Source organism: Astatotilapia calliptera, chromosome 23, assembly GCF_900246225.1.
Source record: "Astatotilapia calliptera chromosome 23, fAstCal1.2, whole genome shotgun sequence".
Classification (NCBI taxonomy): domain Eukaryota; kingdom Metazoa; phylum Chordata; class Actinopteri; order Cichliformes; family Cichlidae; genus Astatotilapia; species Astatotilapia calliptera.
Window position 1 is genome coordinate 30,522,415 of NC_039323.1, and position 254,326 is coordinate 30,776,740.

Sequence of the window (254,326 nt, forward strand, 5' to 3'; positions counted from 1 at the left end):
ATTCTGAAATGTACTCTGAAGTGCACCCAGGAGTGGAGGAGAAAGAACAAAGTGAAGGGAATGATGGTGGAGATGGAGAAAGCATGAAAGTGCCAGAAGAGAATGAAGAGAAAAGTGCAGGAAGAAGGGAGAATGTGAAAGTAAATGGACATGACAGGCAGGTAGAAAGTGCAGCATTTGAGAGTGAAGGCCAGGAGGAGATAGATAAGGGAAATAATGAAAGCATGAACAATGGGGAGGCAGTAAAGGTCACATTAATAGATGAGCAGACAACAGCAGGACAGGCACTGAATGCTAACTCCAATAATAATAATAGTAATAATAATAATGACCAGACATTGTTTGACCATGAAACCCTGCTCGAAGGGCTTAACAAGGCTGAGGGAAATAAAAATCATCTGCAGGCTTTGACAGATACAGCTAGAGCAACAGATTCATCTCAGGCCGATCCCTTTAAAGAATCAAAATGGATGCCAAGTGAAGTGTTGGAGTTGGCACAGACAGATGATGCTTTTGTGCCAGAGGGTGCCAAATGTCCTGAAGCCACAGATTGCTTTTCAGATACAAATTTCTTCACAGAAACAGGCGAGGGAATGCTGGCTGTCAAACACGAGGCCACCGAGCCAAAGATTAGCACATCAAGCTTCCTGGAGGACATTTTCGCCGGCTTGAGTACCAGCAGCTCCAGCCTGCTATCTGATTTCAAATCTGACATCTTCAGTCAATCTGCCGGGGAGAAGCCTCCGGCCTCAGTGCTGGATGACCTTTTGGATTTTGGGATGGACCCGAGAGATGTGAGGGGAAAAGATGAGAAGAGCGACAGCTTTGCCACAGACTACAGTGCAGGAAGGGACGGTATTTCTCTGTGGGCAGAGGAAGACGACGAAGACCTGACAGTGGAGGAGCAGATCAAGAGGAACAGATACTACGATAGTGAGGAGAGTGACAATGCTTAAATTTTGGGCCCATTCAGCTAATAATGACAACATGTGTTTTCACCTGTCCATGGAGAGATGAACAGCTCTGATTGAATTTAGCGTTTTTTGTACTGAGTTTTTTGAATCTAGTCTTGTTTGATGGAGACTGAGTGCACCTGGTGTGCAGAGGAATGGATATCTGTTCTCTGTTTATGTTACGTTGGATCTATATATTTGCTGACTGATCTAAATAAAGCTATATTTTCAAACTTTGCAGTATATTAGGTAATTACAAGCAGTTGATTTTCTTTAAATCAGCATAAGGAGGTTTTTTTTTTTTCATTTCTATTTTGTCTTCTGTTTGAAATAAAGCTTCATAAACTTAACAGTATGTGACTCCTGTAATGACTTATTGCAGAGACAGGCAGAAGCAGTAGTGAACCATATCTAAATCCTTGTCTGGGTGGTCAGTGCGCCTCACCTGCTGAAATTTCCTTGGTAAAAGACGTATTGATTTTCACTGATCGAGCAGACCTGCTGTACGAGTTACAGATTTTTCCATTACGTGGCTTTTGTCATCTCCTCAGTTACAGTTTGAACATGTGAGGTAATTAGCTGGCAAGCGAATATATACTGCAGTGTTAATTACAGCAGCAAAAAAAAAAAAAAAACACTACAGGACTTTAGAAAAAAGTGATGGCTTCACAAATTTTGTGCAGGTCCCATTACATTATGCTGACAGATCCTTTAAGTTGAGGAAGTATTGTTGCTGCTTTAATAATTCAGCATCCTTTCCTGAAAGGCTGTTTGGCATCTTTTTAATTGGGGTATATTTTTTCCAAGTAATGTTTTAATGGACAATCCAACAAGAATGCCATTTTTACAGATGGGATTTGTGGGCAGAAGGTAGTAATGATACCAATAAAAAACCCAAATGGTATTCAATTTTGCAATTAAAACACATTTATCTATAAGGGTGTTCTGAACTCTTGGTACGCTGATCTTAGCTTAATACCATAAATGCAGTTGTCTTCTATTGGTCCATTAGCAAGTTCATGGAAGGTAAAGTAAATTATTCTGAAGCAAGAGGACCAATTCCTGATTCAGCTTATTTAGTTACAACAGTGACTTAGTCTGCAATAAGTAAGTGAAGCTGGGTTGAACTGGATGATTCTCAAATTTTTATATATTAACTGATTAAAAAGGTCTCAAGAAAAGGTAATGTACCGCATAAATCTGTCATGAAAGATGGCCAAGAGCTTCCTTTAAGTTATCATTACCATAAACAATCATTGTTCTCATTAATATCATTAATATACTTACATCATATGGGAAAAAAGGCTATATATATACAGGCTATTGGTATCGATAAAAACTACCTGGGACTCTTGTTTTGAACATTATCAACTACACTAATAGTTGCCGACTGGTGGTGGTCAGAGGGCCCGGTGGCGCCAGTGTTCGGCAGCCTCGCCTCTGTCAATGCGCCCCAGGGTGGCTGTGGCTACAATGTAGCTTGCCATCACCAGTGTGTGAATGAGTGTGTGAATGGGTGGATGACTGGATATGTAAAGCGCTTTGGGGTCCTTAGGGACTAGTAAAGCGCTATATAAATACAGGCCATTTACCATTTGTTTTGAACATTATCAGCTACACTGTTAAAAAAAAACATCTTAAAAGAACAGTAATATTCCGGCAGCTGGGGCGCCAAAATACGACCGTAAAAAAACAGAAAATAACTCCCGCATAAAAATACGGTTATTTCCAGTAATGAAAATACAATTAGTTGCGCTATTTTGACATTGGATCTCGCTTTTTTCAAGTGCCGCTAAACATTAAATTAGGAACATGTTAACGTGATTAAACAATGAAATCATCTATAAATAGGAAAAAAAACCATCTTAAAAGAACGGTAATATTCGGGCAGCTGGGGCGCCAAAATACGACTGTAAAAAAACTGAAAATAACTGTCCCATAAAAATACGGTTATTTTCAGTAATGAAAATAGTTTGTTGCGCTAATTTTACATGGGATTCTGCCTTTTCCAAGTGCTTTTAGACATTAAATTAGGAACATTTTAACGTGATCAAACAATGAAATTACCTATAAACAAGGTCAATGAATGTGGCAATATGAATCACATGCCCTGGTACAGAGGCGAGGCTGCCATATCGCACCATCAGCCCCTCTGGCCATCACCAGTAGGCGGTAGGTGAAGAGTATCCGAGCCGGGGCTCGAACCGGCAACCTTCTGATCACAAGGCGAACTGCCAACTCTTGAGCCATGATCGCCCTAAATAGCAATGATAATAATACTTATGTGATGTAACACAAGCTTATAGGAACCATGTTATATACTTTTTCATAGCATTACATTTGAATTCAACAGTTCAATCTTTCAAATAATGGACAGACATTTGTGAAATCATGATACATTTGTGAATGTATTTTAACAATCTAAATATGCATATGTACAGACAGATACATTTAAAAAAACATGAAAATTATGTTTTATTACATTTACAGTGATTTTACGTTGATTTACATTTGAAATGTTAAATCACAGTCTATTTATGTGAATTTAATGATATTCTAGAAGAACAGTACAAAACTGTGAAATACACAGTAACATACTTTTATATTACAATTTTTTTTACAGTGTGGCAGATGGTAAATGATAATCTGACATTTCCTCAGTGTCTCCATTTTGTCACTATTTATGCCTATGCATCCAGAATCAACCCTCTACAGACTCCATGTACTGCACCTCAATCTACAGTCACACATATGAGTCACTCAAGACAAAGTGTGTATATGTCAAGGAGCGAAAAAGTACAGAAACACTAATAAACTGATATAATCCCTGTCCTTTTCTTTCTTGGTAGAAGCTGCAGTGAAGATCTGAATGTTTGTAACAGTTCTGGTGTCATGCTTTGCCAAAAGGTGGATCCAAAGAGCAAACCCAGGCAAGACTTGGCAAGTTTAAAGTAGTCATAGTTAAGAAGTGAATGGTTTACTGATAGAGAGCAGTTGGCAGGGAGATTTAGCAGCACTACAGGTTTGCATATGGGAGCCCTGTCAAAGAAGAGATAAAGAATTACCAGGAGTCGAATAGGAGAATATGGTCCACCTGTGATAGTCATTAGTTTTATTAGTTATTAGTATAGTTAAGAGTGAATGGAAACTTAGAGATTGTTTGTGGGCAGTTGGTGGATATCCAAGTTTGGTTAATTATGGAATTAATAATGACGACCATGATCTGTCAGAGAAATCTTGCAAACTCCGGCTGTGTATACTCCATATTTGATTACTAGACAGGTGTACGGAGAGCTTCTTCAATGGAGAAACTCCACTCAGGATGGACTCAGAGGAGCCAGAACAACTACTCTACATGACACTTAATAGCAAAGAATATTAAGAAAAACAAGATCTTTCATTTACATTTGAAATGTGAAATCACAGTCTATTTACGTAACTTTAATGATATTCTAGAAGAACAGAACAAAACTGTAAAATGCACAGTAAAACACTTTTATATTAGGATTTTTTCCTACAGTGCTCCATACCCGTGACCTTGTGGTTGTTAGTTCACATTCATTGGCCGATGCTTAGCATCATGTTATTATGTGTCCCAACATCCAATGGCATGTCACATTGTTTTTATGGCCACACCCTCACCCCAGAGGCATATTTCTGTTCAGGAATGTTGTGAATACTTTGAGATTTATATTAATTCCAATTCCTATCTCTACATTTATTTTTTTAAATATATATTTTTAAATATATAATTAGCACAGCATGGCCGTGCAATGATTTATGTTTTTTTTAGTTTTTTAGTTTTTATTCCTATTAATTATATTTTCACTTGTTACCTCTGAATTATTGAATCAGACCTAGATGACATGAAATTTTCAGCAAAATTATAATTCAAATATTCCTTTAATTGTTGATTATTCTCATTAATTTTCAATCATTTTATATATTTTTCCATAGTATTACATTTGAATTTAACAGATCATTCTGTCACATAACAGACACATATTCGTGAAATTATGATACATTTCTGAATGTATTTTTACAATCTAAATATGCATGTGTACAAAAAAATATATTTAAAAAACAAGTAAATTGTGTTTTACTATATTTGCAGTGCTGTTATGTTATTTTACCTTTGACATGTAAAATCACAGTTTACTTATGTAAATTTAATGATATTCTAGGAAGACAGTACAAAACTGTAAAATATACAGTAAGATACTTTGACATTACTATTTTCTGGAACAGTGTAAACAAAGGGCTCTTATCTTAGATGTTGCCCATAGGTGGCATCTTCTCTCAACAAGTAGTCTCAGTATGTCTTTATCCACTCATTTATTGGATAGATTAGTGAAAAGATGCAGAAGTGCATTAAAAGCCTGAACAAGGGAGTTTGACTGTTTGTAGTGACATGAGTATGTTGACTTCCAACCAGGTCACTCAAATTCAGGTGTTATCTGATCGAGTTGTTTTCTCTTTTTTCTCCATCTTAGTGTTATTCTTGCCCCTGAATGGAAGGAGTATGTAATCAGTTCTGTTTGTTTATCTGTCTGTTTGTTAGTTAGCAGGCTGGCATCTACAGTTTTCAAGATATCAATTTTAAATTTTGTGTGATAATAATTTATAATAATTTGCCCTCCCCAGGTTAACAACAGCCTCTACTACTCATGTCTGTGAGGAAGATTATTGCAACATGTTGATTATTGCAACAAATACATGTTAGTAAGTGCTAAACATACACAATTATGGCTGAATCAGACAGTTCAAATGCTGCTATTAGACTGTGAGGGAAATGCTGTGCCACAGTTTGGTAAGAAACATAAAGAACACTAACCATTCATGAAAACAAACAACGTAAATGTTAACTGCTTTTTTTAAGACCCTACAATAATAGAGAGAAAATAATAATCATCAACAACCCCTTCTGAAAAAGCACTTGGCAACAGTGGAAAAACTCCCTTTTAATAGGAAGAAGCCTCCAGCGGGACCAAGTTCAGAGATCTGGAAATTCATGAAAATTTTCTTTTTCAGGTCTACTCAAGCAAACATGTACACAAAGCTAAGAAACCAAATTGGAAACAAAAAAAAACAATAGAAAACAAACCAAGTGAAAAAGACTGACCAGCCAATAAAAGACTGTGCAATTGTTCTTGAAATTTTACAGTATTTATAACATACTACACTTAAACATCCGGTGCATTTTTTACTGATAAAATCAATTCAATATGGAGAGATAATTAGAAGAAACTGAAGATGATATATTGATATATAGAATTCAATTAAGGTATCTGGCAGTTAGACTCTGATGGCCCATTACTGCAGAATGGAATCCCAGTGGTGATGGGGATTAGGACAGAACCTGCTGGAGTGCAGATACTGGTGGTGGAGATGAAGACGGAGGTTTGAATGGAGCCTGAGGAACAAGGGAGATGAGGGCAGAGGTGGGTTGCACAAAGGCGTTTGAAAGGGTGAATGACAGATGAGCAGTGAGATTTAAAGTATGCAGAGTGCAGGCTGATTGGCCTAAAGAAGGCCAGCAGAAAGACTATTGGACTAGACTAATTATGTCACAATGAGCTTGATAGTAAAGCTTAGATTAGTGACCAAACATGTGGGAAGCAGACAAATGTGTGACTACAGGTCTTCCTTATTGAACTTAAGCTTCATTAAAAAATCAGGTAAAGGATGGAGGGCAAAATCTGAGTTTTCTGGAATTGTGTATTCAAATGTGTTTGTTTGAAAAAGTCTGAAGCCCAAAAAAAATAAAAATAAAATGGGGCCGTATTTCAATATTAATTTTAAAATATAATAACTTTTAGGCGATATACTGTTTACATTTGATGTGTGCTTTAAGCCATAGCTTCTTTATTCTTACGTTTTTAATTGGGGCAATAGACCTTTAAAACATGAATCCAACTTTATTTATATAGTGTCAAATCACAGGAACAGTTGCCTCAATGCAGTTTAAATTGTAAGGTAAAAGACCCTACAATAGAAAACATTTCAGTTATGCTAAGAACATATCCCTACAGCTCATACACAAATCTTTACCTTTAACTTACTTTTCTTCTCAACTTTTCAAACCTTAGAACAAATAACTATGAATTAACAAAAGAATGTGAGTGAAAATGCTGGTGGCCATTCCAGTTTACAAGCCAAAGAATCCACTGCTTCTATCTTAGTGCCAGAAAGAAGAGAGCTTCTTCAGAGGTTTTGTAGAACTCAGGCATTGGAGAGTTGGTCCTTTACAGCAACACATAAAGTACCAAAGAAATATTAGGCAGCAGTTGTTTGAATTTTTTTGGCTCACCAGTGATTTCCTAATGAATAGCAGGGTTAAATCCAGCTCAGCACCTTCTATGCATGCCATCTTCCGCCTTTTTCCAAATTCTGTAATAAAAATCATAAAATGACCAAAAGAATTAAAGAAAGATCTTGCCTGTCTTACAGTGTCTACATTGCGTCTCCCTAGGGAAACAAGAAAAATGGACAGAAAGGTCAATAACTTTGGATGATGTCTGCCAAATTGGTCCAACACAGGGTGTAGATTTTATTAAACTTTAGAATGCACTGCTGCACACAAAGATTTGTTCTCGTTCTCTTTGCTAAGAGAATTTCCCAAGCCACTAAAAGGAGAACAGATTTTATACTTTATCTAACATCTACTTTCTAAATACAGTACTGGGCAAAGGTTTTGAGCCACCCTTTATTTATTTACATTTTGCTCATACAATGGGAAATAGGTAGTGTTTTATTAAAACATGCAAACATACATGGAAATACAAATTATACGGCAAAAGCATTCAAGCTTGAAAGTCATTATTTGGTATGACCACCTTTATTCCTAAACACAGCCTGAACTTGTATGCAAGCTTTCCTTAAACAGTCTTCAAGTATAGTTCTCCAGGCTTCTTGAAGGACATTCCAGAGCCTTTCTTTGGATATAGGCTGCCTTTTCATTCTGCTCTGTCAAGATGATACCACACTGCTTCATTAATGAGGCCTGGGCTCAGGGGAGGTCAATCCATGACTGTCATTATGCATTCTTAGAATAGAATAGAATAGAATTCAACTTTATTGTCATTGCACATGCACAGGTACAGGGCAACGAAATGCAGTTTGCATCCATCCAGAAGTGCTTTAGTGATATAGATATATTACAATATATATTAGCAATAATATAGATATGTGAGTATATTACAGAAATGGGTCTATTATGGTATGTTATAATGTACACGGTATGAAGTATGTTGTGAATATTCTAGAACTATAAGTATGTACAGGCTGTAGTGAGTACAAGCTATGTACAGGCAATGAACAGGATATAAATATGAAAAACTATACAGAATATGAAATAAATAACTTTACAGAAATCTGAGATATACAGTTATACAGAAATGGGAACTATGCAAGTTGTAAACAGTTGTAGGGTTAAAAATTATCAAATGTACATCAAATTATTTACACAGAGCTATACAGTAGTGCAGTTAAGATAAGTGAGATAGAATTCCTACAGAGGCTATATAAAGTGCTAGTGGTTGTGAGTGGTGGTTCAGTCCATGTTATTATTGTGTGTTTGAGGGTACAGTTGTCCATTGTGGGTGTGTGTATGTTCAGTCCATGTGTTAACATGGGTCAGATGTCAGGAGGCAGAGTTCAGGAGTCTGACAGCTGTGGGGAAGAAGCTGTGTACCTGGTGGTCTTAGTCCGGAGGCTCCTGTAGCGCCTCCCAGAGGGCAGGAGGGTGAAGAGTCCATGTGATGGGTGACTGGGGTCTTTGATGATTTTCCCAGCCCTTTTCAGACACAGCTTCCTGTAGATGTCTTTTATGGCAGGAAGTGGTGCTCCAGCGATGCGCTGGGCAGTTTTCACGACCCTCTGCAACGCCTTCCGGTCCGAGGTAGAGCAGTTCCCGTACCAGACTGTTATACAGTTGGTCAGGATGCTCTCGATGGTGCAACGATAGAAGTTCACCAGGATGTCTGAGGACAGGTGGTTCTTCCTCAGAGTCCTCAAGAAGAAGAGGCGCTGGTGAGCCTTCTTGACCAGCTTGGAGCAGTTGGTCGTCCAGGTGAGATCCTCGGAGATGTGGACTCCCAGGAACTTGAAGCTGCTCACACGCTCCACAGCCGTCCCCTTAATGTGGATGGGTGGATGTGGGTCAGCATTCCTCCTGTAGTCCACGATGAGCTCCTTGGTCTTCTCGGTGTTAAGCAGCAGGTTGTTTCTGTCGCACCACTCAGCCAGACGATCCACCTCCTCCCTGTAGGCGGCCTCATCGTTGTCACTGATGAGGCCAATCACCGTGGTGTCATCTGCAAACTTAATGATGGTGTTGGAACCATCAGCAGGTCTGCAGTTGTGGGTGAAGAGGGAGTAGAGGAAAGGGCTCATCACACAGCCTTGTGGTACACCGGTGTTCATTGTGATGGTAGATGAGCAGTGGTTATCCAGCCGGACATGTTGGGGGCGGTTGGTCAGGAAGTCCAGTAACCATTTGCAGATGAGGGAACTGATGCTCAGGTCTGTCAGTTTCCTGATGAGTTGTGAGGGGTGGATTGTATTGAATGCTGAACTGAAGTCTATAAACAGCATTCTGGCGTAGGTTTTGTTGTTGTTCAGGTGTGAGAGGACAGAGTGCAGTGCGATGGAGACTGCATCCTCTGTGCTCCTGTTCTGGCGGTATGCGAATTGGTGGGGGTCCAGGGTGGGGGGGAGACAGGATTTAAAGTGTGCTAGGACCAGCTGCTCTAAGCACTTAGTGATGATGGGGGTGAGTGCTACTGGGCGGTAGTCATTGAGGCAAGATTGGTTGGAGTTTTTGGGTATCGGGACGATGGAGGTGGATTTGAAGCAGGCCGGTACCACAGCGTGGGCCAAGGACAGATTGAATATGTCTGTGAGCACTCCTGCAAGCTCCCCAGAACATGCTCTGAGAACACGCCCGGGGATGCCATCAGGACCTGCAGCCTTGTGGACATTGATCCTGCTCAGCACCGCTCCTACATCGGTGGGGGAGAGAGTCAGAGGTTGGTGGTCTGGCGTCACGTCTGCTTTGGTTGTGGTTGTGGGGTTCCCTCACTCAAAATGAGCATAAACGACTAGAAAGAGAGAGCATATTTCTCCTGTTTTGGCTTCCCTTCATTGGCTTCCTGTTAAATCCAGAATTGAATTCAAAATCCTGCTCCTCACATACAAGGTCTTAAATAATCAGGCCCCATCTTATCTTAATGACCTTGTAGTACCATATCACCCTATTAGAGCACTTCGCTCTCGCTCTGCAGGCCTACTTGTTGTTCCTAGAGTATTTAAAAGTAGAATGGGAGGGAGAGCCTTCAGTTTTCAGGCCCCTCTTCTGTGGAACCAGCTTCCAGTTTGGATTCAGGAGACAGACACTATCTCTACTTTCAAGATTAGGCTTAAAACTTTCCTTTTTGCTAAAGCATATAGTTAGGGCTGGACCAGGTGACCCTGAATCCTCCCTTAGTTATGCTGCAATAGACTTAGGCTGCCGGGGGATTCCCATGATGCATTGAGTTTTTCCTTTCCAGTCACCTTTCTCGCTCACTATGTATTAACAGACCTCTCTGCATTGAATCATATCTGTTATTAATCTCTGTCTCTCTTTCACAGCATGTCTTTTATCCTGTCTTCCTTCTCTCACCCCAACCGGTCGCAGCAGATGGCCGCCCCTCCCTGAGCCTGGTTCTGCCGGAGGTTTCTTCCTGTTAAAAGGAAGTTTTTCCTTCCCACTGTTGCCAAAGTGCTTGCTCATAGGGGGTCATATGATTGTTGGGTTTTTCTCTGTATCTATGAAGCGCCTTGAGGCAACTTATGTTGTGATTTGGCACTATATAAATAAAATTGAATTGAATTGAATAAAAGTTGTTGAGCTCGTTGAGGAAGGAGACATCAGAGGATGCGGGGGAGGGTTTGGTGGTCCAGTAGACTGTAATGGTCTGGAGTCCTTGCCACATGCGTCGGGGGTTGGAGTTGGAGAAGTGTTCTTCTACCTTCTTTTTGTAATGGTGTTTGGCTTTCTTTTTTGGCTTTTCTTCTATTCAGATGTGCTTTTACTGCATCTGGAATGTCTTTGGAATCATTGTCATGGTCAGAAATGCCAATTAGAGACTTTTTAGATATTATTGTTTGGTGAATCAAAATTTTGCAGATATATTTTTGCAAAATTTGCAAAGAAATAATATTACCAAAAATCTCAAATTGCATTACTCCATAAGCCCTGTTGGCTCAGATTTTCAATCCATTTGTTTAATTTGGCATACATTGGCCTTTTCTTTTGTTTTCTCTTCATTAAGAATGACTTCTTTACAGATACTCATCCAGTTCTGTTCAGGCTTTGGTGAAGAGTAAACAGATTAACTGAATGGCCAGATGCATCTCTCAGTCCTGCAAAAAGTCTTTGTTGGATTTCTTTAGAGCAAGACTTTCAGATATGATCACCAGCTGTAGATCTTCTTTTTAGGCCTGCCACCTATTCTTTTGTCTTTCACTTATCTTAACTTGGCTGAAGTATAAGCTGGACACAGTGGTGGGAAATAGCAAGTTTATGATTGGGAATAACTTAGTCAGGGCAAAAAATGTGACTATTTACTCTCTGTGTGATAACTGTTATTGTTGGGATGATTTGCAAATTCACCAGAAGAAACTGGAACAAATTACATATTTTTTTCCAACAGGCTGCTAGTAACAAAGTGTATATAGATGCAATTTAAAACTGTTTCTATGCTAAGTTATCTGTTATGTTTAGATGCAAAACTCATTCATCCCTTGAGTTAAGCTTGAATCATTTATTAGTTAGTGATTTAATGGCTTAAAACAATTATTCTGAATATGGTCAAATACAAAAGACTAGACCAATTTTTCTTTCTTTTTTTAAAGCAGCTAATTTCAAGGCCACTTTAAAAATGACAAGAAAGTCTGCCTCCTTGGAAGCAAACTGTAATGAAGCCACTTCACTTAAAAAACAAACAAACAAACAATAAAACAGCAAAACTGCTGACATGCTTAATTATTTAGTAATTATATTGTTGCGGGTGAACCTGCCAATCAAATGGATCAGCTCTAGCCATGAGCAAAGAGCATTTCCAGCATGGGTCTAAAAAAATATGAGGCATGGACTGGAATGCCCATTAAATAATATGGACAACTTGAACTGACTCGTGTTTCAGTAGGTCTGTTTCATGATTTAATGGGAACATAATGGTGATGGCTGCATACATACTCAGTTCCCCTTCAATGGTTAATCCATGTCATTAATGGTGTCTCAATTAAATAAAGGCGTTCTTTACGGAAGCAGCTGGAAAACCTCCCCCCCGGCAGCAAAACTAGTACGCATGCTTATTTTCGTCCAGATGCCATCACATCATAAGCGCTCGCGCTCTGTTGCTTGAAAGTCAATCTCCGTTAAACAAAGCGGCATCACCCCGCTCTCTCTCTGCCGGGGCAGATTGGCCGCCATCCCTCCTCATCAAGGCGGCCTCTGATTGGACAGTCTCCTCTTCTCCGCTGACAGCCCCCCGCCAACCCACCTCCATCTCCATGAGCGCAGCGTGCAGCTCGAGACGCCGAGCAGAGGAGGTATCAGCGCTGTGTGAAGCGGACGGATCTAAGATTCCTGGACAACTTGTAAGGACGGGACGCGGACGACAACACGGGTGGGTGTTTTCATTAAGGGTCGGAAATGTGTGTGTGTGTTTTTTTTCCTTCGGTGTGTTATGTGTCGGGGAATTTTTCTTGCCACTAAAAATATTCGTTCGCTCCCAGCTCCCAGGGATGCTGTGTTTGGAAGTGACATTGAGTTAAAGGCTTGCCAAGTCGATCACATGCAGTTTTGTTTATGACTACGCCGTTTGACCCTTGTTGTGGTTGTAAATGTTGTTTCCTACTGTGGCTTTTTCTTGTTTCTTTTCTTTCTTTTCTTCAGCAGGCATGCGCCGAAGGTAATACTGAGATTTAAAACTTGCTACTGAAGATGTAGTTTGATACATTTTCGTCTTTTGAAATGGCACGACTCGGTGCTCGGAGCTGCTTTATACTGTGTAGTTCGCAGGAATAACTGCGGTTTTAAGTGCGTGGCATCATTTCAGTAAGAAGCCGGTTCACAGGTGTCGGGTTTATTTGCGTTTATTAGAATCATAGAAAAAGGCGAGCAAGGGCAGAGGCAAAATAAATCCAGATAAGTAGATGAGAGCATTGTGCATTTCATAATGCTTTGTACTTCATAGCTTGATATCAGATATAACGGATTTATCTGGCCTCTAATCCATGTCAATTAACATGAACTCAGAAAAGCCGTCTGCTCTCTGTTGCACAGCATAAAGGAATGTGTGTCACCTTGCTGTCCTTTATCACCCTGTTAGATACTGCTACATTACACCAAGAAGTCAAAAACTGAAAGCGAGCCATATAACCCTCAGTGGCAAGCTGCTGAATAGGATTTTACCTTGTAATCTAAGGGTCATAACACAGTTCTCGGTCAGTGTCTATACTTGCTGTGAACAGTGTGCCTAAGCCTCCCAAAAATCCATTCCTATAGATTTACTTTGACAGTTTCTTTGAAATATAAACACCGCACACGCACAAATGCATCTCCCTCCCACAGGACCGATCCTCTTTCTGGAATTGTACCATGCTCCTTGAAGTGCTTACATCAGTACTTCTTGACACTGTTTTTAAGCGGTGGAGTGTAACCATCTCTTTTGTGGGAGCACAACCTTTACATTGCCGCCTGGGTCGTTAATACGATCATCTCTGCCAGATTCTCTCATTTAAGCCTGTGTACTGGCATGCGACCAGACACTGGAATTGTGTGAATGACAGGAAAGTTCCATTTAATTTCAGAAATGTCCCGCGGTCCTCCATTTGTCTCCTGTGACACAAAATGCAGTGGTTTAATCTCAATTAGGAAATGACATCTGAAAATGGGAACCAGGACGTGGGTTTGGAGGTCTAGTTTGATGAAGTAAAGTATAGAAGAACTCATTTCCATTCTGCTGCTGTAATGCTGTTTAAATCCTCTGTTTGATTAAGCTCAAGCTTGATGGAAGCAATTTTTCTGTCACAAAAGCTCTGACAGATGTTGAGATTTAGAAACTGTTTCCACAATTGTAGGTGCTGCGATCACAGCTGCTAGTCCTTCTAAAAGTCATGATGACATTGATTGTGGATCAATAAATTACTGGTGCAGCGCTGGAAAGAGCCCCTCTGATTTTCCTCCTTTTACCTTCCCCCATGAAACTAATGAATTTGAGTCCTTTTTCAAAAGCTGTCTGTGCTAAATTATTATCAAACAGTCCTTCTTCAAAACTCAGTCGTTATATCTGCAAATAGGCTGTTGACATGTGCTGCGTTGTAAACTGCATCTTATTGGCATCCTGTGAGAGGAAGCAAGTCCCTGGGTGTGCATCTAATAGGCCTGTTTTAACTAATTTAACCCTCATGTGGGGGTTTTATGTGCCTGTTTGAGTTATTGGACGAATGCAATGCACAAAATCGATCTTTTGAAACATTTGCTGTTTGCAATGCAGGAAAATGAAGACTGTTTTTTATGAATCTGCAGAAAAGCCCTCTTAATTACATCATATTTTAGTTCTGGATATTATTGGAGCTGAATTTATGGAACAGCATGGGCCCTCCTGGATGAGATAAACTGCGCGTGGCATTGATGAATAGCATTTGTATAGAGCACAACAGAAAAGTGTATTACAGAATGGGCTTATTAACTCGTTTACAGTTTCAATGCACTTATGCTTTCCTTGTCCACACGATTTAAGGGGAACTCTGTCAGCTTGTGGATTACTGTTTGTTACTGCACGCAGTGGCATTTTGGTGCCCTTGGGGAACATATTCCTTTAAAGTGTACAGCGTGGTTTGTCAAATGTCAGTTGGATTTTCTTTTTCCTTTGGCAACTGCTACTTTACGAAGACCTTTACATTGAAATGAGCCCATTTTAATGTCATTAGCTTCAATGTCTTATTATGTTTGGAAACACTTCATCATTGGGATTTAAGGTCAAGTCACCATCCGACCATCATGCAGGAAGGAATCCACACACCGATGCTTCAGTTGAGGACGTTAAGGCTGCAATCATGGATTCTTCGGCTACTTTTTGAGAAAGCTATGTTTGCCTTTGATCGACATCATCAGGTCCAGCCACATTTTCCAATTCCTGGAAAACAGATTTTACCGTAGCTAGGTGATACTCAAATATTCAAGGCTACCCCTTTTTTTACACTTGCACGTTAACCCTGCACATTGCTACATCCTTGCCTTCTTTCCTTGTGCAGTCAGGCAGCTGCTGTGCTTCTTAAGTGACAGTAACTGTGGCAAAATGCTAAATATACATATTGGGTAGGGGTGCAACGATACACAAAATTCACGGTTCGGTTTGGTTCGATACTTTGGTGTCACGGTTTGATATTTTTTCGATACAAAAAAAATGTTCATGCCTTTTTAATTTGTCATTTATTAAAATTATAAATATATATTTTAACTCAAAAGTACAGTTTTTAAATTTAACCCTAACCCTTGTGCGTGTTTTTTATTTTGACAGCGAATGCGCACCTGCGGACCACTTATGAATTTAGACAGTTTTTAACTCTCAGTGATGCCGCAGTGTTCGTTTGACTTTGGGACCTGAAAGGTGTCGGAGTTTTGGACCCAGTTTTGGATCACTCCGCAAGGCTCCTGACTACGGCAGCCGTAATGCTCCGGCAATCCATCAAGCGGTGCGCTTTCATAGCTCTCCAAAGTCGTACTAAAACATTTTTTGACAGATTTCTGCGCGCCGTACACTGCACAAAATCGGTTCGAGGTCAGTAAGCCCAACCAGAATTCCTATATAAGACTGTAATGTATGTTTGCACTGATTGCCGATCACGCTTCAACTGAGTCGTCCTCGGTCAGAAGGAATTTTACTCCACAGTGATGTAGTTCAAATAACTTGCGGACTTTTAACAAAGGCACACTGTCGATTTTTGAGAAAATTAAAGGATGTTAAGTGTGCCTTATAGTGTGTAACATACGTTATACAGAAGAAAAGAATATATTGCAATATATATCGTTACCGCACATGCTTCAAATTATACTGTGATATGGATTTTAGGCCATATCGCCCAGCCCTACAGCCTACATTGTTAAAAGTGCCTTAAACAAGCTGTTGCAAGTTGATTTCACCAGCTATAATGATGAGTACATTTACACACTGTAACTAATTAACATTAGCCCTATGACAACAAAAAGGAAACTGTAGCCTGGTCCCTGGTTAATGAGGTGTGCTTAGATTTATGTTAGCTAAAGAGGCTTTTGTCAAAGAAACACATCTCTATGATTTTTGATCCTTGGAGAAATAATGAGTGGGTGGTGTCTTTTTAGTGGTTTATTCCCCAAAAGAGCACACTACCCTAACCTTAAAATCTGACAGACACATCAGTTTTATTGATCTCAGGCTATACGTTAACTCACACAGCACGCTTTAATCTGCTAGTTTGTACAGATCAATTGATTGACCAGAAACTGTGGAGCTCACAGAGGAGGTAGCTCTCCCCCACACAGCCCCCACACAGGTTATGTCTGGTGACAAAATCTGTTAGCGCTTGTCTAATCTTATTGACCACTCAAAGCACTTTATACGACAAGCCATATTTACCTTAAGTCCAGAACACTTTATGCTCTGGACTTTATGCTTCCTTTGGGAGGAAGGAGGAAACCTATGCAGCCACAGGGGACAAAAAATGCCACAGAGAACCAAACTAAGACCTTCTAGCTTTGAGGCATCAGTGCTTCACCAGAACTGTTTCTTTTCAAGTCTGTTTCCAGTTTTACCTCCTCCAGCTTGTCGGGGGGAACACGAAGGTATTCCCAGGCCAGCCAGGAGATATAATCTCTCCAGCATGTCCTTTGCTGCCCTGGGGGCTCCTCCTGGTGGGACATGCCCAGAACACTTCACAGAGGAGGCGGGCAGGAGGCATCCTTATCCGATACACCTCAACTGGCTCCTTTTGATGTGGAGGAGCAGGGGCTTTACTCTGAGCCTGTCCCGGATGGCTGAACTTCTCATCTTATCTCTAAGAGAGAACCCAGCCACCCTTTGGAGGAAGCTCTCTATTATGTCTCTGAGATCACCTAACCCAAGGTTTGGCAACCTTCAACATGAAAAAGAGCCATTTTAGCCCCTCCTACCAAACAGTGAGAAGATCTGCATTTTTTATATATATAGTTTTCCTTTTTTATAAAAGCCTGCAGCAGCCACAGCTGAGGGGCTAGTTGCTGTCCTCTGTGCATGTGCATAATGCAAACATCATAGGATCCCACAAACAAATAATGCTTCATTGTGCTTCTAGAGATAAGACACTTTTCAGGGTATCTTTGAGCAGAGCTGTCAGCAAAATCAGAGGAAGCCCAAAAAATGGTCACTGACTGGCCAAAGAGTTCTTATCATTATTTGAGTGATTCTAATTCTGCTAATAATGTAGTATTTGCCTAAAAGATGATGCTTCTTTGACTCGTCTCAACTCTGTGAGGACACAACCGGCAGTATTATTCTCTGTGGTCTGATTTATTTTAGAGGTGAAGTAAACATTTATTTATGCTGAAGAATCAGTTGGCTGTTTTTTCCTAAATTGTTGGGCCCTAACTCTACTTGCTTGATTAAATTCTTTAACTATTTTGTACAGAATTCCACTGCATCCAACCCCTGTAATTGCTGCTGTGTCGAAGCATCTCCCTGCAGGCCATTGGAGCTGTTGCCTTTGACCTCTTCTTGGAGCAGGGCAAACAGCAAAGAGCATTTCCCTTAGGGGATCAGTGACGTATCGGATTGTTGTTGTTCGCTTGGCCTTCTCTCTCAGTAATTAATTGTCAGTTTAATCGCAGCACGAGGAGGCAAACCAATGGAGAGAGCACTGCCCAGTTGCCTGTTCTCATGCAGAATTAATGGTTTCTGTGTAACAACTCATAATTTACAATGCATTAGATTTTATGACTGTCTGGCTACACTGTAATTACTGATAGGAGGAGGCTGTAACTTACAAGGCTGTCATCTTTTATAAGCCCTGAATTTTGCGCTGCTACAGCAGTACGAGTTTTCTCTGATTCTTTTCTTTCTCCGAGGGTGTTCACTGTTTTTCTCACTGATGCGCTGTGACCTATGCAGTTCCTACGCTCCCCATCTTGCCCTCGCTCTTTCAGCACTGCTCTCTCTGTGCCTCTCGGTGGAGCAGGCTTTGGGAAGCGGCACAGGCGACTCTGTTTTCCATCGAGCTTAGCACCTTGTGATCATGTCTGTGACTATCATCCATTTGATAATCTTGTTGGCTAGAGCTTAGCCACACGTCACACAGTTCTGCATATGACCCTGCAGGTGCAGATAGATTTGAATCCAGTAGCCCAAAACTGTGGTTACACTGGGGGTTTTTTTGTTTTTGTTTCAAACACAAGTCCTTTCAGCAACTTGGCACACGAATAGAACAATAAATGGCCTGGTTATTTGTCAGTGTGTCTGGTTGTTTTTACAGGATCTGACACAAAAACATGCATGCTGTAGTGATACTACAATAATGGCACAGCGACATTGAAACTAAATAACATGTTGTCATCTGTGTTTTTCTCGTTTTGTTTACAAAAATGATGAATGACAACACAGTAAGCTGTTAATATCTCAAATGCTCAGTTGGCAGATGCCTCCTATTGTTTTCTTGCAGACAACAAACCAACAAAAAATGAAAAGCCTGAGCTGAAACAATGTCACATTTTCACTGCTGGTGCAGTTAAGATAGGTTAGTCATCTCTAAAGCCATTGGGGTGTGTTCTAGCACCATGCTTATGCTGAATCTTTCCCTGGCAGCTATAATATCTTGTAGAACCACATTTAGCAACAGTAATCATTTTCTGACAACGTCAGAGGTCATCAGTAGAGGAATTTTGGGTTGATGGCTTTGATTGGGCCATTGCAACACTTTGGTTCTTTTCGTTTTCAGTCATTTTGTTGTAGATTTGCTGATGTGTTTAGGATCATTATTTTGTTACATTGTGTTACAGCTTTCAGTCCTCACATTTGATTTTAGGGTATTTTTGTATATACAGGAGTTTATTGGTGACTCAGTGAGGTCAAGGTTCTGTGGCCCACATTATGAGTCCCCAAGGACTGTAACTTGACAGTTGGTAGTAGGGCTGCACGATTTTGCATAAAATGAGAATCACGATTTTTTGGCTTAGAATTGAGATCACGATTTTCTTTTCCAGTATAAATATTTATTGCACTTATTAACTGCACATCATCTTCGTAACAGTTGAGACTGAACATAAAAACAATAAATAAACATAAAAACAACAAATGTCTCACGTTTTGTTGTTGCCGCAAAATGTTGTACTGCTTGAAATTCCGTCTCCACCGTTGCTCGACACTGCGTGTATAGAGCAGGTAGTGCAACAATAGAAAAATAGTTGCGGGACGGCACTGTGTAGCGTTTGTCTAGGGTGTTGATCATTTTCCTAAATCCCTTGTTTTGCTCAGTGTTGATGGGAGCCATATCTTTGGTCAGGTGATAAGTGATAGCTTCCGTAATTTCTTTGTGCCTGCGGGAGTTCGACGTGTATAGGGAAGCGCTGTATAAGGTTCCCGTTATTGATGTTTGGGTGGTTGACCGGGACGGATTTACTCCTGTCACTTTCTCGTCATCCCTGACGTGCTCTCCGTTGTTTTTTCCCTGCTAATTTTAGCATCACACGGCACAGCTTCTGTATCACGTGGTATAAGGCTCCGCCCTTGTCATTTGTTGAGCAGGAAGAGTGAGCGCTTGTTTTCATGCAGATTACGATAAGTATGAATCGAGATCGCGATTTTCTAACGATTAATCGTGCAGCCCTAGTTGGTAGGTGTTTGTACTGATATGTGGTGTTTGATTTTCGCCAGATGTGGTGCTTTGCATTATGGCCAAGCAACTCCATTTCGGTCTTATCTTTCCAAGGGGCATTGTTCCAGACGTTGTGTCCTTTGTTCAGTTGCAATTTTGCAAACCTCCTGCCGTGTTTTAATTAGAGAAAAAAAAAGCCATACTTGTTCAGTCTTTTTTCTAATTATACTCTCATAAATGCTAACATTTAACATGCTAACTGGCCTGTAGAGTCTGAGGCTACGTCCACACGTACCCAGGTATTTTTGAAAACGCAGATTTTTCTATGCGTTTGCACCTTTCGTCCACACATAAACGGCGTTTTCGGTCACTGAAAACTGAGATTTTTAAAAACTCCGGCCAGGGTGGATATTTTTGAAAACTCCGTTTTTGCATTTACGTGTGGACAAGAAAAGCGGAGAAAACGCAGGAAACGCAGCGTCAAAAGTGTGCGCCTTTTTTGACGTCAGACTGTGCGCCACGTTATTCGGTGAAATGAATTTCTACAATACTGTTACTGTTAATTGTACTCTCTCAGTGTTTACATGCTTACATATACACTAGGGGTGCAACGATATTCGTATCGATATTGAACCGTTCGATACAGTGCTTTCGGTTCGGTACGCATATGTATCGAACAATACAACATTTGTAATTTATTTTATCAATTTTCCTTCTGACGATGCTGTCTGTGTTGAGCGCTCAGTGAATCTGTGTTCGACTACTCCGCCTAGGCTGCACTGTCCAGCGCAGATCCACTGAGCGCTCAACACAGACAGCATAGTCAGAAGGAAGAGCGCAGGGCACCTCCCCCACCCTCATTCAGATCTGGCGTTTGGAAATATTTTGGTTTTCATGTGACGTATGACCCTGAAGGTAAGCGAGTCATGGACTAAAGTAAAACAGTATGTTGGATGTGCCACGCAATGCTCAATTACATGGGTGGGAACTAGTGTGTTAGCGCAGTTAGCTCGTTAACGTGTCGGCCGTCTAGCCCCATGCACGGAGCGATCGGTGGTAGCTCGTTAACGGAGATTTGCCGTGTTGTGGCGTTAAGGTCATTTCAACGAGATTAACTTGAAAGCACTAGTGGGAACATGACGAATATGACTGCACATTTACGCCGACATCATCCTAGTGCAAAGACAAGTGGAAGCAGACAAAAAAAAGCAAGCATGCTACTAACTTTAGCCGAGTCATTTAGACAGCTGTTAGCACATGATTCTCCTTATGCTGCTGAGAATATAGCCCAGAAGAAGCGGATAGTATAGCTTTTATTTTGGAAAGAGACATCTCTCTGTAATAAACTCTCTTTTCCAAAGATGAGTGATTCCTCAATCAGATACAGGGCTTGCAATATCGCTAGCCCGACGTCCCGGAGCTAGCGATTTTTTCAGTCGGGCTACCAAAATCTATCTCTTCCCTGCCCGTCGGGCTATTGTAGGAAAAATATATGTCAATGCTTTTGCATTCTTTCAGAAATGTAGCTGGGTAATTATGTCATTGGCATCGGTGAGCCACTGTCAATATGTGACATATTGAAGTCGCGTTTGAATTTGCGCTCGTTTTTTGCTTTCACTTTGCAATCGTGTGAACTGTGTATAGAGAGCGACAGCACTGATCTGTGAGTGATGATAATTTGGGCACCAATTCCTCTGACATCGTCTTATTAATCGTTAGCTTACTATGCAAACATGACAAGTGAAATCTCCCGCAGCTTAAACATGTGAGAGGTTGATCGCGCAGAGAATCGCTGAGCTTATGTGAGTGAGTGTGTAAAAGCATTTCAGTTCTGCTGAGCCAAATAAGACAGGTCAGGGTGAAGAAGTGACAGCCAAAGAAAAGCTTACCACAAAATGGAGAAGTTATGACAAATCAGACTATAAGGCAAAAAGAAAGTGCAGCTTTATGGTTTCATGGACAAAAGAATTTCTGTGGCTGCGATATGACGAGCTAAATAACCAGGGCTGCACATAAGTGGTCCGCAGGTGCGCATTCGCTGTCAAAATAAAGAACATGCACAAGGGTTAGGGTTAAATTTAAAAACTGTACTTTTGAGTTAAAATATATATTTATAATTTTAATAAATGACAAATTAAAAATGCATGAACATTTTTTTGTATCGAAAAAATATCGAACCGTGACACCAAAGTATCGAACCGAACCGAACCGTGAATTTTGTGTATCGTTGCACCCCTAATATACACACACAGTTACTGTCTCCCTCACACTTCTATGCCCCATCCTTGTTTACTATTTCCCACCGAGGCTTCTAGACTTCTGATTGGCCAACATTTCTACACGGTTAGGAATATATCGCCATCTGTTGCTTTGGCATGTTCCTAGCAGTGTTTTCCTTCATTTCTGCGTTTACGTGTGGACGGGATTATTTTTTTAAACGAAAACGGAAAATCTCCGTTTTCAAAAATACCCGTGTACTTGTGGACGTAGCCTGAGATGTGGTTTCTGGGTTTTGCTCGTCTGAGATTATTACTTACTCCTTGGAAATGTGGTAGCACACACCTGAATGCTCCAGGCCTGTTGGTGCACATGTGTGCACCTCTAATATCTGGTTATGTAGAGGTGCACACATGTGCTTATAATCAGTTTAGCGGGACCCGAGTGCTACTTGCCATCTTAATTCCTATGGAAACAGCAACAGTTAATGTTTCACACCTTGCTTCTGCACGCTTGCGTAGTTTTTGTTAAAGAAGTAACGATTTGTCAGATGACTCCTTTATGTGAACGCATATAGAGGCTGAAGCAGAGATACCGGATTAAGAAAGACTTATATGTGACTGGGGTTTTAGGTTTTATCACACCAGCGAACACAAAGAAAGCCTGGCAATGTCTAATGTCCTTTGCAGCAATCCTCTGCAGTCTAATAGAACAGCTTTGTGATTACATTGTTGAATTAAAGTGAGTTTGTATGAATCACAGTGCTTATTTTTTTTGTTTCTTTGCTCACACCTTTGAGGGTCAGCTCACATTTCTACCAGTTGTGGTATCACAAATCAGAGCTGTGTTTCCCAGCACCCTCTTATCTCACAGTCTGTCAGCTCTGGCTGCATGTTGGCTGTTTCTGCCTTCCCATTTCCACATGTGAGTCTGCTGCAAAAGCCTTCTGAGCCCCTCCCCTGCCACCACGCTTAGTGTTGGAAGAGTGGAGATCTAAGTCTCCTAGCCCCGGGTTTTTTTAATTAGGTTCTGATGATGGGACTTTTGCTGGTTTGCCAAGCTGGCTACTGTGACTTCTGATGTCTCTTGGTTCCCCTTTGGTCAAGTAGATGATTGGATTCTGTTGGTTTTTGTTTTTTGCCCTTCTCCCCCGTCCCTCTTCTCAGCTGTTTCTCTTTCCCTCTTTCTTCCTCCCCTTCTTTCCTCCAGTCAAGTCTGTCCCGTATTCAGCAAGTGAAAATAAAATAAACAATAAAAGGTGAATCAAATGGACCATTATGGCAAGGCTGGGATGGTCAATTTGGTAAAGTAAATCCGTTGGGCATCTTTTTTTGCCTTTAGACAATAATTCTGATGGCAAAAGAGCCAAACGGGACAGGCAAAAAAAAAAAAAAAAAAAGTAGATGATTGGATTTTCATCAGAGTGGTCAAATAGCAGATGGATAAACCTCTCTTGGTCCAACTCCAAAGATTGTTTAACCTCCAGTGCAGTAGGAAAGCAAAGGTTTGTTTGGGTTAGGGCATCTTTCTGTATTCTGCTGCCATGCACATTCCTTGTCAAACTAAATTTGAGGGTTTAAATTTAAAATTTCTGTAGTCCATTATGTTGAGAATATTTGGAAAAACCTTGTGAAAGAATTTCAGAAATCATCCATTTCAAAATTCATGCGTCAAAAACAAAGCTGTTTCCCGCATTGGAAATGGAAGGCATGTTGGACTTGTATGCCTGCTATGGCTTCCAGATTCAAATACAAATGGTGGTGTCACTAAATAAAGTAAAGCAAGTTTTGTCTGATTCCTCTTTCCTCACTCTAATCCTCTTTGTGAAAGCCCAGCATGGTTCCATACTGATATTTATATCCAACAAGCTTTAGGGGGAAATGGGATGAAGAGTCAAAGGCTTGCTGTTTATAGTTCTCTCAGCTCAATTAATTAAATACAGAGAGTTCAGCTTGGCCCTCAGACACCACATAGGAAATTATTTAATTTTACTTTCTGAGGCACTGTGTGTAATATGTTGTACTGCTTTTTGGCATAATCCTTTAGGTGATATTAATATCTCCCTGTGTGCACGCTTGATTTCAATCAGCATCTGCTCTCAATGAGCACATATTCCTCAGTGGACCCGACTAACCCATTTGAATAGTTGTACATTTGACATCTAGACCTAATTATAGAATATGCACTATTGCATGTGCACAAGCACCATCCAGAATTTTGTCAGTCCTTGCCAAACTAAACATAGCACCAATTATTTTAGGTGTATTTGATGCACTTGCGTGTTTAAATGTCTTTATCCTCTGAGCCCAGTATGTAAATTTGACATTTGCTTCTCAAAATAATGTCTCCCAAATTGATTTTGGGAGTAGGCAGACAAAATGTGGAGCAATCTTATTCTCATCTTATCCCAGTTGGTCTTGTTAACAGCCTTCGTTCTCAGTTGTTGGAAGATAAATATATTTACATGGGACAGACAGATATACGTATGATAACGTTTCTGAGCTGACCTTCTGGACTGAATAGGTGCTTCCTGTAAAATAACTGAGAGGTTCATTGAGATCACTTGTGGTAGAGGGTGCAGCAGGTTACTGTATACACAGTGTTATGATTTGCCACTGGTGCTTTCATTCTGATCAAGTTTTTCTCTTTAGATCGTATAGGTAAAGCTTTTATGCAATCTTAACACTATGCTTTGCTTTATTTTGGTGGAACATCCTTTAGATGTTTAAATGTAGTCAATATCCACCTCTGGCTGCTTGTGGGATTCACTTAATATTCTCAGTTGAGGAGTTTTCGTTCAACTCTCAATATTGATAATTGTAACATGAGTGAATCACCCCCTGAAAAGTTAGAACAGTTTGGAAAGTAAGCCAACAAATAAATACTGGGAAGATATACCTTGAACTACATTCATGGTGAGGCTGCCCTTGCTTAAATGATGCTGTGAGTATTATTTCGGACAATCATCTGTAGGGTTGGGGTTTGATAGCCGGTTCAATTTTCAGTTCAGCTTAACAGTAGCAACTCCATCAGAGATTTCCTGTGGATGCTAATGAGTCTTGCACATTGGAAAGAAAGAATTTTAGATGATTCCTCCTACATATTTTCAGTTCATTAATATTTATGACATGCTTTAATTACACAGCTCTTCTTAAGTCATGCCACAGCATCTCAGTGGTCTTCTCTCATGGTTAAGGTCTGGACTCTGACTTAGCCACTGAAAACCATGTATTTTCTTTATTTTCAACCATTCTGATTTGCTTTGGTCCATGCACCCTCTCCTAAGTTTCAGAAAGGATGGATTGTTTTGAACGTACCAGTAACTGAAGAATCACTAACCATGTTTCTAAACACTGACTGCAGGAATATTTCCTCATTGGCAGGAATACACAGTAGGAATGAAATGTCTTTACATATTCAAAAGTTCCTTTATGTTCAAGTGAAGTGTTCAAGAATTTTCTCTATTCTCTTCTTGAAATAAACGCCTCCTTTTCAAATGTAAATACTAGTTAATTTTCTTATTAAGCAGACTGAGAAATTTTAGGCTTTTCCACATTGGTCGTATAAAAGAATCAGATTTAAAACATTTATTTAACTTCAGGAACTTGTGAGCCATTTGTTACAGCTTTTTTTTGGTAGTTTCAGACAATACAAGGAGATAGATTACAGATCTAAGCTTCTTCCTGTTGTAACAAACTGAAGCCAAAACTAGAAATATGCTGTGCCATTCTGTGACTGGGGTGTGGAAACATGGTATCAAAGTCATGTCTGCTATCAGGTCCAAATGCAAACACCTTTGAACTAGGGCTGGGTGATACGAGGACTCTAATATTGTGATATTTTTTGGCTATATTGCGATACTGGATATATCGTGATATGTTTTAATAACCTCCAAAAACAGATGTTATATTTAACCAGTGCCTAAAATTCCTCTGGTGTACTCATTCAAATCAACAATTCCATATTTATATTACAAAAAATCGGAATGAATTGAAATGTTTTATTTGAACCATTTTTTAACCATCCGTTGCACACAGAGGTTTTTCACAAATGACAATACTGTCACAGTAAGCTTCTTTCTGGGGTCAACACTAAACCTTTAACAAACATCACAGCAACAAAAAAGTACATCAAGTAATAATTCGTGAGAGAAAATAAATAAACAACTGAAATTAAAAAGGTGCTTCTAACCAATGTTCCCTCTAAGTTTTCATGTGTCTGAGAAAACACACAAACTCCCTGAGCGGTCCCTTGGACCACTGTGAGCAACAGCAGACGTGTGCACTGTTGTCACGCCAGCATCGAATCCATCTAAGTTACATGGTTTATTAAAATAATCAAATTACAGCATTTACATCTATGTTAGACTACTTTTAATTAACTGCTTTAGGCTACTTACAACGAAAATTAAAAAAATCTTGTTCATGACCTGTTTAGTATGTTAACACTATTGGAAGTAAAAATAACTTGAACTCCAATTTTGAAAACAAAACTTTCTTTTTTTTTTTCTTTTTCTTTTTTTAATAAAGCTCTGACTTGTATTATGAGTATGAGTCTGTAGAGTCCTGTAACTCTCTGTCTGCAAAATACAGCATATAATGACCAGTGTATGACCAGTGTATCAGACTGTTGAAAACAACAGTCTGATACATTGCTGGACTGGCCATCGGACATGATGGTAAATTTTTGTTTTTATCCCCCGTAACGGTGTAAACAGTGAAAGGTGGCGGATTGGACAGATGCTGGCAGATGTGTAAAAATAACTCAACTGTTTGGTGGTGGCTATGGTGGAGCTTTCACACATTCAGTAAAATTAGCAAGTGGTGGAGGCCAGCAGGTGGATGAGGGAAAGGGGAGGCGAGGCGGAGGAGGAGAGATCCGCGGCGGCCGCCGGTGCGATTGTCAGGTGAACTGAACTTCAGGTAAGAAGTTATGAACTGCAGTCTAACTGGGTCAGATATAAACCAAGTTTACATATAGTTTATTTTCGTTTTGCTAACCTTTTACCGTCAGTTACAATAACTCGTACTGCGTACTAGCTAGCTTGACAGAGTTTCTATACTGCTGGGTGGGTGCTATGATGTTACTGATAGTGAACTTTATTTTATTCATAAGGTTAGTTAGTAGAGTTGCCAACCGTCCCGTAAAAGACGGAATCCTCTTGTATTCAGAGTTAATATTACACGTTTCATATTGAGCTGAAAATAAACACGATTTGTCCCGTACTTTAGCTAGAGTGAAAAAAAAGACACAAAGCTGGAGTTATTCTGTCTCTTTACGCTGTCAGCTGCCTCTTCTTCTCTCTTCTCTACCCCTCCCTCTCCTGCTGCTACTTCAATCACAAAACTGATCAATGATCAGCTGATCGGCGTCTCTCTTGCTTATTTATAACCCACTTTGCGCCAGAAAGAGGAAACTAGCGGAGGTCGTGTTAAACAACAGAAGCACCCTTAAACTTGATAAGCTGTTGTTAGAATTGATTTAATAATACTTTCTAGTATCAGCTGATGTTTGCTGGAGCCACAGCTGTAAAAGCTGCTGGTCTTGATATCAGTTGGATATGTGGTGAGAGGGAAACATGAAGATGAAACCAGGAGATGTCCTTACTGAATCATCAGAGCTGAACAGGTGATGGACAAACAGGTTTACCTTTTAGGTAACATGAATGAGTTGAAGGGAAGTTATGAACTGTTTCTGAGAGACAAATAACACCAGGATCCTTTTCTAAGCGGCTGACAGCTGGTAACTGTGCAGGAGCGGGTCTAGCAAAGTTTTGCCAGGGCACAAAGAAATACTTTTCTTTCTTATTCTCATTTAAAATTTCTAGCTTTTAACAAATAATTATCCGAATCTTACAACTAGGGCTGGGCCATATTATACCATTTACGGTAATACCGGTACAGTGTTAGGCAACGATAAGAAAATGAAATATCGCGATAGAATATGGGTAAAACACGCATGTGCACATGGCCGAAAAAGCATGTTGTTAACGGAGAATGATAAGGGAGAAAGCGGATCGTTCAGTGAAACGGATGAACCAGAATTGGTTTGTAAAAATGGTGCCACTTCAGTGATCTGGAACTGGTTTGGTGTTTGTCCGTCAGATACCCACCAAAGCACTTTTTTATGTAGAACATGCAAGCAGGCCGTCATTGTTGCCGTATTTATCGGACTAAGGTGCTCGTAAATCTGGGTGTAGTCTGGGTCCTGAAAACAGAATTTATTACATTTAACGGAGTTGGAAGTTAGTGGAAGTTAGCTCGCTAGTTTCGCTAGTTACCTAAGCATGATGTAACATGTTCTGACTGAGAGAGCTCTGCTATCACTTCCAACATAAATGAAGACAGGAAACTAAACAGCAGTGACGTTAGTAAGGTTACTGAAGTTGGGCGAGCTGGTATATAATGATGTGCTACGTGATTGCTAGCGACACACAGTGTTGTCAACTTAACGAATTTGTCACTATATTTAGCGAGTTTTCAGACCCCCTTAGCGACTTTTTTCTAAAAAGCGACTAGCGACTTTTTCTGGTGTTATTGGAGACTTATTTATGACGACTTTTTGACGTGAAAGTGCGTATTGCTTTTACTCTCAACAAGCAGCGGGTGCTGCCGTGGGCACCTCGCCTGTTCCAAAGCGCTCACGGGCGGAGCATAGTCTTCCCCCAGCTGCTATCAGGGCAGGAGAGGTTCACACCTATGCGTCCAAACTGCAAATGAATCGTGCATGAGCGAAGCCGCTGCTCCCGCACTGACTGTAACGCAGTCAGTTCTTCTTTTACTCTTATGCTGTTTTTTGGATCACAAGGTTTAAAACTACTTATAAACACACACACACAAAGTAACTCCACCAGAGTGCCTATTTTGGGTCACTTTTGCCAGTCCAAGCCCGGGTAAAGGAGCAGGGTTGGAATTGTGACATTAAAAAAAACAATAATTGCTAAAAGAAATGTAATTTGTAGTTCTAAATAAACTATAAATGTATTTATTTACGGTTTTTTTTTACTCACTTTATGTCTCTTCCACGATGTTATCTCTCTCTTCAACAACATAGGTTACAATTATATTAGCATGACATATTATGCAAATTAGGCGATGACGTCATTTAGCGACTTCTAGCGACTTTTAGGACAACAAATAGCAATTTTCCTTACTGAGGAGTTGGCAACACTGGCGACACAGCTATGTTAGCATAACATAAACAGTGAAGCTGGAGGAATCAACACTAACACTTTTCCACTCGATAAAAGTTAACATGAAGTTTCCTGATGGTTAGAGACAAATGCAATCACATGGCAGGATGCTGTAAACGGACCAAACTTCAGTCAGGAGATCAACTGAGAGTCATTAATATTTGCAATTAATGACTAACCTACTGCAACAACATGGGAATAGAGCAGCTGTGATACAATACAGGATTAATGAATCAATGGTACAGAAGTGGAGGAAGCAAGAAGAATGAGTTGAATAGTTTTATTTATCTGACTGCTTTGTTTCGCTTAATGTGTCTTATAATCCCGTGCACCTTATGGTCCAAAAAACACGTATTTGACTTTTTTATTTGGCACACTACAGTTTAATGTTACAAAGCACCTCTTTTTAACTTCAGTGGATATTATACATGGTTATGCTCAGGATATGTCAGCCCATTTCTACTGGAAATGCCTTTTGGTTAAACTTTCAGCAAGGAATTTGCATTTGGACTGTTAAATTTTTATAAAGCTTTTCTGCACATAAAAAACAGCTGCTTGTTTAAGTGAAAATAAACAGATGGGTTTTTTTGTGCTAGTAATGTTGTGGAGTTGTATTTTGTCTCGCAATCAATTATATCGTCAGTTATATCGATAAATATTTTTGGCCATATCGCCCTGCTCTACTTACAAACAAAGTTTTCATCTGATGTCAAATGTATAGAAATCCATTATTGTACATAAGTATGTATATGATGCCAGTATTTTCCCACATTTTCTAGATACTGTACCAGTACTGTGTAAAATGCCATCAAAAAGTCAATTAAGATTTATTTTTTCTCATCTGCCTTTCTGTCTCCTTTCACTTTTTAAAGGTTGCCATGTTAGAAAAAAATAGTTTGCCCTGCCATGCTGTTTATTGATGTGATAAATAAATAGTTTGTCAAAATATCACTAAATCTGTCATTTATTATTTTTAATATTCAGTAATGGTCATGTGTCACCTCTAGTCTTCTCTGTCTTAATGTCAGATTCCCACCATATGTTGTAGATAGTTCAGGAGGTTAACTCGACCAAGCAGTCTCTTGGTTTCGGCAAAGTACTGTTTTAGAATACCAGAATAGGGAGTTAAGTTTATCAGAGTGATACATATATACCAACAAGACAGTGTACATCACTGTCACAACGATGTTTGTTTTCATTCAAAGGCTTTATGGTTTTTCCTATAATACCTGGTGGGCCCGTCTATAGTCAAAATGCCCGGGCTGATTTTTTATCCCAACTATTGACTAGACTACACACTAACTACCAGAGGTGGGACCAAGTCATTGTTTTGCAAGTCTCAAGTAAGTCTCAAGTCTTTATCCTCAAGTCTCAAGTCAAGTCTCAAGTAATGTCAGGCAAGTCAGAGTCGAGTCTCAAGTCACTGGTGTAAAAGTCCGAGTCAAGTCACAAGTCTGAAACTTTGAATTTCAAGTCCTTTCGAGTCTTTAAAAAAAAAAAAAGAAAAAATAATGTTGCAGTTATGCTAAATGTAAATATTAGACCATGTAATTTTAAAATCTGTGTTTTTCTCAACACATACAAAATAGTGAACTTAGAAAATATACACAAATTGTGAAATTGCACCTCTTTAAAATGCAGCTCAATTAAACCTAGCTCCAAGAATAATTTTCACCGACAGTTCTGAGATAAGCTGCATGTTATTCTTGGATGCGGTTGTAGGACCAGCTTTAAAATCACATGACAAAAATATCATACATATTAAAAAAAACTGTATCACCAACATAGCCTGGACAACATTTGCTAGTTAGATGAAGTCAGCTATCTCATCTTAGCATATTTATATGCATATTTATAATTATACGGTTCTTGGAGTGAGTGCATACACTCGTGAAGTTTAGTAACTTCAGGTCACTGCAACAAGCCCAGGTACAGTTTACCGACGGATGGGTACAGGGACCTTGAAATGCACCGTGTAGAACGAAAGACCATCGTACGTATCATAAGTTTACCAGTCTCACAAATCGTCGTCATAAATACACATTCGTTAACCGTTTATTAATAGGACCTTTGAGCTCAACGGTAATTAATTAGCAGTGGAAATAATTTCTGGTAGCATCACAGAAATGTAGCAGTGACAATAATACTGTATGCTGTAATCGTACTGGGCAATTAGTGATACAAAAAACCTGTTTTATCCTGTGAATAAAAGTATATGTTTTTGTCAGTGTACCATAATAACAGAAGCGAAACGCAATATTGTGTCAGGACAATTCACTATTTATGCACAATAAATAAAGGAGCATAGCGCGACAATTTCTGTTCAGCGCCAGACTTGCTTGTAACCTATATCACCAATTATGTTATGAAAATGACGTATTAAGTACTAAAAGACACTGACCTTCATGTAAATGCTTGGAGCAGACTAACCTGTGAGCTGGAGGGTTCTGGGATGTTATATTTGATCTTTGAATGGCTGCAATCCAGGCCATCCGTCGCCTCTTTGTTACTTTGGAAACATGGCTCGAACAATTTCTCTTCAACGACGTAATCCGATAACAACCGATCTCTTTACCCGTCGGCTTCCCGTGGCTGTCATGCGACCGGCTATTGCAGTTAATAATACAACAGCTTCTTGACATTTTTGTGTTTCTTTTTATCGCTGTATAACTGATTTTAATTGAAAGCCTGCGTGCGCCTAGTACCGCTTGCCACGAGTTCCCAGAATCCTTTGCGGTTCTACCCGTGAATGACGTCACATTTTCAATCTCTATATAATATGCATGTTAAATTTTATATTTGGGTAAAATATCAAGTCTTTTCAAGTAAACCGGTTCAAGTCCAATTCAAGTCCCAAGTCATTGGTGTAAAAGTCCAAGTCAAGTCACAAGTCTTAGAACATTTTTTCAAGTCAAGTCTAAAGTCATAAAATTAATGACTCGAGTCTGACTCGAGTCCAAGTCATGTGACTCGAGTCCACACCTCTGCTAACTACACAAGATTTGCGCTAAACGTCGCAAATCTCTTACATCTCAAAACACCGCCGTCACTGCTAAAACTTCGCCCCTTCCTAAGCAACTAAATGCTATTTTGCGTTTAGTTTTTTTTTTTTTTTTTTGGTGGGGGTTGGTTTTGCTCACAGGCGGAGAGTGCTTTCGAGCGTTTACCTTATAAAACACAGTTTTTACCGTCTCTTCCCACAGTAAATGTAACGATAGTATTCAGGAAGAAAGTCTAATATTGTATGTATATATATTTCTTATCATAACTGGTTTTACGTGGCCTATCAACACAATTTAAAAACTGGTATAAAGTCCACACTTTTTCCGTCATTTGTTTCCGTCTGTCCTGCTCACATCTCCAATGGTTGTTCACGTTGTCATTAATGTGCCTTCACACAGACCGTGCCAGCAGTGCGCAATTGCGCACACGCGCAACTCAGAGGGAACATTGCTTCTAACATATGAAATTGTAAAATACAAATGTGATGCCCTCAAATTACAGAAAAAAAAGTCTAGGCAGCGACTATAAAAAAGACTGACGTAGAAGAGTCACAGGTATCACACCTAGTTTATTTGACCTTTTCTTTGATGTATCAGGGAATGTTGGCATGCGGGGTTCAAAACATTCTTCGTTTTGCCATAGAATAAATTCGTGGTACTTCTACCTTTGGCAGCAATAGTTTTACGGCATGTTTTGCAAATTACTGCATTTTGTTCAACATCCTCCTTGTGAAATCCAAATAACAGCGAGTATATTCTCTATCTGGTAGTATATAAACATGCAAGCTCAGTGCAGTGTACCGGGTAGAAGATTTTCTGGTTGGAAAATGATGCATTTGCAGCATGTGGGAGAAAAATACATGCATGTGTGCATGTGTCTTGATGGTTACGATAAAGCCACTTTAACCATCGTACGTGGAAAATCCCGCGATGCATCGTGTGTATTTGATATATTGCCCACCCCTCCTTGGAACTTCACATAGCTGGCTGCATCCTTGATTGTTCTGGACATTTTTTCCCATAGTGTGCTTAACTTAGAGCTTCACACTGTGCAGTTTCCTGCCCGAAACCGGAAGTGACATAATTTTCGCGGAAAATGTAGTTTTTTTAACCTTCAGAGCCTCATCAGCCTAAACTGGTGTTTTTAAAAGTTATGTTTGATGTTAAGACTTTCTGAATAGTTTCTGGAATGCTTAGAACTCAAATTGCACTGCTGGAAATAGTTTATTTTGATGCTATTTTCAATTTTTATGTAGTTTATTGCACTTTTTTTCAATTTATGTAATTACCATGCACTTAATGCATACATATTATTAAAATCTGGGCTATAATGATTGTATTGATGTATAGCAACTTGAAATGCTTCCAGAAATGGCACTACAACATGTAAAAATATAATATAAGCTCTGGCAGACTTGGTTCTATGGTAGGTCTTAAAGGGTTAATGCAAACACGACTTGTTAAACCGAAAGCAATCAGACACCGGGAGAAGAGTTGCATTGTAAGTTTTCAAATATGACTTTAGTTTGTCAGAAATCTAATTTCAGAACAATTTACTGTAATTTTTTTTCTCCAGTTTTTCTCCTGTTCCATCTGCTAACATGGAGGGAGGTGGCTGAGGTTTTATCAGCTACCAGGAAGCTGTCTTGATTTCAAACTGACATGAAGGGTTAGACCAATGCAAGTTACACAGCTACACAAATGTAAAAACTAATTTTATAGCATGGTGGGCAGCACTGTTGCCTCATAGCAAGAAGGCCCTGGGCCCACCATCTGGCTGGGTCCTTTCTGTGTGGAGTTTGGATGTTCTTCACATGTCTGCATGGGTTCTCTGGCTGTCTCATAGTCTAAAGACATGCCGTTAGTGGAGGTTAGGTTAATTAGTGATTCTAAATTGAATACTAGTGTGAATTGTTGTCTATGCAACAGATTTGTGACCTGTCCACACTCTACAAACTATTGTTTAAGCTCAACAAAAAAAAATTAACACAACAGTTTCCATTAATCTTTTTGAGTTACGATAACTTATGTTGAAATTATATTAAACCAACAAACTAGAGTTAGGGGACTTAACTTTTCCTCCATAATCAAAGGTGATTTTAATTACCACTTAAAAACATGTTTTTAAGTTGCTTACTCATAAAAATTATGTTTCTCCAATTACATTTTCCACATTATTTAAAATGATTTTTAAGTGTTATGTAATTAATAATAAATTACAAAAGCCGATTCTTTTGAAGTTTAATCGTTTAAAATATTAAGTTGCTGATTTTCTTCATTATTATCATCATTTTAGCTTTTTCTTATTTTTTTTATTGTAATAGCTTTTAAAAAATGAATTCATTCAACAATTAGCAAATAACTTTTTTAAAATTTTTTAACTGTAGGCATTCAACACTTTATATTTAAAAAGTGAAAATAAATCAGAAACTTCAATTTATACCATCGCAGCCGAGTTAAACAATATGCCTTTATGTATTTAAGACCACAGAAACAAATGTGTTCAACTGGTAAAAAAAAAAAAAACAAACACTTAGAAAACATTTTGTTGCAGTAATACTTCCAAGCAAGTGTTCAGTAAATGTCAACTTTCAATGCCTACCAAACTTTACAAGATCTTGCATCTTTCTTTTACACAATGCAGCAAACACCTTTAAGGTCAATGTTACACCTACAGGATTCAAAACAGTTAACAATTTTTGAAACAGAGTCAGCATTTTTAACATAATGCTGGTTCTATCAAGGTCAAGGAACAGCTTCTGAACAACTTCAAAAGTGTATTTCAGATCCTTGCATTAGCTCAGATTGAGATCTTATATTATTCCCATGAGTAACACACAGCACCTTGGGAAATCCTGGCCCTCCAGGATTTTTGTTCCCATCACAATGGTTGCTACTTATGGTCAGATCCAGGGGTGTGCTGGTCACCGATGATGGCAGTTTTCATCACCTGCCTTTCAAGGTTGGCCTTAAATTCTTTGGTGTCCTTGTAAAGCAAATTAAAAATAGGTTAGTGGATTATGCATTAGACATTTATACTTACTGAATCTTTATGAATTCAGATGATCAGTGGAATACACACACACACACACACACACACACACACACACACACACACACACACACACACACACACACACACACACACACACACACACGATGCTGAATTACTTACACCAAACCGCATGAAAAGGTCCTCTTCTCTCCAAGGTATGTGATAAGGCAGCAGATGGCTACTTCTCTAAGTATTTCAATTGTATTGTAATATTTAAGAAAAAAATATGAGTATAAACTACATGGGTTACTGCCAACAAAGTGCATTTCAAAGCTACCCAAAGTCTAAATAGTTGTCCTACCTCAAGAAGCATGTCGTTGATCTGCCTGATTCTCACTCCTTTAGGTCCTCCCCTTGGAAAAAACGACATCCATCAGTTGCAATGGTCAAGTGTAGCCATTCAAGGCTTACAGTGGTTGAACTCTTTAACGTCTCCTTTATCTGTGGACCACACAAACAGAAGAATTCAATCTTGCAGACTATATTGCATTAATTAATGCTCTAATACATTAGTTAAAGATGATAGATGTGATCTAAGGCTACCCCAAGTTTTGGAGGGAACAAAAACAATCTTAGTGAAGACAAGAGAGACATTCCACACCATAACCATGGCGTAATCTGTAATGTTTTAGCAACCCTGTTTTTGCAGAGGTTTCAAATTTACACATTGTTCACTCCCAGACCATTTTGTAAAAAATATGTCCCAACTTAACAACGCACTAATGACCCTAGATTATCACACTATAGTAATATACTAATGTAAAGTCTTAATGTTAAGTAGATTCACATAGCCAATGCAGAATGATGCTATCGGAATGACATTAACAATATTTCACACAACCTGATGTGTTAAAAAAAACAAAGATAGCTACAGCTCTTAAGATCAAGAACAATACTTACTTTAAGCTGTATCACAATAGTAACCAAAATCATTTACAATGTAATATTATGTATAGGTCATGCAAGTTTTATGAAGACATAAAATAGGTGAGCCAGACAGAAAAAAGGAGCCTCTATGGTTACCCCTCTGACAAAACTATTCACAGCTTAAAGGCTTCTAATTTTGTTAAAAAGAAAAACAAAATCAGCCTATGATCGAAATTAGATTGCATTGTGTAGCAAAACTTGCTTTTCCTAGCCACAGCAGCACTCTCTAGCTGAAGACCTTTGTCAAATGAAACTTTATAAGTCTTATCCTCTCCTGTGCTAAGGTTTAGAATGGCTAGCATTACATGTGGTAATGCAAAAAATGTCCTTAACTGTATGAGCATAACATCATACACAAATCCACTACAAGTGACTAGCACAAATGCTTTGCTTTGTTAGAACTGTTATTTGTAAATGAAATGTTACTTACCTTGAAATGTCTTTTACATAAGCTTGCAAGTCCATCATGCCATATTCACAATATGTGAATTTGCCTGGGCTAGTTAAGTGGGCAGGGGAGGGAACTTGAAATCAGAAGTTACAGTGGAGAAAAAATAAGTTACCTATTCAATTTCTTTAAGTAATTACAAGTTGAATTTTATTTTGAACCCACTAACATTGGGATTTAATTTCAAATTACATATAAAATTAATTGAATGCAATTACCAACATTATTAATTCAACAAAACCCCAAAAAATAAAGTTTGCAACTTAAAAGGTCTATCTTAATCAGTAAATTAGAATGTTTATCTTGCAGCCATGGATTTAGTCAAGTGGTGGTAAAAGGCCTGATGAATTACTTTTTTAGAGTGCAGGGTGTATCCCACCTATTGTCCTATAGCAGCTGGGATAGGCTCCATCCCCTGCGACCCTGACATGGATAAGTAGAAGAAAATGGATTGATGGATGGATGTGTGGATAAGATAAGATAAGAGACACCACCAAAATGATTTTGGTGAATAGTGCATCAGGTGCATCACAAGTTCCCTTTCTATTTTAACTCTAGTGTGGCTGAGCCATTAAACAACTCTCTGAAGTTTGTATGATTCAGCCAGGAGGCCGGCCACCAGGGGGCGACAGAGATATTTTGGTTTTACTTTCTGGTCAAGTGTCATGTTGTCTAACCAAACACCAAGCAAACGATCGATCAAAGTCAGACACTGTGGTACACGACCAAAATAAAAACACCACCATAAAGATGTGTTCTCTGGGCACGTCGACTACAAAACCCCATGCGTCTGAAACATTGAAGAATGAGTATCAATATTTGGAGTATATCTAAGCAAGTGTGCACACTCAATTCTTCTCTTTTATTTATGGCACCAGACATGGTTTATTTGCTGTTTGACTGTGCTCTCATATTGGCACCGAGGTAGGGAAAAAAAAACAATTCTTCCCCTTGAGCACCCAAGAAAACACTAGGAGAGGCAAAACACATTTGAGGTTTGTTTGGTATAATCATTTCTTGGAGCGTGTTTATTCTCAGGCATTCAGGGCACTTTTTTTTCATTATTTTTGTTGTCAAGACAGGCAGCGCAGGCTTATCTTTCCAGAAAAGCCCATGAATATGTTCTTTATAGATTTGAATACTGTATGTTGCACTCCATTACACCGTGACTTTAGAGTGCATGCATGCTTTACAACATGAATGCATGGCTTGTTTAGAGCTTTAGCTCTAAAGATGCTTTTATCTGCTTGGATTACTTGAGGAATGTGTGTGTTATCTAGCTGCCTTGAGAAAAATAATAATGTAATATGGCTAGGCTAATATGCACCGTGGTGAGATAAGCAGTATGTCCTCTCTTGATGTATCTTTTAAAAATGTGGTTGATTATATTGTCATAGTGTTTTATTTTTTTTGTTTTTTTTTTACAGTTAATCAACTGCAGGCTTTGGAATTTACTTTGAGTGGACATAACCATCCAGTATATCCATATAACATGCATTTGATTGCATACGCTGATATGCTAAGAATCTTCATCGAATCATCCATTCTCTGCTTTCAATTTGTTCTAGTTTTTATAGAGCAGAAATGTGAAAAGTAATCACGTATTTAGTGATTCTTCTTCAGTTAGCACAGATTTGATCCTATTTTATATTGAAAATTCACAGAAAAAAAGCAAAGAAGTAAACGATAATGAGGATTGTAATGGCACCTGAAAGCAACAAAACAAACATATTGTAATAATGTGGAAGAAAAGTCATCAGCTAGAAGTAGAATATGTTCAGCTACTTTGTATGATTTATACAGGGGAACAAAACAGTTTAGTTTTTCTTCATGTGGCCATGCAGTCATTAGATGTTTGTCTACTCACCAGCTCTGTGGATAATCTTGATATTTGGATCATTTGTCATTCATTCAGCTGTCATCATTACACTCTGCCCTTAGGAAATGGCAGCATTGGGTGTCTTATATACACCTGGTGACCTTTCCAGCAATGAAAAATTAGACCCTAAGTCATTTAATATAGCTGGCTTTACACTGACTTAAAGGTACTCTCTCAGCCACTGATAGCTGGGAGAGTAGCTGTCACTCACTTTCCATCATGTTTCCGTCATGTCACAAAACTCTACTGATAAAAGATGTGTTCACCTGTTATTGTCGAGAGGAAACAGGAAGCCATCATATGTGTGTTGCTGCTGACAGTCCTCCTATTCACATCAGTATAAACAGCCTTTGTGTAATGAACCAGTGGATGGTAGTCCTGCTTTGTGGTTTGACTTTGCAGCTCTGCCTCCCCACAGCCTGTGAGATGTGTTTGATGTGCTATGATGCCAAACAATGCTACAATAATCCTGCAGGTTCAAAGTCAACCACACAGCTGTTTCCATATGTAACATACATAGGAGAGTTTTATGACAGTAAGATGCTGTTTTCAGTTTTGTCATTTTGGTAAATACTGTTGATTACAAGTAGACTAGGCCTTGTCTTTGAATGTCAGCAATTCAAATGATCAGACACTTCCAACTGCTGTTAGTCAGTTGTCTCACTGATAGGACTTATGTGACATTAAGCCTTGGTTAGTATCTTAATTTGTTAGCATGCATGTCACAGTAGATGGCTAAACTGTTCCTTACATTTTACAGGTAATATGACAATCTTGTTTTCATATAAAAGCTGTGTTTGTCAAATCTGGCACTAGATGTTTTTCATGTGCCATTTTAAATTCATAATCTTGTTGTAGTAGTTGTAGTATTAGTATTATCAATGTTAGATAAGAACTATCTAAACTTAAATATCCTTATCTGGAAATGAATAATAACAATAAATGTATAATGTTGATTGGTATTCATTATTTCATGTGTCACTAGGCCTGCAATGGACTAGTGACCTATTCAGAGTATGGTAAATGGTAAATGGCCTGTATTTATATAGCGCTTTACTAGTCCCTAAGGACCCCAAAGCTCTTTACATATCCAGTCATCCACCCATTCACACACACATTCACACACTGGTGATGGCAAGCTACATTGTAGCCACAGCCACCCTGGGGCGCACTGACAGAGGCGAGGCTGCCGGACACTGGCGCCACCGGGCCCTCTGACCACCACCAGTAGGCAACGGGTGAAGTGTCTTGCCCAAGGACACAACAACCGAGACTGTCCAAGCCAGGGCTCGAACTGGCAACCTTCCAATTACAAGGCGAACTCCCAACTCTTGAGCCACGATCGCCCCAGAGTATGCCCCGGATTTTGCATTATGGCAGCTGGGATGGTCCCCAGCCCCACCATAAGCATTTAACCCTTTCATGGATAGTGGTCACTACAGTGGACAGTTATTCAAAGGTTGTTTTCTTGTATTTGTGTCAGTGTTGATGGTATGCTTGCACATAAACCACTACATTGGACACTGATGTGTCACTGGCTGACCACCCACTAGTCAGCCAGTGGTCCATCTAAGTGTTTAAACAAATAAAGTTCAAAAATCTTTTTTTCATGCCTAAAGACGAATAAAAATACTTAAGAAAAAAATCCTGATTGAGGTTGTCATACTTCATGCATGAAAGGGTTCAGCAAATGGATGGGCTGTCATGAACTCTTGCATTGATGATGACTTTAATTGCTATGGAAATGGACAAAGCTTCAAAGCATTTTGGTAAGCCTTAGTTATTGTACTGTACATAGCTGTGGAATATAGTGTAACAGGGCAGAGGTCAGGAATAACAGGTAATGTTTCTGTGAAGGTTCTCAGTCATCCAGGTCATCGTAGTCAAAGGAGCTTGCAAAGAAAAGCGTCTGGACTTCTTTAAGTTACTTGAAGACGTTTCACCTCTCATCCGAGAAGCTTCTTCACTTCTAAGGTCAAATGGTGGAAAGTCCCAGATATAAACCTAGTGGGAGTATCCCCCCACAGAGGGAAAAAAGGACCCCCTGATGATCCTCTAATCGCCTGAGCCAAGGTGTGAAACTGGGTGTGGGTCCCAATCAGCCAGAGTTTCGGGTGAGTTCATTGTGAAACCTGGCCCCACCTTATCATGCGAATTCCTGAGATCAGATGGCCCAGGATGTGAGTGGGCGTTAAGGTGTCTGGGAAGGGATCTCAAAACTGGATTATAGATGGCAGAGAGTTGGTGTCGTAAACCCCCGCCTCTGTTCAAAGATGGTCGCTCACAGTGGACATAGATGGCTTCTTTCACTCCTCTTGGTTTGAAAGAGGAGTGAAAGAAGCCATCTCAGGAATTCGCATGATAAGGTGGGGCCAGGTTTCACAATGAACTCACCCGAAACTCTGGCTGATTGGGACCCACACCCAGTTTCACACCTTGGCTCAGGCGATTAGAGGATCATCAGGGGGTCCTTTTGTCCCTCTGTGGGGGGATACTCCCACTAGGTTTATATCTGGGACTCTCCACCATTTGACCTTAGAACTGAAGAAGCTTCTCGGATGAGAGGTGAAACGTCTTCAAATAACTTAAAGAAGTCCAGACGCTTTTCTTTGCAAGCTCCTTTGACAACAGGTAATGTTGCTTCTAATTTTTGGCTTGGTAGGCTGATAAAACAAGGCATCCATGGCTATGTTAGCTGTTCTAGAAGACTTTGAGCTAAATGATAATGGTAAATCTAATCTTGACAGTTGCTTAACATCGATAAAACAAAATAATATAAAAAAGTACCATGTCCTTTCCTTTGTACACATATTTTACCTTTAGTAAAGATAACAGCAAACAAATAGAAGAAAACAGAAAACTGCAAGAAAATAGTTTCAGTGATTGAGAGCAAAATCATATTACTACAAAAATATTCCAGCTTTAGTAGTTGAGTAGCTGTTGAGGGCAGTGAAGTTCCGGTGCCATTGCCACTGCCATCTTGGTTGCTAACTGTGAAACTGCATGGTCTTTGTTAATGGATCGATGTTAAACAGCAGCAGATTGTTTGCCAGAGATCATAATGTAGATAATTCTCCTTCACTGAAGTGGCCAAAATTCACCAAATGAACATATTTTTTTTATCCAGACTGACCTGAAGCCTGAAACTGAACCCATCATTGGGGTGGCTGTAGCTCAGGAGGTAGAGCAGGTTATCTACAGCTTATCCGAAGGTTGGTAGTTTGATCCTTGGCTGTTCAAGTCTGCATGCCAAAGTATGCTTGGGCAAGATACAGAATCCCAAGTTTCTTCCCAATGTGCTACTCAGAGTAGGCATGTGTGTGGGTGTTTGATAGGAAGAAGGTGTTTGTTTGAATGTTGTATAAAATGCTTTAAGAGTAGAATGTGTAAGAACCAGTCCATTTAGCATCGATCCACATTCTGCGTTGGCTTAACTTTTCAGACCTGACCTGGAACATATGCCCAACTTTATACTGGTGATTTACTGATATTGTATTATGTATTTTTATTTTCCAATAAGCATAAAAACAAACTACAGCTAAAGTTGATGCTAATGGCAATATTTTTCAGGACTACAGACTGGTTGGCATCTGCTTGGCAGCAAGTGGCTGCTGGATGCAAGATTAGGTTTTGCAGTTTAGGAGAAGCTGTTGAATTTAACTCACAGAGCTAAAAAAAAAAAAAAACTACAATAAGAAACTTGCCACATAAAATAGTTTTCTGTACAGATTTCTATATTATTAATAATAGAAATTATGTCATGTTGATCATCTGTACAATTAAAGGAAGAATCTCCACAAGAACTGCCTGGCAAAAAAACGGCCTCCTTGTGTTTTATGGAGCTGAGCAGGAATAAATAATCTTGTTGGACATTGCATGTTACACTGAGATAAGCGAGACAGGTGAAATAATGTCACAATCTATATCGTTGCATACAGTATCATTTTCGAAGTGTAGCAGACTGCCATAAAGGTCTGGTGAATTATACCTTTTATCTTTTCTTTTGTAGTGCTGAGACACTGCTCATCTATCTGAACAGTAAACAAACGTTGGACCATGCATCAAAGCACTGAACACCCCCAAAGAGAAGGACAAGATAACGAGGGAGGGAGGTCTTTTAGCAGTAGCATTATGTAAGCTCACTGGTGTAGTGTGGCATTGTTTCATGATTCAGACTGGCATGCTTATTTGCATTAATGGTTAAATCCTGTTTATAATTTTTTTCTCTGCAAATGTTTTAATTGCCAGATTTTCTTTTTGATAGAAACAACAAATTGCATCTTCTTTTTTGTGGCATCAGTGAGCACAGCATTAACCAGTTCTCAGTACTTTCTGGTTAGTAATCCTCTTGCCTGCTGATCACTTTTTTCAGAGAATCAGTTGAATGAAGTACTTAGGAAGTCATTAATATACCTGGTGTGCATATGGGGAACATTGCATTGATTTGTTGAGGATCAAAAGAGCAGGAAGTTTCATTATTTAAAAACGGGACTTTAAGTTGTTATTTTAATAAGAAAGAATGTGAATAACCTTTAAATGTAACCATTTACATCAAGAAAATAAGGCACAGACAAAGTGTTATTTTAAATCATCTTAAAATAATATGTTGGTCTTATCAGGCAAAGCTGTGAGCAGACCCCTTTTGTTGGACTTGGTTAGTGTTTCTTTGATGACACTGTGCATTCTGTGTAATACCATGCCATGTTCACACTAGAATGGTCCCCATGATCTAGAGTTATTGCTCCCTTCAATCACTGCATCTGTGGCAGTAGGCCCGCCGTTTCCTCTGCATTCATCACCATTAAGAAAGCAATCAGCGGTGGAGGACACCAGCCAGGCTATAGGAAGCATGCAGTGTAGATGGCAGGACCAGATTCATGCCACCCCCTACCCCAAACCCACCGAAGCCACTACCACTTTATCGAGCACTATGATCTATTGCAGGAGAAAGCTGGAGCAGTCTTCAAATAAAAGCAATAACTGTGTGGCTGTGGAGAAGGAAATCAGGAGGAAGAAGTGTCCTAGCAAGCCAGGCACCATACCTCTCCCAACTCAGCCGTGTATATGAACATACGTTTCTCATCTCTCCACCTACCCCACCCCTCAACCCGACACCCCCTCTGTTGCTTCCTTCTCACTCAAGTTTATCATGAGCTGCTCGCCGTAGATGGCTTATTGCCTGTTCCAACCTCATCTGTCTGGCTGGCTGAAAAGGCCTCCCAGGAAGAGATTAGCAATCCAATAACTCGTGGAGCATCCACCTCAGCAGCAGGTGCTCCCCAGAGTGAATGCTGATGAGAACAGCCAGGACTCTAAAATAGAACAGGCCAGGCAGTATTTGCCTGTCACTCAGAAGCATTAACCTGTTGGTGAGCCTAACTTGTTGTTAAGTTATAGCAATTTTTACATCATTAGGAGGTACTGCGCTCAACTAGAGGTTTCCAGATTTGCTGTGTTTTATTTTATGCGTATTGGTTGTTTCTGTTTTGCAAAAGAAGAAGAAAGGGGCAGAGTTCAGAGGCACAAGAGACACAGGATTAACAGAAGATGAAGTCAACTGACTTGATAACAACTTGTTATTCTGCTGTAATCCATGCTAATGGATTTCAGGTCTTTCTATCCCACAAGAACTCTGTACCAAGAGTTATGAACACATTTGTCTTCCTCCAAATTGCTCAGCAATTAAGCACCTGAATGGAGGCTCAGTACTGTGAAAGAAAAGTGAGGTGACTTCTTCCTGAGTGATGATTTTATTTTTAAATACAGACAAAATTCATTATTTGACTTATGCTCCACAAATCTCAAGAAACAAAAACTTTGCACTTTGCAAAGTTTAATATCCAAGAGTTACGGGACTAACCCATGCCCTGTAGAGGCCTGAGTGTGCACATGGCCAACAACACAGGTTGATTTCTTTTCTTACTTATTCAGTTGCATCGAGTCAGCAAAATAGAGCTGTTATTTTAGTGGTGAGTGTGAAGCTAATGTTGCTGTGGCTCATTTCTTTACTGATTTTCCTTACATGTTCGCTAAGCTAAAAACACAGCTAAATTATGAGTTTGTTACTGGTAGTTTTCCTAAGCATTGTTACTGACATTATTTCATACAATACTATTGTTTCATTAATTTCATTAATTAACCTCATGCCACTGTAGTGACTAGCTTTGTTTGACAGTTTATAGAACAAACCTGACAACATTAACTCACAGAAAACATCAGTTAATGAAATATTTATTTCCAAGTGCTTCAAAGTCAGCTAAACACATCAAATATTTGAGGGTTTTATTCCAAAGGTGGCGAGCACCTTCTCCAAAAACGGCAGAAAACCTTTGTGGTTATTGTAATAAACATTACAGTCTATTCTCAATCTCAGTCTGATCTCTCCAGAGATGTTTAGTGATGTTCAAGTCTCGGCTCTGACTAGGCTACAATTCACAGAGTGGTCCCAAAGCCACTCCTTAGTTGTCTTTGTTGTGCTAATAATTGTGGTCCTGTTGGAAGGGGAACCTTTGCCCCAGTTTGGGGTTCAGGTCACTCTGGAGTGATAGATGCCTGGCATTCAGACCAGAGTGTTCAATCTTCGTTTCATCAGACTACACAATGTAGTTTCTCGTGGTCTGAGAGTCCTTCAGGTGTGATTTGGTAAACTCCAGGCGGGCAGTCATGTGCCTTTTACCATACAGACCTGGTTGGTGGAGTGCTGCAGAAAGAGTTGTCCTTTTCGACGGTTGTCCTCTCTTCACAGAGCAATGGTATCTGTCAGAGTGACCATTGGGTTTTTTGGTCAACTCCCTACCCTGACACACAGGTTGGTTGGATGGCCAGTTCTAGATGCCTTCCATTTATACATGATGGAGGCCACTGTGCATACTGGGATCTTAAATACTGCTTCTATACCCTTCACCACATCTGTGCCTCGATACAATCCTCACCCTCAAGGTGAGGGTTTGCAGACAACATTGTGATCTGTAGTGAAAGTAAGTAGCAGCTGGAAGAGAAGTGGAGATATCCTCAGGAGAGAAGATGAACGAAGGTATCTAGAAACAATACAGAATGCGTGTGTGTGAGAAAGAGACAGATAAAAACATGAAGAGGCATGGAGGTGAGATAGTGGAGGCAGAGTTTAAATACCTGGGGCTATCTGAAGCAACGCTCAGTGCACAAGAGTGGTGATGAAAACAATGCAGACAGGGTGGAGTGGGTGGAGACTAGTGTTGGGTGATTTATGACAGAAAGATATCAGCAAGAGTCAAAGGAATGTTTTACAAGATAATATTGAGATCTGGTGTGATGAATGGCTTGGGGATAATAGCACTAACAAACTGTAAGGACGTGGAGTTAGAGATGCCAAAGTTGACAATGCTAAGTTGAGAAATAGTGCTGAGAAAAAGTATTTACCCCCTAAACCTAATTGTGCCACCATCAAGAGCTACAGTCAAGAATTTGCAATAGCTGACAATCAAACTTTGACTAAGCCACTCCACAAGCTTCATTTTATGTCTTAGTCAATCTGGAGGTAGACTTGCTTGTGTGTTTTGGATCATTGTCATGCATAACCCAAGTGTGCTTGAGCTTCAGGGTATGAGCTAATGGCTGGGCATTCTCCTCCTCGGCAAAGTAGTCCCAGATGGTCACACTACCAGCACCATGTTTGACTGTTATGTTCTTTTTATTAAAGGTTATGTTAGTTTTTTACTACATGTAATGGGATCCAAATCTGCCAAAAAGTTAAACTTTTGTCTCGTTATTTCACAGAATGTTTTAAGTCTTGGAAATTGTGAAGATGTGTTTTGGAAAAAATAAGAAAAGTCTTAATGTTCTTTTTGGTTAACTGGTTTTTGCCTTGACGATGATGTGTTTAATCACAGGTGATTAATTCAATTTCAAAAGGGGAGGCAATTCTTTTTTCACACTTGGCCATCTATGGACAGCTAGGTTTGAGTGGCTCTTGTCCCTGAATAAATAAAATCACCATTTAAAAACTGCATTTCGTACAGAAGCAGAAATTATTTTCCTCTAAAGGGTGGATGGGCTCTCCCTTATACGTGAACATCTTTTTTAGTAACATGTTTTCATATAATATAAATGTTCTTGTATATTGTCTGTTTGAAGTATAGCATGCAATGTTCATACCGTAATTCATTACATGAGGTCCCGCACAGTTAAGCACCATGATCCGTTATTGAAGAATGTGAATGATGGTTTCAAGTGCCTTTACATTTTGAACTGTAGGCAATTCTTAAATTTAACTTAATATCTGAGTGTTTTTTACTTTTAGACAAGGTAAAAAATTTGACTAGTCGCCAAATTAGTCTCCAGTAACATGCGTACTTGAGACATGTGTTTATTTTTAAGTGGTACACTTCCAGCTGCTAGTCCTTCTTCTGCATTAGTAGGCTGGTTGTACTCCATTGGGTCCCCAGTGTTATATTTTGTCATGTTGCCAAGTCTTTGTCTCTGTGTTAGATTGCCCCGTGTATGCATGTCATTTTTTTTCTTGTGCTTTTTCCTTAGTTTTACACTCTTTGTCCCTTTGTCTTTGACAAAAGTGACAGTGTATATACTGAGTAAAGTTGTTAAAAAAAATCTCAGATTGTAATTGATCCTAAAAATTACTATTGGGTTTAATATTAATTTGCAGTTAATATTAATACTAATAGTAAAGTCTTTCCCTCCTCCCCTAGACACACAGACAGACACTCACAGCCCCTCCTATCGCTAGCAGCTGAAAAAATAAACAGTAGTTCAACAAACTCCATAGAGACTGACATCCTGGTCTTTAAGGAAATTTGTGAGGTCAGTAAAGCTCGCATTTCAACAACACTGAAGTATTAAACAGTTACCATAAATGTTAACCTGGCTGCTGCACACATTAACAATTAGCCATCTGTTGAGTTATTTTTAAGGTAGCATGTAGTAGCTATATGGCTAATAATAAAACAATAATGTTGAAGCTAGACAGCAAACATCATCAGTCCTGCAAGCCTCTAATGTTATAACAGGCGTTGTTATTTTAACAGGATATTTGTGTGTGAAGTGTTTTATTGCTCTTGTTGTTAGTTCCTGATTGAAGCTGAGAAGTAAAGTCTACCAGCACCTAGACAGAAACAGCACCAATCGACATTAAAAACTCAATTTAATCGACAATAAAAATATGGTGCCATGTCAACAGAAGCATAGGAAATAAACAGGCCTGTAGCAGAACACATTTTTATGAGTCAGCACAACACCAAAGATGCCTTTGTAATTTGTTCATGCTTTTCCCTCATCGTATTGAAACTGGTGTTGAGTATTTATGGTGTTTCTGGGTATCAGTATTGCATTTGAACTTTTCTGATCACCCCCCCCCATGTCTAATTAAAAGACTCTGTAGCTAGTGTGTTGTCAGGGTGTCTGTAGCCTGCCTGTTATCCCACGTGACGTTTGCCCCCCTGCAGCTCTAGTCTGCTGTGTTTTTTAAATAGACTTAAGCATTCCACATTAATAAAGTTTGGATTTTTGTACATCAACTTCTGCTTGCAAACCAGAAAAAAGTTCTGTGTTAATATCTCACTGCAATAGCAAAGTTCTTTAGGAAGTAATTTTATTGTCATCAGTTTAATTTTATCTTGTAGTGTTGGCCTTTTATATACCTTCATACTTGCTTTATCTAAGTTCATTGTGTATGGGTTATTTTATCTCAGCCACTCTCTGGCTCAGCAGTTATACTAGCACCTGCAGTTTTATGGAGCTGTTTACTACTATTTTTACTGTGCCGTTTTGTTGTTCATTGTTAAAGCCCATAGGTGTAATGTAGAGACACTTATGGTACATTCTTCACTCTGACTTTAAAAATTACACGTGTTGAACTGTGAGCTGCACCTTATGGTATGAAAAGAAGGTCCGTTTTAAGAAGAAAGACTTAGCAATTCTTAAAAATCTAGGGTAGGGTCACTAAATAAGATGAAATGAGTGTCGCTTAAATGATGTGTAGCAACATTAAGCAATGAGAAAGTATTTTTTATGCAATGTGGATAAAAAAAAGTTACATTTCCACTAAAGTGTCTTCTGTGATGCTGCCTCGGCTTACCCAGCTTTTCTCTTACTTTATTATTCTTGCTTCTGATATCAATCCTCCAACAAAAGACTGCACAAACACCAAGTCAGCATAAAACAAACTGTGGGTGAGTATTTTCTTTTCATGGGGAGCACAAAAGAGCTTAAACATCCTATAGTGTCACTGCAAGTTATCTCCGTTGTCCGTAAATCCCTATAGGCTTTTCTGCTATGTGGCGTGGAGTGAATTTTTGCGCTCCACTTGTGGTATCTGTAGTTTGTGTTTTGCTCAATTTCACGGGGGCTTGTGTTTTCGTGATAAAGAGCCAGTTCCTCAAGGCCAACTAAATGTGAGAGGCCACTGTAGTGTCGTTATAATGTGTGAATCACAGCACAGACGAGCTCTTTTGGCAACTTCTGGCAGTCACTGATGGATGATCTGTAGAGAGAAAAAGGCTGCTTTTCTGGTTTTTTGCAATGTGTTTACAAGGGTCAGCAGGGATTATTTTTAGGAATATCAAAATGCACCTGAAAAAGATTAGCCATAGCACACACACACGTTGATGCCTTCTGAAGTCGTGTCCTTATCTTTTTCACAGTTTTTCAACCTGACGATTGATTCTCAGAAAGTGGCAGGCTGAGATTGTTCTCAGGTGCTGCAAGAATCATTCAAATATCTATTTTTGATAAGTGTGAGCAGAGGAAACATCTGAGAGGCAGAGAGACACACAGTGAGAGCTAAAAGGAGAGACGGTGATAAAAGGCTTGTCTTTGCTATGCTGTTGGATGCTTGCCATCATCAGTAAGAGAAAGGGCATAATCGGGCTGCTGAATGGGAGGCACATTTGCAACAAAGGATCTCTACAAATTGGGTAAAACACAGAAGCCCACAAGGGCCGGACCAGGTTGTGTGATACCAGTCAGGGTTACTGCAGATGAGGTCTATAGCTAACGAAGAGAATCCTCCCCTTCGCCGTTTCCCTTGTAATTGCGGTTAGTCTAATCTGTCCCCCGACCTCATCCTGTCTGCGAGGGGGGGAAAAAATCTGGAGCTTTGAGCAGTCATCTGGCATGAGTCTGCGCTGCTGGCTTTGCATTCAGCAGCCCACAAGAGGAGGAACAAATGAAAACTGAATTACTATGCTGGGAGATTAATGGAGTAAAATGAAGAAAAGACGGATTGCATCATACAGGGATGCCGGCGTTACAGGTGTCTGGAGAGCAACGAAGGATGCCAGGCTTTCAGACTTTGGCACCCAGAGTTGCCTTGTGTTCCAGCAAATGATAGGCCCGTGTCATAATAAAATAGGCTGCTGAAAACCAGCGTGATATTAATTGCGACAGGCATGCCCGTCTCCTTCATCTGCTACCAGTGAAAGCATGTCTACCTAACAAGGAGAATCCGTCCTACAAGAGGTTTTTTTCCACTTCTGTGATTATAGCAGAATTGAATATCTGTTAAAGCTAGTAAAGAAAGGACCTCATTGTGCTCGTCTGTTTTTGAGCAGGGGACTTTTCACAGAGGGAGGAGAGGAATTAGCTGCTGGTTCATGCTCCCTCTTTTTCATGTATGGGCACAGTTTTGCTTTAATTTACTGTAGATTAACAGCTGTAATGTTGTGAAATTGTCATTTTCTGTATAACCCCTCTTGTGTATCATTTGGTTGCCCTCTAGTTTATTATTAATGAGGACATCTTGGCTGTTTGCATTTGGGCGAGTGCAAAGAGAGTTTTGTCTTGCAGTCTCATAATACAGTTGAGCAATTGAGCTTTATGTTTTTTTGCTCACCTTTGATCTGCTGTAGTTTTTTCATTCCAATCGATACAGATCAGGAACCTTCTTCAAAAGCACCAAGTCATGTTTTAAAATGTCTGGGTACATAGTGGAAATTAACTTTTTTTTCAACCAACTACACATGAAAAACAGTCCTTTTGCTGTTTATTTTGCTGTATTTTTATATCTGTATGACAGCTGCCCGATTCTGCCAACAATAAGGAACTCTCTGATATGCATTTGTAGAACTGTAACTCTAGAACAGCCTAAAAATTACATTACTCTGTTAAATTACAACACCATCATCTAATATTTAATGACTTTTCCTGAAATGAGTTTATTCATCACATAGTGGATCTTGTGATGTGTTGAATAAAAGGAAAATAGTGTGTGATAGAAAACATGGAGAATGAAACATGTTTTGTGATTTGTGATACTGCAAACTTTGGTCTTGATCCAATACCATTTAAATACAGGGCCATACCGACACTTTTAACTTAAATGCAGCTCACAGTATGAAGGGGAGAGAAGTGTGTCATGACTTATGAGATTAATCATCAATCAGTTTGGAAATTCTTCGCACGCTTTAATGACCACTAAATCACTGTGATTTTTACTTTCCACAATAATTAATGAATGAAATGAAATTAATGAAATAAACCTGGAATGCAATTGTACCTGTCTCACTTTGGACCAATCTGTCTTTGGATCAATGTCTTTTGGTTACATTTGGTTTTAGATCTTTCATAGAGCATGTTGAGTTATATTTTTCATTTCCCAAAAATATATAATTTAACGCAATTCAGTGGGCTACATACTGAACTTAGAGAATAGAAACAAAGTGTTCTATCATGCTAGTATCAATTTAATACCAATACCAGTGTTGGTGTCAGCACAATTGATATTAGATCTGTCAGCCCACAGAGAGTCAAGAGTGTGGAGTACTAAGTCGAGCAATAAACAGTGAATTGTTGAGCCGAGCAGCTGAATTGGATGGGTTTAAGGCCCATCCAATGTGTTTCTTATGATCTTGTAGCTGTGACATCAACTTTAAAATGTAGTCAATGAGTTTGTCAAACGTAACTAATACCACATATTAGCCAAAATTCATTTTTAACTCTTCTGCCATATTCTTCTTTTACAATAATTAAATTATCTAGATGTGTATTATCTAGGCATTGTTTATTGTACCCTTCAGTTATTAGTGAATTTTAATGTAATAATATATAATAATTCTAATAATACTTATTTTGTTACATATGACTTATAATTAGAAAAACTAGATTGAAATTATCTGTGGTTGCTGCAGGATAGGGTTAAAATGACTCTTGTGGTTCTAGTGTTAAATATTCATGTGATGTATAACATATATATATATATTTAAGGAAAATGGAAAATGGTGCTGTTGTATACTGGGATTTCCTGTGAAAACTCAAGCTCACAGCATGGTAGCTCACTTAGTGCCATGCGACCTTGTACTCAATGAATTCTGAATTGAAACATCGGGGAATGTGCAACGGCAACTTTTAGGTATAACAAGCTTTTCAAATCTTTTGAGGCAAAGTCAGCAAATTGTTTAGGCACTTATATTTGATCAAATTCGACAGGTGACTCTATACAAGTAGTTACTATATCCAATAAAATTAAAGGTAGTTTTAGAAATTAAAGTAGACACTGATAACAGTTAACAATACTGCTGCAAAACAGTTGCCTTGAAGCATTTCAGAATGATTGCTGATTGAAAAGACTTGACCACAGCTTTGTAGCTGTGTACTTCACTAGAGACATGTCAAAAATTGTGGAATAGGTGGTAATGTGGGCTGCCTTTGTTTCCTATGATTCAGTTCATGAGGAACTCGGGTGTATTTTCCTTCGCTTTGAATTAGAGCTGGGCGATAGAACGATAACGATATGTATCGCGATATAACTTTTACTCGATAGAGAAATTAAGCTATCGCGATAGACCTCGCCGCTCTTGTCCTCTTAAAAAAAAAAAAAAAAAAAAAAGGTCAGCCAATCCAAATTAAGCAGCGCAGAGCCGAACCAATCACAGCCGCAGCGTCACGTCGCGTGACTTGTTACGTACAGCACAAGTGCCAAGCCGCACGTGTGTTTGTTTGGGAAACAGCCAGCGGGTAATGGAGCCAGCGCGTAATGGAGGAAATGAGTGTGCCGACTAGAAAAATCAACCGAGCGTGACCGAAGAGAAAACAGATGATGGTTCCAATGCCGGAGAGATTGTCGAACGGAAGAGCCATAGAAGTTCCGTAGTGTGAAGGTATTTCGGCTATTTCAAGTCTGACAAAAACAGAGTAGCGTGCACTGTAAATGTGCCGAAAGCAAGTCACACTGTGCGCCACGTTATTGTTTCGGTGAAATGAATTTCTACAATACTGTTACTGTTAATTCTACTCTCTGCAGTGTTTAAATGCTTACATATACACACAGTTACTGTCCCTCCACACATACGACTCGGTTCTGCTTCTATGCCCCAGCTTTGTTTACTTTTTCCCACCGAGGCTTCTAGACTTCTGATTGGCCAACATTTCTGCACGGTTAGGAATCTAGCGCCACCTGCTGCTTTGGCATGTTCATAGCAGCGTTTTCCTTCATTTCTGCCTTTATGTGTGGACGGGATTATTTTTTAAAACGAAAACGGAAAATCTCTGTTTTCAAAAATACCCGTGTACGTGTGGACGTAGCCTCAGTCTCTGACTGGAAGCGCTAATTCTTCATTCGGCTTTTGTCAGACTAAAGTAACTGTTAAAAGTGTTTGAAAAGCTCAGCTATACAACAAGGAGAGATTGAGAATTTCCTTTTAGTTCTCAGTTTATTTGATATTGACAAAAGTTAGTCAGTTTTGTCTGTTCTTCTGTAAAACAAACTAAGATTTATTTTTAGAATTAATATTTTGTTTCTAAGTGGAATTGACAATTTAGTCTGTTTCGTTTGTTCTATTTTGAAACTTAAACGCTTTAGCGGCTGCCTTTTGTGTAGTTTGCAATATTTGCCTTTATTTATCTGAAAAAGTCTCATGTTCCTTAAGTACATCTACCCTGTTGAACTTATTATGGGAAATAAATATTTAAATAAAAACAAGCTGCTGATTATTTCACATTTTACTTGTGAGCAACGGCACATTTAAATCTTACAAATATAGTTATTTGGCTTATATCGTGATAGATATCGTTATCGCCTGAAATGAAAAAAACATATCGTGATATGAAAAAATCTCATATCGCCCAGCTCTACTTTGAATTGGACTTTTCAGCCAGTCAGCATACCATCTGTGCATAGCATCATAGCTGTGGAGTTATTTGATGTTGACTTTTTTGGACAGCTGCATGCAAGTGCCTCAGTATTATTTGAATTCCCAGAATCCCTCTGAGTCAGAGCAACATGGGACTGTAAATCTCTCATTAGGCTCTGACTAGTGGTGTTTTTCACACAGGCAGCCACCGGCTCAAGACTTCACCGTGTGAGTTGTGTAGATGCAGATGTGGGCATGCCTTGGGAAATCGGCATGAGAGACACAGTGCAGGGTTTCTGCAGGTTCAATACAGAAACTTTCATTTATATAACTTTTACTTCCTCTGGGTGGAACCGGTTTTGGAACAGAGGTTGTTTTTCTGTCTTGTTGGCTTGAGCTAATTTAATAGGAGTGAGTTTAGACTAGAGGGCCAGAAAAAGGAGAAACTAGAGTTGTAACAAGACAAAATAAAAGCATCATTGTGACAATGAATTCAGCTCAGTAATTCTTTTACTGTTCTGTATTTGTCTTTATTAAAGGCAAAAAACTGAAATCAAAGATAAAATCTGATTGAGCTAACAGCCCTAATGTATACATCACAAGTTTGCTATGAGCTGTGCTTGCTGTGCTTATCACAGCTCCCAATAATGAATGAATGCTTACAGAAGCTTTTCTCTGCTGAGCCGTCCTCTCTTTATGCTTTTGGATTATAGATTGGGCTCTTAATAATCAATGACAGTGTGGTTGTCAGAAAAGATTAGCAGCATAATCTCCAGTGTGTGCCTGTGTAATACTCTACACTGTAACTTTCAGAAGCAGCAGAAAAGCCACAGCTTAGTGCAGCTGCATCTAATGTTTGCCACCATATTGGTTTCCATTGACCGGCATTGTTACGTTGGTTTCTAACCCCTTGGTGTGAGAATTGCTTTCTTTGAGGGATGTTATTTGAGGTAATCTTTGAAGTGACATTTTTGGAGGAGGTTGACATTTTGATCAAACTGATAAAAAAAGAAAAAAAAAAACACCTGAGTTCACAAATAAGGCTGAAAGAAAACATTTCATAGGCAGACAGGTGACTCATAGCAGTAAAAGCAAAATAAACAAACATCTTATGAACTCCTCACAGCCTTTTGTATTGTGATGCAGTGCCTACCCACCATCTCCGTACAAGTTTTGGGAGGCAGTAGGTCACCATCTGTTGTAATCACACAAGAGCAATGCCCTACCCATTTGCGTTTTCCTCTGTTTAGTCAGGTGTGAGACACTGGCGTGCAGAAGCCATTATTCTCTCAGTGCCTGGCTGATTTCCCAGGCCTTTTGGCTGATAGAGGTGAGCCGACAACAGCCCCGGTGGATGACGAGCTGCGCTTGTGGGCAACAAGTGTGACACAGTAATTATGAGAAATGAATGGCAGTCAAGCCTGGACGTGAATCTTCCGATACATGCTGTGTGACATCACAGTTATATTTAGTAAATCGAGGGGGAAATTGCTCTTTTTATGTGAAAAGCTGTCTGAGGGGGATTGCTGCTGGATTGGCAGTCAGGAATTAAAGTCTGAGGTTCACAGAAAAAGTCTTGGTGGGTTTAGTTTGGAGGAACTCAGGTTGAAAATACATTTCGACTCAGTTGCGCTCTCTTTAAATTCATCAAAACAGCACTTGAGGATTTAGAAATAAAATTTCTTCAGTTTCTTCAGTTCAAAATGAAGACTGTGTGGTTAGACGAACTGAGCGGCTGTAACTGAGAGGTATAGTTGTTGAATCTGCTGGAGTTTGTACATATTAGTATCCATTGCCAAAGCCAAGCAGGCTACTGACCACTTAAAAACCAGAAAATTTCACGTGGGCCACCCAATCTTAAATCTTCACTGTAATAAAAATACAACGGAAAGTCATATATTGACGTGAAATTTGTATTTGTGACAAAGTGGATTGAATTCATTTACCATTTGTCACTTCCATATATTGTTAATTTGTCTTGTGTTATCTTATAGTCAATCATAATGCTTTAATGTAGACACTGCAAATGTAACCTTGGCTCTACATACTATCCCAGGTCTGTTACATTCACTACATCTGTGCAAATGTTCTTAAAGCCAAATGTCACTTAATCATTAGTTGATTTGAATCTTTCATTTTTTTATGTAGTTTGGCTATATTTACCATTGTGTGTTCCTTTGTGCAAGTCCCATATGTGAAACAGGTATATTCCTGTTTCTTTGTCTGAATTTTATTCCTGTTTTATTTGGTCTAACCTGTTTTCTCAGTGGTAGGGATTAATGAGGTTCAGCTGTGGGTGGAATTCTGTTTAAAGCAGGTGGGTTCTTATGTTTGAGTGAAAGAATTGTTGAATGGCGACACCAGAAAATAAAGGACATATAAAAGAAACTTTGAACAGTCTGCTGATGCTGTCTTCCAATCACTTTCCTCGCTGCTTACGTTATGCTACCCCACAGTATTCAAAAAAATCAAACAAAGGGTGTTGGCTATAAATTGCTAATGCTACCCAGTCATATGTTTGACCCACTGCTACAGGGAGACGAGTATGAATAAAAGAGCAGTAAATTTAGTGCAATGACTAACATCATAAACTACCCACATTTATTTAAATATATAAATATGCAACTGTACATATTTCTGACTAATTTCAAACTGAATTTCTGTTATTACTGCAGCCCACCTGCAGAGCCTTTGCTGCCCACCAGGGGGCATTGGCCCACACTTTGGGAATCACTGGTCTGTTGGTTCTCTGCTTGGTTTTCTACTTAATTAATGGTCTACAAAATGCCAGATAATAGTTTTTTTTTAAATCCCAAATACTCCTAAATTTTCCGTTAATCAATTTTTAGTTATCATCTAAACACTACTCCATAATTTAATGGAAATAACAGGCACAACTGTGTAATGTCTTTGTTACATCAAACTGTAAAGCGGTCAAGGCCTACTGTTACATTATGGTTGATCTGACTGGTTATCTGGTTTAACAGTGAACAGTAGTTAGTAGCGTCACAAACTGGCATCACAACAAACATAGGAAGCATTTCAGTACATGGTTGCAATAAAAGTGAAACACTTGCTGCATTATATTGGTAGAGATCATTTGGAAGTTGTTGAGCTGAATGTGCAATAGTATCAGCGTTTAAAGGTTAAACCATTTGGTTTTCTCTGACAAGCACTTATGTATGATATTCCATTGCTCCTAATAAGAAAAACAGTTAGCATAGATCCACCTGCTGAGACACGTCACGTCTTCATGAAGTCAGCATGAGATTCTAGTCTGATCGAGGTGAGTTTATGCAGCAAAATGGGAGTTTGTGAAAACCCAGTCATACAGAAAGCTTCATTTGTTGCCTGTCTGAATGTTGCGGGTTCAGGTTAAGTGGCCATGCTGGCTCGGGCTCAGAGGAATAGCTTGTTTGTTTTTCTCTGTTTTATAAGAGCAGTTGAGTTCAAATCCTGTTGTGTCACAGGCTTTTCATACAGAGTATGCTTGGAATAAAGCTTCTCCGTTGCAGTGGAAATACAAACTTGAATTTAACTAATGTAAATTTCTGTAGCATGTACAGATTGTCCAGTGTTGTCAAAAATACGAATTTTCTAATAGATAATAACTCTTCAAATCAAATCAAATCACTTTCATTGTCACATCACATGTGCAGGTACATTGGTACAGCACATGTGAGTGAAATTCTTGTGTGCGAGCTTCACAAGCAACAGATTTGTTCAAAATACAATAACGTAAACAAGCAAAATACAAGAATGGCTACATCTGAAACTAAATATATGTACAATATATAATAGTATATGCATTTCTGGATGTGTATACTAAATATTTTTCTACGTATGTGTGTGTGTACACATATTTTACAAATTAAATAGAGTAAACAATAAAATAAAATATATAAAAATATACAGAGTTGAGATGTGCAAAACAGTGGCATTACTGTACAGTATGGAGTGCATAATGTTAAAGTTCCAGTAGTGAAGCTGAGGTGTCTATGACGTGTTCAGCAGTCTGATGGCCTGATGGAAAAAGCTGTCTCTCAGTCTGCTGAAGTAGTCTGAACAGTTTATGGCTGGGGTGACTGGAGTCCTTGATGATCCTCCCCGCTTTCCTCAGGCACCGCTTCCTGTAGATGTCTTGGAGGGAGGGAAGCTCACCTCCAATTATCCGTTCAGAGCACCGCACTACTCGCTGGAGAGCTTTGCAGTTGTAGGCGGTGCTGTTGCCATACCAGGTGGTGATGCATCCAGTGAGGCACAGTGATAGAAGGTCCTGAGGATGCGGGGGCTCATGCCGAATCTTTTCAGTCTCCTGAGAAAGAAGAGGCGCTGCTGCGCCTTCTTCACTGTTTTGTTTGTGTGTACTGACCACGTAAGATCCTCAGCCAGATGTACACCAAGGAACCGGAAGCTGCCCACTCTCTCCACAGCAGCGCCGTTGATGGTGATGGGGGTGTGTACTTCTCTGCACCTGCGGAAGTCCACTATCAACTCCTTTGTCTTTGCGACGTTGAGGGTGAGATGGTTGTCTTGACACCAGTGGGTCAGGGCGCTGACCTCCTCCCTGTTGGCCGTCTCATCACCATTGGTGATAAGACCCACCACTGTAGTGTTGTCCGCAAACTTCACAATGATGTTGGAGTTGTTAGTGGCTGTGCAGTCGTAAGTGTAGAGTGAGTATAGGAGAGGGCTCAGTACACACCCCTGTGGAGCACCAGTGTTCAGTGTGATGGGGGATGACCACTTGGCGTCTGTCAGACAGGAAGCTAAGGATCCAGCTGCAGAGGGAGCTGCTCAGTCCTAGATCCTGCAGTTTCCTGTCCAGCTTCGAGGGAACGATGGTATTGAATGCTGAGCTGTAATCCACAAACAGCATTCTCACATACGTGTCTCTCTTCTCCAGGTGTGACAGGGCAGTGTGTAGTGTCAGGGCTATGGCATCATCAGTGGACCTGTTGTGGCGGTATGCGAACTGTAGAGGGTCCAGTGAGTCGGGTAGTGCAGAGCGGATGAAGTCCCTGACCAGCTTCTCGAAGCATTTGCTCACGATGGGGGTCAGGGCTACAGGTCGCCAGTCGTTCAATGAGGAGATGGTGGAGGATTTGGGTACAGGGACGACGGTGGCCATTTTGAAGCAGGCTGGGACTACAGACAGAGAGAGGGAAAGGTTGAAGATGTGCGTGAACACTCCAGCCAGCTGAGCCGCGCATGACTTGAGGACGCGGCCGGGAATCCCGTCCGGACCAGTAGCTTTGCGTGCGTTCACCTTCCTGAAGCACTTCCGCACATCCTCCTCAGACACAGTGTGCGCACTGACGTCATCCGCGGTGCGCACACTGTCCGGTCTCATGGTGTTCGCTGTGTCAAATCTAGCGTAGAATACGTTTAGATCCTCACACAGAGAGGCCGTGGTCTGCGGTGTGCTGGGTTTCCCTCTAAAGTCTGCGATCGTGTTTAGTCCCTGCCACATACTCCGAGGGTTGTCAAACTGTTGCTCCACCCTGTCCCTGTACTCAGGTTTGGCTGCTTTGATCGTCTTCCGGAGTTGGTAATGTGCGTGTTTGTAGTCCGATGTGTTCGCGGAGGCAAAGGCAAAGGCGGCGCGAACATCTCCGTTAATCCTGGGTTTTTGATTTGGGAAGGATTTAACTGTTCTGGATGGGACGACATCTTCCACGCATTTCCTGATAAATCCGCAGACTGAGTCTGTGTATTCATCAATGTCCCTAGCAGCCACGTGAAACATTTCCCAGTCCGCGTGATCAAAACAGTCCCGCAGCGCACACTCCGATTGGTCCATCTAACGGTGCACCGCCCTCCGGGTTGGAGCTTCCTGTTTCAGCTTCTGCCTGTAGGCGGGCAGGAGCAGGATGGAGCGGTGATCTGATTGGCCGAATGGGGCGTGGGGGAGGGCTTTGTACGCATCCCGGAAAGAGGTGTAGCAGTGGTCAAGTAGCCGGTCTCCACGAGTGTTAAAGTGGATGTGTTGGTGGAGTTTTGGTGAGAGTTTCTTCAGGTTTCCCTTATTAAAGTCTCCGGCTGTGATAAACGCTGCCTCTGGGTGTGCGGTTTCCTCACTGCTGATCGCGCTGTACAGTTCCCTGAGTGCTCGGTTAGTGTCGGCTTGTGGGGGAATGTAAACAGCCGTAATAATCACTGCTGTAAATTCCCTCGGTAGCCAGAATGGCTGGCACTTAATCATCAGGTACTCCAGGTCCGGTGAGCAGAAGGATTTGACCGGGTGCACGTTCGCATAATCACACCAGCTGTTGTTAATCATGAAACATACACCACCGCCTCTGCTTTTCCCAGTAAGATCCTGTGACCTGTCCGCGTGGTGCACAGAGAACCCCGGTAGTTGTGTTGCGGAGTCCGGTACCTTGTCCAATAGCCAGGTTTCTGTGAGGCAGATCATGCAGCAGTCCCGCATCTCTCGCTGGAATGAGATCCGTGCCCGAAGCTCGCACAGCTTGTTCTCCAGAGACTGCACATTAGCCAGTAATAAACTGGGTAACGGTGGTCTGTTAGTGCGCCGTCTCAGTTGAACCAGAACGCCAGATCTTCTCCCTCTGCGTCGGCGTTTGCGGCCTCCAGGGACAGAGAACAAAGGCGTCTCAGGTGAGATGAATGGGGGGTCTGCAAATGGAGCGTCCGTGTTGCAAAACTTGAACTCCGGAAAGTTATAAGAAAGACCGTCTTTTATGTCCAGTAAGGCTTGCCGGTCGTACACAAGGAGACATGTGCTACTCGCGAAAAAATGAAGGAAAAGTAAAATTAAACACAGAAAAAAGCTGTTGCTTGGGGGAGCTCGCGACGAGGCTGCCATACTCGGCGCCATCTTGAAGATTTCTTTGAAACTGTTTCAACACTAAAGCTGCTCGAGTAGAAGAAAAAATATTTTTACAGAGGTTTTGGGTCGTCTAGACCAAAATACTAAATTTTGCTCTACAAGGGCCTGATATCCACTTAAGAGGACATTATACTGCCACTGTTCTATCAAAATTTAAAAAGAAAGTCCTTAAATGTGGATCTCATTTTTGTCAAAAACAAAAATCAGGTAAAAAATAAAAATCAGGTAATTCTTTGTTTTTACATCCATCGAGTCCCAATCAGCCCAAATAGCAAAGAGAAATTAAAAATGCATGCCATGAAAGAGTTCGGGTCTTAGGAGGTTAAATACAATTAAAATGACACAAATAACTAACTAAATTAATAAATAAACTGGAGGATGTTTGGGTTGTTACTAGGGGGTGTATTTGACCATAAAGCCCATCTCGCAAGGGTAGCATTGCAAAGTCTGCCAGGTGAGGCTTGCATGTCACAGGTCTGCCACAGCTGTGCACAGACATTTGAGAACAATCTTTGAAGAACAGCTGAATAGGCCCAGTGAATACCTAATACAGTTTTTGCTTGAAATGCTCTTAAACCAGTAACTTGCAAAAAATAGGGCGTCACACCGCACATCTTAATGGTATTAAATCCATATTTGGAAATTTAATAAAATTGAACCTCCTTACAATTCTTGTCCTAATTAGAAATAAAAAACTGTGAAGACAAGAGTGGAAAATTATTAAAAGAACAGTTACGAGTAATTGGAAATTACAAATGACTCTCTTCTTCTTACTCCTCTTTGAAAAGTGAATGTCAAGGGAACTTTGTTAGCAAAGGTTAACATGGTCATTAGAATTCAGCCCGCAGTGCCTCTAAATTATTCCCAAAGTGATGTCATTCATTTATGGATGCCCATATTTAGGGTGAAGGTGATGGCAAGATTTCCATTGTAGAATGTCATTTCGAACAATGCCGTGTCTCATAAGAGGCACTGAACTCAGAGCTTTTGTATTTGACTTGCAGGTAGTGAAACATGGAAACAACAACACTTGTCAGCCTGATGCTCATCTCAGGAAAATGCAAAGGCATTTTGTGGCGTCTACGTCTCTCCCACTGATTAATGGCTAGAGGTGGAGGACCCATGTTGTGGCTTTGATGAGGCAATTTGTACAGTTCTGCAAGAAAACAATGGCAGTTCATTTTATTGCAATGTGTCTCCAGGGATACATCAGCATGTCGGCTTCTCCATACGATGAAGAACTTAGCCCAGTAATAAATCAAAAGATGCCAGGGTGCCAGGGAGTGGCTGTTCTACAGCTCACTCTTTAATGGCCCATGAGCTGTTTGTAGTTCTGTTTGGATGCAGAATCTGAAGGCACCATGTTAAGGATTCAGTTTTGACTACAAATTCAGGGACTGTTAACAGAGTAGTTTTTCATACCTCCCTCTGGGCGTGCACAAAACAAGCAGTTTATCATTTAGCCATTGTGTTCTAAACATCACATTTTCACATTGACAAAACAGTGGCAAAGCCTGGGAGTTACAATTACAGCGACGCCGGCAAACAACTTGATGCTCATCAATAACAGAAAGTTATCAATAAACCACAGTTATGTGGATCCCAGCCTTCATTATGTAGCATAAGCCTTTTGTTAGCATGAGGACAACATTTACTGCCTCTCTCATATTTAACTGTTTATTTATTGGGAGGATTGTAGAATTCTGCCTCAGTACTGGCCATCCTTTGCATGACTAAGGTCATTATTGATTTTAATTTCTGATAAGCTCTTTTAGATTATTTTGAAGGTACTAGTTTAATGTTCCACTCACTTCATGTAAATTATCACCCTGTTGTAACAATATTTGATGCACTTACAGAACAGTCAGGCTCTTTTTGTGCTGTTTTTCATTTGAGCCATGTCCAGCCAACCAGCCTAAACCTATGTAGCACCTCAAATAGCCAACAAAGTTAGCCAGAGTAAAATAAAGCTACACTGACATCACTGTAAGTGGAGTCATCTTATATGCCTATGACTGTCATTGAGTCCAGTAACCAATGATAAGATGACAATAAACTGGTGCATCCCAGCTCCTAATAAATAAGTCACCTAATGTCATATATACAGTATATTTATACACATATATATGTATAAATATACTGTTTATACATCCAGACATCGAACTTAACAACACTTATGTAACTTAACAATGCCTTCTATTTTATTATGGTTTAAAGACTGCACAGTTTTTAGAGATAAAAAAAAATATCATAATCCTTTGATTACAGCACATTAATTTATAAAAAATGATTTTTTTTGCTAAAAACTCAAAAAGTCATTTTTTTGTCAGTTTTTGTCAGTTTTTGTCAGTTTGTATGAGCCTCTTAATGTGAACGTTGTGAAGTGTCTTAGAATTATATGAAGTGTCTGTCTTTACCTGTCTTTAGCTGGTTTACCTTATTTTTATGAATTTAATTTAGTTGACTTTAGTTAAATTCATAGCAGCTACTTGACGAATGAGATCAAGATGCAATATAAATCTAATAGTTGCAACTAAATCAGCAACATTGTTAGAAACATTGTGACTACAGAATTAATTTCTAGGGTACATTATAGAGAGTTTCAGGTGTTTGGAGTATAAAAACTAAAAGCTTAATGCAGATTTGAGAAATTTGCAGTGAAAGCCTGTCATTAGTATCGACTATGATATGTGCAGAGTACAGGTCTAGCATGTAAGTGTTTTACAATGACTGTTTCCCATTAAAGAACTTGAAGATTAAAAATAACGTATTCAGATCATGTTTCTCATACAAAAATACCACCCAACCGTTTCATATAGGATGCAGTGATGAGCACTCTGTAGATTACCAGTAATGAATCCCGGGGCAGAATGATAGACAGTGCCCATGGGTGTAAGAGTAGAGGCAGAGTCATGCCTATAAATCACATCAGCCTAATCTGAAACAGAGGGAAAATGGCTTTTAATGTCTTTTCCCTGCAAAGTAGAATGAAGTTGTTTTTAATACAGTATAAAAACAACAAACAAATACATTTTTAAACTGTTTTAAGATTTGATATTTGGTTAGAAGTATTCATACTCTGTAACTCTTGATATTCATTCATGGTAGTGCGGAATTGTGATGTGTGTGATTATTGCTGCCATCTACTATGCTTCTAGGCAAAAATCACGTTTCAATCAGCCTTTTTCATAGAAGACATTTCACATTGTGGCATATCACAACAAAACACATAAAAGTGCTTCTTTAATTTACATGTTGAAGGACATATCTTGGTAAATAAAACAAGTTCTGAGAATCCTCACACTGGTACTTGAATAATGCCTTATCAGTACAGTACAATAAACTCTTTTTGTCTGAATTTGGCATTGTGGATAAATAAAGCAGGTATCATCAGCATAGCAATGGAAATATATGCAGTGCTTTCTTTTTATCTATCTATCTATCTATCTATCTATCTATCTATCTATCTATCTATCTATCTATCTATCTATCTATCTATCTATCTATCTATCTATCTATCTATCTATCTATCTATCTATCTATCTATCTATCTATCTATCTATCTATCTATCTATCTACAGGGAGTGCAGAATTATTAGGCAAGTTGTATTTTTGAGGAATAATTTTATTATTGAACAACAACCATGTTCTCAATGAACCCAAAAAACTCATTAATATCAAAGCTGAATGTTCTTGGAAGTAGTTTTTAGTTTGTTTTTAGTTTTAGCTATTTTAGGGGGATATCTGTGTGTGCAGGTGACTATTACTGTGCATAATTATTAGGCAACCTAACAAAAAACAAATATATACCCATTCCAATTATTTATTTTTACCAGTGAAACCAATATAACATCTCCACATTCACAAATATACATTTCTGACATTCAAAAACAAAACAAAAACAAATCAGCGACCAATATAGTCACCTTTCTTTGCAAGGACACTCAAAAGCCTGCCATCCATGGATTCTGTCAGTGTTTTGATCTGTTCACCATCAACATTGCGTGCAGCAGCAACCACAGCCTCCCAGACACTGTTCAGAGAGGTGTACTGTTTTCCCTCCTTGTAAATCTCACATTTGATGATGGACCACAGGTTCTCAATGGGGTTCAGATCAGGTGAACGAGGTGGCCATGTCATTAGTTTTTCTTCTTTTATACCCTTTCCTGCCAGCCACGCTGTGGAGTACTTGGACGCGTGTGATGGAGCATTGTCCTGCATGAAAATCATGTTTTTCTTGAAGGATGCAGACTTCTTCCTGTACCACTGCTTGAAGAAGATGTCTTCCAGAAACTGGCAGTAGGACTGGGAGTTGAGCTTGACTCCATCCTCAACCCGAAAAGGCCCCACAAGCTCATCTTTGATGATATCAGCCCAAACCAGTACTCCACCTCCACCTTGCTGGTGTCTGAGTCGGACTGGAGCTCTCTGCCCTTTACCAATCCAGCCACGGGCCCATCCATCTGGCCCATCAAGACTCACTCTCATTTCATCAGTCCATAAAACCTTAGAAAAACCAGTCTTGAGATATTTCTTGGCCCAGTCTTGACGTTTCAGCTTGTGTGTCTTGTTCAGTGGTGGTCGTCTTTCAGCCTTTCTTACCTTGGCCATGTCTCTGAGTATTGCACACCTTGTGCTTTTGGGCACTCCAGTGATGTTGCAGCTCTGAAATATGGCCAAACTGGTGGCAAGTGGCATCTTGGCAGCTGCACGCTTGACTTTTCTCAGTTCATGGGCAGTTATTTTGCGCCTTGGTTTTTCCACACGCTTCTTGCGACCCTGTCGACTATTTTGAATGAAACGCGTGATTGTTCGATGATCACGCTTCAGAAGCTTTGCAATTTTGAGACTGCTGCATCCCTCTGCAAGATATCTCACTATTTTTGACTTTTCTTAGCCTGTCAAGTCCTTCTTTTGACCCATTTTGCCAAAGGAAAGGAAGTTGCCTAATAATTATGCACACCTGATATAGGGTGTTGATGTCATTAGACCACACCCCTTCTCATTACAGAGATGCACATCACCTAATATGCTTAATTGGTAGTAGGCTTTCGAGCCTATACAGCTTGGAGTAAGACAACATGCATGAAGAGGATGATGTGGACAAAATACTCATTTGCCTAATAATTCTGCACTCCCTGTATCTATCTCTGTTTTTTTATTTGTGTAATAATATTAATTCACTCCATTACATGAGCATGTCGGAGTCTATCAGATAAGATTCAAACCATTTCAGCATGACTCCTTTGATAGATGTGGTGTGTTCTGGTGTTGGTCTAAATTTTGTGATCAGTATGATCAAATGCTGCATTGAGGTGCACAAGCATAGAAACGAGTCCACTGTCGTAGGTCGTATGAAGGTCGTATGAAGTAACCTAGTGTTGTTTCAGTACTATGGTGCACTCTAAATCCTGACTGAAACTACTCTTTTAAAAATTTATGGGAAAAGCAAGGTTGGAGATTGGTCTATAACTAGTTAAGACAGATGGATCAAGTAAAGGTCTATGATATATAATGGGCTACTTACAGCAAACTGTGGTACATATCATATTCATAAATACAGATTGATCTAGGTCTGCAATTATCAACCATCGATAGTAATCAAGTATGCAATCAATTATTCCATCTTTTAATTTAGTAATCTGAACAGAAATTTTATTAATGAGCAAGTATAAATATTCAAAAGAGAAAAAACACAGGTCTTTCAAAATAAACTGCTCATTGGTTTCCACTTTAGAAATTGCAGTGTTTTAATAATTGACAGAATCTGTCAAAAAAAAAACCCTGAACCCTTTAATTGCAGTTTTCTGTCTTCTAGATGAGGTAGACTTCATGTGTGTTTATGCTGCTGAAAACAAGATGTTATTATGGTCTACATGTCTATAATAAATGTTTATAATAATTCAGCCCCAGTCAGTAACTCAGAGTTTTACTCGCCCCTGTTAATTTTTATTGGCAGTAAAGACTTTTATATTTACATTTTAAAAAATAACAGTTTTATTAAAATTGTATTCACTTTCACTTTAAATGTGAAAAACAATGTGACGAAAGCCTTAAAATATGGTCTTGTACACCCCATGTCTCACCCCTAGTTGCTGCAGGTATCACTGCGATAGAAAGTGGGACGGCTGCTGTTAGCCTTCAGCAAAAGCTGCCTAAACATCCTGTCAGACTAAGTTTGTCTGCATATTTGAATGTAAATTTTGTAGCTTCACTGTAGATTTTTGCTGTATAAAACAAAGACACATTTTGTAAATAAAAACACAGTCACAAGGACGTTGAGTGTCCCGTTTATCATGTCAGACCACCACACAGCCGGTCCAGCTGCTGGTCCCATTTGAGCGCATTGGCATGGACCTCATTGGGCCACTTTGTATTAGTTCTGGTGGATTATGCAATGCCACCTCCAGAAGGAGTGCCGCTGCACACCATTTCTGCAAAGAGTGTAGCGCAGGTGGTGTTTCAGGTCATCTCCCGAGTTTGCATCCCCAAAAAGATTCTGACCGACCAGGGCACATCATTTGTGTCTCCCACACTGAAAGAGCTGTATGAAATCTTCTTCATCCTGGCGTTGTTCCCGCCGGTGCAGGGTCCGCTCTTCGGCAAAGGTGTCTCCATTTGGTTCTGTCCAAGGCATCCTCAGGTGATGTGTTGACAGTCTTAATGTCCTCCTTAATTTTGTCTATCCACCGTTTCTTCAGTCTGCCCCGAGGGCGGCAACCTTCTGGGTCGATCATCACCACCTGTATGAATTATTGGGGATTAAATCTGTAAGATTGCAAGTTAGACCCTCTGTTGTTTGCAGTGCATGAATTACCCCAGGCCTCCAAAGCATTTTCTCCCTTTGAGTTACCATTTGGCAGAAAGCTGTAGGGAGTGTTGGACCTAATTAAAGAAAACTAGGAGGAAGGTCCAAGCCCAGCTAAAAATGAAAATCAGTATGTTGTGGACCCGAGAGCAAAGCTACACACTTTGGAAAGGTTGTCACGCGCCTGTACAACAGAGGAGCAGTTTTCACTGGGGGCAAAGTGGTTGTATTACTACTTTTTTCTTCCTTAAAGTTACTTGCCAAGTGGCAAGGACCCTTTGTGGCCACACAGTGAGTGGGGGACGTTGATTATAAAGGGGTACGGTTGGACAGGGCAGGAGCCACACAAATATATCACCTCAACCTCCTCAAAGCTTTGAGAGAGGCTGAAACTACTTATCTGGTGAGCATGGTTAAGGAGAGAGATAAGTTAGAATAGAATAGAATAATCCTTTAATTGTCCCACAAGGGGAAATTTGGTTGTAACAGCAGCAAGCAAGAAAAACACATATACAAACAGTACACAGGACACAGAACAGAAACATACATTTTTTTTACGTATTTATAGTTACCAAAAACAGACTACTGTACAGTTATTAAAATACTGGGGTCGGCAGTGCCAAATTCCAGGATTCCCACCTCCTTCCTTTGTGATGGCCATCTTACACAGGAACAGAGAGTGGATGTTGCTGCATTGCAAAAGCATTTTGCAGATGTGTTCTACCCCCTGCCCCACGTCGACGAGCTCTTGGATCGGTTAGGCACTGCTAGCTTTTTTATGACACTGGATTTAACCAAGGGCTAGTGGCAGATTCCCTTGTCTACAGAGTCCAAGAAAAAAAACGGCCTTCTCCACTCCCGACAGTTTGTACCAATATAGCCCTGGCCACAGCGCCTCATGGACCAGGTGCACTAAGGCATCCACACCTCATATCCTGCTGCCTACATCATCATGGATAGTAACACCTGGGTGGCGACCATGGTCCTGGTGTTCCCTGGTGCAGGCGGGGCTCCCGGTCAACCCGAAGAAGTGTGCGGTTGGATGGAGGGAGGTACAGTATTTGGGGTACCACTTGGGAGGTAGGTGCGCCCACAGGTGGAGAAAACAACAGCCATTGCTGGATCCAGATGGCTCCCCGGCCCTCCGTTGGGTGATGGAGGTGTGTGGTGTGGTGCAGCGAGCTCGAGGGGCAATGCCAGGGAGGCTGGCATGGCAGCTGGGAGCAATTCAGTAAGTACGATTTCCCTATTTCCCCAGGACCTGGAGGAAAGCAGGAAAGGTGGAGAGAGCTGGAAAGCTGTCAGGACAAGGGATTGATACTGAGAAACACACATTTTGTAAAGAAAAAGACGGTCACCAGCACACTGAGTGTCTCGGGTCGTTACTGGGATCACATGGATATTTGGGGATTTTCTTTGCAACAGTTCACACTAAAAAACAACATGTGAGCAAGATACACGCATTTCAGTCGATATGTCCATCTGGTGTCTCTACCCAGAACTAGCTGTCTGTCAACATTGCACAGTAACTGAGGAGAGAATTGCTTGACAGGCTAACTAATAGTAAAGAATTTAGTAGATAGGAACAGTTTATTTTGACTGTGCAAAAGGAAAAGAACAATGTTTTTATGTACAACTTGATGGAGTTGTATTGATTTCCCCCCACTTTCTCCAGAGGGGTGGATGAAAACAGAAATCTTGTATTGAAACCCAGAGCCATTAAAGAGTTTGCAACACATGAACAGCAGGAGGTTTGTGTAATTTCAGCAGCTCTCTGTGGAGATTACACTTCACAAAGAAAGCCAGAGGGAAAAATAGGGTAAAATGAAGTATGGATTGAAACATTTAATAGAATAGAAGCCTATTCTGTTCTAGGATGTCAGCATGGCTATGGGAAATTTAGGTTTTTTCCTTTTCTAGACATTTTATAATTAATTGGAAAGAATATTCTGTACCTGAATCAATTGTAAAAATAATAGTTTGTTCAAGGCCCTGTTATTGGTATTGATTTGTTTTTCTTAAATTGATTGATTCAATGTCAGTGTCCACATTCTTACCATTTCCAAATTTCCACATCACATCAAGTATGGCCTGGTGGTATATTGACTTTTTAACGTGCATCAATATATTTTTAAATCAAAAAGAGGATAAGACCATTTTTTTATTACAATATAAATTGATTTGCCCCATTTCCTTCATTAGAGTCATTTCAGTGGCATCTCCTCTTTCTCGCTACACTGTCTAACTGATGCAGCAATGCCCCCACACTCTCCCTGCATCTGTGGCCCCACCTTATTGAGCATCACTCCAAAAATAAGTCATATTTAAAATTTTGAAGGTATACAGTCATGTAAAAAAATGTTTGAAAAATTGAAAAATTAAGTACACCCTTCCTGGGCTTAAGAGGGAGAGTGGCAGCCAGGTGCTGCTAATCAAATACACCTGATTAACTAATCGTCAGCAAGTGTGACCGTCCCTATAATACCAGACGTTTTGGCAGTTTGTGGATCTGAAGCATTCATGTGTGCGTGAAGACAATGCCCAGGAGGAAAGACATCAGTAGTGATGTTTGAGAAGCAATTGTTGCTTCCCAGGTGGTGGGGAAGAACAGACGATCATTACCAAACAAAAACAATTATAATTTTACAGTGAGAAACATCTTTCACAAGACTAAAACATTCAGTTACAGTTCCCAAACTTCCCATGAGTGGATGTGTCGGCAAATTCACCACAGTATAGGTACAACAGCTCTACAGCATTCAGCTCAGAGTGGAAAAGGTCCCCTTGATTGTCTTTGTAGAGTTTTCTTTTTGTGGTCTGTTTGGCACTCCAAAAATCACCAGTAGTTCTGAAATGCTCTTATCTCATTGGATGTGTGAGAAGAGAAGTCACAAAAGAAGCCTCAAAGTGCTGCACATAGAGAATTTATAGCAACATTGTGATTTCAGAAAGTAGCATTCACAGTTTCACAATTTAATGAGCATAAATTAGCCTTCAGTGAAAGGAAACTTCAAGATCATGTCTCCTTGTAATGTGCCTGTTGTGTCCATAATGGTCATTCTGCCTTAATACTGTCTACCTCCATGGTAGGGATTCAGGAAAACTTGCTGGTCAGAACAGGATATAGTGGCAAGTTTTTTTATGTGTGTTTTTTGTTGTTGTCGTTTTTTACAAAAAAGATATTGTGTTTTTATTTGTGGCAGATGTTGCCCTGTCTGTTTTTTCAATTACATGGATATGTAATCGTAACTATATTGAATGGGTGTACAGTGAATTAGTATTTGGACTAATTTGTACATCATTTCACATCAGTAGGCTTATTTTGTTGAATGTGTTATAGTTTCAGACTGAGGAAAAATAGGAAATACATTGCAGTTTTCTCCCATTTTGATACCATGTTCAACTTGATGTGAGTATGAAATGAACAGTGTGTTTTTTCATCTTGACAGAAAGGCTACAAGCTGTGTTCTGTTTTTTTCTTGCTAATGAATGTCTGACCTCTGGGAATGTTCTCACAGATGCAGGGTGATTACTGTGGAGGATCAAGTCCAGCATTAGAACATTTTCTTCTCAAGTTTCAAAGCCAAGCAAATTATGAGCCACTAAGTTCATGTTTTTGTAAATTAGAAGTGCTACTTTACTAACTGAACATATGCAAATTTTCCTCCCCTTTTTGTTTTCAGTTAGCTTCACTAATATAGGTGAGGCACATTATTTATAAACAATCATCCTTTTAATGCAGATAGGTGTGATATGTTGCCAACACAATCAGCACATCACCCTCCCTGAAAAACTAGCTCTATGTATAGTTGTTTGATGCATGCTCAATCATCCAGGTAAGGAAATCCCAAAAAGGTTGATTGTGTTCATCAGGGGGTAGCGTTTTCAGTGGAAGAAACATTTTGTCACTCATCCCAAGTGACTTCTTCAGTCTCCCTATATATAGTTGTATATTTCAAATGAAAAAAGTAGATAGGTAAACAGTGCCAGGTACACAGTCCTGAGTCAAACCTCATATTCTGCTTCCATTCTTGTCATTTTTTAAGTGGTCTTGAGCAAAAATTCTCCAGGCTTGCTTAATGGTGTTCAAAGTTTTTTCTTGTTTAGTCCAGACCTTGCACCTGAGCACCTTCAGAGGAATGTCCTTTTGTTGTTTGAACCACTTAACACTGACCAAACGCAAGGGATAAAAGAGGTTTGTATCTCAACAAATCAGACAACAATCAAATTTGTGCCTTCAGGCACTTTGTTGCTAGCTGCCTGTTACAAAAATATGTAATTTGATCTAATTTTTTTTAGCCAAATCTACAAGAAACACGATAAAGATAAAAATAAAAACAGCTTCACTGGTATTTTTGCAAAAGAAGCATAATTCCCAAAGAACTTTGCATATCTCGGCATAGTGTGATGAAACTGGACAAGCGTCGCCTACAAAATAAGTGCCATGGCTAAAAATATCTACAGCAGATGAAGAGTGTCTGAAAGTCAAGGCAGTAAAAAACAAAGGAGAAAATCCAGAAAAGACCCGACACGGTATCTGAGAGAGCATCTGGCCCTTCAGTTCACCAAAGCCTCATCAGGAATGGTCTCAATGGAAGGGTGGCTGTCAGGAAGCCATATTTAAGGAAGGAAAACATGGAGAAAAGGCAGTTCTTAATGGTCTGCATTCAGCCAGAACAACTGCATCTTTCTGTTCACACAAAAGTATGATAGCTTTGGTATAACAGTATCATGCTTACTTTAGCATTATACCTTTTGGTTAGGGATGGGTATCGAAACCCGGTTCTTGTTGAGAACTGGTTCCCACTGTTTCAATTCATGGAATTGTTTGCCATTTTCGCAAACAATTCCCTTATCAATTCCAGTCGCCCCGAATGACATCACCACGTTGCGGAGCGTCATTTACCTGGCAGGAAACATGGCGGCTCAAATGCTCAAAAGTTTGGTTATACTTTACGTGAACGGATGGCAACAGGGCAACTTGCAATACTTGCAAAGTAGATATTTCATTTAAGGGAGGAAACACTACGAATATGCAAAAGCATTTGCTCACAAAACACGTGATGACCTTAAATGAATGTCGTGTTTTTAATTCCGCTCTGGACTCGTGAATCTCAACCCAGCAGCAGCGGTAACGTTTGCACGTCCTCTCCCGTTAATGCGGCAGGTAAATAATCAACTAACAGTGCATATTATGTTAGCGCGATCTGCCTTATTACAAAACCTGCCATTTCTGTGCATTTAGATAACCATGATGAGAGAGACAGAGTCTGGCTGGCTCAGATGCTGGCAGTTCTCGCTGCAGTCTACCGGTAGCGTCTCCTTTCAGGCCAGGATAGACGAATGTCACCAAGCAGTGACTAAGTTTGTGGTAAAAGGCTTGCACCCAAACAAAGTTTTAATCTAATCGACCTTAGTGTTCTCCTTTTTTAAAAGAATCGATAAGAGAATCGATAAAGAATCGAATCGTTAAACAGAATCGAAAATGGAATCAGAATCGTGAAAATCTTATCAATACCCATCCCTACTTTTCTACCAAAAGTAGGGATGTATTTCTAAAAAAGCTGCAATTACATGTTGCCTATCTATCAGTCGTGCCTCACTGCTGTCTGCTATTAGGTGTTAAAAAAGAAACTGTAGTTGTGAACAAATGTTCAGACATATTCATATTAGGACTGGGCGATATATCGAGTTTTTAATTATATCGATATATTTTTATACAAGATATGAGATGTGACAGTATTGTTTATATTGATATAGTATATGCTACGTTATAATTATCCTTGTGGAGCCACAAGTTTGCCTCTCTTTTGTCCACTTTTGTCTCTAAGCAACGTTACTCTGCCTCGCCTCTCTCCTTCAGTTAACACAACTCCCCCATCGCTTCACCTGCAGGCAACGACAAGACGGACACGGCAGCTATCAAAGAGGAGCTGGTTGGTAAAAAGAAAACATTTGGAGATTGCTATTTTAGTGCTGATAGCATTACTCTCGTTAAAATGACGTTACTGCCATAACTGAATTAACACGGCAAGTCTCCGTTAACGAGTTAACAGCCCGTGCGTGGCTGCCTGAAATCCTTTCATCTTCTCAAAAATCGACAGTGCGCCTTATGAATTCTTGTTGTGCTTACTGACTGCGAACCGATTTTATGTGGTACACGGCGCTCAGCAATCTGTCAAAAATGTTTTAGTACGACTTTGGTAAGCTACGAAGCTGCACCGCTTGATTGATTATCGGAGCATTACGGCTACCGTAGTCAGGAGCCTCGCGGAGTGATACGTACGTTCTTTAACGTAATATTACCGTACTGTGTGTGTATAAGGACCACAAATGGCACCTGTTAAGAGACATGGTTACGAAGCAGATTTTCACGCAGTAGAACTTGGGAACAGAGCAGCTGCGAAATCTGTCTGTCTTTGTTATTATGCTCAGCGTCTTTTAGTTTACATTTTGACTGCACAATTGTGAGCTTTTTGTTATGCACAAAAACAACATTGTTTTATTTTATTCATGGAGCATTATTATTTAATAAATGCTGATAATTTATTTCTGAGTAATTTCTTCATGTACATCTACGCTGTATGTTAATAAAAGTGCCCGTGTGAGATCTGGGACACAGCTTTGACTAAGAACTCTCCTTTTGTTCTTACTTTATGGCTTTAAAAAAATATCAAGATATATATTGTATATCGCCATCCAGCTAAAGAATATCGAGATATGAATTCATATGTTTCTCCCTTTTCCAAATCAGCCTGGAAAATAAGGCACATGGATGAACAGAGAGGGGAGTGATGGCGGAGAGCCCGATGATAATGTGCAATGCCCAGCAGTTTGCTTTCACTCAGATGTTTTGCACCCTCTCCGAGTCGTTTAGTTATTATTCCCAGTCAGACTGTTCCTCCACAGTAGGTGGACACATGCTGGCTTTAAAAACCTAAAAAAAACCAGCATTGTACTCCTTTTAGTCTAGAATACAAACACAAAAAGAAAGACAAAAAGAAAATTCAGAAACATTTTTTCTTATCTTAGAATGTTGAACTGCAACTGTGAAGTGAGTGAAGACTTGAAAAACAGAAGATAGCATTAGTGAGAGCTGAATATTGAGGAGACAATATAGAGAAATAGAGACCATATGTAGGAAAATATATTTCGTTTTGCACACCGCTCGTCATTCTCAGTCACTCTGTGCATAAATGAATACAGATAGCTGTGTGAAATCATTACAGCTAAGAAATAGCTTGGCACAAGATGTTGCTGCTAATCAGTCTCCTCAGCTGTAGTGCAACCCTGCATGCAAAACCACCTCATACACACACGCAGACACACACATATCACTCTGTCTGGCCTGAACAATCGCTTTGCCTGATATTTTTTTCACAATCGCTCTTCTCTTGTCATTCATCATCCACACAGTTTTAGTGGAAATATATGCTCTCCAGCTTATTACAGAATGCACACACAATAAAGTTTTGCATATTGACAACATTGGCTCTGTAATGTTCTTCCCTGACATGTTTAAATCATTACATCACTTATTTCTGAAATTAGCAGAGTTGTAATTGAGGTATTTTTCCAGTCTGCCAGAATCTAATCAGTGTTGTCAAGTCAAGCTATCCCATCAATAAAAGTGGAGAGTGAAAAAAGAAAAGAGAAGCTGTCACTCCATCAAAATGAGAAATCATTTGCGGCTCATGAGTATATAAGGAAGGATAATAAAGGTGACAGAGAGCATCCAGGAGAATTTCCTCAGGATAACACTATATTTTCTGTGTAAGAAATTGTTATGCTGCCACCAAATGAAGCATATGTATGCATGAAAGGGCTGTATAAATGAATAAAAAAACATCTTATAAATGCATAAGTAAACAGCCTTTCAAATTTGCATTAATGCCTGTCGAAACAAAAACAAAAACTCTAAAACTGCAGATAAAAAATAGATAAATGACAAAAATATCAGCAGCAGGCCTCTGCTCTGAGTACTTTCCTATCAACAGCTGATTTCAGGCTTATGTAAAACAGTGTAAAACAATGCTTAACTCGTAAGCTGTCTCCATCTTGTCAGCTGCCTCATTGTTTCCGTCCTTAATTAGAAACCTAAAGTGCTGGTGCTCAACAGACCTTAAACTTGCTCTGTAAAGAAACACCTGATTTTCACTTTTGCCTGTCTTGTCACTTACTTTGTCCTGTCAGCACTCGAGTTGAGCTCACATCACCGTCAAGTGTAATAACCCACAGAAAAACCTGCTGTTTGTGGTGCTTGGAGGAGAAAAAGTCCTTTCCAGGTGTCATTTCTGAAAAGTGCAGCACAGCTGGAATTGTGCTTCTGTTTTGTCCTTGAGAGGTAATTTGCCGAGCCAAAAAAGAAGAAACCCAGAGTGCCCCTTTGCACTCGGTAAGTAAAAGTAATTTTGAAAAAGTAATTGAAGAAGTCACACTGAGTGCACAAAGGTGCTCTTTGAAGTCAAAGTCCACAACAAATGCAAACAGGAAATAAAATCTCAGAGTACTCAATGTCCTGCGTGTGAAAAACCTTTAATATGGCCTGTGCATTTGCAGATAATTTTCAGAATCCATGCTTTCCCTTTAGAGCAATACCAGAGTAACGGTACACTAAATTGATGGTTTTCTATGTGCCTCATTTTTCAGATCACAGTTTTTCAGTGCAGCAACAAAACAAAACAAGTGTGTGAAAAAACATTTTCTCATTTATTTTGAAAATTGAAAAGCACTAGACACCATCCCGCAAACCCCCCTCCTATATCTCCTGAGCCATTCCTTTTAAACGAAGGCAAAATAACTTTTAGAACAAAATTAAAAATAAGAATATTAAACAATATAGAAAATTATAAATGCAAACATTAATAGAAGTATTTTAAACTCACTCACTGATTGGCCAATGAGAGTTGGCTGTCCAGGCTCTCATCTCCCAGCCATTGATCACAGTGTATTACTACATTTGTTAATTTTTATAATGATATTAATTTTTACCTCGACATCTATACCATGGCCTTTACATGACCTATGGAAGGTTTTGCCTTCAAAACACCCATCAGTCCATCCATCCACCATTGCTGGTGCTTATGTGGATTCGGGTCTGACCAGAGAAGCCCAGACTTCTGTCACCCCAGCCACCTTCTTCAGGTCTTCTAGTGGTGGGATGTATAATCTCTCCAGCAAGTCCTGGGTCTGCCCTGGGGCTTCCTCCCGATAGAACATGCCTGGAATCACAGAATCACCTATGAGACGCCCAGTAACTATTCTGTTCAGATGCCTGAACCACCTCTCGAATGACTAAGCTCCTCACCCCATCTCTAAGAGTCCTGCCACTTTTTGAAGGAAACTAATTTGTGCTGCTTGTATTTATGACCTCCTTGCAGGACCCCCTTTAAGGAGGTCATAAAAAGCTGAACGCATTCTGTACTGTACAGGAGGCATGGAACGGAGGAGATTGATTGACAATGATCTACATCCAATCAGGCTTTCATGTGTTCATATTTGGTTTCCAGTTGGTGAAAGTTACGGACTACAGACAGGTCAGCTCAGACTCTTAAGTCTTCTGCTGTAGTAAATGCAGAGGTTTAGTTGTTTTCCATAAAAAAATGTAACATTTTGATTCGATATGGCCACAGAACAATTTTCAAATTGCTTTCCAATAGATGAATGTGTGTGTGGATGTTAGAAAGTCCTTGTATAGAAAAAGTGCCTGTATGAATGGGTAAATGAGGCAAGTTACATAAAGTTTGAGTGCTCAGATAGAGTAGAAAAACTGTATATAAGCTATGTCCATTTCTGGAAGTGCTTTTCCATGACAGAATAATACCTGTTCTTAATGCAGTGGCTCCTGAAGGCCTGAAGATCACAGACATCCAGTATAGCTTTGTCCTTTGCACCCAGAGATTTCTCCAGATTCTTTGGATTTCTTGATAATATTATGTATTATCAAGAAATTATGGGGGTGGCTGTAGCTCAGGTGGCAGAGCAGGTCAGCCACTAATCAGAAGGTTGGTGGTTCGATCCCAGGCTGCCTCCTGGCTGCATGCCAAATATCCTTGGGCAAGATACTAACCCCATGTTTGCCTACTGGTGGTGGTCAGAGGGCCCGGTGGCGCCAGTGTCCGGCAGCCTCGCCTCTGTCAGTGTGCCCCAGGGCAGCTGTGGCTACAATGTAGCTGCCATCACCAATGGGTGAATGACTGAATGTAGTGTAAAGCGCTTTGGGGTCCTTAAGGACTAGAAGTTTTACCATTTTAAAGTTTAGGGTGAGAAACATTGAAATACCCTCTACTTTCATTAAACTGTGTCTGTAAGATGGATGTTGTTGCCCTGGTCCCAACCTGTTTTAGATGAGCTAAAAATTTAATGGAAGAAAAAATGTCTCCCTTCAAACATTTGGTATGTTTGCCATATTCTACTGGGATTAAAATATGGGTTTATGAAATCTGCAAATCAATTAATATTGTTTTTAATTTTTATTGTACACACACTAGCACACTAACATTTATGTAACTGGGTTTATAATGTATACTGTATAATTATATAAGTGTTTTAAAGAAAGTGCTGGTGTGCGTGCAGATATACAGTACATAGAGACACACGCATACCCAGCAACTCAAACAGTACAAGAATGAGTTTGTGTGGGAAACACTTGAAAAACAGTCCAATTATTTGAAAAGATTATGCACTGGTTTGAGTTCACACGTTTTTGTGTTTGTGGCACTCTTACGATATTCTGAAATCCTATAGCTGCCAATGCCAGCAACCCCAACTCTTAAAAAGCAGTGATTTTTAGTTTTTGAGCTTGTTTCCTTTTTATTGTTCTTCTGCATATCCTGATGCTTTATTAGTATGGTATAGCTGAGACATACCGACAAGAATGTCAAATGGAAATTCATGCACTTAGGCCTCATTATACACACTGGTTTCCTTTGGCTTTCAGCTGCTATAGCAGTGAAACCAGGTATTAAATTGCACACAGGGACTAAAGTAAGAACTTTACTTCAGTAATTCAGGGATAGTTTCCTCACTTTGCTCCCTCTTCCTGTTCATCCAATCAATAGGACAGCTGACCATACACCCTGTGAAAATAGCTTTTGAGTTAGAAAGGTGTCTCCCCTCGAGGATGTGTATTGAAAGAAAAACATTGTAGGTGATTTGTAATTATTAAACATCAGAGTGGCAGCAGATGAGGGAGAGATGGGCAGACAGAATGACACACTTTCATTCACTCACACCCGTTATTAGCTGCTCTGCACGCATCAAGAGAGACAAATGAGAGAGGGAGAGGGAAAACATTGACACTTGAGTGCGCTTGGGTTTTCCCACATGCCTGCTTTGCTTAAGATAAATTATTTATTAAAGAGATAATGTTTGGTGTGTGTTCAGGTGTGTATTTTTGCCCTCTGTCTGTACTGTACCAGCCACCACCTCACCTGCTCCACTACCTTGTCAGTCTCATGCACACACGCTCAGTTTTCCTTACAGAGGTACACCAACCACCTGGAGATGGGAGAAATGCCTGGGTGGCATTTTGACATGCTGTTTGCAGCTGACAGCTTCAGGATAATCACTTCAAGACTCCCGTGAAATTTCCTAATAAGCCTTTCATTGATTGTCAGTCCGGCTTTACCTGGGTGAGGTACGACTCCCCACCCCCACCCTCCTCTTCTCATACCGTCTTCTTTTTCCCTGCTCATTTCGCTTGCTGATTTGACAGCTGTTGTTCTTAATTTTCTCCCCGGCTATTTCCAGAGGATCCATCTGGTGCTGTTGAGAGTGAGGGGCCGATGGGAGCAGTGCTCACACAGACATCAAATATTCGAAAACAAAAAAACACACCTGGGCAAGAGTGGTTTTGTTTTCCTGTCGGTGCTTGGGGAGGCTTACATATACTGTCCACGTGGATACATTGTGTGTGTAGAAGCAGAAAAAGGAAGTATTAATAACAATGATAAGCAGCTGAACAATAACCAGCATGTAAACAACAATTGCGTCAGTTTGCAAGTGTGGAACAAATAGAGCTTTTTGCAGTGTGCTCTCTCCTCTGTGATTTACCTGAAAGCTGCAGGTTTAATAAGACCTCACCCTTCATGGATGCAATGGGCTGAAAGCAGCTGAAAGTGGATTTGATAGTAGGTGCACCAAAAGTAGCCAATTATCATTGAAAGACAGGGCTCTCTGCAAATATTGAGGCCTGTTTCTCCTTGTCTCTAGATGTGGAAAGGGAAGATAGGTGGTGCAGTTATTGTCAGTGATTTTTCTATTTGGAAAAAAAACTTCCTCCTCCATCATGTTTTTTCTTAATGTTGTTCAATTGGCGGCTTTTTTCCTGCTTCCAAGTAGAGATTACTGCTGCTCAGAATAACTGTTTTTTTTTTTATTGTTTTGTGTGTGTCTTTGTGTCTTGTTTTTTTTTTCTTCACATGGGAGCTGAGACAGCCATAATCCTGTTGATCTTGGATCCTTCCTAATCCTGTAACAGCAAAGTTGGGCATTGTGGTGTTTAACGCCGTATGATACGATTGGTAGCTTTATGTATTTCCAAGCTAACGCCACGAGTCTGCTGTCATTGTTCTCAACACTGCTTCAGATTCAGAAAATGCCTTTACTATAAAGAGGTAGTTCTTTATGAATCTGTTGTATCTGTTAAGGCCTTTTTCAATGTGGTGTTATTAGGACTTGGTAGACAGAGAACAGAAGGCAAAAGAGCATTTTCAAATGAACCGTGGGGAATGAGTCAGCCCGACTTCACTCGCTTGTCTTTATTCTGCTTCCCACTCTGCCTCTCACTTTCTCACTTCGTGTTGTGCGTTCTTACTCGCTGTCTCTCATGAGTTTTACTCATGCTCTTATACAACCTTTCAAATCTATGCTCGTCTCTCTGTCCTTCCTTTTTTTTTGTCATACTGTCTCTTCCCTTTCCGTTTCTTATGCTTTTCTTTGTCTCCCTCCTACCTGCCGTCTTTCCTTTGAGCCCTGCACCAGTTGCAGCTGTGTGATGGCAAAAGCATGTGACAGTACCCTGCCACGACCAACACTCATCTGTGCCAGTTAATGACACTTACAGGCATCCCACGATGCACATCACCATGGTTGCCAGGCTGAGCGCCGGCTGAATCAGCGGTAAAAAGTCGCACTTTGGCAGCGCTCCCGGTGCAGTGTACAGTAGAGGTGACATCAGCGACTCAGGATGACATTGCTCTGGCAGACTCTGCCACCTACGCTCTGTCACTATCATCGATTTTCACAGTGGCTTTTGTGAGAGGAAGAGGGAGGGAAGCAGAGGAATGGGAAACGTGGAAGATAAACTGGTTATATTTGGGAGTCAAAGTTTTCTTGAAAGAAGGGGATGGATGTTTGAGAAGAAACGCTGTTTTATTGTCTCGCTCCATAAGAGAGGATCCCATATCCCTTTTCCCTTTTTCCTCTTGCTTTTTCACTCACAGCCCAAAATATTTATCTGTACTCATTTTTCAGGTTTTAAGGCAGCAATTTGTGTAGAAGGTGTATAAAAAGATCCAAGCACAAACAGCATTAAGTTATAAAATCTGCCCTTATTTGAGCCAGTAGCCTCATACTGAAGGACAGAACAAGTGTGAAATGATGATGCCCTCAGACAAAAACAATGTATTTAAGCCATCTTCAGTGATTTATTATCTATATTATTATCTCTTGTAATGCTAAGTAAACTCATGTAAAACTCTCCACTGAGGTGCTTGATTACTATAACCACATCACTTCTGACATGACTACAGTGGCTGAACCTTGTTTTCCATCATCTGTACATTTAATCAGCGCGCTTCGGTCATTTCTTTTACTATTGCCGCAGACAAAGTGCCTCCTCAGGTATCAGTGTGATTTCTAGCAAGTGTTCGTTCAGTTTCTTTGAGCAAATTACTACTACTTAAGCCAAGGCGATATACAGGCTTCTCCTCAGTGTATTACAACCACACTAATGCCACAGCATTTAAAGCAGACTCTCATTTATTGTCAGGTCAAAGCTTGAGCTATCGCGAGTGTGGGGAAAAGCAATTTAGGCTCGCCTGAGTATGTTAGTTGCTCACAATTTTAGTTTTTACACTCATTTGAAGCCATTGATTCCTCTGAACTCGTAATGGCTTTGCAGCAAGACAAGTGGTAACTTTGGAGTACGAGTGAATAAATCCTTTTCATGTGGAGTGTAAAGTGCAAACTGTTCTCACCGCTCAGAGGGTTCCTAAGGCAACCACTGGTTGGCTCCTTTTGTTTGGTAAGGTGTGAGTCATGGTCAGCCGCCTGTTTCAGCATTGCTTACAAATTACATTCAGGATTAAATTACCATTTTGTAACTGTCAGATTTTAGAAAAGATTTTCTATTTATTAACAAATAGGAGACCTGTGAAATCATGATGCTTGTGCTATGTGAATTCAATAATATCTCTGCATCTTCACATTAAGTGCAAATGACTGTGGAAAACCAGACATACATTTATCAGGCGTTTGGTTTAGGGGTATAGCATCTCAGTTTTCTGGAACATGGATTTTAAAAGTTTATATTGAGGTGTCATATGAGCGATTTCCGACAAGTGATAATATAATATCAATTCTTAAATCTTTCTTCATGACTGCCATGATCCCTCATAGCAGGATGGTCACTCTGGAATTTTCCACATAGTTTTTGTTGGTAACTTCACATCAAATAATTATGAAATAGATGTTATGTTGTGTTATTTTATGTTATGTTATTTTGTTTCTGAAGACATTTCAGCTCAATTTCTTGTCACGCTACCAAAAATCCTAAACATGGATTACCCATTAAAAATAGTTATCATAATTATCATCCATATGTCAGAGTAGTATATGGATGATCTAATAAATTTGTTAAGCACTGTAAACACACAGTTTGACCAAACTCAGACAAAAAAAATTAACAAAAGGATGACAAAACCCCCAAAATAAAACACTACACACCAAAATCTCATTCCTTCTATGAAACATGGTGGCGGGAGCATCATGGTGTGGGGCTGCTTTGAAACCTCAAGGTCTTGATGGCTTGCAGGCCGATATAGTTTATGCAATTGGATGTCATCTAAAATGAAAAAGCCCTTCTCGTTCTGAATGTATCTGCACTTCTCTGACAGTAACGGTAAGGTATACACTATAACATCTGGCTCTGTACCTGTAAATATTTGGAATGTTAGAATTTCAAGTCATTTGGTGGCATCTGCCAAAACACGCAGAGCTCTTACTATACCAAATGTGTGATTGCGTCTCTCTTAATAAACTTTAGTTATAAGATAAGATAACCTTTATTAGTCCCACGTGTGGGACTAATAAAGGTTATCTTATCTTATCCTTTCTCTAATGTTAGTGTTAAGTACAGGCTGTGTCGAGGAGGGAAATTATTTTACTGCTATTGTTAAATAATTGTTATTGCATTAATAATATAATTTGCAGCATGGATATTGCATTCCAAGGTTTAGACAGTGTCTCTTTCAGAAAGACTGAGTTGCAGGCTGACAGGAAGTTGTATGCAGAAAGAAGACAGGAAGTTATTTTGAGCCGCAGGCTAAGACGAGGCTTTAACAATGTAACAGATAGCTTTATCATTTTATATTAAGGTTTTAGTAGAGGTTCTTGATTAAAACATTTATTTAGTAGAAGACATACACATAGTCTCAGTGAGCTTCTGGTCTGGTAAAAGGTCAGAAGTGTAAGAGGTGACACAAAGAGCATGTGAGGTCAACACACACACACACACACACACACACACACTTTAAATTAGATTTATTTAGAGGAGAGGTTAGTTATGTTTGGCTGTAACTGCAAAATTGTCTTGGTAAAAGAGGAACCGTTTCTTGGTGTCTCGGCAAGAAAGAGGAACAAGACAAGAACTGAAAGGTAGACAGGAAGGGCTAGCCATGAAAATAGAAGATGATTTTCTAGGTGAAAAGTCATGATGTTGATCTGATCTATGTATAAAATGTATGTGACGCATGAAGGGGCGTCAGTAAATAAACCCTGATGCTATAAAATATCTGTTCATGCTTTGATTAAGTCGAAGACTACTTCCTGTCTGCGTACAGAGTTTTCTTCCCACGCGTGTATTCATTAAAATCTTCGTTTGACTTCACCCGGCCGGACCAGTGTGGTTATTCTTCGATCACCTCTTGTACCCTTCCTCAATATTGAATCTTAACATTTGGGGGCTTCGTCCGGTTATTGGGGAAGGAGAGTTGGAGGTTTGGACGGAGAAATCCGGGGTCTTGGGTGGTCTGACGGGCAGACGTGAATTCCAGTGGTCTAAGTGAGTGGGCATAAGCCGGCTTATCCAAAAGGTAAGGCACTACCTGTTGAATTATTTCCAAAGTGTGCCAAATTGGATATGATAAAATTTAAGTCTACTCACTGAAGTTACTGGTGGATGTCTGTTTTGATTTTGATGAAAATCTCATGAGTTGAAGCAGTTAGAGTTCTGCTAAGAAGAAATGAAAGTAGTTAAGAGTCTGATAAGAAAAGTTTAAATACTGGGTTGAAGTCCCAAAGAAATTGAGTTAGAGTCTCAAGTAGTTGGTAGGGAATTGGTTATTGTGTTGGTTAGAGTCCAAATTTGGTCATAAGAGTGGACCTGAGCGTTCATTTTGTGAGTTGGAGTCTCCATTTGACCACTAGGTTGCACCTACTTCAGTTATACACTTGTTTCGGGTGTTGATTGTTGTTTCAAAGTATTATAAATTATTCTAGAACGGCAGTTCGAGTCTGCTAGGAAGCGCAGTTCTCGGAGGTAACGCTCCCTCCCGGCCAAGGACGCTTGGCCCTGACCTATCGGCGAATAGGGTTAGTACGGTTGGCAACCGGGGAGAACTTGGGAACCTCCAAAATAGCTAGGAGTTAGAGTCTCCTTACCGTTTGCAACGGTATCTGCGCTTTTTTGGCCAGCAGAAGTGGTCTTCGGGCGTGTAACTTTAACTTAACACTTCGGGGTAAGCCTTGGCTGTGAAATGCCAGAAATAGAGCTTCAGGCAAAGTTTGGGTTGGTTGACGCTTTTAAATTGAGTTAGGGATTTTAGAAATGAGGCCAGAAACAGTTAAAGTCTTGATACTGGTTAATTGATCGCAAAAAACGGTTATGTTAAATTTGTCGAAATTTGATAGGTGTTAAAAGGTTTAAAATCTGTGCAGTTGTAAATATAAGACGTCTCTGTATTAAAAAAGATCTCTGTGGGTCGAGTCAGCAATGCACTGACTGCCTGCTGCTATTCTTAGATGAAGAGTGTGTGTGCATGCAAATGAGGCAGCTGATGCAGAGCGCATGAGAGGACTATGCTTTCGGTTTTGTGTGTCATTCAGCTCTATAACTATTGTTTGCAAATGTGGATAAATGTCTGCAGTTAAAATGCTGGCTTAGTAAATAACAACATTGTAAATATATGAATGGTGACAGCGTTTCAAAATAGAATATAAGAATTGTTTGTGTTTAAAACCAACGGTTAGGTAAAGAAGATTTAAGGTGGATTTGAAGGCATAAACAAAAAATAAAAGGGTTACAGTCTGCAAGGGTTGTTAATTCATGAGCTGACTGGATGCAGAGTAAGTGGAGTGGTCATCCTGAGAGGATTGAATGATGCTCTAACTCTGTGGTCAAGTCAGACATAGGCTTTAAGCAACCATGAGCCACTAATAAGCGTGACAGATTAATGAGTATGTGTAAATTGAACTTGTTAAATAGTTTTGATAGGAGTAACTCAATGAGCACGCAATAAAGTGGACTTTTTAGGGGCAGTTTATCACTGACACCATAAAAAGCAACTTAATTAGTAGTTCAATAACAAATTGAAAAGATAACCTTTGTTATTTGATAAGAGAGAGTAAATTCAGGTTACATATAGTGAATAAATAAGGAAATGTTAATCTCTGCGTCATTCCACACTGAAATTTCAATTGTAGGGGATCATTTGGAGGTGAATTGTGTAGGACACGGGGAGACAGAAGAATCTCCCCATGAGTTTTCAGTGTGCATAGAAATTGAGGAGGCTGAACTGGAAGCCTGCCTGGGTCGTTGTTTTTGTTTATTTGAGGGTCTGCTGGAAGTTTGTGAAAACGACCACCTTGATATGTGGGAGCCTTCTCGGGCAGCGATTTTTTTGTTAGACCTGTGGCAGGCTGTGCAACATGGAGAAAGCTTTGACATAATGTCATAAAGGTGATTTCTTGGTTTTAGACTTATTAGCACGGGACAAGTTGAGGGACCCTTGAGGGTGTGTTGCTGTAAAGTATACAAGGGACGCGCAGCGCCGTTAATGGGTTTAAAATAAATGAAAAAACACTAATCCGAGGAACCATTGGAAGAGGTAAGTCTGTGTTTCAGAGAATGGCTGACAGCTCGGGTGCGACACCTAGTAGGAAAAGGGGATGCAAACCTCTGAAGGATCAGCTCGAACAGCTTAAGAAAGCTGTTCGCTTGGCTTCCCCTGGAGTATCAAAATCAGCAGAGAAAGAGTGCCAAGCGATGGAGGTTGAGGTAAGTAAACCTATTATATCCCAACAGAAAGGGCTGGGTGATAAAATACCTCTGACCTTGGTGTTAAAAACTGAAGGAGAAGTGTATGGACAAATGCATGAGGCCCTACGTGCGTCCATAGAGGCATTAACGGCATTGGAGGTTATAAAGCAGAGAGTAATGCAGGGAGGGCCAGAAGAGGAGAATGAAGACCGTGCGACGTCATCAGAAGAAGACGATGAGGAGGACGAAGATGGAGGAGCTGAACCCCAACCAAGTACAAGCCTAATTTTGAGGAAAAGAAGTGTGAAGAGAGACCAAGCACAGAGACAGCCCATATTTAAGAGCTCAAAGGGGAAAGGAAAGTTGAGGAAGAGTAGAAGAGTGAGTTTTGAACAAGGAGCTCCTGACCCTGGTTTAAGTCTGCCTCTAATAGCAGGTCCAAAGAACGAACCAGTTTATCGCGCCTATAAGGTGAGAGATTTGGAAGCATTGGTTAAACAACTTCCACCAATAACCAAGGGAGAACATTGGGAAGGAGAAGAATTAGCGCTGGGCGACTTTCGCACTTTGGCCGGACGTTGTATGCTGGGTGGTGGGTTAGCAGATGTAGAGCAGATAGCTCAAACAACCAGATATGCAAATGACCTGAAATATCATGAGGTGCAGAGTGACTTAGCAGATGCAGTTTGGGAGAAGGACCCAACTCCTAACTTTGGAGCCATTCCAAAAATTATTTGGGATCCCAAAAACACACCCAGAGAGTGTTTAGCTAAAGCAAAGGAACAATGGTTGTTAGGAACAGGAATACATCCGGGGAAGGAGGGTGAAAGTAGAGCGTGGTGTCGTTCGGCAGTGCTGGCAGGGCTGCCCAATCAGGTTGCAGTTGACTTGGAAAAGAACCCAGATTTTGCCGTTGCAGACTCGGTGCAGTGGGAGAGACATGTGACCCACAGACTTCAGCAGGAACAGGATTTGACGAACACACAAAAGAAAGAGTTAGATGAAGCACAGGCGCAGCTGCTTAGGCTGCAGCTGGGTGAGGCTCGCGAAAAATATAATGCGAAGAAAAAAGAACCGAAAGAACTAAATAAGACTATAATGGTGGCAAGGCCTCAGCCCGATCCTGTGCCTGACTGGCCAGATCAGGATCCGGGTCTCTACCCTGATGATCGTTGGCCCGCCAATGCACCAAGGCAGCGTCAACCCGTAGGGAATTGGGGGACCGGTGGACCGCAGAGAGGGCGTGGTGGATCCGTGAGGGGAGGACAAAGGGCTCGGAATCCGGGGAATCCTGGCAGTGTGTCTTGGACTGCCTGTTACAGCTGTGGAGCAGAAGGACACTGGTCCCGAGAATGCCCTGAATCGCAGCGAAATTATCAGAGGCGAGGCTATCAACCCCAGGCACAAGGAGGCCCAAGACAAAGAGTTGCTTACAGGGGAGCACATCAGGCTCCAAACCCGAATGCAGCACCAGCCCCCAGTACCCAGTAGCCGACTGGGGCTGGGAGGGGGAGCAATACTGATGGAGCCCGGAGAAACTGAACAGCGTGGGGACGGCAGAACCTATGCTGTCAATGATGATGATCCAGCATTGACACAGCTGGGAAAACAGACTTTGAAGCACCAATATGTGGTGTCCTCACAGGTGCCTGGAAAATCTCATGGGCAGGGACCTGCTTGTGAAACTGGGATCACCTTCAAAGACTCAATATCTAGTCCAGAACTCTGAACAACCCACTGCCAAAATCTACTGGGGGAGGCTAGTGGAAGAAGGTATTCTGAGACATTATCAGCTGTGGAAACCCTGGATAATGAGCCTGGCCGTCTATTCCCCACCGCGAGATCCTTTCCACGTTACACTCTTTTATGATAGGGAAGATAACGATATCTATCGGGAACAGTTCCAGTCTGATCTTGAGGGACAGACGTGGAATGTGCAAACACATAACATTTATGTTGGACCAGAAGGTGTGGCCGCGGCTGTGAAATTTACTGATGAACAACTGCCTTGGTACAATGTGGGAGAGGATTCAGCCCCTCACATTACATTGGCGGTCCACGAGGGTCATGGGCCAAGAGATCTGGGACCAATGGTCAAGCGGGCGCTGGACAACGCATGCTGGCAAGGCACCCAAATTCCAAATGTCTGGTATGCACCAAAATGTAAAATATATCGCATAACTTGTTTGTCCAACGATGTAGTGATCTTAGAACATAAAGAAATCTCCAGAATACATGACAGGGAAAGAATGGATCATCCTGATGCAGTAGCTGAGCTCTCAAAATTGCCTGGTACTTTGTGGTCCGCAGGGCCCACAGATGTGGGTCTAGCTAACTGTTCGCCTGTCCTGTTCCGGCTGAAGTATGACATACCATTTAACAGACCATAATAGAAGCACATAACTGAAGACCAAAAGTGGTTCACATGTATTGACCTAGCGAATGCATTCTTTTGTCTCCCACTGCACGAGTCACTCAGAGACATTTTCTCATTCACATACAGAGGTCGCAAATTTAGGTACACACGCCTACCACAAGGCTTTGCACTCTCACCAGGAATTTTTAATCAGGTGTTGAAAGAGGCATTGTCCCCATGTCAACTGCCAGGGGGCTGTAAATTAATACAGTATGTTGATGATCTTCTTATTGCAGCCCCGTCAGCAGCGGCCTGTACGGCAGCATCGCTCGTGGTGTTGAACAGATTGGCGGAGTGTGGCTTCAAAGTGAGCAAAGAAAAACTTCAGTTGGTCCGGCCAGAGGTAACATTCCTGGGCCGGGTGATCGTACACAGATCAGTGGGGTTAATGAACACACACAGAGACCAAATTCTGACACATCCAAAACCAAGAACTGTGAAGGAGTTGCTTTCCTTTCTTGGCTTGACAGGTTACAGCAGGCAGTTCATTCCGAACTATGCGGGTAAAACGGCCCCTTTAAGGGACTTGATCAAGAAAGTTAGTGTTCGAAATCTGAAGGCTGAATTGCCTTGGACGCCGGACACAGGGACAGCGTTCATTTCACTAAAACAGGATTTGTCAAGAGCCACAGATCTGGCCACACCTAACTATGATGAGGCATTTTATCTTGATGTTTCAGAAACAAAGGGAGTTGTGAATGGTGTGTTGTTTCAGAAAAAAGGGGGAGGTAGGGATGTACTTATGTATGTCAGCATAAGATTAAATTCAACAGAAGCAAGGCATCCCACATGCACACAACACGCAGCAGGAGTAGCAAAGATAATTCAGAAAACAGCACATATAGTGAGGGAACACCCACTGAAAGTGCTTACTACACACAGTGTAGTGGCCTATGTGAACTCACAGGCATTCACAATGACTCCACTGACGCAACAAAGGTTCAGCAAAATTTTAGAGGCGCCAAATCTGATATTCACACATGAAGGAATAAATATGGCGGACCTAATGGGGTCAGGAGAACCACATGACTGTACTAAGAAAGCCCAGGTTGAAGGAAAAATCGAGGGACAACAGTCGGCCCAGAGAGCTGAAGTGATAGCCCTAACTCGAGCCCTGAGGTTGGCTAAAAACATGAGAGTGAACATCTACACTGACTCAGCATATGCGTTTGGAGCAGCTCATGTGGAACTGGCTCAGTGGAAGAGAGCCGGGTTCAGAACGGCCATTAATGCACCCATCTGTCACAAAAAGGCCCTGGAGGACCCAGACGAGGTAAGTATTATAAAATGCAAAGGCCACTCACAAGCAGACAGTATGGTGGCAAGAGGAAATCAGAAAGCTGACGAAGCCGCAAAGGAAGCAGCGGGCTACAAAGGACAGAGACAACTGGTGCAGGTAACCCCAGAAGAGGAGGGTAGCACTAATAGCATGGGAGAAGTTAGACAGGCTCAGGAGGAGACATCCCCAGAGGAAAAGGGGGTGTGGGAAAACAAAGGAGCCTGGCAAGATGGCGGTTTGTGGAGGGGGCCAGATGGGCGTCCCGCTTTAACGGCCAAAATGGCGGAACAAAAGGTGAATGAGGCTCACGGGCTTGGTCACGTGGGAGTGAAACAGATGGAGAGAAATTTGTGCCGATGGTGGCATCCTGAGTTGAGAAGGATGATACTGGAAAGGGCCAGAACGTGCCTAATTTGTGGGGCACACAACCCAAAGCCAGCAGTAAAACCTGAAGCTGGTAAGGTTCTCATGCCAGGAAGGCCAGGAGAAGAGGTCGTGATTGATTATACCGACATGATTGATACAGGCCCAGGTGGGGTGAGGTATTTGTTGGTGTGTGTGGATGTTTTGACTGGATGGCCCGAAGCATGGGCGACCGAATGTGAAGACGCGAAAAGCGTGATTAAGTGCTTAATCATTACATTCCAAGGCATGGGTTTCCCAAGAGAATTAGATCAGACAATGGTACTCACTTCAAGAATAAAGATTTGCAAGAGGTAGGGAGGATGAACCTAAATTTGAAAAACAAGTTGGCTAAAATTTGTGCAGACAGGGCTAAATTGGGTCGCAGCCCTGCCCATTGCTTTGATGACCATAAGATGTTTATGATGATGTTAACTTTGTATTTCAGGTGCAGTTATAACTATTTTATACATATTGCATTTTGTGCTTTTAAAGGAGTTGTGGCTCAAATTTGTCTCTGGAGGGTCACGAGCCTTTGGCTAGCGCTATGATTAGCCAATCTACTGTGAGGATAATATGAGTTCATGAAGGATTGCACACGCTTACAGACACAGAGTTAAGAAACACACATGACAGTATTGATTCCAGGCAAAAGGCCTTAAATTCATTTAGCTTTTAACTGAACTTAAAGAAGGACCAAAGAGGAAGGAAAGCATATATTTTGGTTAAGTCTGATACATTAGAATTAGAAGGTATTGTTACATTAAGGGAGCAAAATGAAATAAAAAGGTTATACCAAAACAGGTGATAACATAGGAAATGTGAGGTTTTAAAATGAAGTTAGTGTTAACACATAGGAGTTGTTTCAAGGCAGCATTTAGCTATGATGAAATGTATACAGGAGTAATTGCTTATATGCTTAAACTTAATTGATTGAAGTGGTTGTTTTCTTTTGGAGTAGATTAACTTGCAGCAGCGACAACTTGTGCATAGGATGTTGATGATCAGATAAGGGAAAGTAGAGCGAGCAACTGGACGTGAAACCAGCGCTTAAAAGAATTTTAAAGTGATGAGTAACGTTGAAGAGTATACACAAATACAAGTCAATAAGTTAAGAAGATAATTAGGATCAGGCTTTTAATTAAAGAGTCCCAGATAGGATAAGTTAGGGAGATGCAAGAAAAGGTGTTTTGTTTCCTTTGCAGAAGACTGATCTCGGCGACCACAGGAGGGGCGAGGATCCTGGAGATCTCGAGGTTCGAGACCACCAGAGAAGGGTCTGCGTGAGGACACAATGTATTGTGACCTCTGGTTTTCAGAGGTCAAAAGGGGGAGTGTCGAGGAGGGAAATTATTTTACTGCTATTGTTAAATAATTGTTATTGCATTAATAATATAATTTGCAGCATGGATATTGCATTCCAAGGTTTAGACAGTGTCTCTTTCAGAAAGACTGAGTTGCAGGCTGACAGGAAGTTGTATGCAGAAAGAAGACAGGAAGTTATTTTGAGCCGCAGGCTAAGACGAGGCTTTAACAATGTAACAGATAGCTTTATCATTTTATATTAAGGTTTTAGTAGAGGTTCTTGATTAAAACATTTATTTAGTAGAAGACATACACATAGTCTCAGTGAGCTTCTGGTCTGGTAAAAGGTCAGAAGTGTAAGAGGTGACACAAAGAGCATGTGAGGTCAACACACACACACACACACACACACACACTTTAAATTAGATTTATTTAGAGGAGAGGTTAGTTATGTTTGGCTGTAACTGCAAAATTGTCTTGGTAAAAGAGGAACCGTTTCTTGGTGTCTCGGCAAGAAAGAGGAACAAGACAAGAACTGAAAGGTAGACAGGAAGGGCTAGCCATGAAAATAGAAGATGATTTTCTAGGTGAAAAGTCATGATGTTGATCTGATCTATGTATAAAATGTATGTGACGCATGAAGGGGCGTCAGTAAATAAACCCTGATGCTATAAAATATCTGTTCATGCTTTGATTAAGTCGAAGACTACTTCCTGTCTGCGTACAGAGTTTTCTTCCCACGCGTGTATTCATTAAAATCTTCGTTTGACTTCACCCGGCCGGACCAGTGTGGTTATTCTTCGATCACCTCTTGTACCCTTCCTCAATATTGAATCTTAACAGCTGTTAGTCATTACATCAAATGATTACTTTGGCAGTCTGTGTCACTGTGCCAGATAAGACATTTAAACAGCATTTATGTAATTATATAATCACTTTGGACTGTTTGTGACACAAATTGTTGATGGATGGGAGCAGGTGAAAAGATTGTTTGTTCTCTCTTTTAAACTTTTGCAAACCTGGTTTGATACAAGAATTATTGGCTTTTTACCTGCAAATGATTTGATTGCGATTACAGTACAGCTGGGTTCAGTGTTTCAGTTACAGGGCTGTACGTATGGTACACAGAGTGCAGAGGCGACTGTACCTCCACGGTAGCAGCAGTTTCTTCACTGTTGTGTTATCGAAGCTGTGTTTTAGATTACATTTTGTTTGCACACCTGCCCTTTAATGAATTTCACAGTCTGCATTCTTCTATTTTTAGTGAGTGCAAGTGAAACACTTGGGCTGTGAAGCTCTGCACCACCATGTCACCTTTGCTTTTTCTATTATTAGCCTCATGTATGCTTTAGTGTGAAAATACTGACTTTAAGATAAAAGATACTTGTTAGTGAAGGTTTCATTCAGATATGAACCCAAAACTGTGATTACTGGAACTTGCCTAACATTTCTTTGTCTTGGCTCGAGGTCATCATGCCATCAGGCAGGTGAAAATGTGGGACTAGAGGCAACAAACCAAAAGAGTCTATCCAGAACCTTTACTGTTTTTCTCGGGATTGTTAACAGAAAGAGATGTCCTGATCATCTTTTGATCTTATGCAGGCCTTCTTGTACATACTGAACCTTCCGTTTGCCTTTGAAACTGCAAATTGTGGAGGCCTAACAAAGCGTTGAGCGTCCTTCTTGGAATTAGTCGTTTCTTCATTTGTGTCGTTTCTTATCGTGCCAATTGCGCTGGCACTGAGCAACATCTCATTTAGAACTCTTTGTCCTTGTAAAGCATTAACCTCCACCAGTTTGCCCTGCAGCTACGAGGGATCCAATCAACTTGCATGCTTTGTCAACTCCCAATGTCTCCTTCATCTGAGACTGTGACACAAAGAAATTAACACGCTGCATATTCATCACCATTACTTGCGAGGAGACTATGAATTTAATTGAATATATAATAGCACAAGGGAGTGAAGCAGGCCTCGCCTCATTGCTTTGTTAAAGCATGGCCCAGTCAATGGATCTCTTCATGGGAAGATAACAAATGCTGGGCTGCAGAGATGTCACATGCAAATTCCTCAACGGAAGCTCTGAGTCCAGCCATTCTTCTGAAGTGAAATTCTGCTTCGAGATCTGCGGAGCGATGATAAACAAGGAACTTGGAGGACGTAGTGTAAATAACAAGATTAAATCATGGGCCAAGCTGTGATTGAAACGCTGCCCTCTGGCCCTGACCGTTTTAATAAATAAACAGAAAATGAGAGTGCCTTTACAGAGCTGGATGTTTAATACAGCAGGATCACTGTTCTTCACACTTAGATACTACACTGCTGGTGCTTCAGTAGAGTGATTGCAACAGCTAACTGTTAGCAGTGAGGAATGAGCCCTTAATGCCAGCTAAAAGCTGCACTGACTGAAAGAAAAAGCCCACTACGATTAACTGCAGGGCTGAGTGGAGGGAGGTGGTGGCTGCTTGGCTGAGAAAAGACTTTGGTCCTTCTTGGACTCGAGCCCTTTGTGAAGCATTGGAGCGTGAGGATAAAAGAGGCCAGAGACTGGCCGGATAAGACAGCAGAGTGCGGACCAAGGCTTCAGAACTCTGACAGCTCCCCAGCAGAAAGGAGGAGGAGGGTGATTGGAGAATGAAAGGAGGAGGAGCAGAGGTGCGTCAGAGAGATCAAAGGTGCGCTCATCAAGGGGTTGTCTCTTCTTTACTTTGACAGGGGCAAAGAGGTGTGAAGGGGGGAGTGGGGGGCCGAGACGCCATAGAGCTGTAATAAACCTGGAGAGCACCAAGTACTCCCATCTGTGGCTCAGTCTCTCTATACTTCTGTCAGCATAATATTATATAATTTACATTCTATACACCCTTCCTGAAGGCTATAGGGCTTTGGACCGTGATGTCACGGGGGTGGGCGTGGAAAGGATTTTGGCCTGATCCGCCATTTTGGGGGTCTAAGTAAGGAGCGAAAGCATAGCCATGGTTCGTACTTGCTGTGTGCTCGGCTGCAATGTTCGATCTTACGACCGGCACGGGAATAAGTTTGGATTGTCTTTTTATGCTTTCCCAACCTGGAAGCAACATGAAGGAGCTCATGTATCGGATATTACCAAACGAAGGCGTCTAGCCTGGATAGCAGAGAGGAGCTGATATCAAGTTCTGTTACGTCTCCAGATATCAGCTGGTGTGCTCAAGACATTTTCATTCCGGTAAGTTCTAAATATGTTCTTATCACACTTTATAGCTGAATAATATTATCGTTGGTGGTCTCGGAAGTTATAGAAATTGCGATCAAACATCAAATGGAGTGACTTTGCAGACATATGTGCTATGTAAAGATTCGCAGGAGGAGACAGGGAGGACACAAATTGGCGTTAATAATTTGCCCGATTATCAATGTGTTAATTTGCATCTACTTTACAATTATGGGCATATAATATGATAACGATATTTTAGCAGTTTACTGATAAATGTATAACATTAATTATGGTGGGGGGTGGAAAATGGCTATTTCACTCGATGCACTCCAGCTGACTTACTTTGACGACGTACTCAAGAGTTTGGCGGCTTGAAAATAGCCAAATCTTGCACCCAGCCATTTGTAAATTGGATGTGCGCCTCCAGTGACTTGTAATTACGAAACTGGTTCGCAGTGTAAGCGCTTACTCCACAAACAAGATAGGTGAAGATATCGGGGTAGGACAGTGGCGGTAAGTCGTCTGGGTCTTTACTCCACTGCCGTATGTCATATGGGTCTAGATTTGCGATGCACTCTATTTTTTTTCAAATACCGCTGCTTCGCCTCTGGACGCAATCGGTCTCTATACCGTCCGTTTTCTTTTGAGCTGCTTTTAAACATGTTTCTTGTCATCGTCGCCGTTCCAACAGTGAGTTTGTTTGGATCGTAGACCCCGAAAATGGCGCCGCGCTCCCACAATGCATTGCGGCGTGACGTCAACTCCAAAGCCCTATATATATTTATATTTATGCATGTGCAGTTCAATAAAGCCTAGGCTGAAAACCTATGGATTATGTTCTATAGAATAGTTTGATAATAGAACGCAGTCAGCTTTTTACAGTTATATCAGTTAGTGTGTCAAACTTGAGTTATGTAGCAGAATTCTACATGTCTGTGCAATTCAAAGTGTTTTACAGCTGAGTGACCACCAGGTAATGAGTTTTAATTTTTATATAAATATCCACAAATCTAGATTGAAAAGACGAAGAGATAAAATAGCAGTCTAAACAAAGGTAGCTTTGAAGTTTGCATTTGAAGGAGATGTTTTATGGCTTTCCTTTTGTCACATATACACTCTTAAATTGTGGACATTCACATTAAATGTGGTTAAGGTTTCAGGTCAGTGTATCTGCAAGTAATCCCTCTGAGCCCTTTTTCTTTTTCTTCTCTGTTGTTGGTTCTGAAAAAGAGGGGATATCCCTGACATGGTCATCCCAGATACAGAGTATTGGCTGTAAGCACAAAAGCCCAATCCACCTGCTGTCCTGGTAAACCTTCTGACTGGCTGCCCCTCATCAACCTTGTGTTTGTAAAGCAGCCAGTCAGAAGATATTTGGCTTTAAGGGAGAGGCAATGGAGCTAATATGGCTCATTTCAAGGTGAACTAGAAGGCTGTAGTACAGTTCAAGAATAAAAATGAATCTGGGATTAAGCATGATATGTCCCCATTACTGACAGCAATACTTGCAGCTGCTGCTGAGTGTACGTGTGTACAGCAATTAATATGAATTGAAGGTGTGCCATCTCTTTACTTTTCCTTTCACTAGTTTGTGTAATTTATTTATTAATTGATTTTTAGGGGTTTGCTGAAACTTGAGGGAGCAGCTAATTGCACAATACTAGAATTATTATAATTTATACTGATTAGTTTGATGTGGGATTCATACCTTGTCTGCACAGTCATGTGTCAGATGCAGTGTGCTCCACTAATGGTGTTTAGATAAAACTTGTGCATCTCGCAGCAGTACCCAGGCTTCAAATTGACAGGCTGGCCCCTCAATAAAACCAGAAGAACACTCAACCCATTGCACAGTGGGATTGGGGTAACTTGCTAACTTGTGGTTCCTGCTAACTTGTGGTTCCTGCTGAAAGGCAACTAATGTAGCGTTGTAACAGGGAAGCTGGCATACTTCCATTTTCCATGTTCAAGAATGCCTTGGAGAGTGCCTCACTCATTAAACATGGTCATTATGAACTGAGAGGTTACAAAGGCGATCTGGGGCGAAATGACCCATTTCTGTCTCCCAAGTGCAGCTTGTCTGCACTGCAACACTGAAGGCAGAGGGAGGAGGAGGAGGAATAGAGTCAGGCTGACAAATGTGAAATTGTCTTGATTTCCTATGCATCAACAGTTTTGAAAAATAGGCAGACTAAAGAGGACCATCTCTAACATCCACTGGTAAAACCATCTATAAGATGTGAGCACAAAGTGTTTTATGAATACTGTAGATGGATGTTGAGCATGTCTTCATCTGTGTTCTCTGTTGTGTAACTCTGTTCCATAACTTCACATTTTTCATTTATTTTGCTCGGACCGTTTCTCAAACTTTGTTTTGAACGTTTGCTTTTGACTGTCATTAGCTGACATTTGATGGCTGCTGAGGGTTTCTAGAGAGACCTAAATCTTTGTGTTCAAGGACTTAATTGACGGGATCTCAGATTCTAATGGGACTCTTAATTACAGCTTTGATAATTCCATGAGCTTTAAAAAGGTCAACCAATTAAGCATATAGTTATATTAAAAATACTGGGATTAAAACAAGTATACTATGTGTTGTCTGCTCCAAGAGCATAATTAGAGTAATTAAGATCTAGGCCATTTCCAATTAGATCCATGTCATTTCCATTAAAACGGAAAGTCACAAGCATTTCTAATCATTCATCGTATGAAGCTCTTAAAGTAACAGCCACAGTCATAATGAAGGTGGATTCTAACAGACACTTGTTATCAAATTCATCAGGAACTCTGTCGCCAGTTTGATTGCCTGAATGAACTTGTCATGGTCCTGCGTCTGCGACCTAGCGTGTTGTGTTTTTGGTTTAAGTTTTTTTCTGTGAGTTGTGGTTTTCTGTTTGTGTTATATTTATAGTTCCTGGGTTTGGGGTTCCTGTTCTGTTTCTGTGCCTCCTCTGTGTTCTTGGGAAAAGTCATTGTATTTAGCTTATGTGTCTTGAGTTCAGCCTGAGTGTTTCCTGTTTTACTTTGATAGTCTTGGTCCTTTGTCAGTATAATCTGCTTTACTTCCTGTGTCTCGTTATGTCAGAGTTTTCCCAGACTTGTCTCCCTCCTGTTGTGCGTTTCCCCCTCATTACCTGCTATGTATTTATTAGGGGTGCAACGATACACAAAATTCATGGTTCGGTTCGGTTTGATACTTTGGTGTCACGGTTCGATATTTTTTCGATACAAAAAAATAAAAGCTATACTACACGCTTCTTCTGGGGTATACTCTCAGCAGCATATTAAACATATCAGGTCCCCATAAGGAGAATCATGTGCTAACAGCTGTCTAAATGACTCGGGTAAAGTTTGTAGCATGCGTGCTTGTTGTTTTTGTCTGCTTCCACTTGTCTTTGCACTAGGATGATGTCGGCGTAAATGTGCAGTCATATTCATTGTGTTCCCACTAGTGCTGTCAGCGTTAATCTGAAATGACGTTAACGCCACAACACGGCAAATCTCCGTTAACGAGCTTCCGCGGAACGCCCAGTACGTGGGGCTGGACGGCGTCAACACGTTAACGAGCAAACTGTGCTAACGCAGTAGTTCCCACCATGTAATTGAGCATTGCGTGGCACATCCGACATACTGTTTTACTTTAGTCCATGACGCGCTTACCTTCAGGGTCATACTTCACATGAAGACCAAAATAGTTCCAAAGGCCAGATCTGAATGAGGGTGGGGGAGGTTCAATTTGCCATGTTGCAACGAGCTTAGCTTCTGTCTTGCTAGCTTGCCCTGCGCTCAGTGGATCTGCACTCGACAGTGCAGCCTAGGCGGAGTAGTCGAACGCAGATCCACTGAGCTCTCAACACAGACAGCATCGTCACACACACATACTCCGATGGATGCATCAGAGAGCAATTTGGGGTTAATATCTTGCCCAAGGATATTTGGCATGCAGACTAGGGGAAGCCAGGAATCGAACCACCAACCTTCCAATCAGGAGATGACCTGCTCTACCGCCTGAGCTACAGCCACCCCAATATTGATACGAGTATCGTTGCACCCCTAGTATTTATAGTGCGTGTTGTCCTTTACTCTTCGTCAGTCTGCCTACTTGTCTAGTTTCAGGTCCGTGCTATTTCATGCTTAGTTTTTCCCAGTATAGGTTTTGGTTAGTTTTCCCTGTTCTGCCTGTTTGTAGTTGTGTACCAAGCAAAATAAAGGCTCGCCTTCTTTTATTATCCATTCTGGTCTCCGGAGCAGGTCAAACAGACTGTGTCCAGGGTGAGAAGGGTCAGCTGAGATCCGGGCTGCACGCCGCAGAGTCCTGGAGGTGTACAGGTCCTGCAGAGATGGGAGTCTGCAGCCAATCACCTTCTCAGCAGAGCGCACAACACGCTGCAGTCTCTGTTTGTCCCTGATAGTGGCTCCAGCGTACCACACGGTGATGGAGGAGGTGAGGATGGACTCGATGATTGCAGTGTAGAATTGCATCATCGTCCGTGTTGGCAGGTTGAATTTCTTCAGCTGCCTCAGGAAGTACATCCTCTGCTGGGCTTTCTTGATGACGGAGGTGATGGTGGGCTCCCACTTCAGGTCCTGGGTGATGGTGGTACCCAGGAAGCGGAATGAGTCCACAGAGGTGATGGGGGTGTCAGTCAGGATGATGGGGGGGAGTGGGGCTGTGTGCTTCCTGAAGTCCACAATAATCTCCACTGTCTTCTGGGCATTCAGCACCAGGTTGTTGTGGCTGCACCAAGACACCAGACGTTCAACCTCCCTCCTGTAGGCAGACTCATCCCCGTCAGAGATGAGCCCAATGACGGTGGTGTCATCTGCGAACTTGATTAGCTTGACAGACTGGTGGGTGGAGGTGCAGCAGTTGGTGTACAGGGAGAAGAGCAGAGGAGAAAGAACACAGCCCTGAGGGGAGCCGGTGCTGATGGTCCGGGAGTCCGAGACATTCTTTCCCAGCCTCACGTGCTGCTTCCTGTCCGTCAGGAAGTCAGTGATCCACCGGCAGATGGGATCAGGCACATTCATCTGGGAAAGCTTGCCTCGGAGATGGTCTGGAAGGATGGTGTTGAAGGCAGAGCTGAAGTCCACAAACAGGATCCTGGCGTAGGTTCCTGGGGAGTCCAGATGCTGCAGGATGAAGTGTAGGGCCATGTTGATGGCGTCGTCTACAGACCTGTTGGCTCTATATGCAAACTGCAGGGGGTCCAGGAGGGGGGCCGTGAGGGTCTTGAGATGGGAGAGAACTAGGCGCTCAAATGACTTCATGACCACAGATGTCAGAGCCACGGGTCTGTAGTCATTTAGTCCAGTGATCCTAGGTTTCTTGGGGACAGGGATTATGGTGGAGGACTTGAAGCAGGCAGGCACATGACATGCCTGCAGTGAGGAGTTGAAGATGCCAGAAAACACTGGGGCCAGCTCGTTTGCACAGTGTCTGAGGGTGGCAGGAGACACACCGTCTGGGCCGGGAGCTTTCCGAGCATTCAGGTTCTTAAACTGCTTCCTCACATCTGCTTCATGAATATGAAGAGTTGTGGTCGGAGGAGGTGGTGTGAAATCCTCTTTTGTGTGGGGTGAGGGGGCGGGTGTTGCAGGTAAACAGTTTGAAGGTGGTGATGGCTCTATGGAGGGGGGAGAGGTGGGGGAATGAGTGTCCAAAGTGCCTCTATTGTTGGGGTCGTTGGAGGTGTGAAGGCTGCCTGATGGCTCGTCAAAACGACAGTAGAAGTCGTTGAGGGTGTTGGCTAAGAGCAAGTCATCAGTGGAGTGGGGGGTTTTAGGCTTGTAGTTTGTAATATTCCTAAAACCTTTCCACACAGAGGCCGAGTCATTCTCTGAGATCTGCTGCTGCATCTTCTCAGAGTGCTGATGTTTAGCAATGTCCACTTCTTTAGTGAACCTGTACTTGGCCTCTCTGTAGCAGTCCCTGTCTCCGCTTCTGAACGCCTTACTCTTTTCCAGCCACAGCTTTTTGAGTTTAGGAGTAAACCAGGGTTTGTCATTGTTATAACTCACCCTGGTGCGTGATGGCACAATGCTGTCCTCACAGAAGTGGATATAGGAGGTGACAGTGTCCGTAAACTCGTCCAAGCTGTTAGAAGCAGCCTTCATTGCGTCCCAGTCTGTGGTCTCCAAACACGTGCGAAGCTCCTCCACAGCCTCGTTGCTCCACAGTTTTTTGGCCCTCACGACAGGTTTGGAGAGCTTCAGCCTCTGTCTGTACGCGGGGATTAGGTGGATCATGACGTGGTCAGAAAGTCCGAGTGAAGCGCGCGGCACCGCGCGATAGGCCCCGCTGATCGTGCTGTAGCAGTGGTCCAATGTCCTCTCCTCTCTGGTCGGGCATTTAATATACTGTTTGTATTTCGGAAGCTCATGGCTCAGATTGGCTTTGTTAAAGTCCCCAAGAGCAATGATGAGAGAGTCCGGGTATGTCCGCTCCGTGTGGAGAATCTGCTCACTGAGCTGCTTGCGCATCCGCGTCTGGCGGGATGTAAACAGCGGCCAGGATGAATGAAGCAAACTCCCGCGGAGAATAAAACGGTTTGCAGTGAATAAAAAGATATTCCAGAGAGGGAGAGCAGTGCTGGGCAATCACTGTTACATCTGTGCACCAGCCACTATTGATGTAGAAGCAGACACCTCCACCTTTGGTTTTACCGGAGAGAGCGGCCTGCCGGTCCGCGCGCAGCAGATGAAAGCCCTCCAGCTTGAGCGCGGAGTATGAATGCGTGTGAATGCGGCATGTTGTATAGAGCGCTTTGAGTACTCCGGGAAAATAGAAAAGCGCTATATAAGAATCAGTCCATTTACCATTTACCATATGACACTACAAGACTACAAAATGAATACATAATTATTATTAATAACAAAATGCGCGTGCCTTTCTTTACTGGGTTTTGTCTCTTTGTCAAATTACTTAAACTACAAATGCAAGTGCGTGGAATCTATGTAACCATGAAATTATACACAGCAAACAGTTGCATAATTATGGATGTTAATACCTTAATGACACTGTTGTATGGTGGCCTTGAGGGGTAAAATGAGTGCAACTTAAGTAAATACCAGAAATTATAAAAACCCTGCAAAAGCAAAAGCTGAATAACACAAAGGAAGCAGAAAAAAATGCTGCGAAAGCTAAAAATGAATCACAAAAGAGAGACAGTTACCTAACGGAACAGCTGTTGAAGTGATAAGCACACATCTAACTTTGTACCTATTTCTCTCTCACAACACTGACGAACCCTCTTCTTTTACTGTAAGCTTGTTGCCGTGGAATCCTTCTGCAGCTGGTCTGTCATATTAATGTGTCCCCAGAAACACCTTTGTTATCTTCTGTGAGATTTTAGTTTTTCTACTTCTCTTGTGTTTTGTTTATTTTTTTTCTTTTGTGTGCGGACCTGTCTGGTTGTCATGACACCTATTTTAAAGTCTTTTACGCCTGTAGTTTCGGTTGTTTGGCCGGGACTAAGAATACTTGCAGCAATTCAGTCCACATGCCGTCTAGTCACTCTCAGAAGTCTGATATGATCATAGCTAAGAAAGGAGACATTTATGTAAAGCTGACAGTAGGGCTGGGCAATATCATACCGTTCACGGTAATACCGGTGTAATTTTGGGCCACGATAGGAAAATGAAATATCGCAATAGAATATAGTTAAAACGCGCATGTGCAGTGCCGACGCCATGTGCGGATGAACCAGAATTGGTTTGTAAAAATGCTGCAACTTCAGTGGTGTGGAACTGATTTAGCTTTCGTCTGTCACATACACAACAAAGCACTATTTTTGGTAGAGCATGCTAGCGGGCCGTCGTTATTACCGTGTTGTTTGGAAAATACGGCACACTTAAAATCAATCCTTTGATTTTTCTGAAAATCGACAGTGCCCCTTATAGTCCCGTGTGCCTTATGTTTGAATTCTGGTTGTGTTTACTGACCTCGAAACGATTTTCTGTGGTACACGGCGCTCAAAAATCTGTCAAATGTTTTAGTACGACTTTGCTAAGCTACGAACCCGCACCGCTTGATGGAATGTCGGAGCATTACGGCTATCGTAGGCAGGAGCCTCGCGGAGTGATATGTACTGTGCTTCAACATAATATTACCGTATTGTGTGTGTATAAGCTCTTTTTAAGTTTTGTGGATATTATACATGGTTATGCTGAGGATATGTCGGCCAATTTCCACTGGAAATGCCTTTCGGTTAAACTGTCAGCAAGGAATTTACACTGTTACATTTTTATATAACTTTAATGCACATAAAAAACAGCTGCTTGTTTAAGTGAAAATACATTGATGGGGTTTTTTGCACTAATAAAGTTGTGGAGTTGTAAAGCATTTTGTCTAGTGTCAATTATATCGTCAATTATATCGTTATCGCAAATTTTCAAATGTATATCGTGGTAAATATTTTTGGTCATATCGCCCTGCTCTAGCTGACAGGTGCTTATGTGAAGGATAGAGCTTTAGTTTGACACAAAACTATATATGATCTGGATATGTGTCAGACTTTCAATTTCAGAATGAATTCATTGAGCAGAGGACTAAAGTGTACCTTGAATTTCCTGTCTCTTGGCACAGGTAACAGTAGTAAGCAGTAAGGGTTGAGCAGAACCTCTGTGACAAAAAATATCAAATATAACTCCTTCCATTAAAGTCCATTTGTGCTTGAACAATTGTGTTTTTATAGATTTAACTAAGAAATGGCGCCAAATAATGCTGCTAGTAACAACGTGCATGAAGATACAATTTCAAGTTGGTTCTTTGCTAAGTTGTCTCTTATGTGTAGACATGATATTGGTTCATCCCTTGAGTTCAGGGGTTTTTTCATGATAATTGACCAGATTGTGATGTCTTTCAGTGGACTGTTTGCATAATTTTACTCTCTGTGTTTTTTTAGGATCTTAATGCTTTCAACTTGTCAGACCATACACAGGCTCTCTGTATTATAAGCACCTGTTTCATGGCTAGCAGCACCAATTATTAATTAGGATTGTCAATAGGATGAGAAGACAAATGATAGTGATTACAGATGTGTCTACTGGCCATTAGATCATTAGCAGAGAGAAACTGATTCCCTAATGAAAACATTACTCTGTTTTTCTGTATTTTGTGGGAATCATCTCACTGAAGCCATTTCACTCTTTTTGTTACTTAATTTCCTTTTGAAGGGCAGCAGTTTATAGCTGTGAATCATGTCTGTTGTAATCACCATGTCTCCATTAAGACAAACTGAAATTTGATTGGCAGTTCATTCTGAAAGGTCAGAGAAACCCTGAAGTACTGGCGGATTTGTGGATTCAGCTAAAGCTTTTATCTCAAGAAAAGTCAACCATAATGAGTTTGACTTTGGCAACCTCAACTTATGATATCCAGATATAATTTATGTTTAAAATATATATTACATGTCTTCCAGAGCAGGGATGAGAGTTGGAAAGACCAATTGAAACACCCTTACAGGAATAATCTGAGCTTAGATCATTGGAAAACAATCAAAAGCAGTGACCCAGGGCTTATTAAAGCTAACAGGAAATGTGGTGCTGAATACAGCAGGTTTTAATTGGCATTAATTCCTCTGTTGTTTCTTTCTTCCTTGGTTTTTAAACAGTTGGGCATTCAACAGTGCTAGGCACTGCTTTTCATATATGTCCTTGTCACTTTTGAGGCTAATTACTGTTGACTTCACCATAGTGCATATTTTCACATGCATATTTGCTTGACATATTTTACCCTAAAAATGTGCAAAGAGCTAATTCTAAATGACAGAGAAAGTTAAAGAATACATGAATTGTAGCACAAGTGGAAACAGTCTAGTAGTCTGGCATGATCAGTATAGTACTTTACTTAGAAACCACAGCCTATGAAAAACAGATATAGTCACTATTTTGACCACAGCCATTTCTTTTTTTATTAATTGATTTACGAGTTAGAAGTGACTACATTTGGATAACAGTTTTAGTGAATGACAGCAGGCATGGTTGTCAAGCTGCACAATCCCGTGAATAGGGAACATAACACACTTTTTAATGCTATTTGGCTGGGCATTTAGCTGACTTTGATGCCCTTTCATGGGTTTTGGAGCCAGCCTGAAGTTAGGTTTTAGTTAGTGTAACTTTGTCTTCCCATTGTCTTCATTTTTCAGCCCAAGTTGCAACTTGGTTAAAACTTAAATATTGGTGCTATGTTAGTGAATGTTTCTCTTAAATCTCTTAAAGACCCTTGAGTATCATCTATCCCGATAGCTAACTTTTGGTTCCTAGAATTTCTAAAAGTAGAATGGGAGGTCATGTCCTAGTTTGGAGACAGACACTGACGCTCCACTTTTAAGATTAGGAGTGAAGTTTTCCTTTTTGACAAAGGTTGTAGTTAGAGGTGAATTGGGTGACCCAGAACTATTTCTTATGCCTGAAGTATGCTTCAGTGGGATATTTTTTTGACGTCACCAGAAAACTCCTTTTAACCCATCCATGTAACATGACCTGCACCACTGGAGGGGTCTCTGCTTACGTCGTAGGTTACAACATAGATTTTCAACACAAGTATAAATCAAACTTTTGTTGTCCTGCTATAGGCTAAGGCTCCCCATGATGCACTGCATATTTTTTCTTCACTCTCCTTATACATTTATTTAACACTACTGCCTCAGACAACAGTCGGCTTGGAACTACGTAACCATATATTTCATCTTTCTTACTGCAATATACCAAAGCTTTTTTCTTTAAATACAACTGTTGCTTGTAGACATTTCAACTCATCCTTCCTCTATCCTTGGAAGTAAGTGAAGTTATGCCAGGAACCCTCAACTAGACTGTCACTGACTCCAGCTAGTGGTTCTTGTTCTGCTTTGCAGTCTCTGTTAACTTAGCATAGCAACAGTTCTAGTTAGAGTAGCTCTTAACTTACAGCAGCTCTTCAGAGCTGAACAAGCACTATGGCCAGCTGTATTCCACGATGATGAAGTAAAGTCCACAGTGGACTCTACAGAGTGGAGAAAAGGGTATGATTGGTCAGCTGGTTAATAGGGAAGCAGAAGATGGTGTTTTATTGGCCACAGAAACAATCATGATTACACAACAAAAAATCTAACACGAAAATCCTATTTCAGAGGACATTTTCATTGGGCCCTTATTCTGACAATTTCTTTGCTCAACACAAACAACACGCAGAGTATATTCAGGTAGGGTCGGGGCATTCTCATCAGTCACATGACCTTAGAAATGATTCCTACAACAGAAAACCACAGCTGAGTTGTTCTCCCAAAGGGGGAGAGAGATACAAACTGAAATGGTTGTTGGCAGCACAAACTAAAGGTGCATTTGCTTTCCCTTTATTATTCCTCGTTGTTGAATAATTAAGACCCACTGTTATTTCTCAGCCACCCACTGTAATGATAGCAATAATTCATATTATGCTGATTAGCACAGTGACGGGGGGTGGTAATGCATTGCAAATGGCCCGTTTTTTTTTTCTTCCCAGGCATCAGAAAAATTATGTTAATGGAAAGCAGAAGAATGATTTCACAATGAGGCAAATGTATTAGAAAGAAGTGTGAAATAGCTTCCATAGTAAGGCACAGCTCCACCAGTAGAGCATATATAAAAGGCGATAATAAGTGCATTATTATTATTGAAAGGTACAAGGTGACTGCTAATCAGCTGACCCACTGGAACTACTGCAAGCATGTTACGTGCGTGTTTGTTCACACTGTGAGAGATGGTTTTTGGTGCATAAGTGGCTTGTTAATGGAGGTATGTGATTACTTCAGAGCTGAACTGACAGCTCGGTGTATCTAAGCTCCTATCGAGTGACTGACTTAACACGACGGCTGAGACAACCCACTCAGGTTTGAGGGCAGGAAGTTCTTCCCAATTACTTCTACTGCTTCCTGCCTGTTAGCAGTGGTAGTGACAGGCCTCCATCCTGACTTTGACGTGGCGCTTCCTCTCTCCTATAACCTTGACAGCAGTGTGACAGTAACTCCGTCGTGCTCTCTAGTGCAGGGGTCGGCAACCCTGGGCACCCCAGGGTTAACTGAAGGGTTAACTGATGGTGATTTTTCGTTTTTATGGGCCGATGGTTTTTTTTTGTTTGTTTGGTTTCTTTTGTAACGGTATAAACAATGAAAGGTGGTGGATTGGCCAGATAACTCAGTTGTTTGGTGGTGGCTATGCCGGAGCTTCCACAGAGGCCAGCAGGTGGATGAGGGAAAGGGGAGGCAGGAGAAGGAGAGATCCGAGGCGGCCGCTTGTCAGGTGACCTGAACTTCAGGTAAGAAGTTATGACCTGCAGTCTATCTGGGTCAGATATAAACCAAGTTTAGGTGGAGTTTATTTTCGTTGTGCTGACTTTTTACAGTCAGTTACAATAACTCGTACTGCGTACTAGCTAGCATGACAGAATTTCTATACAGCTGGGTGGGTGCTATGATGTTACTGATAGTGAACTTTATTCATAAGGTTAGTTAGTAGAGTTGCCAACCGTCCCGTAGAAAGCCTAATCGTCCCGTATTCAGAGAAAATATTACGCGTTTTGAGCCGAAAAGGAGCACAGTTTATCCCGGACTTCAGCTAGAATGGAAAAAGATACAAAGCTGGAGTTATTCTGCGTCTTCACGCTGTCAGCTGCCTCTTCTTCTCTCATTCTCTCCCTCTCCTGTTGCTACTTCAGTCGGGAAACTGATCAATGATCGGCTGATCGGCTTTTGTCTCGTTTGTTTATCGCCCATTTTGCACCAGAAAGAGGAAACCAGCGGATGTTGCGCTAAACAACAGCAGCACGTTTAAGCTTGATAAGCTGTTGTTAGAATTTATTTAATATTACTTTCTAGTATCAGCTGATGTTTGCTGGAGCCACAGCTGTAAAGCTGCTGGTCATGGTATCGGTTTGGATATGTGGTGAGAGGGAAACATGAAGATGAAACCAGGAGATGTCCTTACTGAATCATCAGAGCTGAACAGGTGATGGACAAACAGGTTTACATTTTAGGTGACATGAAATCAAAATCAAATCACTTTTATTGTCGCATCACATGTGCAGGTACACTGGTACATACAAGTGAAATTCTTGTGTGCAAGCTCCACGAGCAACAGAGGTGTGCAAAAATACAATAACATAAGAACAAGCAAAATATAAGAATGGGTAAATCTGAGAATTATATGAATAATATATGTACAATATAAGAGTGTATGCGCATTACTGAATGTGTATACTAAATATGTATATCTACGTGTGTGTGTGTGTGTGTGTGTGTGTGTGTGTGTGTGTGTGTGTGTGTGTGTGTGTGTGTGTGTGTGTGTCTGTCTATCTATCTATCAATCTATCTATCTATATTTTTTAAAAATTAAATGGAATAAACAATAAAATAAAATATACAGAGGTTGGCAGTTGGAAATGTGCAAAACAAGTGGCATTTATATACAGTATGGAGTGCATAGTGTTGAAGTTCTGGTAAGTGAAGGTGAGGTGTCTATGAAGTGTTCAGCAGTCTGATGGCCTGATAGAAAATGAATGTATGTAATGAATACAATATCAGGGCAAATAACAAAGTCCATGTATGTACTATTCTCTTAAAGGTAAATACTGTTGTTAGAGATTTATTATTTTCATTTTAGAGTTACTAGCTGTGTAGTTCTGTAGTAAAAGATGGAAATATCTCAGAGACCACCAGAGAGCTGAAATCATGAGTTGATAATTAACTAAAACTGAACCTGAAGGGATTTTAATTTGATTTGAAGTTTGACTTTGGCATGCTGTTTTAATAACAACAAATAAATACATTTGAGGACATCACCTTATGTTCCTGGGCTGCTTCATTGGGAAATGTTGACAATTCTATGGATGTAAATATTGACACGATAAAAGGTGGACATAGAAACTGTGATGTCATCCATTAGCTTGTTAAGTCCCAAAAGCACATGCTGGGTAGAATATTGCCATCAACGCATTTTACAGCTGTCAGTCCTGCACTGAGTCATGAGTATACAACATACATGGTTTATTTTCACCATGTAGTACCTGCCTACTAAAATGGGAGTGATGAATGTGGTGAAGGAGTGATTTCAGACACAACAGGAGGACATCCAAGCAGGTCATATTGATGTCCTGTGACTGAAATATTTCCTTTTCACATAATTTTCAAATTAGGCTTGTATTACTTGGTGCTGCACACCGGGTAAAAGAAAACATGAAAGTGTTGTGAAATTTACCATGTGCAGGCTCAGCATCTGCCACTGAGGCTTATTAATCAATTGAAAACCTTAATTTGATAGGAGAGAATTTCATTTGACCTTTTCCGGGCGTGAGTGGGTCTTGAATGATAAGTTCTCATGAAAGAGCATATGCCGATAAATCCCTCCACTTTCTCCTCCTGTTTGTTGCCACAGTTAGGGGAGATAGTGCCGGTGGCTGCAGCATACTGATCAAGCATTGGCTGATTACACTTAAAACTCACGTCAAGATCTATTTGAGTTCAGCTGAGACTTTACATGAAGGAAAGCGTTTGTGTGTGCACAGTTTAGAGAAGTGCAAGCTGATTCTTTGTTTTATTTTCTGACAGAATGGGTTCAGCTTTTAAGTAAATGAAAATTCATTTATTCAAGTTAAAGAGATTCTTTTTAGAGATTCCCGGTGATGTTTCAGCCTCAATAAAACACATTATTTAAAATGTTAAGACTTAAGTCTGAAAGCCACTCATACTCCATGCGATATAATCTGCCATTGTCCTCTCCTGTATACTTTATTTCTTCAAGTCTCATTACATCGTCTGACCTGCCGCTTTCTCTCTCTTTTTTGTGTTTTCATTTTTACAGGGATGTTATGAAGAGACGGGGCACAAATTACATTGGATGAGAGCCAGCTGTGGCAGGTATGGTGTGCTACACTGACCTCAGCTTCCTGTCCGTTTGTCAAATTGCTGCTCACTCATGGGTGTAGCCTGTTTCTGGTTTTAAAAGGGTTTCCATAATAGGCAGACACAGTGGTGGTGTATTTCAGAGCTTTTGGCTGGAAGAAAGCCAAAGGGAGTTGAGAATTGAAGTCTTGAATAAAACCTATTGTTGCTTCTGAGGTTCACCGGGCCAATCTTGCTGTTTGATGAAGCAGAGGCTTTATCACCCCTGCATGCATTTAAGTCTCTTGTGTTCTCTTTGTCTTCAAAGAGAATGACTAAATTAATAATTGAAGAGAAAACACGGTGTGTGGTGCCTCCCAGTATATCAATTTCTTTCTCAAGACATTCTTGTCTCCCTGTACTGTGGGGCCAGAAATATTAATGCACTGCATATTATAATGATGCATATATGGATAAAAGTACAAAATCTCAAAATGTTACAAAACAAGTGCAAATGTATTTTGTTACTATTTGTAGGTAGAAGTTTACGTTACTTTCTACTCATCAAGTGCATGAATTACACAGTGATTTTGGGCTTTTTCTTTGATTTCTTTGAACTGTTATTTTTCAATGATCAAATAGCATACATCTTTAATGAATTAAAAAAAAGAATTTTGTACACAAGTTTGAATTTATTTAGGATTTTCTCTAACACATGCAGGGTAAAAAGACTTCAAACAGCTCAGATATATGCTACACCCTTCTACAATGTCCTTTAACTTAAGTTAAGAAGCCAAGGCTTCTTAACTTAATTATAACTGACTACATCTGGTAGCTTCTCTCAAAGGTATAAAGGGTGATATTTACTTGTTTTATTCATGTTGTGTCGCACAAATCTTTTGCTATATAAATATTTTACCATTGTCACATCCAAAATCCAAAATCCAAACGTCCATTGAAGTCATTGAATCTACAGCAATATAGTTCTAGCAAATTATAATAATGGATTTATTTGCCCTTCTTTAAACACATCACAGACTCATACAGGCACCCCTCCAAGAGAGGGGCCTGCTATCAAAGCCAAATTTCGAGGAGCATGTTTAAATCCTGAAAAGTAATTTGATTTGATGAGATCTCAGTCATCCTAGGTGATAACACTATCCTAAACCCAATTTTTGGAGAAGGCCAAAATAGATGTGTTTTTTTTTCTTTTGTTTTTAGAAAAAAAATATTAATATTTATTGATTGGTTTCAGAATTATTCTCCTCTAAATGCACAGTAAATTTAGTGGATTAAACTTAATTTCCCTATGAAAGGTAGTAAGGTGGAGTATATTGGAAAAACGCATCTAAGCCCACAGTTTGTAACTGTAATTTTTAACTGTACTGTATTCACATTTACAATACTACTACTGCAGTAATAATGCGTGAATGTCATCTCATGGCACATCTGAACATCAGGTTTGTTCTATACCTTTATTTTGCAATCTGTCTGGTGACAATACAAAGGTCTGGATCAAGGCTCTTGCTTTGAGTTCTTACTACTGGGCTGTGCACTAAGTGAAAGAATGAGGAAAGTCTTGTAATAAGAAAAGCAGAATGCTTCTGAGTGCACTGAAGTGATGGGAAATATATGTTCCCATCTGTTAAGTACTCAACAGATGTAAGGAGTAGTGCTAAATGAATGGAGGCAGTTGAGTTAGAAACATCTTAAAGAGATGATACTTCCTTCAATGTTCATTTTGTTATTAGCCATCATAACCATGACACTTTGTCTAATAATTTTCATTAAGTTTAAATGGTTATGGTGTAATTAGTCATAACATAAGGATTTTAGTAAGTGATGAAATTACTTTTAATGTGGCTTCCTTGCAAAATCAGTGTGCTGCCCTCTTGCCATCACTGTTTCCGCCTTGTGTCTTTTTAAAAGAAAAATAGGTTTGAGATTGAAAGCTTCTTCAGAGAGAGAGAGTGCAGTAACAAAAAGAAAAGACTGGGAAGAAATATAGATGCTAGTAAATGGCGTCACTTTAGAGACAATATGAGGTTTATCTGAAGTTCACTTTCCTACAGTTTGGAGCTATGTGAAATGGGGAGCTTTTCCCCATCTTCAGCCATAATTGTGGTGAACTAGTCTATACTGTTATTTACACTGGGTGAAATCAAGGCTACCTTTGACCAAATAAAATAACTGTTGTCAAATATACAGCCAGAATTATTTAAGTCTATTTAAGTCTAAATAAAGCCTGCAGACGAGCAGTGAGCAGTAGCTAACATTCTTTAATCCAAACACACAAAGACAACAGACAACCAAGCTTGATGGAGCCCCTGCATGTCCACGGGACAGATGGTCAGCAGAGTCTCCCTGAGCCTAGCATGGCTCTCAGTTAAATACCTTCTCCAGGAACAAAAGGCAGTACACAGCTGTTTCACACCTTAAGGTTCACACTCCCTTGCTACTTCCCAGAGTCCTCGAAGAGACAAAAGACTCTGGTCTGCTTCCCCAAACTTCCTTACTACACCCCCACCATTTGTCTTCAGTATGGGTATCAGACATGTTAAAATCCAGTGGCACCAAGGCATTATACAAAAATAATGTGATTAATACATAAATGAAAGAAATTCCTATACAATCCCACCCTTTGATTCTTATATCACATTAAAACCAGAATTTCTTTCCTGACATTCTGTATATCACATCAACATTATTGTACACTTAAAGGAGTTTCACACTGTGTATCCTCACTTCACTGTTTTCCCACCACCCTTTGTTCATCTTTAATCTTCCCCACAATCTAAGCTCTCACATGCAAATGGCAGCAACAATGATACAGAGGAAAGGTCTTCTCCAGAGTGTCAAAGTACTTTGCATGGCAAAGTGAAGCAGCATTAGGTGGTCATTCCAGTCACGGTCATGGCTCCTGGTGTCTGTGCCGTTTACAGAGTCATAATTCCAACGCTGATCTCCCTCTGCGCTGTCACCTTTGGAGCTTGGCACGCTCTCTCCATTCCTCGATTTCTGTTCCAACGCGGCTGTAGATTTAAGGCAGAGCACGTCGTACACCTTAGTTGTCTTCCTCAGCGTCAACGGCAAAACTCTTTCATTTTATTTTAAGACTTTGCTGTTCAAAATCTCCTCGTGACAATCCTTTGGAAGCCCAGTGGTGCAGCCCACTGTCGTTTGTCTGCTGTCCTACAGATGGTTCCTGCTTCTCAATGGTCCTCTTGAAGCCTTCTCTCATGGTCATGGTCTGCATCTGCGCCTCAGTCAATCCTTCCATATCTCTCATGTCGCGGTCTCTGCAATTTTAAAATGAAAACTTCCCCGGAAAACCCTCTTTTGCCCTCTGTCAGCTTATCACAATTGGACATGCACAATGAAGTTGTGCATTGTCTGTTAAAAATTCCCAGGGCTTCTCCCCTGGAGTAGTTTCACTCCAGGCCCTGTTGTAAGAAAAAACATTAGCCAGTGGTGTGTCCTGCTGTAAATCATGTGATTAGATCCCACGATTAACCCTTTGCTGTGGAAAAAGTGATGTAGATGTTAACGCTGCGCATCTGTATGCACACTTTCTCACAGTGACCTCTGCACTGTAAACAATACAAGGTCATGAATAACACACCCCTGGTAAATTCACAGACACAGAAAGTGGCAATTAAAAGGTTAAATCAGCACGGCCCAAAAGCTCATGCAACGTGTTGCTGTCACCTTTCTGCTCCTGTAAAAAGAAACATACATACATCCACCCTTTTGTCACTGTCTAGGTGGAGGTGCAATCTTGCATACTGGTGTCCAGTCAGTCAACAGTCAGTCCCCATTTGTTATTTGCTGACAGTAGAACCTCTCGTGATGCAATAAGTTTCTACTGCCAGCAATGACGTCATTTCAAAAAAAGAAAAAACAATTTAGACTGGATTACCTCGCTGAATCCTTTTTGACAGGGACTTGTTTTCTGATTGTCCCAAATAAGTGGCTTTCTCCCGAGCCCATTTTAATTTTGGAGAACCTCACTTGCGATTGGTCAACATGTTGTGTAGTGCTTTCGATTCCGATTTTGCAGGCCTGCTTGAAAAAGAGAAAATTGCCAAGCAAAAAATCTCAGTGCACTGTTAAAATCAAAAAATATGAAGGCCTCTTTTTAGAAGTTGTCTAAGCATACTCTTTTAGAATAATAGATCAAAACTGGCAGGTTCAAAGTGGTACCAAAGGAAAATGCATCAGTAAATATCCAAAAATTTCATCCACCAGTCACACCTCACACAACAGCAATATTCTATTAGATAATGAGTGTTTGTTTTCCCCCATGTTCCCAGCTGTGTGTCATGATAAGACCTCCCTCACACATCAGAAACCAGAAACTCAATAATCTATTAGTCTCCACTCATCTGACCCTCCTGCAGCATTCTGTTCACCCCTGCAATGATTCAATCATCCCTCCCCAAAAATAATACTAGTTCACTAGTCTATGTATCACTTCTTAACCCACTAAGTGAACCGGACAAGATGATGGTAACAGAAATGCATGCTTAAAATACTGTTTGATCTTCATGAGCTTCATTGCATGTGTGTTTGTGTTAGTAGGATTAATGCATTTTTCTGTTTGTGTAATTTTTGTGTACCTCTCCTCTTTGCGGTGCTCCAGACACTTTTCAATTCTCCATGCAAGGCAGTCGTTTTTACTCCCAGTTTCCTAAACCCAAATTTCATTCCCACACTAAAACAGCCTTCCTCCATGTCCTCCCCTGTTCCTTCCACTGTGGTGTCATCTCATCTCCCCCCCTTGCAGCAGTCCAGTGAGAGTCAGTTGTCTTTCAGCTTTGTCCTGTGTCTTTAACACTCTCATCTTGCCATTTTTGTGCCGAAAGTGGCAAATGTCCAACTCAAGCAGTCTTTTCAAAGGTCCATTCACACACAGTGAAGGTGCAGCTCGTTGGAAATGCACATCCATCCATCCAGTCATGATGATGCCATTTTTCTCCTTGCTGTCGCTGTCTTGCACAGCTGCTGCTGCTGGACCTTTTCTTCACTGCTCAGGATGCTGCTGTGTGCTCTTGAGATCCATCTCATTGGTCTGGAACTGCATTTCTTGTCTTCAGGGAGAGATTCTTGGAGCTTGTGTTCTCAGGGTGACAAACACATGGAAGTTAAGCTGTAAAATAATTCAGCCAAAACTTGGCTTGAGTGTTTCTAATCATGTTAACCTATAATTTGCTTCCGACTGCTGCGCGTGGAAAATTGATCCGGGTCTGCTCTTCACCTGCAAGTGACACACTGAGACATTTTGATCATTCGTCTCCCTACTTGAAACAACACATCTCCCCTCTCTGGTTCTGATCTCCCCTTTCTTAAAATCCCAGAGAGATTTTAGTTGTTCTACGTTGAAAAACACCAAACCCTCTTCCTATTTTTATTGCTTATTTTTATCAACAATTCTGCTAAAAAGAAATTTTTCGTGTGTCCACCCTAGAGGAGCTGGTGGCCTGCAGTACCACCTTCTCCCTCTAGTTGGAAACAACTTTTACACACATTTCTACACTCCTCTCTTTTTTTTTTGTTTTTGTTCCCCATTTTCAACATTTTGTAGCCCCATTTCTCACTGTTTTTACACACACATCAACTTTTCCCACACAACCATTCTCTGCAATCTTACACACCACACATTTACTCAATTCTTACCATACAGTCACACATTGAGTTTTGTCTCTGGCCGCCCGGTGGAGCGCTGCTACTGGATCTAGATCCCATATTTACATTCAGAGCGTCCCCTGCAATGGCCTTCTTCCCTTACCGGCAGAAAAGTGCTAAAATACCGTCACTCCACACACTGTATTGTGCAGACGTGATTATCAACGGTGGACTTGAACCACCGTTCCCTGTGATGGGCTGGTGTTTTTGCAATTACTCTGGCAGACGACTGCTTTTCTTTTGCACAACACAGGAACCGAACACAAGCCTGGGGACTCGAACCCCAGGATTTTCCCTCCAGAGACTCGAACTCCGGAGCAGCAAGCATTTCACCGCTCGGCCAGACAAAAAAACTCCTCATAACTGTATACAAAGTTAGCTACAACTCACCCATCTGCAGCAGTCCCCTCAAAATCGATGATCTCGGTGGTAACTGAAACACACGGCTCTGTGACTCCTCCATTTCCTTTGCTTCAACAGCTGGTAGGACAAAGGTACCTTTTTCCTCAGGGGTGATCAGCCCGTCCACGGAACCATTGTTCAGCGATCACACGGACCATCCCATCCTCGTCGCCATTTTGTTGTGGAACTTTTCTATTTAGCACCCATGTACTTCCTTCTTCTATCTCAGCAACAGTACAGCCCTTATTTTAATTAACAGTCAGTCTGACAAGACTGCGTACTGTAAAACAGAACAGACAGGTTGCTGACATAGGATTCAAGTGATTGCTTCAGTTTTTCAAGTCCACTGGGGCTTTTATATCAAAGGCAGTTGCTATTTCAACTTTTAACTAAATTCAACTTCATTTCAATGAAAATGGGCACAAATTAAAATATTAGATCAAATAAAACCAGTGTGTTTCATGGCCGTCTTCCCGGCTTTCTTCAGAGTTATTGATAAAATAGTTCAATAAAAGCCAGATTTTAGAAAGCTGCTGTGCTGACTTCTAGAACTATAGAGCTAACAATGAAAGGTTTATAGAGCCTTCAAAATGTGGAAAATCATTTTAACTACTCACTTCATCTGGACTCAAGAGGCCTATTGGAATTTGTACTCAGCTCAGGTACTGTAGGGTTGACCACAGGTTTTTGCATCAACTATGCTGGGTTTGGTCTGACAGTGCTGAGATCACCCCGGGTCTCATTTTTGATAATTAGAGTTTGCATTGGTTCAGAGTAGCTTAAATGAAGTCTAACATTTTATTTTATTTATTTTATTTTATTTAGCTGTGACAGTTTTGCTGTGCAGTGATGTTACCAATGATGGTGAGACAGGCACATATTTTTGTGTGCTTCGCTTTTCTTTCTTTCTTTTTTTTCGTTACAGCTTACAAAAGACAAAATCTTTTTACATAATATGTTTAGACGTTTTTATTGGGTCACGCACATTTGGAAATGTCATGGCACTACAACGGAGCACTCTCAGGTCGCCAAAGAAGCACATGAAATGAAAAAAAAAAAGTTATGATTGATGGAGTGGAATTCAAAATAAACGTACTCTTTTACCATGGATCCTTTCCCATAATGCAATTCTGTAGCGCATTAAATATACAGCCACGTCTTTTAAAGAAGTCCCTCCCCTTAGTCTGTAATGCAGCCTAAAAAACTCCCTACATATTTCTAACCGACATAAATCTAATACCAGCTGAGTTTAAAAAGGTCCTCCAGAGCCAAAGGAGACATTATACAGCTGTTTTCACAGGCTCAGTAGGCTCATGCCAAAGTGAATTTCAGGATGTGAGATTTCACTATTAACCCCTGCCACAGTTGCTACAAATTCCACAACGCGCTTGTGGCCAGTGGATAACATTTGGCAAAATTTTGTTTAAATAAGACATCGCTATCATCCGTCATCCTGTATGTTTTTCTTCACACTATGCTACTGTCTGCAATATCCTGCAGAGACTTTAAACAGTTAGCATACATATGCCAGATGCTCCATGGAAGCTAAAGTTCAAATCCCCTGCATATGTGCACTTCCCTTAGCGCCGCAGGCAGGGACTGTGTGAAAAGGTCAACTCTCACACTGAGTAAAAGAAAGAAATGGCTGGCTTTCATTTCCCCTCACCGTTCTGTTTTTAGACGTTGATGCAATTCAATGGCTGCTGCTTACTCCTACTCATCTAATCACCAGCAAATTAATAAATTAGTCGTATTTCTAACCAGCCTATATTTTACAATTTTCATCCTTGAAGATTATTTTTACGTTACGGCACGTTTAATTGTAGCAGTTTTTCAGCTGGACACATTTTGTTTCTTGCTGCATTATGATATTCCAAGCTCTAATTACACTGAAATGTCATTTTCTAAACCCATCAGTGAGGACAGCTCCAAGAAGAAACTCTACTCAGTAGTAGTAACCTAATTGAAATACAGGAGATTAGAGAAACACATCTGGCTGCGGTGGATGTTGGATATTTTTTTTTTTCAGTGCCTTGTTTTTATGGCTACAAGGAAAAAAAATGGCCTTCAAAGCTGCTCTAATCTCATACTTCAGAGGGCTGGAGAGAGTTTTTTTGGGCAGCAGACTGTATATCAGGAATGTAAAATCTGAATGCACGGGCTCGTTGTGAAATATTTAGTGAAAGGGACTCAATGTGATGATGGGCCATGGGGTGGAAGAGACTATATCTGAGAGGGCTCTTTGAGCTTCTTCCCTTTTTTGCAGATTAGGACTGTGGGAGTTACAGTGGATTTGGTATGAATCTGAACAGCAAAATTAAGTAAAATTAAGTCTACTTTAGAGCACTAGTCCATAACTCTCTTATCTAAACTGAATTTGTTTAGATAAGAAAGCTCTTGGGACCTATATCTCATACACATTAGCAGCGTTAGCGAAGCAGTTCTCTGTAAAAGATTCAAAGACCAGAGCATGTATGTATGTAGTTGATGTGTTAATGAAGGTCACATGCACAAAGTGTTAATAAGGGTTTAATCTCTTATTTAGGTTTGTACCGATCTCCTAAATAGTATTTCTAATTTAATCATAATGTTCGATATCAAGTTATCATGAATTTCAGTAATAAATGGATTCATTGCTCATCCAGTCCAAGTGCTACACTACCACCTCAGTGACAGGCTAATTGAACAGTACATGCCGAAGATCCAGCTGCTCCAGGCACTATTTGCATAGCTTCATCATAATTTATCAAAGACACCTCAGCAGGCGCTTTATCACATCTCAAGACCAATTTCTCCATCCTTTTCGCTATGAATACATTAAGTCCCCAGCTCATACATCTTTCCAAGCTGTCCTTATGCAGAGCAGTCGTCCCCTGAATTAAGTGTGAACGCAGGGCACAGTTTGTCACGCACAGTATCATGTCAGCCAACCACACTGAAATATCAGCCTGCACCTGGCCAATGGCAGTGAATTATTTAACCGTGCAGTGAGATCGGTATGCTTAATAAAGTCGTGAAGCAGCGCATGGCATTATCAAGTGCAGAGGTTGCTAGTCATTAGATGATTTTCACAATCAGTCGTCAATCAGTTAAATTATTGTTGGTCATTAGGAATGTAAACTTGAACTCGCTGCCCTTAGAGGAAAATCTATTTTCAGCTTAGTGGCAGGTGGAGGGCTGATGAGTAAGAAAGGGTGTGTGTGCACGTGTGTGTGTGTGTGTATGTCGCACCATGGTGCCTAGTAATTAAATACCTAGATTTTAAATTTCAGTGATCAAATCCATTTAGCAGAGAAATGGAAGAAAACTGGGTGTGTTGAAATTCTACCCCTATGTAAATAAATTCTGGATACAGTATAATAGTAGTAGCCACTCACACCGTGCACATTCTTTTTCAAGACACACAAGCCCCAAGCACTTCTTTGACAGGGTGACATTAAATCACAATTAGTATCACACTAGTCAAACTTACTAGAGAACAACACAGTTAGGGGTCACTGTGCTGTTATTTACTATCGGAAAGAGTTTTTGAAGCAAGGTTAAGAAAAGAGGTGACAATCAGTGACTAGCAGTATAGCTTCGGCTGAAAGACAGCACTACAAATGTTTGCTTTGAGAGTGCTGATAGAGATGTATGGAGAAGGTCAGGAAAGGTTGCACTGTGTCTTTGTGGATCTGGAGAAAGCATGAGCGAGTACCAAGAGAAGAACGTTTCTAGTGTATGAGGAAGTTAGGAGTGGCAGAGAAGTATGTGAGGGTGGTACAGGGTATGTATGAGGACGGGGAAATCATGTTGAGGTGTGTAATCGGAGCGAGAGATGGATTCAAGGTGAAGGTGAGATTAGGGCTGCTCGATTATGGCAAAAATTATAATCACGATTATTTTCACTGAAATTGAGATCTCGATTATTTGACGATATTTATTTAACCCTTTAAGACCTACTAGAACCAAGTCCGCCAGAGCTTATATTATTTTTTTACATGCTGTAGTGCCATTTGTGGGAGCATTTCAAGTTGCTATACATCAATACAACTGTTATAGCCCATATTTTAATAATATGTATGTATTAAGTCCATAGTAATTACATTAATTACAAAAAAGTGCAATAAACTACAAAAAAATTGAAAATCGTTTTTGTTGTTTTTTTTACATATATTTCTACTTGGAGAAATTTAAGAGGTTTATCCCTCAAAACTTTAAATACAAAAAAGTTGCAAAAAATAGTTTACAACAACAGGAAATTTATTTTGAGTGTCTTCATAGTTTTATTTTGGAGATACAGCAATTTTTAAATACTGCAGGAAAAACAAAAAACAATCCTATGATGCAAATTTGCAAAGAAAACAGCAGGTGCATCAAAATAAACTATTTCCAGCAGTGCAATTCGAGTTCTAAGTATCCCAGAAACTATTCAGAAAAGTCAAACATGACTTATAAAAACACCAGTATAGGCTTTTAAGGCCTACAAGTAAAAAACTACATTTTCCGCGAAAATGATGTCACTTCCGGTTTCGGGCAGGAAATGGCGGACATGCGATAGTTAGCGGTGACGTCTGTTTCAATGTGGGAAGTGTTATGAACAGCTGATCGGATCGGCAAAGCCTGTTTCTGAAATATTATGTTTTTGTTCCTGCAAGCGCTTTTTATGCAATTTTTGCAAAGCTTTATGTGGAAGGAAACCGTAACCGAGGACAAGCTGATGGCATAAGATGTAAGTACAACTCCTCCGGTTTCATATGCAAAAAAAATTATTGCGCTAGCTTACATGGTTCAGGTTCTACAGGGATTTAAAAATAGTTACACAAAACGGAGCGACCGGCTTTAAAGGGTTAACAATAACAATGTATTGAATAATGACTTTAAAAAATAATATAAAATAGTGTGCAAATACTGATAACAGTGCAAATGTTTGCAATATAAGAAATAAATGAAAAATGTAAACATCTATGTTTAGTGAACTTTGCAGTGTTGCTCTGTGGTGCAGCTACGACGCTGTAGCAACGTTTACACACTATGTCTACTTGATCCACGTCTGACTCCGCGAACCCATAATGTTTCCACACCACTGAAGTTTGTTTTTTTTTTACCTCTTTTCAACCAACAGCAGTCACTCTCCTCTCCAAATAACTTCTGCTTAGGTTTCCGAGCTTCCCTCGGGTCCTCTTGTGACACGTGTTCGAAACGCAGAGAGGTGCGCTGGATTTGCCACACGGAGCAGCACGAGAGTAAAGCATGAGGGAGGTGCTAATAATCGGCTCAGTCATTTTTAAAGATCGTTGAAAGCCCAGATTGTAATCGTGATTAAAATTTGATTAATTGAGCAGCCCTAGGTGAGATCACATCAGGGATCAGCTCTGAGCCCATTCTCGTGCACAGTGGTGTTGGTTGACAGATGACGTCAGCCAGGATTATCGGTGGACTGTGATGTTCACAGATGACACTGTGATCTGTAATGAGCAAATGGAGGAGAGCCTGGAGGGGTGGAGGTATGCTCTGGAGAGAAGAGCAATGAAAATCAGTAGAAGGAAGACAGAATACATGTGTATGAATAAGAGGAAGACAGTTGGAAAGTGAAGATTCAAGGTGTAGCGATAGCGACAATGAAAAGAGAGGTGAAGAAGAGAATGCGGTGAAGTTGGAGTGGGTGAAGACAAGTATCAGGGGTAATCTGTGACAGAAAGATAAATAATACAGTGAAAGGGAAGGTTAACAATATGGTAATGAGACCTGCTGTGATGTGTGGGTTGGAAATGGTGGGTTGGAAACAAAAAGACAAGAGCTAGCACCGCTGAAGATGCTAAAATTTCTGTTTGCCAGTGGCCAGGATGGACAAGACTAGATAAGTGCATGAGAGAGACAGCTAAAGAGCTAAGCTAAGCAGTAACTAAAGGATGCTAAATATGTATCTACTAGGCAGGAGAAAAAGAGGAAGACCACAGATAAGGTTCATGGAGGGATAGAGTTAGATGTAGGCAAATGATCTGGTGTGGTAAGCTCTAAAGCAGCAGCTGAAAGAAAAAGAAAAGTAAGAAGAAGTGTATCAGCAGGTGTGGGTGCTTGTTTCCTAGTTAGATTACTATGTAGCAAACACTATAAAATGATGAGTGAGTGAATGAATGGACTGTTTAAACACAACCACAGATAGACAGAGGCAATGCATACAGCAGGCCTGGCCAAAGTAGAGGGGAAGTCCCATGTGACATAGAGTGTACAGACTGTAATTAATGAATTGAATGTCAGTGTGAATAGTAAATTGTCCAATTACAGATTGGATTTTATAGCACATAGCAGATTTTTGTGGTTGCATCAAAATGAGTTGTACTTAAACGGCTTGCTGTCCACCTATCTATGTGTGTTACACATAGATAGGTGGACTTTGCATCAATAAAACGATTACGTTTTTATTGAAAGGTTGACTTGTCTACTGACGTGTGTTGTTTGGCACTATTCTGTTCCAAAAGGTCTAGTTGTGATTGTGGCGTGGGAACCACAATAAAGCCTCTTAAAGTGTCTTCAGATCAATGAAGTGAGTCTTTTATAAGCTTTCTAAACATCACAGTGGGAAAGGGCAATCTCAGAAGATTATACTTGTCAGATTAAATGAAAGTGTAGTGGGGTTTCAAATGGAGAGCAGAAAGAGGCTCCTGATTGGAACAATAACGCCTCATGGCTGTGAGAAAACAAGCCAGAGGTGCGTGAATTCATCTGACGGTTTAAAATTGGCCATGTGTGAGACTGTGTGTGTGTGTCTGTGTGTGTGTGGAGGGGGGTGGGGGTGTTCAGGTAAGTCCTGTGTAGGAAACAGTGAATTATTCAAGACCCTCTTGTTTGTTTTTGCTGACACGTGAATCATTGCACTACCTTACCTGCTCCTGGTGTCTCAGCTGACATGTAAAATTTCAAATCATATGTGTGACCTGTCAGGTGAGAGTCATGGAGTCGAAGTAATACAAGATCGGATGGTAAAGTCATCATAAAGTAAAAAAAATACTAACAATAATTTGTCTGATTTCCCCTTTAAAGTTGTGTTCTTGTGCAACACATTTAGATCATTCCCTGAAAACCCTGATCTGACCAGCATGTGGAACTAAAATGTGACTTTTGTGACTCTTGCATATGCGTTTCTGGGAGTTCCTTTCTTTATGTGCAGAAAATAGAGAGGACTGGATTTAAATCAAGTATGCAAAGTGATTATATGTAATTTATCGCTATTTGTGCCAATATGTAATGCTTTATTTATTTATTTATTTATTGAATGCTTTATAATTTTGTTTTATTATTTGCACTTGATATGATGGCAGTTATTGCTTGGAGGAGCTATTGCAGAGATTCAAGAGAGTGTGCTACAATCCACTCATGCTGACGTTTTTGGAGTGTCAGATGAAGATGTGATAAAAACGTACAGATTACCAAGCCACCTAATTCTAAATTTGCTCAACGAATTTAGAGATGACCTTGAACCTCCAACCAAAAGAAGTCATACTAGCAGCAACAAAAATTTTGCTGCTCTTCAGTTTATGGTATTGGCTCTTAGGCTGTGTACTGGGGTTCAAAGTGAAAAGGCTGAATGACAGAGGAATGAAGATATTGACTTCGGACCTGATCTTAAAAATAATTGGGTCTTGAATGAATGTCAATTAATAGCGGCCCAGTTATTTTTGAACTGGTTTGATAGGTTGTTTGTTTTTTTGTTCAGAGGAATGCATTCACAATACATTCAATCCTTAAAAAAATGTTCTTAATAACATTTCAATTAAACATTTCTAAATTAAACAAACTGGTACCATTGCAGGACTATGAACAGCACACATGGTTTTCACCATCTAGTGAGCTGTAATCTAACGCATGAGTGTTAGCCCTACACAAATTCTTTGATAATACACACACACACACACACACAATCTGCTAATTCAGTTTTTTCTTAAACAGTCAGTTAACACCACCAGTAGTGAAGTATAAGTATAATCTTTTGCAAATCAGGCATTTCTGGCTTGTTTTATCCTTTGAGGTGATGTAAGTTGTCTTAATACAAAAATGCTATGGAACACAATGTAACAATATTGTTGCACGGCTTATAGTCCTGCATTAGAGCCTGTCAGTTACTAACGCCTGTTTCCATTATAGCAACTCTGTGTGCCAGACAGTTTGGTCAGACAGTATGTATGACCATGTATGACCTGTATTTATATGCTTTTCTGATTACAATTAACAAGCTGCACCTATTCGGTTAGTAAATTACCCGCAGCTGAATATGATCTCTAACTTTGCGACCTTGCTCTAAATTGCGCAGCTCTTGGCAGATTGGGCCCTTATATTGAAATGAAGTGGCTGCACCTGCGTTTAGAAAAAAAGCTCAACTTCGTAAATTAACCATGAAACTAACCACATTACTATCAGCGCTATTTCAGGATTGTTCACCATTAAACTTTTTCATTTAGATCAATGAATGTATTTCATTGTAGCCACTTTGTAATATTTTATTCCCACTATTTGAACATGTTTAAGCACTAATTTTCTTTTTTGTGCAATTTTTTATTATCACATACTATGAATTAGGCCCCAAATGCAGACTCCAAGGCAGACTGAGTTAACATAAGGAAATAGTAGGTCAAAGCACTGAAAGTACAACAATTTAACATGTTTAGATGAAGCTCACAAACATAACAAAATAGTAAAAGTAGGACACATTTTCTTAACAGCGTAATGAAATAAAAACTGGCCCCATCGTAAATCTTTTTATTCTAATTCTGTCAGATCTACCTGTTTAGTTGCTTATGGATTACAAAAATCTTATCAGCCAATCGGCAGACGGCAGCAATTCAGTGCATTTAGGCATGGTAAAGATGACATCCTGAAGTGCAAACTGAGCGAAATGTGGATGAAAGGGAATTGAAGTGATTGACATTTGACTGGCTGGTCTGAGTATTACTATAGTATGGATGAAGCATGTTTGGATGGGCTGATGAATTTTGATTTCTCCTGCAACATTCAGATTGTATGATCAGAATTTGGCATAAACACCAAGAAAGGATTGCTCTATCCTCCCCTGTATTAATGCCTCAGGCTGCTGCTGGTGGTACAATGGTTTAAATTTCAGTAGCACAGAGTAATGCAATGACCATGTTCATCAAACTATGACTGCAATGTACTGAAAGTGTGTTGTGATGGCTGTTTAACCCTCCTGCCATCCTTTAAAAAACTCACACCCATCACCCTAGGGACCATTCTCAGCCACGCCATAAAAAGACCATATATCCATATTTTATTCCACTTTAACCTTGTAAAACTACTTCTCCCTGAAATATTCATGTAAAGTTTTAATTATATTTTCGTTGTTTTAACCCTTCAAATCCCAGTGTTATTACATGAGCGCCCTGTGTTATAAGCCCCAAAAACCAAAAAACGAAACTAAATATTTCCACAAAAAACCAGTTGAAGTAATATGTGATTGTCATTATAAGTAGGCCTTTAGATGGACCAAAGATTGGCACCAACATACATTTTGACCTGCCATTATTTTTTTTGCATTTTTTTTGCAATTTAAAAATTAAAACTTCAAGGCCCTGAGTCTTCATTGACATCCAAGAAAAGAAGAAAAAATAAAATCATATGATGATAATTTGGGGTTGAAAAATAGCGTTTATAATGGAAGTCAATGGGCAGAAAATGGTCCCCAGGGTGATGGGTGTGGGGATTTCTGCTGCTCAGCCATTTTAGGCTGATTTAAGGAATTCACACTGGAATATTAACATTGACAGGTAAAAACTATCCTGTGGCAAGTTTGGTTATATTCCACTGAACACAGTGGAAATGGCAGCCATTTAACACATAGCAGTGGCACAAAAAGGTCCCAAGAAGGCAGGAAGGTTAAGAAGTTAAAATCAACTCAAACTGGTTTCTTAAACAAACATCTCAATCTAGTAGAGCACCTTTGGGATTTGGTGGAGTAGGAGATGTGCAGCTGACAAGTCTGGAGCAGCTGTGTGATGCTAGCATGTCAATATGGACTAAAATCTCAAGAAAGTTTCTAATATCTTGTTGAATGTGTGTCAGTTCTGAATGCAAAAAGCGCTACAGCCTAGTACTAATAGGGTGTGCCTAAAAGTGAGCTTAAATAAACCTGAAAAGCTTCCACTTGGAGGATAAAAGCCCTGCCAGCAGTATTAGAGATTCCTTCTAATTATTGCCTTTATTATATTTCATGATATAGGCCACTTGTGGATTATTGCTCTGTTCATCTTTTTTTTTTTTTTTAAATAAAATGTAGGAAACCAAGCTAACACTAGCCCTGATTCATGGGTCCAGTGGGACTCAGGGAGTAAAGCAGTGAATGTGAAAATCACAGCTGAGACAAAGCTGTGGCCTCCAAGCTCGAAAATAATAGCCTGTGTGGGTGTTGAAATTGAAATGATATTACAAACTATTTTTACTGGCCACCTACACAGATGCTGCACCAATCAAATTACAGCACTGACATTGTTGGACTGTGTCATAAATTTATGTCAGCTGGGGGGAAACTAATATGTGGCTCGTGTCAGTGCGGAAAAATAAATAATACAGTTCTTCATTTCAGTAAGCGCTCTTTAGACACCTTAGATCCAGCACAGAGAACAAGACTGAAGGATACATTTTTTTTTTTGTTCCACATTCCTATTAATTATCGTATGCTACTTGTATATAAAGAAGAAGATTGTATTTTCCTTTCTCTGGCTACAGTTGTGTGCATACTGACGTGGCTTTGCTTTCCTTCAGGCTGCTTTGAACACTTTGTTGATCTACACTTATCTCACTCTGAGCCGGTTAAACAGATCTAAAGCAGGCCTTAGAAATATCAATGAGATCGATCTATGAGTCTGCACTTACCCCAGCTCTGTGATGGCGGTGTGTACCTCAGCTTCCAGGCTCTATAACTCCAGCGTTTAACCTTTTACCACAAAGCCATGGCTATGTCTAAAGGCTGGATGCACCTTACGATTTCCCCTGGCAGTCCAACTATGGTCACCTCTAGTTTGCAGGGTTAATATCTGTAAGAGGAGAAGAAATTGTACCAGCAGTGCCGGCTGAACCTGGCTTAGTGCTATGAAGAGCAGTTCATTTTATGTGGATCATTTTGGTTTTTCAACATGTGATAATGCACGCCTTCAGTGCCAGTCAGAAAATTTCTTGACAAATTACAGTTTCATCTTAAGTGAAGGTCGCAAGCTGTTTTTCTTTTTAAATCAGTTGACTGACACCCCACCCCCGAGTTTTGTTTCAGTTTGCTGCTAATTTAAAGTTTTTGTCCGACACGTCCTTGTGAGCAGACCGTAAACAGTCAGTCACAAGGCCGAGCTGCTTTAACTGCTTCTGCTTTGCCAGAGCGTTGCAGTTCTGCTCTCACTTTAGCAGGCACAAAAGCAGGTGTTTATTTTTACCCTCGTCCACAGAGGCTTAAAGGTGTCACAATGCTTCTTTTTCTGCTCCGCCTCCCTCCCACACACCTCTTTTAACAAATTGTTTTAACTTTCTGACAACTCGTCAAGCACGCCCAATTCATACAGTTCACTGGGTAAGTGGAGGTGATAAAGAGGTCCTATTAATTAAACCTTTCAAGGAAAAGTCCCAGAAACAAAGTGCTGCTCTCCTAATATTTGAATAATTATTGCAGTATTCTTTAAAAAAAATCAAAAACTTATAGTAAACAGTATTGCTGCTGGTAAAAGTTTAAGCTAGCAAGCTTGGCATCAATTTTAGCTAAAATTCTGCTAAAGTTAGGATCAAAGAAATGAATCACTCTTCTTCTACTATGATAAAAAAAAACACTGACTTAATTGCAACAAGGTTTTTATAGTGACAAACCTGGAAAAGTCATAGAAAGCCCTAACTATAGAGACTGTGAGTGCTAAAGCAGCTAATTACTAGCAGCATTAAATTTGCTGGTATTCTGAGCCTGTGTCTGTGTGTAAGAGAGACACTTACTGTAGTGGGAAATGTGATAAAGGACAGTTTGCTGTGAACTGGCAGGTGTTCAGATGTTCATGTAACTGTATAATATAGTAACAAAACTCCCTTGTTGGTGCCAGTCGATGGTGAGTGGGATGGTCTTATTGACAGGCATCCAACTGGTGGGTGTCCTTCCAGTTTTAACTGAAGCTACAGCTTTATAAAGTTGATGAAGTTTCTTATAGTACTTAATTTTTAAAAAGTGGCTACTAGCCTAGAGTTTTAAATCGGTTGTAAAGAGGCATTTATGTTTGGTAAGTCTAGCATAAATGCTGATTTTTAGTCCAAGAAACATTGGTTTCTACAGCACTTTGTTTTTTAATTTTTTTTTATGACTGTTTCATTCATTGGTTTAAAATATTTTAAAGGCTTTGTCTGTAAGCCTGTTGAAGACTTTAAAAAAAGCCTGTGAGTGGTTTACTGGAGGAGAACCTGGTGTTTGAGGTTGACTGTTGATGGCAAGGTATCAAGATGAAAGCACTTGAAAATGAAAATGTTTTCCAAAGAGACCAAGAGGCGCTGCTACCTTCCTTGTATAGCCAATGCATTTTTCACTCTTCACTCCTTTTCTATGGTAAATCTCTTTTGCTCACCCTGCTTTTGACCATTTACCCCCTGCCTCTCTCTTACACTTGCTACACTTTCCATTTCCTGGAGGTGTTTTACACACACACACACACACACGCACGCACACACCATTCTTTGAACAGAGATGTTTGATGTTAGAAATGAGCTGCCGAGCGCGGGCAGCGATGCTTTCTCCTTACCCAAATCCTTAAGTCTTTTGTGTATTCAATGAGCGATTGCATACACTTAACCATGCATGACTTTGATAAAGCTAAACTCTGTGTAGACAAATAGGCCCTCCCTCCGTGCGCTGACAGCACACTTCATAAGGGGGCTTTTATGTGCTATGTTGCCATTCCTCCAGTGTGGAGGAATGGACTTTGGCACAATAGTGTCTTGATGCCGCATAACATTAAAGCGAGGTTCAAAAGGCAGACCTTTCGATGCCCATATATCACGTCTACCTTTATGAACTTGGTCATTTTTCATTTTTTCCACCTGTATTGTGAGATGAATTAAATGAGAGGAAGTAAATGGAAGCAGCAGAATAGGGCACTAAAAAGTTCTGTGAAATTTAGTTAAAATAAGAAAAGGAAAAAGTACAAGTATACTCTAGATTGAGTGTGTTCATCTTCTTGTCCACACTTTTCCCACTGTGTCCATCTGTTAGTTTCAGTTTCACTGAAGTGTCTCGGCAAACATTGTTGACATACACTTTTACATTTCGGAACAATTTTGTTTTGCTGCTTCCACTGAAGTGAAAAAGACAACTTGAACTTTCAAAGTTGTGCCCAAAACTATTTCTCTGGACGTAAGCACTCTGCCACACACGCTTACTCTCTACTCCAATCCGTGGGAGTGCAGGCTTTGTAGCTGTCTCTGGTGGTTCAAAGTGGGTTGCATAGCATACTAAGTACTTTGTGTCGGTGGTATGTTATGTAAAAGTAATTCTAGGTCTAATTTCAGTTTAAAGGGGAACTGCTGTGGCACAGTGGTGGGCTGCAGTAGACTGCGTGCTCACTTTCAGTTGAAGTGACACTTTTCTTGGACTAATTTAAATTCAATCAGCAAATAGAAAAAGGAAGAAGGAAACTTGCAGACTACACTGAAAATTCAAATGATCCATTTCAGTGCAAAAAGTCAAATAGTAGTTAAATTGAAACAGTCTGTTAGTTATTTGTAAAAGTACAAAATCTATCTTTATAAATGGATAATACAAATGATGTAGTATGACATTTCTCCAATTAAAAGATGAAAATGTAAATACCAGTTTGACAGAATACGACTGTCTCCCCCTGCCTTGGACTGCAGTCACGCATTGAGACATGCTTTGGGCCTGTTTTCTGCTAAGTGCACACTGTATTGTAGGGCCAAGGACAGGGCTATGTACCATAACTTCTTGCATGAGAACTTTTCTTCCCTCAGCTAGAACACTTAAGATGGGTCGTGGATGGAAACAAGGGAATGGCTAAATGTCCCTGGAGTGGCCTACCCAGTCTCCAGACCTCAATTCTCCTGTGGAGGGAATTGAAGCTTCGAGTTGCCAAGTGGCAGCTAAGAAACCTCGGGGATTTACAGAGTTTATGGAAGAAGAGTGGACCAAAATCCCTCCTGAGGTGTGTGCAAACCTGGTGACAAACTAGAACAAATGTCTTCCCGCTTGTGCTTGCCAACAATGGTTTCTCCACCAAGAACTAAGTCACGTTTTCCTTGTGTATCAAATACTTATTTCAGTTGATGACATGCAAATCAAAATGTTTTGCTTTCATGTAATATTTTGTCCAGATTTTGTCTCTCTTTATTTCATTGAAATTACCAGAAAAATGAGAGACTATTCTGAAAGAAATGCAATATATTTGAGTTGATTAGCTAAATTATATAATTCTGGTTGTTGAAGCTTGGCTGAGATAACAGGCTGATTAGTGAGTAGCAGTATGGTTTCATGTTGAGAAAGAGCACTACAGATGCAATGTTTGTATTGAGAGTGTTGACACAGAAATATAGAGTCTGTAGGAGTCAGAATGTGGCTTTGTGGATGCAGCATGTGATTGGGTACAAAGTGTGGATCTGTGGTACGTCCGGAGTGGTAGAGAAGTACGTGAGGGTGGTTCAGGACATGTATGAAGACAGTGGTGAGATGTGTGGTAGGAGTGACAGATGGATCCAAGCTGGCAGTGGGATTACATCAGCAATTAGCTCAGAGCTCCTTCTTGTATACAGTGGTGATAGAAAGTTTAACCGATGAGGTCAGACAGGAGTCTATGTGGACTGTGATGTTCACAGATGACCTTATGGTCTGTAGTGAGAGCAGGGAGCTTATGGAGCAGAACTTACAGGAGTGGAGGTACGCACTGGCGAGAAGAGGAATGAAAGTCAGTGAGAGGGAGAGAGGTGTAATGTGAAGGTACATACATTTAAATTTCTGGGGTCAACCATACAGAGCAACAGTGTACATAAGAGCTGAAGAAGAGAGCACAGCTAGGGTGGTGTGGGTGGAGATGAGAGTCAGGGGTGACACAACAAGAGTTAAAGAGAAGGTGTAGAAAACGGTGAGACCTACTCTTATTTCCTCTTTCTCTACTGTCTGACTAATTTAGATGTAAACAGATAGAGATGAGACTTCAAAGATAGATGACTTTATCATTTAAACATGCACTGTATGATCTTCTGGTCAGTTATTACTGACCAATTTGCATTTCTCCTTGATCAGGCCTCAGAAACAAGCTCCAATTCAACTTTGTGAATGTGCACATCATTGGTGCACTCAGCTACTTAAACAAAGCAGTACAAAAGAGTGCTTTGTTTAAGTAGCAATGATTTAATACAGAGCTACAGACTAGATGATGCAGAGATTATATTTATGATCTCGTTACAGATGCCCAGTAACATTATACCAATAGAAATAAAGGGTTATTGCAGCATTTAAAATTTGATATCTGGAAAAATGCAAACAGCACAACATTGATGACTTGGGTCTATCACAACTTTGCATCAGTGGAGCGATCACATAAACGATTCCAACACTTTCAGTCTCATACAGGGATGGAGTTAATTTAATATGCACTTGATTTGCGCATCCTTTTAACAGGCTGATTGTGGATATAGCGGGCTTTTCCGCTGCTGTTTTTGGAAGCGGTTTTATTCCAAGTAAAATTAAATATATTAAGTGCAGAGTGTCACACAGCATCGTTTTCTGTTAATCTGTAGCTGTGATGTGTTTATTATTATGGTTTATTCATCTGGCCATTGTCAAAAGACACAAATGTAATGTCCAAAAGGACAATATGGGGTGTAGTGTGTTATTACTGTTATACCCACATCACTGAATGAAAATAATATTAGATAAGGTAATGTAATTATACATAATATGTATTAGGCTAAATACTTAGGATTTATAAACAGAAGTGGACTCTGTGGAGTTGTATTTTAGAAAAGCGTTTATTTCTGCGTGTGAGTGGCCACAGAAGACATGAGTTCAAGGACTCAGCAAGGGCTCAAGTCCCTGGAGCTCCCTCTTCCCCACCCACTCAGCCACCCACAGAGACAATGATGGCTCCTCCTCCCACCTTCTCACTCCCACCTACCTCCTTTTCCTGTCCTCCATTTTGACACTGAGCAATGAGGCCCACACTGACCTTGTAGCCACTTGCAAATATGCACCTGAAATATGCTGCTGAGCTCACCGCTACAGGAAAAGAAACACCTGCAGCTGTGCAGCTGACGGACCAGCACTGGCACAAACACGTCCTGGCAGACGCATTCAGTTATGCACACACACACTCACACACACACACGTTTTCATATCATAGTGAGGACATCTAATTGACATAATGCTTTCCCTAGCCACTTACCCTAACCCTAACTATCAGAAATTAATGCCTAACTATAACCTAATTGTAACCCTGGCAATAAAACCACATTTTGAGCCTCAAAAATGCCTTCAAACTCATGGGCATGGGCATTTGGTCCCCACAAGTATAGTGGCATGCCAAGTTTCTGTCCTCACAAAGATCTCTAAACATGTACACACACACACTTACAAAGAGTGCATTTGCAGTAGGAAGCTGTTTCTAGGTGCCCCGTCTTCCCACGGGGCCTTCCTATCATCACAAGGGCCAGCAGTCAACATAACCTGTAGGCAGCTCTGCCATTTATTTTTCCTCTTCTCTTCTTCTCCACCTACTACACCTTTGGCATAATAAGTACTTGCAGCAGTGACATCATGGCACTGTGTGACACTCTCAGTCATCAGTGCTTATAACCCCGACCCATTTCCTAGGCATGACCAATTTATAACCTGCCCGCCTCACTGCTGCCTCCCAGCTGTCTGTGATGCCACACTGCCACTCGCTCCAGTGTTTGTTTATGAACCCCTGGTTTTCCAGTGAAGGGCATTATGAGAGGAATTACACAGCCAAACAGCTTGGCTCGGACCCCAATCTCATTCCTCACAGCTTGTCCGGGAGGATAGTGGCGGATTCAAACAGGGAGCAAGAGATTATTAAGGTGCTGGACTGTTTGATCACTCTGTAAAGTTAGCATATATGCTCTCACCAGGAAGAGAAGTTTTGTCATTCACAGGGCACCTGAAAATGTGCAGTGCAGTCAGGGCTCCCTTGCGAAAGTGGCTGCAATTGAAGTGGAAATGACAAAAGGGACTCTGGAGCCCAAGCTGCCAGGAAGGACTGAGAGCCCAGAGAGAAATAAGAAGAGCCACTCTGTAGAGGAGGAGGAAGGATGGTGATGCAGAGTTTTTCTCACCTTGGGGTACTCATTCACCTTGCCTGAGCAGCATGTGGTAGGCATAATAGGCAGAGGCATAAAAGAATATTTATGTTGTAATCTTAGTTGTTTATACCGATTATGTCCATAGTTAAACCAATGAATGAAACAGACCAAGGCACATTTAGCTTTATGTTTTTATATTTAAAGAATCCATCCATCTGCTTCCGCTTATCCTTTTCAGGGTCGCGGGGGGCGCTGGAGCCAATTCCAGCTGTCATAGTGCGAGAGGCGGGGTACACCCTGGACAGGTCGCCAGTCTGTCGCAGGACTAACACACAAGGACAGACAACCATTCACACTCACATTCACTCGCACATTCACACCTAGTGGCAATTTGGATTATCCAATTAACCTATCCCGACAAGCTAAAGAATCCTTAGAAAATAACCTTAACTAAAAGGCTGCTTGGTACTGTTAGAGTTTATATAATCTTAGTCTTTTTAAACATGTTTCAGAACCCACAGGCTGAGTGAAAATTACACGGTGCTCAAGGCTGGAGAAAATTCTGCCTTTGTGAAAAGTTGACATTTTAGAAGAGCACTGTTTCCACCTGACAGGGTACACAAAGGAGAGTGGCCTTGTACATGCTGGCAGATTTTCCTTTAGGAGCGTTTCGAGTTTAGCAGCTTTTGCACATGCATACATGCGCACACACACACACACACACACACACACACACACACACACACACACACACACACACACACACACACACACCAATATAATTTGAAAAACAATACAACACTCAGCACCACGGTGCTAATGTTGGTAATTTATGCATATTTGAAGTGAGACCTTTTTTACATATTTATATTATTTCAAAGGATGTGCGTGGCTAACTATTAGGGCAGCGAAAACAACTAAATCCCCACATTTGTTTTGGGCTGCATCCAAAAGCAGCAGCTGGGCCGATTCTGGTGATAGTGAAACAACAAGCAGCCTCAAAACTTTTTGTCGTACAAACTTTTGTGGTATTTTGAATACTCTGCCATTCAGCCCCGATATAAATATAAACCAGGAGAAAGAGTGATGTTGAATGCACATCCAGAGATTAGAGAGATCAGAGAGACTGACTTGTTAAAGGTGGTATATGTGGGTGGCTTGCGGTGTGTGCTGGCATGATTACTTGCAGCAGGTGGGTGTGTGGAGTACAGTAACAGTACATAGTCAATTTGAGGACATGTCCAACACTTTTCAATTCTTCTTGCTGTAATACAGTCATTCTTCTAACGTATTGCTAAAGGATGCTTCATGTGGGTTTATGAGCTTTGTGTTTCCTGTGGAACGTTGCCATGGGACCCTCCGCTGACAGCAAGCTCAAGGACAAACCTCAGTATTAAAGCACAGAGGAGAGTGCTGTAGTTTCACTGTATTTCTGTCTCTCTTCTTTTCCTCTTCTTTTTCTTTCCCTCTTTTTTTGGTTTTGACTTAGATTGCTGTTTCATATCGCTCAGAGTTCAATTCATGATATTAAAGGAATGACTCACCAGGTCTGGCTTTGCCAGGAAATAAAGACAAGCCTCACATTTTTTCCTGAGGGTGATCAATGCATGCGTGTTTGACCTTCAGCTTCCAAGTGCCCACCTCCATATCATATCATGCAGTCCATAATGCCTCTATCCACTTGTTAAGTAATGATGTAGAAACCCTTTTTATCGTCCAAGGGTGTAACGTATTGGCTTGAGGCTTCCATACAGAGCTTGTTTTCTTGTTTTCAGCTGTCATTCCACAACTATACATTTTCTTTTTTAGAAATACTCGAGCTAGGCCTCAGGATCTCATCTCAGTTTTTTCATAGAAGTTATACAACTATGTGCTATTTTGGAATTAATTCATGATTCTTTGAAGGGATACAACAAAAAGATGCTGTACTCTTCATTGTGATATTGTTTTCCAGTCAAAATATAAGGTCAGTGCTGTAGTCTGTGCTAAAAAAGGATTGCAAGTGCTACAGCGGTTATGATAAATGCTCCAAGTAGAGCTGCATGAGGAACTGTGTTGGTTTAGATATTCTGTTGTGTTAACTGAGATGCTATTATACATTGTTGCATAACCTGCATGAGACAATAATATAACGTGCAGAACATATTCACAGACAAACAGTAACAGTCAAAAGTTTGGACACATTGTAGAAGTGCTGTACAGTAGATGTAGGCGTTGTTGGGATAGTGGGCCAGTGGTGCGTCATTGATAACAGCAATGCTCAAAACACACATACAGTATGCCAGGGGTAAATGCAGCAGGAGCAGAAGAAATCTTTCTGTTTAAAAGTCCATTATGATTTGCATGTGCTAAAAGACGTCAAGTTCCATATTTAGATGTAAGTACGGAAGATTGCAATATATTTATTTATTTTCTTATGAGGCTGCATGTGCATATTTCACTTCCATTACAGAATATCTCCTGAGACATTATGTGTACGCAGTTTATGTCTACATGAGGTCTGCATGTTTTGATGGTAGAAGCCAGCGTGTTTCTATATCTGAATGGCTTTGATTAGCGCTGATTAATAACTCATGTAAAATGGCCAGACATGATAATAAAACAATTCATTTACTCCCTCTTCCACTTTGCACATCCTCCGATTCGCTCCTCTGCCCTTCTTTTTGCACTTTGATGAAGAAATTGTAATGACACACCATTTCATGAGAAAATAAATCGGTTTCAAACAAGAGTCCGCTTCATTCCAGGCCGACTTAATGCCATGTTGACCCCGATAACACTTATGAAATATACACGGCAGAGAGGGAAGACGAATAGATGGTGAGCTAAACCTCGGCTGTGCATATGTGATCCAGGTCTGGGCAGCAGCTGTCTAGGAGGCCTGCAGATACTGCCTGTACTGGTCTGGACATGGAATGTTTGCAGAATAACTATAAAAGGTGTGATAGAAGACAGACAAAGCAGGGGGAAAAAACATTTCATTTTGGAGCCATGAACATATCAAGCCTGGCTAAGACAAGCCATTAAATACATAAGGATGAGTAACACAAACTCAGTTATTATGTTTCCACAGCAGAACACTAAAAATTCTTTAACACATCTTTGAATTCAAACAGCCTTAAGCAGTGTAAACATGTTTACATCTGTGTCAACAAACCTGCCCAAAGGCTTTTGATTATGATATTTGAACAAAAATAACTAGAATGAATTCAAATTACTGATCATAGAATCTTCTGATGTAAGTGGTTACAAAAAAATCTCTAAATATCATCCCATTTAAAATGTAATTAAAAATTTAATATGGAGTTGCCATAAAATATTCAGTAATAGTTCATGCGTTGTATCATTCCTGCTGTAGGCATTCCATCTAAGCGAGTTATTGTGCATGAAATGAGAGGAGGAGTAAAACAAGGCTCGCTGAGTAGAACGGAAAACGATCTGCCATACAGCGTAATGACCTGCCTTTCACTGCCTGTGTAATTTAACGCTGGCTCTGCAGGACACACTTCGTGGATGTGTAACGTACAGTTCTCTACACGTGGGGTCATGTAAGCCTTTAACGAGATAGGCAATGATGAGGATTTGAAAATTAATGAAACTTCCTCCAAGGAAAAACTTTCTGTTGTCTGTCACAACATTCAGTGTATTAGATGAGTATCCATCTAAATTTATAACCATGTATGAATTTATAACAAGTAGGTGGTGGCAAATATTTACTTTGATTAATTCTCTCTTCTGGACAGCATGGGTTTGACCATTGTATTTCTTTAAGTAGAAAAAGAACCTGTTCTTTTCTTGTTACACATTCAGTAACAAAACTTTATGAATTAATATATTTTTATTGGTAAAAATGAAAAAAAAATGGCATACTTCTTTCTGGTGTACTCCACCACCAGTATGGATACGTACTACTAGAGTTCACAACACTGAACAATGCTTTAGGAGGAATTTCAAAAGGTCAATAAAACTCATGTTTCAATAACATTGAAATATTAAAGTTATAAATGTTTACCTGATGACTAATTAAGGGAACCTGAAGGTGTCACAAAATAGTCTACTCCTAGTACTAGTGCCAAGCCTGGAAACTGGAAGAGTTATATGAGGAAGAGCAGCTGGCATAAAGTCTTTCCTAAATCAAACTGTGGTAACCTCTGTGCAGAGGGAGCAAGAGAAAGCACCTTTGCCTGATAGCCACATCAGCCATCTGTTAAGTTATCATTAAGTAAGGCATTAGTGCTTATGCCTAACAATAAAACAATAATATTAATGTTGGAGCTATGCAGCAAACATAATCAGTCCTGCCCATCTGGGATATAATAATAGATGATGTTAATTTAACAGGATATTACAATTATTTGTGTCTAAAAACTGTTCTGTTTCACTTAAGGATTGTTTGAGAAAGTCTGTCAGTAGCTAGACAGTCTACAGTGACAAAAATATGTCGATAGGTTACCACAAGCACAAGAAAGGCGAAGTTGCTAAAAAAAGAAAACAAAGAGTCAGTGATTTTCTGACTGCCTGGTTGAAAGCAAATAGAACTATCACCATATAAATGCATAAACATTTAGCACAAACCAGAATTCGTGTTATACAATAAGCCTGTTCACTGTACCATATCCATCAGAGTATGAATGTGTGTGCGCTTGCGTAGAAAAACCATTAAAAAGTTGTAAGAATGGGTGAATGAGCCAAATAAATAATTGGGTGCTCAGAGTAAAAAAGCTGATGTGCAACACAAACACACCAATTACTAATTTTGATCAAATTTCCAAATATTTTCTTTATAAATTAAAAATATATTTCATTTATCATTTATACACATAACAGGTATATTCATATATATTATTTTCAGCCATCTTGAAAATAGTGGTGTCACTGATGTTGTTAGGTTAGATTAGATGAAACTTGTTAGTCTATTAATCCCTCATTTGGGTTCCTCAGGGAAATTCAGTTTCCAGTAGCACAGCACCGACAGAAGTTGCATGTTACAGATACAATAAAGGGGAATGAGAGTAAGGATATTAGCATAAATATAGCATATATACACAAATACACATGTATAAATACAGAATATATAATAGGGATAAAAAGGAATACCAGTGCATTGCACATTTGAGTGAGTCTATTTCACAGTGATTATTGCACAGTCGAATATAAGGAAAAAATACTGCAAATATTGCACAGTGAAAAAAAGCACTACAGCTCAGTTGTTCCCGCCCTCCTTTGTCCTCCTGTTTCCCCTCCCTCTCCCCTCCAATGAGGAGTTAAATAGTGTGATGGCGTGTGGGACAAATGAGTTTTTAAGTCTGTTGGTTCTTGACTTTGGGAGAAGCAACCCATTGCTGAATAGGCTCCTCTGATTATTTACGACTGTGTGCAGAGGATGCCCAGCATTGTCCATAATGTCCAGCAGTTTCTTTAGTGTCCTTTTCTCTGCCACTGTCACCAGAATGTCCAGCTTCATGCCGACCACAGAGCCAGCCTCCCTGATTCATTTTTCCAGCCTGGATGAGTCCTTCTTTGCAGTTGTTGTTTGTCTTTTTCTAATCTTTCTAATTTTTGTGTTTACAATTGCTTTGTCCTTATAGAAAATGGTGTCAAATATTGTTTTCCTGGGTATGAGTATCAAGCTTGAAATTTTAATATTGTGACAACCCTATTGGGATTTGTAGTCTTGTCTCAAACTTATGAGAGAAATGTGATATTTGTTAAGTGGTTTGACAGATATATACAACAGTTTTTAATATTTTACAGTCAGTTTGTGTGATTTCTCTCCTAATGGATAAATTTGAGTATCATCTGCATAGTAGATAGCTCATAATATTAGCTAAAGCAGTGCTAATATTTGAAGTTTTTGTGTCTTGTCTTTTTTTTTTTAACTTCTAAACGCCCAAAGCATGGGGTTTGGCCTTGTTAGTCAAGTGCTGGAACAAGAACTCTAGGTCATGCTCACAAGCTTAAAATATTCTGCTAATTTCTAAGATAGACGAAAAAAATGTAGAATCCATCGGTAGTGCAAATTGTTTCAACCTGAAAAAGAACTCAAGTTTGTTGAAGTTCAATAGTGGCTCACTAATTGGTGAGACACACTGTCACATACACTGGTACACTGATAGGAACAGTTGGATGCTTAACAATGCAACACCCACACACCCACACCTACAAACCACCTCTCACTTGTTCTATGTGCATTCGCATGAGTTTCATGTCAGCAGTGAAAATGTACTTGGGTCTGTACCAGAGATGAATTCTTGAATTCTACATCATGTATGCAAATACCCACATGTTGAAATTACACAGACAAAGCAAAGACAAATCTGTGTGTTAATGCCTTTTGTTTGAGTAATACGGTGAATCACAAAATGAGCTCAGTCATCACTCTTAGTGATGCTCGGTTTTGTTTTCTCTCTTTATGCACAGGTAAACAGGCAACACTGACATGCACGCAGGGAATAAAGATGCTGCTGCTCTGCAACACGAGATCACAAAGCCCCTCAGTGGGGAGTCGCAGGGGACTTTTTGGTTTACAAAACAAATTTTTTATTGTCTGAGGTCACAGACTTGTGTTTTTCTTCTCCCTCTGCTCTCAGTCCCTTGTGACACCGGCAGAAACAAATCCAGTTGTTGTTTCGCTTTACTTCATAGCTTCTTCATGTGATATTTCCTTCTTCTATCGCCCAATTCTTCTACAATCTTGTTTCCTTTATGATTCAATTGACAGTTTAAAATACAAGTTTTGTTTAGCACTCATGCTTATCGCACGTCTCCAAGGAGTCAGCGACTGCTGCTGCATCTGGAAACATTTTAACTGGTTCTCTATTGTCATTTTGTGTCAGGACACCAGCATCAGGGATATTATAATTACAATCCATCGTGTGTCCTCAGAATCCCGTTCACTCTGTACTGCTCCCTGCTGTTTGAAAAACAGGAGGATGTGGAAATTGTGTTGAGCTACAAGTACAATTTACTGTTATTCTGTTAAAGTGGAAACTGTTATTTGTGCATTTCGTGCTTGTTTTAAAGTTTGACAGCACACAGGGGTGCTACTGACATTTCTCATTTAAGTATAAGCGCCAAAACTTTTGAGGCAAAGCAATACCAGAATCACAAGAATTCAAACTTAACCTGCTGAACACTGGCAGCCGGAAATAACAGCATATACAAATGTCAGAAATCCTTCACAGACTCTCTTTCCATTCCTTTAACTTTGGCTCTCCAGCACACACACACACACACACACACACACACACACACACACACACACACACACACACACACACACACACACACACACACACAGCTCTTTGATTTGTCTGTGCATTGTGCTTGTTTGAGGCTTTGTCACCTCAGTGTGACGTGCTGTACCTCTCAGCTTCTCACGTATTCTCTTTGATATCAGTATGTCAATGTTAGTCCAACCTGCAACACAGCAGCATGTTCAAAGACAAGTCAAACATTCTGTGCAGCTCTTTGGCAGCTAATGAGCAGAACATGAGCCAAGAATCATTTCAGTGTTTTGTGTAATGTGTTAAACTTGGGGAGAGACATACTTTTGTGGTCAAGTTTGTCAAAAACTTGGTCAGTTAGTTCTTCTTTGTGTAATTATTTATAACATATATATATATTCTGATTAAACGGGTCTGTCATGTATTCCCGGTAGAGCACTTTCCTACACTGCGGTTCACTACAGCTTCCAAAACTAGATTGGGAGGCAGAGCCTTCAACTATCATGCTCTTCTGACGTAGAAGCAACTCCCAGTTTACTTCAGGAGACAGATATCCTCTACTTTTGAGTGGTAGCTACTTTCAGCTGCCCCATTACTCAGAAAAGATCACCAGAGCAGGTTGTTTGATCCCTGGTTGCTCTAGTATCCATGCCATACTAATATCCTTGGGAAAGATACTAAGTTGCTTGCCGATGCTTTTATTAGAGTGGGAATGTATGCAAATAGCAGATAGAAGCACTTGAGCACAGAAAAAAAAATACCTGTATGAATGTGTGGATGAGGAGCGTTGTACACAGCAAATCCAGCATGTCCAAATTAACACTGTCGGATTTGATTTCAACACTATTAAAGTGTCTATATGGGTCCACACCAGAGAGTGTTAATTTAACTCTTTTTGGAGAGTTGGTACGTTAACTCTGATTTAGTGTTAAACACCAAATCTGTCTGGAGTTGATAATTTAACACTTGGTGTTAAGAGTTTATATATTAACTCTCAAAGAGTATTTTAATTTAACTATGTAAGAGTTATCTTCTAATTCATTCTAAAAAGCGGGAATTTTACTGTTCTGAACTTCTAGAAATTTCTTTTGGAAATAAACATTTACTAAAAAGATGCAATGGTTTTTGAAAAACATTTATTCTGAACTGTGCACCACAATTTCAAAACATTTTCTGAAAGATGTAACAGTGTACATGTTCTCACTTTCATTAGAATTTTGTTTATCAAAAGGTCTGACATGGTAAATGCAAATAACAGCATTCTCAACACTTATTTCTTCAATACAATATGCATGTCCTTCATTCATCCCTTTGTGGAACTTCAACGCACTTCTGCTCTCCCCCATATTCCATCTTCACAAGCATATCCTGTGCGGAGATTGAATAAAAAGTTGTTGACACTAATTAATGGCACAAATAATCCAGTAAACAATTGCAGCACAGTAAAAAAAAAGGAATCCTCTTTGAGCCATTACTTGTGTAAAGTATTTTCCCAAAAGACAAGGACACAGGCAACAGGTAATACTGAACTAAATGTAAAACCTCAACCTTTTTAATTTTTACCTAAACCGTGTGCACAAAACTCTGGAGGGATCTATGCTACCGTAGAATCCAGTCAGGACGTCAGCTACTGCTGTTTGCTCGTTTTTTGTTTTTTTTTATGGGCGATCGCTTTCAGGCTTCAAGTAGCACCATTATACCAACATTTCACATTCTACACATTGTTTTAGGTGTATTTGACCAAAAGTTTGACTGAAAATTCACATGAAAGCTTTTTTCAAGGCTGTGATATTTGCCCGCAAACAATACCTTTCAGCTAGCTAAAACAGACTATTATGCTATCAGCGAGCAACATGGCTAATGCCTTTCACACAGCTTTGTCTCAACTCCAAAGAGCCACAGAAGTAAAAGTTAATAGAAATAATTGAAACAATCTTTGAAAAAATGACTTACCAAGCATGGCAAACAACTCAAATATGTAGAGCAAAATGTTCTGAAACGGCTTCACTTCAGCTTCGATTGGAGCCGTGCTGGGGGCGGAGTCTGTGAATTCACTCTATTGGTGTCATAGCCCCTCTAGGAGTTCAGAGTTAAGAGGTCAAGAGTTAATGTTTCCATTGTAACACCTCCAGATTTGACAGAGAAACACTCATTTTTAACACTCGATTTTAACTACTATCATTTTACACCTCAGAGTTACATTAAAAGAATGTGACTCTGCTTAGAGTAAAATTAACTCTACTTTTGCAAGAAGACTATTAACACCAAAACATTTAACACTTTTGAATTTGCTGTGTATAAAGTGCTTTGAGTGCTGACATAGAGTAGAAAACTGCCACATTAGAAGCAGTCCGTCTACTGTGTTTGATATGGTGGATGAAACCGCAAAGGGATTTCTGTCTCCTCCCAGAAATAAACAAAGCATCATTCACTTGTTTGGCAAATGTGTTTACATTTAAATGCACCATTGCCTTTCTGTGTGTTCTAGTCCATAGGATTCACTTTGTCCTCTTCTCTTTCTGCTCCATCCTTGACCATGACAGTTTACATGGAACAATGTCTTCTCATCATAAATCATTGAATTTTTCCACACAGTTGAACATCTTTAACATTTTATTTGTTGATTAAGCCTATTATGGCCGATAAATGTGTATTTTTGAGTATACAAGCTTTAGATTCACTGTCTGTGGCTGGCAAGTGATGCTTCTCTACTTCCTCTTGCCTCAGGAAGTAGGTTAAAACAGTTAAGACTGTGGTGGCGTGGTGCATAAGCTGTGCCCAACCATTTAGCTGAAGTTTCTGATGCTCAATGTAAAAATCAAACTCGGTGATTACAGGAAGGATGACAGTTTTAAGAGACATGAATATTGATATTGTTGGGTTGAAATTTTAATGTATTGTTATAAATAGGAATAAGAAAATGACAAAAACTTGTGTCCTTCTCTTTTTTTTCTTTTTACACTTTTATTGATCCATCAGTTTCTATAACTCATGACAGCACACATTCAACCTGACAATGATCACTGCACAGGTCTGTGGCTTTGATGAGTCTGAGCTCATGTGTTAAGTAAACAAATCCAACTTGTAAAAAATAAAATAAAATCCTTAATAATCGAACCGGGTTGTAGTCATCATATTTCTGCGATACAGAGGTCATGACGTTTGGTCCACTTACTTTTAAATTTGGGTAGATTCTAGTTTCAGTGTGAAAAACGCATGTGTCTGAGCACCAGGCAAAGATCTTTCTGCTCTGAAGTTGACCTGCAGTCAACCTGAAGCAATTTCACTGGTATTAGATTTAGTGAAGAGTTTTAGTGCTGTGGTGTCCAGCTAGTTTCCTAGGCATTTTCAGTGCTACAATAAATTTCAGTGGGAAACAATGTGCTGGAGATATTGAAGAGCTACCAGCTAAGAACCAGGATGAAAGCCAACTCCTATTTAAATGGAAAGAGAAATACAGCTATATACTTTATTAGATCCTACAAATGTCAGTGCTGCAGAGAAGCTGTGCTGATTGTGGATGAACCCCATCTCTCACTAGCTGCCCGAGCATTCTTCTTCTACACAAAGCTATCATGAAGCAACATAGTTCGCAGGACAAAGTCTGCTGGGTATTTGCGGTTTAAACACTAGCTAGCTTTACTGCTGGAAAATATCAGAAATAATTGGCCATTAGTGTATCTGGGGTAAAAGAGCATAATGAAACATTTTTCTTTTCAGACAACACTGTTGTTTGTCTGCATACGAGTGTACATGTCTCCATATCTGTGTTTGTGTGTATGTTTGAGGAAGTAGCATTAGAGAGTGACGTGCACAGTGATTACTACACAGTGGGTTACTGACATTAGGCATTAGGCTCTCCTGTGGTGGAGGCTGTGAAATTGGGCTCATTATGGTGTCTCAGTTCAGATCCAAGCCCGACTGGCTTGCCTTTGCATGGCTCCTGGTTATTGTCAGCTGAAGCAGACGGAGAATCAGCAGAACAAATCTCATTAAGGGAAAGGCGAACTTAGAATAGGAGCTAAGATCAAACTGTGAGCAGTAAATATTGACAAAGTAAGGCAGCATGCCAAACAAAGTGACGCCAATCACATTTGTTTGTGACCAGCAGTTTGTCTCTGTTCACTTGCATTTAAATTGTACTTACAGGTTCATACTGTTCAGTAAAAAGGGTTTCTTAAGATAAAAATATGTAAACTTTTAAATCAGAATGAACTAAGTTACAAACAGTCAAGATGTAGATGGTGAAATTGTGGCAAAGAAATTAGATCTCTCAGAACTTGGAACTTTGATGTCTGTGATCACAAGATTTGACAAGACCTGTACAGAAACCAAGGTGACAGCTAACAAAAAGCACATCCTCAGTGACATCGACTGCAACATTAACTAATCCTGGAACATTTGGAGTCATGCTTCTTGGAAGTTTGCACACTGACAACTGAAAGTGGAATAACACTGCTGATAATATTCCTCATCAGACAAGGAGTTAAGAGAACCTAATTCATATGGACAATTATGAATTTATATATCTTTAAATATGTAAAAGCACCCACACAAACACACACACAAACACAATCACACACATTTTTTTCCAAATCAGGTGACTGACATAATAAACAACAAATCAGTTACTATTGCTTCCGCTTAAGGGCTAAAATAATGATGCAGCATCCTTTTTTTCATATTTTTTTTTATTTACCTTCTGCTCTATGTGATTTTGTAAAAGTCATTTGGAAGCGGTTTAATACGATCTGATATGATAATCTACTGTATCAGGATGCTCAGTCTGTCTGTCTTTATTTGCCATATTCAGTGAACCACTTATTGCAGCTATCTGTCAAAACATAAACATTGTTTGAATCCAATCCCAAATCATAAACTATAAGATGCAGATGATTTATTACTTTACCTGCAGCCAGGATCTATTGTAGTCTCTGCCTGCAGCCACCAACCTTATAAACACGTTTACCACCACCTCAGATTGCACTATTAATTGGTTAAAGTTCATTGTTCTTCCTGTGTGTCATCATCCTTTTCTCTTCTGTTCTCTGCATGCTGGCAATATGAGATATCCTTGTCCTCGTCTCCTAGAGTCAATCAATCTTAATTTCAGTCGACTTCTCAAAACTATAGAGTAACCTGAAGACTTTCAGCATTGAATAAATAAATCTACCAATATTTGCCATAGGAAGAATTCATGCAGTTAAAATAACTGTATTATCTATAATTGACTCTCTTTTCCACAATAACTAGCCTTCGCATTCCTGTTTCAGATTTTTAGACTGTATTTAGAATTATGAAAAGAAGAAAAATGAAGAACTTTAAAGAAAGCTCAAAGCACCACTTCTAGGCTGGACTACAGTAATTCATTATCAGCCAGTTGTTATAAACACCTGAAAAGCCTTTAGTTGGTCCAGAATCCTGCAGCAAGATTACCGACAGGGACTAGAAAGAGAAGGCATGTTGACTTTTCTTCATTGACTCTCTGTTAAATTCAAACTTGAATTTAAAATCCTTTTCCTCACATACAAGGTCTTGATTAATCACGCCCCATTGTATCTTAAAGACCTCATAGTACCACCTCAACAGAGCACTTTGCTCTCAGACTACAGGCTTACTGAAGGCAGAACCTTCATCTTTCAGACTCCTTTTCTGTGGAACCACCTCAAGCTGCAGTAACAGAAGAGGGAGATATTGTATTTCAAGCCAACATAACGTTTCTGACTATTAAAGACTCTGTAATGTACTTAGTTGTATGAATATGAAGAAATCCTTGTAGAAATATGAGTGGTATTGAGTGACTGCAGAGAGTTTAACTGCTTTACGTCCCACTTCATCACTGCTGCAGTAGCAGCAATAAAGCAGAATTCACAGCTCTCACTAAGTGGACAGTCAAAAGTGAGCTCTGACCTCATGTCTCACATGGCTCAGGACCAGGACAGGACAGGTTGCCAGTCTGTCTAACATATAGAGACAGACAACCATTTGCACTCACATTCACACCTGTGGCCAATTTAGAATCACCAATTAACCAAACCCCAGTACCTACCATACTTCCCTCGTTAACACAAATACCAAATCACATGGCAGCAACTCAGCACATGTGGATATGGTCAAAACAACCTGGTAAGTCTCAAACTAAACATCAGAACTGAGCAGAAAGATGATTTAAGTGACTTGGAATGTGGTATCTTTGTGGGTGCCAGATGGGCTGATCTGAGTATTTCATAAACTGCTGATCTACTGTGATTTTTCCTGGGAGAATAGCCAGACTGCTTAAAACCCATACAAAGGCAACAGTAACTCAAAGAACTACTCATTATAACCATGGCATGCAGAGAACATCTCTAAATTCCCAACACAAACCTTTAAGGAGATGGGCTCCTGTAGCAGAAGACCACAGGAGTGCCAACCAAGTCAGCTAAGAACAGGAAACCTGGGGTCCGTTCTTCCTACCTCGCTAAGTAAGTTAGCTGGATTTGATTGTTGACGATTTCGCGTGATCTTGGATCGTTCGGTTCTCCAAAGCTCATCCGGGACTTGCTGTCATAGCAACAGATCCGTAAGCGTAAACCTGCTCGGGAGCAGGCTTACTTTATGTAAACAGGATTAGATCGCGGCCACTCAGGTATGTCCGCTTCATTTATACGAAAGCAACAGCGATATTTTACCACTGTTTTACCATAAATAAATATTATCAATGTAACTAAAGTTAATGCAGTACTTGAACCTTTCATTGATTCCATACAGATACATACAGGTCATTTCCTAAAAAAAGGGAAATGTACTATTAATCATTCTATTACATGTATTTGATTATTACAGATGTAATTCATATTTTAGAGTAGTAATTGTAAATTACTTCGTGTAATCAAGATGAGAGACCACGGCTATAAAAGCGAAGGTGGATTTGGGAAGCCTGTCGCAGCCATGTCCTGTCCGTATACGCGACCAACCCATTGCGGAAGGTGCAAGATTGATAAGGAGAGTTTTCAGAACTCAGCGTATATTGCGGGACAGACAGGATCCTTTAGCTCAACGCGACAGTGTGCTCATTGAGAGATATCGATTTTCCGGTGAGGGTATTATTTACCCAACTTAAACTTAACCAACTTGTTGACGAGGGGGTGCAGGACCACCACCTGTCTTTTTTTGCGCTGCCCTTTTCTTGGTTGCTGTTATAAACAAACAAACAGATTATTTCAGGGGTTCTTTTCCAAGAGACTAAAAGCAATATAAGTGATAAATATTACCATTCTGTAGAATATTCTTATATTGCACTTTCACTTGTTCCCATGTTCTAGTGGGTCCTGTCGTGGCTCTAATGTGAAAGAGGATATAATGTAATATAATATAATATAATATAATATAATATAGTGTAATATAATAAATTTACCCTACCGCCTACTGGTGTTGGCCAGAGGGGCCGATGGCGCGATATGGCAGGCTGGCTTCTGACAGTCTGCCCCAGGGCAGCTGTGGCTACAACCGTAGCTGCTTCCACCAGTGTGTGAATGTGAGAGTGAATGAAGAGTGGTATTGTAAAGCGCTTTGGGTGCCTTGAAAAGCGCTATATAAATCCAATCTATTATTATTATTATTATTAAATTACTTACGAGTTTAATTTGTCAGCAACTTTCTGCCAGCCCTCTCTCCTTGCTTTTGCAGCCTTTGCAGTTTTCCCTTGCGTTTTAATCAAACTCTGAAACTCCTGAAATCCCTCACTCAAGAGTTCTTGCTCTGCTGCCGAAAAATACCGAGCGCGCTCCTTCGACATTTTCGCCGACCAATCAAAGGTTTGCCGATCAATGTTTCTACTATCGATGCGTAGCCCCTTTTAAGCCACCCAGTGATCTCACATTACTTCATCCAGGTATACTAATCGTCAAGAACAGGTGTGTTCGGAGAACCGGAATAGCGAGCTCAAAGTTAGCGCGATGCTTTGATCTTGGATGTGTCATTTGATCTTGGATGTAGTAAGCGAGGTACGAAGAACGGACCCCAAGTCTACAATTTGGACCAGCTCACAAACATTGGGCAACAAAACATTGTAAAAACATCGTTCAGTCTAATGAGTCTTGATTTATGTTGGGACATTCAGATGGTAGGGTCAGAATATTACATAACAGCATTAAATCGAGCATTAAATTCCACAGCTTGTATGATCACAGTGTACCCCATCTTCTGATGGCTGCTTCCAACAGGATAAAGCTCAAATCATAAAAATGATTGTTGCACTTGTCTCTGTACTAGGATGGCCTACACAGTAATCTCATCTCTAGCCATAGAGCAGATTTGGGTTATCATTTAATGAGCCAGGTGTTCCTAATAAAGTTATGTTCTCATTTCACCATGTTTGACCTTTTTTTTTTTTAAAGTCAGGTTTTTGTGAAATGAAGAAAATATCATAAAAAATCAATGGCTGGAGAAAGTAAAGCCATACACATGTTTATTGATATAATATCCTGTGGCACTCACATCCAAATTAGCCTTTACACTTTGGTCTCAAAACCCCACAAAAATATACCGTATGCCTAAATTTGTACTTGTATGACATTAAACTTCCGGCTTTATTGCTTGGACTATTTCACTGATCAATCAGCATAAGTTTAACATTTCAAAGAACAGACAACATTTGGGAGAAAAGCACTTATTCTTTAGGTCTTCTTTCTGACAGTCAAATTTCCAACATCTAATTAAATCTAATTGCACGCTGGCAGCAGTAAAGCTTTATGGTTGTTGATAATTGGTCCCACATTAGAAACCATAATTACCAGTGCGGCCGCATCATCATCATCATCATCATCATCATCATCATCATCATCATCATCCGTTCCTTTTTTTAGCAGTGGAAATATTCGGTTCCAGCTCTTTCTGTGGCCTCTGTGCAGGCAGGTGTGCGCTCACGTTTGCATACTTGAGTGCTCTTGTGTGCTAAGCTGCTTTATTATAAACATATTTGGATTAAAAAGGAAGACATATGCACATGGCTCCTGTTCAATGAATGCTATTCTTGCATGTCCTTTGGAATCAGGAAAAAGTGCTTGAATAAATAGAACAGAGTGAACACGGTACTTTACTTTGATTAACAATAGCTGATATCTTTTATGAATGAATGACTTCACACCGCTGGACATGTTATCTTGAATGTATGCCACCTCTATCTATAAATAACATTCAGATGACAATGGTGATAGGAAGAATGGGCAACGCAATGCAGGCATTGTGCACTTTGTCACTGTGCGAAGACTCCTCTGCCTGCAGTCGGTGATAAGGCGAACATATTTATGTCTGCACACATTTCCCTGCAAAAATTGTGTGTACTTGTTATCTACAATACGAGGGTGTTAAAGTACATATATGCATTTTAAAAGAAATGCATTTTCAAGACATATAGATTCTTTTTGCAAATGCACAAAAAATCAGTCTTTATCAGCTTGCTTGTTTTTTCTTTAATGTTTTCTTACTCAAACTCCACAACTCTTGAATCAAAGAGAGATTCACACAGGACTGATCTGCTACTTTTTATTATTTTTATTTTTCCCACTACAACTACAGTTCAGGTTTAAGTGAATTGAATGTGAAGACCTGAAAATAAACAGCACTTTAGGGCCTCAGGACCCATCACAGGATATACACTAAACTAGGAGTAAGGAGTGGGGCTCAAAGGTAAACACTGACTACCATGTGAAATATCACTTTTCTAGTCTGTCTAGTCACTCAAAGTCCTTTAACTACAAGCATTTTTATTTATCTAATGTATGCACATTCACTGACCAATGGATGCGTGTGGTTTAGTATCTTGCCCAGGGTCACTTTAATATCCAGAGTTAGGCTCTCTGAATGAGCCAGAGATTAAACCTTAACATTATAGTATGGACGGTAAAATTTCACAAAGCTTCATAAAGTATAGTAAAGGTATTGTACAAAACAGCTGATTCTGGGGGGTCCAGAGGGAGGCCCGGATTGTTTTATGCATGTAAAGAATAACAGATCACCATAACATTAACAGGCCAAAATCAGTCTTATACTTTTAAAATGGACATGGTTCACTTTTGCAAAGTTTTTTTTTAATGAGAAATGTGTAATTTGAATCAAGTATTCCTTTTTGTTTTTTTTAAATATACAAAGTTTATTACAGTATATTTACAGTGTTTATTTGTTTTTAAGACCCTTTTGCATGTTGCATAAGTTATGTAAGGGTAAGTAATGAACACCTTTGATGCAATAATTCTTGCAAATGACTTGCAAATAGCAAGTCATTTGCAAGCCACAATTTACAAAAAGAAAAACACACAATTAAAAACCACATTATAATTTAGGACACAGAGTGCTGTGCAAAGTCAGTCCAGAGCTTTAAAGTCAATATTTGACATGACTACCTTTATTCTTCAACACAGTCTGCACTCTCTTAAGCCTTTAGCTTTTAGCAGTAGTTCTCCAGGTTTCTTGATGGACAATCCAAAGCTCTTCTTTGGACTCTGGCTGCCTTTTATTCTGTTCTTTGTCAAGATAATCTCACACACCTTAAGTAATGTTGATCAGGTACAAGGACTGGACTGAAAATGAGTGAAAATCAGCAAAAGACAAAGAAAAACTTTAAAAGACCTTCAGAAATCCTGAGAAATGCTAGCTCAAGACCAAAAAAAAAAATACAAGAGATTCTGGTTCTTTGGAAGCAAAATATAAAAAAGATGAGGGATGGCTCAAAATCTTTCCACAGTACTATATAATAGCACTCCATATTGCACGGCAGTGATGTGTACCATCAGAAAGACTCATGGGTGCTGAATTTCAGATATGTTAGCACAACTATTTAGAACAGGGTTACGACAATGATAATTCTTACTTAAGAATAATTAGTAATTATTTGTAATTAATGAAATATCAGAAAACATTTTTTTTAAATGTCAAAAAGAAACAAAAAAGAAAAGAAACAAAGTATTGAATCCTCATATTTAGAAGGCAGAACCAGAGGATGTTTGGAATTATTGGCACCCGCAGTGATTCCAACTCTGATTTAAATACATGAATAAAAATAAGACACAATTTGCATCAATCTGCTTGTGAAACTTAATAAATCTGTGATTCATCTTTGTTGCTGTACAGCTGATCAAAGTTGAATTCAGGGAAAATTGTTGGTTATGACAAACACAAATCATCAAGCTCTCTCAGTTTGTATAATAGCCTTGTTCTGTATCTGCACAAAGTCAGTGACGTGTCACACCAAAAGCAGCAACTTTTCAGATGCTCAGTTTGGTCAGTAGACATTAAGTCCTGTCGTGTTATTCAATTATACGCGGGTCCACTGTACGATTCATAACCACACTTTATTTTCTTGTTCTTGCTCTGCCCCACATAACATAACATTCTCTACAGAAACACACCGGTCTCGCCCTCTAGCTGCCATCAGCCTAACTACACTGACCGGCTGCATTAACATCTACTGTACAATGCAATTACACCACATCTCCCCTTTCTAGAATCAATGGGTAGACTACCATTGACTCACCAGACCTTAGAGGGTTATTCTGCCTCCGTGGCTGGAAGGTCTGGTCCTGCGCTTACCTGTAAGGAATACTATATAATGAAAATCTTAACTCTAATTAACCCGTTAAGTAACACAAATTCTTACATGCTAACTTGTCACACCCCCTGCATTTCCCAACTTCTGAACATGCATATTTGAAAATGACAACCTTTTAGCTTTTACACTTTTACCCATATTGTGCAAACAATACTACGAAAGAGGGGTATTCTTGTATAAAACAGTCCTTTCCATCTTATCCGTTATAAGTCCAATCTGGTTGGTCTCACAACCACTCTTCCGGATCTGGTTCTGGGTGTAGATGGAAGCTCTGGAGAAACTGTCTCTGGCATGTCCGTGGAGCACTGCTCCCCGGCTTCTGCAGATTCTGGCTCCCCATTATTGCTCTCAGTTTGGTCTGGAGAGTGTTTCATGGGAACAAGATGCCGACGATTCCGCCTAATTGTCCCACGAGGTCCCTCCACGAGATATGATCGTGGTGTGGAGTGGCTGCCAATAACGGTGCCGCTGGCTCTCTGATCTGTTATCCACACTTCTTGGCCTGGAGTGAGCCTGTCGAGGCTGCGTGCGCGATGACGAAGGTTATATGACTGTGCCTCTTTAGTCCTCCTCTCCTTTTCCCTCCGGGTGACAGCCACACTATCAGGAAGTGCGGCGTCTAGCAGAGATGGCAGTATTGGCACTGTGGTGCGAAGCCGTCTCCCCATCAAGAGTTGGGCTGGACTATAGCCATTCTGCAGTGGGGTGGCTCTGTAAGCGAGCAGAGCCAAGTGTGGATCAACAGCTTTCCGCAATAGATTCTTGACAGTCTTAACTGCTCGTTCGGCTTCTCCATTGCTTTGGGGATATTTCGGGCTGCTTGTAATGTGACAGAAGCCATACACTTTTGCAAATGTCTCAAAAGCTGCCCCTGAAAACTGTGGCCCATTATCTGTTACCAGCTGCTCGGGGATCCCATGTCGTGCAAAAATCCCTTTGAGATGAAGGATCGCGTCCTCTGATCTTGAAGGTGTGAGAGGGGCAATCTCAACAAATCTTGAGGCATAATCCACGACAAGAAGGTAGGTTTTCCCTCTCAGCATAAACAGATCGGCTCCTAGCTTTTGCCACGGCCGCCCCGGATACTGTGATGGCATCAGCGGTTCTGTGTGGTTTTCTCTCACTTGGCAACATGTCCGACAGTTAAGGACAAGCTCATTTATCTGCTGGCTTAGCCCTGGCCACCAAACACGACTTGGTTTTCCTCCGAGCTGACGTTCAAATTACTGGCGAGACGGAATCTCTCGAACCTCCGTATCCATTTGGACCACTCCAAACCTGTGTCGAGCTCCACCAGACACAGGTTCGTTCAGTCGAGGTTATATGGATCAGTACAGGACTTCTGACACCATGTCGTGTCATTCAATTATACGCGGGTCCACTGTACGATTCATAACCACACTTTATTTTCTTGTTCTTGCTCTGCCCCACATAACATAACATTCTCTACAGAAACACACCGGTCTCGCCCTCTAGCTGCCATCAGCCTAACTACACTGACCGGCTGCATTAACATCTACTGTACAATGCAATTACACCACAAGTCCCACTGAATGTACACTGCTAGACCTCCACCTTTTCTAGAGCACTTCTGGAGTTCCCATTAACATCAGTGCCTGGCAGTTGTGTATTGTGTTTATTGGATTCATTATGCAGCTGCAGTGCAGAGTCTGGGACAAATGTCCAAATTAGATTTTATCCCAGCAGCTTCTGTACATTATGAACTCTTAACAGCAGTCACGCAGCGTGCTCCTGCTTGAGGGGAAAAGCATTTTCAAGAGTTCAAAGGTCAGAACGATCTTTAAACTCCATTTAAGGATTCCAGTGGTTTTGCCACAGTGAGAAACAGCTATTCCATGTCTGTCATTTTGTGGTACTTTGAGCTCAGCTTTGCATTTTGCAAAAACACTGAAAAGCAAATCAGATGCTCTAATGTGGTGATTAGCCAGTGCCGCTGAACACAGTACTCAGTTTGACCTGAATTTGGGTCCTGGTGAGTACTCCTGTGGGGAAATAAATGACTCCTCAGCTTTTTTCACTGATTTGTTACAGATCAAGGCAGAAAATAAGCTCATTGCTCAATCACAAACAATTCACAGGCAAAGCAAGGGTATCCTTTTAGTTAATATAAAATGATGAAGAACTTTTACACATGGCAGCCAAGATATCAACTTTTTCAAGTTCTGTGATTGTGGCCATTTTTGCTTATTTTCCCCCATGAAAAGTATCTAAAAATGTTTTTTACGAGGTGTCACGAGGTGTCACTACTCTCTTTCTGTTTGACCTTATACCATCAGTAAAACTTTTTATGTCAAATACCCTAATGGTTTTCAAGGGCAGTTCTACAGTGAGGTAAATTGTCGGTCCAAACAACAATAACTAACTTCCCGCTGTTTTCACAACACCAGCATTCACTGCCTTTTTCACATAGCATATACGTATATTTATATTAGTCGAATACTGTAAGTTACTATACATGCCTTACCCTCTCCACCAGCCTCTCCTCGCTTCACAGTGTGAAAACCTTTTCAGTTTGTTTTGATTGTTGCCTTCACATTCATGTTTAAGTGCCTGTGTGAAGGTGTAACATGCAAGACATCCCAGACGGCAGCTAGAGTTGTTTTTTTGTGTGTTTTTTCCTTTCGAATATCATACCTAGAGGTCTCCAGTTCAACCTTTGGTGATGAGTCTTTGATGAAAAATAGAGGAGTTAGCAGTCAATGATACATCCTGCCTGCAGTTCTGAGGAAAACTCTGTCAGCTCATGAATACTTCAAACTAAATCATCCTTATAGACATTTTAAAGAACAACATTTGTAGAGCTGTCATTTCAGTGACTGCTTTATTACTGTTGTTTTTAAACGAACTACATTTTCATGTTTGTATACGTAATTTTGTTCAATACATTATAGTAATGCTGTTTACATTTTGTGTACTTCCACCCATTTATCGCCTATATGAGTATTTTTTTCTAGTTTATTTCATACTCGCTGTCTGCATGTATTTATATGGCCTGCTCTCGCCTTTGTATTCTATTTCTTCGCTCTGTCTTGTTACTGTTTGTGGCTCCATTGACCCCGTTCCAGGGCGATCATTAAAGTTTCATCTTATCTTACATCTAAAGGCCAAGAAGGATAGAAGAAAAAAGCCATCTGAACTGAGAAATGATGGTGGATATCAGAAGTGTTAATCACAGTCTACATCTCGTCCTGTTGTCCCTGTGTGCACCATCTGACACGGCAGGCGAGCTTAAGCCAGTCTCCATTTATATTGAAAACTTGATGGAACAGTGAAATCAGGGCACAGTGATGGAAATTCTGGCCTCTATGTGAGAGATGTCTTCTTCTGTCTATTTTAGTTGACCTATCAGTTAGGTAGAAGTTTTAAGAATTTGACCCTTTATTTCTCTGTCCTTAAACCTACAGTACAGAACAGAGAAAAAATCTGACCTTAGCCATCAGTAAAACTCTGCCTTCATGTTTTATTTCATATGAATTAATAGCTTTCGAGACCTGAAAACATCTGGTAAACTACTATGTTTTTCTTGTCCAAATACTTCTCACTCACCATTTGATCCTAGACGAAAAGGTTTGATCTTTTTTGTCTTATCAAACAAAAACGTGCACAATTCTTATTTATAAAGTTTTACTTCAAAGAATGCCCAATTTCCTCTTCTCCCTTGGTACATTTAAATATAGTACTTACAATGTCAGGTCACAGGACATTTTAGCACAAGTTGCACCTCTTAATAACGCTGAACTTAGCCAAACTAGGTTAAAAAAAACTGCTTTATACAAATAAAATGAACTGAATGAAAAATAGAAACTACATTCTCTCTTTTTTAATCAGAATATTTTAAAGGTTATATTTGCAATATACCTGCAGTATGTATTTGTGTTTTGTTTTATGTCTGTCTAGTCTCAGATTGTATGTTTTCTGTTCACAAAGCAATCCCCATCTCAATGAGATTTCATTTTTAAATAAAGAATTTTAAATGTAATAATAATTTGCCAAAGGCCAATAAACTGAATGCCATTTCAGCCCCTTTTAACATGCACTCTTTTTCATTTCCCTATTAAAATATGAACTGAATATGACTATTTTAATAGAACAATCTCATGTCTTTGCCCCTTCAGTTGCTCACCTCACTAAAAGATATGACTGTTTTGGAAAATGTCCTAAACAGTGAAAACATAAGAGGGAAAAACTGCAAACGGTGAAGGAGAGGAAGCCTCTAAGACATTAAAATGGGATCCAAACACAGACTCACAGTTTATAAACTATATTTTGATAATTATGTGATATGATTAAAAAGTGGTGGGTGTGTCCCCATAGACCATAATTACCCAAATATTAAGGTAACTATCAAAAAATAGTCAACTGACTAACCTGCATTAGGTTCCATTCATTGTAGGGTCAAATCTCACACATGAAGTGGCCGATGTCTGAATCACTAACAAACTGGGGAAGCAGCATGTTTCACACTGCCCCTGCCAGTCTAATAGCAGCAATAGCTCCTCCAAATTTCATGAAATTAGGTGGTATTATCAATATTAGTTTAGTTTAATCATTTTTAAGACTTGATTGACTAATAGCATTTTTTTTTTTTTGGGGGGGGGGGGGGGGGGGGTTCAAGAGATTTAAGAGATCCTTCATCTGATGTTTCACTTAGGACCTTTAATTTTACACGTTACCAACAAGTTTAATAAAATTCAGCTTGAAAGTTTTTATGCTATCCTGCTTGAGTCAGATAAAATGGAAAGATGACATTGAAATCTTACTAATGTCTCGGTTCTGACTTTCCCTGAACTGAAGCATTATGAGTTCTTCCTTTAAACATATGGCTTGTTTTGATCTTTTAAACATCATACATTTTTTCTTATCACAGTCACAATTTCTGCTGTGTTGCTAGGCAACTTCTACCTAATTAAGAGCGGGTTTAAAAGGCGCAGCCATGAGTTTGAGCTTGGGCAAGTTTTTAAACTAAGAGAGACATTTTATTGACTGTTGTAGTGAAAATAAGGCGCTCTCGTTAAATTGTCTTTAGTCCTGTTATTCTTTGTAAACATAAACTTATTTTTGCTCGTGTTTTTTGGCTTTTTGGCTTTAAGACTTAAAGGTCTGTATCTGAGGCTTAGCTGTTGCTGCCTTGACCAACAGTAAAATAATACAACATACATATGACATTAAACAGCAAACATCGCATTTTCTCTCCCACGCTGCTTTGTACAAATCACATAGATTTGTTTAACATAAACATTTCATCTTTAGTTAAGAGTGGAAAATCCTGAAAAACAGGTAACAGTAAATGTAAAGATACATAATGAACTGAACAATGCTTTAATGCCGATTAATAACATCAAACGCAAACACTGGAAATAACAGCAGTGAACATTTTCAGTTAAAACATTACTTAGACAGCTCTGAGAAACTGGGAACCACAGAGAAACAAAATTATGCAGTTTTCATCAATGTGACATGCAGAGGTCTTAAGCACCACTGGGTGATCTGTGTCAGTCTTTTTCCTAATTGATATTTTAATATTTCACAGGTGAACCACATCCTGTACCATGGAGCCTGTACTATGAAGCAACATCAACTTACCCTGTGTCCTGTTATCTGTCTTCACTATACTTAATAAGAGCAATCACACTGAGTGGTGGCACAACGTTCTTTATCAACTCGGTAAGTCCTATTTTTTTTTTTCTATGTATCCGTTAAGGGTTCCCGGGCTAGGCCAGAACTGCATGATGCCCAGCATCTAGACTAAGGATGAAAATTGTGGTCCAGCTGACAGGAGCCACCCAACCAAGAGCATTTGAGGAGACGCTTGCAGATGTGAATACTGCCCTATGCAATATCCCCACTGCCAGTTTCACTCACTGAAACCAATGAGCTCGTATATGCTACTGCAACAGAGGAAAACCCCCATGGGGAAGAATGCTGGAGGCTAACTCAGGTGCAGAAATACGTCATAAGAAACAGGAAAAGAGGTACAACGAGATGTCCATAACTGAGGCTCAAGAAACTGCTAAGCAAAGACTCAGAGCTCTGGCTACTGGGCTAAAGAGAAATATCAGAGAGGCAGAAGCCAAGGCAATAAATGTGTTCTCTGAAGAACCATCCATGGTTTACAAGTGAATAAAAGCAGAAGGAGATAGCTGAAACTGGGGAAAGCTGGAAAAACATCTAGGAGAGTGAGATGAAGAGCATGAACCAGTCAACATCACAAAGGCAGACATCTAACCAGTCTCTGGAATGAAGAGATGAACAGCACCATCACCAAACATGACCTACATCTACTGTACCTATTTTTGTCTTTTTTTGGATTTAACATGAACTGGTGTTTGCTCTAATCATAATTTCCCTAAGGGTACCTCCCCAAGGCATTAATAAAGTTTGATTCTATTCTTCTATTCTATTCCTAAAGGAATAACAATTGTAATCATGACGGATCTTTCCAACCGCAATTACCTCTCTCACCACAACATGGAAACTCCTCTTAGACATTACATCAACCACCTGAGCAGGAACATAAGACAATACAACATCAGAGGTCTGTGTAACAAGAGTGCAGTCCTAGGAACAGTTAAGATATTGTGCAGAACCCTCAGAGTCCACGGCCTCTAATCGAGGTTGAGTTTAAGGAGCACACATGCCACCTCCAGGGAGTGGGACTTTTTTGTATATATATGAGCAGTACAAATCCAAGTTTTAAAAATCCCCACCACTACATGGATGAATTGTACAATTTAAAAAGTATTTAAAAAGTATTGAAATATTGAAAAGTAGTATTAAAAAAGTATAACACTAATCCATTTATTTAATGAATTCTTTGGCTGTATTGTTAAGACAGTAGCGTTATTCTTGTGACTGCAAAACTCTTGTTCACAGTGGAGGAGATTAAAGAACAGGAAAACAGAATTTGAACTGAGGAGGCTCTGGTCAGCAAGGACATGGCTTTGCTGTTGTAGAATTACTATATGAAAGAAATGCGCCCTGCGACAGACTGGCGACCGGCTGCGACCGACAGCTGGGATAGCCAGAAGAGAATGGATGGATGGATGTCACTCATGCTCAGCTATATGCCCTCTTACTATCCACAAACTGGGATCTTTGATAGACTGTAACACTAATTTCCAGAGAAGTGTTTGATCAGTAATCAGTGGTTTCTTAGATCTTGAACATAATCTACCCTGAAGCAGAAAAAAAGCTACATTGATGTTGTTTCTGTGAACGGCCATAGTGATCAGTTACAGCAGTGGTGGTGGGTAACACTGTGTTCAGATATTCAACGTCACAAGGCACTGTAATTGTATCTACATTTCCCATATCTGTGTGGCTAATGTAGGCTTTCGACACATTACGACACTATTGCATGTATACAAATGTTGATTGCTGGAGTGTGTGATTGTGATGACCTGACTCTGTCCAGATACCAATTGAGGCTGAATTAAAAGACATCATCATGCGTTGTCTCAGAGGTACCATTCGATGTGTAGCCCGGGTCATCAAAATGTCCCTGTCTGTAAATTTCTCAATCCTTAGTATCAGCACTACAAGTCTTAATGAAACACCTGCTATCATGACATAATAACACCATCTGGGTATTATAGAAACAGTGAGAATTGGAGATGAAAAACAACAGATGATATTTAGGAAATTGAGAATACAGTGTAAAGAGAGACATATGAATGAGAAGCTTTGTAATTAAACAAGAGACTACAAATAATTCCTCAGCATGCACAACAGAAAATCTTTATTCATGCCATTCCCATTCCTGCCAAAATCTTTAGCCTTGGATATATGTGTGTATTTCTCAAACAGTGTGTGTGCTGGATTTATATCCACAGTTGCTCCCTCCACTGTGAGACCTGATCCTGTCCTTACGAGAAGCTATTGGACTGGTTGTACTGAGAGATATTGAGTGTCTGCTGCTCTTCTCACTTACTCATCAGAATGAACTGTGATTTCACTTCTATGTGACTGTGTAAAATGCAGAGGTATCTATATCTTGCATTATCTAATCCTAAATGTTTCTTATACGCTCTTATATAAATAATTTAAAAAATGCAGTGTCTTGTTACAGTTATATATCTTTTTCTTGTCTGTTTGTCGTGCCCGCATGGCAGTAGGAAGATACATCACTGCAAGCTGCTTTCTCATATGTATCAGCAGATACATGGCTCATAAAATTCACAACACAGGGGATGATACAAATGTGCACTGTAGCTGTGTTGACTTTAAACAGATAGCAGATCCTTCACTCGTGGCTGTAAAAGCTGACAGTGAACTACATCTTCCTGCACTGAAGTATGAGTGATGTGAGTGACAAAAGTTCTCGCACTGCTGTCACGTGTCCAGTTTTCTGTTTCATAAGGAATGTCATGGTTACAGGTGTGTAAATATGTTTGTTTGTTCCCCGTCTCCCGCGTGGAGCCCGGGGGCTTGCTAGTAGAGATAAAACCAAAACAGGTTAACTAATAAAAAATGCCCCCAAAGGCATCAACAGCACAGATATAGCGGAAACTATCCACAGAGCAAAAAACTATTTCTGCTGTTGCGTTGTGGTAATTTGACATTTTAAATACTTTTTAAATCAGACAAAATTCAATCTTCACAATTCCAATTTTTTTGAATGAATTGAACTGAACTGAATAAAAGAAAAAAAACAAGCTGTGTGCAAGCACTTGGGTGACAGTGGGGAGGAAAAACTTCATTTTGTCAATGCGCTTCATTTTCTTTTTGGGTTTTTTCTTTTTCTTTGCTTCCCCACTTTTGCTTGTTTCTCTGCTATTGGCTCCTGTCCTGTCTTATTTTGGTCCTGAGGATTTTCTAATTCAGTAATGCTGGCCTCTGTTTCTTGTTTTTTCCTTGTCTCTTGCAGAGACTGCAAAGTCTCCCGCAGTACGATCTTTTCTACGTCTGTTTCTCTGTGATGTTTGCGTTCTCCTATTTTTGCTTCTCTACGATTTCCAGGTAGGAAGCTTTGGTCTTTTCCAGCTCTTGTTTCAAGTTCTGTGTCTTCAAATCCTTTTTTCACGCAGGGCCTCAGTGGCGCAGAGTTTGGCTTTGAGCTCTGCGATCTCACAGCGGATTCTCTCTTCTTGTTCTTTGCGTTTTGCAGCTTCCTCTTCCTGATGTTTTTGAGTTTTGAGAATTGTTCGATCTCTTCATGCTGCTTCTTAGTTGTTTTCAGCTCTGTGGAGTCTGTGTGTGGAGCTTCTGCTGTTTGTGTTGAGGTCTCCAGACTCAGCTCTGCAGTGGTGTTAGCTGTCTTGCTGTATTCAACAGAAGCTTCAGTCACCTCAGGGGTGAAGTTCTCCTCAGTGTTAGACTCGGGTCTGCTCCTACGAGCCTCTCCCAGCTGTTCTTGAAGCTCTTGAATGGCTTTTTGTAAATTTCCTCTGCAGTACTTCAACTGCAGGTGAAGCCAGTGGTTCTGGGTCTTGTACTTTGTGGTTTGCAGATACCATTTTGCAGTGATTTTCATCACAGCAATCTCCTCTCTCATGTTATATGGAGGTCTGCTATCATTGGGTATAAAATGTGGATTTGGCTGATGTCTGAAAGATTCTTTGTCGTAATTATTTCCATCCTAATGAAAATAAGAGATTGTTTGAAAGTTTTAAGTTTAACACTTCCCAGTTGGGATATTTGGTTATTGTGTTGTATCAAACTGGAAGTCTGGACTGGGAAACGTTTTCATGGGCATCCACTCTGGACAAAAATGAGACTAGTCATTAAAAATTAGAAATGACTTAAAACATTTATTTACAACATCATGGATTTGTGTATTTCTGACACCGACTTCATTGGTGTGTCTAGTTTTTGTTCTTTTTTTGTCTGTCTGGTTTCTCTGTTTCTCTGTCCTCATTCTGTCTTGCTAGTCTTGTCTCCCGTTCCCTGTATTCAGTCAGTCTGAGTCTGTGTGTTTTCCATGTTTTCCTGTGACTGGCCTCTGTTTGTTTCCTGCTTTATTCTGATAGTCATTTGTCCTGTGTGCGTCATGTTCAGTTTTGTTTTGCCTGTCTCATCAGGTGCATAATGTTCAGAGAGGGTGGTTAAATTCCCTCAGAAGAATGATGGTCTGTGATCTTTTAAAGGAATCTTATTTATGTTTTCGACTCCATATTTTTTCTTAGGCTCTATTAGAGTACCAAATTAACCCCAACTTCTTATACTGGGCCTTGGTGCAGCTTAGTTCATCCACTATCTAACACAAAATAGTAATGACCCCTTTAAATGGAAGGAACTTCCCTCCGTTTTAGGTAATTCAAGTGGTCTAAAGATGGGGCATTATAAATGAAAACTGATGTAAGCTGATGTTTTCTGATATACGTCCAATTTTCAGTGAATGAATTTTTGCACAGACGTATTTTGACTGTGAAAGACTGCAAAAATGTGCCTTTGCAATAATGAACTATTCCTTTGATTTTTTTTTTCAGAAGTAGGTCTTTGTTTGTTTTATTTTAGTCTGGTCTAACTACATCAACAATATGAATTAAAATACCAGCTCTTCTTTTCATCAAGAGTCAGTCAAGCTTAAGTAACCAGCAGAAAGGTCTTCTTCACAACCATTATGATTCTCGCCATCTAATAGGTCACCCCTTGATTAAATGTAATTACAATGAGCAATGTTTCAAATAGCAATTAATTAGCCTAATTAAACCAATGGAAAGATGATCGCTACGCTCTTAAAACTGACTATGGGTGCTTTAATTGGTGATTTAATGCACGCTGCAATGCAGGCCTGGTCACTGAATGGTAAAAATTACATTTCCATATTATTGCGTATTGACTGCTGTAATTCTTGTCAGAGTACAGTGCGGAGAAACAGTCTACTCTAAAATTTGTCGCACTGTAACGTATTTCATAACCTTTTTTCATGTCAGCCTCAGCTAATTTAGTTTGTCTATGTACTTGTACAGTATATACTGAGTCTGTATAATCCCATATAACATTTTCTATGCTATAATGTATGTTGTATTACATAGTCCATAATTTCCGATTATGCACTGTGCCCCTGGCAGTAGAGAACTGTTCGCGTTTTGCATGTTAAGGCAAAAATAACTAATAATAATAATAATAATTCAATTCAATTCAATTTTATTTATATAGCGCCAAATCACAGCATAAGTCGCCTCAAGGCGCTTCATAGATACAGAGAAAAACCCAACAATCATATGACCCCCTATGAGCAAGCACTTTGGCAAGAGTGGGAAGGAAAAACTCCCTTTTAACAGGAAGAAACCTCCGGCAGAACCAGGCTCAGGGAGGGGCGGGGCCATCTGCTGCGACCGGTTGGGGTGAGAGAAGGAAGACAGGATAAAAGACATGCTGTGGAAGAGAGACAGAGGTTAATAACAGATATGATTCAATGCAGAGAGGTCTATTAATACATAGTGAGTGAGAAAGGTGACTGGAAAGGAAAAGCTCAATGCATCATGGGAATCCCCCGGCAGCCTATGTCTATTGCAGCATAACTAAGGGAGGATTCAGGGTCACCTGGTCCAGCCCTAACTATATGCTTTAGCAAAAAGGAAAGTTTTAAGCCTAATCTTGAAAGTAGAGATAGTGTCTGTCTCCTGAATCCAAACTGGAAGCTGGTTCCACAGAAGAGGGGCCTGAAAACTGAAGGCTCTGCCTCCCATTCTACTTTTAATTACTCTAGGAACAACAAGTAGGCCTGCAGAGCGAGAGCGAAGTGCTCTAATAGGGTGATATGGTACTACAAGGTCATTAAGATAAGATGGGGCCTGATTATTTAAGACCTTGTATGTGAAAAGCAGGATTTTGAATTCAATTCTGGATTTAACAGGAAGCCAATGAAGGGAAGCCAAAACAGGAGAAATATGTTCTCTCTTTCTAGTCCCTGTCAGTACTCTTGCTGCAGCATTTTGGATTAGCTGAAGGCTTTTCAGTGAGTTTTTTGGACATCCTGATAATAATGAATTACAGTAGTCCAGCCTGGAAGTAATAAATGCATGAACTAGTTTTTCAGCATCACTCTGAGACAGGATATTTCTAATTTTAGAGATGTTGCGCAAATGGAAGAACGCAGTCTTACATATTTGTTTAATATGTGCATTGAAGGACATGTCCTGGTCAAAAATGACTCCAAGGTTCCTCACAGCGTTACTGGAGGCCAAGGTAATGCCATCCAGAGTAAGAATCTGGTTAGATACCATATTTCTAGGCTTTTCAGGGCCGAGTACAATAACCTCAGTTTTATCTGAATTAAGAAGCAGAAAGTTAGCGGCCATCCAGGTCTTTATGTCTTTAAGACATTCCTGCAGTTTAACTAATTGGTGTCTGTTATCTGGCTTCATGGACAGATAGAGCTGGGTGTCATCTGCATAGCAGTGAAAATGTATGCTATGTCTTCTAATGATACTGCCTATATAATGTAAACAGAATTGGTCCTAGCACTGAACCCTGTGGAACTCCATAATTAACCTCAGTGTGTGAAGAGGACTCTCCATTTACATGAACAAATTGGAGTCTATTAGATAGATATGATACAAACCACTGGAGTGCAGTACCTGTAATACCTACAGCATGTTCTAATCGCTCTAATAGGATATTATGGTCGACAGTATCGAATGCTGCACTAAGGTCTAGCAGGACAAGCACAGAGATGAGTCCACTGTCAGAGGCCATAAGAAGATCATTTGTAACCTTCACTAAAGCTGTTTCTGTGCTGTGATGAGCTCTGAAACCTGACTGAAACTCTTCAAATAAACCATTCCTCTGCAGATGATCTGTTAGCTGTTTGACAACTACTCTTTCAAGGATTTTTGATATGAAAGGAAGGTTGGAGATTGGCCTATAATTAGCTAAGACTGCTGGGTCTAGAGATGGCTTTTTGAGTAAAGGTTTAACTTCAGCTAGCTTGAAGGCCTGTGGTACATAGCCGATTATTAGAGATAGGTTGATCATATTTAAGATCGAAGAATTAATTAATGGCAGGACTTCTTTGAGCAGTTTTGTAGGAATGGGGTCTAAAAGACAAGTTGATGGTTTGGAGGAAGTAATTATTGAAGTTAACTCAGAAAGATCAATTAGAGAAAAAGAGTCTAACTTAACATCAATGGTACTAAGAGTAGCTGTAGATAATATTACATCTGTGGGATGATTACTGGTCATTTTTTCTCTAATGATAAAAATTTTATTTGTGAAGAAGTTCATGAAGTCATTACTAGTTAACGTTAAAGGGATTGTTGGCTCAAAAGAGCTCTGACTTTTTGTCAGCCTGGCTACAGTGCTGAAGAGAAACCTGGGGTTGTTCTTATTTTCTTCAATCAGTGATGAATAGTAAGATGTTCTGGCTTTGCGGAGGGCTTTCTTATAAAGCAGCAAACTATTTCTCCAGGCTAAATGATGATCCTCTAAATTTGTAACACGCCATTTCCTCTCCAGATTATGAGTCATCTGCTTTAGGGTACGTATTTGAGAATTATACCACAGAGTCAGGTACTTCTGATTAGAGACCTTAGTTTTCACAGGAGTTACAGTATCCAGAATAATAATAACCATTATTGCCAGTCATTGTCCAAAGCCTGCAGCCAGAAATATTCAGGGGGTACGCCTAACTCAAACCTCTGATAAATGTGTGTGTGTGTGTGTGCGTGTTTGTGTGTGTATGTATGTACTCTAGTGCAGTCTGGCATTAGTCACATCATTGTGATCCTCTTAGGCTAAAGTTTGAGATTTTTGTACAGTACAGTACAAATTTCAATACTGATTTCAAATTAGTTTTGCAAAAGAATGTGCAAAATGTGATATCTAGATATCTATGAAACCAGAGGGAGACAGGGAGATTTTGTTTTTTAATGTGTAATTTTGTTTGCTTCTCCAAATCCCACCCAACAGTTTATTGCAAAAAAAGGCCAAGCACAAAAAAAAAAAACAATCTGAGAGAATGGCTGGTTGTGGTTGTACCCATTTAGTTTACCGTGCTTCTGCTGTTATATTCCAGCAGCTTTTATACATGCTCCTTTCAAGGACAGACAGAAAGCAGTATTAGAAGTGAGAGGCGGTGAACAACTCTGTTGTCTGTATTGTAGCCATTGCCACAACAGTCAATCCAACCATAGCAAATGAAAAAGTATACTTAGAAATCAATGAGAGGGTAACAACACAGTCAATTACAACTTAATTGACACATCCTAACAACTGCACACTAAACTACTCATTTTCAGAGCATTGAGTGGGTGTAGAGTTTGTTGTTATTGTTTGTTGTTTTTTGAGTGAAAGGTGAAAAAGGACCTTCATTTAAAAGGATGTATGACCGTCAGCTCAGGAGGGAAGGGTAAACAAGCCTTTGTGCTCGCCGTTTGTGAACTTTGTTACTCTTGGCATCATCATCATGTGTTGTTCTGTCAGAATAAGATAAAAGTCCTGCAGAGAATACACCGACCCTACCAACGTTACACATACACAGAAAGCAGCCTTGAAAGAAATGTAGATTAAAATGGTTTACTTTGTCAAAATAAGTGTTACTTTGATAAATAGCACTCATTGCGAAATGAACATGCATGAAATACACACCATAAAAGAGTTCCTGAAACATATGCAATAGGAAAAATCCTTTCATTTGAAAGCAGGGCACATCATCAATCAATCTTCAGAAGTTTTCTGATGACTCTGCGGTGGTTGGATGCATCAGCAGGGATGATGAGACAGAGGCTGTGGTCAACTCCTTTGTCACGTGGTGTGAGCAGAATCATCTGCAGCTCAACGTGGCAAAGACCAAGGAACTGATCGTGGACTTCAGGAAGACCAGGAAACACTTGACCCCTGTTTCAATTCAGGGGGTCAGTGTTGACATTGTGGAGGACTATAAATACCTTGGAGTACACATTGACAATAAAATGGACTGGGCTAAAAACACCACAGCACTTTACAGGAAGGGCCAGAGTCGTCTCTATTTTTTGAGGCGACTGAGGTCCTTCAACATCTGCCAGAAAATGCTGAGGATTTTCTATGAGTCTGTTGTGGCCAGTGCGATCCTCTATGCTGTTGCATGCTGGGGGAGCAGGCTGAGGGTCGCAGATGCCAACAGACTTAATAAACTAATCCGTAAGGCCAGTAATGTTGTGGGGATGGAGCTGGACTCCCTCAAGGTGGTGTCGGAGAGGCGGATGCTGTCCAAGATAAAGACAATGTTGGATAACACCTCCCACCCACTCCATGACATGCTGGTCAGTCACAGGAGCTCGTTCAGTGAGAGACTGAGATTACCGAAAAGCACCACTGAACGACACAGGAAATCATTCCTGCCTGTGGCCATCTCCCTGTACAACGCATCCACTTAACACACTGGTTAATGCTACAGCTACACATGTTTCTTTTCCAGCTATTTATTTATGAGTGACTTATGTATGTATGTATATATATGTATATATTGTACTATTCTTAGTTAGCGGATTGTCTGTCTTGTCTTAATGTTGGTTTATAATGGAGCACTGTAACAAAAAATAATTTCCCCCAGGGATCAATAAAGTATTCTGATTCTGATTCTGATCATATGAACATTTGACCACTTATATTTAGCCCTGTTTGGTAAGACTTACACAAATGCACAAAAGGCAGCAAAAATGTGGCAATGTGAGGGAAAAAAGTAAACCCAAGTGAACTACTGCTGATACAGATGACGTAGGTGGAATCAAAGCATTTGCAAAAAGCCAACAAGAGTCCTTGCTTACACTGAAAACTGTATAAAAACAGCTCTTTCAAGTGTTCTCATCCAGTTGTTTTAAACAACCAACGTGTGCTTGTAAGGTTGATATGAGTTGCTATGGACAAACTAAATGAAAAGTTGTCTATATGTAGCATAGTTAGTATATAAAATATCACGAATGGCCATCTATGTCCACTGTGAATCACCATTTTTTAAAAAGAGGGGGTGGCTTACGACACCAGGCGTCTGCCACCTACATTGCAATTTTGACCTCAATATGTCAACATGATAAGGGAGGCCTCACTCAAGATGTCACAATGGTTTTACCCGAAACCTCTGGCGATATTAATCCAGGTCTTTTTTCACACCTTGGCTCATGTGTTTACGTGCATAATTAATACTCTTACGGAACAATCCCACTGGGGTTTAAATACCTGGCACTCTTAGAACTGAAGAAGCATCTTGGATAAGAGGTGAAACTTCTTCACAAAACTTAAAGAAGCCCAGTAGCTTTCTGTCAAAGCTCCTTAAAAATTTAGAGGTTCTTTGTTTTGTCATTGAGCAGTTTTATTTTGATCAATGTTAAGAGGGTAGGTTTCACAGGGATAGCTCAGTAGGTAGAGTGGTGGCCCCGTGATCGGAAGGTCGGGGGTTCGATTCCCCTGAACAGCTACCCTGAGGTACCCCTGAGCAAGATACCGTCCCTACACACTGCTGCCCACTGCTTCACTGAGTGAATGGGTTAAATGCAGAGAGCGATTTTCCCCACGGGGACCAATAAAGTACACCTTCTTCTTTCTTTCACTTTGCTGTATTCAATTCATGTTGTGACTTTACTGCTGTAAGTTTTTCCATTTGGGTGTTTCAAATAGATGATAATGCTTCAGAAAGGACTCATCTTAACCAAACCCTAATAACCAAACCTTATAATCTGGTGAATCTGGTGAAGGTTTGACTATATGGAAAAGTAGAACTACGGAAAAGAAAAGAGCAGCAGGTATAAGCTCAAATGTCAATAAATGTAGACAGATGAGAGAACTTCCTTAGTGGCTAAAATGTCCAATTTCAGGACTTCACTCTTGTAAGGCCTTCTTAGCTGATATCATTGACTTGAATCAGGCTCATGTTGCCATCTGCTTCAGAGATGTTTTTGTCATTCATTCAGTGAGACAGCCAGCATGAGACTGAGCAGGAGTCTGATAAAGAAACTGAGAACCATGCAGACATCACTCCCCATGTCGGTCAAAATCTGAAGAGCCAACCTTATTGCACAAAGGAATGGGGTAATGAGAAATACTGTGAGAAGAGGACCTGGTTTCAACTGTCAGGCTGCCCTGCAGCTGCGTGTCCATGAACCAGAGGTTGTTTTTGGTAGAGACTAAACCCTAGGGATTTCTACAAGGAGCTGACTGATCCTGCTTTGATGGAAGCTGTTTTACATGTGGTCAAGGACAGACGGGAGAAGATACTAGAGGACTAAAAAAAGGGGAAGGGAAAGTAAGAGAGAAAAGCAAGTTGAGGAGAGATAGTAAATTGAAGGCATGCACTTCCCTGAAACTGTACTTTTGTTGGCGAATTGCACATATTCGCACACATGCACAGCCATCGTTTTGTGGTGGGGTGGAATGGGAGTGGTGGTGGAGCCAAAAATTGATCCTTCCCAGAAGAAGCCAAGCAATCCAGCAGGTAATCTTACAGATAGATCTGCTGTCTAATAACCATCAAAAACAGTAAGACCGCTGCTGGATAACTTCCTGTCGTCACTGATACACTGCAACACAAAGATGCAGCACAGAGTGAAATAAAATTCACTGTGTGCTGTGGCTTCACTTTGTGATGTGGGAGACTGTCCCTCTTTAAAACAATCACTAAATCTATAACCATCAGCTGGAGGGTTGAGAAACAAGGAGTCACTGAAATGACAATGAGAATAAATACGAATAAGAAATATGATATCACATCAGTGTGCTTATTTTCGAAATCGACACAATCTAATCTATAGTCTTTTTCAGTGAATTAATGTTCTGATCTGTAAATATCATTAATTTTCCATTAAATATGCACTTGTGACTTTAGAGGAATGTCTCTTTAATAAACTTGCATTAATAATGGATGTTGTATTTTAATGGCACAAATCCCCGACAGTGTTGGAAGAAAGGGCATCTGGCATAAAAAAAACGATCTATCCACCGTGGGATCAGGAAGTGTATGTTTTGCTTAATAATTTCATTCTTACTAACTTAGTATCATTTGTGTAATTTATTTTAAAGCATCCTGACAGATACCGAGGTTTAATAATAATAATTATCCAATTATTTTGGAGTGAAGAAAATGAAAGATTTTCTTACATCTTACTTACTTTCTAACCATTATTACTTTAATCGGAACAGTTTTGAAAACATCAGCGTTCTCATGTAGATATCTGATATATATTGTACGATCTACTGTACAATATAAAGCGCCTTGAGGCGACTGCTGTTGTGATTTGGCGCTATATAAATAAAATTGAATTAAATTGAAAATTGAATATTTATTTATATATTTATACAAAGCAAATTCATTATTGTCAAATTTCATAGTGATAGAAATTCTAGAATTTTTGTTTGCATTTAATTAAATAAGATTTATGTCTTATAATTGTGTGAAGCTCTTAAATGATTTTACGCAAACTAGTGGTAGTTCCCTAAAACTAGGAAAATAAGCTGTTTTGGTCTGACAGTGGCAGTTTTTATGAAACAGAACTAGCCAATTCTGTGTTTTTCTTTTTGATTGTTGCCGACTTTTTACGGGTCTTCTTTGGAGTTTTAATGTTGCTGAGTGCACTTGGTGTGTTTACAGTGTTTCAGGGTCGATCAATACAAAACCTACTTGGTTACTCCAGCTTAACCTGCAGGAGATTGTGCTTGCAGTGTGCTTTGCTGCTACACAGGAGATAAATTCATGAAATGCAGGAATAAAATCAGCTATCATAGATGATGAGCTCAAAAGGCGGTGCTTTGATTATTGAGCATGGAGGCATTTGTGTTAGCCCTTTAAATCGCAAACGATTAAAGAAAGGTGTTGTACTGCTTCAGAACCTTGTTGATGTGACACAATCAGTTAAACTGCTCTACTTACTTGGTCTGTTGAGTAATGGAAACGGCAGAAGTCTTGATTGCAAACTGAGGTTTCCTGGTGTGTCTGAGTCCATTTCATAGGAACTCTGGGAGATGAAATTAGGTTAGTGCATGATTGCTCAGTTCAAAACCACCTTTATAAAACTAATAAAATGCATCTGCATAATTCTGTCCTCATGTGCACAGTAAGGCAGCACCCTAACATTGGAAGCCGCAAAGCTTCAGTCAAACATTCCAGTGTTTTGGTCAGCTGATGCAAGAAACCTAAATCCGAGGTCGTCAAAGATGGACAAGCGCTTATTGATTGAGTTGTTGCCAAAGTCTTTGCCGGGTGGCAATGTTGTTCTGGGGGAGTCTGCCAGGCGACTTCTCTTGAAAGAAGTTGTTCTTGGCCAGTAAAGAGGCCCATCCGAGAGGGCTTCATTCAGAAGCGCTCACGTATGTACTGTCAGTATATATGGCCCAAATGTTGATGACCCCTCATTCTTCAACACTTTTTACTGCACTGCCTGAACACCTAGACTGCTCACCTGTTCTTGGGGGCAACCTCAACTTTGGACTAAATGAAGTACAGCTGGAACTCAGTGCAATAAGCGATCCACAAATATAGTTAAACACTGGACTTTGCGACGCATGATGTTTTCTTCACCCTAACCATAGGGAATATACTTTCTTCTCACATGTCCATCAGTCTTTCTCACGTCTGGATTATTTCCTAGTCAGCAGCTCACTGTTGAGTGACATTTCAGACACTGAGATACAGCCTATAGCTGTCAGCGATCATGCTCCTGTGGCTTTAACTGTAGTAAATAAGGAGGTCATTCCTTATTTTATCAAGTTTTATCAAGTAAAAACTGGAGATTTAAAACATTATTGCTTAAAAATGAAAATGACCTGCCTGGAACATCAGCATCTGCTCAGAGATTCAGGAATTAGAGGGAACCATTAAATCCTTAGAAGAAGCCTACATGACCACGCTGGATCAGCAAATGTTGAGCAAAAGCAAAACTAGAATTACATGAAATTATTGATAAAAGGAAATCAATTCTTAGTAGTACAAAGACTTTTTGAACCTAGTAACAAATCAGGTAGATTTCTACCTAACCAGTTAAAGATTAATAAAGAAAAAACAACTATATGTTCTGTTAAAGTCTTAACTGGAAATACAGTATATGATCCTGATAGAATAAACAACTCTTTCAGGGACTCTTACAATACTTTATATTCACCTCAGATAAACCCAAAGACAAAATTGATCAATTCTTTGATAACTTAACCCTTCTCAAATTATCAGACAGTCAAGCAAGCAAGCACTGGATTTACTGCTGACATCAGTTGAACTCCAGGAAGCCCTAAAAAATATGCCCAATTAAAAGGTTTCAGGCCCAGATGGATTTCCAGTAGATTTCTGTCAGTCAGCTTTGACCACAACTTCTGCTCCCAGATATGTTTAAAAACCTTTAAAATAACTAGAAACCCCAATCTACAATTACTACAAAAACAAAATCCTGCATAGAGTGCACTATACAGGTCAAGAGATGTTCAGGATGGGTTTCCCTTTGCTCTTCTAGGAATGGGGGCCGCGGTTCTCCTTGTGATGGTCCTCCTGGCGCTCTCATGCTCTGGGAGGCCTCTGCATGTCTGGGGCCCAGGTCTTACCCATTCCACTCCCCCAGGACGATCACCACACCCACTATTAGACACATATGTGTACACACAAGTGTCCACACAGGTGTAATGCCGTAATGCTCCACTTGTGAAAGTAAATCTGTTTGACGTTTTGCCTTCAAACAACAATTCTGATTGGTACACAGCTGAACAGAACAGGGAAAAAAAGTATTTTTATTTAAGTAACTGTAATACACCATATCATGTTTATTTTAAGTTATTTTTAGAATAACAGTGGTAGGAATGCCATGTACTATGAGTTCACTGGAAATATAAAATCCTGCTCCATAAGTTATTTCAGTGACATTTCTCAAATCCTCCTCACCACGCAGAGTTTGTCCAAACAATAAAGAGCTATATTATCCTTCAATTCAGTTCAATTCAATTCAATTCAATTTTATTTATACAGCGCCAAATTACAACAAGAGTCGCCTCAAGGCGCTTTATATTGTAAGGTAGACCCTACAATAACACATACAGAGAAAAAACTCAACAATCATATGACCCCTTATGAGCAAGCACTCTGGCGACAGTGGGAAGGAAAAACTCCCTTTTAACAGGAAGAAACCTCCGGCAGAACCAGGCTCAGGGAGGGGCGGGGCCATCTGCTGCGACCAGTTGGGGTGAGAGAAGGAAGACGGGAAGAAAGACAATCCTTCAACAACAAAGAGTAGGACAAAGTGAAATAGTTTATAACACTTCTCTGTGACCACAGTCAAGGCACAAAGGACACAAAGAGATTTTCTGGTGCACGTTTATTAACAGTGATAGCTTTTCAGCTGCCCTCACATACACAGCCAGCACAGCTCCAGCTTTGTTGCACAGCTGCAGCCCTGTCTCTGTCCTCCTCTCCTCACCAGGTCTCAGCACGCTACTGAAAAAGGGGAGGGACAGTTGTATAACCATCATCAGCTGTGTCCACCAGCCTTCCCATGGCACTGCCCCTCAACCCGCTGCACCACCCTTTCCCTGCAGCTGAGCCAGAGACCACACCCCACCACATAGCTATATTGCATAAATGAGAGGCATTGATTATTTAATAATAATTAGAAGGAAAATGCATAAATTCAATTTTATGACTTCATATGTTTAGGTTTTTGCATTTATATGTTTAAGGTGATGTAAAGTTAGGCCAAAGTACTTTAATTTGAACTGAAATATATATGTACTAAATTGTTAACAAAAATGTATTGTCAAACTATCACAACAAACTGCTTTTTAACTGCTTAAAAATTAGGATTCTTGAGAAGCCCTAGTGCACAGAATGTGTTTTCAGGAAGAAAAAGTGTTCTATCAGAGCAGTTATCCTGTTCTATTGTCCACATTGCTTTTTTCACCATACTGACTGGAATCCACCAAAAACAAATTGAGCATTTTCAGACACATGGCCTGCACTGCCCTCTGAACACCCAACCTGTCAGAGCTTTGCAAAAGAGCAGCTAAACTCCAGTCACAGACCACAGCTCATGACACTGAATAAACACTGGTCTAAACTTTACAGCCTTAAAAAATAGCCTGAGATAGAGCTAAGTTAGTGTATAAATGAAGAGAGAGGGATGGGTATTTGTCTGTGTTACAGAGATGACATTTGATAATTATATTCCTGGTAAATATTTCTGCTATGAAAACTACTTCCATAGGAATCAATAAGATAAGTAGCAGCCAGGTGCTGTTAATGAAATGCACTTGATTAATTGATCATCAGCAAATGTTACCACCTCTACAAAACCAGAATTTTAGGCAATTTGCACATGTGGAACAATCAGGTGTTTGTTAAGGCAGTACCATAATCTGCGTAACCACTGCGAAGCAAACACATCCTGATGAATGGGGGAGGCTGAAGCTCAGATAGTAGAGCAGGTCATCTGCTAATTGCAAGGTTGGTGGTTCGATCCCTCCAGTCTGCATGCTAAATATGCTTGCAGGATACTAACCCCCATTCTAACATGAATGTGTGTGAATGTTAGATAAATAGACAGCACTTACATAGAAAGAGGATAAATGAATGGGTGAATAAGGCAAGTTGTATAAAGTGCTTTGAGTGCTCAGAGGGAAAAAAAAAAGTGCTATCTAAGAACCAGTCCATTTACCAATCCTCAGAGACTTTGGGAAAAAAAAACCCAGCTGTATCTCAGATTCTACAGTTCAAGTTCAAGACAGGAGAGTTAGAAGGCTTGTTTGGTTGAGTTGCCAGCAGGAAGTTGCTTCTCTAAAAACGGAGGAGGTTCAGGTTAACAAAGTTCCCACAAAAAATGGGTGTTTGTGTTCCAATGTTGTACCTCCACCAACGCTGTGGTGGGACCTTAAGAGACCCATGCATAAATTAATGACCACAATCTTCAATTAACTCAGACCTTCCCAAAGTGTGGGGCCCGCACCCTAGGGGGCGGTGCAGAGCCATTGCAAGGGGGGGGCCCGCTGTACGAAAAGGAAAAAAAAAACGCTTGGACACTGCTTGCATAATGGACAGGTTTTTGACGGGGCTCCCACACAAATGCAAAGCAGGAGATGAAGCATTGCTGAATATGTTTCTAAACCAGCTTCATTCTAAGCCAAAGACTAGAAAATATGGTGAAGCATATCTGACGTTACGTGACCAACTCTGTATTCATTGTCCACACCTAAACGCAAAAAAGGAGTTTTAAAAAATCTCAGTTTTCGGTGATTCGAAACGCCATTTACATGTGGACGAAAGGTCCAAACACATAGAAACAGCTGCGTTTTCAAAAATACCCGTGTAGGTGTGGACGTAGCATAAAAGAGTTAGTAGTTTATTTTCTTTCTTACTACCTGTCATTTATTGCAGATTACTTGTATTTAGTTAATTGTTTGAGGTGTTTGAGGTGTGAAATGTTCATTCACATAAGTGCTTGCTACCTAACATTCACACACACGTTCATACTCCGATGGATGTATTGGAGAGCAACATGTGGGACATTTGGCACACAGACTGGAGCAGACTGGTATCGAACCAACCTTCCGGTTAGTAGGTGACCTGCTCTACCACCTGAGCTACAGCCACTCCACATTGTAAAGAGAAGTGGGCAAAACTCCCTCTACAGCAATGAGAATGTTTGATAAAGTCATGATGAAAATGATTACTTCAGCTTATTGCCGTTAAATGTGATTTCCAATAACATCTTTGAGATAAAAGCTGATTAAAAAATGTGTGACATGTTGTCGAGGTGCAGATCTGCAGGTTGGCAAATAAATGTAAATGAATGAATTCATTCATCATGACATGAACAGGTGGTACGTGCACATTTAAAGAAGCTAAGTGAAGACTCAAATGAGGACATGATGTGTATGCATATTAATTGTCACGGTCCTGGGTCGGTTCGACCCAGTATTTTGAGTTTCTTATGTTTTGGTTTATTTTTGCATTATGGATTAGTTCTTATTCTCTGGTGATACTGTTTTGATTTTAATTATATTCTGATTCTTTAGTTATCCGATGATGATGATGTTGATGATGATGATTTCTGGTTTAGGTTTTGTTATCTTGCCCTCATGTTTGGTTTAGGTTGCCTGTGCTTAGTCTTCTCTGCCCATATGTCCCTCTGTCTGTCCATGACGTCATTATGCCTGTTTACGAGTCTGTGTCTCTGTCTGTCGTGTGCTTCCTGTTTTATTTTGTAGGTCTGTGTCCTATGTCAGTGCGTTCAGCGTTGTGCTCTCCCTGTCTCGTCAGTGTAATCAGCGTCAGCCGTGTCTCCCAGCTGTTTCCTCTTCGCTCCGTTCACCTCTTGTATTTAGTGTCTGTGTCTTCCCCTACTCGGTGTCGCGTTGTTAACGTCTGTTCACCCTCGCTTCCTCTGTGTGTTCCGTTTGCCAGCCAGCCTACCTGCCTAGTTATTCTGTTCTTCCAGTTTAGTTAGTGTTTTTCTGTTCTGCTTCTTACCAGCAATAAAGCTGTGTGTTTTGAGTTACTTTCGCCTCAGTGAGTCCTGCATTTTGGGTCCTCTCTTCCTGCCTGCCTACACACAGACATGACATTAACACAAGTTTAATATTAAATTCAGAAATGTAAAATGCAAGATAATACATATTTGACAGCAATCTTTGAGCTTGCTTCATTAAACTTAATTTTGTTTAATGTTTTTAGATGAATAAAGACATTTCCGCCAGTTGTTAATAAAAAATTCACCAGAACCCAGAAAAATGTGTCCAGCAGTATAATTTGCTGTGAGCACTTTGTGTCTGAAATAACAGTTTATTTGTTTTAGAGATGCTGCTTATAATATACGTTGTCAGGGTAAATTCATTTTGTAAATGATTAAGATATTAATCATTTGCAGCTGTGACATCAGGTCACAATATAATCTGAAATCTGCCTTCTATTCATTTAAATTATTCAAACTTTGGGAAATATTAACAACATAGAAGATCCCACCACCCAGGCTTTAGTGGAGGCTATTGAAAACCTCTAAAGCCTCCAACAGACAAAATTAACTCTCCCAAATGCTTAACTTTAAATGTAGCCTCTTTACGTCTCCTTAATCCTAATTAGAGAAATTCTTTAAAGGGGTGTTAAGTCATCTAATGGGTGTTTTATTTACAAGGCTTGAAACTTGAAGCCACAGAGGGTGGCAGAATAGTCTATGAGTCACTGGTATTGATCAACAATCCCATTAAAGCCGCTGCAGATATTTTATGGCTTCTACCGATTTCTTTTTCACTGTCCTCCCTTTACCTTTACTGCCCTCCCTCTGTGTAACAAAGGCTAATCTGTCAAAGTCTGGCCCAGAGGTGGAAGCGTTTGAAAAGCTCTCATTAAAGTGGCATTCAAAGATCCAGACACGCAGCTGGAGGTACATTGAGCCAGTATCCATACCAGTTAACCCTGTTTACCTCTTCACAAAGGAACCTAATCTTTCAGCAGGCCTCTTGCTGGTATCATTTACAATCAGTGTCCCTTTTTCTTTCAGAAGTGCACAGATGCTTTCAAAATTATATCCATCCCTCCCTGCTCACTGCCCCAAAATGTCACTGGGTTCATTTTAACATCATGGCTCTTCATTCATATTGTTAAAATAAATAAATAAATAAATCCACAAATAAGTACACGCTCCACACAGCCATTCACACTCAAAACACTGTACATAATCCCTCTGATCTCATAGCATTTCCTTCGGGCTGCTCTGACACAAACAAAAGCACAGGTTAATATAATTTTCTGAATACACCTTCAGCCAGCACCGATGCGTTATGAGGTTAGAAGTTTAGAGGGCTGCACAGTGTGAGTGTGCACATCTCTGTATGCTGATATATGTGAGGTTTTTAAAGCCAAATTGTGTCTGACAGGTTGACAGAACAATGGAAAGTAGCCTGTGTACTTCTGTCAGGATTTATGTCAAACTCCAGTAAAAGTATCCACACTCTGCCTTCTGTTGCTCATCATGCTCTTCTTTCTCTCACACGCACACACACATACACATAAGCCCAAATAAATAAAATTAACTCAAAGACATGCTTTCACCCTTGTGAAGCTGAATTTAGCAGCTGTGACAGGTGAAATCATTTATTTACTGGGGTGCATACTGAACAGCATGGCCTCTCACCAGCTCTCTTGTTGGCTAGAGATGGCAGCCTCACCTCGGAGAGCCTGTGACAGCTGTGGGCAGCTGGTCAAAAGGTTATTGTGCCTTCTGCATACACACACAGAGGGAGGCACACAACATCATAGTGGTTCGAGCACCTGCTGTTTTTTTGTTGTTGTTCAATTCAGTTCAGTTTTATTTATAGAGCACCAATTCACAATAACAGTTGCCTTATGGTAAATACCCTGCAATATTAGAAAGAACGCCAAACCATAATGCCCTGTATAAGAAAGCACTTGGTGACAATGGGGAGAAAAAAAGTCCCTTTTAACCCTTTAAGACCTACCATAGAACCAAGTCCGCCAGACCTTATATTATATTTTTACATGCTGTAGTGCCATTTTTGGGAGAATTTCAAGTTGCTATACAATAATACAACCATTATAACCCAAATTTTAATAATATGTATGCATTAAGTGCATAGTAACTACATAAATTGCAAAAAAGTGCAATAAACTACAGAAAAATTAAAAATAGTTTTTGTTTTTTTAACATATATTTCTAGTTAGAGAAATTTAAGAGGCTTATCCCTCAAAACTGTAAATACAAAGAAGTTGCACAAAATAGTTTCCCACCACAGGATCTTTATTTTGAGTGTCTTCATAGTTTTATTTTTGAAATACATAAATTTTTATATACTGCAGGAAAAACGAAAATAAATATTGTAATGGAAATTTGCAAAAAAAACAGCATGTGCATCAAAATAAACTATTTCCAGCAGTGTAATTTGAGTTCTAAGCATGCCAGCAATGATACAGAAAGTCATAAAGTCAAAGATAACTTTTAAAAACACCAGTATAGGTTTATGAGGCCCTGAAGTTGAAAAAAAAAACTACATTTACGTGAAAATGACGTCACTTCCGGTCTCGGGCAGCTAATGAGATGATGATGAGATAACCTTTATTTGTCAGTTGCAGGTCTTTTGCCCACAACCGAGATGACAGACCTTGCCGACTGTACATACAATACACAAACATCACATTGGGGAGACAGGTCAGGCTAGGTAGCGAGGAAAAAAACATCGAAATGTGTAACACAGAAGGATAATACAGGAATGCACAGATATCAACACACCATAGGAACATGGGAAACATGGGAAAGAGTTACAGTATGTACATCTGATCTGGGACCGCTGCAATCTTTCGACTGCGCCTCCACTGACCCGGTGTCCACATCAGAGGGGAGGTAAGCGTTGGAGGTAGCGTTGGATCCGGGGTAGGGAGGGTGATGCATCAGTGAGTGCTTATCAGTATCAGTATATGTATGTGTGTGCGTGTCCATAGTTCAGCTGAGACAGTGACCTTCGCCCTGCCAGGCTAAGTAAACAGTCTTCCAGCCAACCCAGGTGGCCTTGCATGGAATGGGAAGGAACAGACTCAACACAGTCGTTATTAGGGAGTTTTTGTTCCAGCCTTGAGCTCCGGCCTTGAACCCACAGCTGGCACCGAAGGGGTAGCCGGATTATGATGGTAATTTTTCTTTGCGACAACTCATGAGAATTTCAAAGCTGTTCTTTAACACTCCGACACTGGTCTCTCAATCTCCTGTTGGAGAACCGCGAGCTTCCCGATGATGGTATCAAACTTGCTGGTGTTTTCATTCTTTTGCCCAAACAGCCGATTCTGAGAACTCACAACTGCAGTGAGCTGTTCCGCGATGCAATCCAACTAATGGCAGACATGCGATAGTTCACGCTGACGTCTATTCCAATGTAGGAAGTGTTACGAACAGCTGATCGGATCGGCAAAGCCTGTTTCTGGAATATTATGTTTTTGTTGCTGCAAGCGCTTTTCATGCAATTTTTGCAAAGCTATATGTGGAAGGAAACCGTGACCGAGGACAAGCTGATGGCATAAGATGTAAGTACAACTCCTACGGTTTCATATGCAAAAAAAATTATTGCGCTAGCTTACGTGGTTCCAGTTCTACAGGTATTTAAAAATAGTTATGCAAAACAGAGCGTGCCTGCTCTGACCGGCTTTAAAGGGTTAAGAGGATGAAATCTTTTTGGAGTTTTTTGGGCTCAGTAACATGTTTTGGATCCTATTGAATAAAAAACGAAGTCTGTTTTATAATTTTTGACTATAACGAATTGGAGTTCATTAGCATATTTTTCGGACCATAAGGCACACTGGATTATAAGGCTGTGATGCCACAGTGTTCGTATTACTTTGGGACCTGAAGTGGACGGAGTTTTGGAGCCAGATTACTCTGCGAGGCTTCTGACTACGGTAGCAATCCAACCAGCAGTGCGGCTTCATACTTACCAAAGTTGTACTAAAACATTTTTGACAGATTTGAGCATCGTGTACCACATAAAATTGGTTCGAGATAAGTAAGCACAACCAGAATTCATACATAAGGCGCACCAGATTATAAAGTGCACTGTCTATTTTTGAGAAAACTGAAGGATTTTAAGTGTGCCTTATAGTGCGGAAAATATGGTATCTTTTAGCTTCATAGTGGGCTCGTTTGTGAAAAAGGCTGTTTAAAGGTCTCTTATGTTTTCTTCTTTTGGCACGATAAGTAAAAATATATTTACTACCAACACTGAATTCTTTAACTTCATGTCTTCAAGTCTGTTCAAAAAAATCTAAATACCACATATGTGTGTAAGGAGTAATCTTAGAAATTAAGTTTCTAATCATTCAGAATCTGAGTGTACATCACAGACCTGTAGCAATGGCACAATTGACCTAAATTTTACTAACTTAAACAAGAACTCATACAGACTAACTATGTAGGCCACAGTAAGTCCAGTGTTTTGAACTTTTACTCAAATTTTTCTACATTTTTTGGAGAAAGAACATTTTATTTCAGAAAACATATAGATGAGAATATTCTTTTAGGCTGGTACTGGTGAACTAGGCAAACTATTATCTTTACTCAATGTAATATAATCTATTAAAAGGAAAAAGAAAAAACACCCCTTTATGGTAATGTAAAATATTTAATGTGAGCCTGCAAATGTTGTCTGAGCAACATTACTATGGAAAAGCCTGTTCAGTTTTGTGTCATGCATAAGGGGGAAGAAAGCACCAAATTGACACATCCAATGCACTATACAAAAAAAAAAAAAAAAACAGTTGGTATCACCTACATTTAAGAAGACACTCAATTAAAGTTTCAGGAAGTCATATTCATATTTTAAACTTGGAAGCTTTATAGACTTTATAATTGTAAACCAGCAGAAGCAAGGTACTTAGTAGGTGCAGAGTTAATGTAAGCACTGCAACAGTGTAGTCAGATACCTGTATGTTTAATTAACATTTAATTTTCAGCTTGTAGTTGCAGGTGTCAACATTAATTAGACTGCCCTTTCCAGCTGTGGCCTTCACAGCCAATATAAGCGGATTATTATATTTAAGCTCAAGTGAATCATTTTGAGTTGTAGGTGAGTGCAGTTTATATTAAATGTTTTTTTATTCCATAGTGGATTTTTCTTTACCAAGCTCTTTATCAGGAACACCATGCTAATAATAATAATGGATTGCATTTACAATTCCACTATTCAGTCACTCTTACATTCATACACTGGTGGAGGCAAGCTATAGTTGTAGCCACAGCCGCCCTGGGGCAGACTGACAGAAGCGAGGCTGCCATATCGCGCCATCGGCCCCTCTGGCCATCACCAGTAGGTGAAGTGTCTTGCCCAAGGACACAATGACCAAGACTGTCCGAGCCGGTTACAAGACAAACTGTCAACTCTTTGAGCCACGATCGCCCATGTACCATGTGATAGGACCTGTATTTACAGTCCTATCATTCTTGGTTTCCAAAACATTTTGAAGTTCTTCTTTGGGTTGCTGTTCTACCACATCGCAAAGATGGTTTGCTGGGTTCAAGTGAGTTACTCGGGGGTCCCACTGAACAAACTGTCATATTGTGCTGGATGATGACATTAAAATTAAATATCAAACTGTGCACACACAGGTAAACATGGGCATCAAGAAGCATTTAAACCCCACCCACCACCCTTGAAATTGGATTTGTTTGGTACTTATTCCCAATGAAGCTTTTAAATGACTGTTTGGTCATTTCCTGCAAAGAAGGATGTCTTTGGACACTCCTTACACACATGATTATTGAAAAGTAACAATATCTAATAGACAAATAACAGGAAAGTTAGTTAATGTAAAGTGGAAAATAGTGGCCTTGGCCCATTTTTATTTGATTTTTTTTTTGAGTTGGACAGGGTTTTGTGTTGGTGCCATTACATTTAAAATGAGTCAGTTTAAACATTTGAATATTGGTTTATAAGATTTGCAAATCATTGCTTTCTGTTTTTATTTGCAATTTACACGCAGTAGAAATTTTGTGGAGTTGGGTTTATAGGTGTACTTGGAGACAGCCACTGATCTAACTAGTAAACTTGTCTCACTAAGAAATTAACCAAAATGCCTTGTACAAATAACAGTCTAAAATACCAATATTAGGTAGCGTACAGATACTCTGTTTTATGTCTGTTATATGTACATGTTACAGTATCAATTTTGGCATTTAAGTTTTTATTGATTTTGCAAGTTTTTTGAAAACATATACTTAAACCTGTATAAGAGGGGGGAAAAATACACAAAAAACACAAGAAAACTGCTGGTGTGCACCCCCCCTATAAAAGTCTAAGAAAAGGAAAGAGAAACTAACAGTGGGTTCCAAGAGAAGAAACACAGAAACGAGCAAATTAAATTGAGAGTAAAGTAACATTTGGACCGGTGGTCACAGTTAATAATCCTTCAGATTATGATATTATGGTCATGATTTCCTGTTTGCTTCAGATAGCTCCAAGAGTAGTCCCAATGTTTATCTTTTTCTTCTGCATCATTTTTAAGTTTATTCAGCATGGACTCATAGGAAGCAGTCTCTGCCATTACTCTGATCCAGTCTTTCAGCTCAGGACGTACTATGGTCTTCCAGTGCCAAAGGATAATCCTCGATGCAATTACCAGTCCACCCATAACAACCGTAAAAATATTATTATGAATTCTTGGAATATGAGACTGGTCTCCTAACAAACACAATTCAGGAGTTAAGGGCACTTCTAATCCTCACCAACCTTTTAAAACTGTGACGACTTTTAATAGTATCAATTTAATAGTTTAGTAATATCAGTATAAATTTTTATTAAACGTTTTACATAAATACCCGTCTGTTACAGCTCAGAGATTAACAGAATGAATGTAATGAATATGAATGCAGACAAAATAGAAAAATATGTATGTTTTTCTCTGTGTGAAAGAAAAATAAAACAATAATTTTCTTTATCATCTTTTTTTATTTTACTCATGATAGGAAAGGAAGTTTGTTATAATTGCACACTATCAGCAGTAATATAATGAGCATTACTATCTCTATTTTGCTCTCTCTCTACTTATATACGATGATATATTATGATGAAATATTATGATGATATGCCACATCATTTATCTTCTCTGTTGTACTAATATATATAGCAAAGTAGTCTTAATGACCTTATAGTACCATATCACCCCATCAGAGCACTTCGCTCTCACACTGCAGGCTTACTTGTTGTATTTAAAAGTAGAATGGGAGCCAGAGCCTTCACTTTTCAGGCCCCCCTTATGTGGAACCAGCTTCCAGTTTGGATTGAGAAGACAGACACTATCTCTACTTTTAAGATTAGGTTTAAAACTTGCCTTTTTGCTAAAGCATATAGTTAGGGCTGGACCAGGTAACGCTGAATCCTCACTTAGTTATGCTGCAATAGACGTAGGCTGCCGGGGGATTCCCATGATGCATTGAGTATTCCTTCGTCAGTCACCTTTTTCACTCACTATGTGTTAACAGACCTCTCTGCACTGAATCATACTTGTTATTAATCTCTGGCTCTCTTCCACAGCATGTCTTTATCCTGTCTTCCTTCTCTCACCCCAACCGGTCACAGCAGATAGCCCCGCCCCTCCCTGAGCCTGGTTCTGCCGGAGGTTTCTTCCTGTTAAAAGGGAGTTTTTCCTTCCCACTGTCGCCAAAGTGCTTGCTCATAGGGGCTCATATGATTTTTGTTTTTTTCTCTGTATGTATTATTGTAGGGTCTACCTTATAATACAAAGCGCCTTGAGGCAACTGTTGTTGTGATTTGGTGCTATATAAATTAAATTAAATTGAATTGAATTGAATAGTACTAAAATCTCTGTATTTTCCATCGGGCCTATCACAGCAGTCACAGGGCAAGAGGCAGGGTACGCCCTGGACAGGTCAGTGATCTGTCGTAGGGTTAAGAGCGGTCTCTACGAAGCAACTGTTGGATTTATACACTGTTGGAAGATAATTTAGACTTCATCTCTGGAGAGAGTACCCGTGTATGTGCGCGTGTGTGTGCACGTGGTGTTCTTAGTGCCCCTCAGTACACTCTAAAAAACGATTCATGGGGTTAGTAAGTAAAGCTTAAAATTAATAGCTTTTTCTGCATAAAAAATTAAGTTTGTTGCATGTACACATTGTAATCAGTTGATAACTTAATTTAATGAGTTGGTCGAAATGAAAATAAAGAAAACAGTCTTAGCTCAGTAATATATCGATTTTGAACAGACATTTCTGTGTTAACTTAACATGAAAGTGTATTCAGTTAATACAACTTAAAAATCTCGTAAGCGTCCTTTAAAAGCTGAGTACAAGGCTGACTTGCCCGGACATGTTGTGCTCTCAGACCACTGATCGAAAGAAACGGAGGCAAAGAGAGAAAGCAGAGAAGCGGCATTTTGTACGGAACATTATCAAACGTTAAAGCTTTGTGGTGAGTACAATTTTTTGCCTTGTTTTATTCACAGCAGCTAATAACTCTAACTTTAACTCTATCAACACGCACTGCAAGAAATCCTTTTTACACAACACTAAACTCTTCCTCGGTGAGTGGTGGTGATAAGCTAGTAACGTTACACTTCTGGCTAACTTGTGAAGTAATTCGACCGTAACATTAGTCTTTGTTAAGTTTTGTTTTACGGTGGCAGCCAAATGGTGTAAATTGACACTGAGCTTCTGTAGCAGTAGTTTTAACTCTGCAAAGACAGGGTAATACATGTTTTTCTTCTTTCTACTTTGAAATCGTTGCAGCGTTGATGAAGGTTTGACCAGCAAAAGGCTGGGCCATTTTACATTCATGACTAAACAAATGTAGGTTACTGAGTATACATTCGGTTTAACATCGATGCATTTTGATGTTTAAGTCCTAGAGTTATTTTTATGTGAGATTGAAGTTTGTTAATTGAGCCCTAGCTGAAGAACAGCCTGTGTCAAAGTTCAGTCAAAAAACGCGGGCGAGGAAGCGAACGCCATGTTGTAGAAACGCCACAGGAAAGATCTTAAGTAACATTCATAAACTAGTTGTTTTAATGACATTACATTGAGTGTGCATTAGCACATAAAATATAATTTTGCTCTTTTGGGTGTTAACTGCAGATACATAAGCGCAGTTGTATCACTTAAGAAAAAATATCTTTGATTTGGAAACATAACATAACATTCTCCATTCGCAGGCAGGAAGTTGTCAATCAAGCACCAAAAATCAATGACCTGAAAGAAAGATGGCCTGCTCTTTTTGATGCAGTTCAGGTAAATATTTTTCCATAAGATAATTTGCAGTATGTATTCTTTTAAAGTAAATTGTATACATTAACATGTTGTGCCTATTTGTGCCTTTTTTTTATACAGATAAACCAAGAATTCAGAAGGATCACCACTGTTAACCTGGAGACAACATTCATGGCAAAGCTGGACCAGTACTCTCAGAAAATAATGTCCTTGCTGTCCTCAAGAGGAGGGGCTGCAAAAATGCGCATTCGGCGCATCCAGAACATGCTGCTAGAGGTATGAATGAATGAAATGTAGTTTATTTCAAATAGGATAATCCACTTTTTTTTCCAATAGGTGATATTGAGTCTTAAAAGGTAGCTGTTTACAACTCAACTATGTCAAATTATTGTTTAGAGCTTGAGGCACAAATATCAATTAAAACTATAAATACTTAATAATAAAACAAATTATAGGTGATGTGGATCATGATTGGCAGAGTAATTTGCAAGATTTTGCAGTTTTTCTATTTGTTACCTGGATTTTTCAAGTTCATGAATTGATCATTTCAGAGAAATGGCTCTTTGAAATGATCAATTCATTATTTTGATTATCACTGGAAATCTATAATTGGTACAGTTCAGGCCATATAAAGTCAATCCTTTTTTTTTTTTTTTTTTTTATTGGATGGGATGTAATTATCAAAAACCCATCCTCCTCGAAGAGCAGTTCGACATTCTTTTTCTTATTCACAGGACGATTCTGTGGAGAGAAGGCGAGAGGTCGCTATCTGTGGCTTAGTGGTGTATCTCAGGGAAAAGGAGGAGGATCTCTTCAAAGAGCAGGTAAATCAGACATGACTATACTTTGTATTAGAGGTACGATCTAATCTATTATTAATTGATTTCTAAATTAATCGGCAACTATTTTGATAATTGATTGATCGGTTTAAGTAATTATTTTAGAAAAAGAAGTCCAAATTCTCTGGTTTCAGCTTCATAAATGTGAATCGTTTCTGGTTTCTTTACTCCTCTATGACAGCAAACTGAATATGTTTGACATTTGAGGTCATCATATTGGGCTCTGAGAAACATTGACATTTTTCACCATTTTCTGACATTTTCTGGACCAAACAACTAATCAGATAATCGTCAAAGGAGCTTGCAAAGAGAACCTTCACAGACATAATCAGATAATTGAGAAAATTGTTAGTTGCAGCCCTATTTTGTGTTACTCTCATGTATAAGTATGATTACTTAAAACATTTATATTGATTCTGATCTACCAGGATGGTGGCGGGGATATTACCAATGAAGTGATGAAGATTGTAACCAGAGGTGCCACAACGTCTGATCCAGCCAGCGCAAGGATCATACTTGAAGGAACAGAAGTCCTAGCAGACCTGGATGTACCCAGAGCCTGTGCCTTGCTAATGGGGCTGATATATGCACTCAACCTCAGCTACCCAAAAGAACTGAAAAACACTTTTGAAAAACACTTTTGAAGTGTTTCAAAAGATATTCCTCGAGCTGGATGATCTGAAAGCCAGTCCTAAGGTAATGTCACTAAAAAGTAAACTGTTGTACTAAAAAATGTGAAGAGTGAGGCTATCCTCAAATTAAACGGGAAATGTTCCACTGTTGTTTGCAATGTGTTGTGTTACATACTTTACAGTAGGCAGTAGGTGTAAAGTTGAGCGTTGAGCATTAAGTACACCTAGTTAAAAATAATGCACTTTAAAAGGATAGCTCGGGTCTTTTGAAGTGAGGCTGTATATGAGGTACATATGTATTGTGAGTGTATTACACACAGTAGATGGCAGTCAGTAAGCTCCACCTACGGAGAAGCAGACGGGGCCACCGGCACGCAAGATGAGCCTCCATCCTAATAAAACTGATGTCAGTTTAAATGTACATTATATCAAGAATATGTTTACTGCTTTATTTTGCTATCAGACAGCCTTTTCTGTGAGGAAAGAGAAGTTCTACTGCTTGTTGTTTCAATCGCTCTGGCCCACCAGCGTCCATGGACAAAAACAGCAATTTTACCTGACAGCACACAGGAGTTGCTGGTCTCCTGCTGCCTTGATCAGTAAGTGTAATTGTGTTATTTGGTGACTTTGGTGTTAGTTCGGGTTAGTTCAGATTTACCAAAGTCACACAAACAAACTGAGCCTATCGTGCGTGTTGGTGGCAGGAATGTGCTGACTGCTGTCTACTGTGTGTAATATACTCACAATGTACTTCATACTTAAAAAAACCTAAACTATCACTTTAACACAAACAAACTTGAATCAGAGCATGACTGTCAAAATGTTCAGTCTTTTTGAGACAGATTTACAGGGGTGTTTTATGTCATTTATTTTATGGAGGCAACAATTTTGTCTGCTATTGAAATGTCAATGAGTCTGGAATGGTGGACTGGTGTTCTAATAAACAGTTTGATCATAAAACTGGAATTTCAATGTGTAATTTATTGTATAATTGTAAGTTATAAGTTATTGTAAGTTACTAGTACTCAAAAAAATTAAGGTAACAATTTGCATGGATATTTCTGAGTAGAATAAAAGTAAAAAAATAAGTTTTAATAACTAAATGGAGTAATTTTTTAAACAATTAAAATTAAGTTGGTTCAACTTAATTAAGCTTGTAGAGGACAAAGCAAATCATGTTGTTTGTACGTAAGGAATAGAGTTTGCCTAACTAGAGAACTCTTGTGGCATTTACGCTATAGTGGCTAAGCTGAAGTAACTTAAAAAGATCCATGCAAATTGTTACCTTAATTTTTTTACGTTAAGCCAGCAGATCTTTTTTTAGAGTGTAGGAGTAGTGTTATTTAGCGGAAGGAGTGCTGAAGTTGCATGTCCTCAGCCTGTGCTGCCATCAGCAGTGGCACGGACGTTTTTGTGTGCAACCGTGTGTGTGTGTGTGTGTGCGTGTGGTAGACAGGCTGCGAGACAAGGTAATTACCACAGGACCCTTCATCTGGCTTCCACTCACCCCTCAAGTTCAACAGAGCAACAAAGAGGAGCTCTGTCAGCTGAACTTGCAGTGGAGATGTGTGAGTAGGCACCAGTGTGTGCACAAGAGCTTAAAAAAATGAAGCCCATAGCCTTTTTTTTACATGAAGAGAAACAGGAAGGCATCTGTGCATAGGCACAAGTTCAATAAAAAAAAAGAAAAGATAAAAACAACCCCACTAGTATATTTGTCTGCATTTATCAGCCTTGTGTGTGTGTGTGTGTGTGTGTGTGTGTGTGTGTGTGTGTGTGTGTGTGTGTGTGTGTGTGTGTGTGTGTGTGTGTGTGTGTGTGTGTGTTCTCCCCCGGCATCACTGGAGTGTTACCTAGGCAGGTGCGGTTGTCTGCACCCTGCTGTATAATGGGATGTGTTCAGTCTGTTCCATGCTGTACTTGTCTGCTAGGTCTGAGATGGTGTTCCCGATAATTCTCAACCCCCCTGATAGAGGCTGTGACTCTGCAGCTGGGTGAAACACAGTGAAAGACAGCAGTGGACAGCAGCATTGCATTCATGTTCTTATCTATGTCCACATTAGCGTTTCCCACATGTTTAAATAGGTAAGTTAGTTAATATGAAGAAGAAATGTGGTTATTCTGACACCTAGACATTAATTAGCTGCATGAAATTAAACATGGCAGCTTTTCGACCAAAAACTGGAGTCTTTTTGTCTGTGTGATGATTTGTGTCAGTAGTATTTGATGCCCATAAAGTCCCTCTGGTAAACAAATGGACTTTTAATGTTAGAGTCACACTACTGAGGCAAACACACGTTTTAGTGTGGTAATGTGTCTATATTCAACATTTAGTGTGGTTGGTTTAATTAAACACTCTTATTATAGAATATAATAATAATAATAATAATATAACAATTAGTTATTGATCGAAAACCATTTAATTTTTTTATTTGATGCATATGTATTCCAATAAACCATGGGTGCCTGGCTGCTTCTTTCATTTCTCTGTGGTTCAAAAACCATTTCTCCCCCCGCTACACACTCTGCAGATCTGCTGCAAGCTCTCAGAAAACAAAGAGTTACAGTCAAGAACAAATTACAGTCAAGGTGGAGTTGGAGTCTATTCAGTTGGGAGACAGGAGGCTTTCAAAGGAGGGTGAGGGTTATTGAGGACTGTCACAATAATGACATTCAGCCTGCCAGTTGGAAAGTAGAAGACAGGAAGGCTACCAGTATTTAAACTAGAAATTGGAGCAAGGGAGCTGTTCCATAGAATGAATTCTCCCTGATGAATAAACAAATAAAATTTGATTAGCACTGGTCTGCTTAAGGTTATATAAAGATTCACTCAGTGAAGCAGTGGGCAGCCACCAACACAGCACCTGGGGAGCAGTGTGTAGAGACGATACTTTGCTCAGGGGTACCTCAGGGTAGAACTTCAGTGGATTTAACCCCAGACCTTCCAGTCATGGGGTGAACACTCTACCTACTGAGCTGTCTCTACGGATGAGATGCAAAAAAGAGCCGGCAGGTACTCAAAAAAAACCTTAGACTCAAATGTCGGAACAGTTTTTTCCCACAGCATGGCATGTAATAAATACTGACAAAGAAAATGGCGGCCGTTACAACTTATATCCAAAAAGATATAGTTTCATGCATCTGTCAAAATACTCGCCTCGGGTCTCTCCTCCTTCTGCCTCACCTTTCCCTCAACCACCACTTGCTAATGTTACTGAATCTGTGGAAGTGCCGCCATAGCCACCACCAAACAATTGAGTTATTTTTACACATCTGCCAGCATCTGGCCAATCCACCACCTTTCATTGTTTTATACTGTAACGGGAAAAAAAGAGTCCAGCTATGGCTGCATATGTCTTTAGTAGTAATTTCTTTTTGTAGAGGGCTAGCAAAACAAACCTTTTCGCGGGCATTGCCGTATTGGAATCCCGACTTCTCTGACGAGGCTAACCAGAACTCCGTTTACTCAAGTGTGACATTATTCCCAGGTCCGTGTTCCGATTTCCGAGGTAAGCAAACACAACACGCGAAGTAACGAAAAATTACCCAATCTAAATCCCAGTAACGATTAACGTGTTCCTGATTTTGGCATAATAACTAGTTACCGTGCTCGTTACCACAATAATAACGTAGTTACTGTTACGCGTTACTTAATAACGTTAGTCCCTACACTGGTCATGATTAATTGAAAGTTTGCAGCAGCTCTGCAGGAACAAGAAACTACATGCATTCATACAAAGACATATTGGCTTTGTTACCAAAATATTTCCTCTCCTACCCTTTACACCATCAAGAAATACTTACTAAATTATGATCCTCAATTCATTTGAAAGGAAAAGACATTTTTCCCTGCTCTGCAAAGCACTTAAAAACTCATCTAGAAAAATGTCTCAGTCCACAGACCTTCCTGTCATTTGTTTCAGTTTAGTGAAAATCTGGTCAGTATCGAAAATACTCATAGATATGCTCATAGAAAAACAAAAAAAGCGCTAAAGGATGCTTCCACTTCACTTTGGCTGATTTAATGCTTACCTCTAATCACCATTCATTATAGAAGAGATGTAGCAGAAAAGATTGTGAACTTAAAAGCAAAGTAATTTCATCACCTAAGTGCTAAATTGCCGATTTGTGTGCACAATGGAATATTATTTAAATTAATATGTGCACTGCCCATCGTGTGCTCAAGTGGCACTTTTTTAAATTGATAGGTGCTCATTTTTGGAGTGAATGCTTCATCTGAGTAATGTAATTCATATACCGAATCTTTGATCTTTTTGCACTCAAAGCTGCCATGTGGTCAGAGGAGCATGGTAGAACAAATGTGATCAATGGTACAATGGTAATTTTAGTGGTGATTTCAGTTATAAATGCAATACTGTGCACAAGTCTTAGTGCCCCCAATTTCTTTTGCCATATTGAAATGGCAACTCAATTTATTGAAATGTGCCCAAATATAGGGTTGCCATGATTAGTCAACTAGTCACGATTACGTCGACTATCAAAATCATCGACGACTAATTTAATAGTCGACCGTCGTTTGAAGCTTTGTAAGATCCCAAAAGATGTGGGAATAAGTAGTAGGATTTAAGAGTGTAATAACGGACTGAAACAGAAGATGGCATGTACAAGGATTTCAGCTGCCGTTAAACCCCGAAGAAGCAGTAGCAGTGTCCAGTATCGTAGCTGTGTCCAAATTCAGGGGCCGCATCCTCCTATGCCTGCATTTGTAAGGCCGATTACGTTACAGCGTCACGACGAAGACTGCGCCCTTCATTTCCCCAGATTTGAAGGATGGGTCCGGTGTATACTTTGTGGCCCAACCTACCCCAGAATTCAAAGTGCGGCCCTGCTCAGTTTCCAACAATGGCGGCAGCTAGTTTTAATATTACTCTTATTATTCTTTCTGGGTCATAAAATAAACGTTTAACATATTTTCAGACAAGATTGTAGCTGTGTAAACCTCAAATATCTGCTCAGTTTATCAAGACACCACATATTTTCAAAAGTGCTCCGACATTTTCGGAGACGTCTGTTACCCACCAGCTCTAGCTAGCCGGGGTTCAAGGCTCACTAGACTCCCGGCAAATCATTTTCAAACCCACCGCCGTCTTTCGCTACTCAGGTTAAACATGATATATAAGTCACTTAGATAACTTAAAAATATTATTTTTCAGTATTTTCTTTGTTCCTGAGTAAATCGGTTTGGCTGAGATTAAAGTTATAGTTTTTACACAGCTGAATAAACGTCAAGCAGACAACTGATTATCAGAAGTGTGAGATGCTCGAAAATATACTCCGGTGTCCTGTTATAATTTAGATAGCAAGAAGCAGACGGCTGAGTTTATTAAACTCCACCGAAACAATCTGCAAATTTCATAGAAATTTAATAAACTATCATCTTGTCTTTATTTTTAGTTAGCACATACCTTAAACACTTAAAGCTATAAGCTAATGATAGTTATATAAGAGCAGATGCATGCTGGTGCAATAAGCTGTATGTTTTACGTACAATGGATGTATGATCTGATTAGTCGACTAATCGCAAAAATAATCGGTGACTAGTCGACTATCAAAATAATCGTTTGTGGCAGCCCTACACAAATATGATATATGAGACAAAAACAGAGTCTAATGAGCTTGAAAATAAATATTTTGTATGACCACATTTATTTTTCTTTATTTTATCTCAGTGGTTCCCAAACTTTTTTTGCTAGGCCCCCCTTTGTTTTACAAGGAAAATGTTCGCGACCCCCCCCTCCCGCACGCACGCACAAACACATCCTCCAACCACACACACCCATATTTTGCTCCATTGGGGATTATTTCACACCTCAAACTTTTAGTAAACAATTAAGCAAATACAAGTACTCTAACTCGTAACTCTTTTACGCTATGTCCACACCTACACGAGTATTTTTAAAAAAGCAGGTGTTTCTATGTGTTTGGACCTTTAGTCCACACGTAAACAGATTTTTTACAACTCCTTTTTTGCGTTTACGTGTGGACGAGGACTAGAGCTCGTCACACAACGTCAAAGGTATATGCCTTTTTTCACGTCATGCTGTGTGCCACGTTATTTTTTACATGAGATGCATTGCAGAATGGCAGTTACTGTCCCTCCATTTGGAAAGGCAGAGGTGTCACGGTGTAATTATTTTGCGTGTAGTTGTTTTTTTCCTGTGTAATAGTATTCAACATTGCTATTAATACATTTTTCAAAAAATGCCTCTCTGTGCAAAATGGGTTCAAAAACATAAACAACTGTAGGATAATGTTTGTCCGTGATTTGAACCGGGGGAACAAATCGTGGCAGGATCAGCCTGATATTATTTGTATCCCACTGTAACTTTACTGTATAAAGAGCTAACATCTCCAAAATGTCAGGAGTAGTTAGTCATTACAACAAGTGTTTGTGAACTAAAAATCAAGAATGTGGAAAACTGTTTGTCCGTGATTTGGAGAGCCCAGCGCTGCTCCCGAGGAAGGGAAAACCAATTATGTAGGGCAGACCTACCTCGGCACTTGTGCAGGTGAAACCAAAGGTAAGATATGCTTCACCATATTTTCTAGTCTTTGGCTTGGAAGGAAGTTGGTTTGGAAACATATTCTGTGATGCTTCATCTCCTGCTTTGCGTTTGTGTGGGAGCCCCGTGCTAGCAGCGTCGAAGCATTTTTTATTTTTTTTCCCTTTCATACCCCCCTGCAATGGCTCTGCGCCCCCCCTAGGGGGGCAGGCCCCACACTTTGGGAAGCTCTGATTTTAACTTAAGGCTGAATGCTAGCTTTCTTTCCTTCTTCAGAATAATTCTACAGGCTTCCTGAAAGAAAGAAGATGCTCTTCTTTGGATGCTGCTGCCTTTTATTCCATTCTCTGTGTCCCATCATGAAGAACGGCTTCCTTCCATCGAGACCATTTCTGATGAGGCTTTAGCAAACAGTGAATGAATCAACAGAAAGGCCAAATCCATGTCTCAAGTGCTGTGTCAGGTCTTTGCTGGAAGTATTCCTATTACTCTTGCTTGCGTTCTGATATTGTTCTTCTAGTGTATATATTTTTTTCTTGATCTGCTTCTCCTTTGGATTTCCATTCTCCTGGTTCCTCAAGTATTTTTTAGGGCACACTGCACAGCCTGTTGACATATACCAGTTTTTGGCTAATAGCTCTTTGGGAATCTTGTTGTTGCAAAAGTACTCATTTATGTCTGTCAGGCTGTGTTATCTTATAATTTTACACAGTAGTATGGATTTGGTGCTTTTAATAGAAGTTTCCATTCCAAGATACTGTACTTACACAATATTATATTAACAATATTATATAATATTAAGTCTGATTAATTGCCTGGCTGATGGATGTAACTGAGGGAAAATAAAATTATAGCCAATCACTCCAACAGACCCTGCAGAACTGGATCAATAGCAGAGAATTTACAAGTTCATCAGAGACTCACCACTGCTACTTCTGCTTGTAGACACTCACAGGTTTAAGGTCATTGTTTGAATGAAAGGGGGAGGGAGATTGCATAGAAAGAAGAGGTGTTTAAACGACAGCCAAAGAAATGGCTATGTGAGGATGATGATACCAGGTGTGTCTTTACGTCCACCACTTGTTGCGGTAGTATCGATTCCTTCTTTCACAGAGGTTTCTCTTCATTTGTTGGATTGATGAATTACATTGACCTTGCCAAGGCATTGCAGAAGTTGTCTTATTTATTGTATTTTTTTTACCGACTAATACTTTCTTATGTTGCTCTAGGTGATAAAGTATACACTTTATTGCTCATCGAACATGGTGTCAGTGGTGTGATGTGTGGTCAACAGCTCTGCGGCACTTTCACATCAATAAACAAAGATTCAAATATAACTTGCCCCTGAATCTGGCACTTCCACTTCACTGCAGATGCCAGGTGCCTGTAGGTGGAAAATTGTGCTTGCACTGTGGGTATAGAGATGTGAGGCAGGCCACTGCTGAAGTGCAGAGAGTATGTGCACCCGGATAAAGGCCTTGTCACTGGGCTCTCTAGTGACTACAGCTGAAATATTCCATCAATACTATAAAAGTCTGTCATCTTCAGGAGATCTCTGAAGGTTATTCCCATCTTACTATCCAATGTCAGTCCTACACCAGTTTCACCTTTGCTCCCCTGCAGCATGGTGATACATGGTGAAAAAGTATTTGCCCCTTTTCTGATGTCATGCTTACATGTTTGAGATCATCAGTCCACGAGCAGCATGGCCCAGTGGTTTGGTCTTATAGCAAGAGGGCCCTAGATTCACAGTCACCATCTCTCTGGTCCTTTTTGATAGATTTTTTCCCCCTCCATAAATTTAAAAGCTGAGTTTTAAAAGCTAATTTTAAAATTCCTCTATGTAAGTATGAAAAATATGCAAAAAACCCCCAAAACAAAAACACTAAAGAATCAGGAAGGGGGCAGCACTGTGTCTAGCCTTGTCCTTGCTAGTCAAGCATTTGTCCTCACCAGCTGGTGTCGTAATGTTTAATTTTTGTTGCTGAGTATGCCTCAGTGGTATTACCATAATTCCAACGTCCTCCCTCCGCATCGTCCCAGATCTTCAATAATGTATAACCGCAATGTCACCCAGTCGGACAGTAAAATGTATTACCTGCATGAATCAAGTTGTCATTTACAATTTATGAGAGAGCTTAGCATTCAGAGCACAGGTCTGGCTGGTGTGGGGAGCACAGTGAATCTATTTGGAGTAAAAGCCTCCTCCAATACCCAGCACTGCAAAATAATAATAATAAAATAAAAAAAAACAACTCACCTTGTCTACTGTAGTAGCTATTTTTTTTCTCAACACTGTCATGATTAAGATGCAGCTGTGTTTTGGAACCAGACTCCATGTTTTTTCTCGCCTTGTCATCCAGCAGAAACGTCACTTTAGCAAATAAGTCCCCAAGATGGGTGGGAGTCAGAGTTCACCGCGCACCACAAAAGATTATCTGCTACATTTCAGGCAGTTTGGGAAACTAAGTGTTAGAACGTCCTCTGAGGCAGACATTAATTCTCCAGGTACCTTAAAACAAATGCTGAGAATTTTCTGCAAACACTGCTTGTCTATAAACTGATATGCCCCAGCACAGTTTGGGCTCAAGTCAGCACTGAAGTGGAGCATCAGGCTTCTGAACAGTGGCCAAATCTGTTGGCCGCTATTGATATCCCATTTCCTCTGGCACTACTAAGCTACTTTGCATTCAGAGGCTTTCCACTAAGCCCACAATGTCCAGCCTGTGGACTGTAATACTGACTATATGTCTGGTTGTGCTGCTCCTCAACAATCATTGACTCCTTTATTATCCAGGAAACAAAAGCGGAGCTGGTGCCACACTGGGAGTCTTCCAGCCCTGACATTTTAATTGCGTCTCTTTCATATTAGGTGGGATGCAAACCAATTTGGCCATTGCTGTTAAATTCTTCCCACATTAATTCCTCTTTTGAATGTTTGAAGCTGACATAATGGATTTTAGACTTGGCAGAAGATTGGAGGAAAAGAGGATCAAACATTAAACAGAAGATAGCTTTTCTTTTTTTGTGACTGACAATTATAAACCTCCTGTTGAGCTTATCACATAGTGAACAGCAGGAGCGTGAGATAAGGTGTTGAGTTATGTGCTGTGGACAGCCCATTTCAGCATCAGTGAGAGAAATGTGTATGTGCATTTGAGATCGTTTAAATTTGCAGATTAAAGCCACGATTATAACGTCTGCCCAAGTCCCTGAAATTTACTGCACAAACAGAACAGCACAGCCACTTGAGGATGGCTCCAAAAGTGAGTCAATCCCTATAGACTCCCATGTTAAAATGCTGACTTTACAGCATTAGAAGCATGTTTACAGCTCCTGTAGCAAAATATATACAACGGAGGAATATTTTTATCTAATCTGTCTGGATCTGAGGTTGAGGGGCATAGGTTTGTTTGTGTGCGTTTGGTGTCTTTTGGAGCATTTTTGATGGAATTTTCTGAGAAATCCAAGAAATTCCTACTTCTGTTTTGGGTAGTGAAAGCACTAATTAACTCATTAACCAATTAGCAGATATGCGTATCTGTTCATTGCACCCCTAAACCTGCAGCTTGTCCAAACCCACCAAGTGACATCGCCATGACTACATTCATCTTTTAAACACAGTCTGTGGTTTTAATATCCACTTCATACTTATTCACTCATCCATCTGGCTTGCTCCTTCTTGCTATGTCTTTTTCTATCATGACATGAACAGGAGACACATTCACACATTCAGCAGGAATAATATTAAATCATTAAATATTAAAAAGCAGTACCACCATAATGCAAAACCAGCCTGTACTGCTTAAACCAGCCTTGGTTTAAGCAATGCAGAGTGGCAAGTGTGTTTTCCACTTCATTGTTCATTCGCGTTGAGCTATATTTACAGGTCATGCCTCGCTTTCAAATGGTATTTCCACATCATAATGCTACGATGTAAAGAAGTAAATGTTTTGACAGCATTGCTTAAATCAGCAGTCATGAAAGCAGCCAGTGGTAGAAGCTGCTTGCTGTTTTTCCCTCTGTCAGTCATTAAATCTGTAATATGGGAGCAGGCAGCAGGAGTGTAAGATGTCAGCCCAGCGCTGGGAATATGATTTATTTACCTTCAGATGTGTCTGCCCTCTGAGCTCATCTCTTACACCTCCAATACAATGAAGACACACATTACAGTCTATTAAATCACTCGTGTGCTGCCTTTGTTTTTCTGTCTTCCTGCAAAGTCACCCCAACCCCCCCAACCCCATTCTTTCCCGTAAGCAAGGTCACTCTACGCAGCACTAATGATTGCAATCAATTACCTGGTGCAACATTGAACGAGACTGAAACTCCCACATCTACATAGCCTTCAAGCTTTTTTGCTCCGGCGTATAGAGGTCACTTGATTAAAAAGACAACAGAGCTGATGATTCATGCCTTTCAAAAATTATTTTTAACCACCCTACACCCTGACAGAAACACCATATATTATTATATATCTGAATAAAAATCCCATTCTTGTCTAGATTTTTATTCTTAAGAATGTATTTGTTTTAATTAATTCTTTATTAATTTGTTTGTCTTATGCTAGGATAAGCCGTTTCAGTTCCATTCATTTTCAAGCCAACTTTCTGTTGATTGGCTTCTCCAACAAACAGAAGCTCGCCCTCTATACTAACCCATACTAATCCAAGAGTAGAAAGAAGCCAGAGTTTTAGGCTCATAACTTGTACATATGCTAATATTAGGTTCATAAAAGTCAAAAGCATTACCTGGGATTTCACATTCAAGGTCATCCAATCACTCAGGAAGTTTCCCACTAATTGGACGGTCGATGGTTTGATCCCTGACTGTTGCCATAGTATCCTTGGGCAACATATGAATGTTTGTTAGAAATCACTTAAACATAGAAATAACGGTGAGTCCAAAGTGCTTGAGTAGAAAAGAGGTATTTAAGAGCCCGTTAAGATATATCTCTGGATCCTTTTTTAGCACTCCGTTACTTATCTCAGTGAAAGTCCTATTATGGTCAATTGCACAAGTGCCTCTGTGATAGGAACAAGATTTGCTCCAATGTGAACCTTCAAGTTGAAGTTAATTTTTGTGGATGTAGACAGACAGGGAGCCAAATCTGGGGAGTGTTCCAGGTGGTGAACCCTATGATGTTCATATGGGGTCATCTGATTGTTTTTTTTTTCTGTATTATTGTATGTTCTTTACCTTCCAATATAAAGCAACTTTAGGAAATTGTTGTTGTGAATTAAACTGAATTGAATTCTACTTTGATAATCCCTTCACAGTTAATACACTGAACAGTTAAAACAAAGAGCTACTCACATGATGCAGAGCCTTGAGGCTTGAAAAGTCTGACTCAACTGATAATTGTTCAGTTGGAGACACCAGCAATGATCCTTCACATGAAATTTGGGTCAGTTTGAAAGAGTTATTGACGTTTGAAGTGCAAGTTAGTGAAATCTCAGAGTGCACATTGTGTATGGGCAGAATAAGAGTTTCAGTAGTCATGATAAAAGTTGTCTGAACATGCCAGGATTTTTTGATCACACGTCATACATGTTATAAAAGAAAACTGGATTTACACATTCTTGTATACAACCCTAATTACCCCACAATTGGGATGGTGTGTAAAATGCTAATAAATGAAACTATGCTAATCTCATTCAAAACCATATTTGGCACATAGAAAAAATTATTTTTTGATCTGCTGTGAATAAAATAAAATGTTTAAACTGAAACATTTTACTATTTAAAGGAAAATATTAGCTTATTTTAAACTGATGGCGTCAAAATATCTCAAAAATGTTCCAGATTGTCTCATTCTTGCCTGATTTTTCTTGTCAGACTGGTGAACCTCCAGTTACTCACCACATACGTGTTCAACTTTTGTTCCCCCATGTCCCAGATTTTTGCTGAATACAAGCTTAAAGTTTCTATGAAATAGTAAAATGTTGCACTTTAAAGATTTTCTATGTTTTCTATGTTCTATTGTGGATAAAATAAGGGTTCATGACATTCATTGCTTTCTGTTTTTATTTACATTTACATTGCGTCACAACTTTTTTGAGAGTGGGCTTGTACAGCAAGTATATATGCTTACTTTCACAATTGCCGATGAAAAAAACATGATGGAGTCCTCACAGCTAGAAGATCTAGGTAGGTGATGGAATTTACGTCGTACTTACACGATGCAAATGCCATGAACAGTTGTATAATGTAGCTTGTAGCTATAGAGGAGCCTCCAAAACTATCACAGTAATGACATAAAGGTCATCTTGACTTTGGCTGCTGACATCAGATATTTTTATCTGAAATTCTGTAGTGACACCTAGGGGGCTGGAACTTGAGCTTTTTTTAGACTTAGTGCCTTTAAGTACTACGTGGGAGTTGTAGGATCCAGCTGTTTGACTCTTTACTGAAAGTTGGATTCATTACCTGGTTCTCGTTTTGAGCTGGGTTTACATATGAGTTTGTGATATAGTAGTATCAGTTTTTTGTGAGTTCTCCATGAAGAAAAGAGCTGCCATGTCTCTGAAGAATTAATCATGTCAATGGTGTCAGGTCAAACTTAGAAGAACTTTTGAGTTAAACTTTAATCACTATCAACATTTACTTTGGTGTCACGGTTCGATGTTTTGTCGATACAAAATGTTCATGCCTTTTTAATTTGTCATTTATTAAAATTATAAATATATATTTTAACTCAAAAGTACACTTTTTAAATTTAATGTTGCTGAAACAGCAAAGTAATAAAAAAAATAAATCTATCTGATTGAGGAATCACTCATCTTTGGAAAAGAGAGTTTATTACAGAGAAATGGCTCTTTCCAAAATAAAAGCTATACTATATGCTTCTTCTGGGCTATATTCTCAGCAGCATATTAAACATATCAGGTCCCCATAAGGAGAATCATGTGCTAACGCCTGTCTAAATGACTCGGGTAAAGTTTGTAGCATGCGTGCTTGTTGTTTTGTCTGCTTCCAATAGGATGCTGTCGGAGTAAATGTGCAGTCATATTCGTTGTGTTCCCACTAGTGCTGTCAGCGTTAATCTCATTGAAATGACGTTAATGCCACAACACGGCAATTCTTCGTTCACGAGCTACCGCAGATCACCCTGTGCCTGGGGCTGGACGGCCAACATGTTAACGAGCTGACTGCGCTAACACACTAGTTCCCACCAATGTAACTGAGCATTGCATGGCACATCCAACATACTGTTTTACTTTAGTCCATGACGCGCTTACCTTCAGGGTCATAAGTCACATGAAAACCAAAATAGTTCCAAACGCCACATCTGAATTAGACGCCATGCCTTGCCATGTTGCAAGGAGAGCTTAACTTCTGTCTGGCTAGCTTGCCCTGCGCTCAGTGAATCTGCGTTTGATTACTCCGCCTAGGCTGCACTGTCAAGCGCAGATCCACTGAGCGCTCAACACACACAGCATCGTCAGAAGGAAAGTTGATAAAATAAATTAAAAATGTTGTATTTTTCGATACATATGCGTACCGAACCGAAAGCACTGTATCGAACGGCTCAATATCGATACGAGTATCGTTGCACCCCTAATATATATATATATATATATATATATATATTAGGGGTGCAACGATACACAAAATTCACGGTTCGGTTCGGTTCGATACTTTGGTGTCACGGTTCGATATTTTTTCGATACAAAAAAAAATGTTCATGCCTTTTTAATTTGTCATTTATTAAAATTATAAATATATATTTTAACTCAAAAGTACAGTTTTTAAATTTAACCTTAAGCCTTGTGTGTGTTTTTTATTTTGACAGCGAATGCGCACCTGCGGACCACTTATGTGCAGCCCTGGTTATTTAGCTCGTCATATTGCAGCCACAGAAATTATTTTGTCCATGAAACCATAAAGCTGCACTTTCTTTTTGCCTTATAGTCTGATTTGTCATAACTTCTCCGTTTTGTGGTAAGCTTTTCTTTGGCTGTCACTTCTTCACCCTGACCTGTCTTATTTGGCTCAGCAGAACTAAAATATATATCCTGCTGCTTTTACACACGCACTCACATAAGCTCAGCGATTCTCTGCGCGATCAACCTCTCACATGTTTAAGCTTGCTGCGGGAGATTTCACTTGTCATGTTTGCATAGTAAGCTAACGATTAATAAGACAATGTCAGAGGAATTGGTGCACAAATTATCATCACTCACAGATCAGTGCTGTCGCTCTCTATACACAGTTTCCACGATTGCAAAGTGAAAGCAACAAAACAAGCGCAAATTCAAACGCGATTTCAATATGTCACATATTGACAGTGGCTCACCGATGCCAATGACATAATTACCCAGCTACATTTCTGAAAGAATGCAAAAGCATTGACATATATTTTTCCTTCCTACAATAGCCCGACGGGCAGGGAAGAGATAGATTTTGGTAGCCCGACTGGAAAAATCGCTAGCCCCAGGATGTCGGGCTAGCGATTTTGCGAGCCCTGTATCTGATTGAGGAATCACTCATCTTTGGAAAAAAGAGTTTATTACAGAGAAATGGCTCTTTCCAAAATAAAAGCTATACTATACGCTTCTTCTGGGCTATATTCTCAGCAGCATATTAAACATATCAGGTCCCCATGAGGAGAATCCTGTGCTAACAGCTGTCTAAATGACTCGGCTAAAGTTAGTAGCATGCTTGCTTGTTTTTGTCTGCTTCCACTTGTCTTTGCACTAGGATGATGTCGGCGTAAATGTGCAGTCATATTCGTTGTGTTCCCACTAGTGCTTTCAGGTTAATCTCGTTGAAATGACCTTAACGCCACAACACGGCAAATCTCCGTTAACGAGCTACCGCCGATCGCCCCGTGCATGGGGCTAGACGGCCGACACGTTAACGAGCTAACTGCGCTAACACACTAGCTCCCACCCATGTAATTGAGCATTGCATGGCACATCCAACATACTGTTTTACTTTAGTCCATGACGCGCTTACCTTCAGGGTCATATGTCACATGAAAACCAAAATAATTCCAAACGCCAGATCTGAATGAGGGTGGGGGAGGTTCAATTTGCCATGTTGCAAGGAGAGCTTAACTTCTGCCTCGCTAGCTTGCCCTGCGCTCTTCCTTCTGACTATGCTGTCTGTGTTGAGCGCTCAGTGGATCTGCGCTCGACAGTGCAGCCTAGGCGGAGTAGTCGAACGCAGATTCACTGAGCACTCAACACAGACAGCATCGTCAGACAGAAAGTTGATAAAATAAATTACAAATTTTGTATTGTTCGATACATATGCATATCGAACCGAAAGCACTGTATCAAACGGTTCAATATCGATACGAATATCGTTGCACCCCTAATATATATATATATATAATTCTCTTGATGGTTTTCTGTTATGTTATATACATAGTTCTTGCCGTTGCTTTCGGTCACCTTGCCTTTCTTTTTTTCATAATTTCCATCTAGTCAGTCGCGCCTCAGTGTCGAGTCTGCGCCTCAGTGTCTGTCTTGTATTTCCTGTTTTACATTGACAGTCTTGTGTCTTCTGTGAGTGTATCTAGTTTTGCGTTCTTCCTTTCTTCTCATGTCAGATTTGGTTTAGCTGTGTCCCCTTTTGGTTACTCCCTTCCTCGTTACCATCTGGATATATAGTGAGTGTTTTCCTTTGTTCCCTGTTGGATCGTCTGTGTATCCTCCCCGGTGTATTTCCCCCGTGTCTCCAGGTTTTCAGGTTTCTTGTTCCAAGTTTTCAGGTTTCATGTAGTGTTTAGTCTTCCCAGTTTAGGTTTTGTTAGCTTTGTGTAGTCGTTCTTTGCTTTTGTTTATTGTTCAGTTTCACCATAATAAAGGCTTGCGTTCTGTTCAACATCCATCTTTGTCTTCGGTGTCTGCATTTGCGTCGTCATTCTCATCTCCGCACGGTCTGCCAGCTCAGACCGTGACACAGACCAAACTTCACTGTGAATGTTACCTAGGAGTATGCATTGCTAGGCTACATAGATAATAGTCTTCTCTGCCTTGCTCATTTGTCACCCCTGATTTGCAGCAACTATGGAGGACCAGAGATAAAGAAAAGGCAGTTTCACCAACATTGAAATAGAAAATGAATACAGCTGCTTAGTCAGCACAAGAATAAATTGACTGCCAAGTAGTCCAGGTTGATAATAAATGAGAAGCAGTCCAGTAAAACAAATAGCTGAGCCCAAAAGTAAGTAAACCACCTCAGTTCATTTCTTTTTGCTTGTTTTGTAGCAGTGGAACCCATCAGTCTCAGCCAATCACTATTGGCAGCTACAGTGGGGCAAAAAAGTATTTAGTCAGCCACTGATTGTGCAAGTTCCCCCACCTAAAATGATGACAGAGGTCAGTAATTTGCACCAGAGGTATACTTCAACTGTGAGAGACAGAATGTGAAAAAATCCATGAATTCACATGGTAGGATTTGTAAAGAATTTATTCATAAATCAGGGTGGAAAACAAGTATTTGGTCAATAACAAAAATACAACTCAATACTTTGTAACATAACCTTTGTTGGCAATAACAGAGGTCAAACGTTTACTATAGGTCTTTACCAGGTTTGCACACACAGTAGCTGGTATTTTGGCCCATTCCTCCATGCAGATCTTCTCGAGAGCAGTGATGTTTTGGGGCTGTCGCCGAGCACGGACTTTCAACTCCCGCCACAGATTTTCTATGGGGTTGAGGTCTGGAGACTGGCTAGGCCACTCCAGGACTTTCAAATGCTTCTTACGGAGCCACTCCTTTGTTGCCCGGGCGGTGTGTTTTGGATCATTGTCATGTTGGAAGACCCAGCCTCGTTTCATCTTCAAAGTTCTCACTGATGGAAGGAGGTTTTGGCTCAAAATCTCACAATACATGGCCCCATTCATTCTGTCCTTAACACGGATCAGTCGTCCTGTCCCCTTGGCAGAAAAACAGCCCCATAGCATGATGTTTCCACCCCCATGCTTCACAGTAGGTATGGTGTTCTTGGGATGCAACTCAGTATTCTTCTTCCTCCAAACACGACGAGTTGAGTTTATACCAAAAAGTTCTTCTTTGGTTTCATCTGACCACATGACATTCTCCCAATCCTCTGCTGTATCATCCATGTGCTCTCTGGCAAACTTCACTGGACATGCACTGGCTTCAGCAGCGGAACACGTCTGGCACTGCGGGATTTGATTCCCTGCCGTTGTAGTGTGTTACTGATGGTGACCTTTGTTATTTTGGTCCCAGCTCTCTGCAGGTCATTCACCAGGTCCCCCCGTGTGGTTCTGGGATCTTTGCTCACCGTTCTCATGATCATTTTGACCCCACGGGATGAGATCTTGCGTGGAGCCCCAGATCGAGGGAGATTATCAGTGGTCTTGTATGTCTTCCATTTTCTGATGATTGCTCCCACAGTTGATTTTTTCACACCAAGCTGCTTGCCTATTGTAGATTCACTCTTCCCAGTCTGGTGCAGGTCTACAATACTTTTCCTGGTGTCCTTCGAAAGCTCTTTGGTCTTGGCCATGGCGGAGTTTGGAGTCTGACTGTTTGAGGCTGTGGACAGGTGTCTTTTATACAGATGATGAGTTCAAACAGGTGCCATTCATACAGGTAACGAGTGGGGGACAGAAAAGCTTCTTACAGAAGACATTACAGGTCTGTGAGAGCCAGAGATTTTCCTTGTTTGAGGTGACCAAATACTTATTTTCCACCCTAATTTACGTATAAATTCTTTACCATGTGAATTCATGGATTTTTTTTTTCACATTCTGTCTCTCACAGTTGAAGTGTACCTCTGGTGCAAATTACTGACCTCTGTCATCATTTTAAGTGGGGGAACTTGCACAATCGGTGGCTGACTAAATGCTTTTTTGCCCCACTGTAAGTTCAAATCGATTTGTCCTACAGAAGTATTGCACTATTGTACTGCTAAGTTCTCCAATCACATTACTAATCACTAATCAAAAAAGTTTTTTTCATATATAGGTCTGTTAAAGCTGAAGGTAATGCCTTGTTTTTTTATATCAAAACTTTAAATTTCAACTTAGACTCAGTCAAATTCAAAAAGAGACAAAACCTTCACCCTTCAAAATGTTGAGAAAGAGAATTTCGGGTATTTCTGGTTGAAATATTAACTTATTGTAACACATTTTACAGCAAATCAGATTTGATAAGATAATTTGTGCCAGTAAAGTTAAATTCAAAAAGAGACAAAACCTTCACCCTTCAGAATGTTGAGAAAGAGAATTTCGGGTATTTCTGGTTGAAATATTAACTTATTGTAACACATTTTACAGCAAATCAGATTTGATAAGATAATTTGTGCCAGCAAAGTTCATGTACTTTCTTTAAATTTCTATATTGTGAATTAATTAGATGTTGGATCACTGTTGTAAAGTACTGTACTGTCTTATCTGCCACACATAGCGAGCAGCGAACAAGGCAGGAGAGACTTGTGTGAGGGAGCTAAATTGACTTCACAGCGCGTGGGGGTAAAACACTTTAGCACTTAACACTGGCATACATCAGACTGACTGCAAATCTCCCCACCTATTTCCTTCCAATTTCTCTTTCTCTCACTCTTTGTCTCTGTCTCTTTCTGGCCTGTCAACGTGCTGTCATGACCAGTTCAGATTAGCAGATTATTAGCACTGGGGTTTTTCATTTTGGGGTTTTTGTATAATACATGTCTTGATGCATCCTTGATTATGAAGGTTGAAGGTTATGAACGTTATGAAACCTGCACTCAGCTGAGGCTGAAGAAGTCACCTAAATGGGCGATTAAATATTTCTCCCAAATGAAGAGATTCAACTTTCTGGGATACATTTATTAGCGTGTATTTATTAGTCAGTCATTAGGAACATTAGTACTTCAATGCATGAAAAGTTGTTATGGAAGAAACAGTGCTGCTATAAGGACCTATGAATCCTTAATTAACTGTAATGTACCTGTTACTAGTTCTAGCTGTTGGCACCAAAGGCACATTGCCAAACGTATTCACACTTGCTTAGTATGAGGTTGAGATGAAAAAATATACTTGCAAGCCTGATGGACATATCACATACCATCACCATCAAACAGTACAGTGTGAGCTGTTTGCCTGAACTAGCATGCAGTTTTCATTATATTACAGTACATCTGTAGTAGTGTAGTAAGTATTTAATTTCAGCAATTCTGAAGTACTCGAGCCATACAATACAAAACTATCATGTACGATACATCACAATACCTGTGTTACTAATGAAGATAAAACAAAGTATGAAATTGGGGGCTCGGTGTTAATGCACACTGTATGGATTGCATTACTATATGTCAGTTTAATGAGTTAAATCTCTGATTTGCTGTCCTCCACTGTAGATTTATAATTTTCCACCACTAATTTTGTTACATCTGCTCTCTTATTCCCTCATTCACTGGTTAAGCTTTACTGCAAGTTTTTAGCAAATCATTCAGGGCAACTTCATGTCCTTAGCAATTGTCACAGTGTTTCTCTTGTAATACATGTGTCACTGAGTATCACAAGAAGAAACAACACTATATATATATACTATACACTGCAATATGAGCATTTTTCATAGCTCCAACTCTCAAAAATAACTTTTGCTGCAGGGTTACAAAAAGGCATGTCTTTAATATTGGCAAGTTCATCTTCAATAGTGGTTTATCAGTTTTCAGCAGATTTGACGTGTAACGCAGCATGAAAAATTGGCTCTTATATTTCCCTTATGATCGAATACTGAAACAGAGCAGTGGAGTGATCTTATCTTGGGTCCAGTTCACCAGTGCAGAATTTAAGATTTCTCCCACTGTTTGTCACACACACCAAAAGCAAATGTGACATTCAGTTATGGTATGCACAACCTCATATTATGGACAATTTTGGGTCATTAATTTTATGATTTTTGAGGATAATGTCCTTCCAATCAAAAATAATTGCAATCAGTGATTCCTCTTCTTCATTATGCAGAATGATAAGTCCTCTGGGTTTGGCACAAGAGAGTTTTCAGGTTCTAATATGCAATGTGAGTTTTAAATCCTGCATACAGGGTTTTATCACGTATCGCAATATTGCAATTTATTATTCAAACAGAATATTTTTCTTAGCATGCCTCGAGGGGATCTTTAACCTATGTGATAAAATACAGTTGAATTTCTTTTGTGGTGGTAAGGGAGACCATACCAACTATATTCTCTGGCATAACCACTATCACTCACTGTGGTAGTGGTTATGTCATTTAATCAAAAAAAAGTAAAAAATGAATTTTGTTTAAATCAATGTTGTATCCATGAACTCCCATAGAAACTTCCTTTTAAGTTACAGTATCTGTAAGAGTCATATATTTGTGCAAATGATTAGGTATCCATGGTAATATATTTTCCTCGATATTTCCTAATAGAGTATTTTCAGGGAGATTTCTTAGTGTAAAACTATATTTAAAGAATGACTGCTTTGGACTGATTCAAGGAATAAAAGCAGAATGATCTCTGAATAAACAAACAATAAATGAAAAGGATTTTGATGGAATAAGAAGTGAAGAAGAAGAAGAAGAAGAAGAAGAAGAGAGAATAAAAAGATGATTGAGCTTTTTGCCAAAGCTTCATTACTCATAAAATAAGCACCCATGTGCTCTCATCAATATTTAAAAAAGCAAACAAACTTGTATGTGCTGATGCCTTATACTCTATTCTTTCATGATTACCTTTTCAACATTTTTTACTAATAAAAGTCAGTGTTACTAGAACTATAGGGCAACAGCCTTCCATTTGCCATTTCTATTTCCCAAGTAAATGAAATTGCAAGTCCAAAATAATTCTTTTGGCCAATTTTCAGAATGCTTTTCTTTCTCAAAACACCATACATTCATTTTTCATTGCCTCTAAAGTTGAGGTTTAGAGGAAATTACAGTATGTCTCTAACTATTTAGGATATATAATCGGTTGAGTTTCCAAAATGCTTTGGTTTGTCCCTGTACTCCACTAATAAAAACTACAAAGCCCAAATTCAATTTTATTTTATTTATACAGCACCAAATCACAACAACAATCACCTCAAGGAGCTTCATATTGTAAGGTAGACCCTACAATAATACATACAGAGAAAAACCCAACAATCATATGATCCCCTATGAGCAAGCACTTTGGCGACAGTGGGAAGGAAAAACTCCCTTTTAACAGGAAGAAATCTCCGGCAGAACCAGGCTCAGGGAGGGGTGGGGCCATCTGCTGTGACCGGTTGGGGTGAGAGAAGAAAGACATGATAAAGACATGCTGTGGAAGAGAGACAGAGATTAATAACAAGTATGATTCAGTGCAGAGAGGTCTATTAACACATGCTGAGTAAGAAAGGTGACTGAAGAAGAAATACTCAATGCATCATTGGAATCCCCCAGCTGCCTACACCTATTGCAGCATAACTAAGGGAGGATTCAGAGTCACCTGATCCAGCCCTAACTATATGCTTTAGCAAAAAGGCAAGTTTTAAGCCTAATCTTAAAAGTAGAGATCAGAGATGAGCAGTAACGCGTTACAAGTAACGCGTTACTGTAATCTGATTACTTTTTTCAAGTAACAAGTAAAGTAAGGGATTACTATTGCAAAAACGGTAATTAGATTACTGTTACTTTCCCGTAGGAACGCTGCGTTACTGTGTTACTAAAACCGTGATTTTTTGCGAGAATGTCTCACAACAGTGATGTAAGCGAGTGCGCCGTTAGTGACAACAGCTGTGTGCAGATCAACAATGGATCACATATCGATTGTGGGAGAGAGTATGAGCGTGCAGCGTTTAAGCATGGAAGTACTGACCTTACTTTGAGTTTGATTCCATAAAAAGTGACAAAAACATTAGCGTCCATCGTGCGTGGGAAGAAAACTTCTTTTTACAGCGAAAAAAACCCCTAAACTTCCAAGCAAGCACCGAGTGCGCAACGACGTAATGGGAAACTCACAGAGAAAGTCGCGGATTCTTCAACTGACCGCGGCACACCTGCACCAGGGTAAACCTCCGCCTACCGCAGTCCTGCTTTACAGGTGAAAATAGAGCAACAGGACCGCTGAGTCTTTGACTTTATTTATTTTCTGCTGTGTTTTACTTGCATCTATTTGAAAGAGTGAGTGTAAACACAAAAAAATATTTTATTTTATGTGCTGGAATGTGCAGAAGATAGGTTTAAATGTTAAACTAATTTATTCAAGTCAGAGAATGTTGCATATAATTAAATTTTTTGCTTGATGCATAAAGTTAAAAGATTAAAACTGATAAAACAAGTTAAAAAAGAGACTTTTCCATTTGATTACATTTTGTATGATGGATTATGTAGAAAAAGTAGAATTGGGCTGAAAGGTCTATCGCTTTATCACCTATTCAGGTTGTAAATCGTGTTTTTAAAAAGTAACTAAGTAATTAATTACTTTTGAAAATAAGTAATCAGTAAAGTAACGGGATTACTTTTTTGGGGAAGTAATCAGTAATTAGTTACTGATTACTTTTTTCAAGTAACTTGACCAACACTGGTAGAGATAGTGTTTGTCTCCTGAATTCAAACTAGAAGCTGGTTCCACAGAAGAGAGGCCTGAAAACTGAAGGCTCTGCCTCCCGTTCTACTTTTAAAAATACTCTAGAAATAACAACTAATCCTACAGTGTGAGAGCGAAGTGCTCTGATGGGGTGATATGGTACTATAAGGTCATTAAGATAAGATGGGGCCTGATTATTTAAGACCTTGTCTTATTTAAGAATTTGTCTCCCTATTTATCTCTGCACTGCGTCCAGCTCCTTTTTCCTTTGGATTACTCTCTTTAACACCTGTTCATGTTGGATTTTTCTATTATATAAAAAGCGCTCTGTTCAACTTGAATTACATTTTGGTGAAGATAGAAGTGAACATAGAAGTGATCTTCACCATGTTTTGGGACATGGTCCCAAAACTACCATGTCATCCTTGGTCAGTTCAGGTTGTTTCACTGAATCTTTTTGCTCACAAGGCTCAAGACATTTCAATGATGCTTGTTGCTAGCAACAGGAGATGCAGTAGTCCTCCGTATTCATTATTACATCTGTTTTGTGATATGTACTAGAACCCATGGCAACAAAACAGATCCAGAGCATAATGTTACAACCACCACGCTGGTCAGCTGGGACATTTTTCTTAGCTCTGAAGGCCTCACCTTTGCTCCTCCAAATACTCTTGCTCTTGTTGTTGTGGCCAGATAGCTTAATCTTTGTATCATGTGAACATAAAATTTTTCTCCAAAAGGCATTTGGCTTTTTCATGTTGGCGGCTGCAAATTTCAGTCAAGCTTGAAGGTTTTGGAGCAGGGGCTACTTTCTTGCTCGGCACACTCACAGTCCGTGATTATGTCAGACTTGTGTCACTGTGAACAGTGAAGCTGGTGTTCCAGCAGTATCCAGCTCATGGAAGGCTTGAGCCTTGGTGGTTCCTGGGTTGTTTTTAACCAATTTCTTCTCATCAGAAGTTGACCATTTGGTTTTTCTTTCAGACCTCGGCAAAGTTGTGACAAATCAAGATAACTTGTACTTAATGTAGAGTTGTTTGAAGTGATGACTGCAGTTGTTTAGAAATAGTTCCAAACTACACTATATTGCTAAAAGTATTTGCTTGTCTGCCTTCACATCCATATGAACTTGAGTGACATCCCAGCTATAACACCTTCAACTCTACTGGGAAGGTTTTCCACAAGGTTTAGGAATGTGTTTCTGGGAATTTTGGGCCATTCTTCCAAAAGTGCATCTGTGAGGTCAGAAAGGTATTGAATGAGAAAGCCTGGCATACAGTCTTCACTCTAATTCATGCCATTGGTGTTCTTTTTCTAGGCAAGTTCTCGCACACCAAACTCATTCATCCATGTTTTTATGGATCTTGCTTTGTGCACTGGTGGGCGATCATGTTGTAGCTAGTGGGGTGAGTTGCTTTACACCACAGCATCCGATGCTTTGCATTGTGCTTGGTGATGCAAGGCTTGGGTGCAATTGCTAGGCCATGGAAACCCATTCCATGAAGCTTTTTACACACGGTACTTGAGCTAATCTGAAAAAAAAATTGTAGAACCTTCAGCACCACATAAAAAGACTTAAATAACTGCATGTATAGTCAAAGAAATTATTAAAAGTCTAAAATGACCATAATGAGTGTAAGCAAGCTTTTAACCACAACTGTATGCATGACTGTTGGATTGGATAGTTTTAAGTAGGTGTATTTGATTAACATCAGCACCTGAGAGTATATAATTCATGTGAGAAGGATAAATAGAAGTACAAAACAAAGTAATCCACATGTCCAAATAAAGTTTTTATGTTTTGTGACTGCTACTATTATCATCCAACATTCTTTGTCTGGAAATAAGTTGGTTGTATCAGTAAACTGCGTGAGCTGTTTTTGCCATTCAATATTACCTTTTGCTAACCACAAATTAACACTGACACTGGTGTTAATGATCATCACAGTTAATAACTGTGATCCCAAGCACCCAATACTGCTTTAGAAGGGTAAGATAATTTGGGAAAGAGTGTATTCAGATGCTAATGTAATTTTATGTCGCATAGCATCATGAAACGATATCCATCCATCCAGCCATCCTTCAGTTTACTCTGAGAGGAAGTTAAGTGTCAGGATTTCGTGAGATGAATCGCTAAAGTGGGATATCTGTTATTGTGAGCATAAAGTCGTTCTGGAGGATTATGAAACCGACAGAGCTTCCTCAAGGTGAAAAGAAACCGACGTGGATGGGAGAGGGAGGAGAGGGAAGAAGGGTGAGCGAGGTCGTGGCAAGAGGATGAATATGATGATGTAGTGACTTTGTCTGGGTGGGAGGGAGGAGGCTGTGGAACTTGAGGTAGACCGATTGCAGTAGAAGCTGCCAATTAGGTGGAGTTGAGCTCTGATGTGATAAATATTGCACCGCACCAAAAATAATGATATGCAGAGAAGGTAAAGGTTCATGGTTGATGTGAGGAAAGAAACAAGATGGTGTGGGAAACGTGAAACCAGACCAAAAAAATAATAAAAAAGGCGAGAGCGGGAGGCAGTGAGACATATAAAGATGGATCAAGTGCCCACTGAAGTAGAGGAAAGAGTGATTGAGTGGATGGAGAGTGTGGAGGTGTGGAAAAGCAGTCATGATGAGATGGATTCTACTGGACCGTGAGATTGATGGCTCTGCTTAAGAAAGAGAGAAAAGAGATAGGGGAGGGTGGAGAGGGTGAGGGGAAATAAGAAAAAAGTCCCGATGAAAAGAACCATCAGGCCCCACAAGACATTCCAAAATCTTGGCTTGATAAAAGAATAAGCTGCTCTTATCGTAGGACTTCCATCTTAAAACAGAGCGCAAGAAGCATCTCTAATAGGATCTGTAGCACTTTCTCTGGTTCGTCATGAGTTATGCACAACACAAAAATATGTTTCCTCAGAATAAAAACAGAAGAAGGCTGTTTCGATATCGTAAGAGATTACACCTGGATCAAATAAGTCTGTTTGTGAAGGATTATGTTTTTATCTGGTTTTCTTTGAATGAATTCTGGCATCCAAATAAATATTCCATGTTATATTCATCCTTATAGCCCATGTCAGCGTGCCCAATTACAGCGTGTATTCTTAAAAGAGTTCCACAACATCCAACTAACGAAGCTCATTACAGGGCAAAATTAAGCTGCTAAGTTGGTGGTGACATTAAGGTGTGGAAAGGGTAGCTGGGGAGGGAATGGTGAATACAACCATGGCAATGAGGTTACATTTTTACCGTGAGCTCATTACACCTTCTCTGCCTTAATATCACCGTCTCCTCCTGCTCCGCCGTGACTGCTCTGATTCGTCAGTCTGTGTCTAGTTCACTGGGATGAGAGGGAGATAAACTGTTTGCAAACAGAAGATAGTCAAAGTCGAGGCAAAGTAGGGTAGTGTTTCGTGGGATATTCACTTTCTTCAGCTCACGGCGCCTCTCGTCAGAGGCAGCAATGGAATGATGTGCTGTGGCACGTTTCTGCTTGCACAGTCGCTGAGTTGATGTTATAGGCTATAATGAATAGAGAATAAAAAATTGCTGCTAAATAAGTCACACATCTGGCCTTTTCAAAAATGTAAGACACAGGATGCTAGATGTCTCACCTTGTCTCACTCCTGCTGCTGTTTCATTATGTGGTTCTGATTTATGTCTGTTTTTCTCATCTTTTTTTAGATGCTGTCAGAAAGAGTTGAAAGTCGTCCTGTGAGCTGCGATGGAACACAGTAAGGGCATGGACATGATGAGAAATCTCTGCCATTCTGCTTTTCAATCACAATAGCAGCACTAGACTACAGAGAAGTCTTGAAATTAATGTCAGCTGTGTTGCGGAGGCAGCCTCCCGCTGCGCTGCAAGCTCTAACAACCCATGGAGGCGTGGCTTCAACATTTCCAACCCTGTTGCCACTGGTAATACCAGCCAAGTGAACAGAGATGCCTTCTAAGGTTTCCTGCTTATACTTGCTGACAGTGGTATGCTGGGCCAGCGCTTTGTGGTACCTGAGTGTTTCCCGCCCCTCTACTTCCTACGTGGGCCAGGTGAACATCCCAATACGCAATACACTCAAGGTGAACAAGAACTCCACATTCAGCAACATCCGCACGCGCTCTGTCAACCCACACGACTTCGGCTACCTCATCAACGAGGACAAGAAGTGTGAGTCAGAGCCCCCGTTCCTTGTCATCCTCATCAGCACCACTCACAAGGAATTCGATGCCCGTCAAGCCATCAGAGAGACATGGGGGGATGAGAGCACGTTTCAGGATGTGCGCGTGGTCACGCTCTTCCTGTTAGGCCGAAGCACTGATGTTGTCCTCAACCAGATGGTGGAGCAGGAGAGTCAGATCTTTCATGACATTATAGTGGAGGATTTTATTGACTCATACCACAACCTGACGCTCAAGACTCTTATGGGCATGCGCTGGGTGGCCACCTTCTGCTCTAAAGCTCAATATGTCCTCAAGACAGACAGTGACATCTTTGTCAACATGGAGAACCTCATCTTTAGCCTCCTGAAGCCTACCACAAAGCCCCGAAGGAGGTACTTCACTGGTTATGTCATCAACGGTGGGCCAATCAGAGACATGCGCAGCAAGTGGTACATGCCCAGGGATCTGTACCCAGAGAGCAAGTACCCCCCGTTCTGCTCTGGCACCGGCTACGTTTTTTCAGCAGACGTGGCTGAACTCATCTACAAAACCTCCTTACACACCAGGCTGCTGCACTTGGAGGACGTGTACGTTGGTGTGTGCCTCCGGAGGTTAGGAATTCACCCTTTCCAGAACAGTGGTTTCAACCACTGGAAGATGGCCTACAGCCTCTGTCGCTACCGCAGGGTGGTCACCGTCCACCAGATCTCCCCTGAGGAGATGCACCGCATCTGGAACGACATGACCAGCAAGAAACACCTGAAATGTTAGCAGGACTGTTGGCACCAGTACAGAGTCAGCGTGGCGTTGAATCTCCTCTTACCACTTGTTTCTCTGTTACTGGTTGTATTGGCTAATACTGAATATCAACAATGAAGCTGTCAGTTCTTTAACCATGAAGCTCTACAGTGCGAGGCCAAAGCAAACCCCTCTGTATTATCCTGCCTGCTGTCACTCCAAGTTGTTTGAGTGCTCATACATTAGGCACAAACTTGGGAAAATGCTTTCCAGAAATGTGTGAAACAATCAGGTGGTTGGCTGTGATTGTCAGAGTGATTTTTATAAGACATTGCAAATCAGGAAGCTGAGGGGTTTGTGTTAAACTCCTCATTTACATGAGACTCAAACTGTCCCAAAATTGCCAACTGCAGATGGAATAAATGCCAACATGCTTGTCTGGACCCGGACGCTCTCTTCTTGGGTTCATCACAGGCTCTAATTATGAATGTTCCTCTTGTATTTTCAGCTGTTGTGCACTTCTGAATAAGGTGTTAACATTTGGATGTACTGTCTGGCACTGCAGCAGCCACGTCATCGTGAGGACCTCGATGAGTTTACAGTGTGATGACTCATTTAGATCATATTGCTCTCCCTCTAGCAAAGCAGATTAGGGGAATTAATGATCAGAGCGTGTAGTGCTCTTTACAGAATTAGACATATTTTCTTACAAGAGACCAACAGATCTTATTGTACAATGAGGAAAGATAAAGCAACTATACAGAGAGAAGATATGGGCTGCTTGCATTCCCAAGTGAATGTAACTTCTGTTGATGTGTAATGTGCAGTTATTTGTCTCTGGCAGTACTGGCAGGAGGCTGCAGATCATTCTATTTTCTATTACTTGAACATGAAGGAGAGCAGATGTACTATAGGAGCAGCAGAAGTGTATATTGAGAACAAATATTGCATTTTTGATTGCTTTCTTCTTTTCCATTACTTGAGATTAAATAAAGGCTTTTATAAGACTCCATGTTGCATTTATTAAGGCAAATAATATGAAAGTTTATATTCTTCAGATTTATACACATAACCTGGTAGTTAATATGCCTGTGAGCTTGTAAGGGATCTTCTTTGGTCTCTGAAGGAAAACACTGTGGAAGCTGCAGAAGTGAAAGCCTTTCATTAGTTGTGCAGCAGCTGTGCTCCAGTCGAAGCAGATCCCAGCTCCCAACGCTTCGCTGATGGGCGCAAGCTGAAATCTCGGCATGGTTCTGGAAACGACCTGCTGTTCTTTTCCATGCAGGTGAGTAGGCAGGCAGACCCTTGCAACTTGTAATTAAATAAGATGTGTAATTAGCAAATGACTGGTTTTTTTGTTTGTTTGTTTTTTTGTCTGAATCAGAGGAATTACTGCGGTAGATTTATGTGTCCAAATGAACTGATCCGAAAACACTTTCTTAGTTTTCACTGTCTCTCGTTTATTCACACTGGGGAACTTAAATGTTTTTATCTTGGGGTGTGTGATCAAGTAAGCAGGTGAAACCACGCACTGCAAATTCAGTTTAATTGTAAATTCTGTTTTGTTAAAGACAGTGAAAGAAAAAAAAATTCAGGTGAATAGACAAATGTTTATTAGTTTTCCTGGCATGTTTTACTTTGACTTATTGCACACTCACATTATAAAGGCTTAAAGTGCAAACTCACTGACTAAATGTGAAGGAAAGTTTATGCAACTCCCTCCCTCTGAATGAATCTTGGCTGTTAGATAACATGGGGGGAGGTGACCTCCTTCCTCTGAAGAAATTTACAAATGCACACAAACAGTAGCTTTGACTCCAAAGATATTGAAAATTTACGCATATGAAAAACAATCTTTCAATTATGAGGCTGTGGGCTGGCAAAGAGACCAAAAAGGATGAGGTTCAGGGGAAAAGAAAATGTAGCATGAGGTGAACCAGCAGAATCCTGGGCAAATGTCTCAGTAAAGTGGGAAATTGGGGTTCAGCAAGGGTTGAAAATTAAAAGTTGCTTTAAAATTGGTAACTGTCAGCAAGTGGTCACAGATCAGATCCCTGTTTTTGAAGCAACCATTTAAAAGGCAACAAGGCAGTGAACAGTAATTTTGGTTGTGCCATGGTCTCAAACCAATATTCCCTATTTTGACTGTAGCATAAATTACATACTGTCCTTCAGATCAGTGTTTCCCAACCTTTTGGAGCCACGGCACATATTTCACATTAGAAAAATCACACAGCACACCACCAAACAAAAATGTCATAAAAAGCATATTGATCATTTTTCCCCACGCACCAGGCGCAGCGGAATTGGCTGCGCCTGTTTTTGTATGTTTTTGGCTCCAAAAGACCAGTATATCTTTTTTGCTTTCTTCTGACCACTACTCATGCTAGGGACTTCATCTGGGTTAGAGTTTTTTCCAGGACCCGGGTCAGACTGACTATTTTTTCATTTCAAATATTTATTTATTGCTATTAAGCGCTGCGTTGTCTCACTATTATGTCATTTCTTCTTAGTCTTCTGTTTTTCTGGCAGTTGGCACCTTTTTATTTAGAGCAGGTAGTTGTAGTGCCCTCTTGTGCAAGAGAATGTAATTGTTCTCCCCGTCACTCACGCCAGTCGCTTACAGCACTAATCAGGTGGAACCAGATAATCTTCCATGGCTCACCTGATCATTTTTCACGGCACACACGCCGCAGCACAATGGTTGGGAAACACTGGTTTAGACAATATGTAATTTATGCTACAATAAATACTGTAAAGTAATAATACTGTAAAGTTACGTCTTACATAATCACATATGTCAAAATCAGTTTTTAACTGATGCTAAAACATTAAAGAAACGATATTAAAAATCAGTGCAGGAGGGCGAGCTGCTATCAGTCGTATCGCAACGTCTGACGTAAATCAACATATCTTTACATTGTTTGGAGAGAGTGAGTGAGACATGATCCTGATACACTTTGCTTAATAGGTACTATGTGGGAAACGCTACAGACAAGTCACCAAGTGATTCTGACTCCAGAGTTAAACTATTAGCAAACCAAAGCTACCAATTATGTTTGATGACTTTATGCCAATGCCATAAGATTAAAACAGTAGGTTTATAGTACATGTTATGTTTTATTAATTTCACCTATCAATGAGGATTGCATCCACCAACAAAAAATGTTTTCAAGAGTTTTGCTTTAAATGTATATGTATTTGAATTTCAGCTTTTATGTTTCACAAAACATAAAAAATCACAAATTAGCTTTAAAAATAGTCGTTTCCAGATATTTTGAAGGAAAGCACAGGTCAGACGTTTGGAGATCAGTCTAACCTTGACACAAAAACAATCCTGGAGAGCGAGTTTACACAATTTTGTGCCCTTTTTTTTTCTGTGCAGTGCAACAGTTGCTAGCAGGATACTGCTTAGCAAAGGCAGTTGAAAACAAACAGTCAGCATTTCCCTCCTGCTACACCAAAAACCTTTCTCTGTATTTTTGCAAAAGTTTTTAACTCAACGGCAAAACACGACAGAAGGCATCGTCAATCCTTTGACTTCTCCGTCTCTCTCCCTCACTTATTTGATTTCATTCTCATTATGAAAGACATGATATGGGCAGTGTTACCAGCTCTCAGGCTTCTGGCCTATGACATATGACTCACACCCAAAATAAATCTCACACCAGATAATGGGAAGAATCAATGGCACTGCTTTATTTCAATTTCTTTAGTCTTACCATCAGCTTTGGTGTATCTGCTGGTACGCAAACACTAGAGAACTGAAAACAGTGTTTGATTTGCCTGAGGCGCACAACCTCTCAGTGAGAGACGATTAATGAGTTTCTCTGCTGAGCCTTGTCCCCATTTGACCAAACATTAACAGGGACTGAACCTGTTTTTGTTGTTTCCAGCTGTTTGAGTTTATTAAATCCCTGAAGCTTGTTAGGATCCATAGAGTATGTCTCCAAAGCAAGAAAATTGCAAACATCTTTACATATATTTACACTTTCACCTCAAGACTTTGTAAAGTAAAAAAAAAACAAACCTGACTCCACACGAAAGCTTGCAACCCTGATATAAGGTAGAAATTAGAAGGACTTGGGAACCTTTCATTACACCTACAGTAACATGAAGATTCATGCCTATAGTGATTGCTATAAGTGCATCATTTTGCCTAGAGTTGAAACATGTTGAATTCTAAAAAAATGAGCTATGTCTATGGTCTCAACACCTTTAATCAAAAGCAAGATGAAAATGTCCAAAAATATACATTTGGGGTAGCCGAAGGGACATATTCATTCTGAACTATGTGAAATCCATGTTAGCTTTTGATTTAGGCCACAAAATGCTGAAACTTCAACGCAGTGGGCCATGGCTCCTCTCTGGGATTAGCAGGTTATTGTAACAGTCACAGTGATTGTGGTATCTGGTGGATGTAATTGCACTTGTGTTTTGTGACGTGTGGACATACTTATTTGACTGTTTAAAGCGTTAATGTTAAGAGACACTGGAGACCTTCATAAGTTACATGCAGCCTATTGTCCTCCAACATGGAATTATTAGGTTACAAGGTATTTATTTCATATTATAGAGAAGTAAAGCCTTAATTATACTGCTTGCATGGGCGAAAAGCTATGCTTTGTGCATGTCTAAAGCTGACATTTATCTTATTTATCTGGGCAGCCTGCACACTCAGATCAATTCGAATCTCACTAACAACATCAAGGCCATGGTAAGACGCGTGGGGGTACTCTTTGATTCTGGATTCAGTCTTCACATCAGTAAACTCTCCTCTTTTCACCATCTAAAAATACCAAGATTTAACCAGATTTGTGTTGCTTCTCAATTCTCTGTCTCATCACGACTGGATTACAACACAGGACTTTTATTAGTCAGAAATTACTCAGCGGGCTTCAGCTAATTGTTGGAGCAGGGAATCACATTACAGCACCAGTACACTGCTTACAAATTTGTTTTAGGACTGATTTTATGGATTACATTTAAGGCTTTTTGTGGCCAGACTCCAAACTATATTTCAGAGGTGCTCTGCCCTGTCAGCCAGTCACAGCCTGACAGACGGGAACTGCTGTCTCTTCATGGGCCCTTACAGTTATTATATTTGACATTACTATTATTAATTTTTTTACTGTATGTTTTTGTTTGTTTGCTTTTCCCATTTGCATAACCCTAATTTAAAAATGAACATCATTAAGGTATTATTAATAACCCATAGAGAGAGGCTCCTTTTTTAGCTCCTATTCCAAGATTGGTTCTGGCACAAGACGAAGCCAGTGAAAACTGAGTACAAATGTGAGGAATGCAGCAACAGCAATACAAGACCGTAAAGGACCATGCTGATTGCATGTGCTTCACACAATACAGTTTTTCAATTCAGTTCAATTCAATTTTATTTATATAGCGCCAAATCACAACAAGAGCTGGTAGATTTATATTGTAAAGCAGATACAGAGAAAATCCCAACAATCATATGATCCCCTATGAGCAAGCACTTTGGCGACAGTGGGAAGGAAAAACTCCCTTTTAACAGGAAGAAACCTCTGGCAGAACCAGGCTCAGGGAGGGGCGGGGCCATCTGCTGCAACTGGTTGGGGTGGGAGATGGAAAACAGGATAAAGACATGCTGTGGAAGAGAGACAGAGATTAATAACAGATGTGATTCAATACAGAGAGGTGTGTTAATACATAGTGAGTGAGAAAGGTGACTGGAAAGTAAAAACTCAATGCATCATGGGAATCCCCGGCAGCCTACGTCTATTGCAGCATAACTAAGGGAGGATTCAGAGTCACCTGGTCCAGCCCTAACTATATGCTTATAGGTCTGATTATTTAAGACCTTGTATGTGAGGAGCAGGATTTTGAATTCAACAAGAAGCCAATACAGGAGAAATATGCTCTCTCTTTCTAGTCCCTGTCAGGACTCTTGCTGCAGAATTTTGGATTAGCTGAAGGCTTTTCAGCGAGTTTTTTGGACTTCCTGATAATAACGAATTGCAGTAGTCCAGCCTGGAAGTAATAAATGCATGAACTAGTTTTTCAGCATCACTCTGAGACAGGATATTTCTAACTTTAGAGATGTTGCGCAAATGAAAGAAAACAGTCTTACATATTTGTTTAATATGTGCATTGAAGGACATATCCTGGTCAAAAATGACTCCAAGGTTCCTCACAGGGTTACTGGAGGCCAAGGTAATGCCATCCAGAGTAGGTATCTGGTTAGATACCATATTTCTAAGATTTCCAGGGCCAAGTACAATAACCTCAGTTTTATCTGAATTAAGAAGCAGAAAGTTAGCGGCCATCCAGGTCTTTATGTCTTTAAGACATTCCTGCAGTTTAACTAATTGGTGTCTGTTATCTGGCTTCATGGACAGATAGAGCTGGGTGTCATCTGCATAGCAGTGAAAATGTATGCTATGTCTTCTATTGATACTGCCTAAGGGAAGCATGTATAATGTAAACAGAATTGGTCCTAGCACTGAACTAAAGTTTTGTTGGTATAGAAGATTTATGTGGCAAGTGAGCCAGTTGCCCGCTGGTTATCAAGCCTGAACCCTTCAGTTGAATGATGTCACCATCTTAGGTCATTAAAACCAGCCATTATGACAGAAGGACACTCTACATTGAATAGCAGTTTGCCACTTAAAAGGTAAGCCAACCCTGTGGAACAGCCATTGATAGAAAAGGATAAACATAGGAACAGAGATGTCACCCACTTGTTTGTAAAGTCATGCTTCGGAGCCTTGAGATTAACTTTTGTACCAATCATGGTGTCTTGAAACTGGATGTGATGAGAGGAACTATGAAACCTCATTCAATCGTCAATTACAAGTCCGTAGCCAATAAGCCAAGTATGAAAAATGTCCACTTGTATAGGACCAGAAGTCGTTTTGCAACTACATATATTGCCCCCTAGTGGCCATGGAAAAAAATCCAGGTTTGAAGGACGTACACCATAGTTGATAATAGTCACATAATAGTCACACCCAGCTTTATCATCCGTCTGGACATGAATCAGTTCAAAATAAAGTTTATGTTGTATTTGATAAGAATGCATGTCAGTGACTGAGCCTGTAAATTCACCAGGAAGTGTTTACTGAGGTCACAGACTGGGCCTTACTTTGGTAATGGCTTCACTTGCCAGACCTGGAGCTTTACTGTACGTTCAGTGCCTGTGCCACATGTAGCATAGTCTGAACGTTAGAGGATGATGTAACAACCAAGTTTTTTCTTCCGCATCTTCTGCAATTTGATGTTTTGTCCTTTGTCTGTAGTCATTAATTTTATTTGCTCCTTCATGCACTATTAACCCAAAGGTTAGACATTCTAATAATGCCTATATGTTGCTGATGATGCCTCTACAGGCCCACACTTTTCAGCCGTGATAAGGTAATGATCTTAAAAAATCAATCAGAAATAAGACTTTTTAAATTTTTCCTTTCAGTTATGATAATCAAGCAGTTAAACAACAATTTTCCCATTTTCCATTTGCCTGACCAATAAATAAATAAATAAAAAGCTGAAATATTGATCTGTTCATTCATTTTCTTCGCTTGCAGCTTCAGCACAGAGCATTTTTGCAGTGTGTGTGTGCGTCAGTAACACACACACAGTCGGTGTCAGTGAGTGAGGATAAATCAGCATCAGGCAGCATCACTGTAATTAGATGCCTACAGGTGTGGGTGACTATTGGGTTTGTGAACTCCTTGTTTCAGGCATTCTCATCATCATCCGAGGGAAGTGCAGTGCTCCTGTGGGATTCAGTGCCAGAGAAATGAAAAATGTCTTCTGTTCTGCACTTGCAAAGTCAAACATGAAAATGTGGGAAGCACTAGTGGTGTGGCTCTTTCCTCAGACAGTTTCACTGGTGATCCTTGTGGGAGCTTGTAGGCAGAAAACACACCAATGCTGTTATCATTTCTTCATAATAAAAGTATTCCCGGTTGGTGTCTTTGCATCAAATGCTTCTTTTGATCACTTTCTAGAACAGTTTTCCAAACTAAAACATAATTGGAGCAGTTTTCTTATGCTTGATTAGCTTATGATGCTTTTTGGAAAAATGTGAGTTCATCCTCCAGCAGCCACAGCGTGTTATCACTTAGTGACTTTATTTTCTTCTAAAATGTACACACACATTATGCCCAGTAGTACATGTTAAATAATTGTTATTCACAGCTTCTTATCCTCGGTGCTGTGTTGTGCATTTCTCTGATCACCCCCTATGGTATATGCAGTTTGATCTAATATGCTGAGTAATATAAAGGCTGCTCTGTAATTGGCCAAACAACCCAGTGTTAGAGAATTTAAAAGGCTAAAGCTTGGGGAAAATGAAAAGCCAGTGATTATTCTAGGGCTTGTGGTAAATGAAGCTCATAACGAGCAAGGCAGAGTGCTAGACAACTGGGAACGCTCAGCGTTCCAAACAAAGCATTGGAATTCAGCCCTCTAGAGCCTGGAGGAGAAATGAAGTACTGTTAGGGCACAGAGTAGACCTTGGTTTGGCATTATGCTCTACATTATGCAAAAACTGGAGAACATTTCTTAATGCAGCGTAATCTCTAGCTCATGAAGAAGCTGCTTCTTTTAATCGTTCTATATAATGGATGCATTTATGAATTTTCTGTCACCCTAAAGCCTTTCAGCTGATGTGACCTCATCATGACCTGCCCTTCGAGACACACAGGATGTGCGTTTACGAGAAAATAGCCTTGGAAAAATGGGCAGTGAGCAATCTGCCACCTGTGCACTCACAATTCCACCAAGGTAAAAGGAAAAGGGCTTGCTGAGAGCTGCTGGGGAGACACTGTGCAGCCCACTGGGCGGTTAACAATTTTGGTGTATTTTAATTGTCAAATTTAAAAACTTTGTGTTTGGCTGAATGTCGGTTGCAAAGAAAAAGGAATTCTGTATGGCAGCATAGGATTGCTAGTCTGTAGCATGACTCACCCCCATTCTCTGCGACCTGCTGGAGCAGGGGGGCTAGGAGGAGGAGTTGGCCGTCCGACTGCGGTCTGGAGTGTGGAGCCTTCCTGCTGCTGCGGAGTCGGGGCGGTCTGCCTCCCCCCACCGCAGGGAAAAGGGAAACACCACCTGGGTCTGGGTGCAGTTCCCCCCTCCAGGGGCAAGGGCACCTAGACCCGGTTTGTAGAGTACGCTTGGGGAGTGTGATCGTGTGTACGTCTCTTTATGTCTGTCTCCACGTTGGTTGAGTGTGGAGTAAGTGCATATGAGAGCATGAGGGTGGGAATGGATGTTTGTATCTGTGTGTGCCTGTATGTCTGTGTCTATATGTCAGGTTGGGTGTCAGGCGCCACCTCTCTGGGGACATCTCAGGCCCTCCAAGGTTTGGAGGCCTATCTCCCCCTACCACCACTTCCGCTGCCAGTGGCGGACCCCCTCAGACATCGGTGCGTTGGTGGTTCTTTGTGTCCGGGGATGGGCGTCCAGGTACACACCGGCTCACTCCTTGGCGGCCGCTTATCGGGGCCTGGAGCCTGGGGCTCGCTCGGGCCACTTCGGAGGTGGGGTGCCCCCGGCCTCTCGGCCTGGGGCTCGGTCACTCAGGCGCAGCTGGCTGCCGGCGGAGCTCACGGGCGCGTCACTGCAACTCCCCCTGGCTTCTGCTCCGTGGCTGCTGAGTGAGCCCTCATCTGGGACTCTCCTCAGCTCAGCAGACAGTGGCGCAGCTGCCCCTCTGTTGGTCTTCCTTGGTCTCTTGTGTTCTGGGGGCCTCTGGATGTCTGGAGTTTTGATCTCCTCCACACCTGCTTCATGCCCTGGAGGACGGGGCTGTGGCCCCCCCCACACCCTCTAGCAGATTATTACATGAAGGAACCTTTTAAAAAACAAAAAACAAGCGCGTCCATGCTCACAGGTGTACACACGGGTGATCACACCCACAAACTACACCCTTTTTGGCTCCTACCTCAAAGCACACTGTGTTCTGTTGATCTTATGTGCTGCACAATAATGTTTAACATTTAGTATTTACTGTCATATTCCCATATATCATTGTGATGTTGTTTATTCTATTACTCTTGTTCTCTTCTGCTTGTTTTCTTTTTTCTTTCTCAGCAGGTGATCCAGGTGATCGATATATGCATTTTTTTTCTCTGCCCCTTCTGTTGGTTTTTGTCTTTTGCCCTTCTCCCCCGTCCCTCTTCTCAGCTGTTTCTCTTTCCCTCTTTCTTTCTCCCCTTCTTTCCCCCAGTCAAGTCTGTCCCGTATTCAGTAAGTGAAAATAAAAACAATAAAAGGTGAATCAAATGGACCATTACGGCAAGGCTGGGATGGTCAGTTTGGTAAAGTAAATCCGTTGGGCATCTTTCTTTGCCTTTAGACAACAATTCTGATAGCAAAAGAGCCAAACGGGACAGGCAAAAGAAAAAAAAAAAAAAAAAAAAGCCTTGGTGTATATGGACAATAGCAAACACTGAAATACATTTTTTGCATGCAGCAATGAATTTTTTTCACTCAAATTTAGCTTTTCTTTGCTCAAAATAAATTTCTCCTTAAAATGCCAAAAAAAAAAAAAAAAAAAAAGTCTGTAGCATGACTTTGGAAACAATAAGAGGAAGCGAGTGAAGACAGAGGCCAGGATTAAATGATGAAGAAAAGCAATTGTAGATGGACTGCCACTTATATAACACTTTTATACTCAATTTGAGTAAGTGCTTTTATTGAACACACAAACAGTGATAGGTCGGGGGGTAATTTGGGGTTCAGTATCTTGCCCAGAGATAAGTTGAGGAGCTGGGGATCAATCCACTGACCTTCCATTTGCTAGGCTACCTGTTCTACCACCTGAGCCAAAGCTGCCTAAAAAGGCAAATGTATAAAGTACATGGGAAAGACAGAAGTGGTAATGGCAAAAGTAAGGCTTATACTGAGCTGTATGTGAGACTGGATACTAAGGAGCGAGAAAAGGAATTGTATTGATTGGCTGGGCAGAGAGATCGAGCAGGAAAGGATGTGGAGTGGGTTAGAGTGATTAAAGACAAAGATGGAAAAGTACTAATGAGTGAAGAGTTTGGTGAGAAATAGAAAGAGCACTTTGATGAGCTGATGAATGTAGAAAATGAGAGACAAAGGAGGAGGGATGGTTCATATATCATGAAGTGCAGAGGATTAGAAAAGAGTGAGGGCAGCTGTGAAGATGAAGAGTAGAAAGTAGTTTCCAGATGTGGAGGTGTCTAGGAGAGAGGGCCGTGGAATTTTTTTAAACACAGTCTTGGGAGAGTGAGAGCATAGCTGAGGAATGGAGAAGTGTGCTGGTGCTGATCTTCAAGAACAAGAAGGATGTGCAGAGCTGTAGCATCAACAGAGTGATCAAAGATATGAGAATGAGCTGCTAAAGCTAAGTTAACCCTTTAAAGCCAAGTGTGCCATATTTGATCACATGACTTTTTGAGACGTTTACATCATCAGTGTAATTTTACCCATCGAACCAGACTAAATGTTTACTCTTTGGTTTGGGGAAATGCTTTTCACGCAGCAAAATAAAACTTTTGTGCAATTCTGACAAAATTCTGAATTTCACTCAGGATTCTAAACTGTTCTGTAACGTTCAAAAATATTCTTTTTTTTTATTCATTCATGCTGGTGGGTATTGACAATTAAACTGTTATTCACTTAGAAATGGGGGAAAAATTCAATTAAAAATGAAAATCCATTTTCTGACTATGCCTGTCTCTGCCTATCAAACAGAACTGAGGTTCCATGAAGCCACAGCACAACAGGATATTACAAATAGATACATCATACAGCTGAGACTTCATTCATCTAAGCTGAAGGTCACATCACTGAGGGAGATTATTAATTAATTATGCTATTTTTTATTACATTTGCATGTGGACAGAGATATTATTGCTGTACATCAGGCTAGAACCCTACCAATCCACCATAAAAGAGCTTCTATAGCACTGTTATATTCCCCAGGAGTGGTTGACCAACAAAGAACAGTCTAAGAGCGTGGCATGTAATACTGTGCAGGGTCTCCAGTGTATAATGTAAACAACTGAACTCATCGATAACAATGAGAACAATGAACAACAGCAGTGTGCATACCAGGGCTGCAAGGACAAGGCTGCTGCTCTCCAAAAGCAACACTGGCCACAGTTTCCTAAAGAAACCAGATGCCAGTTTGAATGATGTCTTATGGATGAATGAGACCAATATAGAGCTTTTTTGAAGAGAAAAGAAAATATGCATTCCCCACACAAGGATGGCTTACCATTATTTATGGAACAATTTATCCTGAATTAACACAGTGATTTCTAAGAGAAAATATCAGGAAACATGTCTATGAATAGAACCAAAGTAAAAAATGGCTCATGCAGCACGACCCAGTCTTGCTGTCTTTGATTTTTCAGGCAGAACTCAAAAGAGAATTCGATTAGCAAAGCCGAATTCAATCATCTGACTGCACACTCTTGTGGTCACAGTCTAGTGGGAACATTACTGGAAACCATGATCAGCAACTATGTAATTGCAGGAATAAATAAAAAAAAGCCCAAGTTGTGGTCTAACATCAGCTTCTGAAAAGTTGTGGAAATCACTATGGCAGGAAAAATAACAAAGAAACGAGTGATATGAAAAACAAAGCTGGCAAAACAGTTAGTTAAACATCAAATATTTTACAGCATAAATATCAGCAAGAAAAAATAAAACAAAGGACAGAAAAGACAAAATAAAATTACCAAAGCACAATACAGTGAATTAATAGGATGTTCTACTGCCATTTAAAGCAATAACACAGAATCAGGCCGAAACACTAAAAACCAAAGTGACTGGTATGTGACCACATGCCAACTACTGATTGCAAGAGAAAAATGTATGTTGCAAGTGGTTCCAGCAAAGTAAAAGGTGCACCTATGGTGGACTGCAGCAATTTGCCAGCAACCTAAGCAACCACTATTGGGTTTTAGCTGCAACACCCTTTTTTTGTGAGCAAATTCACCAAGAGATGGCAGTTAGTAACAATCATTTGCAACAGGAAAAGCCAATTGGGAACCTATTGCCAACTAGTCTTTAGGTCTGTCTGACTGAGATGCAGGAGTTCTCAATAATGACACAATATTCCATCCATTTGAAATGTATAATTATCAGCTGACTCCTGTCATGAGAGTGCCACAGTATGATTGGACAAAAATGTTTACATTTGTATTTTTTCTTCTTTTTTTGGGGGGGGGGGGGGGGGGGGGGGTTACGTTGCACAAAGCTCCTCCTAAGTTGGTTCTATAACATGCCTGTGACAATGTAACATCTGCTCTAAAGAAATAGGAAATTGGAGATAATGAGAAAAAATGTGCATACACGTAAAATGTGTCCCTGGCCTGCATGTAGACATTTATTTTCATGGAACATTAGCTGTTGCATACAGAGGAAGCAAGGCAGGAAAATTCCCTTCTTCAAAAATCAAACCTTGATGCAGTTCATCTATGAAAAGCACATAAGCTATTACTCTTTGTTCTATATGCCAAGTTTTAAAAATTTGATAAATATGCATCAAACCAAAGTCGATTTTGGCCGCCACCGGGACTGAACATTCAGATCTGTTTTGAAATAACTTTACTCTGCAAAACAAATCAATGGCAGAAGAACAGAATGAGCTCCAGACTTCCCATTGTGTTTACGTTTGCATCACTCCATTAATGATGGATTTGCCAATGTGTGTTTTAAAGGCAGCCACATTCGCCAAGCTATTCATGCATGTCCATAAGCAAAAAAGTTAACCCCTGCTGCAGAGCGACTCAGATGTGTAAAACAAGCCTAAATATTGATATGTGGCATTAATATTGATACGTTTCAGGAGAAACTGTCCTTGTCGATGACAGCATCTCGGCAGCATGAATTATTTTCTGTCACCCACAGCAAATAGATGGAATTTAAATAGGAGGCATGCATCAGGACGTGAGGCGGGGCACCGCAAGCATTTGACAGAGATAAGTGTGACAGCCGGGCTGAATTTGAATTGCGTGAGCGATAAATTAACTCTTAATGCCCTGGGATGGAAGCTGATCTCATGGAACTGATAGAAGCACAGAGCTCAGCCTCACCTTCTCCTGAAAGCAGCAGTCTCATATTTATGACCAGCTGCAAGCTTCAGAGGAATAGGAGCATAGTTGCATGAGTACATGAGTGTGCAGTCTCATAAATAGCTGATGGGCTAGAAATATGAAGATCATTTGATTCAGAGAGCAGGCAAAGGAACAAGGTGTCCAAGACTTCTTGAGAATTTGATATGAGTGTTTGTTATAATTTCATAAACTTGAAACAGATATGACACTTACTTTTACATGAGCTACACAGTATGCAGAGGATTTATGAATCTGTCTATGTGACGTGTACAAAGGGAATTATTACTCTGCTTCACGCATAAACAGCAGCTCTTACTGTCAGGGTGCTGAGTCGTTGATCCAGGATTTTGAGCTTATTTTTTATTCATGAGTCCTTTTGCTACACTTGGAAGATGTTTAAGTTCAAGTTTTTACAGTTAGTAATTAGATTAGTCCTTTTTATGTTACTGGGTTTATTTGTAATTCGCGGTTTATGCTCTCTTGTCTTTTAGTTCCTTTTGTGCCTTTGTCTTCGTCTATGTGTCCCTCCCTCTCTCGCCCTCTCTATCTCCTCAGCCTGCCTTCATCCATCTCTGTTTCTTCCCCGACCTTAGTGTCAAGCCTGTGTGTCTTAGTATGCATCTCAGTGTGTTCCCTGTTTTATTTTGACAGTCTCGTTACTGTGTTCGGCGCGTTCAATTTCCCTTCCCCCTGTGTCGTCACGTCTGATTCCTTCCTGCTGTGTTCCACACGTGTTTCCATTCCCTCATCACCCTTCTGTGTATATATTGTGTCTGCTTTCCCTTTGTCCCTCGTCAGGCCGTCTGTTTATCTCCTGTCAAGTTTCACATTCTCACGTTCAGGTTTTTTCCATGTTCAAGGTTTTATGTTCTTTGCCTCTACTGTTTAGTGTTTTAGTTCCCCAGTTTAGTGTTAACAGTTTTGTCTTAGTTTTCTTCTGCCTTTTATTTTGTTATATTTCACCAGCCATAAACAGTGTTGGGGAGTAACGAATACATGTACCGCCGTTACGTATTTAAAATACAAAATATGAGTAACTGTATTCCATTACAGTTACTGTTTAAAAAGGTGGTATTTAGAATACAGTTACTTTGTTGAAATAAAGGGATTACACGGCGGTCTTTTCCTGTTTCATATGTTCGGCTATGCCCTCTCTTTTTTTAGTTTCAAACAAAACACGCATTAAGAGGCTCAAATGCCTGTGTCTGAATCTCGCATCTCATAATAAGAAGAAATATTTTTTAAAATGATTTAATATGAAGGCAATAGCAGAGTGTTACAGGCATAGCCCTAAAGAATGTAGCCTCATGGGCAGTGTAGTCCGTGCTGCAGGGAGAATGGACTACCATACCTGTTATGTGTCTGTGAGCGAGGGAGGGAGAAAAAGGAGAGTGGAAACGTACGAGCTGTCACCGAGCAGAAACAGAAGCTGGAAGCATGTAAATAAAATAATAACCACTGCAGCCAAGAAGAGTGCCTGATGAGCCCAGTTGTAAGTAAGCTATTAAGACTCAACTGTACACCGTGTTCGTGTTTTCCTCCGAAACAATAAGTTCTGTTGGAGCAGCCCTTCAACACCTCTCTCTGTCTCTCGCTAGCAAAGTTGACCCAGACAACAAAGTAAAGCTAGTTTTCAGCTACGAGCCGACACGGAACCCGACTTATTAGCCAGAGGTCCCTTTACTACGGTTTGGAGCCGCGGACCTGTTTTATATAAGTGTGGAATAGTTTTTTATACGAGATCGCTGCAAAAAGTGCAGCCTTGCCTAATGTCCACCCTACTGTTACTCATTTTATATTAAGATTTAAAAATCTAGTTGCTATTGGTATGGCGAGTAGCCTTCAGTAATAGTAATAAATCACACAGCAATAGTACATTCATTAGTTGTAAAAAACATGATAATATATTGAGTAATCCAAAGTATTCAGAATACGTTACTATCATTGAGTAACGTAATGGAATACGTTACAAAATACATTTTGGGGCATGTATTCTATAATCTGTAGTGGAATACATTTTAAAAGTAACCTTCCCAACACTGGCCATAAATAAAAGGCTCTCTCTTGGTTAAGATATAGTTTTGCTTCCATGTAAATTGCCCACATTATTGTTCCACCTAATCATGTTTTGTGTATGGGGTCAGAGACCAGCCACATAGATAGTGCACCTTAGAAGTCACTTTTAATTTGAAGATCACTAATAGCTCGTTCAAACTCTATATGATGATTTAACATTGATACATGTATATTTTCAAAATCTCTTTCTCATTATGTCTTTCTGCTCCTTCATTCTCTCCTCATCATCATCTTCTTCCTCTTCGCCTCAAAGTCTCATCTTCTGAACTTAGGTCATGACTGCAGAACAGAAAAAAGTGCGTAAACATGCATTTTTTATTGTTAGTACTGTTGCAATTACTTATTCTCAGTAGATTAGACATAAACAGGCAGACAACAATAGCTGGATATAAGCTAACATTATGCCAGGTGGTGTTAGCCTAAAAATCACACTTTCCTCTTATAAACAGTTTAAATACATTTTCACACCATGAAATGTGAGAGTTTATTCACCAAGTCCTCATATCAGACTCCTTTTCCAAATATTTAAAGAGGTCGCCTGAGCAACAACCATGGACAGGGCTAAGAGCCAGTCTTTTAAATGAACTAAAACTCAGTCCAGGTCTTTGGTTAACTGACAAGCTAGAGTGAAAGATTGCTGTCACTCCTCCTCTTTGGCCTGTGTTGAGGATTTTGAAAGTTAATATGACTCGGGGCATGTTGAGTCATTTACATTACATTGTTACATTCATCCTACTCTAACCATGTTTCACTAATAAAAAGAGAGAATGAGACCTAATGTTTAATAGTCCACACCTAATTGATTTACCCTGCACTCTGTCCATTCCTGTAAAACACTACAGACTAGCTGAAAAAGAAAAGAATCAAGGGTGTTGAAATGGTTCAGTAAAAGTCCAGACCCAATTAAAATGCTGTGACAGGACCTTTAAGTGCTGTGCACAGTGTTGGGAAGGTTACTTTTAAAATGTATTCCATTACAGATTACAGAATACATGCCCCAAAATGTATTCTGTAACGTATTCCGTTACGTTACTAAATGAGAGTAACGTATTCTGAATACTTTGGATTACTTAATATATTATCATGCTTTTTACAACTACATGAATGTACTATTGCTGTCATTTATTACTGTTACTGAAGGTCCGCGGCTCCGAACGGGACCTCTGACTAATACGCAGTGTTGGGGAGTAACATACATACAGGACTGTTTAGGTTTTGTTTGACAGCTATGTTCTGTTGTTCCAGGTGGCAGCGTTACGGTTGCCATGGTTACAGGGTGACGCTCTCTCTCTGCGTGTTTCCTGGGTGAGAGAGCGCCTTTTTGTTGTTGTGCTAAGCTAATAGGCAGAATGCTACAGGTATAGCTCTAAAGAATGTAGCATCATGGGCAGTGTAGTCCGTGCTGCAGGGAGAATGGACTGCCATACACGTTATGGGTCTGTGAGCGCGAGAAGGGAGAAAAAGGCGAGTGGAAAAGTACAAGCTGTCATCGAGCAAAAACGGGAGCTGGAAGCATGTAAATATAATAATAACCACTGCAGCCAAGAAGAGTGCCTGACGAGCCCAGTTGTAAGTAAGCTATTAAGACTCGACTGTGTTCATGTTTTCCTCCGAAACAATAAGTTCCGTTGGAGCAGCCTTTCAACGCCTCTCTTTGTCTCTCGCAAGCAAAGTTGACCCTCACAACAAAGTAAAGCTATTTGACACGGAACCCGCCGTTTTAGCAGTGTTGGGAAGGGTTAGGGTTAACCCTGTAGCATTCTGCCTATTAGCTTAGCATAACAACAAAAAGGCATCTCTCACCCAGGAAACACGGAGAGAGAGAGAGTGTGTGTGTCACCCTGTAACCATGGCAACCGTAACGCTGCCACCTGGAACAACAGAGCATAGCTGTCAAGCAAAACCCAAACAGTCCTGACCCGCGACAATATAAAACCGGAAAGTACGGCCGTGTAATCCATTTATTTCAACAAAGTAACTGTATTCTAAATACCACCTTTTTAAACAGTAACTGTAATGGAATACAGTTACTCATATTTTGTATTTTAAATACGTAACGGCGGTACATGTATTCCGTTACTCCCCAACACTGGCTGTGCACAAAGAAATGCTGGCATATCTCATAGAACTGAAACAATGAGAAACAGATAAAGTCATACAGAAAATTATTAAGCTGACAAGCTGACAAGTGACTGAATTATGGGGTTTACTGAAGAAATTCCCCTGGAGTGTTTGAGAGCCTGCTGGTGAATCACTTGCATAGTCAGTCTCAGTGTATTCTTTCATGTTGTCCTTTTAAATCGTGAATGCTAACTGACTGTTGTATGGTTGAGTACACTGAGACTTGGGAGTTCCATTACTGAAATTGCGATCCACCATATTTGCAACATTTCAAAGGGGAACATATATATTAGTCACATAACTTATTTAAAAAAAACAAAAGCAGTAAATGCACCCCTTTCAACAGTTTGGCCACTTAAAATTCTTCTTCCGACTAATGTGATAGGAGGATACTAAATCCTTGTTGTCTTAATTAGAGCTTAGTGAAATGACGCTGCTGAGGCCTGAAGGTGTTTTCCACAATACTTTGGGGAAAATGGTTAATTAGTTATTGCATGTACTCAAAGAACTGAATCAGCCTCTCTTTAAACAGTTTCCACTTGGAATTCCAAACCTCATCACATGAGGGTGCTCTTTTATTAAGACTGTAATTTCTTAGTGTGTTTGCCAATACTTTTATACGGGCGACTGTGGCTCAGAGGGTTGGGAAGCGCATCTGTAAGAGAGCGGAAGGTCGCCAGTTCGATCCCCGGGTTCTCTGTCCTCATCGCTGTGTCCTTGGACAAGACCCTTTACCCCACCGCCAGCCAGAGGGGCTGATGGTGCGATATGGCAGCCTTGCTTCTGTCAGTCTGCCCCAGGGCAGCTGTGGCTACAACTGTAGCTTGCCTCCACCAGTGTAAGAATAGTGGCATTGTAAAGTGCTTTGGGTGCCTTTAAAAGCACTATATAAATCCAATCCATTATTATTATTACTTTTATGTTTTTTTTATTTATTTGTTACTGTATATCAAAGTCATAAAATATAGTTGTGAAAATAAATGAAACTCTCTTTAAGTTTTGTTTTATTGTTTAATTTGCAAAATCTAAAGCCAAAGTACAGAAGTGTGTGTGTGAAAACTAAGTGCACACCACACACAACCCTACAACCAGTAGTGTGTAGGGTCGTGTTTAACAGCAATAACTTCAAGTCATGTTTTCTGTGTGACTTTATCAGTCTGTGGCACTATTATAGAGGAACTTTGGCTGACTTTCTTTACAGCTTTGTGTCAGGTCATTAAGGCTTGTTGACATTTTGTTTTGCACAGCTCTCTTAAGGTCTCACCACAGCACTTAAGCCGGTTTGATGTTGGGACTTTGAATGAGCAGCTACCTTTTCTTTTTGAGTCGCTGTGTTGCAGAACCTAATTTGCTTGTACTTGCACTCATGGGAAGGAGTGGATGTCCTAGTTGCAGTTAGAGTGATTGTTCTTGTGGATATTTTCCACATCAAGGCCGGTTGTTTTTCTGTCTGTTTTCATGCTTATCAGCTTTGGTCACTTTTCTCACAGGGTCTATGTAACTATTATACGATTCTCGCAGAATAGATTTTTTCTGTCAATAACCACTGTGCACTGTAATGATCCAAATCATCATTTGACATGTGATTAAGCTCCATTAAAACCAGTTCCTACCTTGCACGTCAGTGAACAAACCACTGGCAACAAACCAAGAGAGATGATAATGAAAAGAGTGCAACAGCACACAGAAAACTGTATCAAATCAAGACAGATGACTGAAAAAGACCAGAGGTTCACAACAATAAAAGAAGCTATGCTTTCTCTTTATAACTACATGTCAGCTTTTTGTATCTTTTTCTATTTATTTATTTTTGTCTACACATTGTGGCCCAGTTTCTCTGTTTCCCACAGCCTCTTCCATCTCTCTCTGTCTCTGAAAATCTAAGCCAGTCTTAAGCCTCCAACTACTCTATCTGCATTTCACATTTGCCTCCTCTCTGATTCCATGCTTACTCCAAGGCCTGGGAAATCCTCAGCAGATGCCTGAGAGAGTGTTCGGCTGGTTCCACGCTGTTGACAGACAACACAGCTTCGAATGTGAAAACAAGGCTATTTCAAGCTGGCTTTGCAGTGATGGAATGTATGAATTTATAGACAGAGTGTAGAGGGTAGAAGAAACTCAGATGTTCTCTCTGCACTTGTTTGACATTTTTCTCCGAACTTGTCAACACGAAATGCTTTGTAAGAACAGCATGGAGAAAAATGCAAACATTTTGTGCCTGTCACTCTGAGGGCTTTCATCTTGAGATACTGCACATGGATGTGCATCACAAATATGTTTCCATTTATCAGAATTTCACAGCTGGCATCTTACATTAAATAGCTGGCAAGTATGGAAGGCTGAAAACAACCACAAGTCCACTGAATATTCATGATACTGCTAATTTAATTATTTAGAGAAAATAGGACTCTGTTAGCTGAAAATAATGGGCACAATGGGTATGTCTGGACCTCACAAATTACATCTGTTCCAAGTGTTTGGTGCTTGTTCAGGGTTGAGGAAGCCTTGTGTTTTTACTGAAGTGCAAAGAAAGTAAAGGTGTTAAAGAATCAAAGCTCTAAAATTAGCTTTTGTCTTTTTATTAACCATAATTACAAGGTTTCCCTGACCATAATCATTAACCTTAGGAGCCTAACCTTGTTCCTTTAATTCCACTCTTTTGAATCTTTTTTAGTAGATCCTTTGTTTCCAGGATATTTGTCATTATGCAGCCACATTGCTCCCCAATGTAACCTGCTCAGTGTGTGTAATTTACCATAAATTATATTTTTACATTTTCACATCTGCCCTTTTTGCAAGTTCACACTAATGTGTGTTATATCTTTAAAGAAAGCATTGTCAAGTGAAAGAATGAACTGCTTAGTTAGAAATATACTGCAAGATAATATATATAATAAGGTCAAATTATTCATGTTCAGTTATTTACAAATCAGCACCTATTATCCATTACCTCTTCCTAATGTCTGTGAAATCAAAGTAAACGTGTCATCCTACCCTCATTTGATTTTTTTGAGCATTAAAGAATGCTCAAAAAGAACAAAGAAAACAAAATGGATATACAAAAAATTCAGCACTATTCCCTTAAACATAAAAACTGACCCAGTGTGTAACCTGTCTTAGCAGAGATTCGAACTCTGCTTCTTGTAAGATAAGATAAGATGACCTTTATTAGTCCCACAGGTGGGAAATTTGTTTTGTTACAGCAAAAGTGCAAAGTTATGTAGCAGAAATTAGAAAACACTGGAATGCAATAAAATACAATAGAATAAAATAAAATACTATATACAATAGAATAAAATAGAATAGAACAATATATACAATAGAATAAAATAGAAATACAAATACTATATACAACTGAGTAGGAAAATACAAAAATACAACTTTGTCAGAAGAAGAGTTGCACAAAAATTGCACATAGTCAGTTATCGCAAATCCTTCACACAAAGAGAGCAGCCCTGTCAAGTCAAGCTTCGACATCTTTTTCCTCCTCTTATATATATATATATATATATATATATATATATATATATCCATCCATCCATCCATCCACTTCCGCTTATCCTTTTCAGGGTCGCAGGGGCGCTGGAGCCTATCCCAGCTGTCATAGGGCGAGAGGCAGGGTACACCCTGGACAGGTCGCCAGTCTGTCGCAGGGCTAACACACAGGGACAGACAACCATTCGCACTCACGTTCACTCACACATTCACACCTAGTGGCAATTTGGATTATCCAGTTAACCTATCCCCACAAGCTGCATGTCTTTGGACGGTGGGAGGAAGCCGGAGTACCCGGAGGGAACCCACGCAAACACGGGGAGAACATGCAAACTCCACACAGAAAGACCCCGGCCTGATGTTGGAATTGAACTCAGGGCCTTCTTGCTGTGCGGAAACAGTGCTAACCACTGTGCTAACCACTGTGCTGCCTATTTTATGTATATATATATATATATATATATATTAGAGATGGCACGATACCACTTTTTTATGTCCGATACCGATACCGATATCATAAATTTGGATATCTGCCGATACCGATATGAATCCGATATAGTGTTTTTTAATCAACAAAACTGTTTTTTAAAATATCTTGCTGCATTTTGTATAAGTTCATACTCAAGTTTAAAACAACAACTACACTAAAGCTATTCTGTTATACCTGTATGCAAAAAAAAATATTTCATAGTTCAGCAATACTGATCAATCTAATAAACTTAAACCTGCACCATCCTCCCTATTCTGGTATTTTAAAGAGTACTTAGCAGAAATATTAAGCAACCTAACTAATAGGGTTCCAACTCCCAGCAACAACAAAAATAAATAAATAAAAAATAGGGAACCACCCCTCACGCTCCACCTCATGATGCTTAATCGACGTAATCAACCTTAATTTGATGCAGTGTGGAAAAAAAAATACACAGAAATCAATTATTTTTCAAGAAATATTAAATAGATTCAACATCTTTCTTCAACAAAATTGCAGACTGCACAGATGGTACCTTCCCAAAGGAAAACGTACTATAGCTTACTAGGGTATATATATTAGACTTAATAGTTACTATATACAGTAATGGACTTCTATTCATTTTACATCAGATTAAAACTTTGAGTGTCAGATAATTATTTATTAAAAGCTAGACATTTTAAATGAGAATAAGAAAGAAAAGTATGTCTTTGTGCCCCCTTTTCCCTATTAATGCCCTATCGGCCCCCCTGGCTAAACTTTGCTAGATCCGCCCCTGCACAGTTACCAGCGTCAGCTACGTAAAAAAAGATCCTCGAGTAGAAAGTAATATTAAATAAATTCTAACAACAGCTGATCAAGCTTAAACGTGCTGCTGTTGTTTATCCACTGGTTTCCTCTTTCTGGTGCAAAGTGGGCCAAAAACAAACCAGAGAGACGGACTCGCGACAGAAAAGCTGATCAGCTGATCATTAAGCAGTTTCATGATTGAAGTAGCAGCAAGAAGAGGCAGTCGCTTGTTAAGCTTAACGCAGGAATGCTTTACAAACATTCAGAGATGGACTTACACACTTGCTTTACTTCTCTCGGGGATAACTTTGTCAGAGATGAAATGCCGGGTTGCTAGCGAAGCTCCAAATGCTATCCAGACCACCGACAGGTCCCGCATGCCACAGCCGCTCTATCACGTGATGCATACTGCTCCGACGTGCTAACTTCTGAGGCGAGTTACGGCGTGTTGCAAGTTTTGTGAGGTGCTTTCGTGATATTTAATGGATCGGGTTACATTTTTTATTTTTCTCCGATATCCGATCCAGTAATTTAGGTCAGTATCGGACCGATACCGATACATAAAATGATGACAGAGGTCAGTAATTTGCAACAGAGGTACACTTCAACTGTGAGAGACAGAATGTGAAAAAAAAAAATCCATGAATCCACATGGTAGGATTTGTAAAGAATTTATTCGTAAATCAGGGTGGAAAATAAGTATTTGGTCAATAACAAAAATACAACTCAATACTTTGTAACATAACCTTTGTTGGCAATAACAGAGATCAAACGTTTACTATAGGTCTTTACCAGGTTTGCACACACAGTAGCTGGTATTTTGGCCCATTCCTCCATGCAGATCTTCTCGAGAGCAGTGATGTTTTGGGGCTGTCGCCGAGCAACACGGACTTTCAACTCCCGCCACAGATTTTCTATGGGGTTGAGGTCTGGAGACTGGCTAGGCCACTCCAGGACTTTCAAATGCTTCTTACGGAGCCACTCCTTTGTTGCCCGGGCGGTGTGTTTTGGATCATTGTCATGTTGGAAGATCCAGCCTCGTTTCATCTTCAAAGTTCTCACTGATGGAAGGAGGTTTTGGCTCAAAATCTCACGATACATGGCCCCATTCATTCTGTCCTTAACACGGATCAGTCGTCCTGTCCCCTTGGCAGAAAAACAGCCCCATAGCATGATGTTTCCACCCCCATGCTTCACAGTAGGTATGGTGTTCTTGGGATGCAACTCAGTATTCTTCTTCCTCCAAACATGACGAGTTGAGTTTATACCAAAAAGTTCTTCTTTGGTTTCATCTGACCACATGACATTCTCCCAATCCTCTGCTGTATCATCCATGTGCTCTCTGGCAAACTTCAGACGGGCCTGGACATGCACTGGCTTCAGCAGCGGAACACGTCTGGCACTGCGGGATTTGATTCCCTGCCGTTGTAGTGTGTTACTGATGGTGACCTTTGTTACTTTGGTCCCAGCTCTCTGCAGGTCATTCACCAGGTCCCCCCGTGTGGTTCTGGGATCTTTGCTCACCGTTCTCATGATCATTTTGACCCCACGGGATGAGATCTTGCGTGGAGCCCCAGATCGAGGGAGATTATCAGTGGTCTTGTATGTCTTCCATTTTCTGATGATTGCTCCCACAGTTGATTTTTTCACACCAAGCTGCTTGCCTATTGTAGATTCACTCTTCCCAGTCTGGTGCAGGTCTACAATACTTTTCAATACTTTTCCTGGTGTCCTTCGAAAGCTCTTTGGTCTTGGCCATGGCGGAGTTTGGAGTCTGACTGTTTGAGGCTGTGGACAGGTGTCTTTTATACAGATGATGAGTTCAAACAGGTGCCATTCATACAGGTAACGAGTGGGGGACAGAAAAGCTTCTTACAGAGGACGTTACAGGTCTGTGAGAGCCAGAGATTTTCCTTGTTTGAGGTGACCAAATACTTATTTTCCACCCTAATTTACGAATAAATTCTTTACAAATCCTACCATGTGGATTCATGGATTTTTTTTTTCACATTCTGTCTCTTACAGTTGAAGTGTACCTCTGGTGCAAATTACTGACCTCTGTCATCATTTTAAGTGGGGGAACTTGCACAATCGGTGGCTGACTAAATACTTTTTTGCCCCACTGTGTGTGTGTATATATATATATATATATATATTATTACTGTGAAAAATAGGTCTGCTTATGCAGATGTTGTACATGGAAATCCAAATGGGACACAGTGAGTGCATGCAGCAGTTTGATACATCAGTCTATATCAGCTATTTGAAATTAGATTTAGATTGAGAGCAATAAAATTGCTTGGTTAGGTTTAGGAAAAGAACAACCCCGTGCCGACTGCTCTCTTAGCTGACGAAGCTGATTGGCAACAGGTAAGTGTGATTACTCCAGGTGTGGCTGGCTCCCCAGGTCTGGTGTGGCAGCAAAGCACGAACACCTCAGCACACACACACACACCCCAACGTGTACACAGGGAAACGGGGACAATCCTGAGAATCTGATAGAATATTCATTAAACCCAAGAGAACATATGAGCCCATGACAAATATGTGAATGAGTTTAGCATTGAGCTGTGCTCCAGTATGTCGGCAATATCTTTGCCGGCTGGCGATGTTGTGCCAGACGACGATGGCGACTCAGATTTGGCCGGGGAAGATGCACTCTGAGCCTTCTTCATTACGAGATCCTGGAAGCACTGATCAATGTAATCTTGGAGAGCCTCTAAACTCTTCCCGTTGTTCTCCAGGGTGTTGGAGATGATGTAGACAAATATTGTTAGTTATAAGACAATTGATAAGTGTATTTGGTAATACTGAAGCTTAAAGGAATTTGTTCAATTCCAAACTACCATTCGCTTTAATTTTCCGCCAAAATCTCTGGCGTCTGACGTCAGTTACAACTAGAGATGGACCGATCCGATATTACGTATCGGTATCGGTCCGATACTGACGTCAATTACTGGATCGGATATCAGAGAAAAATAAAAAAGTGTAATCCGATCCATTATATATAGAAAAAACACCTCACAAAACTTGCGACATGGCGTAACTCGGCTCATAACCGTAGCACATCGCAGCAGAACGGGTCACGTGATAGAGCGGCTCTGTGTATTTGCAGCCTAGCAATCCGGCATTTCATCTCCGAGGAAGTTATCCCCGAGAGAAGTAAAGCAAGTGTGTAAGTTCATCTCTGAATGTTTGTAAAGCATTCCAGCGTTAAGCTTAACAACCAATATATGGAGCGACTGCCTCTTCTCTCTCTCTCTCTCCTGCTGCTACTTCAATCGAAACTGATCAATGATCAGCTGATTGGCTTTTCTGTCGCGAGTCCGTCTCTCTTGTTTGTTTATTGTTCACTTCGCGCCAGAAAGAGGAAACCAGCGGCTGAACAACAGCAGCACGTTTTAGCTTGATAAGCTGTTGTTAGAATTTATTTAATATAACTTTCTACACCAGGATTTTTTTCTACGTAGCTGACGGCTGGTAACTGTGCAGGGGCGGATCTAGCAAAGTTTAGCCAAGGGGGCCGATAGGGCAGGAACAGGGAAAAGGGGCACAAAGACATACTTTTCTTTCTTATTCTCATTTAAAATGTCGAGCTTTTAATAAATAATTATCCGAATCTTACACCCAAAGTTTTAATCTGATGTAAAATGTATAGAAGTCTATTACTGTATATAGTAACTGTTAAGTCTAATATACCCTAGTAAGCTATAGTACTTTTTCCTTTGGAAAGATACCATTTGTTCAATCTGCAATTCTGTTGAAGAAAGATGTTGAATCTATTTAATATTTCTTGAAAAATAATTGATTTCTGTGTATTTTTTTTTCACACTGCATCAAATTAAGGTTGATTACGTCAATTAAGCATCATGAGGTGGAGGGTGGTTCCCTATTTATTTATTTTTTTTTGCTGGGAGTTTGCAACCCTATTAGTTGGTTAATATTGCTTAATATTTCTGCTAAGTACTCTTTAAAATACCAGAATAGGGAGGATGGTGTAGGTTTAAGTTTATTAGATTGATCAGTATTGCTGAACTATGAAATATTTTTTTTTGCATACAGGTATAACAGAATAGCTTTAGCGTAGTTGTTGTTTTAAACTTGAGTATGAACTTATACAAAATGCAGCAAGATATTTTAAAAAACAGTTTTGTTGATTAAAACACACTATATCGGATTCATATCGGTATCGGCAGATATTCAAATTTATGATATCGGTATCGGACATAAAAAAGTGGTATCGTGCCATCTCTAGTTACAACATGAGTCGCTTACCTTGTCCGTCCTCAACAGTGTCATTTTTCTGTTGAGTTTGGACTTTTTCAGTCATGCTGCTGTATTTGAAGCTTTTAGTAATTAGATAATGTTGGAGCCCATTTTGATACTAGGTCCAAAATGTCAGCACTAGTGATTTAATTTCCACTTGATGTGATTTAGTTTTTCCATTAATCCATTTTTTTCTTTTCTCAGCCCGATGCTGTGTCACTCTCACTCTGCCTGACCTCCTGTAATCATCTCATCTCCATTGTCAATTTCTCTCTACTATCCCTGGACCGATAAGCTTTGCTCTGCTTGCAGTTCTTCCCATTTATCACACAAATTTCAATAAATGAAAACAGCTATATGGGGGAAAAACCCTGAACAGATGAGAAATCTTGTGCAGTGTGCAGTGTCAAGACTAGCTTTAGGGAAAATTCAATCAAACCTCAAGTGTCTGGGAGATTAATAGCTGTCATTATTCATTCTCAACTCAAGGTGCTACATGCATGCGGTTCATGTGAGTGCATGAAATGTGATAGAAATAGATTATATTTCCTCTGCAGAGCCTGAGCTGCTGATAATAATTTTTAAAAGACAATAAAAGCCCAAAATCTGTTCTGTAAACTGCTTTAAATGAACCTGGGGAGAAAAACTCTTTTAAATAACCCAGCAGGCTTGGGTCAGGCACAAGTTGAGCTTCTTCCTCACTGCTTTCTCTTCCAGTTTACCTAACACAGGCTTTTCTCCTCTGTGTCCTAGAACATAACTGACAACGAAATTAAGTGGCGGTGGGCTAGTGTCAGCGGCAAATTATGGAGGATGTGACAGCTCTGCGTTGATGGCAGATAATCGCACAGCATAATAATCTCTGCCAAGAGAATTGCTCCAGGCTTCTTTATGGTCATAGTAACTGAATCCTTGTCTGGCGCTGTAGGTAAGTCAGATAACACAGGCACCGTTTTGTAGCTCGTGGGCACACGCTCTTGCAAACGCATAAACTCACTATCATCCGTCTTGCTTTTGTAAAACACAGGAAGCCCACATGTGACTTATGCCACTGTCAGCTCAGCAGCACCTCCAGGAACAATATCAACTCCAACACCCACACTCCACATGCACACCCACACCCATACACACAGAATGAGTGTACATTTACCCAGTCATGACAAATCAGCCTTTCCACTGGCTGCTCCACCTTAGGGGGTTGTAACAATAGTGTCAGCTCAGATGAGGAAAGAGGCATCTCTCCCACACAGAACCACTGATTCTTGTGAGTGCTTTTACTTTCATGTTATTGGTCTGCTTTATTTCATTACACTCTAGAGTTTTATCGGGGTGACTGTAGCTGAATGAAGTTTCCCCAGAAATGACTTTAATCTGGCTTGTTTTCATCTCACAGTTGATCTGTTTTCTTTTGACTCAATGGGCAAGGCAGCTGTGCCGAGTGAGCAGTTTGATGCAGTTTAATCACACAATTTGTGACGTTAAATTTGAATATTTTGACATGTTTTTCACCTCCACCCCCGCACATGTTCATCATGAATTACATTCACTTTACAGCATTTTCCTCCTTTTGTTGGGATTCAGCTGGCTGACTAAACACAGGAAAAGACCAGTGTCTGTCAGTGATAATTACTTATGCAAATAAGCCCAGCACAGTAATTACAACTTACCAACACACATAAACACACACTGTGTGGCTACAGTGGCGTTCATCCTTGAAAACAAAGCTATCATAATTATTTAAACTGTCATTTACACAATGAAAAGACCATTTAAGACCACAGATCAATTTTTCACATAAGTCATGAATAAATGAAAAGTAGTTATGGTCCAGCTGGTTCACCTGCAGCAAGCAGAAAGGCATTTTAGCATGTGGAGGTTTGAGGTGGAGTTTGTTGCTCCACCACAGTCTCATGAAATACCACCTTGCTGTTGCAATGCATGGGGGGAAAGCCAAAACTCTCATTTCACTTGTCACTGGGAAATACAGACTGCAGACTGGGTGCAGTGAGTTTTACAGAAAGGCAAGCAGAGAGAATTATAGCCCCCACCATCAGCATTAATTGGATTGATGATATTGCAGCATATGTTTAAAGTCAAGATCATTTTAAATAGTTTATATTCTGTATAATGGCCAGCATCATTTTCCTGTGAACTCATAGTGGGTCATCTGATTGTTTGGGGTTCGCTAGTTTCTCTCTATTACTGAAGGGTTGATACTTTACAGTATAAAAGGAGGCTTAATATTATTTCAGAATTATATTTATTGGTACTATTTGATCATCCGAGTTCTTCCCAAATGATCTAAAACATAACTGAATATCAATAGTAAGAGTTTTTAAAGGGATTGCAGTAGCACTCTGATTATACGGAAACATAAAATTACATATTTGGTGAGTCTCAAATATGTTTAAAGTGAATATATCAGTAATATGTTCACTCACAACATTTTTTCTTACCAAATTCTACAATATTTATTTGCTGACTGCAGAGTTATTGAACTTTTTTATGGTTGTGGCCAGGCACTGGAAACACGTTACCTCAGGATAGGAAAAAAACACAAAACTTATTTCCCAAACCTAAATCTAGGCAGGGCTTCCAGTGCTTAAAGTCAAGTGTAAAAAGTTCTTTATTTACAAACAATTATACATTTTATGGAGACAGTGTTATAATCATTTCTATAATTTTTATTATATAATAATTTAAGCAGTCAGAGTCGCTTCTTTCTGGACCTTTTCTCTAACTTGATCTTAGTTTGAGCTTGAAGGTTTCTTTCTCTTGCTTTCTTCAAAGTTACCTGCAAAGTTGCAGGTAATTTGGTTTTGTAATTTCGACGCTAATGCTAGGTTGGCCATGAAAGAACTTTCTGCAGCCATTAACAAACACCAGAATAAACACCCTGAGGCTGCTTTTATTGTTGCTGGCGACTTCAACCACACCAACTTAAAGACAGATTCCACCAACATGTCTCCTGCCACACCACAGGAGACAAGACTTTAGACCATGTGTATACCAACCTGGCTGGAGCCTACAAAGCCACATCCCTCCCCCACATTGGACAATCGGACCATCTCTCCCTGTTCCTCACACCTAGGTATTCACCACTCATCCAACGTGTGAAACCTGCTGTGAGGACAATTAAAGTGTGGCCAGAGGGGACAGACGCAGTGCTCCAGGACAGATTTAAAAACACAGACTGGAATATGTTCACCCACACAGACCTGGACCAATACGCCTCATCTGTACTGGAGTATATCTCTGAAACCACAGACAGTGTCACCACCCAGAAACGGATCACCATGTACCCCAACCAGAAGCCTTGGATGAACCGGGATGTTCGTCTCCTCCTGAAGGCCCGCAACACCGCCTTTAGGTCAGGAGATGCACACGCCTACAGTACAGCCAGGGCTAATCTAAAGAAGGGCATCAAAAAAGCCAAACACCATTACAAAAAGAAGGTAGAAGAACACTTCTCCAACTCCAACCCCCGACGCATGTGGCAAGGACTCCAGACCATCAAAGACTACAGGACCACCAAACCCTCCCCCACATCCTCTGATGTTTCCTTCCTCAATGAGCTCAACAACTTTTATGCTCGTTTTGAGCGAGGGAACCCCACAACCACAACCAAAGCAGACGTGACGCCAGACCACCAACCTCTGACTCTCTCCCCCACCGATGTAGGAGCGGTGCTGAGCAGGATCAATTTCCACAAGGCTGCAGGTCCCGATGGCATCCCCGGGCGTGTTCTCAGAGCATGTTCTGGGGAGCTTGCAGGAGTGCTCACAGACATATTCAATCTGTCCTTGGCCCACGCTGTGGTACCGGCCTGCTTCAAATCCACCTCCATCGTCCCGATACCCAAAAACTCCAACCCATCTTGCCTCAATGACTACCGCCCAGTAGCACTCACCCCCATCATCACTAAGTGCTTAGAGCAGCTGGTCCTAGCACACTTCAAATCCTGTCTCCCCCCACCCTGGACCCCCACCAATTCGCATACCGCCAGAACAGGAGCACAGAGGATGCAGTCTCCATCGCACTGCACTCTGTCCTCTCACACCTGGACAACAACAACACCTACGCCAGAATGCTGTTTATAGACTTCAGTTCAGCATTCAATACAATCCACCCCTCACAACTCATCAGGAAACTGACAGACCTGGGCATCAGTTCCCTCATCTGCAAATGGTTACTGGACTTCCTGACCAACCGCCCCCAACATGTCCGGCTGGATAACCACTGCTCATCTACCATCACAATGAACACCGGTGTACCACAAGGCTGTGTGATGAGCCCTTTCCTCTACTCCCTTTTCACCCACGACTGCAGACCTGCTGATGGTTCCAACACCATCATTAAGTTTGCAGATGACACCACGGTGATTGGCCTCATCAGTGACAACGATGAGGCCGCCTACAGGGAGGAGGTGGATCGTCTGGCTGAGTGGTGCGACAGAAACAACCTGCTGCTTAACACCGAGAAGACCAAGGAGCTCATCGTGGACTACAGGAGGAATGCTGACCCACATCCACCCATCCACATTAAGGGGACGGCTGTGGAGCGTGTGAGCAGCTTCAAGTTCCTGGGAGTCCACATCTCCGAGGATCTCACTTGGACGACCAACTGCTCCAAGCTGGTCAAGAAGACTCACCAGCGCCTCTTCTTCTTGAGGACTCTGAGGAAGAACCACCTGTCCTCAGACATCCCGGTGAACTTCTATCGTTGCACCATCGAGAGCATCCTGACCAACTGTATAACAGTCTGGTACGGGAACTGCTCTACCTCAGACCGGAAGGCATTGCAGAGGGTCGTGAAAAGTGCCCAGCGCATCGCCGGAGCACCACTTCCTGCCATAAAAGACATCTACAGGAAGCGGTGTCTGAAAAGGGCTGGGAAAATCATCAGAGACCCCAGTCACCCATCACATGGACTCTTCACCCTCCTGCCCTCTGGGAGGTGCTTCCGGAACAGCTTCTTCCCCACAGCTGTCAGACTCCTGAACTCTGCCTCCTGACATCTGACCCACGTTAACACATGGACTGAACATACACACACCCACAATGGACAACTGTACCCTCAAACACACAATAATAACATGGACTGAACCACCACTCACAACCACTAGCACTTTATATAGCCTCTGTAGAAATTATCCACATATCTCACTTATCTTAACTGCACTACTGTATACCTCTGTAAATAATCATTCTGTAAATACGATAATTTTTAACCCTACAACTGTTTACAACTTGCATAGTTCCCATTTCTGTATAACTGTATATCTCAGATTTCTGTAAAGTTATTTATTTCATATTCTGTATAGTTTTTCATATTTATATCCTGTTCATATCCTGTACATAGCTTGTACTCACTACAGCCTGTACATACCTATAGTTATAGAATATTCACAACATACTTCATACCATGTACATTATAACATACCATAATAGACCCATTTCTGTAATATACTTACATATCTATATTATTGCTAATATATATTGTAATATATCTATATCACTAAAGCACTTCTGGATGGATGCAAACTGCATTTTGTTGCCCTGTACCTGTGCATGTGCAATGACAATAAAGTTGAATTCTATTCTAGTCTATTCTATTCTAAAAAACAGGCAGGGAAGAACTTCTTGCAGCATAATCAGTGATGTTACTATTCTCCTCTTTTTGGAAGGTAGGAAGAGTTGATTTTCTGCAGCTCCTGCTCCAAGCTCAGGGCCTTCAAATAATTTGTTTTCCCATAAAAGTCCTCACTGTTGCAGTGCTTGGCTTTAAAATTCTAAATTTCACAATGGAATCTCTGTTGGTGTCCCTGCACCCCTTTGTTTAGCAGGCTTCTACTCTCAGTGTCTTTGAGCTTTCAGGAACTGCTCAGTCTGTTCCTGCTGTTTCCTGGACTGCAGTCTGAGTAGGAAGCCTCAGTGGTTTAGGTTGAAGAATCTACAAGCAGCTCTGCAGTTGGGTGGATGCTCTGTTCATGCAGATTCCTGATGGTCCAGTTTTTAAGTGAATGTAACAATGATTAGCAGCGTTCTATTCTATTCAATCGTCACTCAGTTCAGATTTGAGAATGTCCTCTTTTTTCAAAGTTCTCTATTTGTTCTGCAGTGTTTTAGCACACAAAACTGATCCAACTGAGTCTAATAGTCTAAAGTTCTGTTATTTGCAATTGCCAGTCTGGCAAGAGACAGGTGCTGTCTGTGCTGGGAGTCATAGAGTTAGTATCTGAGAACAGCGATCTCCTCCCTCACATGTCATAATGCCATAATTAACCAAGAATTGGACTCAAGAGGCAGGAATCAGAAGCTGACTGCAGTTTCACAGATTTTATTGCATGGGTAAAAGGTGTAATTTATGAGTAGGTAAGTAATACTGGCGAGACGAAAGAAGCGGTTAGCAGTGGCCAAGGTGAGGTTAAGGTGATCTTGCAGACTTGTGCATTCACCCACTTTCTCTTTTCAAGGAGGAGCAACCCTGAGGCCTGCCAGGACCATGACTGCCTCATCTGATCTGAAATTCAGATTAACCTGATGATGCCAAGTCCCTGTGTTGAGTTTCTTCTTCTTCTTCTGGAGTTTAAGTTTAGGTTTTCTTGCATCAGGTATGACCACTAACTTTGTAGATTCATAATGCTTGACTGAGTGTTTGAACTGAATGCCACCACTTCTTTTAATGACTTGCTTTCCTTATGTGTCATGGCAGTACAGAAGTGCTTCGCAGAGATTTTACTTCTGTTTCTGGTAAAAAAGAAAAACAAAAGAATAAATATCATAAAAACTAAAAAACCATCAAGAAAAAAGTCCAAATAAGCCTAAAGAACATAAAGATGGATGAACTGTTTGTCTCATCTTACCTGTAGCTGCAAACGTACTGGGCAGTATTTCCTCAGTATTTGTTCTGAAACAGCTTGATTTGGCTTCTTGAAGCCTGGCAAAATAAAGCTACCCTTGATTAAAATCTTAAGGCTTTCCTTTCAGGGTAAGATGTAAGCAGGTGCTACAAAAGTAATCCAACCAACCTGTTATGTGGAAATTCTGAGTAAGCATGCTTACTCAGAATTTCTTCTCCATGGAGAAGGGATTTCTGCTGAGTTCATGTTTTGTTATCAAAGTCTGTGAAACAGACGTCTCAGTTTAGTCATACTTGCAAATCAGTCCTGCACTCAACGGCATGTCACAACTGCATACTGCATCAAGGCTGATCTCACAGGTTGTTCAGCCCAGTGTCACTGCAAGGTCAATTATTTCCTCATTTACTGAAAAGCTATTTGCTAATCTCACTATTGGGCCTCTTCTGAGGCCATATCTGATTGAGAATTTGCTCTCAGACAGCATACTCTTTAGACCAAGGATCATTAATGTTATCTTGGGTTATTTCAAAGGGAGTGAACAGGATCTCTTGGGAAGGTGAGCTGAAAGGAGAAATCAACCGGGTTGGAGGTGCAGTTAATCACATGAGGTTATGGGAAGGTGGTTGCTATGGAGCACCAGCCAAATCAACAATGGCAGTCCACACTCTGTTTTTAGTCACGGGGATATTTTCCTAGCACTGGGGTCAGCACAGCCAAAATCCCCAAGGCCTCATAACCCAGTCCTTCTGGTTTGATGATAAAGTCTCATAACTGACTATCAGTTTGCTTTCTAATGAGTCAGAAGATCAGAAGCAAGACTTGATACAAGCAGAACATGTGCTCTAATATTGAGCAACAGAGAACAGAACATGACTCTAGTTAAGAATGAAAATCAAACGTGTCCTGAATATTTACATCCTACTGGACTTTCTTCCCCAGTTTCATGCTGAGATTGTTTCAACTGACTCGCGTATTTAAACAGACAGCTGAAAATGATGCAATCTTTTCTTCTCTGCACTAAAGTGAGTACAAATAGCAGGAAAACCATTATAGAAAACAATCTCCTTGGTTCTAATAATGTTTTCTCTGTTATTTAGTGTGACACGGGTCTATGCTTAATGCAAGCTGAGCCACAACTTGCCAGCAGAAACTTAAATTAGCACTTGAATACCTCGGAAATTCACCTCAGCTCAGCTGCTGTGCTTGGAACTTAACAATTCCCACTGGTAATGATTTGTGGCTTGCTTTGATAATTGTGATTTTTATCAGGTGTATTCAGAAAGAATGTGACTGCCAAGATAAGGAAGAAATTGAATTGAGTTTTAATAGAAGTGTAGCGTATTCATTCATGACTACAATATGCACACTTATGGATGCTCTCACTCACAAATCACAGATGAATATGTGCTTTTCTTTGATGTTGGCATGCTGCTGGTCTATGCTGGTGACAGTCCCCCACAGAATGTTGACTTGTAGTGTCACTAAAAAGAAGGGACCACTGTGTGTGTATGTATATATGTACATACACACACTTCTTTTTTTTTTTTATAGCGCATTGTGTTCTGCATGCTGACTGGCTGCAGACCACTGTCAGTCTGTCTCGTTCCGTATCTCCTGTACAGTGTTGGGTAAGTTACTTTAAATTAGTAACTTAGTTACATTACTAGTTACTTCTATCAAAAGTAACTCAGTTACTTCAAGTTACTCATTACTTTCAGAGTAACTAGTTACTAGGGAAAGTAACTTTGGTTTTACTCAGAATTCTCTTGTTAATGTGTTGCTTCCGTAACTGGATACCCAGCAAGATTGCCAGTCTTCTAGCTTGCTTACTTGCCACAAGTGCACTGTGCCACCTACCAATAGAAAGGAAAAAATAATGTGCACATTTCCACGAGAGAAATCCCACGCCTGATTCTATCCTAGCCTGCTTTTTACATCCAACACAAAAACTGCAGTCGTGGTGCTTTCGATTGTACTCAGAACTCGGAAATTCTGCCTTCTTAATAGGAAGATGTAGGTAACACCAGACTGAAGATGAGCTGCATACAGAGCTGGACTGGGACAAAAAAATCATCCCGGGCATTTTGACTAGAGACCGGCCCACCATTATAGGAAAAATCATAAAGCCTTTGAATGAAAATAAACGCTGTTGTGACAGTGATGTACACTGTTCTGATGGGATATATGTATCAATCTATCAATTGTTTGTTGCAAGACTCAGATAATTATTTTTTTAAAAGTGAGACATTTTAAATGAGAATAAGAAAGTATTTCCTTGTGCCCCCCTTTCCCTTTTAATGCCCTACATGGACCCCTGGCAACACTTTGCTAGACCCGCCCCTGCACAGTTACCAGCTGTCAGCTACTTAGAAAAGGATCCTGGTGTTATTTGTCTCTCGGAAACAATTCATAACTTCCCTTCAACTCATTCATGTTAACTAAAAGGTAAACCTGTTTCTCCATCACAGCTCTGATGGACATCTCCTGGTTTCATCTTCATGTTTCCCTCTCATCACATAACCAAACCGATATCATGACCAGCAGGTTTACAGCTGTGGCTCCAGCCAACATCAGCTGATACTAGAAATTAATATTAAATAAATTCTAACAACAGCTGATCAAGCTTAAAAGTGCTGTTGTTGTTTATCCACTGGCATAATAACTAGTTACGTGCTCGTTACCACAATAATAACGTAGATACTGTAACGCGTTACTTAATAACGCGTTAGTCCCAACACTGCTCCTGTACAGTACTGAATGCATTCAGCTTGTCAAATTTACATAAATCTTCGATCGCTAGCAGTGCTGTATGTTTGTAAGTTTTCTCCCCAACAAACACAGCAATGTCAATGAAACGTTTTGCACTGTCGAGGGCAACCGCGTGTGCCTTTGGTTTCATTCTATAATACTGGACTTATTTTTCTACGAAGGTTTGAACTTTGAGAGTGTTTAAACAAGAGAGAAAAGTGTGAAAGTGTTCATGCCTGTCTGAGAAAAGTGTATAAAGTGTGTAGTGAGGGGTTTTACAGCCTTAAAACATCTATAATAACTGTAAAAAATAAAGCTGACTACTATCGCGGGTTATTTTTAGGTCAATGTCTCATTGTACTGTGAAATGAAAGCATAGAAGAAACAACCAAGCAAAACAAAAATAAATCAGGAATCTTTTTATAAACCAAAGTGTTTTACAAATTTTTGACTCATCAAAGTCACCTTTTCCACACAATGGAAACCAAATATTCTTAAGAAAGTTCTTCACTTGTAGGTTGCTTTGCTTTCACTCTTCTACCTTTTTCCCCATGGTAGTTCTGGCATAGTTTGAACTTGTGTGATTTTTCATCTGTTTTGGTTCATGGTGCCTCTCACTTTGTACGAGTCACCAAATCCTGGATCCCGCAAAACAGCCCCAGGCCATCACTCTTCCTCCTCCATGTTTGACAGTTGATATCACACACTGTGAAAGAATCCTTTCGCCTACTCGACAGCGTGCAAAAATCCTGCAAGATTCCAAATTTCAGTAGTCTGACTGTGTTTCAAGTTCCAGGCAAGCCTCTTTTTCCTATTGTGGCGTCTCACTAATGGCCTCCTTGCTGCAACTCAAAGTTTTCTCTTTACATTTCACACTAAAACCTGTTTGCAACAACCACTATAAAAGCTGTGGTCTTTTAGGTACTATGATACTCTGTCCCTCTTCTATTGTTAATTGCCTTTTTCTTGCCATTTTTATAACAACACAGTACTTTTTGCAATACAGCACTGTTCAAATAATGCTCACGAAGGTATGGTGCCACATTGTGTTCCAACACTGCTTTATGCAGACAGAGGGGGTTTTAAATAATACAGAAAAGTTGGGACACCTGTAGGAATTGATAGCACCACCTTTCAAGGCTTGATCAACCTCTATTGCTGCAGAACCGCTTTAAGTTGTTAACCTTTCCTGTTCCATAGAAAAGGCCTTTTTATATATATAACCTTTATATATATATATATATATATATATATATATACTTGAACTGTACATTTACATGTACATTTCAAGCTTTTCATTGGACATGAACTGCTTCAATTTCTACCTGTCGCCATCCAAGCAGGCCCATGCATCTGACAAGACTGCCTCCTGGACAACTTGCAGATGAAGCATGTCTGGCCTAGAAAACTTGACTGACAACATGCTAGAGAGGTTATGCCTCTCAGGTGGCTGGGGAATGTTTCCGTGTCCTCCTAGAAGAGCTGGAGGAGGGGACTGAGGAGAGGGAGGTCTGTGCATCTCTGCATAGACTACTGCATCTGGAAACTAGAACTGGATAAGCATTGGAAAAAGAATGAATGGAGAATTGCTGTACTTTAGCTAGCAGGTGATTATTATTCATTATCACCAGAAAACAAAAGGTTGTTTATCACATGGGCACATACAATGCCAACTGCATGTGAAATACAGAGCAGCCAGGGGCAGCTTGGCTCCTCCTAATAAGACACGTCTGAAAACACAATTTGTAAAGTTTAATTTGCTGCACCTTTTTTTCTGTATCTTTATTGTTATACATATATAAAATTAGGCTCTTATAGTTGTGTGATTCATTCAGAAGGATAGCTATTATCATTTCACTTTAAGTGAGGTGTTGGCATGCTATTTGTTTCAGTGCTCAATTACAAAAACAGGAAATAAAATATTAACAATCACGAATGTCTTTCAGCAATATTTTTTACTTGTTTTGCCTCTATTATAATTTAGATTGATATTTTACTCTCTTCCTTTGTCATTTTTCAGGTCTCTATGAAAGATGCAGAGACTGTTAATCTTGCTAGATACAAATAACTGTATGCATAATTGTAAGAATTAGAATAAAGTGAAGCTTAAATGTTTATAAATATTCTAGTTTTTGTTTTTTACTTAAAAAAGTGAAATTAAAAGATGAGATCTTTGTGTGTTCGCATGCACTCATGACATCATATCATCTGTAGTAACAGAATTATTGTAAAAATGTAAAGAAATAAATATTAGGTATTGAGAGCTTGAAAATGAAGGCAACAGGACTACTTTAAGTTTGTGAAGACTTATGAGCTAAGGTGTGGGTTAAGGGCCATCATGAGAACTACTGAGGTCACCAAGTATACTACTTGAGGTGGTCTTGTCGTGGCACTGGAACTTGCACGGTAGACATTTTATAGTGAAGTCTCTCCTCACTGATGTCCAACAGGACATAGATGGGAAGGTGCGAAAGGAAATGGTCTTTGGACAAAGTGAGACGTTCTCATTGTTAGTCTCCTTAAAGTATAACATACTGAGATTGATTTCCAGGTCACCGGCAGGATTAGAGAGGACAGAGGAGACAAAGAGGCATAAATTAGAGAAATAAGAAACACGTGTGTGCCATTGCTCTCTCCCCTTAAGGCCCACCCTTTGTCTCCTGTGGAGACAGTGTGCTGGAGACTCTGCTCAGCAGTCACAAAGTGTAAAAACGATGGTAAGAAGATTTGGTCAGTGGGTCAGTTGTCTGGTGCTGAAAGCTTCTGGTGAGTGGTTGTGTTCTCCTGTTTAGCTTTAGAAAGTCATTTTGCTGCGATGATTTTGCTCTTGTAGGAAAAGCTGTTTCTCCCTATTTTAACCGCTTTGTTTTCCTGAATCAGTCTTCCTCGATTATTTTTCTAGCTTTATGACATCCCCCTGTGACCCTGAATTCAATAACAAAATAGATAACGTTACTTCCCTGGATCATTTTATGGTAGTGCAAGTTGATCAGATTTTAGAAAACCAGCGGCTAATGCTTAAATTTGGAGTGGCTGTAGCCCAGGAGGTAGTGCAGGTTCTATTAATCAGAAGGTTGGTGGTTCAGTCGCTGGC

The 254,326-nt window shown here is 40.1% G+C and overlaps 2 protein-coding genes across 3 annotated transcripts; both read left to right on the forward strand.

The window, feature by feature from the left end:
- Positions 1-12,264: 12,264 nt before the first annotated feature.
- LOC113016462 (beta-1,3-galactosyltransferase 1-like) lies at positions 12,265-215,332 on the forward strand. 2 transcript variants are annotated; one of them, XM_026159303.1, is made up of 4 exons: positions 12,265-12,628; positions 109,153-109,208; positions 156,901-157,034; positions 213,114-215,332. In XM_026159303.1, exon 4 carries the CDS (start codon positions 213,372-213,374, stop codon positions 214,356-214,358), a length of 987 nt encoding a protein of 328 aa, XP_026015088.1. In that variant the 5' UTR covers positions 12,265-12,628; positions 109,153-109,208; positions 156,901-157,034; positions 213,114-213,371; the 3' UTR covers positions 214,359-215,332. The 2 variants fall into 2 exon arrangements, with proteins under 2 accessions (XP_026015088.1, XP_026015086.1); XM_026159301.1 differs by lacking the exons at positions 12,265-12,628; positions 109,153-109,208; positions 156,901-157,034 and adding an exon at positions 160,273-160,328.
- Positions 84,741-87,254, forward strand: LOC113016461 (uncharacterized). Its single transcript, XM_026159300.1, has 2 exons — positions 84,741-85,205; positions 85,448-87,254. Exon 2 carries the CDS (start codon positions 85,616-85,618, stop codon positions 87,236-87,238), a length of 1,623 nt encoding a protein of 540 aa, XP_026015085.1. The 5' UTR covers positions 84,741-85,205; positions 85,448-85,615; the 3' UTR covers positions 87,239-87,254.
- Positions 215,333-254,326: the final 38,994 nt, after the last annotated feature.

Bases quoted from the DNA above. Each gene is read 5' to 3' on its own strand.
- LOC113016462 (XM_026159303.1), top strand. From the start codon at position 213,372: ATGCCTTCTAAGGTTTCCTGCTTATACTTGCTGACAGTGGTATGCTGG.
- LOC113016461 (XM_026159300.1), top strand. From the start codon at position 85,616: ATGGCTGACAGCTCGGGTGCGACACCTAGTAGGAAAAGGGGATGCAAA.